At 36.3% G+C, this 288,358-nt stretch overlaps 25 protein-coding genes, 1 long non-coding RNA gene and 5 pseudogenes across 28 annotated transcripts in view; 18 read left to right on the top strand and 13 right to left on the bottom strand.

The window, feature by feature from the left end:
* The first annotated feature begins 9,173 nt into the window (after positions 1–9,173).
* On the top strand, positions 9,174–11,537 carry LOC110704842 (uncharacterized protein At4g15970-like). Its single transcript, XM_021882658.1, has 3 exons — positions 9,174–9,272; positions 10,453–10,824; positions 11,040–11,537. The coding sequence occupies exons 1-3, from the start codon at positions 9,174–9,176 to the stop codon at positions 11,535–11,537; spliced, it is 969 nt and encodes a 322-aa protein (XP_021738350.1).
* A 1,381-nt stretch (positions 11,538–12,918) lies between these two features.
* LOC110704843 lies at positions 12,919–15,453 on the top strand (annotated as a pseudogene).
* Positions 15,454–17,516: 2,063 nt separating this feature from the next.
* On the top strand, positions 17,517–22,118 carry LOC110704947 (uncharacterized protein At4g15970-like). The gene is made up of 3 exons (XM_021882758.1): positions 17,517–18,390; positions 19,406–19,777; positions 20,916–22,118. The coding sequence occupies exons 1-3, from the start codon at positions 18,205–18,207 to the stop codon at positions 21,414–21,416; spliced, it is 1,059 nt and encodes a 352-aa protein (XP_021738450.1). The 5' UTR covers positions 17,517–18,204; the 3' UTR covers positions 21,417–22,118.
* Positions 22,119–27,600: 5,482 nt separating this feature from the next.
* On the top strand, positions 27,601–29,294 carry LOC110704844 (uncharacterized protein At4g15970-like). Its single transcript, XM_021882659.1, has 3 exons — positions 27,601–27,804; positions 28,334–28,705; positions 28,794–29,294. Exons 1-3 carry the CDS (start codon positions 27,601–27,603, stop codon positions 29,292–29,294), a joined length of 1,077 nt encoding a protein of 358 aa, XP_021738351.1.
* Positions 29,295–29,882: 588 nt separating this feature from the next.
* LOC110704948 (probable receptor-like protein kinase At1g80640) lies at positions 29,883–34,518 on the bottom strand. Its single transcript, XM_021882759.1, has 6 exons — positions 34,427–34,518; positions 33,566–33,762; positions 31,282–31,411; positions 30,638–30,765; positions 30,372–30,468; positions 29,883–30,296 (listed from the first exon to the last, which is right to left on the bottom strand). Exons 2-6 carry the CDS (start codon positions 33,758–33,760, stop codon positions 29,995–29,997), a joined length of 852 nt encoding a protein of 283 aa, XP_021738451.1. The 5' UTR covers positions 33,761–33,762; positions 34,427–34,518; the 3' UTR covers positions 29,883–29,994.
* Positions 34,519–37,521: 3,003 nt separating this feature from the next.
* Positions 37,522–44,293, top strand: LOC110704949 (BRCA1-associated protein). Of its 2 annotated transcripts, none has more exons than XR_002508027.1 (12): positions 37,522–37,841; positions 39,447–39,562; positions 39,658–39,766; positions 39,863–39,977; positions 40,587–40,684; positions 41,213–41,319; positions 41,543–41,792; positions 41,893–41,946; positions 42,060–42,220; positions 42,345–42,409; positions 43,626–43,680; positions 43,792–43,969. XR_002508027.1 is itself a non-coding variant. In XM_021882760.1 (12 exons), the coding sequence occupies exons 1-12, from the start codon at positions 37,581–37,583 to the stop codon at positions 43,936–43,938; spliced, it is 1,521 nt and encodes a 506-aa protein (XP_021738452.1). In that variant the 5' UTR covers positions 37,523–37,580; the 3' UTR covers positions 43,939–44,293. The 2 variants fall into 2 exon arrangements, 1 of the variants encoding a protein (XP_021738452.1); XM_021882760.1 differs by having other exon boundaries at positions 37,523–37,841; positions 42,060–42,203; positions 43,792–44,293.
* A 209-nt stretch (positions 44,294–44,502) lies between these two features.
* Positions 44,503–48,314, top strand: LOC110704950 (annotated as a pseudogene).
* A 470-nt stretch (positions 48,315–48,784) lies between these two features.
* On the bottom strand, positions 48,785–54,034 carry LOC110704951 (APO protein 2, chloroplastic-like). The gene is made up of 5 exons (XM_021882761.1): positions 53,671–54,034; positions 52,398–52,459; positions 51,813–51,973; positions 50,262–50,611; positions 48,785–49,805 (listed from the first exon to the last, which is right to left on the bottom strand). The coding sequence occupies exons 2-5, from the start codon at positions 52,444–52,446 to the stop codon at positions 48,974–48,976; spliced, it is 1,392 nt and encodes a 463-aa protein (XP_021738453.1). The 5' UTR covers positions 52,447–52,459; positions 53,671–54,034; the 3' UTR covers positions 48,785–48,973.
* Positions 54,035–55,421: 1,387 nt separating this feature from the next.
* LOC110704952 (F-box/LRR-repeat protein 14-like) lies at positions 55,422–59,979 on the top strand. Its single transcript, XM_021882762.1, has 2 exons — positions 55,422–55,776; positions 57,773–59,979. Exon 2 carries the CDS (start codon positions 57,831–57,833, stop codon positions 59,232–59,234), a length of 1,404 nt encoding a protein of 467 aa, XP_021738454.1. The 5' UTR covers positions 55,422–55,776; positions 57,773–57,830; the 3' UTR covers positions 59,235–59,979.
* On the top strand, positions 59,959–63,355 carry LOC110704955 (acetylornithine aminotransferase, mitochondrial-like). The gene is made up of 3 exons (XM_021882763.1): positions 59,959–60,524; positions 61,168–61,602; positions 62,615–63,355. The coding sequence occupies exons 1-3, from the start codon at positions 60,093–60,095 to the stop codon at positions 63,137–63,139; spliced, it is 1,392 nt and encodes a 463-aa protein (XP_021738455.1). The 5' UTR covers positions 59,959–60,092; the 3' UTR covers positions 63,140–63,355.
* Positions 63,356–64,117: 762 nt separating this feature from the next.
* LOC110704956 (ribosomal RNA-processing protein 7 homolog A-like) lies at positions 64,118–69,548 on the top strand. Its single transcript, XM_021882764.1, has 8 exons — positions 64,118–64,256; positions 64,486–64,588; positions 65,595–65,693; positions 66,277–66,387; positions 66,561–66,707; positions 67,164–67,261; positions 68,086–68,296; positions 69,024–69,548. The coding sequence occupies exons 2-8, from the start codon at positions 64,513–64,515 to the stop codon at positions 69,107–69,109; spliced, it is 828 nt and encodes a 275-aa protein (XP_021738456.1). The 5' UTR covers positions 64,118–64,256; positions 64,486–64,512; the 3' UTR covers positions 69,110–69,548.
* Positions 69,549–89,521: 19,973 nt separating this feature from the next.
* Positions 89,522–98,344, top strand: LOC110704957. The gene is made up of 5 exons (XM_021882765.1): positions 89,522–91,210; positions 92,621–92,691; positions 93,394–93,505; positions 97,851–97,903; positions 98,080–98,344. Exons 1-5 carry the CDS (start codon positions 90,211–90,213, stop codon positions 98,215–98,217), a joined length of 1,374 nt encoding a protein of 457 aa, XP_021738457.1. The 5' UTR covers positions 89,522–90,210; the 3' UTR covers positions 98,218–98,344.
* LOC110704845 (putative disease resistance protein RGA3) lies at positions 98,250–99,684 on the bottom strand. Its single transcript, XM_021882660.1, has 2 exons — positions 98,399–99,684; positions 98,250–98,265 (listed from the first exon to the last, which is right to left on the bottom strand). The coding sequence occupies exons 1-2, from the start codon at positions 99,682–99,684 to the stop codon at positions 98,250–98,252; spliced, it is 1,302 nt and encodes a 433-aa protein (XP_021738352.1).
* A 7,859-nt stretch (positions 99,685–107,543) lies between these two features.
* On the bottom strand, positions 107,544–108,529 carry LOC110704958. The gene is made up of 2 exons (XM_021882767.1): positions 108,369–108,529; positions 107,544–108,083 (listed from the first exon to the last, which is right to left on the bottom strand). Exons 1-2 carry the CDS (start codon positions 108,505–108,507, stop codon positions 107,773–107,775), a joined length of 450 nt encoding a protein of 149 aa, XP_021738459.1. The 5' UTR covers positions 108,508–108,529; the 3' UTR covers positions 107,544–107,772.
* Positions 108,530–115,646: 7,117 nt separating this feature from the next.
* On the top strand, positions 115,647–117,212 carry LOC110704846. Its single transcript, XM_021882661.1, has one exon. It carries the CDS (start codon positions 115,647–115,649, stop codon positions 117,210–117,212), a length of 1,566 nt encoding a protein of 521 aa, XP_021738353.1.
* Positions 117,213–134,921: 17,709 nt separating this feature from the next.
* Positions 134,922–135,797, top strand: LOC110704898. The gene is made up of 2 exons (XM_021882710.1): positions 134,922–135,132; positions 135,312–135,797. The coding sequence occupies exons 1-2, from the start codon at positions 135,051–135,053 to the stop codon at positions 135,620–135,622; spliced, it is 393 nt and encodes a 130-aa protein (XP_021738402.1). The 5' UTR covers positions 134,922–135,050; the 3' UTR covers positions 135,623–135,797.
* Positions 135,798–137,243: 1,446 nt separating this feature from the next.
* On the bottom strand, positions 137,244–137,933 carry LOC110704848. The gene has a single exon (XM_021882662.1). It carries the CDS (start codon positions 137,931–137,933, stop codon positions 137,244–137,246), a length of 690 nt encoding a protein of 229 aa, XP_021738354.1.
* Positions 137,934–142,966: 5,033 nt separating this feature from the next.
* LOC110704899 lies at positions 142,967–144,027 on the bottom strand. The gene is made up of 2 exons (XM_021882711.1): positions 143,777–144,027; positions 142,967–143,647 (listed from the first exon to the last, which is right to left on the bottom strand). The coding sequence occupies exons 1-2, from the start codon at positions 143,853–143,855 to the stop codon at positions 143,316–143,318; spliced, it is 411 nt and encodes a 136-aa protein (XP_021738403.1). The 5' UTR covers positions 143,856–144,027; the 3' UTR covers positions 142,967–143,315.
* Positions 144,028–148,155: 4,128 nt separating this feature from the next.
* Positions 148,156–149,188, top strand: LOC110704900. The gene is made up of 2 exons (XR_002508017.1): positions 148,156–148,444; positions 148,676–149,188. It is a non-coding gene; the product is annotated as an uncharacterized LOC110704900 (long non-coding RNA).
* Positions 149,189–150,196: 1,008 nt separating this feature from the next.
* On the bottom strand, positions 150,197–156,686 carry LOC110704959 (putative fucosyltransferase-like protein). The gene is made up of 7 exons (XM_021882768.1): positions 155,867–156,686; positions 154,679–154,839; positions 154,156–154,397; positions 153,576–153,680; positions 152,476–152,632; positions 152,115–152,342; positions 150,197–150,681 (listed from the first exon to the last, which is right to left on the bottom strand). Exons 1-7 carry the CDS (start codon positions 156,233–156,235, stop codon positions 150,429–150,431), a joined length of 1,515 nt encoding a protein of 504 aa, XP_021738460.1. The 5' UTR covers positions 156,236–156,686; the 3' UTR covers positions 150,197–150,428.
* A 513-nt stretch (positions 156,687–157,199) lies between these two features.
* Positions 157,200–161,087, top strand: LOC110704849 (annotated as a pseudogene).
* Positions 161,088–161,438: 351 nt separating this feature from the next.
* Positions 161,439–171,090, bottom strand: LOC110704850. Its single transcript, XM_021882664.1, has 4 exons — positions 170,574–171,090; positions 168,944–169,271; positions 167,309–167,968; positions 161,439–161,444 (listed from the first exon to the last, which is right to left on the bottom strand). Exons 1-4 carry the CDS (start codon positions 170,606–170,608, stop codon positions 161,439–161,441), a joined length of 1,029 nt encoding a protein of 342 aa, XP_021738356.1. The 5' UTR covers positions 170,609–171,090.
* A 1,410-nt stretch (positions 171,091–172,500) lies between these two features.
* On the bottom strand, positions 172,501–174,860 carry LOC110704901 (annotated as a pseudogene).
* Positions 174,861–199,845: 24,985 nt separating this feature from the next.
* On the top strand, positions 199,846–201,386 carry LOC110704851. Its single transcript, XM_021882665.1, has 2 exons — positions 199,846–200,006; positions 200,270–201,386. The coding sequence occupies exons 1-2, from the start codon at positions 199,846–199,848 to the stop codon at positions 201,384–201,386; spliced, it is 1,278 nt and encodes a 425-aa protein (XP_021738357.1).
* Positions 201,387–210,706: 9,320 nt separating this feature from the next.
* LOC110704852 (uncharacterized mitochondrial protein AtMg00810-like) lies at positions 210,707–211,729 on the top strand. Its single transcript, XM_021882666.1, has one exon. It carries the CDS (start codon positions 210,707–210,709, stop codon positions 211,727–211,729), a length of 1,023 nt encoding a protein of 340 aa, XP_021738358.1.
* A 16,181-nt stretch (positions 211,730–227,910) lies between these two features.
* On the bottom strand, positions 227,911–230,324 carry LOC110704960. Its single transcript, XM_021882769.1, has 2 exons — positions 230,003–230,324; positions 227,911–229,641 (listed from the first exon to the last, which is right to left on the bottom strand). The coding sequence occupies exons 1-2, from the start codon at positions 230,254–230,256 to the stop codon at positions 228,933–228,935; spliced, it is 963 nt and encodes a 320-aa protein (XP_021738461.1). The 5' UTR covers positions 230,257–230,324; the 3' UTR covers positions 227,911–228,932.
* A 1,370-nt stretch (positions 230,325–231,694) lies between these two features.
* Positions 231,695–240,770, top strand: LOC110704962 (annotated as a pseudogene).
* A 49-nt stretch (positions 240,771–240,819) lies between these two features.
* Positions 240,820–256,177, bottom strand: LOC110704961 (autophagy-related protein 2-like). Its single transcript, XM_021882770.1, has 14 exons — positions 255,779–256,177; positions 252,440–253,473; positions 252,170–252,315; positions 251,294–251,469; positions 248,031–251,204; positions 247,834–247,946; positions 246,662–246,869; positions 245,379–245,492; positions 245,070–245,177; positions 244,822–244,954; positions 242,958–243,160; positions 241,831–242,027; positions 241,519–241,744; positions 240,820–241,238 (listed from the first exon to the last, which is right to left on the bottom strand). The coding sequence occupies exons 1-13, from the start codon at positions 255,980–255,982 to the stop codon at positions 241,672–241,674; spliced, it is 5,883 nt and encodes a 1,960-aa protein (XP_021738462.1). The 5' UTR covers positions 255,983–256,177; the 3' UTR covers positions 240,820–241,238; positions 241,519–241,671.
* Positions 256,178–257,402: 1,225 nt separating this feature from the next.
* LOC110704963 (prostaglandin reductase-3-like) lies at positions 257,403–277,887 on the top strand. The gene is made up of 18 exons (XM_021882771.1): positions 257,403–257,654; positions 258,710–258,883; positions 259,039–259,220; positions 260,278–260,383; positions 262,644–262,720; positions 264,446–264,533; positions 264,649–264,838; positions 265,189–265,315; positions 266,459–266,539; positions 267,843–267,944; positions 268,046–268,141; positions 268,275–268,349; positions 268,815–268,934; positions 273,574–273,702; positions 275,895–275,972; positions 276,166–276,252; positions 276,526–276,612; positions 277,069–277,887. Exons 1-18 carry the CDS (start codon positions 257,600–257,602, stop codon positions 277,117–277,119), a joined length of 1,905 nt encoding a protein of 634 aa, XP_021738463.1. The 5' UTR covers positions 257,403–257,599; the 3' UTR covers positions 277,120–277,887.
* Positions 277,888–277,954: 67 nt separating this feature from the next.
* On the bottom strand, positions 277,955–281,008 carry LOC110704964 (B3 domain-containing protein At3g19184-like). Of its 2 annotated transcripts, XM_021882773.1 has the most exons (7): positions 280,595–281,008; positions 280,404–280,499; positions 280,268–280,299; positions 279,905–280,073; positions 279,262–279,468; positions 278,784–278,878; positions 277,955–278,072 (listed from the first exon to the last, which is right to left on the bottom strand). In XM_021882773.1, the coding sequence occupies exons 1-6, from the start codon at positions 280,733–280,735 to the stop codon at positions 278,831–278,833; spliced, it is 693 nt and encodes a 230-aa protein (XP_021738465.1). In that variant the 5' UTR covers positions 280,736–281,008; the 3' UTR covers positions 277,955–278,072; positions 278,784–278,830. The 2 variants fall into 2 exon arrangements, with proteins under 2 accessions (XP_021738465.1, XP_021738464.1); XM_021882772.1 differs by lacking the exon at positions 277,955–278,072 and having other exon boundaries at positions 278,080–278,878.
* Positions 281,009–281,917: 909 nt separating this feature from the next.
* LOC110704966 (presequence protease 1, chloroplastic/mitochondrial-like) overlaps positions 281,918–288,358 on the bottom strand; it is a 10,470-nt gene continuing 4,029 nt past the window's right edge. Inside the window, exons 6-19 of the mRNA XM_021882774.1 lie at positions 287,893–287,976; positions 287,707–287,797; positions 287,079–287,599; positions 286,791–286,955; positions 286,461–286,679; positions 286,233–286,360; positions 285,875–286,064; positions 284,488–284,571; positions 284,291–284,388; positions 283,879–284,140; positions 283,595–283,757; positions 283,327–283,507; positions 282,652–282,723; positions 281,918–282,360 (exon numbers count right to left, since the gene is read on the bottom strand). Of these exons, the coding sequence (XP_021738466.1) occupies positions 282,219–282,360; positions 282,652–282,723; positions 283,327–283,507; positions 283,595–283,757; positions 283,879–284,140; positions 284,291–284,388; positions 284,488–284,571; positions 285,875–286,064; positions 286,233–286,360; positions 286,461–286,679; positions 286,791–286,955; positions 287,079–287,599; positions 287,707–287,797; positions 287,893–287,976 (2,400 nt within the window). The 3' untranslated portion in view covers positions 281,918–282,218. The remainder of the gene's footprint in view (positions 282,361–282,651; positions 282,724–283,326; positions 283,508–283,594; positions 283,758–283,878; positions 284,141–284,290; positions 284,389–284,487; positions 284,572–285,874; positions 286,065–286,232; positions 286,361–286,460; positions 286,680–286,790; positions 286,956–287,078; positions 287,600–287,706; positions 287,798–287,892; positions 287,977–288,358) is intronic.

Below are 288,358 nucleotides of genomic sequence, written 5' to 3' on the forward strand. Positions count from 1 at the left end.
CGGCCGAAGAGGTAGCACGGGTTATCGAAGCTTGCGAAGGAGGAGAAGGGTCCTCCAGAGCTGCTGAAGAAGAAGCTGCAGCTAGGGTAGCTGAAGGAGACGAGGCTTTGCTGAAGACCTCGGTGAGCTTTCAGACTTAACTTTGTCTTTCTTTCTTTTTTTTTTTTTTTTTGTACTCACATTCTTCCTCCCCCTGTCTTTTACAGTCTGAAGAGAGTAACAGACACAGAGAAGGGAAAGCCCTTGTTCGTCCCGAAGACCAGATACAAGAAGAGTCTTCAGACTCAGACATGGACGAGCAGCCCCTTCAGAAAAGGCGCCGAAGAATGGCCATCATCGGCCCTCATGACTTTCAGCGGAGGCCGATGACCATCGGCGTTGAAATAAGGGAACCCGAGGAAGGAAATGGATCGCCGAGGGTTCCCCGGCCACCACCCCAATCACCTCAAAAGACCCCTCCGCCACCTCCTGAGATGGAGGTGGATCAGAGAACTCCCGAATCTAAGGGAGGGGTCCAAGAAGAAATTCAGGAGAGTGCTGCTGAGCACAAAAATAAGGATGCCGTGATGCCCAGTGCTGAGGGTTTCACGGCAGACATTGCAAGAGAGGTTGAGGCTTTCGTCCTCACCCCTGAAGAAGAAGAAGTCATAATAATTGACTCTTCTGAGAAGGATGATGCTGAGCCATCCAAAGCTAAAGAAGCTCCATCGTCATCCTTTCCTTCCTTCCAGACTCTGCAATCTGGAGAAATGGGTTTCTCGGCCCCCCGAATTCCAATCCCAGATCACATCCGGGACCTCATATGGGGTCAGAACCGAGAAGGTGTTGCAGCCTACTTCGGCGATTTTGCTGGCATGTCCGAAGTAGATAGGGCAAGAATCTGGTCGCTGAAGGCCACTGCTGGGATGGGCGAATCCAGCAGATCAGTTCCTGACCCAGCCAGGTCTAACCAACTGCTGATGATGCAGGTGATTTTCCTTGCCTTTATTTCCTCTAAAATTCAGCTCTATTTTTATTATTATTTTTTTTTAACTTGTGCTCCTGTTTTCAGTTCGTGCACAATCAGACTCTCACTGTAGAGCTGATAGATACCCTACAAGATAGGGTAGACGCTGCCGAGCACGACAAGAAGGTAGCCGAAGAGGAATTAAAGCTTGCTAAGCTGAAGCAAGCAGCAGCTGAAGAGAAGCAGCAGAAGGGTGAGGAATACGAGAAAAAGGCTGCTGAAGCCTTCAAAACCTTCTGCGACGCTATGGAGAAGGAAGTTTTTCCCCCACTGATGGAAGGGGAAAAATTCCTCTAAGAGCACATGGGAGTGGACGTCTCCAAATTCAAGGCTGCCATTGAGAGCCGAATCCAGGAAGGAGCTGCTGCACAAGCTGAAGTGCAGCAACGACTAGAAGCTCTTGAAGCCAGCAGAATGGCTGCTGAAGAGCTGCTCCAAGCCAGGGATGTCCAACTCTCAGAGGCTGCTGCTGCTGCTGAAGTTCAGAGAGCTAAACTCCATGAGGCTGAGGATCAACTGATGGCCAAAAAAGTAGAAGTGGCCCAGGCTCAGACAAAGGCTTCCCAAGTTCAGCAGGAGCTGAATGAGCTGAAAGGTTCCTCCTCCAAGCTCGCCGATGAGCTGAAGAAATCCAAGGAAGACTTGGAGGAGACCCAGAAGAAGTTGGCTGATGCTGAGGCTCTACTCAAAGTCCGTGTCTATACCCAGGAGGAATATGAAATGGGTTTCAGAAACGGGTTCAGAGTATGCCGAAGAGTCTGCCTTCATGCTGAGCCGAAGCTGGACTGGTCCAAATGTGCTGAATGGGTCCAGAATCCCGAAGACCCTCATATGAAGTATGCAACTCCAGTCGAAGCTGAAATTCTTAAGGCTGGGGAAGCCGAAGAAGAAGCTGAGAGAATGGAGTTGGAGGCTGAACAGAGGGAAAGGGAGGCTCGGCAGAGTGCAAAGCCTGCTTCTTCTGCTGCTGGGGTTGAGGCCACCATGGGGCTCAACAATGCTGATCAGTCTGATCCTCGGGCTGAAGCATAGGAACTCGGGCAGTCGTCTTCAGAATCTTGCGGTTCATCATGCGCTTAACTTTAGACTTGCCGCTTTCTGAATTTTTTGCCTTGTTTTTTGCTTCAGCTTGCCTTGTCGTACAAAACAGTTTAATTTTTTGCTTCTGTACGTATTTCGGCAGCTGTTATTTTCCGCTTGTGGGCGGCTGCCGATACAGTTTATTTGAACTTGTAGCTCAATTTCTGAGCATAAATTATTAATTTGATGTTCTTTTCTTCAGCTGCTTTGTTTTTGAATGCTTTACTGTTTCTTCAATTCTGCTGAACATAAACTTGCACTGATAGTGCTTCTTGCCCCCCCAGAAATTGAAGTATGGCTTTAGCTGAATAAACAATTTCTTCACTTCTTAAAAATGGGTATCCGAAACACAGGGCCAACTGAAGGCAATGCTTCTGGGATACAAGTCTTACTGAAGCTTGATTTCAGCTGAAAGACTAGAGTTCTTTAAAAAATGGATATCCGAAACACCGGGCCAACTGAAGGCAATGTTTCGGATAATAGCTTTCTGTGATACAAGGCTCAGTTAAGGCAATATCCCAGAATTGTCTATGGACTCATGTCTTTGGAGAACAAGTCTTACTGAAGTTGGACTTCCGCTGAAAGACCAGTGTTCTTTAAAAAGACGCATATCCGAAACACAGGGCCAACTGAAGGCAATGTTTCGGATAATGGCTTTCTGGGACACAAGGCTCAGTTAAGGCAATATCCCAGAATTGTCCATGGACTCATGTCTTTGGAGAACATGTCTTACTGAAGTTGGACTTCCGTTGAAAGACCAGTGTTCTTTAAAAAGACGAGTTTTGTCAGCAATCTGAAACCCAGTTACCCGAAGGCGAAGGTTTCAGACGAGGCTGAATAAACAATTTTCAACTGTTGCCGTTATCCTTGATTTTCTGTCTATCTTTGAAAAATGGATACCCGAAACACAGGGCCAACTTAAGGCAATGTTTCGGATAATGGCTCTCTGGGATACAAGGCTCAGTTAAGGCAATATCCCAGAATTGTCCATGGACTCATGTCTTTGGAGAACAAGTCTTACTGAAGTTTGACTTCAGCTGAAAGACCAGCGTTCTTTAAAAAGACGAGTTTTGTCAGCAATCTGAAACCCAGTTACCCGAAGGCGAAGGTTTCAGACGAGGCTGAATATAAAACCCTTAAAGAGTAGATAGAACGAAGAAAATTTTGAAAGGATAAAAAGTTGTAAACATTTATATAAATGGCGGCTCCAAGGCCTTTCATTAATTCAAAATGTACTTACAAAGATTGTTCGGCCCCGAAGGGTTTACACATGATATTTTTTCAGTACATCAGCGTTCCAGTGATTTTTCAACTCAGTTCCATCCAACTGCCGAAGTCGGTATGTCCCTGGCTGAAGCTCATCACAGATTTCATAAGGTCCCTCCCATGCAGCTGAGAGTTTCCCATGGATTCGGCCTTTCTGAACTGCAGCAGCATTCCGAAGGACAAGGTCTCCAATTCTAAGAGGCCTTGCATGGACCCTTCGGTTATAAAATTTGCTGATTCTCTGCTTATAAGCGGCCATTCTGTCTCGGGTTGAGTCTCTTACTTCGTCAAGGAAATCGAGAGATTCCCTCATCAGTTGCTCATTCTCAGCCGAGAAGTGGTGCACTCGTAGGCTCTCAGAGCCAATTTCCACTGGAAGGACGGCTTCGGCACCATACACCAGTTCAAAAGGTGAATAGCCCGTTGCCTCTTTTTCAGTTGTCCGAAGGGACCAAAGGGTTCCAGGGAGCTCCTCCAGCCACTTGGACTTTTGATCTTCCACCCTCTTCTTGAGGGCATTTAGGATCTGTTTATTTGCAGCTTCGGCTTGTCCGTTACTTTGCGGTTGGAATACCGCTGAATATGCCAGTTTGATGCCGAACTGATCTGATATGCAACTAGCTGAGAGTCTGTTTTCAGGCAGACATGATCGGCTTCCAGGGAGATGCACAATTCTAGGCCGGCGATTGCTGCCTCATATTCGGCTTCATTGTTCGAGGCCTTAAAAGAAAATTTTAGTGCATACTCAAAGGATTTGCCTTCGGGAGAAGTTATCACTACTCCTGCCCCCGAACCGTTTTCGGTGGAAGATCCATCCGTAAACACGGTCCAGACTTTATTTTCGCTGTCTAGCGCTTCTTGGTATGAGCATTCGGCCAAGAAATCCGCTAGAGCTTGAGCCTTAATGGCAGCCCTCGGACGGTAGCTGATGCTGAATTCGGTGAGCTCAAAAGCCCACTTGGCTAGCCTACCAGATTTTTCAACCTTGCCGAGAACTTTTTCCAACGGCTGATCAGTTAAGACCACTATCTGATGGCAATCAAAATAGGGCCTCAGCTTCCGAGCAGCTACTACTACCGCGAAAGCGACTTTCTCGAGTAGAGGATAGCGAGTCTCGGCATCCGTTAGTGTATGACTAACAAAATAGATCGGTTGCTGACTTTTACTTTCTTCCTTCAGCAATACTGCGCTGATGGTGGCTGGGCTAACGACCACATACAGGTACAAAGTTTCTCCTTCAGCTGGGCTAGCCAGCGTTGGGAGTTGAGCCAGATGCTCCCGAAGCTGTTTAAAGGCGTCTTTTTGCCCTTCCTCCCAAACGAGCTCTTTTGTTTTCGGGAGTTTCAGGGCTTTGAAGAAAGGTAACCCCTTATCCGAAGCTCTGGAAATGAACCTCGAGAGGGCTGCCATTCTTCCGGTGAGCCGCTGAACATCCCGCTTTGTTTTCGGCTCAGGAAGGTCGAGCGCCGCTTTGACTTTGGAGGGATTGACATCAATCCCCCTTTTGCTGACTATGAACCCAAGGAATTTCCCTGACTTCACGCCGAAGACACACTTCTTCGGATTCAGCTTCATTTGATGCTTTCTTAAGGTGGCGAATGTTTCAGCCAGGTCCTTAACATGGTCCTCAGGTTTTTTGCTTTTGACGATCGAATCGTCGACATAGACTTCCATGTTTCGGCCCTTTTGATCGGCAAAAACTTGATCCACCAGCCTTTGATAGGTTGCCCCCGCATTTTTCAATCCGAAGGGCATCATTTTGTAATTGTACACCCCAGCGTTCGTGACGAATGTTGTCTTTGCTCGATCGTCGGGGTGCATGAAGATCTGATGATACCCCGAGAATGCGTCCATGTAACTAAGCAAGGCATGGCCACTTGTCGAATCGACTAGCTGATCGATCCTCGACAAGGGATAGAAATCCTTCGGACAAGCCTTATTTAGGTCCGTGAAGTCAACGCACATCCTCCAGGTACCATTGGGCTTCTGAACCATCACCACATTTGCCAGCCATTCTGGATATTGGCAAGGTTCGATGAATCCTGCCTCCAGCAATTTTTTGACCTCGGCTGCGATGTCTCGGTTCTTATTGGCGGAGTAATTCCGCTTCTTTTGCTTAACTGGTCGACACGTTGGGTCAACATTAAGCTTATGGGAGATGAGGTCTGAACTTATCCCGGGCATATCAGCTGCCGAGAAAGCAAACACATCTCTGTTGTCCCGAAGGAGTTGAATAAGTTCACAACGGGTGTTCGGATCAAGGTCCATCCCGATTGTTACACATTTCTCAACGTCTCCTTCGGCCAACTCAACTGTTTCAGTCTGTTGGTCCATGTCCATTGCTGATGGAATGGACTCTTCATAATCTGGCCTGCTGTCTATGTCAGCAGGTGTCCCAGTCTTTTTGTTCTTCGGCTGGCTCTCTGAGTCTTGTTGTTCAGTTGAAGAGCTAGCCTTTTCCCTTTTGGGCCCTTTACCTCTGGGTTCAGATCCTTGAGCCGAAGCACTTAGGCCTTTCGGCTTTTTGGTGCTTGGCTCTTTTTCTTTTTCTTTCTCCCCCCCATCCTTGTCGTCATCTGGGCGACTAGTGGATGGCTTGAGGTAGTTGCACCTTCGGGCGTCCTTTTGGTTGCCCTGTATCCTTTCGGGGAAGCCGGCGTCTGAGACGTAAATCATCAGCTGATGATAAGTTGAGACGACCCCTTGGATCTCATGAATTATGGGTCTCCCCAAAATCACGTTGTACACTGAAGGAGCGTCAATGACCAAAAATTCAATCATGACGTTCCTGGCTGCCTCATCGCAGCCGATGGTGATAGGAAGTGTCACCTTCCCATCTGGATAAGTTGAAGCCCCGTTGAACCCGGATACCGGGTAGGGTACCGGCGTAAGGTGCTTGGGCTTCAGCTTGATTTGATTGTAGGCCTTTCGGAACAGAATGTTTGCTCCGCTGCCACCGTCAACAAGGACCTTACTGACGTCGTGGTTGGCCACCGTGGCGATGATCACCAACGGATCCTCGTGAGGGAACGTTATCCCCCGGCAGTCGGCGGCTGTGAACGTCATGTTCGGCACCGGCGGCTGGGGAGATTGAATGTCAGCGTTGTTCACTTGGTGAGTCAAAGCTATAAGGTGTCGCTTGTGCTCCCTCCGAGAGTATATTCCTCCCGAGATAACATTGATCGGAGGGAATTTCCCCTCCGGCTTTTTACTGTTCTTCCGGGGGAATTCGAGGTCTTGCCGAGAGTCCTTTGCTGACTTCTCGGATTCTTTTTTCTCGCGGTGATCCGCGATGTATTTTTTCAAGTATCCCTTCTGGACCATGTCCTCTATCTGGTCCTTCAGTTGGATACACTCCTCAGTGTTGTGTCCCGAAGACTCGTGGAACTCGCACCACTGATTTTTATTTCTTCGCTGATACCACTCTGGGAGTGGTCTCGGCTTTCGGTAACTCTGCTCCTCCTTCGTCACGCTGTAAATTTTGGCACGTGGAAGAGAGATCGGAGTGTAGGATTCGTATCTGCCTGTGTATGAGGCAGATTTTTCCTTCTTTGGGTCGCTGGCCGAAGATTGCTCCGAGGCCTTTGACTTTCCCTTTGCCTTATGACCTTGGCCTTCAAACAAGGGTATTTGTTTTTGTTTCCCTCCCCCAAATTGAGGTTGGGTTTTCGCTTTGTTCCATTCTTCGGCTCGGATGAACTTATCCGAGGCATTCAGAGCTTCCTCCAAGGTCTGCGGAGTATGCATGACCATGAAGTCTAGGAACTTCCCAGGCTGAAGGCCATTCTGCATTGCAAAAACGGCTAGCCCCTGGTCCAGCTGAGAGACGCTGAATGACTCGTTACTGAAACGGGTCAGATAGTCTCGGAGGCTTTCGGTTTCCCCCTGTTGCAGACTCATGAGTTCCGCAGTAGTCTTCTCTCGGCGGTTTGCCGTGGAAAACTTGCTCCTAAATTTGGAGGACAGATCATCCCACCCTGTTATGGAGCCTTGCTTTACTCCCTTGGAGATCCACGCTTGCGCGACCCCCTTGAGAGTGGTTGGGAAATATTTGCACCAAGTCGCTTCGGATCTGGGGCAAAGATGCATATGAGTCTCATACGAGGCCACGTGATCCTTCGGATCCGAGGTCCCGTCATATGTGACGTGCGATGGTATTTTAACCGTGGGCACGTGCTCTTCCAGTATCCATTGCTCGAATGGCGAACTGGCGGGTAGCATAACGGCCTTGCCCTTGTTCCTGGCCGAAGGGACCGCGCTCCGCCCTCTTAGAGAGGTAGGAGTGGTTTTCGTCCCTAGCTGGGAAGTCTGGGCCTTGGCCGCAGGGAACGAGAGGCGACTGCGCACGCTCGGTTCCTTGCCGCCGAGTCGGTCGAGGACGTTTCGGCGAACAGTCTCAGGTTCTCGGTGAGTAGATTCTGGCCGAGAAGCTGAGCTGCTGCTCTTATGCGTTTCTGGTCGGGAGGATGAGGATCCTCTTAAAAATTGAGGGTTCTTTTTCCTCTCTTTTTCATTTTTCCAGGTATCCTCTTCCCACTCTTCCAAATCCCGGAAGGAAGGAAGCTTCCCACCATCATGGTCTAGCTTCCTCCGCTGATGCCGGGTATGCGGAGGAGTTCGATCACGAGGTGGAGGCATATTTTGTGCCCTCATCGCCTCCATGAGCACTGCCAGCGCTCTTGCCACCTCTTCCGAGCTGGGTCCCGTCAAAGGGGTCCTCGGCCGAGTATGGGAATGAGGGCGCACAGTCGATGGTTGGCTTTGGGGCACTGAATGTGTCCTATGATCGGACTCACCCCTGCTAGACCGAGAGTGACTCGGCCTATAATGAGAGTCATGAATTACGGGAGAAAGGGAATCCTCCTTGTATGATCCTCCCCCCGAGCTGGCACCCTTGGGAGAGTTCCGGTCCGGCGAAGGTGATGGTGTAGGGGTTTTAGGCTTTTCGCCCGCTCTTTGACGGAGGCCTTTGCTCTTGTGGTTCTTAGCCATTGCTACTAAGATAATTGCAAGATGATCTTGGTTAGAAATTTGGCTTAAAGATTTTGAAAGTCTTCCCCACAGACGGCGCCAAATTATTTCGGGTGAAAACAATGGGACCTTGCCGAAGGTCCGCTGAAACGGAGAAGACTAGATTCGGTCCAAGTAATGTTGGGCCGAAGGTTTCCTGCACAGTAAACACACGTAAACTAGCCTCGGGGGTGTTGCCGAGGAAGGCCCCTCCGATGCTAAAGTCAGTACAATGTGTAGAAAGAGAACACTATGCAAGAGAATTAGTTGCTTGAGGCTTTGCTTGAATATATGAGAATATATGAGAATGTATGGGAATCTATGAGAATATGTGAATGAATGTGTATCCCCCTAAAAATGTAATATTGATGGCTTTTATACCTCTTCATACATGGAGAAGTTGGGCCTTAGCCCAATTGGCTTGCTGAGAGGGCTGATCTTTGACTTTAGCACAATTGGAGAGTTGAACCTTGACCTTGGGCTTTTAATTGAATCATTTAATGCCTAGACCCAATTGGACTAAATTGGACCCAAACATTAAGTAACAAATATATATTACTGCAAAGGAAAATGATCAAAAAAGGGTTAGGATCATATAAATTTGTTTCCTTTGTTTCCTTTCTCATTATTTTAATTTTACTAGGGGATTACATTGGTATATATGTATATGTTCCCTTTACAATACATTTCTACTAGTATGAAGAGCAATAACTCAATTGCAACACAAATGAATAATACCAATTATTCAAAAAATTGTGTTAGAATATTAAAAGTAGTGATGTTATTCTTAATATGTACAATTTCATTTCTGATGTTGTACACTTATGCTCCGTACATCAATATTAGCCAATTTATATACATTGAGGGTTACGACGATGAACCATTCATACCACCATCTGAAAGTGAACTCGTAAGTGATTGATATTTGTGTCTAATTTCTTCTTTGTTTAATTTGTACGTGTTTGATATTAATTTTGCGCGATGATATATTATATTGTATGATGTATATGTATATTTTAATTTGTATTCAGTAGCCTAGTTAGATAAGTATCATAAATTGGTGCAAATGGTCGCTCCCCAAACTTTCTAGGTTAAATTTTATTCAAATTAAATAGGCATGTATCTTATACAGAGTATTATAACTAAAATTAATTTAATTTATTAAAAAAATATTTTATAATCTTGATCAACAAATGTAAAATATTGGAAATAAATCAAATAATAATAACAATCAAGGGAGTAGATTTGATGAAGGAAAGCATTATCTGTTTTTTATGGAGTTTAGAGAGCCACAAGAGCGGTGGTGAGAATCGGAGGAAAACTCTAACCACTTGAGCGCAGCTATCCCTCACTCTCAGGAAACCATTATCTGATTCTATTTAATGTATTTGTTAAAGTTATATTTCATTTGTAGAAGACGTATATGTCTTTCTATTATCAAAATATATTTTTTAAAAAAATTAACAATAATAATCCAAATTATTATTATTATTATTATTATTAAGCAAAATATATTTTTGGTCATTAATATAAGCTTGAGAATAAATTTAATAATTTAATCAATTATTTTTTTAAATTAACATTAGTCTAAATTCACTAAAAACTATTTTTATTCAATAGAACAGTTGCATAACATATACTAAAGATTACTAAAACAAAGAATAATAAGAAGAATTGGTGTAAGCTAGAGATCAAGAGGTAAATACTTAAGGTAATAAGACTTTTTTTCCTCTTAGAACTAAGTAAAAATATATATGAGTGTAAGTTATTAGTTGATAAACCAAAGAATAAGTGAATAATTCGTGTAAGAAAAAGGTAGATCGATATGAGATAGCAAAACAATCAAATAAAATGAATACACACATATGTTCGATGCATTATTTCTGTTTTCATAGTTTGTTTCTCATGGGGCATTATCGTGAGTAAATCAATAACTTTTTCATTATCGTGGGCTCCACAATTGAATAAAATTTGTTTCTCACCATGAGAAACTGGGGCATCCTCATTGTTACGATCATTGTTCAATTTCATCCATTAATTGTTCTTATGTATAATGTATTTCATTAATAATGGTTTGATCAAATTTTAAGGTCCATGATGAGTACTATGAGCTAAGAATTCTTCTAAAGGCAGTAACAATGAAGGATAACACAGTGATCTTGGCATATTTGAACGAGGCATGGGCAGCACCAGACTCAATATTTGAAATCTTTTTAGAGAGTTTCAGAATAGGCAACAATACAACTTACCTTCTCAACCATTTGCTGGTTGTAGCTATCGACAACAACGCCTATACTCGGTGCCAGACGCTAGTCTCCCATTGCTATCTCCTTAGATCAAATGAATCATCGACATTGGCTCATCAAGCTAACTTCATGACTCCTAATTATTTGGATTTGATATGGAGAAGAGTGGCCTTCTTGCAAACTATTTTGACCTTGGGTTATAACTTCATTATTACGGTAATAATCATAACTACTTTTTCCATTTACTTTAACAGTTTTACCCCAATAAAAGTCCTCACACTTTTAGTCAAATTGTTGCAACTAAAAGTGAAAAGAGGAAATTAAATGTTATGTTTACAAAAATGACACATTATTATTACTGCGTACGTGCTTTGACAAAATAAACCTATCTATAGTACTTAATATTGAATATATATTTTTTTGTTTTACAGGATAGTGATATTGTATGGTTTCGAGATCCACTTCCGCATATAATGACTGATAATAATTCAGACATCCAAGTTTCATGTGATTGGAACCGTGGAGATGAATATGACTTGAACAACCTTCCCAACGTTGGGTTCCTTTTTGCAAGGTCTAACAATCGCACGATCAAATTCTATGAGTTTTGGATATCCTTAAGGCACAAATATCCCAATTTACATGAACAAGATGCATTTAATCAAGTAAAACATCAACCTTCTTTCAGAGAACTTGGAGTTAACATAAGGTTTTTAGACACAAATTATTTTAGTGGGTTTTGTTCACCAAGTAATGATTTTAACAAGGTTTGTACCATGCATGCTAATTGTTGTGTTGGGTTAGATAGCAAAAAAGCTGACCTAAAAACTACATTAGAGAATTGGAAGGCTTATTATTCTACAGATATTAATCTCACGGCCATGTCACAACCTTTTCATTGTAGTGTTCCTAAAGAATGTCACATATAATGTATTTGTACGTAGATGAATGTTATATACATTCAGGTGTACGTTATAGTCGGAGTAATTATAATTAATAAGCTTGTTACATAGAAATATATTTTTTCTATATCTTGCATTGAATTGAATGATATCTTAGAGACCGTTTTAGGTGGAATTAGGCCAGGCTTATATATAGGTGTACAACATTGAAACAGACGAGATTCATGTTAAATTTTGAGAACCATCTTAAATTACATGTAAATGGTGCAATTAAAACTAACGAAAAAAGAGGAAGTATCTGTTGACACCGAAATTTTGTTGATTATTAGGTGTTAATTAAATATATGCAAATAAGGAGATAATATTAAAAATATATATATAAGTCCTATATAAAGAGGGTCGTTCCTAGGGTTTAATTAGGCTCAAATGGAACAAGTCACAAAGACCTCATCTCCTCCCTACTACCAAACATGGTACCCCAACCATTTGAATAGAGAAATCAAGAAATCTACGAGAGTTGTTCACCACAATTTACCTATGAAATAATTGTTCCCGTATATTTTTTGTACTCTTTATTTGTATACTGCAGATTTGAATTTTTATAGTTTGCAATATCCATTTTAATTTATGTAATATTGTTTCATAGTAATTCAAATACATTATGCAATATACACTTCTAATTGAATTAAAAATGGGTTGATGTTTTGAAGATATTCTTAACTAAGCATCTATTGTAAATTAAAGCTAGCTAGGCTGGCCACTTGACTAGTCTATTATGGCTCAGACTATCTAAGAATACTTATGAAACACATCTAGCTTTATATAGACTCGTTCTTTGGGACTTATTTTGTTACTTTGTTATATAAATATCAACGAATTGAAGTATATCAAACTATGTTAGTTCACTTCGTTATATATTATGAAATAGAACGAAAGAGTATATATTTATCAATTATCATTTTATCCGTCTTGTTAAAAGGCCAACTCAATTAAAGTCTTAAAAGTAATGATTAAAGACCTAATTTATATACTCTATTCACCCCTCCCCCCAATGTGACTCCCCTATATAGGGCTTTTTATTAACACCCAACGGCTATATATTCAACTTAATAAAAAATGTGGATGAGATTTGATCTCATGACCTCTCTGTCACGATTGCAAACAAGTTAGAGGCATATAAGCAACAAATATTGCTTAAAAGGTAATATAATCACCAAAAAAAAAAGGTATAGGATCAAAAAGTTTGTTTCCTTTTAGTATTTATTTTTTATTCTTTCTAAATATCTTTGTTTGGGGTAAGGAAGATTCTATTGTTATAAATGTATAATAACCCCTTCACCTCTTATAATTTTTTTTTTTTAAAAAAAAAAATTATTGAGAGTGGAAGAACAACCCAATTACAACGAAAATGAAGTATAATTATAAAAACAGTAATTCAAAAAAAGTACCAAATTATGTTAGAATAGCCGTAGTAGTGCTAATGTTACTGTCAATTTGTACAATTTTATGTCTAATGTTGTACAATTTTGATTCGTACCTCAGTTTTTCTGGATTTACATTTTATGAAGGATCCAGTGAATCTTCCTTACCAACCCCTGGAAATGAACTTGTAAGTGATTTTTGTGTTTATTAAGTTTGCGCTATGATATACCTTTTTTTAAAAAAAAAAAATTATTTTTTGCGCTTTGATATACTTCGTTTTATAATACTCCGTATGTTGTTTGTACTTCGTATACACATTAATTTTTTAAAATTCGTATATTGCTATATCATTTTCTTTTCTTCTTTTTTTTTTTTTTTTTTTTTTTTTTTTTTGAAAAAAGTATATTGCTGTATCTTAATCAAAAGTAAATAAATTAGAATTGGAATCATCATATATTCAGATCCCTGGGAGTGAGGGATAACTCAAGTTGTTAGAGCTCCCCGGTCCTTATGGCTCTCTAATAAACAAAAAAAAAATAAAAAAAATATTCATATCCCCATACTTCCTCCATTTTTTTATGTTATACTCCGTATTATTTATAAATTATAATTAAATAAATTATTTTTATATATAGTACTTATTACTTTATTAGCAATTGTTAACAAATACAGAGTATTATTAATAAATAAATAATATACCTTATTACTACGGATCAGGGTGATATCGTTATCATTATAACATATTTTATTACGTATTTTTTAACATTAATTCTTGCTGTATATTTCACTGATAAATATCTATTAATTAAGGTCCATGATGATGAGTACTACGAGCTAAAAAAATCTTCTAAAGGCGGTATCAATGAAGGTTAATACAGTAATCTTGGCACATTTGAACGAGGCATGGGCAGAACCAAATTCATTGTTTGATATCTTCCTGGAGAGTTTCAGAAATGGTAACAATACAGCTTACCTTCTCAACCATTTGCTGGTTATAGCTGTCGACGACAACGCCTATACTCGGTGCCAGACGCTAGTCTCCCATTGCTATCTTATTAGATCAAACGCACCATCATCGACATTGGCTCATCAAGCTAACTACTTGACTCCTAATTATTTGGATATGATATGGAGAAGGATAGCTTTCTCGAAAACTATTATGACCTTGGGTTATAACTTCCTTATTACATTAATAATATTATACTCCGTTAGTCCGTATTTTTTAAGAAATTTATAGAGAATATTCGTAGAATATATAAAATATCACGTGTTTTTCTTTTAGATAAATATGACACATTGTCACATTCATCATGTACGTACCATACCAAACTAGGAGTTATGATATAATTAATCATACTAGTAAATACTAAATCTTTTTTTTTTTTTTTTTTTTTTTCAGGATATTGATATTTTATGGTTTCGAGATCCATTTTCACATATAATCACGGATGATGATTCAGACATCCAATTATCAAGTGATGCATACAATGGTGACCCGTACGACATGAACAACTACCCCAATGTAGGGTTTCAATTTGCGAGATCTAACAATCGTACAATCAAATTCTACGACTACTGGTTATCTAAAAGATACTTATATCCAACAAAACATGAACAAAGTGTTTTCAACAGGATAAAATTTGATCCATTTATTGAATTAATCGGGTTGAAAATACGGTTTATGGATACGGATTACTTTGGCGGGTTTTGTACACCAAGTAGAGATTTTAACAAGGTTTGTACCATGCATTCTACTTGTTGTGTTGGGTTGAGTAACAAAATTGCTGCTCTAAAAACTTCACTTGAAGATTGGAGGAGATATTTATCTTCATATCAAAAGGCTAATTATACACAACAATCTTCTCATTGGAGATTCAAATGCCGACGTTGATTGGTGGGTCTAATCCGTTGTTCTACTTCTTGTGTACCATACGACACAATTGAATATGCTCTGTACTACTTTGATAATACTTCTTATATTTATTGCATTATTGTTCTATTACTAAAGATTATATATGAATATTATATTCACCACATAATGCAAATGTCAACCAAAAAACTTGTAGTATGCTCATAAGCAATCATCATTAAAATTGTGGGTTCATGGAATTTGGGATACACTCACTAAATCCAACAGTAATTAAACCAATCTTAAATACAACCAAATTGTAATTTATTTTGTATAAAGTAATTAAACCAATCTTAATTAAAAATTCTCAAGTTTTATTCTATTCATAGATGTTTCGTTTTTGCCCTAGCTAATCTCTCCTTCCTATGTCTACTAAGTTACTAATTAGAGATTGGAAGTGAAAGATACAAGCTAGTACTTCCTCTATCCCTTCTTTTTCCTTTTTTTTTTTCTTCAATTGACTTTTCACGGTCTTCAATAAATATTTTAAAATGTACTACCTCCGGTCCACTTTACTAACAACTTTAAGAGTGATTGCGAAGGCCGAGACAAAAGATCATAAGCATGATTATTGAAAGATAAGGGTATATGCTTAAGTTTTAATTCAACCTTAAAAAAAAAAAACAAATTCAATTAAATTTATTTAAAATTTACCCACCACTACCGGCACCACCTAGCTGCACAGAAAACACCCACCAGCCACTACCACCACCTACCACCGAACCCAGCCATGACCACCAACCCAACCACGACCACCAACCCAGCCACGACCATCAAACCAACGACCAAACCCAGACCACGAACACTAACCTACGACCACACCCAGCCACGACCACCAACCCAACACATCGACACAACCAACCCAGCAGACCCGAGGCCACCGATCTTAGACCACGCCAACACAAACAACACCGAAACCACCAACCCCAACCCACCGATTTGAAACCCACGAGGCCAACGATTGTAGACCACGCTGCAGCCGATCTTAAACCACGAGGAAGGAGAGGAGAGAGAAACCCACCAACGATCTGAAACCACCCTAAACCCACAGACCGAAAGATCCACAAACCCACGAACCCAAAGATCCACGAACCCACAAACCCAGCAACCGATTTGCTAGCTCGCCACCAGAAGGAAATGCAGCGAACACTCGCAAAGGAGTCTGCCGAATTATCGCCGGAAAATTCCTTCGACGTCAAACTCAGTCGTCGGAAATCGCCCCTAAAATCTGATAAAACTCACCGAAAATCGCCGTTGAAATCAAGACAGGTTGAAGGAGGAGAGAAAAAAAAATAGGGATGAGCAAGAAGATGTAGAAATTTGATGATGGTGATGAGGAGGAAGATGAAGGTGGCTGATTAGATGGAAAGGGGTTGATTTTGGTGAAAATAATTAACTTAATTTATGTTAGGGTTTAAGGTAATTAGATAAAATTAGTTTTTTAATTAGGGTGTTTTAAAATAAAAGTAAGGGTAAAATGGTAACTTTACCACTAAAAAGTTACTAAAAAAGGAAAGAAATGGGAAAGTTGCAAGTAATTTGGACCACCCCAAAAGGGAAATAGTTGCGAGTAAAGTGGACCGGAGGTATTATATAACTTTATTTCTAAACGCGTAAAAAATTATAAAAACCTGATATTAATACAATGTGTTGGAAATAGGTAATGCAAACGGATGCTCGTGCCTGATCGGGCGGCCCTCGCCCGATCGGGCGGAGGTGGCCAAGGAAAATAAGAGAACTTTAGCGCCCGATCGGGCGGCGGACTCGAGTTTTTGACGAGCCCGATCGGGCGGATTCGCCCGATGGCTCGCCCGGGATGGGTTTTCTAGATCGCCCGATCGGGCGCGACACCAGGTCTGGAGAAACTTAATCTCGCGCCCGATCAGGCGGTTGCTTGCCCGATCGGGCCCGCCTTTTTTCCTAGGTCGGTTTGCTTTGCGTGTTTCTTCTTCCGTGACTCATATAAATACGAGTCTTGCCTCTTCATAAGATTCATTCACTTTTTAGCCGAAAACACAAACCTACCATTTGAAATCTGAACAGTTCTTGAGCAATTCCACTCTTCGAGTTCGGGTGCACGGATTACGGAGAGAGTTGCGTTAAACTTGGGGGGCGTGCGTCACTAGGAAACTTGTACCGGTGGTGGCGTATTTCGCTTCTAAGGCAGTGGATTTTGTTCCACGGCGCGACTGTGAGTTTGGGATCTTCAATCCAGGAAAGTTCTAATCTTTTGTTTGTTATTGATTTCAACAGTTATTTTACCAACACAATGTACAATGAGATAAATCTAACATACAAGACCTCACATTATGAGTTTATGACTACATTATCTCTTGTTAATTAATGAGAATTTATGGTCAAAGTTTTGAAAGTTTGACTCATTTATTTGTGATGGGGCAAATAAACAGGGACAGAGGAAGTAAGAGTCTTCTCTAACCAATAATTTATTGAGATTAATGGGTGGCGGTGCTTAATTATAGCCTTAGTTTCTCCAGGTCATGTGATAACAACGTTGACTTTAAAGTGTTTATGTATATACGTACGGGAAAAGAAAGATTACAATTAGAGAGTGATTAGAGTGGACAAAAAAATAGATTATACAATTTACAAATTATTCAACTATTTTTCAAATAAATAAATAAATAAATTGTTCAACTATGTTTGAGAGCATAATCGAAATCTAAGATTGTTACACAAGTAGTACAACACAAAAGCGTATTACGTAGTATATGATATTATTTTGATCTGACTTTAAACACCACTCACTAAGATTTTAACAATGGCCACCCGTAACGGACGCTGTCCGTTATGAATGGGCCCTTTTGTGCCCGTTACGGATATGATGGCCTTTTTTCCATTAGTGTGATATAGCTCATATATGTACGAAATTGCTCCTTTTATATCTCAATAAATTCGGTCAACCAAATTAGTTGGTATGTGTTCACTGAATGCACATGTACATGATGATATATATAGCTTCTTTTTATTTGTAGAGCTTGATATAATATAGCAAAGCTTACAAAAGTAACTTAACATCTCACAACAAACCATTGTTAAATCTTTCTTATCTAAGACATATGGTCTACAAAATTTCCAAGTCATGAAATCGATCTTTTTATATTTTAATTATCGTAATTAAACTATTAAAGACTTAAACAAGATATGCGTACGTCTTAATAATAAGCATGTGCGTTAAGATAAATCATTTGTCACTTCATAACGTAAAGAAGCTAAGGTACTTAACTATCTTAAGTCATCCTAACATTATAAAAAAGGGGTCATCAGTTGACACTCTTAAGGATTGGATAATAAAGAAGCTAAGGGTTGGAGGGACTCGCATTCCATGCATATAAACTCGTAGCCATGACGAGTTCATCATCAACAATGATGTCCTGCAATTTTTCCATGCCGAGTAAATTCGCGGTGTTGATCTCAACACTTGCATTTTTCATCCTATACTGCTCTTCATGCCACAACTATGGGGAGTTTCTACCTAGCTTCGCCCGGTTATCTCCTTCCTACAATCGTTTCAATTTATCTTCGTCAGTTGTGAGTCTCGATCTCTTAACACTCGCTCCCTTTCTTTTAAATTTTGCATTTTAATTCAATTTTAGTGATATATAATAGTTTTATCACATGATTGTTAATTCAAATTATACTCTCGGTGTAGACCAAGTACGTACATAGTAATTATTTTCCACATATTGTACACTTTATACCTTAAAAGTACTCTATTAACTAAACTTATATATGACCTTGCAATCTTGCATATATGAATTGTGATCATGCATATGTTAAAAAAACTAAATTATTTTTTTTTAAAAAAAAAAAAACCGTACTTGGCATAGGTTTATATTCAAGTACTTTTCAAATTAAAAGATCATATTTATATACTACTTCGCAATTTCGTATTATACTTGTGTGATTGAAATATATTAATGATAACCCATGATTGTTCTTTTGTTAATTTTGTATTTTCGGGTTTACTTAATTTTAAAAAATAAAAAACCATATTATATTTTTGATTTTTTAGTTCAAAACATAAACTATAACATTGTTTATATGTCGAAATAAAAAAATTAATGAAATAATGTTACTCGTACAACTTCTATTAGCTTATTATTAAATACAATTAAGTAGATTATTATTGCGTACACACAAGCACTTTCATTTCAATGATGCAATATGAGATATGGCAATATTCTTAGGCCAATTGAATCAATTGAGTATATAATTTTAATTAAGCCATTAGAATAGGTTTTTCCAAATGTTAAGATTGTTGAAGGATATAATACAACTATAACCAACTTTAATTTTATTTATTATTTTTAGGTCAATTACATAATAACATTATATAAATCAATAAATAGATTTTGTTTTTAAAACTACACTTCACTTCTTTGTAACTATACTTGTAAGATCGAGTAACATTGTTGATTTGGCGTTATTACAATAAAACTTTGAAATACACACCTGTCATTGTCTTAAGAAAATTAAGACAACCAACCAACCAACAACTTACTAATTAACATTTTGTTTAATAATATGGATTTTAAATTTTAAGGTCCATGATGAGTACTATGACCTAAGAAATCTTCTAAAAGCGGCATCGACGAAGGAGAATACAGTGATCTTGACATACTTAAACGAGGCATGGGCAGCACCAAACTCGATATTCGATATCTTCTTAGAGAGCTTCAGAAATGGTAACAATACAGCTTACCTTCTCAATCATTTGCTGGTTATAGCAGTCGACGACAACGCCTATACTCGGTGCCAGACGCTAGTCTCTCATTGCTATCTTCTAAAGTCAAATGCATCTTCTACATTGGCACATCAAGCTAACTTCATGACTCCTAACTATTTGGATATGATATGGAGAAGACTAGCCTTCTTGCAAACTATTTTGACCTTGGGTTATAACTTCGTTATTACGGTAATTCTATCTATCTCCTTACGAAACTCTCCAACTAATTTTTGCTCGTACTTTTTAAGGAGTATGATTTTTATTAGTTGACACATCTGGTAAACATACTTGAAGAAGATGTATGCATGCCTAGCTTTTTAATTACTAACTAGTTTTTTGGCCCGTTCAATGCACGAGCTGTTACTTGGGCTAATTATTTTCATATGTAGGAAGATTGTTTCATTTCTAAACTTAAAAGAAAAAAAGAGAGAGGGTAGAACCGTGAAAGAAGATGAATGAATTTAGTTAAATATATACACGTGAAGATTGTGGGATATAAAATGACATATTATTTTAAATTATATTTAAAGTCTAGGAGATGAAAAGACAATTTTTATTATAATTTATATGTTTATGTAATGTGTTTTAATTATAATTTATATGTTTATGTAATGTGTATTAATTAAAACATTATTTTATTATGGTGGAAATGAAACACTTCATTTTCTTACTTGAATTTGCAAGTTGTATAATACATAAAGACTTAAACATAAATATTAAGAGAGATGACATGTGGCATATGGGGTGAATAGTGATTTGTGAATTGTGATGTCATGTGTCATATGAAAAATTTGTGATTTGTCTTTTTAAATACTAAAGTATAGAAGTATAGATATAGATAGATCAATAAGTTTTACTCCATTCTAGGTCTTGATTTAATTAAGAAAGTCAAATGTGTTATTGATATAGGACCACCTTAGATGAGACTTTGGAGTAAGTGATTTCATAATTAATAAATAAATAGAAATGAATATAAACAATCCATCTTTCTAATACTTCATATTTCTTGAATTGATTAAATTAAACAATCTACTTTGTACAAAGTTACTCATATAATGGTATAAATGGAGTATTAAAAAGATATATGGAGGGATTGACGTGTCTCTCTTAACAAGAAAGAATCGAAATAATTAAAATTTCTTGTACAAAATACATACTCGAACTTAAATAAATCTCTTCATACTTAACCTTCTACTTCATGTCTTCATTATTCTATGGAATACATTTATTATTAATTGTCGTATTTGCTTTTCATAATGTTTGACAGTTAAATTTTTCCATTTATATCTAACAAATCTTAATATTGACTTGAAATTTCAAATTGCAGGATACAGATGTTATATGGTTTAGAGATCCATTCCCACATTTTACTCCTGATTCTGACTTTCAAACATCATGTGATCGATTCAATGGCAGGCAATTTGATTTGAACAACTTTCCCAACGTTGGGTTCCTTTTCGCAAGGTCTAACACTCGCACGATCAAATTCTACGAATATTGGGTATCCTTAAGACACAAATATCCCAATTTACATGAACAAGATGCATTAAACAAAGTAAAACATGAACCTTCTTTAAGAGAACTTGGAGTGAAAATAAGGTTTTTAGACACAAATTATTTTGGCGGGTTTTGTTCACCAAGTAGAGATATTAACAAGGTTTGTACAATGCATGCCAATTGTTGTATTGGGTTAGATAAGAAAATTGCTGACCTAAATACGGCGTTAAAGAGTTGGAAGACATATTTTTCTACAAATAATCACACGGCCGTCACACGACCCTTTCGTTGGAGAGTTCCTAACAAATGTCGCACGTCCTTTGGTGTTTAGAGAAACAATCCCAAAATCTCCTGGGATCGGGAGAAAAACTCTAATAACTTGAGTTATCCCTCACTCTCGCACGTAATGGATTTGTAATTTTATTATAATATAATATTTTTGTATCAACGAGCCACAATGGCACACCATCACAAATAGGGGTGGATGATTTATTCTTGTGATTAATCGTACACGGATCATACTTTATGTCTGTTAACCACTAGTCAAGGCCTCATACATATATAATGGATTTGTATGTAGATGAATATAAATTACAATAGTAAAAACAAGTATGTAAGCTCAAGTGTATTAATTTTTATTTTATTTTATTTTTGACAGAGCTCAAGTATTATAAATCATACAATTTTTTATTTATTTATTTTTATTTTTATTTTTATTTTTACATGGATGATAAGGTAAACTATATAAAATATATAAATAGTGTAAAAATAAAATATGAGACGAAGTACTTGAGAAACAAAATTACCCTGCATACGTAGACGTTCAATGCATGTGATACATTTCTCCCACAATTTGGTCATAGAAATGTAATTTGTATTTCTGAAGAATTAGAGAGAAATAGAAAATAATCACAATAGAATTGCTTGCCTTTCATTGATTTACCTAGGGAAATATATAGAGCTACAATATCAATCCTAGTCCTAGTATCATAAGATATCTTAGGATCTTTGGAAAATAACTAAAATAGAAAAGATAATTATATGGAAAATATTCTAAATATTCTACCAAATCACACAAAGATATGATATGATCTCAATACCCCCCCCCCTCAAGTTGGAGCGCTCGGATCGTAAGTGCCCAACTTGGAAAGAAGATAATCAAACTGTGCTTTCCCAAGAGCTTTTGTAAAAATATCTGCAAGCTGTGAAGATGTCGGAACATAAGATGTAGAAATCCACCCCTCTGTAATCGCATCACGAACAAAGTGACAATCAATCTCAATGTGCTTTGTCCGTTCATGAAATACCGGATTCTTTGCAATGTGCAGAGCTGCCTCATTATCACAAAATAACTTAATTGCCTTTGGATGTTGTACTCCAAGACTCAACAACAAAGCCTTCACCCATTTTAGTTCTTTAGAACACGAAGACATGGACCTATATATACTCGGCCTCTGAAGAAGAAAAAAAAACAGTAGGTTGCTTCTTAGTTTTCCAAGAAATAGGAGATTTTCCAAGGAAAACAAGCCAACCAGTTAAAGAACGACGAGTCAGAGGGCAAGCAGCCCAATCAGAATCACACCAACTAACCCTGCAGATTTAAATCACAATCAGAGCTCAATAAAATACCTTGTCCGGGAGTCACTTTCAAGTATCTATCGAACCACCCTCATTGCAGCATCCCAATGTTCACTACGAGGTTGCTACATAAACTGAGACAAAATATGAACCAAATACGCCAAGTCAGGGCGTGTGACAGTAAGATAAATCAGACGGCCAACAAGCCGTTTATATGGCTCTGGATCAGAAAGAAAATCGCCCGTTGCCAATCCCAATTTGTGATTTTGCTCCATGGGAAAACCACTAGGCTTCGCGCCTAATAGACCTGTCTCAGAAATAATATCCAGAGTATATTTTCGTTGACATAAGAATAAACCTGCAGAGCTACGAGCCACTTCAATCCCCAAAAAACATTTCAAAGGACCTAGATCCTTCATTTTGAAACAATCACACAAATAAGCCTTAAAAACAGACAATGCAGCGGAATCGTTCCCGGAAATAATTAGGTCATCAACATATACTAAAACAGTAATCTGAGTATCACGAGTAGTATGAGTGAATAATGAATAATCAGAATAAGACTGGTTGAAACCATACTGTTTTAAGGCTGTAGTAAGCCTAGCAAACCAACATCTAGGTGCTTGCTTCAAACCATAAAGTGATTTCCTTAATATGCAAACCAATGTAGGATCCGAACTCTGAAAACCGGGTGGAAGTTTCATGTAGACTTCTTCATCCAAGTCACCATGAAGGAATGCATTGTGAACATCCATTTGGTGAATTTCCAAATTCTTGGCAGCTGCAATAGCAAGAACAGTATGAACCATAGTCATCTTAGCAACCGGGGCAAATGTCTCATCAAAATCTACACCTGCTTTCTGATGATTCCCATATATCACCAAACGAGATTTGAGGCGCTCAACCTCGCCATTAGAAAGAAACTTTGTCTTATAGACCCATTGACTTCCGAGTGCCTTTTTGCCCGGGGGAAGAGACTCCAAAGTCCAAGTACCATTGTCCTCTAAAGCTCGAATTTCTTCATTCACGGACTTACGCCATCCGTCAGACTGCATAGCTTCTTTGAAAGTTGTTGGATCTTTGGTTTGAACAACAGCTGAAATAAATTTTCGATAATTCACAGAAAATTTGTCACAATGTATATAATGTGCTAAGGGATACGGAGTACCTGAAGACTGATTGGATGGCGGAGACGGACTATTGGCAAAAACCGAGTGTGTGACATAATCACGGAGCAAAACTGATGGGAATTTTTCCCGAAATCCGCGCCCTAACTCGGACTGCTGAGCATCGGACATGGTGGTGCTGTGCGGACTGCTGGTGCTGGACGACGGAGGGCTGTCGCCAACATGTTGTGCACTGTCGCCAGCCTGCTGTGCACTGTCGCTGTGCGGGACTGGCAAGCACTGATCAGCGTCCGCAGCCTTTCCAGCGGGCTGATCAAAGCTGGAGTGCTGCGGACTGTTCTGGGTGTCTGCGGCAGTGGGCTGCTGGGCACGCATAGCCCCCCTTGTCGTGGACACCTCCCTATTTTCAGCAGCTATTTCATCATTTTTCAATCCCAAAATCAACATCCGCAAAATCAACATGTATATCCTTCGTTGTGCCATGAATTCCCAACTCAATATTGACATCATCCGGGCAACCAAACGGAAAAATGTCTTCCACAAATTTAACATCACGAGACACAAAAAATTCCTTAGATTCTAGATCATACAGGCGTCAACCCTGCTTCCCAAAAGGGTAACCCAAAAATACATACTTACGACTCCGACTAGCAAACTTATCCCCCTTTGTCTTTTGATTATGATGAGCAAAACATAAGCAACCAAAAGTACGGATAGCATCAAAACAAGGAGGTTTATGAAAAAAAAAATTGAATGGGGTTTTGTTTTGGAGAAGAGGAGTTGGAGTACGATTTATTAAGTGAGCTGCAGCCAAAACGCATTCTCCCCAAAAAGAAATAGGCAATTTAGCTTGAAATATCAAGGCTCTCCCAACATTCAAAATATGTTTATGTTTTTGCTCTACCCTCCCATTTTGTTGAGGAGTTCCCACACATGAGGTTTGAAAAATAATGCCAGTAGCAGTAAAAAAAAAAAAATCAATCAAACAATTAAATTTGGTTCCATTATCACTTTGAACAATTTTAATTGTTTGATTAAATTGCCTCTCAACCATAGCAACAAAAGCCATAAACATCTGAAAAACTTCTGTTTTATCAAGCAATAAATAAATCCACACTGCTCTCGAATAATCATCAACAATGGTAAAAAAATATCGAGCTCCACATGACGAAACATGTCTATATGGACCCCATAAATCACAATGTATTTTCTCAAAAATTCTAGAATATTTATTATCCCTCAAAGGAAATTTGTCTCGAGGTTGTTTAGCACGGAAACACACTTCACAACCCTTATCTAAACTATTTTTATTATTAATATGCGGAAGTAACTTAACTACTTTTTCCGAAGGATGCCCCAGACGCCTATGCCAAAGCTCCAAATCTGACGTTGCTTCAACCACAGACACACGTTGCACCACGTCCAGTTTGCCAAAGAAATAATATAGTCCGACTCGCCTAATTCCCGTTCCAATCAGCTGCTTCAGTCGGTCCTGTATAGCACACATATAACAGTTAAATTGGACAACAACATTTAATTGATCACAATTTTGTAACAGAAAGCAAATTGCAATTAAGGTGTGGCACAAAAAGAACTCCGGTGATGGTAATTTTATCGGACAATCGGACAAAACCTTCCAAAGTAGCTAACACACTCTCACCATTTGGTAAACCAACCGGACATTCAATATAACGAGCGTCAAACAACCACGATTGATTACCGGTAACGTGGTGAGTAGCTCCGGTATCAATTATCCAACAAGAATCATCAAACTTACCGTATAAACGATTTTCAGGAATATTCGTATTACCAATAAAACCTGAAAGGGATTTCCATTGTTCAGCCGTGAATACACCACTGCTACTGCCAGGATTCGAGGGAGGAGCCGCGGTAGACTCTGCTGCTGCTACATTGACACACACTCCCCCCCTTTTGCCCGGACCTGCTGCTGCCTCTTTCGGACCTGATGTTCAGCCCGGAGGAAACCCGACCACTTCAAAACACCGAGTAGGGTCGTGTCCCTTTTTCTTACAATGAGGACATGGGTCCTTAAACCAACAAGTAGAGAAGTCGTGACCCTATTTTTTACAGTGAGAACAAACAGAGCCACGCCCCCACCTGTAGTTGCTCGGAGCACAAAGCCGACTGCCTCGGTGGGATTAGTTTCGTGCTCCTTTTTTGAATTGTATACCCGTTCTTCTTGCACTACAAGTTGATACGCTCTGTCTAGACTTGGCAAAGGATCTTGTGACAAAATATTTGAACGAAGAGAAGAGTAGTAATCCGAATACAACCCCATCAAAAAATCATGGAGACGGGATTGGTCTCGTTCGCTGCTTGTGAAGCCTTCCCGCTGTACAAGAGGAGCTGCACGAGCAGGAGATTAGAGGCTCATGGTGATCAAGCTCCTGCCATATAGCGTGTAATTTGCCAAAGTATACTGAAACAGCCATAGTTTGGTATGTTCACACTTAGCAATCGAAGAGCGAAGTTGCTGAATTCGGGGACCGTTCGTCTGGGCAAAACGTTTTTGGAGGTGATCCCAAAAAGGCTTTGCTTCTCTGAATTTTGAAAGGGAGGATTTTACCTCTGGAGCAATTGTATTTGAGAGCCACGAAATCAGCATAGCATTGATGGCAGTCCAGTCTGATTTCGTACATGGTGATTCAGGCACTGTAATCGTACCATCAAGAAATTCGAATTTACAACGTACCTCAAGGGCAGTCTGAATATCGGCAGCCCACCCATCGTAGTTATCGCCTTTGAGTCGAGTCGGAGTAATATAATCGCCAGGCCTATCTTGAGGTCCTAAATAGTACGGAGAGTTTGGTTCAATCTTGGGTGGTGGCGGTGGTGGAACATCGTCACCAGCCATGGTGTTTTAGAAAAAAAAATCAAAAAAAACAAACCTTGCTCTTAACACTATAAGAAAATAACCTTTTCGTAGCAATTATTTTAACCTTTAGTATCGATTGTAATTGCAACAAAATGCTTTCCCAACGAATAGTCATTCGATACAATATCCCCCGTTGCCTTAGCCTTTAGTAGTGGTTTTCAATATCGCTGGGATTGGCCTCAATAATCGATACGAAAAACTACATCCAATCATGGTGATTATTGTAGCGATTACAATCGCTATAAATGTTTAACTCATTTTCTTCAAAAAAAAAAAAACTTGCGTATGATCTTTACAAGATTCAAACATGCAACCTCAAACTCTTATATTAAATGTTTCACCAATAAGTTATGACATATTTTATGTACTCTTTGTCAAACAATATTTATATATCTAGTGTTGAAAAGGCTTTTCGTATCGATTTTTAGGATTTAGTGGCGATTGTAAATGATTCGATTTCTCAAAATTATATAAATGTGTAAAAATAGTGTGGATATGTATTATTATGTTTTCCGTATCGATTTTATATGGGAAAACCATGGCGATTGTAAAAATGATACATCCTTAGTTATTTCACAAACATACTTGCATATTGTAGCGAATGTACAATCCCTACGAAATAATCGCTACGAAAAGTGATTTTTCTTGTAGTGTAATACCATGAAGAATTAAAGAGAAATAGAAAATAATCACAATAGAATTGCTTGCCTTTCATTGATTTACCTTGGGAAATATATAGAGCTACAAATATTCTACCAAATCACACAAAGATATGATATGATCTCAATAGTTTCCTTAAACAACATAGAAATCTATGTAATTCAACTTACAATCCGAAACATATATAATGTAACCCTTGTAATTTTTCTGTGGAAATATAAACAAATTTGATCCCCAAAACAATTGGAGGACGTATGGTGGAGATAAAAGGTTGGAGTTGTCCAATTTTGAATTTGATGAATTCTTCTTCTTCATCATCAACAACAACAAGGCCATGTAATTTTGTAATATTGCTTAAAATTGCGGTGTTGATCTCAACTCTTGCATTTGCATTCCTCGTCTTAAGCTTCACTTCTCCTTTCAATCGTTTCAATAGATTTTCGCCCCTTGATGAACAAGTGAGTCTACAATTTTCTTGTTACAATAGATCAATTTCCTTTCTTTTGCATTTTCGATAAATTTAAGGTTGCTGATAAGCATTAAATATAATTTTTCATGTTCGAGAATTTGTTACTAAACTATGCGTTGTTTTGAATGCTTGAAACTTTATCATGTCATATTATAACTTGTTACATGTAGAGCGTGTAACATTTTGGCATTGTCTATCTCCATCATTATTTTAATAAATTAACATGGCCCGGTAAAATTGAGTTTTTACCCATAACACATTGATACCCTTATAAGAATTCTTTTTTATAAAAACTAAAATTATTAGAGAAAATAAACAAAGAATTGAGGAAAGTTGTCTGAAAAGGGATTTAAATTCGGGTTTTCTCAACTCTCTCAAGTGTTTTTAGAATTACCAAATTAAAGGATCACCCCTTTCTTATAAAGGGAGTAGTTCTTTTCTTTCTTGCAAAACCTTTTGCTTTCTTATGCAATGTGATTTGATTTCTTACATTTTATCAAAAATTTTGAAACTTGAAGGTCCATGATGAGTATTATGAACTAAGAAAGCTTCTAAAGGCAGCTTCAACAAAGGAGAAAACAGTGATCTTGACATACTTAAACGAGGCATGGGCAGCACCAAACTCGATTTTCGATATCTTCCTAGAGAGTTTCAGAATTGGTAACAATACAGCCTACCTTCTCAACCATTTGTTGGTTATAGCAGTCGACGATGACGCATACACTCGATGCCAGACATTAGTCTCCCATTGTTATCTTCTGAAGACTAATGAATCATCTGCAATTGCTCATCAAGCCAACTTCATGACACCCCTGTATTTGGACATATTGTGGAGAAGACTTGCTTTCTTGCAAACTATTTTGACCTTGGAATATAACTTCATTATAACGGTAATCTTAAGAAATGACACATTTTTTTATTAGTATTACCAAACATAACTATAATATATAATCAACTGCATATTTTTTGCTTTTACAGGATACTGATGTTGTATGGTTTCGAGATCCATTCCCACATTTTATCACTGATGATTCAGACTTCCAAACTTCATGTGATCGATTCAATGGAGATCAGTATGACTTGAACAACTTCCCCAACATGGGCTTTCTTTTCGCGAGGTCTAACAATCGTACCATCAAATTCTACGACTTTTGGGTATCATCAAAACACTTGTATCCACATTTACATGAACAAGATGCTTTTAACAGAATAAAGCATGATCCAGTTGTTGCACTACTTGGGTTGAAAATAAGGTTCTTGAATACTGATTATTTTAGTGGATTTTGTTCGCCTAGCAGAGATTTCAACAAGGTTTGTACAATGCATGCTAATTGTTGTGTGGGATTAGACAGAAAAATTGCTGATCTAAAGACTGCATTAGAAGATTGGAAAACCTTTATTTCTGCAAATCAGTCTGAATTATCACAACCTTTTAATTGGAGTGTCCCAAACAAATGTTTGTATTCCTTTCTCGGTTAATTTTTCTTGATCTTCTGCATTTGATTAGGTTTGTACTTGTATCTAATCACTAGCTTACTTAATTTAGCAAGGGAAAGAATTTCTCTTGAATTTTGTATTTCTACTTTGTAAAGCTGAATGTTACAATGGTAAAGACATGACTGTCATCTGAAGCTTTGTAATTACTGAATTTCCGGTTATCTGAGTTTGTTACATTTGTAAATAGCTACAAGAGAAGATTCATCACAACAATCTAATTTGAAATAACTGACCTGAGGTTTGTGGAATCTACAACAAAGGTTCTCAAGCACTGTACTTTTCTAAGAGTATTCCACTGGTTTCGCAGCAGCTAACCTGAACTGTAAAATTAACAGGTAAACTTTTCAACACTTTGGTGGGCAGTCTGCTAGGTAAAGGATATCGCAACTTTAAGATAATATGGTGCTAAAGTTAACAGGCGCAATCAGGTTTTGAATTTTGAGTTTTTTTCCCTGTTTCGTAATACATTACGTGGTGTTACTACAGAGGTAAGGGAGCGTGAGAGGATCTGGTAATTCCTTATGAGAAGTGTGTATGAAAATGAAAGATTTCACAAAAAGAACCTCAGTATAACAAGAAAACTTTACTATTGCTACAAATGATTTATTCTGTACACAACACTGCTCATTCTTGGTGACAATATTGCAGCTACTGGAACATGATATGGACAACTAACTGACAATTAACATTGTTTAGTTAAGCTTAATAAAACCAAATCTCTGTGAAAACTTTTCAAATCAAGTGGAGAATCCTTCTTCAAACAGTTGAATATCATTTCTGTAATCTTTCTCGATTCCTTTTCTTGCCCATATGATGCATGCACAAGATTTCCCTTCTCTCTGAACATTGGGACATATAAATCAAGTATGTGGTGAGGAGAGAGGTCTAGACCTTCCTCCACTGCATAAGCTGTTCTTCCATCTTTGGTAATCAGCTGCAGGGCAAGAAGTCCAAATGCAAAGATGTCTTCCTTGACAATAGCGCCTGTTTTTCAATATATAAAACGTGATGAGCCATGATTTTGGAGAACACATCTGTGATCAATTTAAAAACGCATACCTTCTTGCGATGAAGGATAGTATCTGGGATTATCGTGGGTGGTTCTTTGCCCTTCCACTACACAATGCCTAAAATCAACGACTTTAGGGACAAAGTCCTGCAGATCAGTGGACAACAGTACAAAAGGTACATATTTGGTCAGTTGGCAATAAAATAGTAAATTTCAATTATCAGCAGGATATAGAGATGCAAATATGTGCAGAATAACAAAGCAACAATTCAGGGGCATATAAAATAATACAAAGCAATTTTACAAAAGATTATACCTTAGTAACAAGAATACTGTTAGTACTGATGTTGGAATGCACAAATGGCCCTTCTGAATGGCTATGAAGAAAAGCCAACCCGGAGACAGTTCCTTTAAGAACCTTCAATGCTTGTTCCCATGTCAAGCCTGTTTGACCAAAAAAAAATAAAAAAATTATGCTGATGGACTGATGGTAGTAATGCATGCGTTATATATCAATTAGGTTAGCTAGATCAGTAACTAAAACAAATATGGAAGCCAGGGTAATTCAATATTGAAGAAGCAGATGAAGATGCATTAGGTTTCTGTTTTTGCCATTATTTACTCAGTTCGAATCACAGAGACATGACTCAGAAGTCCAACAGACCATATTCATAATCGAAGTGATCCACATACAAACAATAGGTACTCTTCTTGCTTCTAAAGTCCAACCTGTCCCATATGTATAACATAATATTGGGGATCTGAATAGAAAACAGAGAACTAAGAAAAGGGATAGAGTAGGAGAAGGTTCACAATTTTTAGAGAAAAGGGAAGATACCATTTTCATTAAAAATGATCATAAATGAAAAGAAAATGTGTCGCTATGCTACACTCTCAAGCATTAACAGAATTGAATAAGTCACAATTATAAGATTTAGACAAAGCAAACAAGCAACTAACCCTTGACAAGTTCTGATAACGGCCTGGCTTGCACCATTTCATAGACAAGGTAAAAGTTCTCCTTTGTCTCAGAAAATCCAATCAAACCAATAATATTGCGGTGTTTAAGAGAACACAACTTCAACTCATTCTGCAGTTCACAATGCAAACAAATAAATTACAGGCATAAGTCCCAGAAAAAAGAAAAGTTGCCAACTTTAAATGTTGATTGAATTCAACATATTCCGTACGTAAGAACTAAATGCTCCCTCTATTCTTTATTAACACATGTATTAAGTGTTTTCTCTCATTACATTTGCATTTCAAAATGACATAATATTGCATTAGTTTTTTTAAGAGGCAAATAAACTTGCACTGATATTCTAACACGTCTAAAATCAACATTCATTACAGCATTGGCAATTAGCATACTCAAGGGCGGATCCAGAAATTTTTTATAGCCCGGGCCGAAGTTATAAAGCATTTTAAATAATAAAGCCATAAATGGATATGAGTTTAAGAAATCCACACTAAAAAAAAATCTGCAAACAAGGGGAATTGAACCCTTGACTTTCCAAATCTATGGAACAAGTAACTAACCAACTAAGCCAACTATAAAACTTGAATACTTATACAAGATTTTTTATTTATATAATATCAAAATCTGGGCATTGGGGGGGCCAAGGCCCGGGTAGGCCCCCCCTTGGACCCGTCTATGAGCATACTGAAAGTGACAAGTAATATGAAGTATAAAGAGACAATCAAAACAGCAACAACATTATAAAGGGATAATCTTAAAGCTCAAAGTAATAATCTGAAGAAAAATATTATTTTAAAATAATGCAAGTAAAATCACAGAAAAATCATTTTGATCCAAAGTCAATCAAAGAATGTGCCTATCACACTGGCTAATCTCTCCAAAAGTCGTTAGATAATAGGGGTAAGAAAAATCTTGGCTATCATTTGACGCTGTCTTATACCTGAACTCACAGGAATACAACATGGAGATCAGTAAAATATACAGGTGGTTTTGAATTTCAATGATTATAGACCAAGACAAGGCATAATTGAGCCATGAAATTGAGAAAGTTGATAATGTACTCCCATGCCCAGCAGATGGATTCGAGAAATAATGAGCTTAAGAGGGGTGAGGTTTGCTCTGAGATAGGCATCTTTGTAACCTTACCAAAGTTCTTGAGGTTTTAGCAAACGAAAAGCCCGTGTAAGTTGTAACCTCATTAATAAAAGTATTTTGCTGGATCTTCGGAAAGTATAGTATAATTCACATTCAACTTCAACCTGCTTCCATTCCCATTAGCCAAAGTATCTACTAAAAACTAGGAAACAAAACTTAGATACCAAAAATGATCTGACATAACAAATGAAAGAGCGTTCTGAAAATAGGCAACGATGAATCACTGGTTCATCTTCACTCTCCTTCAAGCTCAGCAGTTGATGATTTATCAACAACATATTGCATACCACCAGAAATTGACGAAAACCAGTATCTCCAACAACAGTACTCCCACTCAAATCTTTCCCCACACCTCTCCGTCCCTTTTAGCACAGAAGACCTAAATGCCTCTTGATAAGGGTACAGTGCTAGAAGCTGATAAGATAAGCCACCTAGTATAAGTACCTAGCGGTTGAAATTTCTACTTCGGAAAGGAAGAATTAGATCCACACAAAACCTGTATTCAAAAAAACAGAAGGATAGGACTAATAGGAGAGGAATAGCAAATGATAAAAATAATATGAAGTTGCTGGTTAAGAGGGCAGTGAAAGAGAATAGAAAAGAAAGAAAGATATGGCAGAGGCAAATTTGCCAATGACGGAAGGGAATGGCAAAAGGGGGAGAAAGGGGGGACAAAAAAAAGGAATGGGCAAAGGGGTGTCTGACAATTTTTTTTTTTATCAATCCTACCCTTCTATTACAGCCTGCCAAATCGGCAGTAATTGTGAGGAATTAGTAGATTTGAGCCCCAAAATAAAATTCGATCAGTTAAGCTTCAAGTCAAAGCAGCAGATATAAGGAGCAGATAGGATCTAAAATAACAATACCCTTTTCCCTTATTTTGTAACAAAACACCGACATGGAATAGACACAAGCACCAGATCAATTATTAAGCTCTTCTGTAACTACTATATATGATACTCTTTAATATATTAGCCTACGCAATTAGCCAGCTGAAACAAACCACTTTTGGATTAAATTTTACGAATTAATTATCGTATTCAACAATCAGCAAAACAAACAAAGAATTTAGAAAAAAGAACCACATCAGCTATAAAACATTCAACATACTTTAAACTGTATTTGAAGATTCTCTTCTTGATCTTCTATTCGAGGGTGCGACACTCTGATCGCCACATCCATCTCCCCAAGTCCATAGGAATTGTTTGCAGGAATGTGACCAAGGAAAGTCTTGCCAAATGCATCCACCCTACCTAGTGGTTGCTCACTCATAAACGCTTGAATATCTAGTGGTGTGATCTCCATACCTAACTCCATCCAAAAATGATAACAAACAGTTCAATAAATCTCACGAATTATGTACATAACTGAACAAGCAAACATTTGACTTCCCCTTAACCCCCATAACAGCAATCACGAAACACAATAATTTTCAAAAAAGCTGCATTCGATGCAAGCCAATTCACATCTGAATTTAACACCTAAAGTATACCATAAAACACTCCTAACCCTTCAAAATTATAGCCTTGGTTATGTATTTTCAGTAACCCCATTTGAACGCATCACACTATGAACTAATAGTGTAACGAATCACATAAACAAATTTGTCCACAATCAATATGCCAAGATTTACAGGTTAAATATATAATTGATCTTGCACATAAGCTTGGTTCATCCAAATTAGACCCATCTAAAAACATTTGATAAATGCCCACCACTTGAAATTGAAAGGGGCAAACTTTAAAGTAATTTAAACTATATTTTGGAGTTGATTCATTAAACTATCTAATGTATACAAAGCAATTAAGCAAGAGTTCCTCTTCTCATAATATGTATTCAATTTATCAATAGAACATTAACATAATAAACATACCATAAATTTTTAAATCAAACACAAGAAAATTTGAAAAGTAATGAAATTTAAGATTATAGATTGAAAATGGAAAAGATATTGAACTGACAAATGCTTACCTTTGTTGATTGGGAGATGGCCTGGAGAACTCGGGATGACTATGAGCCAATGAAGTGCTTAATCAATTAATACTTGTAATTAACTGTGCAGTAGTCGGTTGAATTTTAACCCTTTAACTCGAGTTTACTCGTGTCTTTCGGTTGTTTCATCTGACTTTTTACGGGTTTCAAGATACTATCTCGATCCCCCGTAACATTGATTGGGAGAGGAGCGGAATCTAACCACTAATAGTAGAACTGATCCTCAGATCCAAAAAAAAAAAAAAAACACTCAAATAATTTTTTTTTTAACATGGACCCATTTATTGTGTGAGGCTAAGGGTCTGTTCTGTTTTACCTTATTTTAACTTATTTCAGGTGTAATAAGTTCAGATAAGTTTAGATAAGGTTTAATAAGTTCTGATAAGGGTTACCCAAGTACAAATTAAAACTAAAATAAGTTTTAACAAGGTTTAATAAGTTCAGATAAGTTCATGTAAGTTCAAATAAGTTTAGATCAGTGAAAATCAGGTGAATAGAACACACCCTAAGAGAGCTTTATCATTCATATCTTCTATAAACTAATACTAAAACAAAACATGCTAAAATGTCTTATGTGTCAATTTCTCATTACAAAATTTCCCTCCAAATTTATATATGATGTCATCAAATTTTTATTTATTTATTTTTTATTTGCCTTTTCATTTTACTTGCTATAAACTAGGACCAAGTATATATGAAAAGGAAAAATCTAAAACTTGACTTTGAGTGTTTGACATCAGTATTGTAATGTTGTGCTTGCACTCTAAACGTATAACCTTATTAGATGATGCAATATTAAATATATTTTGAATAACCATCATTTTAATATATTTTTAATAATATAATAAATATTACTATGATGTAACATTAAATTATAACCGACCATATAAAAAAATGTACATATTTTCTTATACTACCTCCGGAACTTTGGGGTATTATTTGTGAAATATAAAATATTCCAAAGTTGCGAGTAATTTGGAACGGAGGTAGTATATATATTTATATAACATGTACTAAAGAAATATGAAAAAAAATACTTATCACTGCTGTGCAACGCGCTGGTACTAATCTAGTGGTGCAACTAAAAGAGGACAAAGGTAGTATGTCATAAATTTAAACATTTTCGTTTTTATTGTGTTAAAATTATATTAAAAAATAAACAAAATAATGTTCTCTTTGCATTATTTTTGGTTATAGATTAAAATTTATTTTTAGTTAACCAAACTTATTTTTGCTAAACTTAAATTATTTTTCTATATATTACTCATATTATATGAATAAAGAGAAAGAACCAAACCTAATAATAATGGTGAAAAACTCTAAGCTAATTTGACTATATTGCAAACATATCTCCTACCCGAATAAAATAATGATAATTTGTAGTCAAAGTTACTAAAGTTTGACCCACAAAAATACTATTGAACAATGAGGAAATTAAAGGAGTAAAACATTTTCATAGCGAGAAAATACAAGTTAAAACTGTATACGATCAAAACTTGTTTATATCAAGGGTTATTTTGTAAATTCAGCAGCCACACCCCTTTCTCTCTCCTCTATCACCATTCACCACAGCACGACCACTAGTACCACCCACCGCACCACCACACGACAATTAGCACTAGTGTGAGCACCACTCGGATGAGCAAATGCCTTTCCCTACGGGATTAGTATACATCCACTTTACATATTTTTCTACTAGAGTGTCTTTTGTTTGGTTGACTTGAGCCACAAAGGTAGTTGATCGCTGGCATGGCCATGAGATGGAAGGAGAGAAAAGGAATCTAATATATATATATATATAAAGGGGAGTTTTTTTCGAGTTTTTAGAGAGCCACGTAGGATCTAATTTTCTCAGCGCGCCATATAGGATTATAAATCTTAGTAGTAGCCTATATAAGAGATTATTAATTTCTTTTAGAATTAAATAATTTAAATGCCATGTAAGCAAAATTAGCGAATGAGATTTTTAAGTTTAAATTAATTAAATATTATATATTATCTTTTAATATTAGGAATTTTATCTAAATATATAACAAATTTTAGACTCATAAATACAAAAAAAAAAAAAAAACAGTCTTCAAAAAAAAAAAACATTATTTAAAAAAAATCAAACAAACCGTGCATCGCGCGGGATTCATCTAGTTAGTGTCAATAGGAGAGTATTTGCTTTACATCTTTACCAAAATAAAGTCATACTACTTGGTAGGGGTGTGCAAAAAAAAAAAAAAAAAAAAAAAACGTAACCGTTAACCGGTATAACCAATAAATTTAATAGGGTAATTAATCGAACTGTTAAAATTTAATGGTTATGGTTAACCGAACTGTTAAATGTAGCGGTTAACAGTTACGGTTACAGTTTTGAGTAAACGGTTAACCATCGATTAATCGTTTTGATTTAAAAAATATTTTTATTTACTTTCTTTGGAAAAATATATATATAATCATGCAAGTTTCTTCTAAGTGAATCTTTATAGGTTTGTATCCAACTAATTCGAACTTATTATTGTTTATAGTTAACTATGTATTAGGCTTGAAACTATTAAAAGAGAAAAAAAGTAATGATTTAAAATTTAATTAATGGTTCGCGGTTAACTGGTAACCGTACCATTAAGGAACGGTTAACCTTGATTTTTGGTAATCGCTCTAACAGTTAACAGTATCGTTAATGCTTAACGATACAGATAACCTAATGTGAACGACCCTACTACTCGTAATAGTGATTTGTTTTTAAAACTGCTTTTGTTGACCTTTTATGACTCTATGTAAACAAAACCCGACTAGCTCAATCAGAGAGGATCTTGTTCCCATTCGTAAATCACTAGAAGTAAATCGTGATGAGATGCTTAAAGAGTTGTGATTTGTGACCGCAGAGTACAAAGTTACATGTGTGGTTGGCTACGCCGTGTGGCCAGAATTATCCCTAACCGATCGAGTAATCCCTAATCGACCTAAGTAACCCCTAAATAATTAACTAGTAACCCTTGAATAAGCAACCCGACGGAAAGACCCTAGTGACAGAATGGTCCAACACCACCTACCAATCTACCATCGTACCTTATAAATATTCATCGTCTACACATTTTCAATTCGCAAATTTCTCTCTTTAAACTCAATACTTAAAATCATCCCAAAAATGGCGGAAGCAACCTCTGCAAGCGCCAGCACGTCTCCCACCACCGAACCACCGCAAAGCAGTTTAACCTCTCCTCTTCCTCCTCCTCCACCGGCGCCGGCGATTATAGTTTCCGGCGACTCTTCGTCGCAACTCTCCGGTAGCAGCATCTCTACTCAAACCTTGTCGTTTTCCTCCGGAAACCCTAGAATTGAAGAAACTCGAGGTGTCATGCATTTTTTCTCCAATGATGTTTCTTCTCCCTCACTTTCCCTTCTTCCGGTATACTTTCTCTCCATTTTTAATTTTGCTCTGAGTTTTTGCTGATTTTATGAATTTTAAGGGTTTAATTGGTCTAATTGAGTTGTTTGTTTGATAATTTAGCTTTGTGGAATCAAATATGTTGGTTCATATGATGTAATTACAATTTTTGATGGAATTAATTTTGGAGAGAGAAAAAATGGCTTAGTTTGAAGTGTGTATTAGATCATCAAAGCTGGAAATGTATCTTGATATCGATTTTCGAACAATTTATCAAGGAATTTTAATGTGAACAATTGGGTTAGGTTAATTTTTAAATTACCACCCAAAAATATAACCAATTTCGAACTAACCACCCATTTAATTTTTTATTTTAAATTACCACCCCTTAAATTAAATAAATGCTCAGATTACCACCCATTTCAAAAATCCGGTGGATTTTCCGTCTGTAGGCCCCGCCTAACAATTATTTTGACCCTTTTAACTGATTTTTTTCCCGATTTTCTCTTTAAAAACGCTCTCTAAACTTTTATTCATATTTCCTTCACCAAATTCTACCAAATTTCAAAGAGAAAATGTGAATTGAAGTTAGGGGAACCTTTTTAAAGAGAAAAATAGAGGGGAAAATCAGTTAAAAGGGTCAAAATAAGCGTTAGGTGGGGCCCACAGACGGAAAATCCATCGAATTTTAAAATGGGTGGTAATCTGAGCATTTATTTAATTTAAGGGGTGGTAATTTAAAATAAAAAATTAAACGGGTGGTTAGTTCAAATATGGATACATTTTTGGGTGGTAATTTAAAAATTTTCAATTGGGTTATGTAGTTTGTACTTGGTGTCTTGGTATGCATTAGTGTTATGGAACCAAGTTGTAAGATTACAATTAGGTTGTCTTGGTCTTGCCACCACCCCTCCCTGTTCTGCACTAGATTGGAGTCTTATTGGAGCTTTTAGAATAATACTACTTCGTACTATTGCGATCTTGCTAGATAGTATTATACCTTGTACTCCCTCCATCATGAATTCATCCTCTCTAAGTGAAACTTTGTAGACTTTGAGGTTGATTTTTGATAATTTGTATATTCCATTATTCTTGATTGGGGTTTTGTCTGAATGTATTGTGTTATTGTTGGGAGTCTTGAGACATCGAAACTATAAATGAATTGCTTGACTTTGAAGTCCTACAAGAAGTGTTGTTGTTGTTTCACTAGTATAACGCTAGGGTCACTTTCTGTCATAAAATTTTATTAGGGGCATCTTATCCTATCATGATTATGAATGTGGTATTGTTGGAGATGTTTAAAATTTGATTTTTTTTTTAAAGTCGGGGAGTAAGTTTTTTGAAACTGTAGAACAAATTAAAAGATTAAACAGCATAACAGTCTTGGAAAAGCAATAATTTTCTGTCCTTTTGGGTATAAGGAGAAAAAGGATGGGTGTTCCAGAGTCAAATTAATGAATTACAGCAATAAGTATATTCTTTAGTTTTCATGGAATCCTGTACATTCTTGCTGTGATGGACTGATGGTTACAAACCTTCATAATGATCTTCAAAATTTGTTACAAGTTCCATCACATTTTGATAATTATTTTAAGAAAGACCTAACCCACTCGTGATGATGCTTAGGTTGGCAGAAAACCTCTTGTATGTGTTCTTGGGGTTCCAAATCACATGACTTATGCAGATTTTTGCCGGTTTTCTGGTTCTTTTATCCAGCATATGCTTGAAATGCGGATTGTCAGGTGAGAAGTTTACATCTTAAGGGATTTCTTGTGTGATGTTTCATTTTCTATGCGTACTTATTGAATGTGTTCTGACTGTTATGTGTTCTGTCAAGGAATGATGAAATGGAGGACAGATATATTGTTCTGATTAGATTTGACAGTCAGGACTCAACAGATGGGTTCTACAAGCATTTCAATGGGCAAACATATTCATCTTTGGAGGTTGTTGACTTCAAAAACTTTTCTTTAAGTGTATGCAAAGTATTTTACATCTTTTTACCTTCTTTTTTGGTAAATTCTGACTGCTTATTTCTCTAGCCAGAAGCTTGTCATGTGCATTTTATCATTGATGTGCAATACACGGGCTCTATTGAACATGGACAAGCTTCTCTTGGGAACTCAACTGAGCAACCTACATGTCCAGTATGTTTAGGTATGTTTATCAGTTTTATGTATTTTTATGGCATATCTCTGTATTTCTTTTCACAAATTTTGTAGATTTGTTGCTACTATTGCATTGAATAATATTAAAATAACTAGTGTAAACATAAACCAAGTGGAACTTCTTTTTTTTTTTTTTTTTTAATTTTAAGATTATTTTCTCCTCCCTCTTTAGCATCTTAATTTTCTCATCAATCAATGTCTTGCTCCAAGCAAACTAGTGCAGAACTAATGGGAGTATTTAACCTTCTCCTGGATTAACCTAGATGCTTAGGAGCATTTATCAATTGAGGGTCGTACTAATGAGGCAATGTTGGCAGTTACCTTGTACATTCTTGGTGGATTTTGTTGAATAGACTAAAACTTGTGAATCACATTTTAGAAGTACATGACTTTTAGTTTTTTATTTTTAATCATCTTGTGTGAATATTTAATCACTAGAATTTGTTGACATATGACATGATTTGTTTACACAAAAGCATATAATTACACATACATGTCCGTACCACTAAAATTTATGTGGAAATGGCCATAAGCTTTGTCTTCTTTGCTTTTGCCCCTTGGCTTTTATGGTCTTTCTAAATGTTTGCTTACATGGCAGAGAGATTGGATCAAGAAACCAATGGAATTCTCACAACCATTTGCAATCATTCTTTCCACTGCTCCTGCATCTCTAAGTGGACAGATTCTTCTTGTCCTGTAAGCTTAATCTTTTTTGAATTTTACTACAATTTTGTTGTGTGCTATTGGTGTACTTATGTTGCTCATTCTTTAAGAACTGAAAATTGATGTCACGTGCTTAGAGTTCAGACTCCCCAAATAAAACTTTGTAACTTTTATGTGTGTTGATTACTCTATTTCTATTTGAGTATATTTTGTGCAATTGCGCCTATAGCTTAAGTGCTTATTTTATTGAAATACTTCTATAAATCAGAATTTTCTTATAACTAATGAGTAACATTTTGTTTTTTCTACCAAGCATATAATCCAGGGTTGTGAAATTTTGGTGATTCAGTTTTACCTTCCCCCAAACCCCAAGAGTGGTAGTTGTCTTGTTGGTTTCCTGCTTTGTGATTTTGCTAGCTTGAAATTGTTAGGAGATTTATTGATCATTGTTTTGCCTTTCCTGTTCTGGAATTAGAGGTACCAACCCTGGAATATCAACCTTTTGTGTGCTGCTAAGGTATTGCTGATTCTAATCATTACTCTGTTATGGTCATCATATAGGTTTGTCGATATTGCCAGCAGCAACCTGATAATTCAACATGTTTCGTTTGTCAAACCTCAGAGAATTTGTGGATATGCGTAATATGTGGTTTTGTGGGTTGTGGAAGGTAATAACTCTTTTTCTGTTATGAGAAAATTTTTGCATTGTATAACCCCGAGTTTCAACTTTCAAGTAGCTAATGCTAAGAAACTGTTATCATTATTCAAATGGCCAAAGGAACGTAAAGAAAAAAAATCAAAATAAAAACATCAAACAGTATATGTAATCCTGTCAAATAGACAAGATATTCTAATTGTTATAATTTTCTGACCAGGAAGCGTTTAATCCAGGTATAAAGAGGGCCATGCTATTATGCATTGGAAAGAAACACAGCACTGTTATTCCCTGGACTTGGAAACTAGGCGTGTTTGGGACTATGTTGGTGACAACTATGTGCACCGTTTAATACAGTCCAAAACTGATGGGAAGTTGGTTGAACTTAATGTTCCTTGTTCACATGCTACGCATGGCTGTGGAAGCTGTGAATGTAGTGGGGATCCTGGAATAAACGATGCTATTGTAAATAGTAAAGTTGAAGCTGTATGTTTTTTTTTGTTTTCTTAATTTAAAGCTATAGATCTTTGGTTTGTTGCTGCAAATTGCAGAGATTAAATTTCCCTGCACTTGGTTGTCTTACCAGATCGTAAATGAATACAATGAGCTTCTTTCCACACAGCTTGAGAATCAAAAATTGGTGAGGGCACCTAATGAATTTGTTTTACTATGTCTTGTGCATTGTTCTTTGTGAAATGATAAGTGTGCCATTTCTTGATCTGACTAGATCATTATTTTGGTTTGAATTTGCAGTATTTTGAATCTTTGTTGCAAGAGATTAAAGAAGAGACTGAAAAAGATATAGCTGAAGCTGTTGGCAAGGCTGTGAGCTTGAAATTGCAGAAATTGCAAGCAAAATTGGATAGATGTATCAAAGAAAAGAAATTTCTGGATGATGTATGTGTCCGACTCAGGTTCTGGCTAATAGCTGGATAGATTTCTTGTGCTAGCTTTTGTCATCTATGAATATATTTGTTTATATTTTCGGTGGTTTTACGAACATGAACTTAGACCCTTGTGTTCAATGATTGATTGCAGATTAATGAAAATCTATTGAAAAATCAAGAGATTTGGAAAATTAAGATACAGGAGATTGAGGAAAGGTAATTCCAATTTCTTACCTTGCTTCAATATATTATGATTGTGGGAAATCGTCAAACAATTGTTGATGTAGGGATCCTCCTTTTTATATTTTATACCACAGGATGCTACATTCTACCATAACATTTGCATTTACCAATCACCTCTGACACAAAATGGTTTTGTTCAAAGTTGATGATGTATCAAAATCAGGAGATGGATGTGTGATGAATTGTAAATGGTGACACATGACCCTGACCTTGTTATGGACCTTCTGTGAATTAAATTCCTTGTTTGTTCTGATGTACGTCGAGTACAACTGTACAAGTTTAGGAACTAATATTAACGTTCCATGGATGAATCAGTTTGTGTCTGACTGGGTTTTACTTGTGCATTTAACTGTGTTTTTGACACAAATAACAGTTTGTGCTTTCTTTTTTTTTGTTTTGAGTGTGCAATATCGATGTGGTCGTTGAGTGTAAGAAAAAAGTGGATAAAGAGAGGGGGTGTAAATATTGTAGGGTAACAGGGGTAAGGTAGTAAATGAGATTATTCATAAATAGAATTATGCAAAAGTGTAAAGGACTTTGGAATAGCAAAAATGGAAAGTGCAAAGAACTTTCAGGAACAGAGCTAGTAATGAATAACACCAAGAAAATTAGAGGGGGGGGGGGATATAGTGGGAGTAGTTGCCTTAAAGAAGCATAACCTCGATGCTTGTAACCTTTTCCATTCTTTGAAAAATTCTTAAGTAAGTGAATTTTTGATCTTGTGATTACTTGTTTACTCGCTAATTGGCTTAGCAGAGGTAATTGTTTCTATCTTGTTTGTTTGAATGCTTCAGCATAATGCTTCTGTAAACTAGTGTAATAACTGTTTTTTGAGTTCCCAATTGTTATATCTGTTGAAGAGATTAATTGGTGGTGGTGGGTGAGCTCAATTGAAGGTGCTTTTGAAGCTTGACTGAGTGATGTAATAAACCCCTGGGAGACGGGCTGGGAAACTTACTTTTTCCTGGGGAAAGTTGAAAATTCGTAGGCTTGAATATTTTTGGAAGAGTGCTTTCACCTACATGTTTATTTTCACTCTGCTTTATTATTGATGAAGTTTCTGCTACATTGTATTATGAATATATCCCATTTTGATGGTATCCTTACAGTACAGAGTTAGTTGTTTCTTTTGCAAGTCGAATGATGTTGCATAGGGCTACTGAAGTGTACAATTTATATGTTGCTGCAGGGAGGAGAAAGCTGTGAGACTGAAGGATGAAAAAATACGAGATCTTGAAGAACAGGTTTGTCATTTTGTTAAAATGGTCATCTTCCAGGATGTTCCTTCTGTTTTGGCCTAGCTACCTTTGGAGCATCTGATGATAACTCTCGTGCAATCTTCTGTGTCATTGCAGCTTAAAGACTTGATGTTGCACCTTGAAGCAGGGCAAGCAGTGGAGCAGCTATCCATTTCTGATGAAGTAGATGATGGTGCTGTTTTGAAGTTAGGAGGTGAATCCTCTACCAGAGCCATCAAATCTAAGAACCGGAAGAAGAGGTGAAGCAATTAGTTCAATCTATGGCAAAGATAGCTTTAATGGGGGATGATACTTTGTTTGCACAGTCACTTGGATTGAAATGGGTGAACCAGAGTTTGTTATACGTAAATATAAGTGCGTGTTCTGGTAGTTTCTTAGATAACAGAATACAGGAGTAGCAATATTGAACATTATGGCTTGTCAAAAAAAAAAAAAAAAAAAAAATGTTGAACATTATGGTCTTCACTGGCATGAAGTCTCTAAACTTTCTTGAAGCATTCTGCCCTAAGGTCAGGCTGGTGATGTCGCTGTTACATACATTTGCTAATTAGCTTTTGAGCTTATATTAAGGTACTGACTGTACAGCTATTTAGTGATATACTGTTATCTGGTAACCTTGCAAATTGTAGTAGATGTGAGGGTGTTGTGTGTTAAATACTATGAAGTATTCGATTAGTTACTGGAAAGAAAAAGATTTTCCTGACATTCTAACGAGGGTCTTATACAACATTTGCATCATATTCATACGTATAATTTTGTTAAGAGAAACTTATGCTAGACAAAGTAGACATAAACTGGTACAAATCTTAGTGAGATAGAGTGATTGTTTGGTTGAAGATGGATTAATTTGAATCCTGTCAAAATTGTGGTTTAAAAAGCCTGGTTTTTCATTTCAATTTTAATTCTCAATTTCTCATCCATCGTTCTCTAAACTTGAGTAAACTCCTTTCAACCATGTCAACCACTAGACCTCAATTGCCATAATATAAGACTCACGGCTAAAAATTTAAAATTTAAAAATTAAAATAAAAAAATAATAATAAATTGTGTTGAAGTTTGAAAATCAATTTCTAATCAAGGGAGTAGGGAGCAAGAATATATATTGTTTTTTCTGAAAAAATCAAAACTATTCAAGGCATTTCTTTTGAACTTTTATTTTGGGATTTCTTAGTAAATTTTCAACAATAAAAGTTATAGCTTCAACAAACAAATTCTCAACTACAAGTAAAAGCAAAATTGGTCTTAACACCTTGAATTATAGCTTAGGTGCATTTTGCACCTCGAACAAAAAATTATGCTTAGATTCCCTAGATATTACAACATAGGAGGAGGACACGGGTGTTAAGAAGAAAAGAGAGATTGAGGGGAATAAGGAGGGATCTATGTGGTAAAAAGAGAGGAAACGTGTATAATTAGGGAAATGTTACAGTACTTATTAATTTATTTACAATTGTTAATGTAGGGCAATACAACCATAAGTATCAAAATTTTATTATTTGTCTCATAAATGATCATGCATATAAGGTAAGTAAAAAAATCTAAAAATAATTTTAACAAAGAATAAAAACGGTAAAAATCTCCATAATTACCAAAGATAAGATCAAATCACCCGCCAAAAAAAAAAAATTAAAACTCCCAAAATTAAGTACTCTGTTTTATAAAAGCTCCGACTACTATGTCCTATATATACTGCTTAATTCTTGATCAAACCCACCAAAAATCAAACCTCCATTTTCAACACCAACACAAAATCATTAAAAACCTTCAAAAACTCTCCCAAAAACAACTAAACCATGATAATCCCAATATACAAAATAGCAAGACCTTCAGAATACTTGGCCATAACAGGCTGGAAAATCCAAGACATTAAACTAGCCAAGAAAGCTCTCATTCTTCCCGGCCAACGCTACGTTCGTGTCAATGTATCACCTGTCAACTACACTTTCAATGTCCAAGCCATGAGTGCAGAGAAGCTCCCTTTTGTGCTCCCTGCAGTCTTCACTATCGGCCCTCGAGTCGATGATGATCATCATGCTTGTCTTGTTCTGTATGCTAAGCTCATGGCACCCCATGACATGAACTCTGATCATGTTCATCAACTTGTTCAGGGTATTATCGAAGGCGAAACTCGGTTTCTTGCTGCTACTATGACTATGGAAGAGGTGTTTAAGGGTACTAAAGAGTTTAAGAAGGAAGTGTTTGAGAAAGTTCAGTTGGAGTTGAATCAGTTTGGACTTTTTATCTATAATGCTAATATTAAGCAGCTTGTTGATGTTCCTGGTCATGAGTATTTTTCTTACTTGGGTCAGAAGACTCAAATGGAGGCTGCTAATCAAGCTAAGGTAACATTTTCTTGATTCTTGGAATTTTGATTTATGGGTTTTTTTGGTTTTGTTTTTATTTTGTTGTAATTCTTGAAGATTTTGATCCGGGGTTTAATTTGATTAGACAAAAAATTTGTTGAATTGGGATTTTTGTGTTTTTAAATGACTTGAAAGTGCAATGTTTATTGAAATTTTTGCATGAGATACAATGTTTATTGAGTAATTGTTAATTGGGGAAATATTAGAAATTCAGAAGAAAAAAAAAAAAGAAAGAAAGTGGAATTGTAATAATCTTGAATTGCTAGTAAAATTGTAACGTAGTATATTTTCTAGTGTTAATGATACCATGTTGTTTAAGTCCAAGAAAATATGTTAATTAAGCAGACTTATGTTAGTATGTTATTGAATTTTGGAAAATATATATGATTGATCTGATTTTAGTATGTGTTTGTATGTTAAGGTGGATGTTGCAGAGGCGAAGATGAAAGGGGAGGTAGGAGCAAAGCAAAGGGAAGGGGAAACAGCGCAAAATGCAGCGAAAATTGATGCAGAAACTAAGATCATATCCCTTCAGAGGCAAGGAGAAGGCAAGAAGGCAGAAGTCAAGGTTAAGAGTGAGATTAAGATATTTGAGAACCAGAAGGAGGCTGATGTTGCTAAAGCAAATGCCGAGCTTGCTGCTTTGAAGGCTGGTTGGTCTAAGTCGGCTCAGTTGGCAGAAGTTGAGGCTGCGCAGGTTGTTTCCCTTCGAGGGGCCGAGTTGCAGGTTGAGGTGGAGAAGAAGAATGCTCTCACAAGGACTGAAAAACTTAGGGCTGACCTCCTCAGTAAAGCCACTGTTGAGTATGACATCAAGGTACTGATTCTAATGAATTTTTGCTAACCTTGTTATGAGCATATGATTAACATTTTGTTTTTCTTATCTAGTTCAGGTTTTTTTACTGAGGTTATTAGCTAGCCATTAACAATTTTATCCTTTTGTGCAAGTATTTATCTAGTTGATGTTTATGCTTATGTAATGATATTATTTCTTTGTTATATATTTGCTAGCTCTGTAGAATTATTGATGATAAAACTTGTATGTTATTGATGCTATGTTAGAATCTCTTTGCCTCTGAATTTCCATACCTGTTGAATTTGGTGAAAAGGTCATAATTTGCAGTTTAAGATAAGCCAAGTTTTTGTTGGTTAGTTTGTAATTTGGTTGTACATGATACCTTGAGCAATGTGAAGAGTATGCCCATCTTTTACAAAGGATTTGAGAAATTTTGTCAAATTCTTGAGTATGAACCATATGAGGTAAGGATATTGAATTGTTATAGCATTAATCCAAAAATGAATGAAGTAGTACAAATTTTAGCATAAAGTAATTATCTTCAGAGTTGAGGGCACCTTAAAGTTGAAATGCTAACCAAATCTGGTAATGGAAATATGAGCTGCATGCAATTCTGACCCTGTGACACATTCTGTTTGCACTGTGTTTTGCAAAATAAGCTTCTATCTGGATACTATATCTTGTTGCTTCCTTCTTCTCAACTTCCTATGCTGTGAAAAGGCGTGTGGCAATGTAATGATTTTAAGGCTTAATCCCATTCACTGATCTTAATAAATACCAGTACTTTAAATGACAGAAGATACTAATATCAGAAATAAATGTGAGTAATAATTTTCTGTTTAATCTCCTTGTGTTACTTCTTGCTTTGAATTAACATGCAAACTCTTGGTTTATCAGGTTCAAGAAGCTAATAGAAACCTATACAACAACCAAAGAGAAGCGGATGCGATTCTCTAGAGGATGCAAAAGCAAGCTGAGGCAGTAAAGGCATCAGCAGATGCTGCCTTCTACACTCGCCAGCAAGGAGCTGATGCAGAACTCTATGGCAAGAAGAAAGAGGCGGAGGGAATCTCGGCCCTTGCTCAAGCCCAAGGATATCACCTCATTACCCTTCTCAAGGCCCTTGATGGAAACTATGCAGCATTGAGGGACTACATGATGATCAATTCTGGAACATTCCAAGAGATGGCTAAGATAAATGCTGACGCTGTGCAGGGTTTGCAACCAAAGATCAGCATCTGGTCACAGGATCTGGTGGGGCCACCTTGGGGGGTGGAAATGGGTCTGGTGGATCCATGAGAGATGTGGCCGAGATCTACAGCATGCTGCCGCCACTAGTGAAGACGGTCAACGAACAGACTGGGATGCTGCCTCCTGCTTGGCTTGCCACTCTGACTGATGGCAATGGTTCTGTTGCTGGAACTGCCAAGTGAGGTGGCCTTTGAATACATGAACTTGACTCGTTAGCGGAGACTATCTAGTTTTTGTCACTAATTAGATGTTAGGTTATTGGAACATCATATTATGATGTACCCTGGTTTGTTTTGTTATATGCTGTTATACACATACATTCTAGGAAAATTTTTCTGGTTTTAATCCATACAATGATACGAACTACCATTTAGTTGCAAATTGTGTCCTGTTTATGATTGCAGTTTGCTCCTGGTTTTGTTATTCTTACAAAAACTCAACTAGATGTTTGTTTTGTGGCCTTGTTGTCTAGAAAATAATCTAAAAACAAAAGGAATACTGTTTGACTGTACGATTAATCATACAAGCTCTATAGCAGGAGCGTGTGCCCAAGGCTGGAGATATTATGCATGTTGAGAACATGAGAAGCCAGTTTATATACTATATAATTATCATAGGTTATGTTAAATGACATTTATTTTCCTGTAAAAACCAAGGTCTCATTGTAGAAAATATGAACTGATCTCACAGAAGAATGTTCGTAACTAATAAATACTTTGTAATTTATTAGCACAATCAAGACCTGACAGAATTGCTTAAGCTTACAGTGAGGCATCAATAGAACTGTAAGTTCTTAAATCTTAATGATACTGAATCATTCTTTTGCTAAAAGTACAACTCTAGACATGGTTCGTGGTGTCCATGAAACTCAAACCACCTTTTCAGCTTCCTCAACACTTAATGGAATTCCTATATCTAATCTCATAGTTGGCATATATTGCTCAGGAACTGCAGCCCCAGCTTGAACACACAATTCCACCACTGCAGGTGCCTGACCATAAAAGCTTCGAAGTTCCCGCTTCATTGGAGGACCATTGACATCCGGCACATGCCACACATATCTTGGGGGTATTAGGTCATCAAGTACTGCCCTTTGCCAACCATGCTGTCCATTCCGTTGCTGGTGCTTATAGGCTCCACAGTTTTGAGCCTTGTGCCCTGAAGAACCCACATGCACCTCGGGGCAATACCCACATACCCTAACTGGATACATTTTCATCAACTTATTGGCTCCTTTTCTCATCCTCTCCCATGCTAAAAGTGTTTCTTCAGCGAGTAAGACAGTTTCCTCAGCACTTGATGGGGGTACTATTTCTGCATCAGGAATTTCAGATAATATTGGAACTCTGGGAGTTTCTGGTTCAGGATCTGGCAAATGACTTTCATCTGCATCAATAAATTCATTTTTCCCAATTCGAATAACAGCCTTCCTTCGCCGCTTCACAGGGTATTCTGGAAGATTAACTCCAGCTTGGATGCAAAGTTCTACCACAGCAGGGATACGAGGAATCAAAAATCTTTCATCATGAGCAATACGCTTCCTGAGACGGTCATGCAGATGGTAAGAATCCACAGGGACTAAAATGTCTTCCACCACAACACCTCCCCAGTCATGACAACCATACCGACTTGATGCTCCTGGACCCCTACAAGACTTGAAAGGGTGCCCGACGGGTCCAACATGGATCTCATTGCAGCCTCTACACAGCCAATAAATTAAATAAAAATGAATACAAAAATCACTTGTAGTAATCAGAAAGAAGATTTTCTAATATTCCTTGGTTGTTATCTCATGTATGACCACAATTTCCTTTAGTTGCAACATGTGTTTTAATTAAATTCGTCGAGAATAAGAAGCCCCATACATAACAAGGACAATCTAGATATATGAGCATTACAATCATTATCCAGAATAAAATGTGCAGATGCATGCAACATTGATATATGATACTCTTCCAACTATCAGGTAGTTCGACTCTTTAGGACGACGACAAAATCAAGTGTTACAATACTTAACTACTCAAAATTACTTGTTCAGACATCGATAATAATCTTCATAAAAAAATGCTCACTACAGCCAAATTGCATAAATGGTATATGCAGGTACATGTAGAAACTAGCAAATTATAGAATAAGAATTTGACAAGAAATATTACTTGCATGCATGGACTTTCACAACTTTCAAGAGCTTCTTCAAATTATTTATCAATAAAATCCTCGCATTCAGGACATCATAAGCAACTGGTACTAGGCTCTTCACCAGCAGGCCATTCTTTGGTGGTGGCACAGGTTTCCTAGGCTGACCTCTGCTATTCTTTAATCTCTCTCTGGCTGCTCGCCTCAGCTCTACTATAGGAATTGGAAAAGGCTTCTTTTCCCTCTTTGAGTAATATTTAGGAAAATCAGCATTTTGGGGATGATCATTCTTAATGACCAAAGAAGAAGTATGGCTTGAACTTTGAGGCAGAATTCTATGCTTCAATAACAGTTTGGATAGATTGCCACACTAAAGGAAGAAAAATCAGAACAACAGAGTTAATCCAGAAACCCGAGCAAGCTAGTTACACGCATACACAGGGTACATAGAATATGTATTCAAGTAATTCAACCTATATCATGCTCAAAATTTTACAGAATGCAAAGGAAGATTACAAATTTACAACAACTCAAACTAATGACAATTACTTTTAAAAAATTTGTTCCAGGCTCTTCTAGGACCAAATATTGATGAGAACAGCAATCAGCTAAAATTTGAATTACAATAAATTGAGAGATGAGTATCAAAAGTGTTATAATATCATATTAGGCATCAGTTTTAGAGCACACAAAAAAGTTTAATTTGTTCTATAAAAACTATAACATACAAAGGAAGATGGTTGGGAAATGTGGATAGAGAGGTTTCTCCAGTTTTTTTAGTATCTTTTTGTTTTTTCCCTTAAATTCTTCTACTCTTGCATATGACTATTTTGCCTCCTACTATTCTAAATCTGAATTGCAATGAGGATGGACCAACTAGATTCAAGGAAAGAACGAAATAGAGAAAAGGGTGAAGGGTGACAGAAGATGTCAAAAGTATATTGGCCAGTGAATAAGATCATTTTTTCTAGGAAATTTCTGGAGATCCACTATTAACACTGTTGGTTTAAGCATTTGGTTTGTTGGTGCTAGCTTTATAAATAAATATCAAAGAAAAAAGGACAAATATTTTCAGAAGGGTGTGTTCCTACATATATTCTATCATACCATTCGTTCCATTTCCCTAAGAAAAATTCTAAACAATCAACTGTCTATAACATAGGGGCAGCCACTGATTACCAGTGCTTAAAGTCATAATGGAAACATGCAGGCAGCAAGATTCGCCAAAATACAGTGCCATCACATTTTTCTCCGCACCTCTTCCTTTTCCCAAAACACAGATTTTAAATTTTGCAGTCAGCAGAATGTGATGCAAATCTTTTTTTTTTTTTTTTTTTTGGCAGTAGATAATCATCTAGATCTCATTATTTCAAAAGAGTACAAAGCTGAAGAACTGAGGCCTCATCATGACCACTCACAGTTAGGTAAGATAACAAGCTATGACAATTTCAAAGAAGATAAAAAAGGGAACAGGGATTTGTAGAGTGGCAATGCAGAAGCAAATACAAGTTTCATTCATGTACCTAAAAACTTGAATCACAACACATACAACGACAAAAGGTGTAACATACCTTCAAATGATTAATAAAACCAAGATCAGAGTACCCATTGAGCTTCACAAACTCTGATTTTCTGCTGTAGGAAACACCGGGTAAAGTATTACGACTAAGCAAGACACAATCATTAAGGTAGCCTGAATTCATAGGGCATGCTTGTAGTTGAGATGAAGTCCCTGTAAGAATTATAAGATGGAATTATATGTGGAAAACATCTGATAATTTAGGAGCTTCACTTCCTGGCTTCCTGACAACTTTAACATGAAGGTACCAACTGGATTTTTCTTTTTTTTCTTTTTTTTTTTCTTTTTAATTATTTTTTTTTTAAAGGAGGTAGCAACTGGATTTGAATACACATCATGCACAAGTAGATAATTATTTACTCCAAGGAGGTTATGGCAAAGCGAAATCACCAAATATTTCTAGGATCACTTGCACAGCTCTGAGTTACAAAGGCCTCAAAAGACATAAATGCAGGTAGGGAGGTGACTAGTAAACTCTTCTCGGGAAACTTTTTAAGAGACTTAGCAAATGATGCAAAATTAGTTGTTCTGCATTCTGCTCAGCTAAGTTCTAGTACAGTAAAAGATAAAGGTGTACCTCCTAATGCTGGAGTCACTGAACTTGGCTGGAGAACCACCAATGGCATCACCAGGGATGGACTGAGTAAAGAACAAAAGGGTCATTTCCATCAGCATGAAAGTTTGAAATAATTTAACTTTGTTAACTCATTTCTGCTACCTTATGTCAAAGATTTATACAAAGAAAGCTCCAGGGAAACAACAAACAAACAGACAAAGATCAATACTCAAAGCAAAGTCTCTATTACCATAACTTCAATTGTAACTACACAATAACTGAAGGACTGAAGGTTGTATGAGACTTCATCATAATAATGAATCTGATCCATCAACATGTATGTAATTTTATCGCCTTTGCACTAAAGAGTTTCAACTGATAATCAGGTTAGAAACTTGAGCTGTACCCTTTCTTAATCAAACATAAAACCAAATAATAATACATAAATGGTCCTAGCTTCTTATATTTTGTTAATTTCCCAATTTCACATGAAATTCTTTATGATGCAATTCTCAAGAGTTAATAATTGAAATTTTACTATATTCACAAATACACATCCAGTTCATATTCTTAGGAATTTCTACTTCCTATAGAATGCGAAAGCTGTTTATAAAATATAAAGCCTGGCAACTGAAGAATTTCGAAAGAAGTCAATCAATCATTGTATCACACTCATTAATTATGGAATGGCATTTTCCTTACAACTTTATCTCCCAATATCCAACCAAACAACCATTCATTTTAAACCGAAATCAGGAACTTACTTCCCCTCAAGCCCTAACTACAGACAGGAAGATGATAACCATTGAATTATATTCCAAATTTGACACTTATATCTGCAACAATGAACCCCTTTCTCTATACATTACTTCTTTTTCAATTTTTTCTACGAAATTCCCCTTATTATTGGCATCCTCGTAAAACTACTCTTTTCGTCCGGATATAGTTGTCACATCACACATTCAAATTACACTATCAACGTGACTATTAAGTATTAACCCGGATAGAGGAAATAATAAGCGCTCGGTAGTGTGTTATAAACCGGAAGAAAGAACAATAGCAATCAACTAACAACCTCCAAAATAATCAAAAAATTATTCCACTGAATTCCTAATTGTTTTCATCAATTTATCAGTAAACATGAATTAGATGCCTTTCCAGAACAAAATCAAATACAAGTAAAAGTATTTTATAAATTACATACTTTTATCTACACAATAAAAACAAAACTTTATACAAAAAATTCCAACTTATTATTGCAGTTTCAATAAATAACTTAAGCTTAAAATCATACCTCCTTATTCGTCACTGAAGTTCCAATTTTTTTTCAAATGGGAAAGTTTGAACAATAAAAAGGGTTGTGGATTCAGTATTGGCAACAAATGAGTAGCTCCAAATTGACGTAGTTCAATTCAACTTGAATTTAGCTGGGTAATCTTTAATTAAACCAATGAATAATTACTGTTTCTGGGTATTTTTTGGAAATCGGGGTTGAATTGAAGAAACAGAGCAAAAGCACATAAGGAACAAGAAAAGAGACTGAGCAAACAAATGAGTTGAGAGAGATTGTGGCCTTTATTGAGGGAATAAGAAGATAATACTCCGTAAGATAGAAAAAGAGGATAGTAAGAAAAAAATGGTGTAATGGACTAGTGGTGTATTTTTTTCCTTCTTTATTTGGGATCAAAATCACAGCCTTAAAGATTAATCCGTATGCGTAATTTAAGAAATGCTTATAGGTAATGTACGTATTAATGTATCATAATTATGGGCACAAGTCATGTTATCACCACGCCACCACGTGCAGTGCTAGTATATCTCATGCTCAAGCGAGTCGTGCTTAGAACGAGCTAAGAAATAATCATGTCGTGTTAGACTCATGCTGCTCTTTTAAAATAAGAGCCCATAACCAATCTTATTCTTTGTAATAAGAATCCTTATGCTACACTGTGGGAAGTACAATGATTAGCTGTAATAATCCAGTTTACTTTTGTTGTAATAGGGTATCAAGTGAGGTTGTGTCTAAAGCCCATTCTCTAGCTCATAGGGCTAGAAAAGAAAAATGGGTCTGGATAGTCTCCCCTTTGCTTGTTTGCGTGTTGTAAAAAAAAAAAAATAAAAAAAAAAAATCTTATTCTACATTATTACTGTTATTATTACTTTATTAATTTTCAACCATCTAGCGTTTGAAGTTGTTCCTCTTGTTTTGCAGCTACTGAATTTTAACCTCTCTTGTAGTGTTTGATTCTCTGCTTGGTCCTTAACTCCTTATTAGCTAATCTATCGGCTTCGTTCTATCATCGTCCATCTCAAGCTCTTAGACATCGTGTCACATAATGCGCTTTCCTAGCTGCTTCATCCTATTTTGCAAGGTTAAGGTGGGATACAACTTTTTTTTTTTTTGACATAAAGGCTCGCAAGGTGGGTTGCAACTTGCAAGGGTAGATTAGCTTCGTTTACGAATGATAACTTGTGCAATCTCTTGTAGTCTTGTGGGAGAATATGTGTCGCATTTTATTTATTTGATTCTCCTACTCCCTCTGTTATTTTTATATGCATCAGTTTGACCGCCACATTTGCCGAGACGTTACTTTGATCATTAATATCTTTAATTGTGCACTACTAAAAATTGTAACAAAATTATATTATGAAACTAAACATTATGACAAATCTAATGACATACTTATAATAATATTTATCTATTTTTAAGAGGTGAAAAATTTTAAGTCAACCATGTATGTGAATAGTGCAATTAAAGATATTACTTATTACGAAGTATATAATAACATTTATTTATTTTTAAGAGGTGAAAAATAAGTCAACCATGGTATGTGATGCATATAAAAAAAACGGAGAGAGTATTACTTGGTTTGTTTGGCATTGTTGCGGTTTTCAGTTTTTTGATTTTTTGTATTTTAAAAGTGTATGATATATGTCATATAATGAATAAAAAAATTAGTCAAACTTATTAAAATCATGCTAATTTTGAAAACTGACAACAAAAAAATGAAAACACAGTTTTCTTGTTTCCTGTTTTTGGTTTTTTTGTTTTCAAAAAAACTGAAAACTGAAACAAAAAACAATGCCAAACAAGTATTTTTTTACCGGTAGTCTTTTGGTTGTACAAATGGTTTTCATTAAATGAACTTCTTGTAATAAAATTATTTAAAAAATAAAAAAATAAAATTACAATCCCAAATTCAGTATAAACTTTTCTAAAAAAAAACAGTATAAAAAAATAAAGTAAAAAAATAAAAATCCCACCGTAACGAATTAACGACTTCCTAAATCTCCAAACCATAAAAAAATCATCTTTCCTCTTTAGGGTTCTTCCTTCACATTTCGTAGTCCTCTGTCCTATCTTGGCAAATTTCACAGCACAAAACTCCCATTTAAAAAGGTAAAACCCTAATCACCTATGTTGTTATATGGATTAATTCTTGAAATATTGTTCAATTCAATTCAATTCACATGTCAGATTCAATAATTGGGGAAAATTTGGTTGTTCTGCAAATTAGTAATTGTGGCTTATTTGTTAAACATCATCTTAAATTTAAATGCTACATATTTGAATTAGAGAGGGTGTTCGTTGATTTTGGTATTTCTTTATCAAATTGTCTGTTGAATTATAACGAATTAGCACCATTACTAGAATTGTCTACTTTGTTCTTAGAACTCTTTTAACAGATTTTGTAATTTTTGTATGTTCTACTACATTATTGGTATAATTTAATGGTCTTATCAAGTAATAGGTTTTTAAGGAATTAAAGGGGCCAGCTTTAAGCTTATAATTTGTGATTCAGGTGGAGTTTAAGTTGCTAGTTGGCTTTGTAGCTGAGAAAAATCTAAGAGGGAAAAGAAATTAATGTGGTTTCGTTTTGTCTAGTATTTACATCAATGGTTGATTAGTGTACTAATGATGTTAAAAGGTGGTTATTAACTTATGGATTGCTTATTTGCATGTTCACTATATTATGAGGATATATAATCTTTTATGTTGATGGCTATGATTGAATGGATTCTTTGCTTAAAGGAATACAAATGGACTTATTTCATACGAGTAGTTAAAGTAACTCCGTATGGTGGCATTATGATGCATCCCTATTGTATGATCATCTTATGCATTACTTTGCTAGCTATTGATTTTTTGAGGGAGAAAATAATGGTTACCATCTTTGTTACAATGATTTAACTTTGTTGACCTTATCTATCACATACTATGTGCTACACTTATATTTTTAATTTAGCATTTTTAAGCAAGGTAGCAAAGGAAGATCTTGCGAGAGCCAATTCAAAAGGATCATACTTCCTTCGCTTTTTTTGACAAATTTTGGAGATAACAGAGAAAGAGAGGAAAATAGAGGACCCATGTGATAGGAGAGAGATGGAGAAAATTTTTATCAACTAAAAGGAAAAGTGATGCATCTAAATTAAACTTTCCCATATAGAAAGTGCTGCATCTATGAAAAACGAAGGAAGTATAGAATTTCCTAAAGGGGAAGATGCACCAGTGCACCGCTACTCTTGGCCCCTTTTAGACTGAAATTTTTTATGTTTTACTGGGATAATGAGATTACAACATGATTGCTTAGTTTGTGCCCTTTGTGGTTTTGGTGAATGAATATTAGGGCATCAGTGGCAGCCCTGATGCATTCATCAATATGGAATTGAAGATTTTTTTTTTTTCTTTTGGTATTTACACTGAAGTCTTAGTATTTGTTTCTTTAGCTTTCAATATGTGTATTTAGGTAACTTTTGTGGTGGTGTTTTGTGGTTTGGTATCCAATGAAATTAAAGACATGAATTTTTTTTTTAGTCTTGCTGACGTATGGCTCTCTTTTCAGAGAGAACTTATGTCTTTTCTTTTTGGTGAACAACTATATGAAGGGATCTTATCCCAAGATTGTGTCTAGTTAATGAATGGCACTGCACTTTTATGGAATTGTTTTCTATTAGTCATCTATGTGATTTCAATGAAGGAAAGAGATGCTTTAAAATTATATAAAATGGCTCTACTGCCTTGGAAATTGTCCAAGCTAATGTGTTCCTTTCAAATTTTCAGTTAAGAGTACCATCAGTTTTGATATGATGTATCACCTTCATAGATTGCTATATGCTTCTAAGTTAGAAAAGGTAGTTATGGTCCTTGTAAAAGCTGGGGAATTTGAAGATATGTACTAAAAGCCGGACCCTTTTAATATATAATAAAAAGTTTTAAGCGCGTGTGTTATGTTCCATCACTGTCTCAAAAAGGTTCTTGCATGAGATGAATAATTATCCAGATATGAATTTTAACATCCCATCCTTTCGCATAGGTTTAATTGTGACTCACTACTGTGCACCTATTCTATACTTCTTGTAATTGTGCTAAAGGCCATTTTTCTTTTCATGTCCAGCTTGTTGTGGGAGTGTGCTACATGCAGACTACACCCTACGCTAGGAAGTTCAGTTTTAATGGACACTTTGCCAGATGCATTGATATGGGACATTTTAAGTAGGATTTCCCGGACTGAAGATAGAAACTCTCTATCTTTAGCTTGCAAGCGCCTCCTTGAGCTTGAAAATGAGCAGAGACTATTTCTTCGTGTTGGTTGTGGTCTGAACCCAGCAAATAAAGCTTTAAACACTCTATGCAACAGGTTTCCTAACCTGATGAAAGTGGAAATTGTTTACTCTGGGTGGATGTCCAAATTGGGGAAACAGTTGGATGATCAAGGGCTTCTTGCTCTATCAAACAGTTGCCCTTCTCTTGCAGATCTGACATTAAGTCACTGCACCTTCATTACAGACGCTGGTATTGGTTACTTGGGATCATGTTCAGTACTCTCATCCTTGAAATTGATTTTTACTCCTAGAATAACTGGCTGTGGGATTCTCTCTGTTGTTGTTGGCTGTAAGAATCTCAGTGTGCTGCATCTTATTCGATGCTTAAATATAAGTAGTGCTGGGTGGCTTGAATATCTTGGTAAACTCGAAAAAATTCAATACCTTGTTATCAAGAATTGTCGGGCTATTGGAGAAGGTGACTTGGTAAAGCTTGGATATAGTTGGCGGAATCTAAAACTTTTGCAATTTGAAGTGGATGCCAATTATCGATACATGAAGTTATACGACCGCATAGCAGTAGACAGATGGCAAAAGCAATTGATCCCATGTGTTAATATAAAGGAACTGAGCTTGATAAACTGCATCATCATGCCTGGCAGAGGTCTTGCTTGTGTTTTGGACAAGTGCAGTAACTTGGAGAAAATTCACTTGGACATGTGTGTTGGACTTAGGGACGCTGACATCGTGGGCTTATCTCAAAGCTCAAAAGGTCTACGGTCAATTTCTCTCCGTGTTCCGTCAGATTTCTCAGTACCTCTTCTAATTAGCAATCGCTTAACATTAACAGACGAGAGCTTAAAGGCACTGGCAGAAAACTGTCCTAAGTTGGAGTCTGTCAGAATATCGTTTGCAGATGGTGAATTCCCTTCACTATCGTCATTTACTTTAGGTGGAATTCTGTATTTAATTAGAAGTTGCCCTGTTCGTGAACTTTCACTGGACCATGTTTATTCGTTCAACGATGATGGAATGGAGGATTTATGTTCAGCTTGCTGCCTTGAATCATTGGAACTCGTGAGATGTCAGGAGATAAGTGATGAAGGCCTACAACTTGTAGCTCAGTTTCCACGATTGTCTGTTTTGCGGCTTAGCAAGTGTTTGGGAGTCAGTGATGATGGATTCAAGCCACTGGTGGGATCAAACAAATTGGATTTACTGGTAGTGGAAGACTGCCCTCAGGTTTCTGAGAGAGGCATTCACAGGGTGGCAAGAAATGTGTCATTTAAGCAAGATTTGTCTTGGATGTACTGATCTTCTGTTGTTTGCTCACTCCACAGGATAACTTGATTTGGGATAGAGGAAAATTCATGTTGTCGCTGCATCAAAGAAAGTTATGCATCTGTTGTAGATTAGTAGCTTCACGCTGGTCAGAATTTACTGTAATATCGGTGTATTGTTGAATAACTAAAGCTCATACATGTACGGTTGTTTATTTGTTGATGCCATTAAGAGTTTCAAGGTGTATTTAAGTTGAGTGCCCAACAACGTGAGGATTTCGGTGTTGGGCATAACAATAAGTTCATTTGTACAAAGTATTTGTATTACAGATTCACAGTAGATGCTCATGTTAGTATTGTATGCAAGAATAATTGTAGTTGCTCGTAAGAAGTAAATTCGATTGATGCATAATGTTAACCATCTTAATAATCACATTTTCATTTCTTATACAAATCCTAGCTCATCGTTTGTTAATCACAATAATAATTGTAAAGACACAAATACATTACTCCATAGTTAACTAGCTAGAGTATACTCTACCCTCTACGAAATTTATTATATTGTCCGTAATACTTTGACATAGTACACTTTTCAATACACAATTTTAGCTACTCGTATCCATTCACATAAAGAAACGGAATTTCATAAAATATACATTGGGAATAATCTAATGATCTATCCCATTTTAAATTGTTGTTAATAGGAGATTATTCAAATACGGAAGGAGTATTAATTTTTCTAAAATCGACTTAAAAAAAAAAAAAAAAAAAAAAAAAAAAAAAAAAAAAAAAAAGGAGTACGACAAAGAGAACAAATCCAATAAAACCCATTTCCTTTCCAAAACCCTAAACTACAAGTCTACCACCCCATTTTTTCTTCTCTAAATCAACAATGACTTCTTCCCTACAATGCATCTTCGGCAACATCGCCGCCTCTTCCACCAATCTCCGCCGTCAATTCAACCTCCCACCCCTCGACTCCGGCCACCATAAACGCTTACACCTTCACTCATTCACACCTTCAAAATGCCTATACGTCGACGTTTTGGACCAGAAGAATGCTCCACAAATTGGCGCCAAAACAAAGGAGATAATGGAGGATGATGCAAAGGTGATTGTGGGTACTTATGCTAGAGCTCCGGTTGTTTTCTCCCATGGCAAAGGTTGTAAATTGTTCGATATTGAAGGGCAAGAGTATTTGGATCTTACTTCTGGGATTGCTGTTAATGCTCTTGGTCATTCTGACCCTGATTGGGTTCGGGCTGTTTCTGATCAAGCCCATTCTTTGGCCCATGTTAGCAACCTTTATTACTCTGTTCCTATGGTATGATTTTCTCTCTGATTTCTTCTTTATGTTGTTGTTATTATTAATTAAATTGTAATAGGAGAAATGGGTTTTGATTTTGGAGGTCATTGTTGTGTTATTTATGGGAAACTACATTATGTTGAGGTTTGTGTCTGTTTTAATGATGGTAAAGAGAAGTACTTGTATGGTATTGGACCGGAATCTCACACGGGTCAATTAGTTAGACACGTAAGTCTTCGGGTGGGGCCAGGGTTTATGTAAGAGGAGCTATTTTGTGTATCAATTTTGTGCATTGTAAAAATTGGATGTTATAGTTGTTGGGTATTGATATATGGGTAGAGTTTTGTCTCATGTTAGAAATAGATGGTTTTGGCTTAGTTTCTTCACTCATATTGATTAGTTGGAGGGAGAGTATGGAATGTCATTTGAGCTAGTAGTTGTTTAGTAGTTTAAAATCTTGGCTGATTGATGATTTGCTCATGAAATACAGTGTAAAATTATGTATGGTGTCAATTTGTGTCAAATTTTGTAATTGCTGGACTGCTATGTGATGGATGGATGTAGACGTAGAGGTGTCAGTGGCTTGATTGTTGTGTGCTATTCTTGTTCTTTCGCCTTTTTAACGGATTGTGATGAGAAGACTGTTGCAAATTGATTTCAGGTGGAGCTTGCAAAGCGTCTAGTTTCATCTTCGTTTGCTGATCGCGTATTCTTTACAAATTCTGGAACAGAAGCAAATGAAGCTGCCATTAAATTTGCTAGAAAGTTCCAGAGACATACACATCCTGATGCAAAAGACCCACCAACTGAGTTTATTGCGTTTAGTAATTGTTTCCATGGAAGAACAATTGGTACTCTCTCTTTGACTAGTAAAGAAAATTACAGATCTCCTTTTGAGCCACTCATGCCTGGAGTCACTTTTCTTGAATATGGTAATTCTGAGGCTGCAAGAAAACTTATATTGAGTGGGAAAGTAGCTGCTGTTTTTGTTGAACCCATTCAAGGTGAAGGGGGCATATACAGTGCCACCAAGGAGTTCTTACAGTCATTACGTGCTGCTTGTGATGAAGCTGGATCACTCTTGGTTTATGATGAGGTAAGAAATTACTGTGTTTTGGTTCATACTCATTATTACGGTTCAACCTCTATGACAGTTGAGCATGATGTGTTTCAGCATGGTATATATTTTCAATTTCTTACGACTGACCACTTGCTTTTTCCCGAGGACCTTTATTGATGTTTTCCCTTTAGTGTAAATTGAGTTAGATTAAATTATCCAAATTTTTCTTTGTGGCAAGCTGTTGAAATAGTGTGTGTTTGCCTGGCTAATCATGGCTTGTGAATGATTATCTCTAAGTTGGTCTAAGGGAAAAGGAAATGATGGTTCTAGTAAAAGGTTTGAGCAGGATATTACTATGGGTGTTTTATTATTTAGAAGAGGGCCCCTGTCCTTGTATGAGTTGCACTGTGACATCCGCAACCTCTTCTATAGCAAACTATGCCCTGCGCCAGCTTGGTATTGGGTTGAATGAAAAGGCGTGGCTGCATTCTAGAATTGAATGCTAGTCTAGACTTCTCCCAAACAAATACCCTGTAATACTTCCTGCATTTGATGAAAAGTTCATTCTGATCTTTCCCTGCTATATTACAACTTGGAGAGCTGATCCACATGCCTTGTGCCCTTGTCCCTACCCTAATCACCTGTATATTTATGTGAGTTAGTAATGTGAAGCATAGTGGTGCATCTTGAATAGGTTTAATCTGATATCCCAATATAGAGCATTAATAGAGATGGTCATGTAACTTATGTTCCTTTGCTTATGTATTTGTATTTATTTAAGGAATAAGGATGATTGTAAAAAGTACTTTTAACAAAACCTATATATGTTGTGGTTTGTGAAGGTTTGACTCGGGATAGCATGGACTCCACTTTTTCCATGCTGAATTAGAAAGAGTTGGAATAAGCCTGGGGAAGAGAGTGATGTTGAAGTAATCCTTCACGCCTCCACGATCACTCCATCCCTCTCGCCTACTAACTCTTAACCACAAAGTTGTTTTTTTACTACCGATGTGACTCACTGAACTCTTATGTATATGTCAATTACTAGGTGCAATGTGGTTTGGGCAGAACTGGTTACCTCTGGGCACATGAAGCTTATGGTGTATACCCTGATATTATGACACTTGCAAAGCCTCTTGCCGGAGGCTTGCCTATTGGAGCTGCGCTGGTTACAGAAAGAGTTTCATCGGCTATAAACCCTGGAGACCACGGAAGCACCTTTGCTGGTGGACCACTTGTGTGTCAAGCTGCACTTACTGTCCTAGATAAAATCTTGAGTCCTAGTTTTTTGGCTGGCGTATCAAAGAAAGGCCAGTACTTCAAAGAACTCTTGACAAAGAAATTGGGAGGAAACCGACATGTCAAAGAAGTCCGAGGGCAGGGTCTTATTCTTGGTATAGAATTAGATGTACCAGCTGGTCCTCTGGTTGATGCTTGTCGAAATTCAGGACTGTTAATTTTAACTGCTGGGAAAGGAAACATAGTGAGATTGGTTCCTCCACTTATCATATCAGAGCAGGAACTTGAAAAAAGCGCAGAGATTCTCCTTAAGTGTTTCCCTGCCTTGGATTGAAGCAGTCTATGTTGGATTAGTGTACGATAAATGTAAAATTTTCCTGTGACAACAATAGATCAGAAGCACATATTAGGCATAGTAGCTGATTAGCTGTAAATCAGGGATACGTTTTTTCTACTAAGCCTCTCTTTGAATTGTGCCATGGAATAATGTAGCAATTGTTTTTTGCAATGTATACTACTCGTTCAATGGGAACACTTATCTTACAAAGTACTCTGTTTGCTTGTTAAAATTTTAATACTAGTACTCCATAGTGATATCAATGTGAAAAAGAATGGATAAAATTACAAATACGGAGTATAAAATTATCTTTAAAGGGCTTCAAGTAACTAAAGACTGAGTAGGAGTATAAAAATTGTCAAGTTATTTTCAAATGGACCTTTTTACAATAAATATTAGAAAAATAACCTTTTAAAATTTTTTTAGTCAGGAGAAACCTATTTAAATTTTTATTTTTGTTCAAGATAGTCAAGTGGGACTTTCCGGCATTGACCACCCTTTTCCTCTCATGTGCGACTCACGTGACTCTTAAATCTCGAATCACACATACCCCATTTTCTTAATTCCTAATTGGAGGGAAAAGGGAATGGAATTAGGGGAAGGAGGGGTGTGATAAGAGATTTAAGAGTCATGTGAGTCATACAGGGAAAAGGGTGGTCAACTTCGAAAAATTGTTAGTCAACGTCGGAATGTCCCACTTGGCTGTCTTGAACAAAAAAATAATTTTAAACAGGTTTCTCTTGGCCAAAAAAAATTTAAAAGGTTTTTCTGAACAAAATGTTCACTTCAAAAGGTTCTTCCGAACAAATTTTCCTAAATATTAACATAAACCTGCCTAATACAAAAAACCATTCTACAAAATGGAAACCCTACAACAGTGAACAGTTCCGTTCTCAATTTCTTATACAGCCAAAATGTCGACCTTACCCCCACATAAAGCAAGGAAAAGACGATATTACCCCCTGATAGTCTGATACACACAAAGTGTATTCTCAGACCCATCATCACTTTAGACGGCTGCGCCGCTGCACCCTTTCTCTCTCCTCCATTGAAGCGTGTTCTGAGTTCTCCGTTAAAGCTGCTCTTTAGCTTTCTCTCCTCCATTGAAGCTTAGGTAATCATCGAATATCAGTTTCACATTCTAATGTTATTCGTTAGTTTATTCAATTTAGGGTTCTTCTGAGGTGAAATGGTTATTGAAGTTTAATCTGATGATTTTGTCATATTTGTTTTTTAAAGTGTTGAATTTATGACAGAACTATAAAATCGATATTCTCCCCTGTTTAATGGTGGCCTGGTTTTGATATTTGGTTAGGTAATTAGATATAAACCTGATTTTGCAGGGTTTTTTCTGGGTTTGTACCCAAGAAATGGGAAGCAACAAACTAGAAAAGAAGATGAATAAGATGAAGATCAAAAAGCGTTGTCGGGAGCTTCTTGAAAAGGGTTTGTAGCTCAAATTACTAGCCTTTTTACAACTATGAGCTCTTATTTTATGAACTGCAATATGGGGTATTGTAATTTGATCTTGTTAGTTATAAATGTGAAACTTTGATTCTATGTGTCAATGACGATCTTCGAGTTGTTATAGTTCTGTTCTGTGAGCATAATACATCGTTGGACTCGACATTTGTGCATATACATATGCAAAGTAGCTAGAATTTTGGTGTCAATTTGACTTGGTATCATGTTATTTCTCAAAAGAAACTAAGGGAAGAATGACTAATAATTGAAATTGTCTGTGCTCTGCTTATTTTCATGGGAAGAAGGGGAGGTGGGAAATGGTGCTTTTTTTCCTCGTTGTGAGTAGAAAGGGGGAAACATGTTGACGTTTAGAGTATGTAGAATTACAGGTAATTGGAAATATATGCTAATGTATCCTATCTATGGTTTTAGGTTTTTGTACTTCTAGAATATGGAGTATGAATGTATGATGTTGTAAAAGTCATTTATGATATGATGTTTTGTTACAAGGATTGGTTAAAAAAAAAGGCAATTCTGAGTACATAATCCTGAACTGAAATTGAGTAGTTTATTTCCTGGCATGAAAAGCTAGCTGAGTTAAGTTTAGTACTCATTATTTTTGGTAGTTGCAAGCTTTAGCGAGTCATTGGCAGCTCTAAAAAGGTCAAATCTTTGATGATTCTATTATACTTGATTCTTGATTGTATAACAGTAACTTCTGGATGCAAGGTGTGAGGGATGGAACATTGTATGTTTTGATTCCAAAACCTGCGAAAACTCTATGCATATAAAATATAAATGTAAACTTCATGTTATTGTCTTTTTTGTTCCCGATTCAAGCTATTCATTGATGCTAACATTCCAAATTTGGGGTTCATATATACATAGGATTACTGTTTCCCTGTATCAATTTCTAAATACTGCTCTCAAATTGATGGGCTATTTCTGCTGTTATAATAAATTGTTATCTTATGGAACCTCTTTTCAGGTGAAAGTGCAGGGAATGCATGTACTCTTGAACATGATGGCAAGTATCCTATTGTCAAGAAGAACAAGGATAATGTGGCTGGAGTAGATCAAAAAGCTTGTAAGTCCATATTACCTGCTCATTTATTTTCTACTGTGATATGATTAAAATCAGCAGTAGCGTATATTTCTTCCTTCTATATAAAGCTGTGGTACTTATTCCCCAAAGAAAATATTTTTAAGGAGCGTCACATACTATTTCTTTTTTCTCATTTTCAACGTGACTTTTTGTAGTCCTCAAGGCATGTTTTGAACCTCTTTTTTTTTTTCCTTACAGAGTAATTAGACTGTAATTTTATTTTGGGATGGTGGTTTGAAACTCAAGCATGCCAGCCATATTTTTCCACTTTTAAGTTTTTTAAATCAATACTCAATAGCAAGTTAGTCATATACTAATTAGTTTGATCTCTTAAAAATGAAATGGGACTGTTAAAACGGAATGGAGGGGGTAAATCTAATGTTGTTAAAAAGAATGGAATGATTGACTGGACTTTTAGAATGCTCTCCTGATAAAAGGAGTGTCTGAAGTAGATAAAAAGTACGAGGCATGTTATGATTGCTATCAATACAAAACTACATTAAATGGAAATCAGAGATATAATTGTGATTTGTTATTTTCTAAGCAAGCTTTCTCTATGCTGTAGATAAGTCAAAGAAAGCTCGCAAAAGCAAAATCAAGGATAATCATCCAAGTGAACCAAGCATAGTGGTGATTGAGAGACCAGATTCAGAGGTTTCCTGTAAAAATATAAAAGGTTTGCTGCTCTATGAATGGTTTCTCTCTTCTTTATCTGTTTTCTTAAAAATGCAGACCTGCTACTTCAGGTGAAAGGATAATTGATACTAGTTATTTGCATGTTTATTATCTCATTGGGCTGTTGAGAGATTTTGTTAATATGTTGACATAAATGCAATTTTTTTTGTTTAGGAAAGTCAAAAAAGGCTCATAAAAAGAAGATGGATGGTCAGTCAACAAATAAAAAAATCAAGTCAGTGAAGGAGGTGCAAGAAGTTGCAATGGATGATGTATATGAAATTTCTTCAGTAGATGAAGATGACTCCAAAGGGATGAAAAGTATGCAATAAATTTAGTGTTCCCAAATGAACGTGTGATCTTTTTTTTTTTGGTATTCATATAAATTTAGTTAGAAAACGGCACTAAATTTTGCTTTTAGGCCCCATTCTATTACCTTATTTTCGTTTATTTTAGGAAAAATAAGTTTATAGACAAGACAAGTTTAAGAAAAATTAGATAAGTTAAGCTCATATAAGATAATTTCAAACGAGTAAAATTCGGGTGAATAGAACATCCCTTCATCCTCTCAGCTTACAAATCTGAAGTTGTTGGGATTTTTATTTTCAATTCTTTCTGTGAGGTAACATTTTATGTTCTGGGGGTTTTTGCTCTGTGTCTTTTATGTCAGCATCTTCATTGTTTCTTAATTTACTCAGCAGAGTTCATGTTTAAGTTATTTGAACTTTAAATGCAACATTTAGCATGACCTTTTGGGTTAACATATGTCAATTATAGAGTGGATTAAGGAGTTTCACGTTAGGAGACCTGGATTGAAGGTGCTGCAAGAACAAATTGACAACTTTATAACTGCACATGAGGAGCAGGAGGAGCAGGTGATTTTTTTTCTTTCCCTCGTCATTACATTTATATTTACATATAAATGTGGTTCAGGCATTTATAGTTGTAACCTATTTGCCATCCTTTCCATGCTCATGTCTCTGCCTTTATAAGACATAATTGCTTCCCATTATAGATTCATACATTTGTTGCTGAAGCACGTACAAACAAGAAGTACAGGGTTACTGTTGCAATGTGCATGCTCTTGCAGACTTGCTTAACTGTAATCATTGGAAGTCCAGGACTAAGGGCAGATGTTTACAATTTTCTTAATTTTCTTGTTACTAGGGTGGCTAATGCACGCGATGCACGTGCCATAACTAGCAATATGCGGGAAGCTCTTTCGGTTTGGCCTCACATCACAACTTAAGTTGTTAATAGCATTAATGAGGGATAATATGTGAACAAATATTTTTAGGAGTATAAATGTCCACACACTATTATTCAGAGCTTAAAAAAAGAGCTAAAAACATGAATGGGGGCAATTGAGAAAATAAATATTTTAGAGGTTATAAACTTATAATTGTCCAAGCACTATTCATAAGACTTATCTCATACTTTTAAAAGGTAGGGATTGTTTTGGACACATTGTTGTCGGCATCATCCTTTGATGTGGAACAGCTGCCTTGTCATTTGTTTAGACATTCCCTGTACATCGTTATGTATTAAGTAAAAATTAACAAATTCAAGTCTACTTCCTAAATGATTTTGCCCTTGGTGATCATGTCTGAATTCTGTTTTCCAGTTTGGTGTGTGGCTACCCTCAAGTCCTTAACTACTTCCTTGATATGTTTATAACTGTCGTGGTTTTGTATCACAGGCAAAAAGAGAGAGAGAAGCCAAGCTTGCTGAGGAAGGATGGACTGTTGTTGTACACCGCAAGGGTGGGAAAAGAACAACTGATCCTGATAGTGGTGTTGCTGTTGGATCAGTAGCTGAGGCTGCTGTGCGTGATAAATTGGCCAAGAAAAAGAGTAAGGATGTTGGGCTAGATTTCTACCGATTCCAGAGGAAAGAAGCACACAGGAGTGGTATGATTACATTATATTTATGCTCTCAGATTTACTTTTTACTTGCAAAGTGGGATGTCATTGAAATCCTCTTTATTTTAGGCGTCCACTTTTGTGGATTATGTTGATGTCTCGTATGGTTAGTTGGTTACTATTTAATTCAATGCTGATTTTGGTTCTTCATGTATACTGAGCCTTGGCATTCTTGATAGACAAATGAGGTGTTGCATTATCATGTGTTGTGTTGTCAACAATGCATTTCAAACTTTCATTTTGTTATTAGAAATCTCACGACTTCTCCTTCCCTCATACTCACCTAGGGATATGGTACAACTTTCAAAGTTTATAGCTCCATCCTTAGTGTAACTTGTGAAACATAATAGAGTCGCTCATTTACATTTATGAAGTTAGATATTTTATTCTTTTGCTAACCCCATAATTGCCACAACCTTTTTCTACTGGTGCTGTTACATCCTTTCTCCAAGCACGGAGCAATTGCAACTATTGCATGCCCATTTCACCTAATTATGGGATAATAATTGAGTAATGCTTTGATTGACTTAATTATCACATGATGCTCAACTGGTTTGGACATATAGTTTATTAGTCTATAATTTGTGTTTCGCTACTGTTGACATGTTACAGTCTTAGCTCTAATATTTCCCGTAGATGATCACATAGACAATTTGTAGATGCAGATTAATTTCACCTCATTTATCTATGCTCAACATATCCTATCTGTTTGCAGATATTATGAAGCTACAAAGTAAATTCGAGGAGGACAAGAAACGGATACAACAGATACGAGCTGCAAGGAAGTTTAAACCTTACTAACTGTTTCCTTTCAGTCACAAAGCAACAGAAGTATTTAAAAGAAGGCTAGAGAATTAATTCAATGAGTTGGAAGCCACAAAGAACTGTCGATATCATCCACGGATAGGCTTTAGATTCCCTTAGTGCTATGTCTATGCAGAAACCTGATCTTTCCCTATTGTTATAGTGATGAGGGCTGAAAAACCTTAGGCTGTCCAAGCTGAAACCAGTGACCCTGTCTGCTTAACAATGAAACACAACAATTTTGTACGTGCTGTGAGTCTTTATTTTTAGATTTTTCTTTTTTTATTTTGTACATTGGCCGAGAGTAGCCAAGTATGATGTAAGTCTCTTGATTAAGTAGATGAGGTTTGATCAAACACATACTTCCAGCTTAATTAATTCTGTGTTGCTGTCTATTATCAAGGAATTTGATTTCTTTTTACAGTATCAGAAATAACATTCCTGTTCAAGAGTACAGAAGCTGAAAAATCTGCTGTTGCAAAACCACTGGAATCAAGAACCTATTATATGCTTCAAGCTGAAAAAATTTGAGCTCTATTTTTCATCTTTATCAGAACTTACATCGGCAAATAAGAACTTGAACATGTACACGATGCTCACAAAGTCCATGACCATATTAATTAGTCCAAGAATACTAGTCCATGAAATTCCAAATTTATTTATGGTTGAACTACAAAATGTCCACGAGTTTTTTTAAATGGAAAATTGGTACGGAATACTTTAACTACACCGCCTTTTATAGACTTAGGGTCTGTTCCGATTGACTGAACCGAGCTGAACTGAACTGAACTGAACTTATTAATTAGTGATTTTTAACTACGGATTAGTGATCTTTGATTATTTATTGATTATTTATTGATATTTATTACTATACATATGTGTATATACAAATGTACATATTAAAATATTTACGAAAAATATACTATATAATTATAATTATAAAATGTATGGAAAATATATTATAAAATATATGGAAAATATATTAAAAACTTGAAACCTCTAATTTTCTCAATGAGATTAACATTAGAAATATGTTTCAAAAAAATAGAACCATTTGAACAATGAATTGTATCAATATTATTATTGTTATTATTATTATTATTAATTATTGATAATTATTATTATTATTTATTGATTATTATTAGTATTATTATAGTATTATTATTATTATTATTGTTATTATTATTATTATTATTATTATTATTATTTATTGATTATTATTGTTAGTATTATTATTATTATTTCAATTATTATTGTTATTATTATTATTATTGTTAATATTATTATTATTATTATTATTATTATTATTATTATTATATACTATTTATTATTATTTTTGCTGTTGTTGTAGTTGTAATAAGATCTTAAAAGAATGAAATTTGGTTTTATATCATTAGCAATATCATTAGACATAAATTAAGAGCTGAGCTGAACTGAACTGAATTGAACTGAACTGAGCTGAGCTGAACTGAATTGAACTGAACTGAATTTCAACGGAACAGAACAGGCCCTTATACTGATGGGAGTTAATTATATATACTATGTAAGATCCTATTTTTTCTCATGTAGAAAATTTGGTCAATTTATACCAAGAAATAAGAGGATTAATAAATGAAACAGAGTGAGGGAAGTGGCCTATTCAATATGGAATTTCAGTTTCCTTTGTAATTTTGTATACATTCACTTTAAAATTCATGTACATTCATATTTTTTCTCATATGTTCATCCAAAATGTCATATACGTACCAAATTTTTTGCGTTCGTATTGTAATTATTTTTGTAAATCCAACATTTGAAGTTTTAAATTTTTTTTCCCTTCTAATAATCCATCCAAAAATTCTGCACTATAATTCTTTTAAACTCAGAAATAGAAACTAATATGCTTCAATTACTTTGGCTATTTCTTAAAAATATAAAGAATAAAACAAAAGAGTAATGTTGTATAACTATCAGTTGATCGACAAGATGAAAGTAAGACAAAGATAAGTTAGAAAACTCTAAGAATGAAGCACTGGGAATAGATTTTTTGTTCTTTTCCAAAGTCAAGTCAGATACTGTTTATTGTGCATGTTTCACTGCTATACTCATGTGCATACGACGGATTAAGCCGTTGTAGAGTTTGGAAAATATGGCTACTCCTTATACTTATACCTAACATAATTTTACCCTCTTCGTCTCAAATTATATATCGCCTTATGGCTAATTCCTTACTCGGTATTAAATTTTTCAATTCAATTATATTTTTATCATTGTCAATAAATATTTTCTTTTAAATTTATATTCCTAAGTAAAAATCACTCTTTTTTTTTTCCTCTTTACGAGTGAGTATTATTGCCAAAATGATTTGTGTCCATTAAAACGAAACATAGGTGTTACTTTTTTTGTTCGCCACATCCGTGTATCCCCAAGTAAACCTTAGGGCTTGTTTTGATTTACTGAACTGAACTGAATATTTTGTGAGAAAAAAAAATTAGTAACTGAATTAAACTAAACTAAACTAAACTAAACTAAACTGAATTGAAATAAAAATAAGCTGAATAGAACATACCCTTACTCTGAATCTCTAATCTAACAATCTTATTCACAATAAGTTCTTTAAACCATGGAAAAGTCGTAGTAAAGTAGTAATACCTTCATTTTTTTAACCAAAGCAATTCTAATTAGTACTGTCAAAACGGTTTGACAGTTCGGTTTCGGTTCGGTTTGAAATCGGGTCGGTTTGAAATCGGTTCAAAAGTCTTACGGGTCGGTTTCAGTTCGGTTTAAATAATTATCGGTTTGATTCGATTTCGGTTTATTCGAACCACGGTTTAAATTCGGTTCGGGTTGTATACGGTTCGGGTAGTAAACGGTTCGGTGCAGACGGGTTGCGGTTTGTTAACGGTTCGGTGTAAACGGTTTTTATCCCAGTTTAAATTTGGTTCGGGTTGTAAACGGTGCGGGTAGTAAACGGTTCGGTGCAGACGGGTTGCGGTTTGTTAACGGTTCGGAGTAAACGGTTTTATCCCGGTTCAAACAGTTTCGGGTTAGAAACGGTTCGGTTCTTTTTTGTTTCAGTTTTATTTTAGTTCGGTTCGTTAACGGGTTCGGTTCTTAATTAGTCAACAAGACTGTTAATCAAGACTCGTTTATCATTATATATTTGCATAAAGTTATATATGAAGATATTACAAAGTAGTTTGATTTGTATAATGAACGAAAACATTAATGAATAAGAAGGTAATATTGATTCTTCTTTCAATCGATTATACATATACATAACATCTAACCATCTCATATTCTCATAGTTAAATATTTATTAGTATAAAGGGATGAGAATCATAAGATTATTATATTTTTGTATATCCTTTACTGGTTTACCCCTAAGGCTTAAGTCATTAATTAATAATTACTAATTTCTTAATTAGACTAACAAGTTAATAAGAAAGAGTAACTTTTAACTTGAGTCTAATAGATCAAATACTGAAATGCTATTAGTATATTACCGAGTAGGATGGTCTAGTACACTGTTAATTAATCTGTTATGCAATTATGCTAAATTGATAATTGCTCATATAGTCATATTAGTCAATCACTCATGTAGTCATATCTAATTAAGTATTTGTATTTATGTACTAATCTACTAGTCAATTCTATCATTTATAAGTTTACACGATTACAAGTGTATTGCTTACAGACATAGCTAAACTGATATAAATATAATCATATAACAAATCCGTAGTACTTCTAACTCTCTAATATATGACGTCATTATATTATTATACGGTATTCGATTTTTTTATTAATCGCAACGCTAGACATTTACACGCTAACCGATTCACATTTTATACTTTAAATAACTTAATAAGTTAATGTGTGTGTTAAAAAAAATATAAAAGCTGATATTATGAAGGTATATATCGTTTTATCGGGATTCGAGAAATGTAATTAATTTATAAGCGGTTTGTAAACGGTTCGATTTATAAGTGGTTCGGTTCATAAACGGTTCGGTTTATAAACGGTTCGGTGCAAACGGGCTGCGGTTTGTAAACGGTTTTTATGTCAGTTCAAACGGTTTCGGGTTAGAAACGGTTCGGTTCATTTTCGGTTCGGTTTCCTTTCAGTTCGGTTTAGATTTGGTTCGGTTCTTAAACGGTTTAACGTTTACTCGGATCGGATCGGTTTCGGTTTTACTAACATACGGTTCGGGTCGGTTTTCGGTTTTATAAAATCGGTTTTTAATCGGTTCGGTTCTCATTCGGATCGGTTGAAACAGTTCAGTTTCACCAGTTCGGTTCGGTTTTTGACAGTGCTAATTCTAATTATAGCAATACAATAGTACATAATACCTAGGACTTTACCAATCAAGCCATAATTATTTCTAACCAGTTATAAGTACAAAAATAAACGATTTTGTAACACTTTTTTTCACTGTTTACACTTTCAAGTGATGTTAGTTGCATGTTTCTTATGGCAACACTTAAAACAACACAAACAAGAAAGCATGTAAACAGCACAGATTATCAGTTACACGTATTTGCACTTTCTTAACATCAATAATTTCATAAAGTTATAATCATACCTTACTTTTACTTCCGATTTTGCTTCAGTTTCTCTTTTTAATCCCAAAGATTTTACCTTTTTGCATGACACAGTAAAAAAAAAAAAACAAGAGGAAACCAATTTATATGTCAGTCCAAAGTATGTTCCCTTTGTTTTTCTCTTCTTTTTTTTTGGGAGGGTGTAACTTTTTTTTTGAGGTAAAAATTAAAATATTACTACTACATGCATATTTTGTTTTCCCAAATTTATAGATTTAATACAAGTATATCTAAATATTGTCATGTATTGTGTGTTTTAGTGGGTAATGGACCGACATTCTCTTTGGTTTGTTGGGATGTATTTCTTTAATTAGCTAATGAAGAGTTACACACTTGCTATTTCATGTTGGAGACTTCCTTAATTTAGAGGCATTGGTTGGGTTACACACTTGCTTTGTCTTGTTGAGTTGTTAGGAACTTCCTTAATATGCAAAGTACTCTCTTCATCCTTTTTATGTCTATAAAATTAAACGTTTTGTTTATATTCGAGTTATAAAACATTTTAAATACTTTTAAATAAATGTAATTTCAACTTATACAATTAATCACAGTATACTTTTTCGAACATAATTTGACTAAGAAAGAGGCAGTGTACTCAACCCGGCTCCACAAAAAAAAATTACAAATCTACATGATGCATTTCTTGATCTAATATTTGTGAACCAAATTGATCTTTATGTACCAAGGATTTGAAATTGAGCTGATACTCAATTCTACTAATAATGATTTCAATTACGAGTGATCATTGTGCAAATTTTGAGTTCGATACCAAAATAACAGTAATCATTACACACTTTATCGAGCTTCATAATCAATCATATAGAAAATTAATAAATCATCAATCAATTATCTACTTGATTACTTATATGAGATAATAGTTTTCTATGTTCTTCTCACGTATGGTGTCTCAAAATCATTTCTCATGTTACATATTACACCAATACCTTATATAGTTGTATCACTTGTACAAAGATGAAAATAATCTTATGATAGTGGAGTATAGTGAGAAACTACTAGAGAATATCCTAAGGTACATCGTGAGCGTTACGCCATGCAACTGGTGCAAGATAATAAAGATGTGAATCTATAAAATACTCAGAATTATTGTCAAATAAATTCTGCTACTGTACCATATTTATACATCAATCATTTCAAGCAGTCAAACTAGAGCTATACTATCTTTTCTTTTCTTATTATGACGATTATCTGACGTTAATTATTACGGTATCCTCAACCTAAGCTACTCTTCCACCCATTAATTATTTACAGAATTACTTATATCTTTGTTTTACATTATCAACGGTTCTCCTTTTTTACCTATTTTTTTTAACCCATCTCGAGATTGTAATGTCATTTGTACTTACATTCATCATTAATTTACCCTCGTCTATAAATTTAAGACTATAATATGGCTTATTTTAGACGTTTTACAAAGTTGTACTCAACTAATTAACCTTTTTATAAAAAAATTAAAAAATTAAAAAAATCAACCTTTAAAAAAAAAAAAAACTAACCTACCTACTTTAAAATTTTCCAACGATGCTAATTTGAAGTTCTCTTTAAGATTTTTTTTTTCTTAAAAAGAAAATTATATACTCGTAGTGCATATGTAATTATGTATTGTAGTCTCTTTGTTTTTTAATTTTAAGACATACCTATTTACGGTAGTCGTAGTTAAAGAGTTCAAAGTTTGATTATGAATCAACAATATGCAAGAATTTTTTTTTTTTTTTTTGTATAAATCAAAAGGTTAATAATAAATAAACACATTAAAAAAGTGTGAAAAATAAATGAAAATCAAGAACGCATTCATAATTTAGTTGCTCGTAATTGCGGTGCATTATGTTATGAGTTTATATCAGCTCATTATTTTAAAATATTACTCGTATGTATTTTTTTTTTTTGGGTGTTTAGATAGCCATAAGGGCGGGGATGAAAATCGATCCCATGATCTCCCAAAATTGGGAGGAAAGCTCTAACCACTTGAGTTATCCCTCTTACTCGTATGTGATACATGTGTTCACATATTAGTTTAATTTCTCTATAAGAAAACACATTTCATACATATAAATTTAAAATTTTAAAGGTAAAGGTAAAGATTGCTAAGGCCCAGTGTGTCCCATTTTTTAGGCTACTAGGGTGTTTTTCGCGCGTACTAATTGGAATTTGGAATTTTAGGGTGTGATTGTTGTCTTGAGGTGCGGCAATGTTAGGGTTTTTTTTTTTCCAAATACGTAATGAGTTTAAAAAGAAATTTTATAATCGGGTGCTAGTTACTAGGGGTGAAAGTTCGGTTTTCGATTTGGTTTTTTGCCCAAACCGAAACCGAACCACTTTAATTCGGTTTCTGTATTTGTTAAAACCACACCGCACCACTTTACTTTAGAATCCGAACCAAACCAAACCATATTCATTTCGGTTTCATAATAAGAAACCGAACCAAACCGAATTTTTTGGGTCTAATTTATTTGGGCCAATAATCTGCAATTTTTTTTGCCTCATTCATCAACAAAGCAGTACTGTAGTAGCATAATATCATTAACAAGTTCTAAAACTTCTAATTCAACAAGTTTCAACTTTTAACAAAATCAAATCAAAACCAATCCATACACATAATTACACAATTTTTAACAACAAAGTAACAAAATCAAACCAACCAATTCATACAAACAAGTTTTAACAACATAATTGAACAAGTTTTTAACAAGAACAACAACATAATTGCAAAAGAGCATTCATACCAAACCCCTACACAACGGCCCTTTCCTCAAATTTGGGTTTCAAAGTCTAATTAGACCATGAAAACACTAGATCTAGTGTTTTCATGGTCGAATTTGACATGAAAGCCCTTTAGTTGATGCCCTTGATGGAGTTCGAAAATCCTCGAAAGGTTAGTTGATGGTGATGCGAATGGAAGGTGGAGAAATGAGAAGAGAAAAGGAGAGAGAGTGAAGGGGAGAAGTGAGAACTAAGAACTGAGAACTTGAGAAGAGGAAAGGAGAGTGAGTGAGAAGACTGAGAAGATCAGAAGAGGAGAGAAGGGTGAAGCGTGGAGCCGCGGAGAAGAGAGAAGAGGAAATGAGAGAATTAGGGTTTTTTTTTTTCATTTATATACTTAAGGTAAATCTGTTGGGCTAGGGTTATTTTTTGGGTTTGGGCCTATATTTCGGTTTGGCTCGGTTTTTTCGGTTTTTCACTTTCTCAAACCGAAACCGAACCAAAAACCGATTTTTTTTTTTCAAAACCGAAACCAAACCACCTTAAAAAAAAACCAAACCATATTTGTTATTCGGTTTGGTTTTCGGTTCGGTTTGGTTTTAAACCGAATTTGTTTCACCCCTACTAGTTACATATTTGTCTAAAGTAGTATTGAGCATGGTTATTGTTTTAAAAAAATGATAATAATGTTTCTGGTAAGGGAAAAAAATGAAGTTTTTCTATTGATTTTCCCGATTATCATGCCCCTCTCCTAAGCTAATTTCCCGATTATCATGCCCCTCTCCTAAGATTTAAATGCAAAAAAAAAGGTAAGGTACTGCATAGAAAAAAGATATAAATAAATCAGTTTGGTTCATGAAGCAACAAATAACTTGACATTTCACAAATTTCATATACTAAGCTACACATCTCTTTCAACTCAAAATAGATGTTAGAGGTAATGTTTCATTTAGATCTAAATATGGTTGCTGCTAGTTAGCATCCTTGCAATTATGGATCACAATAATCTAGTCAATAAATATATATATATATATATATATATATATATATATATATATATATATATATATATATATATATATATAATCAAATTATAGTTCTGGAAAACAAAACAGATGTAAATCAGTAAATGCTGTAGATTTGCGCGAATAATAAAAAAAACTCCAACCACTCCCTTCCGTTCACCAGACCACTGTGAAACCTAAACCCCCACCCCTAACCTCGTCGGCCACCGCCATTGGGCCACCAAATCCAACCGATCGGCGAACCTCGACCCCCAAAATTACCAGCCGCACCACCACCACGCAACCTCGGCCCCCATTACCACCATTAGCGCGAATCCCGATCTCCCAAATGACCAGCCCAGCAAACGTGACCCTTATAACCACCGTCCCGCGCGAACCTCGACCCCCCATTACCACCAGCAGCGATAATCCCGACCCCCAAAATCACCAACCCACCAACCGCGACCCCTAAAACCACCTTCTCACGTGAACCTCAACCCCCAAAACCAACAACCGCGCGAATCTAACCCCGGCCCCAAAATCACAAGCCGCGCAACTGCAGCCCTTAAAACCACCATCCCCCGCGAACATCGACCCCAAAACCTACTATACCCTCGTCGTGACCACCCTTCTACCAGTGGTGAATTCACCGTCGTCGTCGTCTGATAAAACAACAACAGCATTACGCCTTTTTCCCCATTGAAATTACAAACCCTAACGAATAATTTGCTAAATTAGTTGATGAAGAATGTTGAAACAATCAGAAACCCTATTTTTCTGACAAGCAACATCATCAAGGTTGTGGAGGTATAGAATTAGTTTGAAATTAAGCGCGAATTAGTAGGTTGAAGCACAAATGTTGAACGGCAATGGAGGAGGGAGAAAATGGAGAGTTTCTCAAGAAAAATGAGACTGAAAAGTATAGAGGAGAGAGATCACCCATGTGCACATGTAAATTAATTGAGGGTAAAATAGGAAAGACACTGTAGATAAGGATTTTCCAGCACAAAATACAGGGGCAATTTCGTACGCACACTGTTCATAAGGAAATCCCTCATTTCAGCAGTAATTCTTATTTGTGTTCCCCGGCTTTTATAGGGTAGAGATATACCTAAAATAAAGACTTAAACTCGTCCCCCACACAAAAGAGGGCATAAGGACTACGGGAGTTGAGGTTCATGTTGGAGTCATTTGATCTTCAATAAATTAAATTATAGTATTTGCTTAACCGCACATGTGAGATTGACAATGGACATAGTACTAGTATTACATAGCTCTTGATGAACAAATATTAGCTCAATAATAACCATTTGCATAATTTAAAACTTGTTATCTTAAAACGAAACTACGAGTACATGAATAACACTTTACACTTCTCTATGTTCATCTCACCTACCTAAGTACATGCATAATGCATTGATGCATAAACTATAAATACTTCCTTTGTTTTTTTTTCTTCATTGTGTTAGCAAGCGTTTTAAGAAAACTATTACTATGTATTAGATACTCATATACTAAACAAATAATTCAACTAAAATAACTTAAATATGGATTATCCGATTATATATATGGAGTATATTTTTTGTTTTTTGAAAATAGTGGTAAGATGTATATTGACCAAATGAAAGAGAGACAAGAAATACTAAAAGTAGAACTGTAAACAGATTTTACGTTCTTTTCCAAAGTGCAGCAAAATACTGTTTATGGAGTATATTTGGACTCACTCACACTCACTACACTACTTGCCTTTGGCCACTACTACAGTACTACTACTACTAGCTGTTACACTTTTGTGACTATTGCATGACCTTACTTCGTCTACCTCGCATTTATTTATTTTTGCATAAATTTAGTTTCATTAATCTCAAACTACCATTATTATAAATAATTATTTTCATTATTATAAACTTTATTTATCCCATTAATTTCTACTGTATTACTTATAAATAATTAGTATTAATTGACCACTATATATTCGTCGGTTATTTGAGCAGTTAACACACGTCTATAAATTAATTGACCACTATAAATTACTTGTTCAAAAATAAATAAAAAATAAAAATAAAAATTGATCATTTATTAATTGACCACTCAGTGGCGGACTGAGCCTTGTGCCTGGTGGGTCAAATGACTCACCAGGGCCCAAAAAAAATTTTAAGTTTTTTTTTTTTTAAAAAAAAATAAAAAAAATTCTAACTTCTGAGTTCGCCTCTTCCTCTTCGCATCTTCCTCTTCGCCTCTTCCTCAGTTCCTCTTCGCTTCATCTTCCTCTTCGCATCTTCCTCAGTTCCTCTTCGCTTCATCTTCCTCTTTATTGAAATGGATTGGGCCCTTGCTTTTTTTGCTGAACACTGAAAGAAGAAAGCTGCAATTCACCATTTTTGCTGAACTGAAGCGATGGCACAGCTAGATAAATTCAGGTTAGTCATCTACTCATCTTTCGGCTTTTTTTTATTTATTTATTTAATTGTTGATATTACTTGTTAGTTATGATTTAGTAATACTAAATTTGAACCCTAATTTTTCAATAATCAACTCAATTTCAGAGAATTTTGCATTATCTGAATTAGGGATTTCATATACTAAAAAAATTCAATTGAGAAAAACGATGCACTTAATATCTAAAGGAATGTCAATTATCAAGTAACATTGTAACACCGTCGTGGCAAAATTGTGAATTTGTGAATTGTGATTATGAGACGACTTGGAAAAGTTTGACAGTGCTCTTGTGAATTGTGATTATGAGACGACTTGGAAACAGTTTGACAGTGCTCTTGTGAATTTGTAAAATTGTGAATTTGTGATTATGACAGTGGCAAAATGTTTCTCGTTTGAAACTTCAAAGTTTGACAGTTATTGTGAATTTGTGAATTGTGATTATGAGACGACTTGGAAAAGTTGCAATAACCCAAAGTCTCTGAAATGTTTGACAGTGCTCTTCGCTAGTTTGCTCACGCCTCCAGTGCTGGCTGTGCTGCTGGCTGCTGCTCGCCTGCTCTGTCCTCTGTGCTCACCGCTCTTCGCTTCGTCGCTTCTTCAAAATTCTAATCTCCTATTCTCATTTTGCTAGTAAGTTGATTTCTAATTTTTAGTTTAAAATTCTAATCTTCAGTTTAATTCAGTCTAATTAGTTAATTCTATTAAACTTTGGTTGATTTTGTTGTTGTTTGTTTGGTAAACTTTGAACCTTTTGTTAATGTTGTTGGGTTTTTGTCTTTTTGATGAAATTTGAACCTTTTTTATCATGCGATTATGTGAATTGTGGTCAGTGTTTATTTAGGGTGTTTATTAGCTTGTTAATTATTAGTTGAAGTTTTTTTTGGTGTCATTGATCTTCAATTGCAAGAACTTGAAAATCGATTTCCCGAAATAACTAAAGAACTACTTGTGTGTATGTCTTGTTTGAGTCCTGTGGATCGTTTTTCTAAGTTTGATAAGGAAAAATTGATTAAGGTTGCAAAATTCTATCCTAATGAATTTCCAAGTTCATAAATAGTCTTTGGTCATACACTTGAGAGTTACATTTGTTCTGTTAGAGGAGATGAAAGGTTTTGGAATTTGAAGGGTCTTAGTGAACTTTCAATCAAATTGGTTGAAACGGGATTGTCTGAAACTCATGATAGGGTCTATTTACTTTTGAAGTTGGTGTTGTTTCTGGCATGAAGCAAGTGAAAGACAAACTACGAAATAGCATGGGAGATCAAATGTTGAATGATTGTTTAATTACTTATTTGGAGAATGATTTGTTTTTGAATGTTAGCATGGAAGATATCATAAATCGATATCAAAACATGAAAACTCGTCGAGAAATATTGTAATAAGTTTGCATTACTATTTAATTGTCTTTTGTAGTATTATATGAACATTTGGTTGTATTTTGTACTGTTTGAATATTTAGATGTATTTTTTAGTACTATTATTTGGTTGTTTGGTAAAAATTTTTTTTTACATATTTGATTATCGATTGTGACTCACCAGTCGGAAATTCCTGGGTCCGCCACTGTGACCACTATATATAGAACTATAGAAGTAGAGTGGCTTTTCATCATTTCTCATCCTATTGTTCTCTTCTCTCCTCTCCTCTCAAACTCAAGTTAACATAAGCCACCATGAATGATCATAGTACCTTAGAATACGTTTCTTCCTTCTTATTTGAGCAAGAAACGTTTCGAAATCTACCTTTTTTCATTTACAAAGATCCTATTTTCAACACCCTCTATCAATATGATGCATTTTCATCACCATTATCACAAAACATTTCTTTCAATTTGCCTACTACAACAATTGACAGCAACCAAGAGAAGGAGACTCCTCCTCCTCCTCCTTCTCATTCGCCGCCTTTGTCTCCGGTCCTTGAAGGAATTGCCGTTGTTGTAGGCCAACATGTACTCTTTGGCACCACCCCCACCACCAAACCAACAACATGCAAAGAAGCCAAGGTTGAAGTTTCCAATCCTAACCCTAACGCACCGAAACGTTTCGAAAGTGAAAATGAAAGAAAAAACGTTTCGGAAAAACAGTCAAACCCTAAGGCGAAACGTTTCGAAACGAGCACAGGGGTGGAGAAGAAGTATAGGGGAGTAAGAAAGAGGCCATGGGGGAGATGGTCAGCCGAGATAAGAGACCGAGTCGGGCGATGCCGGCATTGGCTCGGCACGTTCGACACACCCGAAGAAGCGGCGCGTGCGTATGACGCAGCAGCTCGACGACTCCGAGGGTCCAAGGCCAAGACAAACTTCCAAGTACCGTCGGTGGTCCCCACCTCAACCTCAACGACATTGTCGCCGACATCATCGTCCTCGTCTTCCTCGTACGAGTTTATTAAGAATATTAATAATCCAACAACAACAACAATGTATAAGAAAAAATGTCAAGTGGTAACATCTATGTCTCAGCTTGTTACTAAAAATAGATTTATGGAGCTTATTGACTTGAACGTAGGAGTACATAAATAGAAACTACTCCATCCCTTTTCTTTTCTCTAATTAGTATTAAGGTCATAAGGTGCTAGGATTAGAAGTATTTAGGTAAGGAAATTATATTAGATTATTAGTGCATGGTTATTTAGATGGAGAATTTATATAATACAAGTACGAATGAAGTATATATGTATCTTTAACCTAATTATTTAATCATTTACTAATTAGCTTACTAATTTTGTTGGTAGAAGGGTCAAGAGAACGAAAAAAGACATTATATATGTGTTGAAAGTTGTGAAATTATAGAATCACGTTGGTTAAGATGGAAATATGGAATCATTTCTTGTGATTTTGAATGGAATCTTGGCCAACATTTGTTTGTAGTTAAATTTCCTTATGATTTTGGTGATATCATACATTGAGCAATGATAAATACTCTAATAGACTTTAAAACAAAAACAAAAAATAAAAATTATACCGAGTATTGTTAATTAATTTAGATTTAAGTACGGGTTAACTATGCTTTTTAAAAAAAAAAATTGAAAACTTTGTAAATTGAGCACTAGTATAATTAGTGAAATTGATAATTTTGAATTTTTGATACATGTTGTACACTTGGACGTGAAAATTATACTGTATTACAGCTACTTTCGAATGTATACACTACGAAAGTAGAAATAATCAGAACTATTGCTCATTTAGATTTTGTACATGAAAATGTTCAAGTTTAATTTTGAATGTGTGATGCATGTCTTAACTCTCAATGGAAGTGCTTACCACATGTGACATGAAAAATGAGATTTCACAAGCAAATTTTACACGAGATAAAAAAAAACATGTCAAGTAAACTTATTAAATGATGGTAAAATAGTTGCAAATTACTCCATTGTTGATTATCAATTTATCATGAAGTCCTTCGATTTTCGGGTTACTTATATCATCAATCAAGGGCGACCCTAAATAGCCTAACAACATACATGTAAGATGTTCTTCTCGACATCCTTTCACATTTTCACTATCCTTAGCGTAATATACTCCGTACTATCTATCATGTATTTTGTTCGTTGGATTCTTGATCACTATAATACGGAGTACTCGTTTATTCTAGCTACATCTACATAAGTGAAAATGAGGAATAGTCAACAGAGTAATATGTTAGATGGTGTAATAATTAAATGTTTGATGTCTGGAATTCTAAAGAAAAGTTTTTTAGTAAGCCTATATGCTTATGGCATTTCCAAACATGATAATCATGCATCTCATAAAAATTAAATACTACCTCCGTTACAGGTTATGTGCCACGATCAGACATTTTCCTTCTTTACTTTAGTCAAATCGTTGCACATAACTTATAACGGAGGTAGGCCCTGTTCTTTAGAGCTGCTCTGCTCTGCTCTGCTCTGTTCTGCTCTTCTGAAATCTGCTCTGCTCTGGGTTAATATCAATTAATAATATCAATAAACCAATAATTAATAATACTTAATAATTAAAGTACATAATAATTAAAGTACATTTTTTAAAATTATAACAATTAAAAATTCACAATACAGATTTTTATTATTTATTAATAATAATGTCTAACAATTTCTAAATACATATTGATCTTTATAATAACACATAATACATGTTTTTTTTGGGAACAATAATACTACATTATTATAATAATAGTGAAAAATAATGATATAAAAAGGAAGATATTTTACTAATTTGTTACCTTTTTTTTATTTAAAGAAAATAAAAAAGTAAATTATAACAATTAAAAATTCACAGTTTGGGTGATCCAAAATTTAATTTCCCTCGTCCACCTCCGGGTAAACTCTGATTCTTCAATTACGTATTAAATATATATTTTCATTTATTATGTGTAAAGTACTCTTAAATATATATATTTCAGGAAAATATTATTTGGCGGACTCGGCATATCCAAATACTCTTGGATATATGACGCCATACTTCGGGGGAGTAAGAATACATATGCCTGATTTTAGAATACTGCCACCTAGAGGATTAAAAGAACATTTTAATAGGCTTCATTCATCGCTAAGAATGAAAGGTGGAATGTTCATTTGGACAGTTAAAAAAAAATGTGGAGGATACTACATAACATGCCACAAGTGTCACAAAAGAGTCAAATGTCAATCATTATAGCCACTTGCACACTACATAATTCTATTCGGATGCATAAGCTTGGCATACCAATCATTCAACATGACGCAAGTATAGGAGTAGCAGATTCAACTATGTATGCACAATGGCGCAAAGTTAGTATGGCCAAAGTGCGACATCGTATAGCACGCCGAATTTGGAGGGCTAATCGCTCGGAAAGCGACAATGAAGGTGATGACAATGAATATCAAGATGGCAGTGAAGATGATGAAAATGAAGATCAAGATGAAAATGAAGATGATGAAAATGAAGATCATATGGAAGTAGATGGTTAATTCACCACAATGTTTTAATAATTTGAATATGTAATAATTTGAATATTTTAAACCATTATCGTCCTTTATCTATTCAGTATAAACATATGTTAACGTGGTACACATCTATTTATGTTTTCACTCACCTATCAATTATAATAGTGGTAGTAGTAAAAATAATAATAACAGTGGTAGTAGTAGTAGTAGTAGTAGAAGTAGTAGTAGTAGTAGTAGTAATAATAATAATAGTGGTAGTAGTAGTAGTAGTAGTAATAATAATAATAATAATAATAATAATAATAATAATAGTAATAATAATAATAATAATAATAATAATAATAATAATAATAATAATAATGGTAGTACAATGCGATAATGATATTATGATAGTAATAGTAGTTTTTTTTTGAGAAAAGATAGTAATAGTAGTTAAATTAAATAGTAACAACATTAATAATAATAATAATAATAGTAATAATAATAAAATTAAAAAATAATAATAATAAAATAAAATTAAAAAAATTAATAATAATAATAATAATAGTAATAATAATAAAATTAAAAAAATAATAATAATAAAATAAAATTAAAAAAATTAATAATAATAATAATAACAATAATAATAATAATAATAAAATTAATAATAATAGTTGTATTAATATTAATAAAAATAATGCTAAAATCTGCTCTGCTCTGCTGAAATCTGCTCTGCTCTGCTTGCCCCCGCTCTGCTTTGCCCTGCTCTACTCTGCCCAGAAGCTCAAAAGAACATGGCCGTAGTATGTAAATTCTCCTATACTTACTTCAGTAATTTTGGTTACATGAAAAATCAAAATATTATGGTACATAAAATAAGTATACAGTATGGTCCAAGAGGAAACTTCAGCTACCTGGAATAATAGATTCATAGATCCCTTGAGTTTCAAATATATCCCCTGATCTCTGCCAATATATCTTCCAAAATGTACTTTTTTTCTCATTTTTTTTTCTTCATATTTTCAATCTGTATTTACAGTACCTATTAAATCAAATTACTACAGTATTTTATTTCTATAATATTTCCAAAAAAAAAAAAGCAGGGATTTTGGTACAAAAAATCTGGCATGAAAACCTGGATATAAGTTGTGAAAGAGGGCCCCCACTGCAAAGTAACAGTTAAAGATACCTTCTTTACTTATTGATGGAAATAACTGCAAGTGCACAGAGATTAAATTGGGAGTTTGATAAATTTTGAAGTTTGAAGGGATGCTGATTTTCCAGGATTTTACTACTCCACTTCTCTATACGCTATCTTAATTTTAATTTTGTGACGCAAAATATATGCAACATCAGAAATTTCATCCTTTGTGTCATTATAATAATCAATGGTTAATGTAATTAAAATAAAAATTGAAAAGTGTTAGGTTAAATTATACTTTTATTTCTTACTATGTATAATTTATTGTATCGCTTTCGTAAGTTTATGTGTTAGTTAAACTCGCAACCTAGAAGGAAGGTAGCGGATTAATCCATAAATCTATAGTGAGTATAATAACCTTGTGGAATTTGTTCTTGGAAGAAATTGAAATGACGCAATTGGTATATAAACCAAAACCACATCTATGTCTAAAGGTTTTTTTTTTTTTTTTTTTTTTTTTTTTCACTTGTTGGTTACAAGGAAGAAATAGATCATATGAAGTACAATACGAGAGATACCTATAATTGTCTTTTCAAGTATTAAGGGAGGGATATATGCGTCTTTTCATATGACCCTACTTTTTCAATATATTACAAAAATGTCATCAGATTAAAAACAATTCGTTTATCTGGCAGATTAACTTGTATTTTCCCTTCCAATATATGTTCAAGGTTAATATGATAAGTCAAATTATATTCAGATGAAGTTTAGGGTTGGCCGAACTATTTAAAGTTTGTTTTGTAAAGTCAAATTGTAGTCGTGACCAAGTTAACTAGGGGATAATGCATCATTGATTAACAAAATATACTCGTAATTAACTCCATCATACCATGTAGTTAACTTGTTAAGTAACTAACAAAAACAAAATGGCATGTATAGGTTATTAATAGATATTGATATTGTTCTCCTTTTCTAAAGGTGCCTACATAAATTATATTTCATCTATATATTTACTAGCTGTAATATATACTCTTGACAATTAGATGAAAACGAGTAAAACAATAAGATTAGAATGAGTTTTCCCAGAGTGATTTTCGTAAATAATGCTAAAACAACTCGTCTTGTGTGCGGCCGGTCACACCGTGTGACCACTTAAAGTAACCCCTATAACATTGATCAGGTAATCCCTGTAATACCAATCAAGTAACCCCTATAACAATGACCGAGTAACTCTATAACAATTATGAAGTAACCTCTTTAACACTGATCAAGTAACCCTCATTACACTAGCAAAGTAACCCTTATAATGGTTGGCCACACCATGTGGTCAGCCACATATAAGACTTTGTGATGCTAAAATAAAAAATAATTCCGTGTATATGTCAGTTTTAAAACTATTTTCCGTGATACCGTACACATAGGATTAGTGTAGGGTTGTAAAATCCGAGGCTATAAACTGCTAATAACAATAGCGCGCGGATTTTAAAAAAGGACCGCTAATGTCATTAGCGGTTTATAGTTAAAATACTCAGTAACTTATTAGGCTTTATGTTTAGGTTCTTCAAATAGAACCGCTAATACCAACCATACCGTGATACCATTAGCGGTTCTAATTTGTGTAGAACCGCAATCATTATTAGCGGTTTATTAATAGCCAAAAAAACAAACCAAAAATCCGAGCCTACGTGGACGGTATGGTGGGAAATATTTTTTTAAAGCAACGTACACACGGAAATATTTTTTATTTTAGCATTATTTACGGAAATCGCTCAGTTTTCCCTCCTCTTTAACTCTTTACTTGGATAAAAGAAGTAATTATGTGCCCTTCATTCTTTTAGGTTGGATATAGCTACTACAACTTACGAAATTCGAGGTTTAACATAAGGGTATGTTCACTTCAGCTTAATTTCAGTTCAATTTAGATCCGATCAGTTCAGTTTAGTTTAGTTTAATTCCTAATTTCTTTTTCTCATAAAATATTCATTTCAGTTTCAATTAGTTCATTTCAATTTAGTAAATGTGAACATGCCTTAAATAATTCATGCTGCTATAATAGTATAATAGTAATGCACTATATAGTCATGTACAACATTGTTAATAATAAATCTATTCCTAAAATTATTTAAATTCGATTCTTTCATGGTATCAAATATTAATCTTTAATAATTTATAAATAAAATGATACTGTATAAAAATGATGTGTTAAAAATATGTTTTTTTTAAAAAAATAATATCAAGAAGGTCTCACTTGAAAATTCAAAATTTTGCATCAAATAACATCGAACCTTAACAAACAAATATATATAGTTAATTTAAGAGTCACTTTTAACAAGAAAGTGCTAAAACCCCAATCCACAATTATAAAACATGCATTGTCATAAAAATATGGGAAAATATAAGTTAATCTGCCAGATAAATGAATTTTTGTTAATCTGATGCCATTTTTGTAAATATATTGAAAAAGCAGGGTCATTTATTTAGTATTTTTGGTGAGTTGTCCAATCACTGTTTGCCTTTTACTTATACTGTTTGGTGAAGAAATTACACACATACCCCTCAACTAGTACATGAAAAGACGCATATACCCCTCCACTGATACGTGAAAAGACAATTATACCCCCAGATAAGCAAATTTTGTTTATCAGGGGAATTAACTGGGTATAGCTCTAAAAATATATAACCAATATATACATAATACATGCACCAATAATTTTCTAACAAAAAATTGTTATATGTATCTGGGTGCCCCTCAAGTAAGTTTTTTTTTTTTTTTTTTGCTCATTTAATCATCAGAATAAGTAAGAAAATTATCTAAATATATCGTGCATTCGAGTGTATATAGCAACCTTTGACTTTCTCAATAAACTTTTCTATTCACATATTGTATTGTACTCGTCATTAATATAAAATCTTGCACAATAGCAAGGGTACACTCTAGAGATGAAAATTTACAACTAATGCACCATCCTCAATGTTTTATTATTATTATTATTATTAGGATTTTTTCACATTTGCTACCACCTAAAACACCTCACTTCAGATTTGCTACCGTTTTAAAATTTTTTTTAACTTTGCTACCACCCTAAACAGAGTTTGTTAGAAATTACTACCCCATGCCTTACACCGTTACAATTTCCGCCAGTGGGGCCGAACCACCGTCCGGCCACCCCACTACCACCCCCTCCCCTCAACTGCCACCCCTCCCCCTCCCCTATGCCTGCGGCCGATGCCCAAAACAACGGCCGTCGCCGGCGACCCTACCTCCCTTTCCCCCACCCACGAAGCTAACCTCCATCCCTTTCCCCCACCACGAAGCCAACCCCCCACTCCCTTTCCCCCACCCATCGAAGCCAACCACCACTAAATTCAGTCCCCCTCCCCGTTACCTTCAGCAACCACCAATTCGCACCCACTCGCAACACCAGCTCCGCCACCAATTTCGCAGTCCCTCCTCAATTCGCAGCCACCATTTCGCAGAAGCCTGCAACACCACCATAGCCACCATATTCGCAAACCCCCAATTCACAAACCCTAAACCACCACATTTGCAAACCCTTAATTCACAAACCCTCAATTCACTTGGGTGGCTTCAGGTTTAGGGTTGGGGGTGGTTTCGGGTTTAGGGTTCGATTCCGGTGGGGTAACGGGGAGGGGGGCTGATTTCGGTGGGGGATGGCTTCGTGGGTGGTGGGGTTGGCTTCGTGGGTGAGGGATAGGGAGAGGGGTTGGCTTAGTGGGTGGGGAAAAGGGATGAGGTGAGGTCGCCGCCGGCTGAATCTTTTGGCGCCGGCCGCCGGAAGGGGGAGGGTGGCAGACTGGCAGTTGAGGGGATGGGGGTCGTTGGCAGTGGGGTGGCTGGGTTTTTTTTTTCTTTTTTTTTTAATTTTTTTTTAATAAACTTAAGAAACTTAACGGAAATCCTAACGGATTCCCGTTAACTGGTAGTGATATTTAACAAACTCTAATTTAGGCGGTAGCATAGTAAATTTTTTTTTTAAAACGGTAGCAAATCTAAAGCTAGGTGATTTAGGTGGTAGCAAATGTGAAAAAATCCTTATTATTATTATTATTTTTCTGTTTGGATCAATTTTGCTAACTCTTGCTTAGTCCAACCAAAACATTTGGGTCAAGCTTCAAGCAACCCAACAAACATTGTAGGCTAAGAAAAACCCAACACAAACACAAGCCCACCTAAATTAAAATGCACCCAACTTCAGCAAACCACCTTTGTTAGCTTCTTCAATGGCTTCCAATTTCTGAGGTTAACCCTTCATTCTTCCCCAAAATCTCAGGGTTTATTCCTGCTGCTGCTACTACTACTACTACTCAAGCATTCATCAATGGCGTCTTTAGCTCTTCACCTTAAATCCCACCACCATAAACCCTCTCAATTCCTCCTCAAATCCACTTCATCTAACCTCACTTTCTCTCTCCTCTTTTCTTCATCTTCTTCCTCCGACGACAACAACAGTGGCGGCGGTAATCCCCCCGACAAGCCGCACCCCTTTTCATCTTACTTTGATGGTATCAAATCCAAACTGAAACACCATGAACAACATCGAGAACAACAGCAGCAATCTTCGGGTTTGAAGTATTCGAATATTGGGGTAAATCCTCAAGGGTCTTTGAATCCCAAAAATGCTGCTTCATTTGATGAAATTAAGAAGAATTTGTCGGAGTTTCGCCGTCGATCGACGGTTCCGCCGCTGGGTTTCGAGCAGCAGCAGAAGCAGACGATGTTTCAGACCGGAAATGCCGGAAACCCTAATGATAATGCTGGGAAAAATAGTGTGAGTTTATCGTTTGATACAATTAGAGAGAGTTTGCGAAAAATGAAGGGGACAGGAGTAGATGGGAGTAATACGAGTGATAAGATGTCGTTGAATAACTATAAGCAAAGCCTTAAAATGCAGCCGATAATGCCCGGAAGTGGCGGTGGAAGCGGCGGAGTTGGTGGTGTTGGTAAGGTGATTGGTGGGTCGAGTGAGATATTGCCAATGGCGGTGTTTGGGAAGGAGATGAAGGAGAAGGAGATGAAGGCAGGGGAAGCTGGGGATGGCAAAGGCGACGATGAGTTTGGTTTCGAGTTGTTTGATATGTACACTCATGATGAGTTGGGGAAGAAGCTGAGGGAGCTGAGGCCTGAGGTGAAGGGGAAGAACAAGGATGGAGAGGAGGAGAGTTGGTTTTCGATTTCGGAATTGGGTGAGAGGTTGAAGAAGCTTAAGAAAGAAGAGGAGAATCAATCCAATCAGAGTGGAAAGTATTTTGCAGAGTTGAGGAAGAGTCTTTCGTCTCTTGACAATAGTAGCAAGGATAATAGGCTCAAGAATGCTCCCAGTGAGTCACTTTCTCTCATTCATAATGTTTTTATTCTTTGAAGACTAGTGTTTTTTGTAATGTGATTGCGATTTTGTGTTGAATGTTATGTCTATTATTTTACATGATAGTTAAGTTGGTGTGAATCCCAGGATTTCTATCATCAAGGGTATAGTAATCACAAACTAAGAAGGGGTTGATCTGTAATGTTCTTGTGGAAAAAAATTGCTAATGAACTTTGCTTGGTTTTGGGGTTGTTATTTTGTAGTGTTGTGTATTGAAGGATGAATTCATAGTTTTTGTTTGAGCTTGAAGAAATGACTTAATACCCTGCTGTTTTAGTTATCCGAGCAAATTTGCTGAGCTCAAGCGCGTTGATTGAATGCTTACGTTATAATGATGTTGTTTTATTCTCAATCCGCGGACTTGATCTAAGTATTTAAAGAAGTTTAACATTTCATTGTACTCTATCTCTTATGTTCATCTTGGGTGTGGGATAAGTTGGGGTAGGTGGGTGGAAAATATAATTTTAGTTTATTTTTGGTTTAAGCATCGAAGGCCTGGCATGATAATTCTAGGCTAAGATGTGTTATAAAATAGAAAAGTATGAAATGCTAGAGGAAGTGAAATCCTTTTGTGGACATGGAAGGCAGTCAACATATTTGATCTGTTTGATGTTTGGGGTTAAAGCTCTCTTCTTGAAATGGGGACTTTAGGTTCTATGTTCATGCTTTTAGCAGACATGGAGGGGATGATGCTAAGTTTGGGTTTAAGATAAGATTGTTTGCTTTTGAATGATCATATGAAAGGAAAAGTCTTGAGTGTGATGGATCAAGGATGTTGTCTTCTGTGCATTTACTCATCATTGGCCACACTCTATTGTAATGTCAATTGTCGAACCCTTAGTTTTGCTTTGTTATCCTAATGGGAACCTGCATATTAAAGTTATTGTTTTTGGACGTAGCAAATAAGAGTAGTGTTTATATGCCTTGTAAGTGTTTTTGAAGCTCTCTGTTTGGTAATATCATATAATCTCATCTTGTTTTATTTTCAGAGAGAATCCACTAATAATTTCTGAAAATTTACACCATTTAAAGTAATGATATCCAACAAATTATGCCATATAGAGTATTTATTTAACACTTGGACGATGTAGTGGATGCTGCAAGCCTGAATGAATGGGCTACCTTGAAGCTCTCTTAGCTGTGTACAAATCAACTTGTGTTTGATCTGTTTGTGAAGTGTTTTTAGTTACATTTATAATCTGCATGGTTGTAATTTGCATTATTTAATATTCTTCAGAGGAGGATTGTCTGAAACATGAAGTATTTTGTCCATTATAATTGGTTAAAGTAATGTTGTACTTAATTTTAAAGTAGCTCATTTTGCTATTCTGTTGTAATGTGCTGACGAATGCATTTTTTCCCGTAGTCCAGAGTCTGGGTTTGTTGTCTCCATCTAATTTCACAGAGTATCCTCCACAAGAGCATTTAGTTGAAAAGGTAGTGATTCCTTTATGAGACCCCTTTTACTTTCCTCTGTGTCTCCTCTCTGAAATTTCTGTTATCATTATGAAATATATTTGTATGCTTGTTTGTCAGTTTAACTTGCAAACATGCCTTATTAATTTATTATACAATTATGTATCATATTTTAATCAGTTTGATACAACGAATGATGCTAGTTGACATACTAGAGAGGGGATGCCATCACTTTTTCATCAGTCTCCACAATATAACACATGTGAACGCCTGTGGGGTGTAGCTTCATTTACAGATCCAATTTGATCAGTATGAGGGGTTGGCTTTTATCTCTCTAGGATGAAACTGTGCCTGCTTAATATTTTGGATTATAAAATTAGTGAGATTTATGGGGCAGACTGTTTGTTTATATGTAGTATATCACATTAAAGAGTATGTTATTTATTTGTTTTTCTGTTTAGCTTCCATGTTCGTTTCTGATGGCACACCTATGGCTGGGAACTCCTTTACTTGTACTCTGAAAATTAAGAGCATTCTATTAAAAACTTCATATTTATTCGAGTTCATTATGATGTTGACATCTGACCATGAACCAATAATTAGGGATAGAAATATTGCTAAAAACCTGTTTGAAATCATACTGCCTATTTTCTTTACTCTTGATAGACATCATACAATTTATCTTTTCAATATAATGATTTGAATTCATTGTTCTCTTTGCAGTATTTTCATCCAGATAACATGTCTGCAGAGGAGAAATTAAAGCTTGAGTTGAAAAAGGTGCGGGATGAGTTTAAAATGCATGAGTCAGATTGTGGATCAACACGTGTTCAAAGTAAGCAGGATAACTTGATTTATTTACTTATATATATATATATATATATATATATATATATATATATATATATATATTACGGAGTATTTCATTTATCATACCGTCTCGGACTTCCTTTCTTCCTTGTGTGGCTAATCATAATGCTTCCCTGATTTTAGACTTATTTGGATATCAACGGTCCTGTACGGTCTGTTATAGCTAATTCCCTTTTTCATGGACTAAAATTCAAGGGCACCAACTCTATCGTTAAGTCACAGACTTTTAAAACGAGTAATAGATTTTTGTGCTGATATTACATTGCAGCCAATATATGGTGGGAATTAGTTTTGTATGATGTCTATTAGGGAAAGAATGGACTATCTTTCCGAAAATCTTTTTTCCGCCCTATATTTTGGTGGTGTTTATTGGTTTTAATGTGATGGCTTATAAATAATCATATACATGAGTTGCTTACTCAATTGTGGGACTCCCTCCGTTTGTTAACAAATGTGAGTGTTAAATAATCATATAACACTGGGACCTAACATTTTATATTTTTCCCAGTTATGGACCTTGCACTTATATTTTCACCTTTAAGGACCTCAAACCCCTTTTCCGGTGAAAGTTAACTAACTTTAACCCAAGTGTAGTTAAATGTGGGCCCTTTGTCTGCACAAATAATGATGACATGCACAATATTTTTGGGAAACTCATAAGCTTATTGCTCCTCCACCTCTCCTCTGCAACCTTCCCCTCCGCCACCTCCACCCACCATTCTCAAATCTCAGCTCTTACTTCATATTAGTCATTTATGAGTACTATTTAAGAAATCAAAACAGAAAATAATTATAAATAGAAAATCGATTATATGACACTACATTAAACCCTCGAACAACACCCAAAAAAAAGGTACAAGAAATTGGAGCATAAATAGAGCTCCCGAGTTTGAGTTTGTGAAAAATCCTTCAATGATGGTGCAGAAGAGGCTGGATAGAGAGTCAATTTCGATTAAAATTTTATTGAGGTAATTTGATTATGAAATCTTTGAGTGAGTTAGTTTTTTTTTTTTTTTTTTTCTTTCTTTCTTTCCAATTTGATTCTTTATTATTTGGGCTTGATTTTGAATTATAATTGATACATTGTCATTCATGAAAGAAGATAGTAAGGTGGTGTTGGGCATGTTGGCTGATCACATCAGCTCATAAAGGTGTAGAAGACGGTGGAGTGGGCAAATTTTAGAAGAGAAATCTATTTATTTATTTTAAGTTAACAATTAATAATTAAAAGATTCCAAAAAGTGTGGATATATTAGTTGATATTTTCAATGGGTGGTGCTCTGGGTAGCAATGGGTGTTTGCTGGCTGAAATTATAAAAACAATATTGAAGCTGCAAACAAGAGGGAGAAAATTGTGGGTTTTGGGTTTCTTTCATGCACTCAGGTGGGTGGAGTTGGAGAGGTGATTATTGGTGGACAAGGGCATCCTCCAGTTATAGAAGAAACATGACAGTTATTATTATTATTATTATTATTATTATTATTATTATTATTATTATTATTATTATTTTTTTTTTTTTTTTTAATTCTTGCAAGGATTTGAGATTTTTTATTTTTTAATAAATCCTAACAAGGACTTGGCATTTGTTTATCAAAAGGCTAACTAAAGATGAGTTAAGTGGCCTGATTTCTACCCTCAGGTCTTTAATGGTGAAAAAAAGTGAGAGGTCCTTAAAAGTGAAAAATACCAAATGTGAGGTACATGTTCCTCTTTTTCATCCATGTGTGGCAGCACTAATAATTGTCTCTCCCCCCCCCCCCCCCCCTCCTCTTTTCTTTTTTTTTTTTGGGAACAATGGTCTTTGACATTCTTGAGAAATGTAGTACATGATCTTTCTTCTCAATGGATACCAGGCTGCCAATCATTTTAGCTATATAATGATTGATTGTGAAATATGATACTTGAAAGTGGGCTAGTTAATGTCTTGAAAGGTCCAAAAAGAAACCTGGTTAGTTCTTTCTCACCCCAATATAATTCTCTCCCACTTCTGCTTCAGTTCAGTGAGTTATTTACTTCTTTTTTGGCAATGTAGAGACAGTAGAGTTTCTCTCGATTCGAGGTTTACATATTCTTTTGGAAGGGTTATTAGTTATAGTTATAGTTTTTGGGTTTTGAGAATTGTCACAAGACAAATGGTTTATTGTTTGTATTCAGGTCGAAATTACTGTTTATAGTTTTTGACACTTCCAATGGACCTCGTTTCTCTCTTTAATCTTTATCTTCCATTCTGTTCTACTGCCTTCCTCTGCCTCACTATCTTTTTTTTTTAATTAATTTTTTTTTTACTTTTTTTTAATTTTTTTTTTTTTTTTGACTCTCTGTTCTTTCTTCATTGTCCCCCTTTGTACGTATGAGTGATACCTGTACCTCCCCATAGAACATACTTCTGTAGCTCTGTTATTGTAGTTGGAATACACTTTTATTGGTGGTTTCTAATGTGTACCTTTGACCATTATTAACTTTAGCTTCATATGTTAAAAAGTTACAATTTGAAAATATGCAAAATGACAAATCTTACAATATCCCACATGATAATAATTTATGGTTGTCAATAGTTCAACACCATCCAACCAAGATAATAGAATTGGTGAAAATAGGACATTGTATACAATAACTGGGTTCATGATAGTGTTATATTTTAATTTATTGTTAAAAGATGGCTTTAAAAAGTTTCCTTAATTTTAATATCTTTGAAAAAAGCAATGAAAAACCACCACCACCATCAGTTTATCATCTTGCATGAACCTGACCAAAATGGTTGGACTTGCAGCCATAGAAAAATAGCTTCTAAGAGGGATATATCATTATGATTTCAAATGGTTGAAATAATAATGTAATTTTTAGTGGCTAGTGTTGCCTAGGAAGGGAATTATTTCCTTAGTTTTGGTTATTTGAAGGGATATAGGCAGCCTTCACCACCAGTTATCTATGACCTTTCAGTTAAACCTACTGTAGTAGTTAAGTAGGAATACGGAGAAGGAACAAATTAGGAGTGTAGAGGAAATTGTACTCACTTTAGAAACTGGTGGAAAGACCACTAATCAAAAGCATTCTGACTGAAATCACAAAGGGAAAAGTGGTTAGGAATAATGAGAAGGAAACAAATTGGGGTGTAGAAAAATTGTACTCACATTAGAAACTGGTGGAAAGACAACAAATCAAAAACATCCTGTCTGAAATCACAAAGGGGGAAGTGGTTAAGCCGTTAAGGGAAGGAGAGAGGGAGAAAGGAAAGGAAAGCAAAGTTACGGACATTATATCAACCCAAGGGTGGAACATAATAGCTAGTCTAATTTATGTAGTTGTATCTTGAAGAGGAAGGTAGTTGGCTTGTTAGAGGAAGAGGAGATATAGCTTTCCTAAAAATAAAGTAGAGTTGGCATGTAGAAAGGCATCCAGAATATTGAAGAAGCTTTGGGAGTGAATGAGGCCACTCGAAAGCATGATAACTATCTTCTAATTTCTGTAATGTTCATAGTTGTCAGATTGAATTCTCTTTCTTCTTCCTTGAATTTTTGTCACAGTTATGATTATTAATAACAAAAGGATGTGAAAGAAAGAGATTCAAAGTGGCAAATACTATCTAAAACCCTACATTGAAAGGATGGCAACCTTGTCATGGAACATCTAGTTGGGTGTTCAAGTTGATGGCCCTTGGCGTCAGATCCTTCCTGATCTTGGCTCACTATTATACTTTGTTTTCCACTTGCTCTTTTACTAGCCATGATGATGCTGGTCTCACATCTCCTCACTTCTGAATGGAGCCTCTGGATGTACCTTTTCATGTGCACGAATTGATCCAATGGATTGCACAATGCTATCAGCTTTGTGTAATAAGTCATTTTCTATTTTTTGTAGGTGTTGCCTGATCTTGTCATAATTATTGAAATGGTTGGTTACTTGTGAGTCTTCAGTCTTGTTGCTATAGCTATTGGTGTAAAAGAATGATGGAATTTGGATTTCATAGGGTGTTGTATTGATCGGATCATATTCATCTTGGTTTGGCTATATCTTGTGTTTAGGTGCAGCTTCACTCTTAGAGTCAATGACAAAATGCTAGTTTTATTTTGTTCTGACATCTGGGATGTGAAATTTCTTGTCAATGAAAATTGTTAGCATGGACCGTAAGTCCGTAACTGTGGAAACCTTAGTTTTTATTTGAGCTTGGGAAACATATTATAATGTTCTGTTCAGCTCAAGTATATACCCCAGTATAAAATCAAGATCCTGAAACTTCTGTTGTTTTCATGATTGCCATTTTCATTTTTCCATAGCAATTGATCATCATTTTTCTCTTTGTACTTTGCAGTTGCACAACTTACAACAGAAATACTTCACTTGTCAGCTGTTTTGCACAAAAAGGTAAGTACTCTGTTATGGACCCTCAACATTTCTGATTTATTTGATTTATTTGGATTTTCTTAATCACCGCTGTAGTTTTTGACAGCTTGATATGAATAAGTAAACAAGTGACGTAATCTTTCACTTGATGTGGAATATATTTGACAGCCAACAATTATGTTGTTATTTTGTTCTAGGATAAGCATTCTCGTCGAGGATTGCAAGCAAAGGTGCAACAAAGGAAGAAGTTGTTGAAATATCTGAGGAGAACTGACTGGGAGTCCTATTGCTTTGTTCTTTCGAAACTTGGCCTCCGTGACAATCCTGATTACTAAGAATATCGATAAACTCTTGATATTCTCCTTGTTTAATAGATATGCTCCCTGTTCGCTCAAATCGTATGCGTATCCTTTTTTAAATACTATTGCAAGTGTACCTCTAATGTTGATTAGAGGCATCAAATCTCTAAGTTGACCAATCTGGGCTTTCTTTGAACTTTCTGAACCCAATACAAACCTTGTAAGGGTACACAGACCAGTCATACTATCCATTCCAGCAGGCATATGACTCAACCCATCACAGCCATGTATATCCAGATGCCTAAGATTGACTAGTTCCCTCATGTCCTTGGGCAACTCTTCTAGGTTAAAACAGAACCTTAAACTCAACACTTGCAAATTATAGAGTCTAGTGATTGACTCAGGAAGTGTCTTCAACCGCTCATTGTGAGAGAGATCAAGATACCTTAAATGTAAAAGGTTCTTTATTGTTCTTGGTAATGCTTTTATCCTAACCATGTTCAAGTCCAATACCCGCAAACGCCTGTATTTTGCTATGATTGTGGACACTTGAGATTCACAATCCAGTTTACGATAAGAAGGCCGAAGAAATGTACGCAATCCCCTAAACTTGTCAAGAACATCACTTGGATTAAGCAAGAGAGAGCTCGTAGCGAGATGACGAGTTTTTCCATCAGATCTTTTGCTAGTTTCCTCCATAAAGTACGACTCCTTTCCTGCGACTTCTTGTGCAAGATCATGAATCAAATCATGCATTTTACAAGAAGATATTTCACCATATTCATCATGTTTAATATCTTGGAGAAAGCATCTCTGCAATAAAATAGAAAAATACTCCTCACCGACATCTTCTCTACTTTGCATATGATTGTCAAGATAGCCTTGTGCAGACCATAGACGGATCAACAACTCTTTCTCAATCTGGTAATCCTTAGGGAAGAGTGCACAGTAGCTAAAACAACTCTTTAACTGTGGTTTAAGTTGATGATAACTAAACTTCAATATTGGCATTATACTCTCTTCAGTACTTCGGCCCATTATTTCAGACAGCTTAATTCTCTGAAATAATTTCCACTCACTTTTATCATGACCATACAACATGCTCCCTACGACCCTTATAGCCAAGGGAACATTTGCACATTTTTTCACAATGTCTTTACCAATGTCCGCAAGGTCATCATCAACCTCTCCACTCCCTTGGTTAAATGCTACTCTCCTAAACAAATGCCAAGAATCATCATCGGACAAACCTTCTAATGCGTGCATTGGATCGTCACCTATAGCTCCTGCCACCTTTTTTGAGCGTGTAGTCACCACAACTCGGCTTCCTTTTGCACCTACTTGCAAGAACTCCCTCAACTTAAGCCACTCTTCACGCCTTTCGTTCCACAAATCATCTAGAATAAGGAAATATTTTTTCCCTTCTATAAGTTGTCTCACCTTATTTTGCAATCCATCAACTCCAATATCACCATGATCTTGTTGAGTGGCCGACTTGAACATCTTACCAAGGATTTGTTCTATGATAAACCTTTTCTATTAATTAATCTGAAAATTTTAAGGAGCCGGATTATGATGAGATGTTATGTATGATATACGACTAGAACCACAGCTACCTTATCATTTATACAACTACTCGTAGACCAAGTCTAGTATTGGGAAATTTCTCCAAACTTTGGACGCTTTTTCCACAAGACCAATGAATAAATTTCTACCTACCAACAAGAGAAATGCAATAATTAAGATTTTAGGATAATAAGTTAAGAAAAATTAGTGGTCCGTATTATTATTGAAATGAAATTCAATTAAGATTTTAGGATAAAGATTTGAGATAAATAAGTGGTTCGTATTATTATTGAAATGAATATCCAAACGCGGGTCCCTCTTTGCACCGTACCGACCATATTCTATGTGCCCTCTACTCTTGCAATTCCTTTTATTGACTTGTCTTAGCTTCTAGCCCAAATTGGCGCTTTAATACAAGTACAAATAATAAATAAAGAGAGTGAGTGTGGTGAACTTTCAACTAATTTGGATTTGGGTATAGAATAGTGCTTTCTATCAATTAAATTGGCACTTTAACTAGTTTTGGATCCATGTCAAACACGGTAAGTCCAAAACAATAAACAAATTTCCAACTAATAATCCTGCTTCACATATCATTCCAACTATTTACAGAGAATCACAATCACAAATTACAATTGAACATCGTGTGTTAAAAAAAAACACATAAAAACACATATTTCAAGAATTACACAGGCCCATTCATACCTGGCGTGAATTAATTCCACTTTGAAAGAGGGGTGGATGAGATTCGAACCCGTGACCTCTATGTCACGTACTCACGTTGGCTCCAATATCATGTTAAAGGAACAAATTAACCAAACGCTTAAATTGATGGTTGAGACCCAAGAATATGTTTTATACTCTATCATTTTCTTTGTTCTGCACTTTTGCTTTAAAGTTTAAATGACTCCATATCTAAGTACTGGTCTACTGGACTTGGGCTGCTTAGCCCAATTAAATAAGGTGGCTGCAATTAAATAAGCAATTACTTTTGTATACACCCGGTTTTCAGTCATTTACTGTACATCGAGTTCACTTTTGTCAAATTTAGTGTCACTTTTGTCAATTTAAGTATCACTTTTATCAAATTTATCAATGAAGCATAAATAACTCTTATATATGTCACAGTAACCATTGTGCGTTTTAGTGTAACTTTTGCGCCTTTTATAGTAACTTTATAACGGATGTTCAATAATTTACTGAACATCCGTTTTATTTAAAAGTTTGTGTTAAATAAGTTATGCATCCAATTTAAAACATTCTTATTTAGAAAGTGAGCATCTACAAAGCAGTGGAGAAAAAGAAATATTATCGTTATCAAAGTCGTTTGATAACAAATATTAACTAAGATAAAACCAAATCAAATAAAACATGTTGAATATATTTCGAATTCCAATTCTGATCACCGCAAAAATCAATAGAAATTATATTATGTACATATTTAACACAATATTTCATCCATCTCAAATTAAATGCAATGTTAATTAGGCATATCATAAAATCTTAGGAATTTATGGGCTAGACTTAAGAGTATGGGATTTTTTTTTTAATAGACTTTTTTTTTTTTTTTTTTTTTTTTGATGCAAAGGGTGGGTCAAGCCCATTTTTTTTGAAAGCTAAAGTAACTAAGCAACAAATTGTGGCCAAGCCACTCCAAACACATCCTCCCTATATATATATTACCATGTTAAATATAGCTTTAGATTGATTTATACTTTTATACTACACATCAAAAGCCATTGTGACACTAAGGGGGTCTACGTATTCATTGTAACATTTTGACTTTTATACTACATATATAGTCTGTATCAAATCCCGTCACATGAGAGCCTATTGAGTTTGAAGTGGGGATGTAACATGGACCCACTTATTGTCTCGATCACTACTAAAATTCGGCTAAATTGCGACCGTTTTTTTACGACCGTCTGAAAAACGGTCGCAAAATATGAATATTGCGACTGTTTTTTATGCGGTCGCAATATTACGACTGCTTTGACAACGGTCGTAAATTTGCGACAGTTTTGCGACCGTTTTTAGCCTTTTAGACGGTCGCTAGGACATTTGAACAATTAAAAATAATTCTAAACTAAAATAAACCGTTTGCGACCGTCAAAGACGGTCGTAAAATTCATAATCTGCGACCGTCATAGAGACGGACGTAAATATCATAATCTGCGACCGTCATAGAGACGGTAGTAAATGTCATAATCTGCGACTGTCATAGAGACGGTCGTAAATATCATAATCTGCGACTGTCAAAGACGCTCGCAAAAAGCTTATTTTTTTATAAAAAAAATCGGGTATAAAATGACACCATCTCACCCAACCCTAATTTACTACTCCGTATCCCTCACGCCGCTCCTCTTTCTCTTTCCTCTCCTCTCTTCCATTTTTTTCCTCTCTCCTCTAAATCTTTGATTTCTTTCCTCTCTTCTTTCTCTTTCCTCTACTTCCTTTCTCTTTCCTCATCCTCCATCTCTTTCCTAAGAATTGAAGAATCAGATGTTGATAAATTTGCTTGGTGTTGATGCCGACGCTTGCTATCACGACTGCACACTCGAGCCACCGTAACAAGAACGAACCTAAAACAAGTCAAGGTTTTCTATGATATTTAAATTAGTTATTAGATTGTAGATCTAGTTTTATTGTTTCTAATTATTTCTGATTATGTATAATTGTTATATTGTAATTTTTGTTTATAAATTTTGAAAATTTTTCATTATTATTTCATTTCGAATTTATGGGTAATCTTTTGTATTTTGTATAATTGTTTAATTTCAAATTTATGGGTAATTTTCTATATTTTGATTGTTTTATTTCTGATTTTGTGGGTTTTTTTTTCAATTTTTGATAATTTTGTTGCCGGTGGTGGTGGGTACTGGGTAAGGGTCATGGTTTTGGGTCAGATCAAGTGTTTGGTGGGTAAAGGTGGTTTCGGGTGAGAGGCAGTTGGTGGTTGTGGGTTGAGGGTGTTTCGGGTGAGAGGCAATTGGTTGTGTGTTGAGGGTGTTTCGAGTTGAGGTGAAGTGGCGGTGGTAGCTGTTTGGGTGGGCGGTGATGGTGGGTCCGTGTTTTTTAGGGTGGTGGTACGGTGGTGATTTGGGTGGGAAGTGATGGACTGATGGTGGTGGGTAGTAGCGTTGGGTACAGTTGGTTTGGGTGGTGGGATAACTGGTTGCGGGGTACAGGATGTGAGTGGGTTTTTTTCTTTTCTTTTTTGTTTTTTTTAAACTTTTTAGCGACCGCCTTTAGCCGTCGTTAATTCTTAAAATTGCGACTGCTTATAAAAACGGTCATAAATTTTAATTTTTGCGACCGTTTTCCTTGTGGTCGTTGAAAATATTAAAAACGGTCGCAATATATCTACGACCGTCAAACGATCGTAATAATTTTTTTTTGCGACCAAGGAAATAACGACCACCCTTTTACGATCATTAAGTCGTTGACGGTTGCAAAAATGAATTGCGACCGTTTTTGCTATTTTTTGCGATTATTAGAGGCGGTCGCAAAAACCTTAATTTTTAGTAGTGGATGGCTTTTGATACCATGTTAAATGACCAAATTAACAAAAAGTTTGGTTAAAGCTAATAATCGATTTATATTCTCTATCACTTTCATAATACAAAATTTTAACAATTTTAACTTATTGCTAATTTAAGATACTTCTTCCTCCTTTTTTAATTGATACGTTTTTACTATTTTGTGATTTATATACATAATAATAATAATAAAAAAAATAGTCATCATGTGGCATGGAATCTTGTTAGAATTGCACAATATATATTTTTAAAATTATTTTTTATATTTTTATTTATCGGTAATTAATGATATTAATGATTGAATTTATAGATTCACAAAAATGACTAAGAAATGTATCAAGTAGAAAGAAACAAAGGAAGATGCATCACTTTTTAATTAGCTATGGAAGGTTTAATTTAGATGCATCAAACCACTTTCCCTTTTAGTTTATAAATTATCTCCTCTTTATTTTTTCTCTCTATCTATCTTTTTGTACTCTAAACATGCATAACCTCGAAGTCCACAATTATAAAAGTGATGCAACTAAAAAAATGGAGAAAGTATTTTTAAATGAAAAAGGACATTATAGACTAGTGTGAGATGAGTTACAACTTGCAATTATAAGAAATAAAGAAAGAGGAAGTACCGCGTAAAAACTACTTCCTCTATTCCACAAATATTGCAACAATGCAACATATCATTTAAGGAAGTTTCTCAAATATTGTACTGCAATATTTTCTAATGTATACATTGTCTCACTTTTTCTCTCTCCTTATCACATAAATCCCTATCTTTATATTTCTCTATCTCTCTCCAGTTCTTAAAATTCGTGTCCTATTCACATACCCTCTCCGTTTCTTATTTCTTGCAACAAAGGGGGTTGCACGCTTCCCAAGTCAAAAGTTTTTAAGCATAATTAATAAAAAGTAATGGCATGTAAATAATGTAAGGGTAATGCTATATGCAGTCCTTAGGGATGCATATAAGCATTTAATATCTTTCCTTTTTTAGTATTAAATTGGGAATTTATCAACAATTCACGAGTAAATCAGTGTAATAATTGTATATTTATTGTCAATTCTTTTCATTTTTATGTTCTTATATGCAGCTCTTAGGGCTGCATATATCTTTTTCCATAATGTAATTAAGGAGAGAGGGTGAATAATTAATTAAACAACTAAAAGTCCAACACCACCACTGATGAACGCGCACGCCACCCAAAACCACCGACAACAAAAAGCTACCACCTAGTTACACTAACAAAACCACCCAGAACCACCCGAAGCCACCTAGAACCACCCAAAATCACCCAACAAAACCACTTCTACCCGAAAACCACCCAGAACTAGAACCCACGCCACCCACAACCACCACCCAGACCCACCACACCAAACCCACAAAACCACCAAAACCCCTCTTCCACCCCTGCGAAACCACCAACACCACCGACACTACTAGATTTAGACCCACCGACACCACCAACACTGCTGAAAACAACCAGTTCTAAGACCCACGCCACCAACCCCATGATCCTCCTCCATCCCTGCGAAACCACAAACCACAAAAACCTCCGAAGAAACCACAAAAACCTACCGACGACCCACCAGAACCACCCACGACACCACCAAAAGCACCAACGAACCACCAAACTCACCAACACCATATCTGAAGCCCACTTAAAGGGTAGTTTGGAATTTGATTATGATAGATGAAGATGATGAAATGATAGACAAAGGAGGAGAGAGAAATATAATGGGTTTGATTATTTGGATTTGATTATTTTAGATAATCAATTTACTGTACATTAAGGTTATAATGGAATATAATTATATGTAGCATTATGTGTTAAAAATTTTAAGTAAGGATATATTGGTCATTTTGAAAAAAAAAATTCAAATAAGGAAAAAAATAAGTTTGTTGCAACAAATGTGAACCACCCCAAAATGACAAATGTTGCAAGAAATAAGAAATGGAGGGAGTATTTCAGTTTTAGAGAACGAAATTAGTTGATCTTATTGTTTCAAAAATGGGAAAACTCTTGGCGCATAGGCTCAATCTATTTAGTATGCAAATAAGGTGGAATTTTTGTAAATAATGGGAACCTAAGGGTGAAAAGTAGGAAATATTTTAAATTACCACCTAAAAAAGTAATCATTTTCGAACTAACCACCCGTTTAGTTTTCTATTTTAAATTACCACCCTTTAAATTAAATAAATGCTCAGATTACCACCCATTTCAAAAATTTGGTGGATTTTCCGTGTGTGGGCCCACCTAACGCTTATTTTGATCCTTCTGACTGATTTTTTCCGCAAATTTCCTCTTTTAAAACGCTTTTCTAACTTCAATTCACATTTTTCTCTTTGAAATTTGGTAAAATTTGGTGAAGGAAATGTGAATTAAAGTTTAGAGAGCATTTTCAAAGAGAAAAATTGGGGAAAAAATTCGTCAAAAGGGTCGAAGAAAGTGTTAGGTGGGGCCTACAGACGGAAAATCTACCAGATTTTTGAAATGAGTGGTAATATGAGCATTTATTTAATTTAAGAGGTGGTAATTTAAAATAAAAAATTAAACGCGTTGTTAGTTTGAAAATGGTTACATTTTTGGGTGGTAATGTAAAAATTAACATGAAAAATATGACGTCAAAAAGTACCACTACAAGTATAATAGTACACAAGAAGTACTATTTAGACAACTATTTATACGTTAATGGCACGTGCATAACAGTCTGCAAAAATATATCACTATACGTCTGTACCATTAAGAGAGAGAAAATGTATCACTGAACCCCAAATTATCCTCCTACTTACATGAAGATCACTCACACTAATGAGAAGAAAAGTGTACATGAGAAGAAATGAGGTTATATAAAGGGAGGGTTGAGAGACAATAAAATCATGTCTTACAAGGGTAATATAGGTATTTCATGTGTCAGTTTAAAGTTGTCTTATTGAATTATCAAACAATATCACTGGAGTTTCAGTGGTACAAAATACACTCTCAGTAGTACAAAATACACTCTCAGTAGTACAAAATATAGTCTCAGTGATACTTCAAAAAGCTCCACTGGAGTTTTAGTCGAACAAAATATAAACGCAGTGGTAGTGGTCCCCAAATTTTTTTTGTCCATTTTTGCACGTGATATGTGTCTGAAAAGTTTTAGTGAGGCCTAACCATCTTTTTCACTCTTCCTATCTCTCTCCTCCTTTTTCTCTCTTCCTTACACTTTTATATTATTTTAATAGTTGTGAGGCATTATCAATTGTCTCACAACCCTTGATTTATACTTCCTCAGAAGAAATAAAGGTGTAAAAAAAAAAAATTCAACCTACATTAATGAGAAGTTTTAATTCTCCTCATGGGGAGAAATAAATCTTCTCATAGAATGAAGAGAATTGTAGGTGAATAGTAGCGTGATGGGCCCCACTCCCAAACTAAAAAAGGCGATGTGTATTGCAGTGGGGTATAGGAAATAGTAGGAGAGATAGTGGTGAGGAGTTTTTTTTTTTTTTTTTTATAAGCATTGATGTGGTAAAAAAAAAACTATTGGTGGGAGGAGTGAGAAAGTGGGTAGAGAGAGAATGAGGAGAAATATTTTTCCTAATTAGTGTTACTGCTCTTAGATACATAAACCCTGTGGGTTTAGATGCACTCTAGAAAATCTGAATATGTGAACAATATCGTCTCATAGGACGACGCGAGGAACATTAACTACTCGGCACGAATTAAAAACATGTGATTGTCCTTTTTTTTTTCTACGAAACATGTGATTGTCCTTGGTTTAGTAGTTCAACGTATTCCATTGAGTTGCAAATCTTTGTGCGTACACGAGCTAGCGATTTGCAGTAGTTTTGCTTAATTTTGTTACACTAATACAAGGTTTTTGTGTAATTGAATGCATCAGTACTTAGTACTCACTTTTCAATTAAGTTAATCATTATTATAAAGTGTTTTTAGATGCATCCGAGATGGTATTGGTTAAGGCCTTGGAGTACATATAAATGATTAAATATAAAAACGAATTACAGTCCGTATGATTTGTTGTAATTTGGGCGAGTACTAATGACCTAATAATAGACTGATTCGTCATTTGAAGTAGAGGTCACCTCTTCAAACACTCCATCCTTTTTTGAAAGTTAGACTCCATTTTAGTTTTGCAATATCAAGTTTTTTTACGTAAAAATAATTGTTAAAACACACTATTGCTCATGTTCGTTATGACATTATGCATAGAATTAGAAATTAGAAAAAGTACAATTGATAACACTCTCATAATCCATACATGCAAGAAGAAAAATAATACATCATTTATTTATGATATTACATCCTTGATTACAAATCTTATTTTTGTCATGCTTTATTTAACTATGCTTATTAGCTTGTGTAAACTACTAAGCATGAACACATAGCAATGACATAGTATATAACATTACATCGAGAAACAATTTGAGCAGATTGAACACTGATTATTAGTTAATGCAGTTGAAGATAGTGATTATTGATCTTAATTAACCGACACAAACACCACCAAAAATACCTGGTGGAAGACATGCCAAAGGAAAAGAACAACATGAAGGTCCAAAATAAATGTTACAGCCCCTGCCTGCTCCCACGCACTGTAAGTCTTTCTTCATATACGACTCAAGAACATCAACAATTCGTTGCGAATTCATCATCTTGGTTTTCTGGTTTCCCAGGTTAGTCTGGTGTATACTCGGCTCTACTCTGCTCGTTGCCATTTTCTCCGGTATCATTTTATATTCCATTGCCAATGCCAGTTCTTCAGTAGAAGATTTTGTCGCCCTTCCAACAACCGGTGCTGCATAATTTATAAAATCAAAATAATGTAACAATTAGTAAGGACTATAGAGTAATACTGTATAGTTTACTATCTAAAGAGTTCATATAATAATAAAATTCATAACCAATTAATGTATATATATATTTTAAAAAAATTAAAATAAACCCTACTACGGAGTACCATTATTTGCAAAAAAAAAAAAAAAAAAAAAAAAAAAGAAGGTATTATTTGTGTCTTTGTAAAACATAAAAAATTCTGACGAACAATTTCAAATAAAACAAAGGAAATTATTAACGAACTAACTTGTTGCAGTACACAGCATGAATGCTAAAAAAGCAAAAGCAACGAGCTTGAACGAGACCCTATCCATATCTCTGAATTGAAGTGAACCCAAAACAAATATAAAACTCGTTTTATTCTTATTGTAGTTTGGTGTTATCATTTCTTCATACTACCCTTCTATTTATAGTAGCTTGAAACTTATAAAACGTTCACATGATGACATCTGTCCAAAAATGTTGATGACATCTATATATTTAAGTTTTAAATGGAATAATTCAAAAAAAGAAGTAGACTAATTAATCTTCTTTGACATTACTTTTTATTTTCAATTATTTTTGATTTTTTAAAAAACAAAAAATCAAAAACAGAAAATGAGAAGAAAAAAATGAAGGTATTTCCAATATTAAATTGAGGAGTACTCACTGTTTTCTTATTATTAATTGGAGAAGTACTCTAACTTTTACACTATTTAACGTACTATTTTACTTTGACCAACTTGAGTGATTTATATTTAATAAAGGAAAAAATAGTATCCATATAAAAAACATTATATTTAGATTTATCATCTCAATTTTTTTTATTTTTTTTTTCCTAATAGCGATCTATGTTTCTATAATGTAAAAGTTTTTTTTATTTTTTAACTTACTACTCATTGAAGATATTTGTAATTAAAAAAAAAGGCATTTGAAAATAAATGGGATGTGTTACAACTTTACAACTTTACGAGTAAAAAGAAATACGGAGTATGAAGTAAGGAAATATCTGACTGTCGTTTTAGTACGAGTAAATCTTATCGTTTCACATGTGAACCAATTCGCCTCGGGGGACGCGAGGAATGCATACGGATAAAAAACATGTTATTGTCATTGGTGTAGTACAGTCCTGCTATACATCTTCCATTCAGTTGCAAATTTGTATACACGAGCTTGCAATTCGCAGATTTGCTTAATCTTGTTGCACTAGGGCTAGTTTCTTTAATTTTTGTGTAATTGAGTGCATTAATACTCAGTTTTCAATTCATTACTAACTTTTCAATATTCATAGCTACGCTAATTATAATTGTACCTTGTTTTTGAATGCCGAGGTTGCAAATAGTAAATCAATCCCTTTTGCATGCCCTCGGTTTACAATAATTTTATTGTATATCGAACATTTTGCGAAAAATGACCCTTTTTCGTATAAAAGTGACCCTTTTTCTTCTACAAAAGTAACCATTTTTTTTTTCACAAAAGTGACCTTTTTGTTTCACAAAAGTGACCTTTTTTTTTTCACAAAAGTGACCCCTTTTATTCACAAAAGTGACCCTTTTTTATTCACAAAAGTGACTTTTTTTTTTATAAAAGTAATCCTTTTTTTTTCACAAAAGTGACCCTTTTTTTTTACAAAAGTGACATTTTTTTCAACAAAAGTAACCCTTTTTTTTCACAAAAGTGACCCTTTTTTTTTCACAAAAGTGACCTTTTTTTTCCCACAAAAGTGACCCTTTTTTTTAACAAAAGTGATTTTTTTCACAAAAGTAATTAAACTACATATGCAAAACAGAGTATCAAAATCAACTAAAATAAACACAAAATTAACAATAGTGACCCATATTTACTGAAGTAGGAGAGTGTTTCAGAAGACATGATAAACCGCCTATTATCGGCCGTTGAGAGCTTGAAGATGATGATTGCGAGCTCGTTGAAGGAGATCTACCATAAAGTAATTAAGACAATAAACTTGAAAATCGAAGGGATATAATAAATGAAAGGAAGAAAAAACTTGGATCACCCAAAAAGAATGGAAGAGAAACTCTGAGTAGATGAAGAGAAGAGAGAAAAAAAAGGAGAGAGAAGTTCTAGTATCTGAAAGTGGGAAATGAGAATGAAGGAGCGAGAAATATGTTTAACTTGGGTGGGTGAGTAAAACCTTCCTTTTCTTTCCGCCGCCATTCAGTAAAATACTGTACACCGGATTTTATTAAATATTTGTGATAGTAAATTGCTTAAGTCTTAGTGTTGCTAAACATGAAATTTGTTGAAGGATCATTTCAACCAAAAGCTTAAGCTAATGGTTGATCCCCAGGAATATGTTATGTACGCTATCAAAATCAAATCTCATATGTACCATATATCCGTTTTACACTATGTGCAACAATTGATTTTTTGGATTTAGATAAAACAATCACCAATCTTAGTTAATTGACGGACATAATTGGTTTTATTGGTATTGAATTCGCTAGGATTTTAATAATGGTAGGACATTGACGATCATATATATTATCTAAAAACCCGGCCCTAAAAACATTTAAAAAATAAATAAAATAAAGACAGATCTACGTACCACATAACAGTCGTGAAACAATGTTCGTAATATCATCAAATTTACTTAACAACTAGGTGAAACCCCGTGCAATGCACGGATATTGACTAATTATAATGAAAATATAATTAGATATTAAAAAACTAAATCGATTGATCAGTATTAAACCGTATGAAATACAGTTCGTATTAAAAATGAAATACAGTTCGTATTAAAACAATAAAAACATGATAGATAAAATATTTAAATATGTGACAGTTATAATGTGCAAGTTGATATTTTAGAAAGTTTACTTTAGATTTTATATAAAATCAAAGTCATAATCAAAATGCAATCCTTTTTTTTTAATGTAATAATATTTTTTTTAGAAAGTAATTTTAGCGGGAATTTTTTTAATAACACATTGACAAGTGTCCTCTTAGATTCGCTTTTAGTATTATGTAATTGATTGTATGTACAAATCTTTACTAATCCAAAGCATATCAAATGATACTCCAATTCAAGACTTTAAGCAATAACCCATTTTAAAAAAATTAGGATTTTTTTTTCCTTATGGGTTCGAAATCACTAAGCTAAATGAATTTTTCGTAATATATTCTAACAAATATTTCTTACATTTTGTAATACAATAAGTATCTTTCTATAATAAGCAAACATATACTACGTATAAGGTAATATATTGGAATAATGTGTTATACTCCTGCACTCCGTATCATTCTACACCATATCATATTTTTTCCTTGAAAGTTTTTTTTTTTCCCAACCAGGATTGACACATTCGCTTTTATTATATATTAGGGAAGCTAACACGCGTTATGCGCGCGTCATAGCTAACCTTCTTTCGATTGGCCTTAAATCACAAATAAAAGTATTGATATGTAAGCAGCTATGTTTAGAAGTATAAATGTCCATGACAACTAACATTAATGAGAGAAAAATAATTAAGTAAATAAACATTTTGGTGGGTATAGTTGTCAAACACTATTCATTTAAAAAAAAAAAAAGCTTGTACATATTAATGAGGGTATAATTGTCAAACGCACAATTTTGAAGGGTATAATTGGCATCACACTATTAATAAGAGCAATTTTATACTTTTTATAAGGTAGGAATTTGTTGATTATCTTTTATATAATTTAAGAGTCGGTTTTGCAACACTTTCTCATAGCACTCCAAACCCCCAACTCTCAATAGTCATGCATTCTCTCTTTTTTATTTTTGAAAATAACTTCCAAATAACTCTAATTACCCTAAATAATTAACTTTTACAAAGTTATTTCTTTTTCTAAAAAAAAAAAAAAAAAAACTTCGAGCTTTCACAGTTTCACTTATGTAACTTCCATTTATACAGAAATACTAATTTGTTTCCTACACATACAAATAGCTCATGCATTAGCATAAGTACATTCTAGTTTATAATAATAACACTACAATTCAATAACTATAAATATTAAATAAAAGTTTATAACCTGTACTGTTAATTGTCACAAAAATAAGTCAATTAAATTTTTATAAAAATTGTGCCGGTCAAAGTATACTATAAAATATTGTGTGGTCAAAATATGCCAATAAATAGAGGGAAATAGAGACATATGGGGTATATAAGTACATTTTATGAATTATAATTAACATAAAATTGCACTCTTATGTAAAACCCTATAATTAAATTTTTTTTTTTTCCTAATAGCAATCTATGTTTTTATAATATAAAATATTTATTATTTTTTACTTATTACTTATTAAAGATATTTATAATAAAAAAAAAAGGCATGCATTTAAAAAGTAAAATGAAATGTGTTGCAACTTGCAATTAAATAAAATACGGAGTAAGGAAATATCTTGATAGTTGTTTAGTTGATCTTATCGTTTCACATGTGAACCAATTCCACGGGGGGGACGCGAGGAATACATACGGATTAAAAACATGTTTTTGTCATTGGTGTAGTACAGTCCTTCTATATATCTTCCACATTGAGTTACAAATCTGCATATATACACGAGCTTGTAATTCGCAGATTTGCTTAATCATATTGTACGAGATTGTAAACAGTAAATTAATTAAGTATTAGGTGTATGGGAAAATATCTACATAACGGAAATCATAATGGGCCAATATGGTATGATAGACCGACATACTATTTGAATTCGATCCATCAAATGGCTTTTGTTAATATCGGCATTCCTATAAACTATACATATCGGCATGTAAGTAGCTGCCACGTGTCGTGCTCGCGTTTGACACGTGGCAGAAATTATGTTACTTATTGAACTGCCATCTGTCACTTAGTAAACATATAAATAATCCGGTTTTACTTCATAAACAAGGTAGCATTTATTACACTCTTTCTCTCACTACTTTCTTTCTCTCTCTAAATCATCTTTCTTCTATAAACACTTGCTGACTTAATCTTTGGAGTGGTTATCCCCGGATTCACCCCGGGGCTACCTCATCTCTTCTCTTTGTGTAGGTTCTTATTTGGCCGATAGGAGCAGAACAAGAATTCGGATTATCGGATTCCTGCAGAAACTGTTGGCGCTAGAAGGAGGGGGGCTACTTAAATAGCTTCTATCGCCTGAAAGAGCCTTATTCATTCCGATAAAAAATAAATAAATAAATAAAATGTCTGATCCAGAAATTCAGATTGAGGATGAAACTCATACTTTGGAGGGTAATGAATTCCATATGCCGTTAACCCCTGAAGGGCAGGCTGGGGCAGATATAGACCCTACGGAAGGGTTTACATCAGAAGAGTTGGCAACAGCTGCAAGGGTAATGACAGCTATGAGCAAGAAAAGAAAAGAAATAGGGGCAACCCAAGATGGAGGGGGCACTACTATAAAAAAGCCCAAAGAAACCTATAATAAAAGACCTGTTGGTTACTAGAACAGGTCTCTTTGATATAAGAGACCTAATAATAGTGATAACAGGTCTCTAAAATGCTAGAGGGCCCACCACTTTTTTACTTGAGATAGTGTAAGAGAATTAAGAGACCTGTTGTATATTTCAACAGGTCTCTTATGTGTGTAAAGGCCCACAGCCCACTACGACCCTTTCTTGTTTTTCTTTAATCAAAATTTTCCTTCTCATTATCATTCATACGCCCCATCTCTTTCTCAATCCCCCTTTTATGCGCCTCTCTCCTTCACCCTCATCACTTCTCCTTTCATCTCCATTTTCTTTTTTTTAATCCTTGAGCAATTGATTGCGCCATTAAATCCTCCGAGCCTCATCTACAACGTTATTGCATCCTCGTCCTACATCGGCGTTAGGTTGTCTCCTTTTAACTCGAGTTAGAGGATTTAAATGTCAATTTTGATCAAGAAAACTCTAGATCTAGAGTCTTATGGTCAAATTCGCCCAAAAAAATGCCACAATTTGCAAAGGTATGTTTCCATATTAGTTTTAATTTGAATATTTTGAAATGTTTTTGAGTTGGTGACAAGGTGTTTTAGTGGAGGTGGTTTTTGGTTAGATTGGGTACGTGGCCGGTTTTTTCGTGGGTTGATAGGTTTTACTTGGGTAGGGGTAGTTTTTGTTTTAATACAAGGGTTGTTGCGGGTTGGGGTTGTTAGGGTTTTACCTGGGTAATGGTAGTTTATACGGGATCGAGATGGTTTTCATGGGGTGGGGGTAGGGGTGGTTTATCACGGGGTTGGTGGTAGTTTCTACGAGGTTGGGATGGTATTGGGTTTTTGTACAGGGGTTAGGAGATTTTTACGGTGGTGTTAAGTGAGGTTTAGGCTTAATGTTGGTGTTGATGGGTCAATTGATTGCTTGAAAATTGTCTATAGATGCTTGAAAATTGTCTATAGATGCTTGAAAATTGATGATTTTTCTGGGTTATTTTGGATATTATGATTGATTTATGCCTAAGAGTTGATTTTTGTGAAGATATAATGTTGTTTAAAGTGATTTATCCCCTTGATTTTCTATTGATGATGAGACTTCCATAATGAAAAAATTTGATGTTGTTAGATTGTATGACAAAATTAATTAATCTAAATTCATTAAGCTATACAGGAAGAGGATGATTTGTTGCTAATACAGTTGTTAAAGTTGTGTTTATGTTGTTAAAATCTAGTTTTTAATTTGAATTATAAGCTTTGGTGCATTTTTTTAATTGATTCCCTTAGTGGTTTACAGGAGGATGAGCAATTCGAGAAACTCGCTAATTTGATAATGGAGGGCTAAAGAAATTACCAAGGATGGGAATGTTGTTAGTTTTGGTAACTTAGAAGTATTTCCATAAGTTCTTATATACTTGTAAATTATTCATAATGTCTTATATACTTGTAAAGTATTGTTCTTATATACATGTAGATCTTACTCATTGTAATTAAGTTACTATATATTAGTACATTCAATAATAATATAAGTTTATGTAAATTTATCAAATTAATTGTTTCTTTTTGTAATATACAATTTCTTTCTAATTTTAGAAGAGTAATTACAAAATAATAAATATATATCAGCGATTTTTTTTTTTAAAAATAAATATATTTAAGAGACCTGTTATCTTAGATAACAGGTATCTTTATTGATATCAAAGAGACCTGATGTCTTAAATAACAGGTCTCTTCCCCTTCTTAAATATATGGTGTAATTACATGCAAAGAGACCTGTTACCTTAGTTAACAGGTCTCTTATTTATTTCAAAGAGACATGTTCAATAGAACAAGTCTCTTTATCAAAGAGACCTGTGAGCTAGAGACCTCCTCTAAAGAGGTCTCTTATGCCATTTACAACGGGTCTCTTTTGCCTTTTTTGTAGTAGTGGGGATGCCTTTTACAGCTCATGGCAATCAATTTAACCAGAACGGAAGTTCGCAAAGACGCCGGAATGAGGGGTCGCCGATAAGATCCCAACAGACCCCTAGAGAATCAGAGGTTCGATCCTCAGGTCAGGATGAAAGTACGAGAACTTACTAACAAGGAGCGGTGCGAAGAGTAGTTCAGTTGAGGGCATCACCATTTGCACAAAGCATCCTTGATCAGCCAATGGAGAAAATCAAAATGCCAACATGTCGATATGATGGAAGGGGAGATCCAGGTAGATACATGACCTTGTATGAGGGTCACATGATTTTATACACCAATTCTGATGCCGTTTGGTGTAAGGTATTTCCCACTACTCTGGTTGGAGCAGCAGCCGATTGGTTCAATAATCTTGAAAATGGAGCAATTCACAGTTTCCAACAGTTAGCCGAAATGTTCGTAGGGCAGTATGTCAGTAATAGTGTTCGGCAGAGAACTTCTGGAGAGTTAATGGCTGTTACTCAGAAGGCAGATGAATCTTTACGGGATTATATAAGGAGGTTTAATAATGAAGCTAATACAATTCCAAGATTGCAGCAGGAGATAGCAGTCATGGCACTAATGAACGGTCTGAATGATTCGGAATTCAAGAGGTACTTAACCCGAAAAAATCAGCCAACATTAGCTGCAGCTTTTAACAAAGCTCATGATTATATTAAAAGTGAGGAATTGATGAAGACAAGCAGCCGAATAAGTTCTACTGATAGAATTCACCCTATGTCTGAAGGGGGATCTTCAGGAATTGTGAGGTCGAGGAACCCAACGGCAGCAAGAGGAGGAAGTCGCCAAGAGGTCAGAGGAGCCAAAGCACCAATGCGATATAATTCGTATACACCTCTAAATGCACCAAGGGCTGCAATATATTCTATAAATCAAAACCGAGAAGGATGGGTGAGACCCATGCCGATGAAAGTGAAAGGAAGGGATACCAAGAAGTATTACATGTTCCACCGAGATGTAGGGCATTACACTGAGGACTGTGTGCAGTTGAAGGATAATATCGAAGAATTAATAAGAAGGGGGCATCTTACTCAATACCGGTTACACTCTGGGGAAAGTCAGCAACAACAATATCGCCAACCAGAACGCCAGCAGATAGAATACCGGCCAGAAAGACAAGGTCAAGTGAACCGACAGGGTGAAGGCAGACAACCACCGTCGTCCACTGGAAAAAGAGTTGATGTAATAACCGGTGGACCAGTTCATGGAGGAACCATAAGTGGAGTACGGAAGCACCTGTCGGAATATCGGCACATTGTTAATACATTAGATGTTGCTGATCGCCCACAACCGTCCGAAATTCCGAATGTAACCTTTACTAAAGAAGATGCAAAAGGAATAGTGTTTCCTCATGATGATCCCCTTGTATTAATAAAAAAGATCAATGGAGCCGATGTGAAAAGGGTTCTAGTTGATGGAGGAAGTTCAGCAAATGTTCTGTTTATGCAAGCCTTCAATGAGTTGATGATAGGCCGACAATATTTAACGCCGGTATCATATCCGGTGATTGGGTTTAACGGTTCAACAGTAAGGCCAAAAGGGAGTATAGTTCTCCCTATTAGGCTTGGAGACGGTACAACAACAAGAGATGCGATGACTGAATTTTTAGTAGTGGATGTACCGTCGGCGTATAATGCAATTGTGGGAAGGCCGATAATTCATGACATACAGGCAGTAGTATCAACTTACCATCTAACTATTGCTTATGTGTCAAATAGAGGGGTTGTGGAAAAGGTACATGGCGGATAGGTGATGGAAAAGTCATGCTATGTCACGGCGTTAAAAAATCTGGGGCAGAAAGGAGAAGTACCAAACAACCCTAAGCGGGCAAGAGAGCCAACAGTGCGAGATTTGTCAATGGAGAATTTTGATTCTAGGCCAGAAACTGCGCCGAGGACGTCACCAGGAGGTGAGACAGTGCAAGTGGAACTCCGACCAGGGAACCCAAGTCAAACAGTTAAGGTGGGGGCCGATATGGATGTTGAAATGAGGTGTAATCTGATCAGCTTGTTAAGAGAAAATGCGGATGTGTTTGCCTTTTCGGTAAGTGATATGCCGGGCATACACCCAGAAGTGATGGAACATAAACTCAATGTTGACCGAAGGTTCAGACCGGTAAGGCAAAAGAAGCGCAACTTCTCAACAGAATAAATTGAAGCCATTCAAGCAGAAGTCAACAAGCTGTTAGCGGCAGGATTTGTAGAACCATGTACTTATCCAGAATGGTTGGAAAATGTTGTAATGGTTAGAAAGCCGACCGGGAAATGGCGGATGTGCGTGGATTTTACAGATCTCAATAAAGCTTGCCCAAAGGACTGTTATCCGTTGCCTCGGATAGACAGGTTGGTAGATTCAACTTCTGGCCATGAAATGCTAAGCTTCTTAGATGCATTCTCTGGGTATCATCAGGTTAGTCTTCATGAAGCTGATAGGCCTAAAACGGCTTTCATAACAGATGCCGGGGTATATTGTTACAAGGCAATGCCGTTTGGACTGAAGAATGCTGGTGCGACATATCAAAAGCTGGTTGATAAAATTTTCGCAAATCAGAAGGGCCGCAATGTTGAAGTATATGTAGATGATACAATAGTAAAAAGCAAGATGAAAAAAGATCATATGGAGGATTTGAAAGAGACCTTTGAAACTTTGCGGCAATATCAGATGAAGCTCAACCCAGAAAAATGTGTTTTCGGAGTCCGATCTGGGAAATTCTTAGGATTTATGATTAGCGAGCGGGGCATTGATGCAAATACTAATAAGATTAATGCTCTTCTTGAAATGAAATAACCTAAATCAATTCGAGACATTCAGAGATTAACAGGAAGAATGGCGGCCTTAACGTGCTTCATCAGCAAATCGGCGGATAAAGCGCTCCCGTTTTTTGTGGTTTTGCGACAAAACAAGTCATTTGAATGGGGAAAAGATCAAGCTGATGCTTTAGAGATGGTAAGAAACCATTTGAAGTCTCTCCCAACAGTTGCACGAACGGAGCCGGGAGAATACTTACAGTTATATATATCAGCGTCGCCAAAAACAGTGGCCTCAGTCCTGATAGTTGAGAGGGCCAAACAACAATTGCCGATATACTTTGTCAGTCATGTCCTTAATGCTGCTGAACGACGATATCCAGTGATAGAAAAAATGGCCTTTGTTGTCGTAATTGCTGCTAGGAAATTACGACCTTATTTTGATGCACATCCAATAGAAATCCTTACGAATCATCCATTGGAAAAATCATTGCAGAAAATGGATACATTAGGAAGGTTATTGAAATGGGCTGTTGAATTATCGGAATATGAGCTGTATTACAAACCCAGGGTGTCAATAAAAGCACAGGACCTATCAGATTTTGTTGTAGAAAACTCCTATAATGATGAGGAGGAAGAATTGGGGACATGGCAGGTATCGGTAGATGGCTCAGCAACCTTAATGGGATCTGGAGCCGATATTGTGATAAAAGCCCCGAATGGAGAGGTTTTTGAATATTCCTTGAAGTTCAAATTCAAAGCTACAAATAATGAAGCTGAATACGAGGCAGCAATTGCGGGTATTCAGCTTTCTATAGTGGCAGAAGCGAAAAGATTAGTTCTCAAAACTGACTCGCAGTTGGTTTCCAGTCAGTTTCGTGGGGAATATGAAGCAAGAGAACTGGCGATGATAAAATATCTGGAAAAAATAAATGAGCTTACAGCCCAACTGCAGTATTTTGAAGTGCAATTGGTGCCGAGAGCACAAAATTCCCAGGCTGATGCTCTAGCAAGGCTAGCCAGTTCAAGTTTTAATGACTTGGAGAGAACAGTTATGGTAGAGGTTCTGAAGCAGAGAAGCATAGACGAATCGACAAAGGAAGTTCATTGCATTCGGCAGGGGGAGCAATGGTATGACAAAATCCTAACATACTTGCTGACAGGAGCTTTGCCGATAGAGAAAGAAGAAGCTCGAAAAATAAAAAAAGATAGCGTATGGTTCATACTATACCAGGGCCAACTCTATAAAATAGGGTTCTCGTTCCCATTACAAAGGTGTATAACAGCAGAAGAATCTACAAGGCTGATAGAAGAGATTCATGAAGGAACTTGTGGAAATCACCTGGGGGCACGAGCTCTTTCAAGAGAAATAATGAGAAGAGGATATTATTGGCCAGTAATGAATGAAGATGCTTCTTCTTATGTTAAAAAGTGTGAAAAATGTCAAAAGTTTGCACCTATTCTGAACCGGCCACCAAATGATTTAACGCCGATATTGAATCCAGTACCATTTGCACAATGGGGGATGGATATAGTTGGTCCCTTTCCGTCAGCAACTGGAAATCAAAAAATCCTACAGGTGGGTGTAGATTACTTCACCAAATGGATCGAAGCAGAGCCGGTAACAACAATATCGGCAGCAGAAGTCAGAAAGTTCATTTGGAAAAATATCTTTACAAGATTTGGCCTTCCGAGAGCAATGGTTTTTGATCATGGATCACAGTTTGATTGCAAGCCTGTAAAAACTTTGCTAACAATTTACAAAGTCAAGTTTGCATATGCAGCAGTTTGCCATCCACAATCAAACGGCCAGGCAGAAGCAGCTAATAAGCAGATAGTAATGGCAATAAAGAAAAAGATCGAAGATGCTAAAGGATTGTGGGCAGATTTGATTCCAGAGATCTTATGGGCAAATAGAACAACAGTTAAAGAAGCAACAGGAGAATCCCCTTTCCACTTGGTTTTCGGAACAGAAGCAGTTATACCAGCCAAAGTCGGTCTGCCGACATTCAGAATACAACACTACTGTGAAGAGCAAAATGATCTACTATTGCGACAACAGTTAGATTTTTTGCCAGAAGTAAGGGAGAGAGCGGCAGTTAAATCGGCCGCACACAAAAACAGAATGTTAAGGGCCTATAATAAGAGAGTTAATCACTGGCCATTAGTTGTCGGAGATTTAGTATTAAGAAGAACATCAGCAACAGGAAAGGGGAATGAAGATGGAAAGTTAACGGCTACCTGGGAAGGTCCGTATCGAATAAGAGACATGGTAATGCAGGGATCATACTATCTGGAAACTAAAGACGGAAAGCAGCTGAAGAATGTCTGGAATATTGCAGTTCTTAAGAAATACTATGTATAATATAAAAGTCGAATTAAAGTATTTTGTATAATAGTGATGATAAATAAAATCAGATACAATGATCTACTCTACAATTTGGGTATAAAGGCATCCTCCAATTAACAGATCACCGTCAATTGGGATGGACAGCCAAAATCCACTTCCGTGATGACAACGCTTTTACAACCTGATCAGTTGTATTCGTTAAAACACGAGGTTGTTGGTTCAATATAATATCCCGGCCAAATCATTATATAGTATGCGCCGACATGAAGCGCAACTACAGCATGATCGCCGATAAGGGTACTTGCGAAACTATTATATAGTTGCACAAGTGACCAATGAGTTATAAAACAAACTACCTCCGTATATAAAAACATGTAAGTACATACATCATGAAAATGATGTCTGCACTAAGCGGGGAAGAATAAGGGGCTATACTACGCCCGATATTACAGTCTTAATAAGGGGCTATGTTGATATCCTTATGCTTACAAATATAACGGACGAGTTATATAAAGTAAATTGATTCCGAATTGAATAATTAAAAGCAATAAAAGTTAAAACTAAGACAGTTATAGTGTTTAAGAGAATCGCATAAAAACGTAAATACATAAAAGGTTTACAAACATAATATTATGAAGGAAGCAATTTTTTGGCAAAGCTAAAACAAGATCGACAGACATCACCACAAAAGGATATATGCCGATAAAACAGCATTGTCAAAAGTAAGTTTTCTAAAAATACATAACCAAAGTAGAAATTACAATGAGTAAGGCCCGATAACACAAGAGCCACAAGATGATGATGGTGATGGCTGCCCGCCCCTTTAAGTCGTTTTGTTTTCAGGTTCAGGAGAATCCAAAATCTTAGGATCGAAAACGCCGATATCGGCAGGAGGAGCAAGATTAAAGATATCTGCGTCTGAGAACTCTTGTTGCTCGAATCCAGAAGGTGTCTTGTGAGCATCATTATTAAATGTTGTTTCAATCTTAGCCCAGTCTTCTTGTTTTAAGCCGATAACATGAGCAGCACACCTCTGAGCAGCAGTCCATCCACCATCAAAACGATCTTGCAGTTTACTGCAAAACTCAGCCGATGACAAATAACGGCTAACCGCCCTTTGCCGTATACCAGATTTATCGGCTTCTATTTTTTGCAGCTGGCCTTCTAGGTTGCCGATTGTTGCCTTAGCCTTAGAAAGATCACTCTGTGCAATGGAAAGTTGATCCTTCACGGCGTTCTTATCTTCAAGCTGAGATTTAAGATCCTTTATCTCCTCTTCAAGATTTTTCATTTTTTCAACTTTCTCACGCAGAGAAGACAATTCGGCATCATCTTTTGCTTTTATCAGCTTAATTCCATTAAGAGACTTTCTAGCATTCTTCAAAGTTGTCTCTAGAGATTGTTGGTTAGACATGTTCTAATGATACTTATCTTGATAAAACCTATACATCTCAACCAACTCTGTTCCAGAAGAACCTGCCTATAAACAAGTGCAATATAGAAGATATAAGCCAGGTGTCTAAAAAAAAATTAATGAATACATAGTAAATTATAACTACATACCCTCATCAGATCATGCATGTGTTGGGCTGCAACTGGGCCGATCTGTCCAGACGGCCTATCAACTGGAGTTGGAACATTTCGTAGCAGCCGATATCCCAGATTTCCACCTCGAAGTGGATCATCAGTGAAAATGGATTCATTACGGAAGACGTCCATTTCAGGCCGCCATTGATCACGAGAACGACCTTCAGGAGCCCTTACTCTATTCAAAACCTCATCAGGAATCTTTCCTTCAACATGTTCAATCCACTGTTCACCCCGATAAGTAATACCGGGAACACTTATATCAGAATTAACAAGACCGACCTGTTGAGGTTCAGCAGAAATGGGAACAGTTTCCTAATAGAAAATAAGTTAGTAAAAAATAATAAAAGTAATAACAACAATATAATAAAAATTTTATTTTCGGCCGTTATAGCAAGTAAATTTTTAACCAAGTCTATTACCTGTTGAGGAGTAGGAGACACAGTCAAATCTTCAAACACCTTATCGAAATTTCCTATGTTTGTTGCCGAAACTGTTTTTTCGGGAGCAGAAGTTTTAGGTGGCGATGGAGCCTCTGGCTGTTCAGTGTCGGTCTTTGACCGCTTTGATGCCGGCTCATCTTCCTTTCTTGTAGAGACGGAAGGAACGCTACCACCACGTCTGTTAGCCAATGAGGTCAGACGCCGATTTCTTCTCACATTCTCATCAGCCATCTCTTCTGCTCTTCTTTTAGGATTACGTGTAGGGGCGCGAGCAGAAAGAAGTGAAGGTTTCTAATCCCGATCTTGGAGATGGAGGACAACGGGACAACACTCTCTTTCCGTCTGATGATAAGCTGAGGGCTGCCTTGTCCAACTTTTGTGGGCCTACATGTCAAAGATAATTAATAAGTATAAACCGTTAAAAACAATATCTGTATAAGTAATATAAACAAAATTATCATATTAATGTGTAAATACTGACAACGTAAAGGATAACAATAATTTATAAGGTTAGTACCATAATTATTAGTCCGACATAAACCGATAAAAGATAGTGGTGCGTTGTTCAAAATGTACTTTACATTTGGCAACCACACTTTCGGAACAACACGAGTTTTTCAACCGATATTGACCCTAACGGCGTCAAAGTAATCACAGGCCTTCTGTTCTTGAGGGCCAAGCTCTCTCTTGGCAATATGGCCGAAACGAGGATGAGGCCGAAAGAAAGTTCTCCTGATAGGAAAATCTTCCGGAACACTCATGAAAAAGAACTTATCCTGCCAACCTTTACAACTTAACAACTTAGGGTTTACGGTGAACTTTTGAGAGGTCGTATACAACAACCACCAACCCTCAAATTGTCCATCACGTTTCAAGGTTATTAACCTCTTAAACAAATTCAAAGTTAACGGAAAATTCTTATACAACAACACCCAAACTAGGGCAATAACGGTGCGAATAGTAGGAGGAGTAACTTGTACCAAGCATACATTCCATGCCTTAAAAATTTTAGCAATAAAAGGATGAAGAGGAAATCGGAGGCCGAATTCAAAGTGTTTGGCATAAATGGCGATATGACCATCAGGACAATCAAGAACAGTAGCAGAAGGTGGTGGGAGTATTAACTCATACCCATCCGGCAAACCGTAAAATCTTTTTGCCTTACCGCAATATTCCTTTTCTTCGGCTAATTTCAGCCAAACCTTGATAACGCTAGCTTCAGCAACCTTACTGTTAGAAGGTAAGATAAGAGGTTGTCGGAAATCAGCCTCATCAGTTTCAGACTCATACTCCTCATCTAAACTTTCTTCATGAGTAACTTGAGCCATAATATCAATCATTTCGGCTCTCTCAGGGCTATCAGTGTTATCGCCCTGATTTACTTCTTCATCGCTATCATCATCATCATTTAACACAGACTTGATAGCGGAATCCTGAACAGGAGATTTCGAACCTCTTTCAGACTCAGAGCTAGAGGAGCTTATAACTTGTGCTTGGCCAGGCCTTTTACTTGGCTCAGGCCTAGAGCTTGGTTCAGCCTCAGCGTTCTGAGATGGGTTGTCAGTCGGCCTAGATCTCGGCATACAGAGATTCTGATGTGAATATTTTCGACGTTAGTTCCGTATTGATCAAAATCAGGTTTGTCGGCAAAACTCCGCAAATGATACCGGATGCTTACAGGTTCAATTTCAAGAACCTCAACGTCCTCAGGAATGTTAGGGTTTGTAGGGCGTCGTGCCTTTTCACAATCCGCTAGTATTTTATGACGGTAAAAAGCCTCCTTTTGCTCTTTCTCTGATAACGGCTGAAAAGGGTCGTCAATATTATCAGACAAAGATGAAACTCCGCTTTGGTTATGGCCGAGATCTTTTCCCAAAGACTGCCTAATAAGACGCCGCCTAACAGTACTAAGGGGGGGTTGTTCTTCAGTATTATTATTGGACATTTAATAAACCAACTAAAAACTAAAAAATGGGTAAACAGCGAATGTATTCCAACGCATGCAAATTGAAAATGAAATCTTTAAAATACCTTAAACTACTTGATGGCGGCGACGACGCAAAGAAGAATATTAGACGCTTCAGTAATGCGAACAGTCCAGCAAGACCCAATTGCGGTTATCCCAAACAAAGATCGCAACCTTCTCTGATAAAATTCGCAACTTTTAGTGAAGGAGATGTGAAAATGTGAAAAGTAAAAAAAAAAAGGAAAGAGAAGTTAAAAAGGAAGTTGAAAAGGTGACGTTTGATATGACACCTAGTCCGAAATCTAACGTGTCCTCTATTTATATAATTTTCCCGCTTAAAATTTAAAACCATTACAATTAAATTAAACCTTGTTTGCTAACGACAAATAAGGTTACTTGGGGGGAAAAACGAAGTTTTTCGCCCCCAGCCTAAATATGATTAAAGTAAACCTTGTTTGCTAATGGCAAACAAGGTTACTTGGGGGGAAAAACGAAGTTTTTCGCTCCCAGCCTAAATATGATTATGGTTAAAGTAAACCTTGTTTGCTAACGGCAAATAAGGTTACTTGGGGGGGAAAACGAAGTTTTTCGCTCCCAGCCTAAATATGATTAAAGTAAACCTTGTTTGCCAACGGCAAACAAGGTTACTTGGGGGGAAAAACGAAGCTTTTCGCTCTCAGCCTAAATATGATTAAAGTAAACCTTGTTTGCTAACGGCAAATAAGGTTACTTGGGGGAAAAACGAAGTTTTTCGCTCCCGGCCTAAATATGATTAAAGTAAACCTTGTTTGCCAACGGCAAACAAGGTTACTTGGGGGGAAAAATGAAGTTTTTCGCTCCCAGCCTAAATATGATTAAAGTAAACCTTGTTTGCTAACGGCAAACAAGGTTACTTGGGGGGAAAACGAAGTTTTTCGCTCCCAGCCTAAATATGGTTAAAGTAAACCTTGTTTGCTAACTTGGGGAGAAAAACGAAATTTTTTCGCTCCCAGCCTAAGTATGATTCAAGTACGCATAGTATGCTAGTCACATTATAAACCAAATCAAATCAAAACAGAATAATAATAACAAGTGACCACGTTAGATCATCTGATCAAACCGTCCTCACTTGGGGGGCTAATTGTATGGGGAAATATCTACATAACGGAAATCATAATGGGCCGATATGGTATGACAGACCGACATACTATTTGAATTCGATCCATCAAATGGCTTTTGTTAATATCGGCATTCCTATAAACTATACATATCGGCATGTAAGTAGCTGCCACGTGTCGTGCTCGCGTTTGACACGTGGCAGAAATTATGTTACTTATTGAACTGCCATCTGTCACTTAGTAAACATATAAATAATCCGGTTTTACTTCATAAACAAGGTAGCATTTATTACACTCTTTCTCTCACTACTTTCTTTCTCTCTCTAAATCATCTTTCTTCTATAAACACTTGCTGACTTAATCTTTGGAGTGGTTATCCCCGGATTCACCCCGGGGCTAGCTCATCTCTTCTCTTTGTGTAGGTTCTTATTTGGCCGATAGGAGCAGAACAAGTTACTTAATCGAGCTTCGGATCTTGAATTCGGATTATCGGATTCCTGCAGAAACATTAGGGTTCCTAAACGAACATGAAATCAAATCCCGTATGTATATACTATACCTTCGTTTTACATTATAAGCAACAATTGATTTTTTGGATTTAGATAAAACAATCACCAATCCTAGTTATGCACTTAATTGGTTTTATTGGTATTGAATTGTAAATTTGCAGTCATCAGGGTCGTCTTCTAAGATGATTTTGTAGAATTCAGCTGCAAATAAAATATATCATCATCAAGTTTTTCAACTTCAAATTTCTACGTTAATTTTATTAATTATAGAAATATTAGCATTTCTAGAAAATTATACCTTCATGTTGAAATTGTGTAATGTAGAGCATGCCTTGTATCCGTCTTATCTTTTTAAGAGATGAAGTAGTCTATTATTAGTGTTCTTGTTGTTCTTGAACATTTGTGCCATCTATTGGCTGATTCTCTAATGTTTTTCCATATTAGAGCATTTGAAATATCAATTGGAAATACCCAATTAATTAAAATGTAAAAAAATAGCTCCCCAAAAAAGAGATATATATTGGGATGGAGGAAAGGGTGTTTTTTCTCTGCCGCTTTTTCTTACTTTTGACAGGTGTTGAGCAACTCCAATGATTATATCTAAGGGCTTATTTGCAATTTTAAAATGTTTTTAGATATTAGCTTGACCATTGGAACTAAAAAAATACAATCAGTCTGGCCAAGCAAATAAGCTAGCTTTGAGAAAAAAAGTTTCCAAACTTTAAGAGATTATTATTCTATATAATTAAATTTTAAAGATAATTGAGAATGTTAATTAAGCTCATTGAAATAGCTTATTATTGCCCATAAAAAAAAATATTCTAACCATTGGGGCACATAATAGCTATAAAAAAAATTAGCTTACAATTCTATGTGCAAGGACGAAGCCAGAAATTTAGGAACCGGGGGCCGATTTTTATATAGATTTTTTTTAAGAAAAAAAAACTATTAAGAGCTATTTGGAAAAAAAAAATGCAATTATTAGAAAATTTTAAAACCAATGTCATAACTTGACCATCTTATATGTATATAGGTTTTTTTAGAAAAAAAATACTAATTAAAAAATGATATTATAATTAGTTAGAAAAATAGGAAAGAAATGGCTTTGAGAAGAAGTAGAAGAGATCATATTATTTTATATGTATATACTACCTCCGTTTTTATTTAGTTGACACGTTTTGACTTTAACACTATTCACACACCTCTATTTGACCATGTTTTGTGCTTTATACGTTATGCAAAATATAGTCATGTGGGATCTTGTTAAATTTGGCACGTTCGATACTTTCAAAATATCAACTTTTCATAATTTTTGCTTATCGATAATTAAAGATATTAATGATTGAATAATAAGTGCATTGGCAAACGTGACTAAATTAAAAAACGTGTCAACTTAAAAGAAACTACGGAGAAAGTATATATTTTTTTTTAAAAAAAAACTTAAAATCAAAATATATACATTTAAAATGATACAAGATAAAAATGCCAAAAAAAAACTATAGATGAAGGATAGATCCCTGATCTCATGCCAACAAAACATTATCATATCCTCCTTAAACCAACCAAGCAGCCCAACTTTACTGTTATTTTGAGCTAACATTTACATTTATCGACAAAACTTATGGGTGCCAACAATTAAAAAAACTAGGCTACTATGATGGGCCGGGAAGGTCGGGCCTCCACTAGCCCCTCCCGTACCTCCGCCCCTGTCTATGTGGCATGACAAGCTTATTTGACGATTAAGGAATTATAAATGGAGTGTTGTGAGACATGGTGAAATATCTCACAAAAAAAGTTTAAAACGTAATGTGAGACAACTAATACTTTTCAAACATATTTCATGTGCAAAATGGACAAAAATTTATAGGGATCATTATCATCGAGTTTATATTTTGTTCTACTGAAATTCTAATTGAATTTTTTTTAATACAATTGAAACTACTACGTATATTTTATACCACTGAGAGTGTATTTTGTATCACTAAAGCTCAAGTGGTATTATTTGACAGCTCAATTAGACATCTCTATGATGACGCCTGAAACTCCTACATTGTCCTTGCGAGATATGGATTTATTGTCCCACAATCCTTCGTTTGAAAGCCCTCTTGACAATTATCCTTCAATATCATTGAAGATGCTCTAATTCACAATGTGTGGTTCCTACACCCAGGTGTACCATGCACACGGTACACCTGAATTTTGAATTTCAAATTAATTTTAAAATTTTAATTTCATTTTCAAAATCTTATTATCCAAAATACTATATTTAGTTCCCTTTATTTAAAAAAAATATATTCTTTTCATATTTTTTTACCAATTTTTTTAAGATATTAATTATAATCTTTATTTTAATGATTGTTTTGTGTATTTTTTATGAGGTTCTTTATATGACTATATAATGTTCTCTCTCTCTCTCTCTCTCTCTATATATATATATATATATATATATATATATATATATATATATATATATATATATATATATATATATATATATATATATATATAAGTTATTTCACCTAAAAATATTTAAAATATTGTTTATAAATTTCAAAATTTAAATTTATAAATTTCATTTTCAAAATTTTAGTTTTCAATTTTTTTTTATTTCATTCATAATTTTCACCTTTAATATATATAGTTACAATATTCATTTTAGGGTTGGTATATATAATTTTTTCGTGATGTCTTATATGTGATTTAATAATGTTCTCAATTAGAAAACATAATGTACTTTATAGTTGCTTGTAATGTACAATAATTTTTGTAAAACTATATCTTTTTCCTAATGTCCATAATTATATTATATAATGATTTTTATTAGATTTTTTTATAGTTTATTTTAAGGGAATTTTGACTTTTACCACCTTCAAATAACCACTTAATTGAATTTACCACCTCCAAAAAAAAAAGATTTACTTTACCACCTCATAAAAAAATTAAACATCTTTTTGACCACCAATCACCTCCAACTAATGGATTCCGTCCATAAATCCGTTAGTGGGGCCTACCTTGCACACGTGTCGCCATATTATTGGGTAAGCTTTAGAAAAAAAATTAAAAAAAAAACAAAAAAAAAAAATTAAAAAACCTCATCCATCAATTGGTGGATGCTGCCACCGTCGAGACCCCACCACCTGACCGCTACGACCAGCCCCCCCACCTAACCGCTACCAGCCCCCACCACCTAACCGTTACGACCAACGACCCCACCACCTAATAACTACCACCGCACTGCACAGCCACAACCACCGCACCGCACCGCACAACCACCACACCGATTTCGACCCCCTTTCCACCAATTTCCGACCTCAAAACACTAGTCACCACCTAATCACTACGACCAACGACCCCACCACCAACTTCCGACCCTTCCCTTGCCCCCACACGAAATTCCGACCACACGAAATTCCGACCAACGACCCCACTAATCCACAACCACCGCATCGCACCGCACAGCCACAGCCCCCACACCGGATTTCGACCCCCTTTTCACCAACTTCCGACCTCAAAACCCTAGCCACCAAATTCCGACCAACCATATAGCCCCCCTAATTCCGACAACTCTTAAAACCCTAGCCACCACCAAATTCCGCACTCCTAAAACCCTAACCACCACCTAATTCCGATCACCTCCCTAGGTTACACTAAATTCCGACCCCTCCCTTGCCCCCACACGAAATTCCGACCAACCATGGTGTGTTAATTTCGTTGTCGGCTGGGTTGATATGGAAATCGGGGAAGATGAAGAAGAACCGTAAAAAAGGTGGGCCCTACAAACGGATTCATGGACGGAATCCGTTAGTTGGTGGTAAAATCGAATTTTTGGAAATTTTGGTGGTGGTAAAGTAAATCTTTTTTTTTGGAGGTGGTAAATTCAATTAAGTGGTTATTTGAAGGTGGTAAAAGTCAAAATTTCCTTATTTTAAATGTCTATGTTCTTTGATTGCGTAATTGCAATGTACTTTTATCGTCACATAATGTTCATTGCTTATTGTGAAATGTTCTTTGAATTTTGTCTTTGAATCGTGGTGTGTGTGTGTGTGTGTGTATGTTCATTACATAATATTATCATGTTCTATAATAATATCACGGATGTTCTTTAGATCTTAAAAACAATCATCAATAGAGAAGATCTCAAAAGAATATCGTCATCAACCTTCACGATCCTAATTTTAAAATAAATGTACGCAGTTAGTGATAATTAATATTAAAAAAATATAGAATTAATAAATGATATATTATTTAAAGAATATTATAATAATTCAAAGAACATGCAGTTGAAATCAAAGAACATTGAAGCAAAGAACATAAAGGATAAAAATAAAGGACATTCATATAATTGTTCAATAACTATAATAACAAACATAAGTACAATTTATAAAGAACATCATCTTCAACATTTGACAAAATGTAAAGAACATCATCTACAACATTTGACAAAATAAAATAACATCATCTTCAACCTTTGTCATATGGATATCAAATTCATAAATATCAAAATTGAAAAAAAAAAATGATATTTTACAATAATTGTGCAAAATAATAACAAAATATGATTGTTAGATTTCGGGAAAACTCCTTGGGTTGGAGTATGTACCATTGAATAATATATATAGTGTTACAATACTAGTCCTAATCTTGTTAGGAAACCTAGTACGATAAGAATACAAACTATATCACAAATAAATACAAATATATCCTACTCTACGACAAATATTATAATAATCCTATAATATCTATCACACCCCTGCAGTCGTAGCGGGAGGAGGGCGTACGCTAAGACTGGACCTAAATTCCAAAAATAAATCTCGTGGTAGGCCTTTGGTGAAAATGTCTGCAAACTGATATCGAGTAGGAACATGCAGAACCCGAACTTGTCCCAAAGCAACCTTTTCTCGAACAAAATGAATATCCATCTCCACATCTTTGGTGCGTTGGTGTTGTACCGGGTTGCCAGAAAGGTAGATAGCACTGACTTATCACAATAAACAATAGTAGCCTGCCGTAGAGGACAATGCAACTCAAGTAAAAGATTACGAAGCCAACATGCCTCCGAGATAACATTTGCGACACCTTGATATTCCGCTTCTGCACTCGACTTAGACAAAGTATGCTGACGCTTAGATGACCAAGACACGAGGTTGTCCCCAAGGAAACAACAATAGACCGATGTGGAACGTCGGGTATCGGGACAACCTCCCCAGTCAGCGTCAGTGTAAGTAATAAGTCGATGAGAAACAGTCGGATATAAATGTAAGCCGTGATCAATGGTACCCTGAATATAACGCAGAATGCGTTTCAATGCCTTAAAGTGAGGTTCCCGAGGATCATGCATAAATATATACAAATATATCCTACTCTGCGACAAATATTATAATAATCCTATAATATCTATCAATGATCAACCTAATAAGCAAAATCCTGAAATTAAAATCATAACAAATAAAATCAAATTACCTTCTCCGATCCATCGATTACAATGTTCTCATAATTTGCTCTGTATTTTTCTCTCTATAAAATTCTTTATAAACTTTATTCTCTCTTAATTCGAAATTGAAATATGGTGAAATTTAATTTTGAAAGTTATGTAAAAATGGAGAATATCACGTTGAATCTCATGAATTGTGGAAGAGATGGATTTTTTTTTTTTTTTTTAAATAACAAACTGATAGCTTGCAAATGAAAGGTTAAAAACTCATCATTTAACACTAGGTGTACCATGAGCATGGTACACCCTAGTGTACTATGCAATTTTCACTAATTCACATGTATCATCCATTTAGCTAAAAAACTTCATGCTAATTTAATATAATGTGCTAATGCCAATTGCTCGTATCAAATTAAAAATAGTCTCTTAACTAAATATTACATCATTTAACTCCACAATTCCAAATGACAAGTATACCGTGAAAAGCAAATACGTAGTAAGAAAATTCATTTACTACTATACAAATCTTTCATTGCATTATAGCGCTAAAGAGCTGAGTATTCACTTAGAAAGCAAAGTTTACCAGATCTTGTATAAATTGTTAAATTTATTTATATAAACGTTGAAGGAGCCCCTTCAACTGGCTTCGATCTATTGTTGAGCAAATCTTAATACAAGTAGCTTGCAATCTTTTAATTTGCTGACTCATGCCTAAAATTTTTGACATAGCAATATTCGGTATAATCCTATCGTGCGTTCCTCGAGGGTATTAAATATTCTTCATGGCTAGTCTACTTCGATCTTTTAATCATAATGTTTGACATTTTGCACTATTCACACAATTATTCACGCGGTTTTAATTAACTTTCATAATCAATATATGTTAAGAAAAACATAACTAAATAGGACGTTGGATAAGTATTTAAAACATTACCTAAAGTGATATTAATTTGGAAAAGTATGACAAAATCACACGTCGATCAGTGTAATTAATGTTTATTTTAATTTAATCTTTTCATTTTTAGCTAGCTTATCCAACGCCTCCGGGACGTTCGTTAGCTTTTGTCAGTAAATAAGTGGAATTTTGTTAGACTCGTTGTGATAATATGAAATTTTTGTAACTTTTACTAAAAAGTGATAAAATATAATAATGATATAAAATAGTCAATAGCAGGCATGATACTCTAAATGCTGTGAAATAAAAAAATAAAAAACCCAAGGAAATATGACAAATATGTAAGAATAAAAATATTACAAGCAATATAATACTCTATATGCGCGTTCCACGAGAGAAATAATTAAACATAATTGCATATTATACCCTTGCTATTACAAACATATACTACATATAAGGTAATATAAGGATATTGGAATAATGTAAAACTCCAGTTTTCCATAGTTCATATCATTCTACATCATTTTTTTTTCCTTTGAAAGATTTTTTGCTCCAACCGGGATTGTTACATTTTCTTTTATTTATTATTTATTTTTTTTTAGAATTGTTGATTTATTTATAAAAATAACACTACAATTCAATAACTATAAAATAAAAATTAAAAAACCTTGATTATTAATTGTCACAAAAAAAAAATTCAATTAAATTTTTATAAAACATTATACCGTCAAAGTATGCTATAAAACATTATGCCAGACAAAACATGCCAACAAAATAGGGATATAGGGGGTACATAAGTACATTTCACGGGTTATAATTAACATAACATTTTAATTTTATATAAACCCTATAATCATTAAATATTGCTTCTTCTTTTTTAAAATAACTTTTGATATCAATATAATATAAAATTCAATGGAAAAGAAAATGAAGTATTGTTTCAATTAAAAATATTGATTTTTATTATTTTTAATTATTGTTAAATTAACATTATAATTTATAAATATGCTAAGTAAAAACCGTGCATTGCACGGGACTTAAACTAGTACTCTATATGCACGTTCCACGAGAGAAATAATTAAACATAATCGCATATTATACTCTTGCTATTATAAACTTAATTTTTTAATTTATTATTTTAATACATGAAACTACTCCCTCCGTCTCTAATTGATAGTCACTTATATGTCATTTTTGGGCACCCAAATGTTGTTAGTCACATTTGTTTTTTTTCAAATACCATTAGTATTATTTTTTTACCAAAATTCGCTAACATTTGCAAAATATCATTTGCAAAATATATTTGTGCAAATTTAACTTTCTAATATAAATTTTACTTTCTCATGTTCTTTAATTACTTTCTCTCTTTACTTTTTTGCATACCCAATGTAAATTTTCTTTTTCAATGTTCTTTCTTTAATTCTCCTTAATTCCCGTGATTTTTCTTCAAAAGTGACTATCAATAGGGAACGGAGGGAAATCACTCCCTCAGTTAAGATAAGGATGTACTCCGTATTATGATTGGTTTTATACCAGACGACATAATAATATTCTCTTCCATCTCAAAAAAAAGTTAGATCTAACGTTTGTACACAGTTAATAAAGAAAATAAGATGGTGTAATTCAATGATTAGATGTCACATATATCAAATATTTAAGGCATTAAATTAACTTTGAACTTAGGAATATTTATATTAGGAGTATGTATATATCTTTGTAAATACGGAGTAGTAGAAATAATTGTATTGAGAGTTTGAGACTATACAAATATATTTTTCAATAAATGGGGATAATTGCATGAAAAATATGTATGTACGAGAGAAATAATGTGAAAAAAAAATTGAAACTCCAAATGTAGCCCTCAGGAACATAAAGAGTACCTAATTATGAGATAATCAACAATTTTCATCCATTTCAAATTGAACTTTAAATTATAAACATACTCTCCAGTTTCATACTTAGGGCATGTTCTCATAAACTGAACGGAGCTGAACTGAACTGAAGTGAACTGAACTGAGCTGAAGTGAACTGAACTGAACTGAACTGAGCTGAGCTGAACTGAACTGAAGTGAACTGAAGTGAACTGAATTTCAACATATGAGAACAAACCCTTAAATTAATTGCACTAATTTGTTTATTTGGTAAAAAATAATACGGAGTACAAAATTTTAAAAAATAAAATTAATTGGGTGACTAATGATGATTAAATATTCCTCGCCAAACGCACCTAGAATATATATATTTAACAAACGCACATAGAATATTATATTGCTTGTTATATTTAAATTATCTTTACAGATTGTCAACATTGTTAGACGATGTTCTAAAAAACTCTTTATTTCCTTTTTTTTTTCTTTGAGAAACTTTTTTTTTTTATTATTTAATAAAATAATGTTATTTCCTTAATCCAAATTACAATTGTAAGATTGTACCGTATGCTAGTAGCTACTATAAATAGAAAGGGTTGTAGGAGGAAATAGTAAGAAGTGCAACAAAAGCATTATTAGTTCATTAACAAAAAGAAAAATATTAAGTTTCGAGCTTAATCTAGAAAAACAGAAAATGAAGAAGGTCTTAGCTAACTTGATGGTTGTTCCCGTTGTTTTAGCAGTAATGTTACTCTTGTTCAGTACTACTACTACAGGTATCTTACCTTGTTCTAGTCTTTTTAATTTAATTTTTTTTTTTTTTCGCATTCGTCGGTTATGAACTTGTAAATAAATCATATATTACGTGAATAAATTATACCGTATTTCAAAAATCCTTATTCTCATGAATTGTACACATATATAAATAAATACTCCGTAATTATTATGCATGCAGCTACAGTGGTTGAAAAGATGGAAACAACTTCTGAAGAAAGGCCGCCTGTGATGGTAGTCGAAGAAGTAATGATCATGGTTGAACAACCAAAAAGCGACGATAATTTTGGAAACAGAAAAACAAAGATGATGTTTATGGAACCAAATAATAATAATGGTGGATTAGATGCACAAATTATTAAGGAAGTAACAAGTAATACCGTTGAAGCTATAACAACATGCGGATCAAAAGGCGATTCGTGTGGTTGGCTTTGGAAGTGTTGTCCTGGCCTCACTTGTGATCCAGGATTGTATGTTAACATTTGTAAATAATTAAGTAGTAACCATCAATATCTCTTCTTTCTTGTTTTTAAATTATGCATTATGTCATTTAATTTGTTTACTTCCATAGCCTTTGAGCTATATATGCTTATGTGTTTGGTTAATCATGATCATTATGCTTGTATTATGATGGACCATAATAAAAATTATGTATGTGATTTTCAAATTTAAACTGTGTGTAATAAAAAACAAGTTTGTTATTTAATTTTGATCTTTGTTCTAAACAAGCATCTAACAAACATATCACTGAACTATTGGTGAAGAATTTTGAATTCATGATACCTATAAATAACATATCGATGTATGAATAATGTAAAATTTAAATTGTTACAAGTATAAGTAGAAAATAGACAAAAGAAATCCAAAATACACCAATTTAAAATTTATTATGGATCTTCATTTGTTTTATCCTCTTTATACACTAGCGTCTACCGAAGAAAAAACCAACAAGCTAAGTCACTGAACTACCAAATTGTGATCAATTCCTCAAAACTACTGCTCTAATATGAACTTCATGCACCTAAGATCTATTATTGATTTGTTAGCCGCGCATAAAAATAAAAGAAGCAGCACCAAAAAGACAATACTTTCTCAACATCTGAAAACTGCTTTAAAAGCAGAACTAGATAATCAACATAGCCAAGTAAGTGAAAATCTCAGCCGCAAGCCTGCAGTTCTAACCATAGAACAACATTTTGCAGCAAGCATAAAACTCTGCTCGGCTGTTGCTTGCACTAAAACTGAAAATATTAGAATAAAACTAACTTTTTCCAGCCTAATTTTTTTTTTCCTTTCATTTTTTTTTTGGAAATTTTTTCAAAAACCTCCTTTATTTTAAAAGCATGTTTTTGTCAAAAACCTCCTTATAATTTTTTTTTTTTTTTTTTTTTTTTTTTTTTTTTTTTTGTGAAATCATACATTAATCAAATTTTTTTTTACATAATCATACCTTTAGACGGAAGGCGTTGACCACCCACGTGTTCAACGGATTCAACGGAAAACCACCCAAACCCACCAGCCCACCACCACCTCCTGCCAGCGTCTAGGGTTCCTTGTTCCCCCCCGTCGGCGACGCTACCCCAACTCCAACCCCACTGTCACCCAGAACCCCAAACCCCGTCGACAACCCTCTCTCTCCTTCATCTTCCCACCGCAACCAGAACCCTCCTAACACGGTGGCTATCTCCGCGCAACCACATCACCGTCGCCACCTGCTCCACCGCACCACCTATCTTCGCGCAAGCACAACAGCATCAATCCCCAGCAGCCTCCATCTCCACCGCTGCAACACCGTACCAATTGCAACCCCAATTCGCACCAATTAAGCCCCAAAATCCCTAGCAGCCTCCATCTCCACCGCCTAGGGTATTGTCGCCGCGAAGGGAGTGGTTGGGCAGGTAGGTGGGGGTAGGCGAGTTGCGAGGGTCTGGTTGGCTCAAATTGGTGGCGATTGGAGGTGGTGCGTGCGGTATTCAGTTTTGCAGCTGTTGTTGGTGTCGATTGGTGGGGTTGTTGGTGTTTGCGTGGGTGTTGTGGGGGTGGGCGTGGTGGCTAGTCTTTTTTTTTTTTTTACACAAAACACCAAAGCCAGCTTTATTAAAGAGAAAGGAAATTAAGGAACATCACGAGCAACATCAAGCGCAATACAAGGAGGAACAACCTCGTACCACACCCTTACATCATTAAATTCTCTACTAAGATTAGCTAGCTTATGCGCAACAGTATTTCCATTTCTACCAGTATGCGAGAAAGAAAGAGAGGAGCAAAGAGAAGCCATATGCAGAATGTCACCAACAATAGACCCCAACAGCGATTTCTCACTATTTCCCTTTTTTAATTTCTGGAAAAGTTGAAGGAAATCAACCTCCAAGATCAAGGGCATCAGGCCAGCTTCAAGCGAAATAGACAGGCCAAGTCTCGCAGCCAAAGCCTCCGCAACAACAATGTCAAAAGACCCCATCTTCACGCTGCAAGTGGCGACTACCACATCCCCATTCCAGTCCCTCATAACAGCACCTAAACCAACTGAATTATCAGAGAAGCAAGCCGCATCAGTATTAATTTTATACGCCCCCAACATTGGAGGAGTCCAGACCTGGTTTAAGGGCACCACTTTATCCACCCTAGGAGCAGCCACCTCCAAAGCCTTTGCATAATCACCCACCAGACCCGAGGCTTTAGCAAACACATCCTGCACAGCCACGCAACGCTTCTCAAAGAGAAAGGCATTACGCTTCAGCCAGATACCCCATAAGATGCACCAGAACAGATCCCACCAATCTTTTTCAATGAATTTTGACATTAAAAAGCCAAACCAGGAATGAATGGAGCAATTAGCAGAACGGGAGATATCCAAACGCAAGGGAGATGCGTACCAAGTCAGACGGGCCTCCTGGCATAGAAAAAGGCAGTGTAAGAGAGTTTCTGGGGGCTTCACCACAGCACGGGCACATCACATCCATACCCATACCACGCTTCAGTAAAGAGGCTCTAACAGCAATGCTGTCATGAAGAACTTTCCAGCCAAACAATTTAATTTTTGGTGGGATTTTTGCATTCCATAGAACATTCCACAAGACAGGTTCAGAAGTGATAGAAGCAGAAGCTTTCTCACAGGATTTATCCTTCATTTCAGCATGATAAGCACTTCTAACCGAAAATTCACCATTTTTAGTGAACTGCCAAGCCCAAACATCCTCTCCACCAAAACGAGCGAGAGGAATTTTTGTGATTTCCATCACTTCCCATTCGACAAAGTAAGTGTTGAGTATATCCAAAGACCACTCCCCGTCACAAAATAAATCCTTCACCAACGCAGGTTTATATTCTAATCTGGGCAGCATTGGTAAAGGCTTGAAATCAGGAAAATTTGGAATCCAAGGATCATTCCAAACATCAGTGCCTAAACCATTACCCACAATTTTCCTCGATCCTTTTTTGACAAGATCCCTGGCAGACATGATCGATCTCCATGTAAAGCTTGAGTTGGAGCTGACTTTTGCAGATAAAAAATCACCTTTAGGGAAATATTTCTGTTTCATAATCTTCCCCATCAAAGAGGGAGAGTTGTTGAGAATGCGCCAGGCTTGTTTAGCTAACATTGCCTTGTTAAAGGCCTGTAAATTTCTCATTCCCAAACCACCCTCATTCTTTGTCAAATAAGTCTTTTCCCACGCAATCCAAGCCATCTTTCTCTCCTCCTTTTGTTGACCCCACAAGAAATTCCGACACATACGCTCAATCTCATTAAGAATGCTGACCGGAATTTTGAAACATTGCATAGCATAGGTGGGGATAGCTTGAGCAACCGCTTTTATAAGAACTTCTCTACCCGCTTGAGATAAGAACCCTTCTTTCCAACCTTTCAATTTTTTCCAAACCCGATCTTGAATAGTGGAGAAAACCCGCTTCTTCGAACTACCAAGATTGGTAATCCGAGATATTTTTCATGTCCCTCGACGACCTTAAAAGATAACTTCGATTGAAGGATATTTTGCTTTTCAGGCTCAATATTTCGGCTAAAAGAGACTTCGCATTTTTCCATATTCAATTTCTGACCTGAAGCAATTTCGTAGGTAGAAAGAATATCCAACACGTTATCCACCTCCTCCTCATTAGCTCTCACAAAAAGAAGACTATCATCCGTAAAAAAGAGATGCGAGATAGGCTCCACATACTTTCCGATTTTAATGCCATGAATCAAAGATTTTCTCTCAGCATCTCTCAAAAGAGTCGACAGACCTTCCGCACATAAGATGAACAGAAACGGGGAAAGAGGGTCCCCCTGCCGAAGGCCTCTAGAGGGCCGGAATTCCCGAGACGGTTGTCCATTAACCAGAATAGAAAATGAAGTAGTCTTCACACAAGCCATGATGGAATCAACAAAAGAGACCGGAAACCCCAATTTTAGCATCATTTGTTCAAGAAAAATCCATTCGACTCTATCATAGGCCTTGCTCATATCCAGTTTCAAACCCAGATAACCTTTCTTCCCAGTTTTCTTTTTTCTTAAAAAATGGAAGCATTCATACGCAACCAAAATATTATCAGTGATAAGCCTCCCGGGAACAAAACCACTCTGTGACTCATGAATAATATCTGGAAGGACCTTTTTAAGTCTGTTAGCAAGAACCTTGGCCACAATCTTGTAAACCACATTGCACAAACTAATTGGTTCTATAAATCAGACTTACATTGCCCTTATCCCGAAAAAGAAAGTTTGTGAGTCTCCTGTGGTGGCTGGTCTTTGGTGGTGGGTTAATTTTGGAAAAATTTTGGTGGTGGTTGGTCTTTGGTGGTGGCTGGTCTTTGGTGGTGGGATAATTTTGGTGGTGGTTTTCCGTTAAAAACGTTAGTGGTCAACGCCTGAAAACGGGGTCGTTTTCTGTCATAAGGTATGATTTTGTAAAAAAAAATTGATTAAGGTATGATTTCACAAAAAAAAAAAAAAAATTATAAGGAGGTTTTTGACAAAAAAATGCTTTTAAAAGGAGGTTTTTGACAAAATTTCCTTTTTTTTTTCAAATCTAAGTATTGATTGTAAAGTACTTTTTAGTTGTTAATACTTTTTTTTTTTTAAATCTTAAGGAAAACAAACATCAACCTTTTATATATGTGATTACTCCATCTAATTACAAAGTTTGCAAAATTTTATTATTGTAGACATGAATTTTATTTTGTGTATATTATTTTAAGTTTTGTAGTTTGGTTTATGTTAATAATATCGTCGTATGTAATACAAATATTTTACATATTTTGACGAATATGTCTTTGAAGTTTACATAATTATAAATTCTTTTATTATATCCGTGCGTCGCATGAGAGTTAATCTAATTTAAAATATAATTCAGTCCAAGTCACTAATTTAATATGGACATCCCGGTAGTCTCCCTAGTAGCTACTCCTTTGTTATTGTTACAAGGATCTTGCTAACGAACGCCCCCATGGCGTTGGATAAGCATTTAAAATATTATCTAAAATGGTATTAATTTGGGAAAACATGACAAAATCACGCGTCGATCGGTATAATTAATCTTTATTAAATTTAATCTTTCTATTTTTAGTTAGTTTATCCGAGGGTGTTTGTTAACTTTTGCCTTCTTATAATTATTTGAAAATACTTCAGAGATTCGACATTAAAATCTCAACGTGTTACTTAATGAAATTGCCTTGCAGGACCCTAATTGACTGCCCTCATTAATTATCCTCGAAAATTGAATCATGAGTAACAAAAATAAAATTAAAGAAAATTAAAATAAATACTACTCGTACAGTCGTACAGCCCTCGTACTAAATAATACAGTACGGAGTAAATAAATAAATCAGCTAAACAGCTACGTGTATAAGCTAACTGAGTTACATCCAAGGGCAATCGAATCGTGGTGTACATTATTTTATTCAACGATGTGTGGAGCATTAGTGCATTACTAATTTAATATTCTACTCCGTATTATACTTCTTCATTAGATCAAGTAACTGATTTTTACTAAACAAATTTTTACTAAATACGGAGTACTGAACGTTACTTTTACAATTAAAATGGAGCACTTGTAAAAAATATAGAGGAATTTTCTTTTTGGCAAAAGCTAATGAGCGCCCCCGGGACGTTAGATAAGAGAATGAAAGTGGAAATATTAAAGTAAAATTAACATTAATTACACCGAACGACGCGTGATTTTGTTATGCATTCCTAACTTAATGTCATTTCAACCAATATAATTACTCCTTATCTAACGCCCCGGGGCGCTCGTTAGCAAGATCCTTTCCCTCTCTCATAAAATATTCAGTTCAGTTCAGTTCAGCTCAAATCAGTTCAGTTCAGTTTAGCTCCAATCAGTTCAGTTCAGTTCATTTCAGTTCAGTTCAGCTGAGTTCAGTTAATGTGAATAGACCCTTAAATAAAAAGAAATAAAAACATATTGGAAAAATAAATTTACATGGGGTTTGTAAAAAAGTAGAGAGACAAAATATTAAAAATAAAAAATCAAAATAATAATAAAAAATCAAAATTTTATATGGAAAGCTAAATTTGCACAAATAATATTGTAAATTGGTGAGTATTTTAATGCAAATGGGTCGATCATTTTGGGACTAAAATTAATAGGCTAAAAGTGTCGAAGTTTTAGGGACGGAGGGAGTATTATTAATCCAAATTTATTTCAAATTAAAATTAAGTGGATAAGGATGAAGAAATAGATAATAATATCTGAGAGCTCGATCCTAAAACTCTATTAAAAAAAATTAAATGGAAGTAATAAAAAATTATGCAATTTTCAATGATCAATAAAATAAGGGCAGTCATGAGAGCTGATACACATACATGTGTAGCTTTTACCGGCAGTCATCAGTAGCATGCATGGGAGTTATGGCTAGAGATAAGGTTCGTTATGCAGAAATTCAACATAAATAAGAATTGATCTGAATGATGGGGAACGACAAATAACTAGCGCATCAGCCGGTAGTGCACACTGCATTAATATTGTGTACATGGTGACTTCCGATGACGAATATATATAATAATCCTCGTGTCCCTCATGAATCATGATATAGCTCTATACAGCTAGCTAAAGTCATCTTTAGAATGACTCATGAATTCATGAGAGTTGACCAAGTCACGTGCTAGTCACGTGGCTATTAATCTTCCATTTCCCCCCTTTATCCCCTAATTTCCTCTCTTCTCTTTCGATTAAACTCACTGTAGACCAAAATTGGGTTGAAATTTTCTGGGTTTAGTCTTGGTCAACGCTGATTTATTATGGTCAACTCTCAAATTCCGACCAAGGGTAGTGTAATACAACAAAAAAACCTTTTATAAGGTAATTTTTAACAACAATTTTTTTATAAGGTAGTTTATCGCAAAAAAATTGCTTTAAAAGATAGTTTTTGACAAAATGTCCTATATATAATATAATTTTACTGAATATTTAACGATACTATTTGATCACCCAATATAATACTACACTTAATTCAGCGTATACATTTACATATGTATATGTGTAATTACTTTACCCTTCGTTATATATGAGAACATACCTAACGGTATCCCTAACATACTCAAATGGCTCAAATAAGGTATATGAATGTATATGTGGCATTAGAGAAATATAGATACAAATAATAAGTATTCAATATCTTTATTTATAATAATGCTATAGCTAATTTATTTGATATAATATCAAGTGTAGATGGTCATTATTCCGTATATATATAGTTTTGTTTTATTTTATTATTATTTTCACTTTGAGTATCCTATAGCCCTAACAACTTTATTTATTTATTACGAATATTATTCTTTAATTTATACTCCGTATATATTTTATTTTTTAATGTGTGGCACAGTCTAATCATCATATATAATTTAAGTGGAATACATACTTTTTTTTGGTGCAAATGAGGAGCAGAGCTCCGGAAAATAAAACTAAAACAAAGAAATTAAGGGGTACAAACCGTGGCAAGCACCTACTACATCATTATGCATAATACTCCCTAAAGCTAAGGGGGGGGACTTGAATCAACTGAAATTTGTTGTTCTGGAATACTCCTTGGTTGGCAAGCCAATCCGCCGCTTGATTTGCTTATCTATAAAAGAGGAATACATACTTAAATAATATAAAAGTCAATTAATTAAGAAACAGATATATCTGCATAATTTATTTATTTTCCCTAATTAATTAGCTTGTGTTAATTATTCTTCAACGCAAAAACCGGTAGTAGAAGAGGGTGGAAGAAAACATGTATATCCAGAGCAACAAGAGGGTCCGCGACGTATGTTACAAATCTTCTCTAATCCTACACACTTTAAAACGTTCTCCGTAGTAGTTGATACTACAACATCTTGCTTATTCTGGGCCTCCGAATTAACTCGAATATTTGGTTGTCGTATAATCATCTTTCGATTCCAGTTTCTGGTTTCTATAATTGGTTGCATCATTACCATTTCTTCTACTACGATGCCATATCTCACCGGAGTTTCTTCAGAAGTCGTTGTCGCAGTTCTTCCAAGCACCGGATGATCAGCTGCGCGCATAAATTGAATAAATGAAAACGTCAATTTAATAAGCTTGTTCGATTGATTAGCCAACTAAATTATTGTAAAATTACTCAAACAAACACATACAAAACATCAAGCTAATTAAAGTAACGAACCTGTTGTAGTACGCATGAACATGAGCAAAATTGCTAAAACAGCAAAACCAAGGAGTTTGACTGATGAAACCCTCTCCATTTCCTTCAAACCGTGGTTTATTGATTGAGATCAACTGCTAATAATGCTATAATGGCTATATCATTTCCTCAAACAATATCACAATTCGTCTTATTTATAGTGGATTAATTAGGCACGAACAAAAAAATCGGATGTACAATAATTATTGTACATCAATCTATTGTAAAGTGAAAATTAGATAATACACCCGGGTGCACCATGAACAAAAAAAGGCGAAAAGAACATATAGTGTTTGATAAAGAATATACCTATGTTTGACAAAGAACATACCTTTAATATGTTCTTTGAGTGTGATCAGTCTGTTCTTTGAGTAAAATTATATGTTCTTTACATTATAACTTATGTTATTTAACATATGTTGATAAACATATATGTTTTTTTGGGTTTAACAATACAAAGTATGTTCTTTGAATTTGGCGTGTATGTTCTTTGAATTTGGCGTGTATGTTCTTTAAGGTCGTAATGACGTCCAAATTCTATTTTTATTATCATATGTCATATTTAAATTACTTTTATTATCGTATATTATTTGAGTTTGATTAGTGTGTTATTTAGGTATTAACTATATGTACTTTACAATATAAATTATGTTCTTTTAACATATGTTATTTTAAAATTTGATATTGAAATCTTAAGTTATTTTTAATTGAAAATAATATTAGAGTAAAAAAACTAAATTATTATGGGAAGTTGAATTTTTTTTGGAGAGATAGAAAACTATTTTTTGGGGGAAATGATATTTTTGGTAAGGATTTTTTAAGAGTTGATCAACATTGGCATGACTCGCTATCCGACCCGATCCGGCCCGAAATAGGGTGGGTTTGGGCAAACCTAAAAATGCATTTTTAGTTAAAACTCGAATCGGGTTCGAAAAAAGCCCAAAAACCTGCTACTTTTCTACGGGTTTGGGCACGAGAAATTATGATATGGCCCGACCCTACTCGATTTTTTATCACCTCTAAATTTTTTCCGTTAATAATGTGTAATTTTTCAGAAAATTTTTATTATATCTTTATGTTCTTTGGTAATGCATGTTTTTGTCAAATACAAACATGTTCTTTGTCAAATAAATACATGTATGTTCTTTATGAAACACAGGATGTTCTTTCCGCCTTTTTTTTATTTATCCGGGTGTATGATGAGCAATGTACACCCGTGTGTATAAACCACGGATTATTATAAAGATAGCCTAAAGTAATCAAAAGTTACCCCTGAAATGAATAAAAGTTAACTCCAATATGCATAAAAGTAATCTTATACAAATAAAAATTATATACGTTTTATTAATAAAGAATCACATTTTAAATGACTAAAATTAAAATCAATTATAGTGATTAAATGTAATTAAATTACCTTTATAAAACTATTCTTGTTGTCTATTTATATAAAAATTGTATTACGTTTAAAGTTACCCAAAAAAACGACAAAACATTACCTTAAAATTAGCTAAAAGTTACCTTTATACGGCTCGATATACACTATATTACTGTAAACTGGATGTACACAAAAAAATTTCTAATTATGCAATTTTTAATGATAAATAAGGGCAATCATCACTCATCAGTAGCATGCATGCATGAGAGTTATGGCTAGAGATAAGGTTCGTTATGCAGAAATTCAGCATAAATTAGAATTGATCTGAATGATGGGGAACGCCAAATAACTAGCGCATCAGCCGGTGCAAAATGCATTAATATTGTATACATTGTGACTTGCGACATGATGATGATTAATATATATAATTATCCTCGCGTCCCTCGTGATATAGCTCTATACAGCTAGCCTAAAGTATTTATCCTTAGAATGACTATCATTAGTCCACTATACTCAATAATACTACACTCAATTTTTATTGATTGATTTTAATTTTTTTTTTTGCTCAAACTTGATCAAAGTTTTTTTTAAAAAAATATATCATAATTAATTGAAAATTTTAAAAAATTATAATAATTAATATTCAAATTAGAAAAATCATTTTTGAACATGTTTGACCAACCAAAAAAATATATAAATTTAAAATCACTCAATTAAAATTGAGTGTATTAGTAGTCATTTTAATTTTTAAGAATGACTATTGTACTTACAACTATTGGTTGATGCATCAAACATATGCAGCTGGGCTGACTGGATTAATTTAATTTTTGTAGATATATTGAGAATTTCAAGTGCATCATTTTTTTTTTTTTTTTTTGATGAACGAAAAGGTGCATCAAATAAGCTAGCCTATTAGTTTACTACGTATTTATTTATTTATTTCTAAAAAAAGAAAAGAAAAAAAAAAAAAAAAAAAAAAAAAAAAAGATGACTAGAGTTTTCATGGGCTTGGGACTAAATGACTCTTAAAGTCTTATGGAGAGAATTTATTTTAGAGGGGGTTAATTGTGATGTTAAGGTGAGAAATAAAGAATTAATATAGTATATACTATATAGAGATCGAAAATGTGAGAGAAAGGCTGAAATAAAAGCATGGAGGAGGAGCTACATTTTCTTTTGAACATTTTGTCAGAAACTACCTTTTAAAGCAATTTTTTTGCGAGAAACTACCTTTTAAAAGAAATGTTGTTAAAAACTACCTTATAAAAGGTTTTTTGTTGTAATACACTACCCTTGGTCGGAATTTGGGAGTTGACCATATTTCCCCGGCGTTGACCAAGTCACGTGACTATTAATCTTCCTTTTCCCCCTTTTTTTCCCCTAATTTTCCCTCTTCTCTTTCGATTAAACTCATTGTAGACCCTTTATAAGGTAGTTTATTACAACAAAAAACCTTTTATAATTTAATCACCATATTGTCCATATATAATCAAAGCGGAATGCATACTTAGCTTAAATAATATAAAAGTCAATAATTTATTAAGAAACAGATAAAATACTTATTTTCCTTTTCCTAATCACGATCATTTATTTAGAGGATCATAGAAAAATAATAAGTTTTCAGTTTAAGCAAGAAGTGCAGAAAATGGTTAGGATCTCAGCTAGCTTAATGGTTGCTCCAGTTGTTTTAGCCAATTATTGGTTCATACACCCAGGTGTACCATGCGCATGGTACACCTAGATTAAAGCGGAATGAACATCGTATATAGTTATAAAGAACATCATGAATTTATAAAAGAACATATCACTGAAATATAAAGAACAACGTAATTTCTGATAAATGGTATTTAAAAAGGGTAAAAGATAATTACTAATTGAGTTTTACCAAAAAATTTAATGTCAAATCATTTCAAAATATTTAGATATCAAGAATTTCCCTATCCAAAATTATTTTCACCCAAATATAATTCAAAATTTCATTTTTAAATTTCAAAAATTCAAAATTCAAATTTCAAAATTTAAGAACATATATGTAAGTATAAAGAACATATATACCTTGGAGAACATTGTTTGTAATATAAAGAACATATAGTTAGGACTCAAAAAAACATATTGATTAGACTCCAAAACATATTTGATTCTATTTTAAAAAATGATAAAAGAACATTCATCAGAATATGAAGAACGTTATCTTCAACCTTTGAAAATATTACCAAAACAAAAAAAAAATGAATAAAAAAAATTGAAAAATACTTATCTTCAACAACGAATTCGTCAATTACACCTTTCAATTAAAAGATTCACGGGAATGATAAAATTAACTCCGTAATAGCATTAAATCACTTTGAAATCCAAAATTTATCGTGGCTTCTCTCTCTATAAAAACTTCATTTCTCTCTCTTAACAAACAAAATGAAATTCTATATACCAAAAGTAATATAGAATGTAAATAATAAATCAATTTCATAAATCAAGGAATATAAATAACAAATTAATACCTTAAATCAAGGAGATAATCGTTTTTTTTTTCACTCGTGTACTTTGTATTTGCACACGTTCTTTCCGCGATTATATAACTCTTGTATTCTAAGTGGGTGTACCATGCTTATGGTACACCCTGGTGTATGATGAAAATTTTAGTTCTTTGTTTTATTCTAAGTTCCTTAATTCCCGTGTAATTTAACACCATAGGAATGTAAAAAAGGGACGGAGGAACTACCTCTTTCTATTTTAAGGTTGTATTTTTTGACATTACCACCCTCTTGCATGACTATAATACTTGTATTATGATAGCTACTGATGTACTTGTATAGCTGTATAAAACAATAAATATATCCCTCGCAGAACGCACATAAATTATAATAATATTTAAATTATCCTTGCAGATTTGTTCAAATATGATTATGACTAGCCATGTATATTTAATATTCCTCAAGGAACACAAGGTAGGATTACAAGGTCAAATTGTAAGCCGGAGTATATTTAAATAGGGTACGGGTGTATGAAGCATTAATTACAAGGTCAAATTGTAAGGCGGAGTATCCTTTTCTTAATTTCATTTGAGGAGGATCATATGCTAGCTAGCTACTATATATAGATTAGGGTTGTGTGAGGAAATAGTAAGAAGTGCAACAAAAGCATTAGTTCATCAAAAAAAAAAATATTAAGTTTCGAGTTTAAGCAAGAAGTTCAAACAATGGTGAGGGTATCAGCTAACTTATTGATGGTTGCTCCCATTGTTTTAGCAATGTTGTTCCTGCTCAGTACTACAACAGGTACGTACCTTCTTTTCTCCGATTTTGAATGTACTAACTCCGTTAACTTTTAATTGCAACAAAATAATTTATTATGACTCACAAATAATACCTTTTTGTTGCAACCAAAAATTCAAGGAGGTATGTAGTATATTCTTCAAAATTGACTCAATCAACAAAACTCCATATATCATACTAGTACATCGTAATACCCTAAATAATTATTATACGTGTATGAATTACATTATGCAGCTACGGTGGTTGAAAAGATGGAAACAACTTCTGAAGAAAGGCCTTTGATGGTAGTCGAATAAGTAATGATCATGGTTGAACAACCAAAAATTGATGATAATTATGGAAACCGAAAAACAAAGATGATGTTTATGGAACCAAACAATGGTGGATTAGATGCACAAATTATTAAGGAAGTCACAAGTAATACCGTGGAGGCTATAAAAACATGCGGATTAAAAGGCGAGACGTGTGGTTGGCTTTGGAAGTGTTGTACCGGCCTCACTTGTGTTTCAAAAGTGCATTTTAACCTTTGTGAGTAAACACTAATTAAGGTGCCTCAGCTTGCACACTGTACTGGATTGACGATCTTATTTCTTGTTCTTGTTTTTAAAGGCCGGTCTTGTATGGACCCGGTCTACAATGCATTATGTCATTTGCTTACTTTCAAAGCCTTTAAGGTATACTATGTAATACTTATGCTTGTGTGTTTGGATGTTCATCATCATGAATAAATATTCCTATTCCTATATATGTATATATATTATGTTTGTATTATGATGGAGCATAATAAAATATGTATTCGACTTAGCTTTCAGATTTCAACTTTGTTAAAAAAATTGCTATTTATTTTATTTTGATCTTTGTTCTATAGCAATTCAAACATCTAACAAAAGGTTCGGGATTTATTTAAGGCATGTATATGGGTACCAAATTAAATTTAGTTTGGCTTTTTCTAATCTATATCAAACCTAAAACATTCAAAATAACCCATTCAGCTGAACAACATTAACTTGATATAGGAGTCTCATATATTGAGCATTGAATCTCAAAATTTTTAAATTCAAGTTTGAGGTCTCAAATTTTGGGGGACAATAGGCTCAGATTCTGGGGAATGAATCTCATAATTTATGCAATAATCTCATATTTGGGTAATGTGCATCGGATTTTTCATTACACTTATAAATGACATTGATTCATATATTACGTAGTAAGATAATATAGTCAAAGTTAATGTATAAATGTTAAATAGTGGCCTTCAAAAAAAAAAAAATTGTTAAATAGTTAAACTTCTAATTATTGCAAGTGTTTTAAAGTTTAACAAAGTAAAATAAACTCGTAGACAAAAGTAACTCAAAACACACCCATTTAAATTTTAAAATGGATTTTGTTATATCCTCTTTATACACTAGGATAAAAAAGAAACACTCAACAAGAGTCACTGAACTAACAACCTGAAGAAAACTTTGATTAATTGATAAAGCTAATGCTCTTATATAAATTTCATGCACCTAAGATCTATTATCAGCCGCACTTAAAAATAAAAGCAGCATCACCAAAAAGACAATAGTTTCTCAGCATCTGAAAACTTAATTAAAACTGCTTTAAAAGCTGAACTCCCCAAGTCAGTGAAAAACTCAGCTGCAAGCCTGCAATTCTAAGCACAGAACAGCATTTTCCAGCAAGCATAAAACTCTGCTTGACTGTTTAGTGCATGGAAAATGAGCTATCAAGGGCTCCTTCAAAACTTGATCTTGTAACTTTCGAGTTCAAATGCACACAGTACTCACTAGGCCACTGGCAATCAATATGACAGGCAGTGAGGTTTTTCATTTCTATTTATTAGTCATCTAACTACACGACTAGACGTGAATGCCCCACTGCCATGAATAAACAATAGTCTATGACTACGTGTATTAACAATAACTATCGTATAAAAGCAGCATCGTCTAATGCTAACACTCAAGGTTGGAAATTGGAGATACACATCTACTCAAACAAATATGACCTCAAACTTAGAGCACGGATTGTTTTCTATATGACTTCTAAAATCACTTTCCTTAAACTTAAAGGTATACAAAGCTTGTCTCTGTGTCATGCCAAGAGGATATATTCTATAAACTTTTAGCTTGTCTTCCCCTCGAATACTTTCTGGTCTTTCAAGTTTCCAAATAGGCACATGTCTCAAGTAACTAAACTTCTTCAGTACTGCAGACTCCAAGGCCTCCATTGTCAAATTGTTAGACCTGTACAGCAAAATTTTCAAATTAATCAATGTAAATCAAATACAAAGCACACAACTATAATAAGAAGAGCAAATCAAATAACAGCACAGAGGAAATACATAGATCATGTCCACTTATATGCTATTGAATGCAGGACTGAAGTTTGCATGTCTATCTCCGGTCTTAAACAAAACAAAAATGCATCTCCTAGGATTCTAGCAAACAAACAAACCACCTAGAAGGATCATGCTAAAAATTATATATTTCTAGATAAAACAATAATCTCTTAAGGCTTAAAATTTAACAGGTAACAATGTTGTTACCATATGTCTATTGTCAGTAAAGCCAGGATTTCAATCATCGATTTATAAATCCTGTCCCAAGTCCTGCGTGCACATGTAATTTTTCAACAGTAAAACACAGCCATCAACTAAAGAATCACCACTAATGTCACATTAACCATCAACTTAGCCTCTCTATGACAGGACTATAATGAGGATGGAGCAAAAGAAGCATTGAAAGAGTTCAAGTTGTATGAATTACATATTTGGTAAGACCTGTTTAGTTTTGTAGTCAATTCTGTTCATACTTCATACATAATTTTTCTTTTTAATAGTTCATTAAAATGAGGTCCTGGATACTAAATATAATAGGTTATTGAACAGATTTACATAAGAATGTTCAAGGAAGATCGCAAAGTGTGACAATAAGGGAAAAGTTTTTAAATACTGTAATAATGTTTTGTTAATAGCGATTACAGGGCTTCCACAAAAAGATAGTGTTTTATGAGCTAGTGTTAACCTACAAATTAACATTGTTACATTTTTGTTTGTAGAATTAGGTTAGCAGGAACACTCAACAATAGATAGAGGGGAATGGACGGGGTGGAGCATGGTTGACGAGCATGGGAGATGAAATTTTGGTTCATGTAGCCGGCCCTTGCTGTCCTATATTCTTCTGTAGTTTTTCCCAATATCTTTCCATTCGCTACAATAACTTCAGGCTGTATTGCAGAATTGTTGAATGAACATATGAGTTTATGATATTATTCTCCCACAAGCCATTAACTTAACTAATTGGTGCACAGGGAAGACCCTTAAAATGAGCAAATGACCTAGTTTATTGAAGCTATGACCAGGACAAAATTATTGAATGTTCAAGATCCTCAGACACGGAAAAAATATAATTAAAAAAAAAAAAAGAAAGACAAGAAGAGAAAATAATTACGCTAAATCAAGTTATCAACTACCAAGAAATCCACTCTATTAAGCCTGCTCAAATATCTCAAAAAATTGCCTGATCCCAAATGTTTAACCACAAACACCTCAAGCCATTGAATCTTCCAGTTAGTAGCATTGCTGTGACTGCAATGCTGCTAGGAATACTAGTTTCTTCTTATTATGCAATAGTGAGGCTATAATTTATTTACAAAACAATGTACTGTAAATCCTTACCTTAGGAAAATAGACTCCATCTCAAATCTGCCTCTTTCCCTTACATATATATGATAAATAGTTTCTGATCCTCGAGAACACTTGCAAGGACGTTTCTTTAATTCTGGTCTTCTCTCTTCATCCTCACGGATTCTAGTTGCCAGGTAAATGCAAAGGCGGCATGATGAGTGAACTGCAGCCATATCAACTAGGGCCTTGAAAGAGTCATTTGGGCCCTCATATTTCCACCTACCAACAGAAAGCCAATGTCTTACAAAATTCTCAAAATATTAAACTGATTTGTGCAGCAGTACAGCTGTACAGCTATGAGCCAGTGACTGTGGGACCAGTCAGACCATATAAGAGAAGCAAATGAGTGTACCTCAATGACTGGTTGTATGCCGCAGAATTTTCAGCAAGATACTTCATAGTCTTTGCAACTGGATCAATATCTTCCAGCTCCTTAATATGCAGCACTGATCCAGGGCAAGGAGCAAAGTCTTGAATATTTGGAGCACCAACAACAACAGGAATTGTCCCTACAGCAACAAGAGCAGTCCCTAATTATATTATAAAGGAAATGTGTGGTAAATAAATTATGATTTTTTTACACTTACTACATAGTTTTATATCCACTTTATATTTTCAAGGCTTTATGTAAAAAGAAATAAAGGTCAAACATACTCCTCAACAGCAGCCAGCCATCAATCGGTTTCTCACTTCACTGGTAGTCCTATAGCATATAGAACCCACATGACAAAGTATCAACTTGTCTTAAAAAGGGTGACCAGCTAATACATAGCTCTCTCTTAATACACCTATCCTATAACAAACAACTCCACAACACCTAACAAATTATGATTATAACTAACTTCTGTTTGCAATTTCTTCAACCTTGGCCTTTCTTCTGGAAAAATGAGGTGGTAATAGGTGGTCTGTGTGGATGCTTAGCAGAATTAGGCAAATTGCAAGGCAGCAAACATTAGATTTCCTTCACCCAACCACACTATTAGACTATGAATCTTTTGCAAAGACAAATCAAGGTTAAGATAGCTCCACTTTCAATACATCACAAATAATAATAAAAAAACATTGAAAAAAAATAAAATAAATAAAATAAATAAATAAAACCTTAGAAGTCTTTCAAAGGATGCCTTGTTTTCTAGAAGAAACTAGGATATTAGAGGATGAATGAGATTTCTGTTAAAAATCTATAAGTGAAGTTTAAGAGGAAATGAGCACCATTTCCCTGGTTCAGAAGGAAAGGATCTATAGCTGCAATTAATATCGGAATCCTCTCAGGTAGAATAATGATGATGTCTACATTATTCTTCATACAGGCCCCACTTGACAGATTAAAACTTGAGCTGACTTCCTTAAACTGGAAATGTCGGATATATAGAACCAATGGCCATGAAACAAGCATCAAAATGCATTTAAAATAAGCATAAAAAAGCATCACATGTAGGTCAGTGTTCATACCAGCAACAAGGGACTGGAAGAATTTCTCAGTGACATAGTCCTCTTCATTTGAGTTTTCAAAAGCCAAGCTAAATTTATAGAGCTTCAATGTTTCAACTTTGTCAACTGAAATGTTAATAAAAAGATGATTTTCACTAACAATTCACCAATCTGCTGGAAATAAAAATTAAGAAAGATGATGAAGAATTTGAAATCTATTGGAATGGGATCTCCATTACATGGATAAAAGGAAAGTATATATGAGAGTTTTAGATTTGTAGTCATCTAGCATGAAACATTTTCTAGTATCTAATAATCAATTTGAGATGCCAATGACAGCAACATAGGCACAGTAACCACCATCAACGAGTATTGGCAAATCAAAATTTTCTCTTTCCAATAAAATTTTAAGAAGATGGTAATTTAAAAGAGTGTCAATAGGCATACCTATTGCATGAGAATCGCCTCAAGGTGGTTAATTTTTTAATAGATAAAGTGTAGCCAAAAGGCCCAAAATAATAGAAGCATCATAAATAGAAAAAAGGATAAATCAAGCATGTAGAAGACCTAAAACAAGAGGAATTTGCTTGACTGGACAAACCTCTTCCATCTCGGTTACGGTGACAACCACCATAAGAATCTATCTTCATCCCACTCTTCTCAAGACCTTCAAGTGCTTGCAAACGAAAGTTGCGAGCACCACAATTAGAGATGAAAGCTGCAGCCAAAGCACTCTCAGTTTTTGGTTGCACAGGTGCCATGATGTCATACTCTGCCCAAGAGAAATATCCTACTGGAACATCAGATGACAGGCTAGTGGTCATAATGACGTCATAACCCTTCCTGAAACAGAGCAACCCAAACATAATAAAGGGATCAAGAAGCATCCAAATCAATACAGCATTGGTAGATTTAAGTCAATGAATAAGGATATGATATGCATTAGCATATATGCCTAAATCGCCTACAAATCTACAATGCTAATGTTGTAGTCATGCATGAAGGATCACACTCCACAGAGGTGGCAAAGGGAAGGGATGCTAAATCTACATGTACATCACCAAATTATGTTTTTACCCCTCCCCCCAACTTCCTCATATGAGAAAACACATGTTCTTACCTACCCTCGTGCATTGACAATATTGTTCTCTGCGTAATACTGAGCTGATTCCATTGAACGAAGCACACTAGCTGTTCCATGCCCTTGAGGCCAACCAAATGCAGCATCAGGTTTCCTGCCAGAATCTTGTCCAAACTTGCATCCCACTGAGCAAGTATTCCACTCCTATATAAATCACATAAATGAGGAACAGAAAGACAATATCGGACAAAAGCCTCTCATCATAGTTTCAAAATATGTAGGCAAATCACATCTATTAATACGTAGCAAAAGACATAGAGCAAACAAATCAAAACTCAGTAAGTCATGAGGAAACAAGACAATCCCTGGAGAAACTATTAGCCCATAAAACAGCATAACATAAAAAAAAAAGGGTTATAAGGAAAAAAACAACCTGGTATTCACTTTTAGATTAGGAAGCACAAGACACTTGGCTGCCCATAAAAGTGGAGTTTGGGGGTAGGAGGGGGGGGGGGCACTTGACCATCTCTGTGTTCTGACAGTCACAGAAGACTTAAACAAACCGGATCCAAGCAGTGTAGTTGCAATAAGAGAATTCAAAAAACCACTAATTTTGTATATTCGAATCTGGTTCTGACTACTTGATGTGAGAGCATCATCTCCAAATAGAAACCTTAGCCCTTAATTTTCTTTTCCAGCCACTTAAAAATACCCAAAAGGCCAAAACAGAGGCCACAGGAGAAAAAAAAAAACCTAAGCAAAGAGCTATACTTTACTCAACCATAACCTAGCCATGAAGATCATTCAAGGGTAGCTTAAAGGGCACAGGTAAGCTTCACACACTGAAACGCGTTAGCTCACCCGCTTCAACATATCTCATTGAGCTCAAGCATAGCATAGCATATGGGCTACCTAACACACCTAACCATCAACCTCTCAAAACCCCATTCATTATTGTAGACATGAAATTCCTGTTTCTTTGACCACATCTTACTGCAATTCAAGAAATTACTTCCAATTGTACATTTTTCCTTAACAAAAATCCACCAATTAAACATAACAGCTAAAAAACCAAAACATCAAGCAAATTAAAACTTCAAAACCCCTAATTTACTAACCTACAACTCAAATTTCATATTAACTTCAAACAAATCAGACAAATTACTACTCCAATTGAAAATTAAGACTAATTCAACATCAAATCATTGCGAAATTGATCAAATACACAAACCTGATCACCACCAGCAACCAAAACAGGATCTTTATCAAAATCCCTAGAATAAATCACAGTATCCTCTTTAAGCAACCAGCTCTCGCAAGAACCACCATCTTCCTCCGAATCGGCCGCCGCACCACCGCCATCGTCGGTGGCCAGGAACGAAACTTCCGGCGATGATTGGCGCAACAACGAGTCGGCCCACGAGTTAACCATAGCAGCATTTTTAGCCATATCAAGGCGACCTAAAAAAGTGATTTCTGCAATTACAACTAAACCTATGAAAAACGGCATTAAATTCGTCCATTTTTTTCTGGAGTGCACCGGAGTTTCGCCGTCGGAGGTAGTTTTCGGCGGCCTTCCGCCGGAAAATCCAGGATTCATCGGAATTTTGCGGAGTTAGAAGAAGGATTTAGTGGAGAAGAAGCATGGAAAGATGAAAGGTTAGAAAAAGCAAAGTTGTTGTTGGGTTGATTAGTTTGATTTGGTGAGTCAATGCCTAAAATACAATTCTACAAGTTTGAAGTTTCCTAATGGGATTGGTCTTTTTAGATCATAGGAACAGGAATTGGATGAATGGTAGTTGATGTTATGATTTCAACAAGAGTGGGGGACTAGGTGCAACATCATTCAACTTTGAACTTTCCACAAAGTGTTAATTTCGAAAAATTAAGGATTTTCTAGGTTTTAGGATTTAGTATTTGGTTGTTTTATTTGTTAAAAATCGGTTCAGGAATCGATTTTTAATACGGAACTAGTGAGTGATCCCGGGCGTTGCCTTGGGCTGTTATTGTTGTAGATGTACAATTGGTAATTTTTTTAAATAAACTTTAAAACTGCAATTGTCATTGTCAAACTAAAATTGAGTTATTCATGTAGTTTTTTTTTTTTTTTAAATTAAACCTTGTGGTTTTAGTTATATTAATTTTTTTTCATACAAACAATATAGTTGATATTGGTTAGATGGTTAAATAGTCATATGTCTTATTAGAGGTTGAGGATTCGAACCTCCTTATCCAGTTCTTAATTCACAATCTCATACTTTTATTTAATTCTAATTTTTATTTTCTCCGCATTACAATTTACAATTTTTTTTTTCGAGGAAACGCATTACAATTGACTTTTACCTTTACGATTTTTTTTTTTTAATTTGTAACAAATTCAAATGTTTAATGAGACTATCTTCCTAAAATAAAATGACAATCAATAATCAATGATTTCATACGTGTCACTCCTTTCACCAAAACCATTGCATGTCCACCATTGACTCCCTTATTTTAGGCCTATATTTCTCCCACTTTCTCCTCCTCCTCCTTTGAAGAAATTGTTTGTTACAAGAAAAGTAGTTATGTCAATCTCCATCTTCATCCTATGGATAGCAAGCATCCCATTATCATTAATCCATGCAGATGATATTCCTGCTCCTAGAGGTAATATTTAATAACCTTTTCTATACATCAAATCATGAGTTTGTTTATTTCATACGGAGTATTAATTAGTAAGATAGACGATAATATTTTTGTTACAACACCCACGTATATGGTACACCTAGATAATGCGTGTGTATCTTGCATGCAATTGGAAGGGTGTGTGAGATAACGCACCCCACTAATTGATTGATCTTAACATAGGTACATTTTGGCATATAGCATAATTCGTGACTTTAATATAACTTTTATTTCAGGATTCTTGGTAAGTTGTGGATCTACGGAGAGCATAAACATTAGTGGTTTAAAATACATACCGGACCTAAGTTTTACCTCCGTCGGAAATGCAACTGTGAAAAACAATACAAATCAACTATTTCCTATATTGTCAAATCTAAGGTTCTTCCCAGACAAATCAGCTCGCAAATTTTGTTACACCTTCCAAGTGATTCAAGGAGCCAAGTACCTTGTTAGGACCACTTACTTCTATGGAAATTTCGATGGAAAACAAGATCCACCCGTGTTCGATCAAATCATCGACGGAACTAGATGGAGCGTCGTTAATACCACAGATGAGTATAGCAAGGGTCTTGCTTCTTATTATGAGCTTGTAGTTGCTGCCCATGGCAAGGTCCTTTCGGTTTGCCTCGCTCGTAACGAGTACACTAAAGGTGCTTCTAGCCCCTATATATCTGCCATAGAAGTCATGTTCCTAGATGACATTCTTTATAAGTCTGTTGATTTCCACAAGTATGCACTTAGCACGGTTGCTCGTCATACCTTTGGTAAGGATAACAAAGATAATGGTGAAGCCAATTTTATCAGGTACTTAATCAATCTTATAAAAAACGGTCTCATTCAAATTCTTTATAATTGCGAGTTTTAAGATTCTAGCTAAAGATGCAATCCCGAACCAAAAAACTGAAATTTAACGGTGGTAACTAAAAAACTCTATAGTAGTCATTTGAAATATGACTACCATTTTAAATTTTTAGTACGTATTTGATTGATTATTTGGAGACTAGTTATCCAGATGACGAGTATAACCGAATGTGGCAACAATTCAAAGATACAAATCCAACAGTGAAATGTTAATCTAACATAACACCATCAGATTTTTGGAACATGCCACCAAGCCAGGCATTAAGCTCAGCAATAACAACAAGCCGAGGCAAAACCCTAGAAATCAAGTGGCCGCCAACGCCATTGTCCGATAGCAACTACCACATTTCTCTCTACTTCCAGGACAACCGAACTCCTAGCCCATACAGTTGGAGAGTATTTAACATTTTGATCAATGGCGACGCGTTTTATAACAAGATCAACGTAACAACTAGTGGGGTGAACGTCTATACACCTGAATGGCCTCTATCGGGTCAAACTCAGATCACGATGATCCCGGAGGATGGCGGTCCCGTTGGACCTCTCTTGAACGCTGCCGAGATGTTTCAGCTACTTCCCCTTGGTGGGAGGACTAGTGACAAGGATGGTAATATTATGGTACCAAATTTTCTTGCTTAGTTGCTATTCTTTTTACTAGTCTGATTTTAACAAGAATAACTAAAAAGTCGTGATAAGAATAAGATGAAGAGAACAGAACCTAAATCCAATGATTTTAACGTAACTGTAAAATTTGACAGTGATTGCAATGACGGATTTGGATCGAAGTTTGAACAATCCACCCGGTGATTGGAACGGGGATCCTTGCTTACCTCGAAAAAATTCATGGAGTGGAGTTACATGTTCCCAATCAAACGGCATTGCTCGAGTTGAAGCTATGTCAGTTCAATTCTTATAAGAAGAATTACAGTAATTTTCATCCCGGTACCTTCACATTTAGTGTTTCAGTTTAGCTGAAGTTAATCTAGTCCAATATAATTATAAACCTTAATTAGTTCAATACAAGTTAATTTACAATAATCAATCAAATATTTATACTACATAATTACTAAATATTATGGTAGTTATATTTCAAACGACTATTATAGAATTTTCAACTTTTGTCATAATAGTATTTACTTAACATTTTTTATACACAAAGAGATCGAATAATATAAATAACGAAATTACTTAAAATTGAGGATGCATGTGAAGATGAACATACACTAAATGTGAATGTATCGGGATAAAAATTAGATGTACTCAATACAACATATAGTTTTTACTCACTTATGTTGAAAAAATTTGTATCATTTTTCTTTTCTAACTTTGATCAGGAAAGTTCTATCTTGTACCATATTCTTTGCATAAGTTGTGTAATATGTATACAACTTATGTGAAGAGTTTATTACAAGAAAGAATTTTCCTTTTCTTTTTCTTGGTGTTATAGGAATTTGACAGGTTTGGGGCTCTCTGGATCTTTATCAACAAGCATAAAAGATCTAACTGCAGTTGCCCATCTGTAAGTTGTTAACCAAATTTGCCTAGCCCATTTACGTGCACGTACTCCGAATCGAGGCATGGTACACATTTCTTTGGTAGACACTAGATATTGTGTGTGCATTTTTTAGAGCAAAAAATGTACGTGCATTTTTTAGAGCAAAAAATGTACGTGCATTTTAGATAGACAACTCTACTATTTTGTGATTCTATTTTAAAAATATTAAGATATAGTTTTTCCAAACAACACATATAAGCAAGTCTCCCAAAAGATGCACTCTCTCTTCCTAGTGGTGTAAAGTTAGCTGTTGTGTAACACCACTGTCATATCACCACGTCATTATAGGAGCGGGTATGACTCACGTTTACACTACGTATATATGTACTGCACGCTCTTAAGGAGTACACTTTTATTTGATGAGGAATGCACTTAATTTAATTTGTTACCTCCCTTGGATATGTCTAACCTACATTACCTCTTTCAATTCTCATAATATGAACTATGAGGATGTTTTTACAGTGGTCGTTTGAAATATGACTACCTTATTATTTTAATGATAAACAATATGAACGATCTATTTTTTCACACTATAAATTGGACACAATTAGTATTCTAATTTTTACAATGCAAATATAATGTTTGGAAATTTTAATCCAACATAAAATAAATATTTTTCAAGAAACTATAAAATAAGTGTAAAAATTACATAAATAAAACTAAAAATTTGATAAATAAAAAAACTGTTGATAATAATATTTTATAGCAAAAATAGATTAATATATATAATTATTGGATAAAAATACGTTAATTATGAACTATATAATCATTAAAATATTATGGTAGTCATATTTCAAACGACCACTGTAGAATTTTTAGAACTATGAAGAGTAGTTGACTATGACATTACTAAATAACTTCTTTTTTTTTTTTTGGGTTATTATAGTTGGCTTGGGCATAACAAACTCTCAGGTACATTGCCGAATATGAGCTCCATGAAGATGCTAGAAACCTTGTAAGCTTGCTTAATCAAATGCGTGCATAATTGCATATTGAAATTACAAATTAAATCAATTAACCATTTTTTTTTTTTTTTTTGGATATATTCTATCAATAGTTTTGCATTAATGTATAAGATTAAACATGCAAAATAATTGATACAGGCATTTGGACAATAATCAATTTGAAGGATCAATTCCTGAATCATTAGCCAAACTTCCACGTGAGATGTATGTCATTATTAATCTTATAACAAAAATCACCTCTAAATTTTCTAAATAAATTTTGCAATTTCGGTAATATAATTTTGTATTTAAGCCACCTCTAATATAATTTGCTTATTAAATTTGATGGCAGATATCTTCAAAACAACAAATTTAAGGGTGGTATCCCTAACAGTCTAAAGAATCGACAAGGCCTTACAATTCGGTAAGTACAAATTTCAATATATAGTAACATTATTTCAAGAACATTACAGAATACAGATGAACCCCTTCTTATTTCGTGATTACAGAATTATCAAACAACCTTCAATGCTAACCAAAAATAAATAAGGATGTGTTTAGTATGGGATTAGTATAGGAAGCGAAATGGAAATAAATTTGGAGGGAAAAGGTAACAAATAGTGTTACCCTTACTAGTTGTTTGGTACAACAAAGAAAACAAAAACAATTATCACCATTTTGTTTGGCACTCATTTTAAATTTCGGAACATTGACTAATATGTCATTCATAATCATATTATCATCAAATGAATAATCCTCTAGGAAAACAAATTTATACATCAAAACTTCATAAACATAAAAAAGCTGTAAAGACCAATGAAATTTGAGTTTCAACTACTACCAATTCAGCTCTACTTAAGCTATGAGTTTTTTTGCTTTATTACCAAAACCTCCACTTCTCTACATTTTCTCAAAGAGCTTCCTCACATAACAGCATGCAACCAAATGCTACTTCTTCTTAAGGAGATCAATTGCATATTGTTTTTTTCATATTAAATGGAGCTTGATAGAAGATGTGAAGTGTTGATAAGTATATTAGGTGACTCGTACTTCGTAGCTTTGTCCGCCCGATCGGGCGGACATTGCCCGGTCTGACCGGGCGGAAGAAGAAGAGGTGCCTGGCAAATTCGTTGAAGAAGCTGCTCTCGCGCCCGACCGGGCGAGCCTTCGCCCGACCGGGCGAGCCTTCGCCCGATCGGGCAGACCTTGCCCGGTCTGACCGGGCGGTGGGGGTTGGATACGTTGAAGCATTCGTATGGAGTCTTCTTCTCGCGCCCGATCGGGCAGACCTTGCCCGGTCTGACCGGGCGGAGAAGGAAAAATACGGAACGCGGATTTTGCGGTTTTAGGTTATCTTATTTTATTATCTTTTTGCCCAAGTATCTTTTAATTAGGGATTAATATAAAACCTCCCTAATATCAGTATTAGGGTGAAGAGAGACAGAGTGAAAGCCGTTCTTGAGAAATACAAGAATCATCTTTGTAATCTTTGCAGTTTATAGTGAAATCATTCGATCTCGGTGCCCGTGGACGTAGCTATCACATCGATAGTGAACCACGTAAATTCTTGGTGTTGTTCTTATTGTTTGCATTGAATTTCTTTATTGTTTTCTTGTTTGTTTACGACCTTTGCTTCCGCTGTCGCACAACAATTGGTATCAGAGCTCAGGTTCAATCCTTGGAGAGTTTCTTGAAGATAACAATGGCAGGAGATTCAACAATAAGAATTGAGAAGTTTACCGGGAAAAATAGTTTCGGGCTATGGCAAATTAAGATGAAGGCTCTGTTAAAACAACAGCAGATATGGCGTCCGTTGGCTCCAAAGAGTACTACTTCGGAGTCAGGAGACGGACCGACTGACTCGCAGTTAGAAGTTATGGAAGAGAAGGCACACTCTACCATATTACTTAGTCTTGATGATCAAATCATCACGGAGGTTGCTGATCAGGAAACGGCGGCTGGATTGTGGCTGAAGCTGGAGTCATTGTATATGACTAAGTCGTTGACCAACAAATTATTACTGAAACAGCGGTTGTTTAGCCTCCGGATGCAGTCAGGTACTTCCTTACGGGAACATCTAGAAAAACTTAACTCTATTTTGCTTGATTTACGTAATTTAGATGTTAAAATTGATGATGAGGATGCTGCGTTGATTTTACTTGTATCTCTACCGTCTAGCTTTGAGAATTTTGTAGAGTCTTTTGTTGTTGGTAAGGATTCTATAACCTTAGAAGAAGTGAAGGCAGCACTTCATACTAGGGAACTCAGAATGAAAGCTACGAGTGATAATGGGGATAATGGTAGTGGGTTATTTGTTAAGTCCGGAAAGTCTAAAAAGAATAAGGGGTTTAACAAGGGGAACAATGCTGGGTCGGGTGCTGGAAACGGCAAGGATGGATCTAGTAAAACTACTACTAAAACATGTTATTACTGTAAAGAACCGGGTCACTTTAGGAATAATTGTCCGGTGAGGAAAAACAAGTCCCAGGCTGCTGTAGTTGAAGAGAAACCGAATGAGAGCTATAATTCAGAGGAAGATTTAGCATTAGTCAGTTCTGCTAGGTCTGATGATTTATCTGATAACTGGGTTCTAGATTCGGGGTGTTCGTTCCATATGTGTCCACGTCGAGATTGGTTTGATACATATGAACCTCGCAATGGGGGTATGGTTATAGTCGGTAACAATGCTCCATGTAAGGTCACAGGTATTGGTTCCATGAGGTTGAGGACTGTTGATGGGCGGAGGTTAACTTTGACTAATGTACGGCATGTTCCTGCTTTAGGAAAGAATCTGATTTCATTGGGTACCCTGGATGAATTGGGGTACAATGGTGTGTTTTCAGATGGGGAGTTGTGTATTTTCAGAGGTTCTGAGTTGGTACTTAAGGGTATCAAAAGGAACACCCTCTATGTTTTTGAGGGTGTTACACTGCCTAGTTCTGCGGTTTGCGCATCTGTATCTCACCAGGAGATGACTAAGATTTGGCACATGAGGCTTGGTCATATGGGGGAGAAGGGGATGCAGCTATTGTCCAAGAGGGGTCTTCTATCCGGGGTCAAGGTTGCCAACCTTGAATTTTGTGAGCATTGTGTGTTTGGTAAGAAACACAGGTCAAAGTTCAGCAAGGGTGCTCACATTACTGATGCAGTGCTCGATTACATCCATTCAGATTGCTGGGGTCCATCTAGAGTTGAAGGTATGGGAGGTTACCACTATTTTGTGTCATTTGTTGATGACAAGTCCCGATACACATGGCTTAGGTTGCTTAAGTCAAAGGATGAGGCCTTCAAAGTTTTCAAGCAATGGAAAGCTTTGGTGGAAAATCGACAAGGAAGGAAGATCAAGAAGCTACGAACGGACAATGGGCTAGAGTTTTGCAAAGACGAGTTTAATCAGTTCTGTGCAGATGAGGGTATAGGTCGGCATCATACTGTCAGGAAGACACCACAGCAGAACGGTGTAGCAGAACGGGTTAATCAGACACTGCTAGAGAGAGTCCGATGCATGCTCTCCAATGCAGGGCTTGGGAGGAGGTACTGGAGTGAAGCTGTGTTAACAGCTTGTTATGTCATTAATAGGGGTCCTCATTCTGGAATTGATTCCAAGATTCCGTTTGAGATCTGGAGTGGTAAGTTGCCTAATTTTTCGAATTTGAAGATTTTTGGTTGTGTTGCTTATTATCATGTTATTGAGGGTAAGCTGGATCCACGAGCCAAGAAGGGGTGTTTTGTTGGGTACGGGGATGGTGTGAAGGGGTTTAGAATTTTTTCACCTTCGGAGGGTCGGGTCATTCTTAGTAGGGATGTTACTTTCGATGAAAACACCATGTATTCAATTAAAAATGCAGAGATTTCAGATTTGAGAAGGGAAGGAGACAATTTATTACAGACAGATGGGGTACTTGAGGTACATCAGTCTACCATTGCTGATTTACCTCGGGTACAATATATTGATGATGATGCTGATGTTCCAGTGCCGGGTACTCCTGAACCTGAGATTACTCCTACTCATTCTAACTCTGGGGATGAGGTGGAGCAATCTAATCAGGGGTCATCTAGTCAACCTGACACCATTCTTGAGATGCCTAAACGAGTTATCAAGAAGCCTGTTAGATTGATTGAAGAGATGGAGGGAAGAAATTGCTGTGTTGATGCGATGACAGGTTATGCATTGAGTGTAGCTGATGATGTAGAGTCATTTGAACCTGCCACATATAAACAAGCAATTAGTTGTACTGAGTCTGCGCAATGGCTTGCCGCAATGGGTGAAGAGATGCAGTCCCTTTACAAGAACAGAGTGTGGGAACTGGTAAAGGTACCGGAAGGGAGGAAGCTTGTGGGTTGTAAATGGATTTACAAGAAGAAAAAAGGGTTGTCGGAAACTGAGCAAATACGTTTTAAGGCTAGGCTAGTTGCTAAGGGGTTCAGTCAGGTAGAAGGGGTTGACTTTGTTGAGATATTCTCACCTGTGGTTCGACATACTTCTATCCGTGTGTTATTGTCAATTGTAGCACATTTTGATCTTGAGCTGGAGCAGTTGGATGTTAAAACGGCCTTCCTTCATGGCGATTTGGAGGAGGAGATTCTGATGAAGCAGCCCGAAGGATTCGAAGCTCCTGGAAAGGAACACTATGCCTGCAGATTGCTAAAGTCATTGTATGGACTTAAGCAATCCCCCCGACAGTGGTACAAAAGGTTTGATTCTTTTATGGTTTCACAAGGTTTTGACAGGAATTCATATGATTGCTGTGTGTATCATAGTAAGCTGGATAATGGTTCCATGATTTATCTTTTGTTATATGTTGATGACATGTTGGTTGCCACAAAGAATAAATCTGATATTGCTAGATTAAAGGAGATGCTTAACTCGGAGTTTGACATGAAAGACTTGGGTGCAGCTAGGAAGATTTTGGGTATGGAGATCTACAGGGATCGGGCTAGAGGTAAGCTTTTCTTGACTCAGAAAAGCTACATTGAAAAGATTTTGTCTCGTTTTGGGATGGAAAAATCGAAGCCTATAAGTACGCCAACTACTGTTAGTTGTAAGTTGTCTTTGTCTATGTCACCTCAATCAGAGGAGGAGTTGTCTTATATGTCTAGAGTTCCATATGCAAACGCGGTTGGTTGTTTGATGTATGCTATGGTCTGTACTAGGCCGGATATTGCGCATGCTGTTAGTGTTGTAAGCAGGTTTATGGCTCGACCTGGGAGGGAACACTGGCAAGGGGTGAAAAGGATTTTTCGCTACCTGAGAGGGACAACTGATATTGGTCTTGTGTACGGGAATGGTAGGGAATGCTTGGTCACTGGGTACAGTGATTCTGATTATGCAGCTGATGTGGATACCAGGAGGTCTGTGACTGGTTATGTGTTCACTTTGGGTGGTTCTGTGGTTAGTTGGAAGTCTACATTGCAGTCATCAGTTACGTTGTCAACTACTGAAGCTGAGTATATGGCTCTAACTTCTGCAGCTAAGGAGTCTATTTGGCTCAAAGGCCTAGTAGGTGAACTGGGTATTGCACAGGATTTTGCTACAGTGTATTGTGATAGTCTAAGTGCGATTTGCTTAGCTAAAGATCAAGTACACCATGATCGGACGAAGCACATTGATGTCAGGTATCATTTCTTACGTACTGACAAGAGGATTAAGGTGAAGAAGATTGGGACTGCTGACAACCCGGCTGATTTCTTCACTAAGCCTGTTCCGTTTAGCAAGTTTAAACATTGCTTAGACTTGCTAAATATTGATTACTACGTGATGTAGTAGGCCCTGAGGGGCGAAGTTGGGGAGCTCCTGGTGTAGGTGTGTTGGCATTAAGGTGGAGCTTGCCCGGGGCTTGTGATGCAGGTGGAGCATTATGAGTTGTTATACTTGGAGACGAGTATGTGATGGGTCTTGGTTGAAGACTTATCGGGATGTATGGCTTATGCATGAGTCCTGCATCGGGTTTGGCTTGAGATGTTTTTTCACTATGTCTTGATGGGGTCGTTTGCTGACTACGAGTTCTCGTCAAGGTGGAGATTGTTGATAAGTATATTAGGTGACTCGTACTTCGTAGCTTTGTCCGCCCGATCGGGCGGACATTGCCCGGTCTGACCGGGCGGAAGAAGAAGAGGTGCCTGGCAAATTCGTTGAAGAAGCTGCTCTCGCGCCCGACCGGGCAAGCCTTCGCCCGACCGGGCGAGCCTTCGCCCGATCGGGCAGACCTTGCCCGGTCTGACCGGGCGGTGGGGGTTGGATACGTTGAAGCATTCGTATGGAGTCTTCTTCTCGCGCCCGATCGGGCAGACCTTGCCCGGTCTGACCGGGCGGAGAAGGAAAAATACGGAACGCGGATTTTGCGGTTTTAGGTTATCTTATTTTATTATCTTTTTGCCCAAGTATCTTTTAATTAGGGATTAATATAAAACCTCCCTAATATCAGTATTAGGGTGAAGAGAGACAGAGTGAAAGCCGTTCTTGAGAAATACAAGAATCATCTTTGTAATCTTTGCAGTTTATAGTGAAATCATTCGATCTCGGTGCCCGTGGACGTAGCTATCACATCGATAGTGAACCACGTAAATTCTTGGTGTTGTTCTTATTGTTTGCATTGAATTTCTTTATTGTTTTCTTGTTTGTTTACGACCTTTGCTTCCGCTGTCGCACAACATGAAGCTTATGTTGTTCCGCCATGAGAATAGTAGCCAACTCTAAAGCTTCGGATGGAGAAATATCATCCAACTTCATCACCTCGTCCAAAACCTTGTTCAGCTTTTCATCCATCCTTTGCTCCCTTTCTTCCGCTTTAGACCATGCACTAGCCATAGTCTTGAGATTAACATCGATATTTTCAAATATCTTCCCAAAATTGTTGAAAACATCATGGAGGGAGGCAACCAAATCATCATCATCATTCCTACACAAACTCTTCAAATTTACCATGTTCTTGCCTTTTTCCTTAGCCTCCTTCGCCTTTACAAAGTGTTCTCCGGATTGAGTAGTCGAATCACTTGCGGAAGAACGAATTGTAGAAGCCTTCACATTTGCCATTTTTGAAGGAGTTGAATGATCATCCTCTATCTTCATGGAATGTTTTCCAGATTGACTTGTAGGAGAATAAGTGTCCGAATGAGCAGAATTCACATCTTCTTCTTCATCACTCTCGACATTCAATGGTTGCTTATCAATCTCTTGATCAATATCTTCTATAGCATCAACGAACGACTCACTTGCATCTCCGGTAGCTTTGTCTTTTGCGTATATCTCCGCAAGAGTTTCATAGTGAATGAATGGAACTCCAAACAACCCCTTAGCTTTCTTATGAGTCTGCCATATAAGAGATAATACAACTAGATTAATATATTTTATGCATACACTAGTTTATAAACTAAACTCTTTGTTCAGAGTTAAGAGTTTAGATTCCGAATAATCTATCTCTCTGCTGTATGATTCAAACTAAATATTCAGATATTCAATAATAAAATAAAAGTAAACTATCCTTGCTCAGCACCTGCACAGTTGCTCACCTACCTGAACTGCGAGGTGTAGACAATTTAGGCATGCCATTTATACAATCTTACAATATTAATAGTATTTTTCTATGATAATGTTGAACTACTGCATCAAGATTCAACTGCCCAGCATATAAAGATATATCTAGAGAAACCAAATATTTTATTTTATTTTTTGACAAGCTAGAAGCCAAATATTTAGAAGAAACAGCATCATAAATATAAATTCAGCTTAAGATTGGTTTATTCCAGAAACAAAAATGACACCAAAAAAAGAAAAAAAAAAGTATAATACAGGTCAATTTTAAGTTGGCTAAACTCAGATTTGTACAGGTAATTGTTAGGTCTTTTTTTTGAAAAAAAAAAATAGGCTTTATAACAGGCTGCAAGGCTTATATAAAATCTGTTCAGCACCATATATTTTTGTTCAAGTTCTGTTTTGTACAAGAATAATAACCCTTAATCGTACTGTTTTGTACAAAAATCTGTTAGCCTATGCCTGCAATTAAAGTCACTCCTCTTTCTTCCTTGCACTAAACCAGGATTTTTGAAATAAAACACTGCATATTTCAACTGCTATCTGAACAGAGAAGCCAAGTTATCATCTGAGAAGTCTATTAGTATGTAAATTGTCCCTATGATAAATTAACAATCCAATAAACCAAAGATTACAACTATGCTATCAAACAGTCACAAATAGTGTAGTACAGTCCTACAGACCAAGCAGCACATCACCAGTAGACATTATTCTGAGAGCAGAAACAAAGAGGTGTGAAAGAGCAGTTCATACCTTCACCCATTCATCGAACATGGCCTTATCTACTTGCAACATGTTCTTTTCAGCATCCCATCCAAATCCTGATGTGGATAATGCACTATATTTCTCTGACCAATGCTTGATCCTTGACTTAATGTGGGGAACCGCTTTCAAGCCACAATTAGGAAGTACGCTATTGATCATCTCTTCTAATCTATTCATGTAACCATTCTTAAACCCATTCTTGCACTTCCACTTCGGATCACAACTCAACTCATGCAAATATCTTATTAGAACTGCATCTTCTTCATATGTCCAATCCCTTCTATTTTTACCTCTTCCTCGATTGCTAGCCTCCATCCTAAACAAATTGCAGATTAGAAGGTAGATTAGAAATGAACATAACACAAGGCAAATTAGAAATGAACATAACACAAGGCAAATTAGAAATGAACATAACATAAGGCAGATTAGAAATGAACAGAACAGAAGGCAGATTAGAAACGAACAGAACAGAAGGCAGATTAGAAACGAACAGAACAAAAAGCAGATTAGAAACGAACAGAACAAAAAGCAGATTAGAAGATTTAGTACTGTGCAAAGTAGAGGCAAATTTAAAGTGGCAGTGGCTTCAAAATGAACAAAAACAGGAAATATATACAGTCCAACCAATCCCATTCATTAGACGATTCATCACATAAACTTGCAAATACACCTATATATATACATAATGTAATCAAAGAATGAAAGAAAAAAAAAAGAAAAAAAAAAAAACATAAATTTTGGGTTATTGACCATGTCTACCTCTCGCCCTGCAATCCTTAAACATATCTTGGGCTAATTCGTTTCTAAAATTGGTCCAATGATCCAAAGTAGCAATACTTGTAATAAATTCCCTTTCATCATCGGAATCACTTTCGGAATCATCATCGGATTCATCCAATTCATCTTCGTTTATATCATCCTTAGGCATGAATTTTCTAATTAGATTATGCAATAAGCAACAAGCCATCACGATACGTCCATGAGTTCTAAGAATACTCCATCTTCTTAAGTAGGCCAAAACATCTCTCAATCACATTTCACGCCCTAGCATAAATCTCCTCGACACTTTCAAGTTGTCGATCCGTCCATTCCTTTAAATGGTATCTTCGGCCTCTATATGGAGCAAGAAAGCCCTCACAATTCGTATATTCCGCATCAACCAAATAATAGTTACCTTAAAAGTTATTAGAGAAAATGATTACTACCTACCAAAACTAACAAAACTTATATACTTAAAAAAAAATGAGCTTCACTTACCTGGAGGTACCCTAAAACCGTTTGGTCTAGAGAGAACATTGCGAAGTACACGCATATCATGGACCGAATGCATATTGGGACCCAATACATTCATAGCAATTGTTCCTTTTCTTGTTCCATACTTTGGTCGTTCTTGTGCAAGCACATTTACATTAATGTAAATCCCATCTAATGCCCCTAAACAATTCTACAAAAATCAATCAATCAAAGCCTTAATCTCAAAAGGGGGGTCGGCTAACATTAACCAAATATGATTATTCCGTGTAGTCATTGACATAGGAAAAAATATTACGAGTACTTATAAACAAGAAGGGAAAAAAAAAATCCTGGCAAAATTTAGGAGCTTAGAAAAAACCAATACCTTGAAAGATTTCCACCTTTCATCTTCACAATCATCCGATATTGGTATGGGATTGTAAAGGACTACTTCATGCAACTTGAGAAAAGCCCTTAGACTTGAAATTGTCAACTCACGGTTTCTCCACTTCTAAAGAAGTATTGTCCAACAGACCTATTCTTCTTATGGTGAGCCAACGTGTATTAAAAGGCTACTATCTCTTGAAGCGCCATGTTTTTTATTTCACTCAAACCCCCAATGTCTCTAAGCATCTCACAGATAATATTGAAAATTCTACTATTAACACGAAGCTCACTCTTGCATTTCACATCACTCTCCCTATAAAGCCCTCTTAATACTAACATTCGCAACAATTTTTTTTGTTTCTTTTCCTTTCTTTTGATTGAACACCCCTTATTGTAACAACACACATCATATGCCACATCCAATACATCATCAAAATAATGATAACCATAATACATCATCAAAATAATGATAACCATTGAAATAACTCGTTGTATTTGTTTTAGCTTTTTCTCATATGAAATAATGATAAGTCTTAGCGTTCATCATCTAATCCAGACCAGAAATAGGGACCACACGTCCATACGAAGCCAAGTCGAGGTGTGTTCTCCTTGATGAGACTTCTAAAAAGCCGACTGACATGGAGATAAAAACGTGGATATAGCAGAAGCAGTAACCTTTTCCGTCAATTTCTTCATAAGTTTTTGGGCAGCGATCTCACTAGGATTTCTAAAAATTTCATACTCTACAGTTTTATTAAATGGACCTCCGCCTCATCAAAGGCACGACCAACACCAACTATACTAGCACGCCGTAGAAGTTGAGTTTGCAAGCTAGCCGACTGCAAATAAGAAGCGAGAAAAGCATAATGCCTAATATCACTCACAGAATAAATACCAAGCCCTCTAAAAGCAAATGACAAGGTAACAAGACGCCACTACCAATCGCCAAATCTCGGCCCCAAAGTAATAACAATATGCTCCAAATTTTGGTAATATTGTTAAAGACGTGTAGGACTTTATTGTGATCCAATTTAGGAAAGAATACCATTGAACTTTCTAATTTATAAGTACTACTGTATTTTATACTTCAAAATTAAATAAAGTTGTTGTTATAAATTAATAAATTTGAACTTTCTAATTTAAGTATAAAAATATTAATTCATTTAAATTGAAATTGCAGCAACTGAGGGATTTGAGAGAGCTGCATTTTATGGGATGGAGCCCAATATAATAGTTTATCTAATGGGAAATTATGGATTGGAAATGGCAGTCCAACATTCTTTTTTTGTGGGCTGCTACTACCAACTAGGTCCAAATATGTCTGAAACGGCACTAGATCAATTGCGATCCAAAGTCCTAATTTTCCTCAGGGTGATCTAAAACGATTGAAACTGCGTGTTCAAAAACGCTAATCTATATCTATATCTATATCTATATCTATATCTATATTTATACTTAGTTTTAGTATTAAAAACAAAAACCATCATCCCTATAGTGCCACATATATATTTCATTTTTTTTTTCTCCAATGTCACATGTCACTTCATTTAATCTTTCTTTTTTTAATCTCTTTTCTCATATGAAAAAAAAACTCTAATTCAATACATGTATAAATTATTGAATGTTGTTTGGTTCACTTTCCTCCGGTTTAATTTCTACTACAATTGCATTCAATTTTTACCTCTTCTTCTCCTTTATAAACTATTCATTTGCCAATATAAATATGTTAAAAAATAATTATTTATATAGTATACCTAATTACCTATAAATAAACCGTGCATTGCACGGGCCAGAAGGCTAGTTCCTATAAAATACGATTAACACTACAATAACACATTAACACATAGTAGAAGTGCAGAACATATATATTAGTGGTTAAAATGGCTCTAAAGGAAACAAATAAGCTCAAATAATAAGATCACGAAACAGGGGTGAAATCATCGTATAAATTAGACACATCACTTATTACAATCGATACTGAGTGTAATTCTCTTGTCCCTAAACATGTATCACCACCTCCAAAAAATGATACACACGACATAGTCCATCTTGTAACCATTTATTATTGAAATTGAAAACTTAAATTGTACATGACCATTTATTGAAGAGATGATAAAGAGTACATAAATATAATAACCATATTACTTCGTGCATGTATTGGACGATAGATCCCCTCCCAAGTCAATTATCATCAGTATTGCACATTCGTCTATATTTTGAGTAGCAGCATTCAAGAAGTTTTCCTTGCCAGTAGTGAATCTCTTACAAAACCAAGTTTTGTACATGTTTAGTAGTGCAACGACGTTAACGTCACGCACAACAGCCCTAAACATTGCAGCAGTGTTAGTAGTGTTGCGAGGATCATCTGCATCGACGACGATCCAATCACGGTCACCAAGCCTCCAAAACTTGCCAAGGTGATTCGATTTTATGCAAAGTGTACCATCATGAGTTTTGAACAACTCGTGGGAGACCTTAGGATCTTCAAGATCGTCATACGAAAATGATAGATATTGAATCCCTTTTTGTTCGAATGCACCTAAATATTTACCATTGTCCCCCTTAAATGCAACATGCTTAGGAAAATTAAACAACGATTCCCAGTTTATGAAAGTGAAAACATCATAAGAGTCTTTATCAATTTTATTTGACCCTGCAAATAAGCATGAATCGAAAGGTGCATTGAGCCTCCACAAGCATGCAAAATGACCAAGTTGGAGATGTAAAAGTCGCATTTTTTGGGAATCATTGTTGATGAAATAGATTGGCTTGAACAATGTACAAGTCCAATTGGTTTGATCTTCATCTAATTTGTCGGCTAAGGCAGTAATCCATTAGTGATTGGGAGACCACCTAAAACAATGAATAAATACATACTTCTAAGTTCTAACATAGAGATTGAATAATTAATCATGCAACTTAATTTGATTGAGTTTAGGCTGCACTCATCATAAAAAATGTTCCATCCAAAAACATTACTTCATTATTGAGTCATTAATAACAAAGTATTTAGGTATCATATTAAAATATATCAAGAAAATATTTTGCTTTTGTTTGTACTAACTAGCATTTTGGCCCGTTCAATGCACGGGTTATAACTTAGATTATTTTTATACAAAAGTATGGTTTCAATAGTTGAAACTACAAAATTATTGTTACATAGCTATTGAGTCGAATGCCGTAAAAACTTATTAAGGAAAAAAAAAAGTGAGGGTGGAAGTATGGAAGAAGATGAAGGAATTTAGTTAGATATATCTAAGCTACATGAATATTGTGGAATATGAAATGACATATTAATTTAAGCTATATTTTAAGTTTAAGAGATAAAAAGACTATTTTATGGTTTTCAATAGTTGAAACTACGAAGTTATTATTACATGGCTTTGAGGCGAATGTTGTGAAAACTAATAAGGAAAAAAAAGTGAGGGTGGAATTGTGGAAGAAGATGAAGGAATTTAGTTAGGTATATATACATGAATATTGTGGAATATGAAATGACATATTAGTTTAAGCTAAATTTTAAGTTTAAGAGATAAAAAGACTTTTTATTATTTAATTCTACTTTATTTTATCATGGTGAAGTAAAACACTTCATTTTCTTACTTAAATGTGCAAGTTACGGAATGTATAAAGCCTTTAACATTATGTAATACATTTACTTTAATTTTTTTAATATTAAAATGGCAAGAGAAGTAATATGTGGCATATGAGTGAGTTGTGAGGATATATGGTATATGAATGATTGTGGCTCTTGTTTTTAAATACTAAGTATAAATAGATGTAGATGTAGATTATGAAGAATTATTTTTACATCATGGTAAATTGGTAATACTATCTAATTAAGTACAGTACAATGTGATAGCAACGAACATTATTAGAGTTAACATAATAATGACTCAAGTTTTTACTTTTTAGCAGAGACAATTTCTTTGAATGATAGTAAAGGGAATAGTCCATAGTCATTATATTTCTTCTATATCGAACCATACTGTGTAAAAGAAGAAAAGAGTACGTAGTACATACCTAACCAAATATTTATTATTGTACCGAGATTTGAGATGAACAAGACCATCAAAATCTGTAGATTGCTCGACCTCAAATTGGGCATATGGATCCGTAACTTGATCAGCAGCAAACTGAAGAAGGCCATGTGTTTGGACATCTTCATATCTATAACGCAAAAATTTATTGTTTTTAGCTGATTTTAGACACATTATCTTCATACCTAAAGCCAGTGGTGGTAGACTCATTTTTATCACTCTCTCTCTCTCCCTCTCCTTTTGTTGACTTTGATCTACAAATATTATATCTTGTGATAGGTAAACTGATATTGTCATGCCATTTATAGATCTTAATTTTCATATGTATTATTGGACAGTCCAATACTTGGACTTATTATTGTCTCCGAGTGAGAACGTGTTTCACATATTTGTTTGTTTATTGAGTGTGTGGTGTGTCGTACGAATGTATAACTGTTCATTTTTTATGACTGAGCGTATTTTTAAGCTAAGCTAGAAAAACGAGGATTGCTAGGACTCTAGTAATAAGAGTCATATATGACTCTAATAACCCACATCGGCCACATGATACCAAAAACAAATTATATCAATATTAACAAAAAAAAAATTGCATTTGTTGGTATTAATGAATAAGGTTGTTATAAGTGAATGGACAAATATGCCCTTAGTAGAGTCATGTATGACTAGTTCAAAACATTTTAAAAAGTACTCCGTCATTTTTGGCACGCTATCTTAGGAGTTTATTAGAGTAGGTAAACAATCTACTTTATCAAAATAATTAAAAAATCAAGATTAGAGAAGGATTAAATTAGTTAGTAGTAGTAGTACGTGTATAAATTATTTTGATTAATTTGACTGTTTACATTACTTAATCTTTTCCGTAAAGTTCGTTCATACTTAAAAGATATGTTTATATATATATATATAAACTACACGTCATGTTGCTTCTCCTAATCTCCTTTGTTTGTTACCGTTGCATTCCATTTTCCATCCATGCCATCATAATTGATTAAAATGTGGCACCCTTCTACTCTTCTAGCCTCCTTTATCGGTTATCATTCCATAAGCCATACCAGACTACAAAAATAAATGTATGACTTTTACATTGAACCCTGGGAACAAATAGAGAGCATATATAAATACATGTTTTTTTTTGAACCCTAGCCTCCTCTCTCTTCTATCTCCTAAACTTTAGCCTCTTTTGTCAATTTTGAAGGGGCTTCCATCAGATTTCACCGGTGGAAAGCCCCAATCTTTATTTACTTTTAAGTTTTTTGTTTCTTAGGTTACAATAATGTCTCCCTCGAAAGAAAGGGTTTATCTCCTTCGAAAGATAAGGTTTTTTCGATCTCCTTCGAAAGACAAGGATTTTCGGACTCCTTCGAAAGACAAGGTTTTATTTACGCTTAATTTGATCTCTGGTTGTGCGGGGCTACTATTGATTATGGCTCGAATTCGGGTTACGGAATCAACAAGAATTTACTTTCTCACAAAATTGTGAAGCGGCGACGGATCCACTCAAAAAGTTGTATGAGACAACGAACCGAGAATGTGCCGAATTGTTATATTTATGTATTTGGATTCTTAGCCCTTCCCCGATTAATTCTTGTTTGATTTTGTTAAATTGTTTTTCATTATCGTTAATTGTCAATTGTAGATGTCGTATGGTTATTATTAATGAAATTTAATGTCCTTTAGGACTTCTTTCAAAAAAAAAAAAAAATGTTTTTTGGTCTTTATATATAAATACATGTGATAGGCCTTTGCACCGTTCGGGCCCAATAACTCATTAATTTCTTAGATTGAGAACATAATAAATAGAGAACATACGTAGTATATAAAATTATAAATACATGTAATAGCCCATTGCATTGTCCACGCTCAACAATTTGTTTATTTCTTAAATAGAGAACATAAATATTAGAACCATTGAAGTATGATATATTTTCTTTGTTTTTTTTTAATTATTACACTTTTATTTTCATAGTCTTCTGAACAATTTTTTAAAAGGAGAGAGAGATAGAATGAAAAATAAAAGGGACCCATGTGGCTAGTATCATTTCACATACAGAACGACGCGACTTGTTAAGTTCCCAAATCAAACATCTCTAGTGGTGTAAACATGTCAACATTTTCAGTTTCAGCTCTCAGGGAGTCTTCAATAACACGAGTCGTATATCTCTTGCAAAACCAACTGTTGGACATGTTTATTAGTGCTACAACATTTTTTTTTTTTTTTACAGAGGTAAAAAACAACATATAAATTACCCATGAGATCTACGGCTAGCTGCCAGATCATGGGCTTTTGATACATTCAATCTCTGCACCTTGATACAGGAGACAAAATCTCTCGTCATAGATTGTTGTATGATGTCCTTGGCTACACTCTTGAGCTCCTCTGCTGCCTTATTGGGGCTTTGTATAGCTTCGATGGCAACTACTGAGTCAGATTTAATGATGACATTACCATACTCTTCCGGGGTCTCCTTCAGAGCTTTCCATATTGCTAGGAGCTCTGCTTGATTCGAGTTTATGGCGAAAATCCTGGAGGAATTCTGGAGTCGACTTGTTGAGGACTCTGAAACCCAAGCTATAACTGCTTCCCAATGAGTTTTATCTTTTCTTTTTCTCCTTTTCCATGCCACATCCACGCATATGGAAATAAAGGCCTTATTAGAAGGCCTTCCCATTCTCCAGTATACCATCACATGCTTTCCAATAGAGCTATTGGAAGGTGATGTACACAGCTTGTCCTGGAGCTCTGTTGCACGGTTCCATCTTTGGGCATGTGACTGTATAGAATCCATGATCAGAGATGGATTAATACTCATGCCCCTAAAAATGATGTCATTCCTGTGATTCCATAATGCCCATAGGGTTGCTACAAACAAAGTAAGTTGGTAATTCAGATTTGACTTATCTTGCATGAAGAGACTTACAAAGTTTGTCTAGAGACCAAGTTGTCTCATCAGGGTGCTCCTCTTCCGGAATGTGAATGGATAGAATCTCCCTTGCGATCTGTGCATCAAAGGACTTCCAAACCAGTCCTGTATTCCACCTCCTATCTATCTTACATCACATAGATTCGTTAGACCTCTTTTTTCTATTTCTATTCTACTTCTCTCATCACATAGGTTTGTTTGACCAGAATAATATAACTTACAAATTATTGACCTGAATCAAATCCGACCTGGATTGAGAATGACCCAAACTAATTATAACTTATTAAAACCCAAATTCATTAAACTCATCAATATCAACCCAACGAAATTCAACTTAACCTAGCCTATTACCCCAGACTCAAATTTGATCAACTCGACTTGATATTGACTGAATGACCGTATTCATTAAACATCATATACTACGTATATTCTTCATCTTATATATTTACATTACTTACATACATGCTCCTTTTTTAAAGAATATTTTACATACATACATTTTTAACACTTTATGTCAAATCCTTGTAAATAATTTAAAACGAATACGTGAAAAAAGAAAATGCATACCTAACAAAATATTTGTTATTGTAGCTGGATTTGAGATGGACAAGACCATCATAAGTCTTGGATTGCTCAATTTCAAAGTGGGCAAATGGATCCATTACCTCATCACCAGCAAACTCAAGAAGGACATATGTTTGACTATCTATGTCATTCTTATAGCGCAGGAATTTGTTATTATAGTCTGATTTCAGACAGATTACCTTACTAGCAACCGTTGTTGGTACCGATTGTACGGGATATACCGGTAGCATTTATAATATGCCGGTAAAAGAATGTCGTGCAGTTTAAAGCCCTCGTTAATCATTGAATACCTCATGCCCTTACCGGCATCAGTCACTACCACGTGGAGAGCTGCTTCTCGGAACGTGGCATGTCCCTCTGACACGTGGAGGGTTGCTTGGTGTCGCGTAGGCACTTGCTATATACAAGATCGGTGTGCCACCTATTTGTACAGGTGGCACCTGCTTGGTTGTGTTCCTATAAATACCCAAGCAAATCCTCATTTCAAAGGTAGAATCTCTCTCTCTCTTTCTAAAAACACTTTCTCTCTCTTCTTTCACTTTCTTCACACAAAGGTACTGACTTTAGTATCGGAGTGGTTATTCCCGGATAACCCCCGGGCTAGCTAATCTGTATTGGCTGTGTAGGTGAGCAATTGGACGGTAAACCATTACCAGCCCTCAGACATTAACGGAAGCAGAATCCAGCAGGAACAATTGGCGCTAGAAGGAGGGGGTAGTAATAACTTCTATCGTCCCACAGGACCTCTCACAGTCATGGAAGGAAGTAAGGAAACTACAGTACCAGTACCTGAGGTTGATAACCGGCAATATGATAACAGTGTCCTTAATGCTAACGCGAATAAAACCGTACTACCAGAAATCGTGGTCGAGGATGAAACTCATCTCCTTCACGGTAACACAACAAACATGCCTATAACGCCTGACCGTAATAGAGCATTAACCCCAGATCCCTTGGAAGGGTTTACCCCGGAGGAGCTAGAGATAACGGCCAAGGTCATGCGGGCTATGTCTAAGAAAAGAAAGGAAGCCGAGTTAACCTGGAGAGTCAGTTCAATCAGGCGGGACAGCAACAGCCGTCAAGAAGCCGGGGCCGAGAGACCATACCGGCCGAGCGCCAACTCACGCAAGGCGCCCAGGTGGGGGATTCAGGTTCTTATCGGCATGAGGTTTCCAGTGGCTTGGAAAGGCGGGCAGCCAGGGCGATCATCAGACCCAGAATATCTCCGTTCACGCAAGAGGTACTTGACCAACAAAATGGAGAAAATAAAGATGTCGTCCTGTACGTATGACGGTAAGGGGGACCCAAAGCGGTATGTAGCTTCTTTTGAGAGTCACATGTTGCTATATACCGACACCGACGCTGTGTGGTGTAAAGTTTTCCCTACGACTCTTACCGGCGCAGCTTCGGATTGGTTCTCCAATTTAGAGTCGGGATCAATTGACTGCTTTGAGACCCTAGTGGAGTTGTTCACAGGTCAGTACATAAGTAACAGTGCGAGAAAACGGACATCTGGCGAGCTCATGGCTATTCAGCAACGAAAGGAGGAGTCGCTCAGAGATTTTATTAGACGCTTCAATAACGAGGCTAACACTATACCAAAATTGCAGCAAGAAATTGCCGTTATGGCGTTGATGAATGGGCTGGGTGACAACGACTTCAAAAAATATATGTCGCGGAAGTCTTTCCCAAACTTGGGGGTAGCATTTGCCAAGGCTCATGAATACATAAAAAGTGAGGAACTGCTGAAAACGAGCCGTCAGATATCGTCAGCAGAGCCCTCCAGAAGGCAAAGTGATAATAGCCCAAATTCCCAGATGGGTGGGGTAAGCAGGGTACTGCCGCAAGGCCAGCAGAGATCTGGAATACCGACAAGGGGATTGGGCCGTTATAGTAGTTATACGCAGTTAAACACCCTGAGAGCGGCAATATATTCAATAAACCAGTATAGAGAAGATTAGAGTCGGGCGGCACCAATGATAACGAAGGGCCGGGACGCGAAGAAATATTGCATGTTTCATAGAGATATTGGTCATTACACCGAAGAATGTGTTCAGTTAAAAGAGAACATTGAAGATCTCATAAGGAAGGGGCGATTATCCCAGTATCGTACTCAAGCAGGTCCCAGCCGGCAGCAAAATTCACAGCCTAGGCAAGCTGAGTACCGAAAGCAAGGGGATTCATCAGTGCAGGATGATACTTACCGGCAGAATCATGCAGAAACATCCAGACAGGGAGGTAATCCGACAGGGCGCAAAATAACAATCGATGTTATTACGGGAGGACCAATATATGGGGGTTCCGTAAGCGGGGCGAAGAAGAGTTTGTCGGAATACCGGCACCTAGTGAACGCTTTGAGCCTAGAGGAGCGACCTCGGCCTTCTTCCATGCTTTCGATATCTTTTTCGGAGGAGGATGCTAAGGGAATAATTTACCCTCATGATGATCCGTTGGTGCTGATATTGACGGTAAACGGAGCAGATATCAAGCGGGCACTCGTTGACGGAAGAAGTTCCGCAAATATCCTGTTTGCTAGGGCTTTTGATGCCATGAGGATTGGCCGAAAATACTTGACGCCAGTGTCTTATCCCATGATAGGTTTCAACGGATCAGCGGTAAGACCTGAGGGTAGTATAGTTCTTCAGGTTCGAATGGGAGAGGGTCCGGCAGTAAGAGATGTCATGGCGGAGTTTTTGGTGATTGATGTGCCATCCGCTTACAACGCCATTGTCGGTAGGCCTCTAATTCATGACATGCAAGCTGTGGTCTCAACGTACCACTTAACAATGGTGTATGTATACAACGCGGGAACGACAGAGCGCGTACGGGGTGGTCAAACCATGGCAAGAGAGTGTTATGTTTCAGCACTGAAGCAGCCAGGCCGACAGCTAAATTGTGAGCAGACACCAGCCAAGCGAGAACGAATTCCCTCCACACATGACTTGGCTATGGAAAATTTTGATACTCGGCCGGTAACTGCGCCACGTCCTTCCCTAGGAGACGAAACTGTAGAGATCGAATTGCAGCCTGGAGTGCCCGGTAGGGTAGTGCGTGACGGGTCCGATATGGATGTCGACACGCGCTGCCATTTGGTAGAATTGTTGCGAGAAAGTGCTGACGTATTCGCTTTCTCGGCAGACGAGATGCCTGGGATACATCCCGACGTCATAGTACATAAGATAAATGTCGACAAGAGAGCAAGACCTGTTCGACAGAAGAAAAGGAACTTCTTAACAGAGAAAATGGAGGCTATTCAGTCAGAGGTGAATAAATTGCTAGCGGCAGGGTTTATTGAACCTTGCACATACCCCGAATGGTTAGCAAATGTGGTTATGGTAAAGAAGCCGTCAGGGAAATGGAGAATGTGCGTGGACTTTACGGACTTGAACAGAGCCTGCCCGAAAGATTGCTATCCTTTGCCGAGGATAGATAGATTGGTAGATTCAACTTCCGGTCACGCGCTATTGAGCTTCATGGACGCTTTCTCCGGGTATCATCAGGTCAGCTTATATGAGCCGGATCGAACCAAGGCGGCATTCATTACCGACTCGGGAGTTTTCTGTTACAGGGTTATGCCGTTTGGATTGAGAAATGCAGGGGCTACGTACCAGAAGCTAGTCGACAAGGTCTTTGCGAACCAAAAAGGAAGAAATGTAGAAGTATATGTGGATGATTCAATTGTGAAAAGCCGTTTGGCTACAGACCATGTCGCCAATTTGAGAGAAACTTTCGAAACTCTTCGACGTTACCGGATGAAGTTAAACCCAGAGAAGTGTGTGTTCGGCGTTCGGTCAGGAAAGTTTCTCGGGTTCATGGTGAGCGAAAGGGGGATAGACGCTAACCCCGATAAGATTGAGGCGATTCTTAGTTTACCAGAACCAAAGTGCATAAAAGATGTACAAAAGCTCACTAGTCGAATGGTCGCGTTAACGAGATTCATCAGCAAGTCAGCTGATAAAGCCTTACCGTTCTTCGTGATCTTGCGTCAGAACAAGATGTTTGAATGGGGGAATGACCAATCCAAGGCGTTTCAGGCTGTGAAAAATCACTTGAGGTCCTTACCCACCGTCGCAAGGCCGGAACAATGAGAAATATTACAGTTTTATATCTCCGCGTCAACAAAAACGGTAGCAGTGGTGCTCCTAGTAGAGCGGCTAAAAGCACAACTGCCAATTTACTTCGTGAGCCACGTTTTAAATGCTGCCGAGAGATGGTACCCGTTAGTAGAGAAGATCGCGTACGCGGTAGTTGTGGTCGCACGAAAGTTGCGCCCTTACTTTGATGCACATGCAATTGATATCTTAACGAATCAGCCGTTAGAGAAATCTTTGCAGAAGATGGAAACGTCTGGCCGCCTGCTTAAATGGGCTATTCAACTGTCTGAATATGTTATTACGTATAAACCAAGAGTATCAATCAAAGCCCAGGCCTTGTCTGACTTCATTGTAGAAACGTCTTATTATGAAGAGGAGGATGGTATCGACACATGGAAGGTATCAGTTGACAGCTCGTCTGCTTCAACCGGCTCAGGAGCTGGAGTATTATGATCTCTCCCCAGGGAGATGTGTTCGAGTATGCTGTTAAGTTCAAGTTCAAAGCCTCGAATAATGAGGCAGAATATGAAGCAGCGTTGGCAGGGATACAGCTGTGCATATCTGCGGAAGCGAAGCGTATTGAGATGACAACTGACTCGCAACTAGTAGAAAATCAGTTCAATGGTGTTTCGGGGTTTTCTGATGTCCTGCGGGAGAGTTACAATTCCGAGACTGGAACCGGACGCCTGTACCTGCAAAATAACGGAGACTCCTGAGAGCTCCGCCTCCAACGGTCAAGTTAGTACCTGATTAAGGAGTAATTAATACAGAAATTAAAGTAATAAGGTCTCTCCAGGTGAGAGTATTTAATGTAGGTAATCTGCTTTGCTAGCGAGATCAGCCGGTTATTAGTGTGTTCCGTAATGTTTCTCCTCTGTTCTGTTAATTATTCGGTCCCTTGATTAATGAGGATTAATCGAGTATTTATAGCCTTGGGAAGCGTGCAACTCTCTAGGTTTAAGGTAAACCTAGGGCCGAACGGGCTTCTAGACTGAAATGGGCCTTGATGGCCGGTTGTCCCATTTGGCATGGGTGGACACGTGGCGTGTCTTAAGTGGTCCGTGGAGGACGCGTGGCGGAACCTGGTTGGTCCACTTGTCAAACGGCGCTTGGTGGATAAAAATCCCCTAATCATTTGCCCCTCACAGGTGGCACGCGACTGGTCACGTGTCGCCTGTGACAGGTGTCGCACGGTGACAGGCGACGGCCCGTTACAGGTGTCACCTTGCAGACGGCCGGGAGACTCTCCCGCCCAAATTTGAATTCGGAGGCGACCCTTCGCCTTCTCATTTTGCCTATAAAAGGAAGTGCTGACTTCGGTCATTTTCACATTTGAGAATTTTTGCGAGAACATTCGGACCCCTGAACTTGCTCTGACATTTTCGGACTTTTTCTGCCTACCGCCTGTTCTGACAAGCCGACTGACCCGAACTTTCAGGACTTCATCAACTGTCATCCGTTCAGGTAACTCAGTTCTCTTACTCTTAATTTTCTTTTTATTTTTTGAAATGGCACCATGGAAGCACACGACACGCCCTAAGTTAGTGATCAGCCGGTCACCGGGGACGGCTGAATCTAGGACTAGGAGTGCCGCCTGCCCTTTTCTGGACCCATCTTTGCCCTTTATACAAAGTCCGACTGAATCTGTGTCTATGCAGAACGTGATGGCCAGAACAAAAAAGACTGCTAGAATATCAAACTCAGACGGCTCCTCCCAAAGGGTACTCCTTAGCGAAACATCTGACCAGGCGCCAGATGTGGAACGAGGCGACTGTCAAGCTGACAGTTCTGAGAGAGGGACCAAGGTGTTCCCTTCTCATCTAACCGTGGACATGTCTAATTTACCTTCTGCTCCTTCTAAGGGAGAGGAGGCGGGCCCCTCTAGGAGAGGGGAGGAGTCGTCCTCTTCGGACTCGTCAGGGGACGAGTCCGATTCCAGCTCTTCTGACCATAGTTCTTCTGACCATAGTTCTTCTGACTCAGAAGAAAAACATAACCGCCTACAAGAGGCGAGAAGTTCCCATGCAGTGGAGAAGGGGGATAATTGGGCAGAGCCGTCCGCCTCTTACAGAGAGGAAAACACCCCCTACTACTGCAGGGTGCCCCGGGGCCGGATCGCAACCATGCGAGACAACGTGGCGAGCTTTATTGCTAACCACAAAATGAGCCCGGAGTATTTACTGTTTGTGCCGGATCCAGAAGATACTGTCGTCTGGCCGGCTGGTACCAGCTATGGTGACGGCTGTTTTGGCTGCTATGTGGCGGCCATCAAAGCTGGTCTGCGCTTCCCATTACATCCGGCTGTTCAGCGGATTTTAGATGGGTATGATCTGGGGTTATGGCAGTTAGCCCCCAACTCTTGGGTAAACGTACTCGGCTATGTGGCCGGGTGCGAACTGAACGGGGTGGAGCCAAGTTTTGAGGCTTTCGCCCACATGAACTATCTCAGCCGGACCCCTAAGTCGGGAGGTACCGGCTGGTATCAACTAACAAGCCACAGGGGTTACCTCATGACGAGAGGTAAGGCAAACAAATGGAAGGATTGGCGGAACACCTTCCTTATTATCGAGAGTTCAGACACGGGGCTGAACAAACGTTTTAACAAGTGGAACAGGGATCCGCCTCTTCTTGCAGGCGGCCGCAGCATGCCGCCTGTTCCCCCAAAGGCTAAAAGAGAGATCCTAGACAAAGGACTCTTCAAAGTAGAGACTAGGGTGAACTCTACTTCAGGGGTACGAGAGCAAGTACCCCTACACTGCGTCCCGAGCTTCAAGTGGCTCTATGATGAGTACTTCTTGGCCGCCTGTGGCCTCGGCAGTCGGTGCTCTAGAGGTAGCCGGCCTGACGAATACTCTGTTTTCTCACGCCTTGTTTACTTGGGATTTTTACTAACTTTGCTGTTTATTTCTTTCAGCCGACGCCATGAGTAAAATAACAGCATCTAAGACTGCGGCGGCCATGCTGCGGGTTTCGCTAATGAAGCAGTCGTACGCCGACTCCCCCAGCAAGGAGGCACCCTTGGTAAGCTTTGAAAACTCTTCCCCTTTAAGTTGTATTATGCATATACTAACTCTTTTTGTTTTCAGTCTGGCACTCCAAGGGCTTCTTCCTCGCAACAGCCGGACCCCAAGGCCCGGAGAACGACTGTTGCAAGCTCTCCTGGGTCTTCCAGGAAAACAGTGGCGGCTGAGAAGCAGCCGGCCACTTCCTCAAAAACCCAGGCGGGGCCGCCTAGATGTATGGACACTTGCTTGTAAAAACTCACTCTTGCTTCCTTCTTGATTAGGTCTAACTTGTTTTTCCTTTTGCTTAATGCAGCCGGCCCCCAGGGACTTGACTTGGTTGAGGTAGCCAAGTCAATGGTTAAAGTAGTTCCTCCCTCTGACAGGGAGGCGGTAAAGGGTGCCGGCACCCTTGACCTCGATGGAATTTCGGGGATCCTAGCTGAGGTATACCCTTTTGAAGTTCCAGGACGCCTGTTAACCCTTTTGATTGGAAACTGACGCCTGTTTTTCTTTGTACTTAGGCCCTGCTCCGAGTCAACAGCCTTCGCAAGCCGATTGATCGGAAAAACAAAGAGGTAAAGGCCGCAAAGGCTATGGCCGCCTCCAGCTGTGATAAAGCAATGTTTCAAATTGCCCAAAATGAAGTACTGACCATTGATCTTCTTTATTATCAGGCGCAGGCGACCGCCGCTGTTCGGGCTCAGCTAGAGGCGGCCCAAAAGAAGGTTGACGAGCTGGAGGGGACCGTCACCAAATTTAAAGCCGAGCTGAAACCCCTTCGCCAGAAAATGCACTCTTACGAAGCCATGGAGAAATCTTTGGCTAACGTAAAAGAACGCCTGGTGAACCAGGAGAAGAGTCTTACCCAAGAGCTCTCGGACAAGGCCGAGCAAGAGAAACAAGAGCTCGTCCGGGAGATGGTGGAAGACTCCGCCCAAATCCAACGCATGACCTGGGAACGACTGTTCCCCAGTGCCGACTTTGCCTCATGGGAAAGAACGTACCGCCAGTGTTCGGAAATATATAATCAACAGATCCTGGCGGCTGCTGAAGAAGAGGCGTTGGACGTTGCGTTGGAGGAGGAAGAGCCGGTTGTGGCGCTTGTGCCACTTGGGGGTAAGGCATCAAAAAATGATGCAGCTAAGGCCGAGTCCAGCAAGAAGAGTGCTGACCAGGCGGCTGCTGCTGATACTGAACTGCCCCCTTCTTAAGCTTTAAGTATATTTTTTTTTTTTTTTTTTTTTTTTTTTTCCACGGCCTGCGTGCCGTTTGCTTTGTAATTACCCGGCCAGGGGGCCGGGGTTTTGAATATTCTGCTGGTCTTTTATGGCCGGCTCATTTTAATCAAAATTTTTGTTTTTGTTCAAATTTGTCTAAGTATTTGAAATTTGCTCACTAGACAGACTGTTGTGCATGGCCGAACGTTAAGACAGGTACAAATAGTAAGTATGCCGCCTATGCCCCTGGACGACTGGTTGTCTGTTTCCAGGATAGATGATCAGTCGGCCATTTAATCAATCGGTATTCGAACTCTTTATTTAATTTGACCAAGTAAATAGAATTACCACGTAGCCGAGGAATTTAAGTAGGAAAACAAGCGGCGGGTACCGGTTGTTTCCCTTTATTGCCAATGTTGGCCTCTAATTTGTTATTTGTTAACCTAGCAAGAGTATTGGTTGAGAGCCTTTGTTTATTAAAAACAAGTGGACGACTCGTACCTTTTAGGCTCAGTACTAAGTTTGAGTGACTATTAAGTTAACATAGGAGTTACTTAGTCTTCGTCACAATCTTGATTGAGTAGTAAAGGTATCAGGCGGCGTAGGCCGGCTAGACCCCTTGATTTACCAATGTTTGTTGGCTATTTACTCAATAGGTTATCCAGTAGGAATAGGGGTTCGAGTGCCCTTGTTTGTATAAAACAGGCGGACGACTCAAACTTTTTAGGTTCCATACCAAATTTGAAGGAGTGACTATGAGTTAACTTTGGAGTTACTCAGTCGCCGTCACTTTTGTTTGAGAAGTAGAGGTACCAGGCGGCGTAGGCCGGCTAGACCCCTTGATTCGCCAATGTTTGTTGGCTATTAACTCAATAGGTACCCCCTGCATTTATCCCAAGTAATACAGGCGGTCATCTGACTCAGATGTCAACTGCTACCACTGGTTTGGTTAGTGATAGAGTTATCCTTGTCTCAAAAACGGCTACGTGGTTGCCCTTTGGGACAGTCGTATAGGTGCCGTGTAATTAGTTTATAGAACAATGTTCCACCCAAAAGGGAGCTGCTCTCTGCGACGAATTTCATCCGAATGGATGCCGCCGGACGCCTGCTATAATGTTGGGACAGGTCGGATTAGTTTTTTAAAAGTTAGATCAGTTGACTAGGCGCCTGGTCTGATCATTCGGCCAGTGGCCTTGGTACGTTCTTGGTGAACGTATGTGCTAAGTAAAAGAAGGGTAGCCGCCTGTTAGTTACAGGATCGGCCAGGCCCTAAACTTTTTAGCTAAGTATTGTGAGTAAAATACTCGAGGGAGAGTAGCCGACTGTAATGGAACAGACGGCATGCCCCTGTAAAGATAAAGAGTGAAACTCAATGGAGAGTAGCCGACTGTAAAGGTACAGACGGCATGCCCCTCGTAATACAAAATTGAATAGTAAGTGCCAACTTATTAAGTAGCTCTTTACTTTACATCATTCAAAAGAAATATTTCTTAAGGTTATCTACATTCCAAGTTCGAGGCAACGGTTGTCCGTCTGGTGTTTCCAGACGGTAGGTACCGTCCCTGACTTCCGCATAGATTCGGTAGGGTCCTTCCCAGTTGGGAGTTAGTTTGCCAGACTCGTTAGCCCTACCAACTGCTTCCATTTTTCTAAGTACAAAGTCCCCTACTTTGAGTGGACGCCTGTGCACTTTTTTGTTGTATGATCTAGTCATTCTCAGGCGGTAGATTTCATGGCGCAAAACAGCATTGCCCCTCTTTTCAGGAAGTGAGTCTAATGCCAGGCGCATAGCTTCCCAGTTTGCCTCTTCGTCATATAGCATTACTCGAAGAGTCGGCTCGTAGTGTTCTATTGGAAGAACAGCTTCTGCACCATAAGTTAGGAGGAATGGAGTTTCTCCAGTCGCCCCTTTTTCAGTCGTCCTAATGGCCCAAAGAACATGTGGTAGTTCATCTGCCCATAGGCCGCCTGCTCGTTCAATTTTTTTCTTGAGACCGTCTGAGATGATTTTATTAAAGGCTTCTACCTGGCCGTTTGCTTGTGGACGGCCGACAGATGCAAAGTAATGTCCAATTCCTTGGTCTCCCAACCAGCTTTTGAGAACAGGCGTCTCAAATTGGGGACCATTATCAAAAACCATAGACATGGGAACCCCGAACCGAGTGATGACGTTTTTCCAAATGAATGAAATTACATCTTTCGTCTTGATTCCCTTTACAGCCTCCGCCTCTACCCATTTAGTGAAGTAGTCAACGGCAACAAGTATATACCTTCTGCCGCCTGTAGCAGGCGTATATGGACCCAGAATGTCCATGCCCCACTTAGCAAACGGTAGTGGGCTGTGAATGGTAGTGAGGTCAGTAGCCGGACGGTGAATTAATTTGCCAAACCTTTGGCACTTGTCACATTTTTTCACCATCTCCATTGCATCTGCTTCCAAAGTAGGCCAAAAGTAGCCCTGCCGCCTTGCCCTTTGAGCAAGCATCCTACCACCTATATGGGAAGCACAGAAACCAGAGTGAAGATCATCTAGTATCTCTCGTCCCTTTTCAGGAGTAACACACTTTAAGAAGGGTTGAAGGTGCCCCCTCTTGTGCAGTTCCCCCTGTATCATTTCAAAACAGGAGGCTCGTTTTTTCAGTGATGCCGCCTGTTGAGGATCATCCGGCAGTGTACCGTTTGTCAGATATGCCCTGATTGAATCCATCCAGGTTGAGCTTCTGTCTAGAATTCCAATAGGATTTTCCTCGATGCTTCTCTTCTCCATTACTTCCCAAAACACAGTTCGAGGAGTATCGGAGGAGGCGGATGATGCTAATTTCGAGAGTGCATCTGCCTGGTTGTTTTCTGATCTCGGTACTTGGATCAGATGGAAATCCTCAAGGGAGCCGACTGCTTGTCGGACCGCCTGTAAATATTTGATCATGGCCGGATGTGTTGCTTCGTATTCGCCATTGTACTGACTCACTATCAGTTGTGAATCAGAACAGGCGTCTATTTTCCTTCGCTGCATCATCTGTATCGGAACTGTCGGCCTGTTGATTCTTTTTGGCCGACTGCTTTTTTGAGGAAGTATTCCCCGTAGATTTCTTGACATAAGTGTCAAGATCACCTTGATCAGCCAAGCGGTCTAGGTACCGCATGAGACTAATGCAGTCGTTGGTGTGATGACCAATGTCATCATGATAAGCACAGATTTTGTCTTGGTTCCGGTTGCTCGCAGAACCCTTCATGGGGAGCGGTTTCTCAATTGAGAGCCGTCCCTTTATTTCTTTTAGGATAAACTGGTTATCCTTGTTAAACACATACTTTGGGGAGTATGGTTTGAATTCCTTTTTCTTCTTGGCCGGCTGTTTAGAGGAATCAGCCGCCCAGACCCCTTTTCTTTTTTCATCTTTGTTGGACGACTGTTTCTGTCGTCCTTCTCTATTGTCGAACCTCTTCCCGTCCGACTGTTTCATTGTACACAGATCAGTCGCCTGTATATAGGCTTCTGCTTCAATCAAGGCCTCTTGAAGAGTCGCCACCCTTTTTCGAACTAAATCAAATTTGAAGGTAGACCCGTCTTTGAGACCTCTAAAAAAGTCAGTATAAGCTACCTCATCCGGTAACCCTTGAATCTGTATTCTCATCAGGTTGAACCGCCTGATGTAGGAACGAAGCCCCTCCTTTTCACCCTGCTGAATTGTTCCCAAATCAAGGGTCGTTTTCTTCGCAGGGATGTTCATTGCAAAGTTGGAGGCAAATAAGTAAGCAAGCGTCCTGAAACTGTTTACACAACCAGTCGGCAGGTTGCCGAACCATTGCTGTGCAATTCCCTTGAGAGTTGCTGGGAAACACTTGCACCAAGTGGGATCATCCAACCCTTGAAGGTACATCAGGTTGGTGAATGCCATCAGATGGTCTTCCGGGTTAGTAGTGCCATCATAGGCGCCTACTAAAACATTTTTTACTTTGGCCGGCTGAGCGGCTTCAGTAATTTCCTTGGAGAAGGCCGACGGCTGTTCACCAAGTCTAAGCAGCCGTAGCTGCCAGTCCATAGGTTGGACGTTTTTTGCTGCAGGTCCACCAAATGGAGGTGGCTGCATAAAATATTGTTGTTGCGGCACAAATGGCAAATTTGGTACCGCCTGCGCACTATGAAAGCCAGACTGACGGGAGGTGCCGCCTGACTGACTCTCATGGTACGACTGAGTTGGCCTCATCGAGGCATTTCGCAAACTGTCCTGAAAATTTGAAGTAGAAGCCGACTCTGATAATCGGTCACTCTTCTTCTGCTCTAGCAGGTGCCGAGCATCTGTGAACGTTTGCTTTGACCCGTCCGCCTGAACCGGTTTCCTATTTCCCGTAGGATAACGGAGTTTTGTGAAATCAAGAGCAGACGGCTCCCGCTTCTTAGATTTAGGATGGGGAGTCGCCTCTCGCCCTTGAACTGGCTTCCTCTTCAGTGAAGTGGAAGGTTTTTTGGCCGCCTGCTCTTTGACTGAAGCAGGCGGTTTTTTGTTGATCAACTCTTTGATCTCTCCCTTGAATCCCCTCATGAAGGTCATGAGTTCGTTCCTTGTGATGGGAGCAGACCCATCAGTCGGCTGTTGCCGAGCAAGCGGTGCGCCTGCTGGCTCGCTTCCTGTTTGAAGATACTCCCGTTCCCTTATTTCAGTATGACGGGTACGGCGGGCCCTTAGGGTCCCGTCTGGAGCTGTATGAGTTTCAACTTCAAATTCACTTTCGGTATCATGGTCCGACTGAACTTGAGGGTCGTCTAGGGGACGCCTCTCTTCTGGGGTCGGTACAGACTTGGATGCCATCTCTGAAGTACTCTCCCCACAGACGGCGCCAAATGTTTCGGGGTTTTCTGATGTCCTGCGGGAGAGTTACAATTCCGAGACTGGAACCGGACGCCTGTACCTGCAAAATAACGGAGACTCCTGAGAGCTCCGCCTCCAACGGTCAAGTTAGTACCTGATTAAGGAGTAATTAATACAGAAATTAAAGTAATAAGGTCTCTCCAGGTGAGAGTATTTAATGTAGGTAATCTGCTTTGCTAGCGAGATCAGCCGGTTATTAGTGTGTTCCGTAATGTTTCTCCTCTGTTCTGTTAATTATTCGGTCCCTTGATTAATGAGGATTAATCGAGTATTTATAGCCTTGGGAAGCGTGCAACTCTCTAGGTTTAAGGTAAACCTAGGGCCGAACGGGCTTCTAGACTGAAATGGGCCTTGATGGCCGGTTGTCCCATTTGGCATGGGTGGACACGTGGCGTGTCTTAAGTGGTCCGTGGAGGACGCGTGGCGGAACCTGGTTGGTCCACTTGTCAAACGGCGCTTGGTGGATAAAAATCCCCTAATCAAATGGCACTTACGAAACTCGAGATCCGAGCATGACGACATATTTGGCAAAACTCAAGAGTGTTACGTCTGGACTGGAATATTCCGAAATCAAGTTGGTTCCTCGAGCAATGAACACACAGGCAGACGCATTGGCTTAACTCGCAAGTTCAAGCTTCAATGACTTAGAGAGGACGGTTATGGTAGAGGTTTTGAAAGAAAGAAGTATTGATGAACAACCTCCTAAGGATGTGCACTGTACAACTGCGGGACGGGAATGGTATGACGATATCTTGGCTTACAAGGTACATAATGTCCTTCATGCCGATAAGACGGAGGCAAGAAAGATCCAGAAAGACAGTGTCTGGTTTATCATGTTCCGAGGTTTGTTGTATAAACGGGGGTTTTCGTTACCGTTGCGAAGGTGTATAACGGCTTATGAGTCGGCAAGAATGATAGAAGAAATACACGAGGGTGATTGCGGTAATCATGCGGGGGGTCGGTCAGTGTCCTTCGAAGCAATGAAGCGGGGCTACTATTGACCGACAATGAATGCAGATACGATGGAATACGTTAAAAAATGTGATAAATTCCAGAAGTACGGGCCGGTGATTAATCAACCTCCAAATGATTTAACACCTATTCGTAACCCAATCCCATTTTCTCAGTGGGAGATGGACATTATAGGGTCGTTTACATCGGCAACAAGTGGCCGTAAGTTTTTGATTGTGGGGATAATTACTTCATCAAATGGATAGAAGCAGAACCGGTAGCAAAGATTATAGCGAATGAGGTAAAAAGTTCATCTGGAAAAGCATCTTTACGCGGTTCGGATCACCGACAGCAATGGTGTTTAATCACGGATCACAATTTGACTGTAGCCCGGTAAAGAACTTTCTAAGCATATACAAAGTAAAGTTTGCGTACGCGGCGGTATGTCACCCGCAGTCAAACAGCCAGGCTGAGGCCGCTAACAAACAGATACTAGGGGCAGTTAAGAAAAAAGTAGAAGACGCCAAAGGCTTATGGGCGGATCTGATACCTGAGATTTTGTTGGGCGAACCGTACGACAACAAGAAAAACTACGGGGGAATCTCCTTTCAACCTCGCTTTTGGCTCTGAGGCAGTGGTTCCGGCGGAAGTGGGATTACCTACTTTTCGGGTACAACACTTCTGCGAAAGTCAAAATGATTTGTTGCTTCGATAGAAATTGGATTTTCTACCGGAAGTAAGGCTGACGGCTGCCATAAAATCTGCGGCATACAAAAACCGAATGAGCCACACTTACAATCGGCGCGTCAATTATCGACCCATGGAAGATGGTGATTTAGTTCTGCGTAGAACGGCCGCAACCGGCAAAGGAAACGCAGAGGGTAAATTTACTGCAACCTGGGAGGGGCCTTACCAAATACATGAAACACTTCAGCAAGGGTCTTATCGGCTAATGACCCATGAAGGAGTACCCCTGAAGAATGTTTGGAACGCTAGTGTGTTAAAGAAGTATTTCATGTGAAATTTAAATGTGTTCTATTTTATGTAGTATAAATTTTGATGACATGTTGTCATACGTACGTTTTTGGCATTTACTAGCATTGTAACCTGTTCCAATACTTATGAAATGCAATCACTCTACCTACTTTCGATTCGATCTGATCACAGCCTAGCTAGCTGACTCAGTCGTTCAAGTGAGGGAAAATGATGAAATAAAATAATAATGGACCTCAAGGGGAATTGAAAGTGCGGTCTGATCCACTGCCTTTGCTCAGCCTGACAAAGGTTGGATACTTATCTCGGTATGTTTCACATCCGATATTCAACACAGGCATTACAGAGTTTTCCCAAAATTTGTTTACGAAAATTTTTTGCCGAAAAACTCGGGGAGTGTTATTGGTAAGGCGTATCTTGAAAATACCGATAACAAAGTATTATTGGTAAGGCGTATCTTGAAAATACCGATAACAAAGTATTATTGGTAGGGTGTCACTTGAAAATACCGATAACAAAGTTGAATGCAGGCATTCTTTGGCTTTCCAAAATTTTATTTACAAATAAAATACCGAAAGTGTAATTTTGAAATGCCGAAAAACGTAAATTCGTGTCAAAAAACCGGGAGGATAACTTAAACATAGTTCAAGGACTGCAATCATTAAGTGTTAGTCAAAATTTAAGTAACGACCATAGAATAAACAAAATACGCACGACAGTAAGAATTATGGTAAAGAAGTAAATAAACTAACTGCTCAGACGTAATTGTTTTAAATACAGACATACACAGATAATGTACTCAACGGTTAAAAGAAAATTGTTGCATAGTACAGACAAATATAATTGTTTGAGCACAGAAACAGATACAGACAAACATAAACATAAAAGCCCAACGATGACTGCCTTCCTTGTTAAATCTTGTCGGCCTCCTTTGTTGTTTTAGCCACGTTAACGGGCTCTTTCACAGTGTCTTGGTTGGAGGGACCGGCAGACCCATCTTTACCAGCATGAGTGGTAACAGGGCTACTGATAAGGCTGTCATCGAACTCTACTTCTGGCAGTTCGCGTGGGTCTAAGTTTGTTATCACAGCATGCGGTGGGAGCTCGTCAAAGTACTCACTCTCATAGCTGGTAGGAGAGTGGTTCATTTCTTCATTAAAAGCCTTCTCGACGGCCTGCCATTTCGTCGAATCCCACCCCTCAGCTTTGCACACACAGCGATGCGCAGAGACCCAACCGCAGTATACCGATCAACCAGCAAGTTGGCATAAAGGTCGGTCTGCAGGAACCGATTAACGGCTCGGGGCCTGATTCCCGGCTTATCACGCTCCATTTCCTCAACCTTGCTGGCCAGCTTTGCCTTAGCCTCCTTCTCGTCCTTCAAACTCTGCTCGAGGATGGCTACCTTCTTTTGTAGCAGCTCCTGGTCCGTAAGCTTCCTGTTTATCTCAGACACTTGCTTTTGCAAGGTCTTCATATCAGATTTAACCTTATCGCGCTCCTTGATGACGAGCTTACAAGCGTCGTCAGCCTTCTTCATCTTGGTTTCAGCGTTATCGGCGGCGCGCTGATAATGCTGGTACATGTGTACCACTTTGACAGCAGAGTTGACGGTCTAGTTGACGATAACAGAAATTGTCGTTAGTATAATAATAAAAATATAATAATAATAAATATGAACAAAAATATAGATAACACAGGTATATAACATAGAAATGATACGTATCTACAGGTAAGAATGTTGTCTTACCCGGAGCATATTGTTCATCAGCTGACCGCAGGGAGCGGCAACACGATTGGCAGGTCTGTCGGCTGGCGTTGCCAAGTCCTTGAGTACCCTCCACCCCATGCTTCCGCCAGTCGCATGGTCGTCACAAAGAACAGACTCTCCGCGATTAACGTTGATCCTAGGGTGCCATGGGTCACCGGCAGCACCAAAGGGCACAGCCAACTCGTCAGCGACTTCTGTCAGGATTTTGACATGAGGAATCTCGATAAAGTCACTGACGAGAGCCGGGACGAAAGCGTTCTTGCCTAGGCCGCCAGTGCGCCCCGAGATGATTGTTGTCTCCTTGCTTGGAGGCTTTTCAATGTTGGCCATATGGCCGGTTCTGACCTCGCTGCTGACCCCAAGACCTTTTGGATCTCTCAAGGTGACCGTCATCTTTTTCGCAGGATGGGGTCGGTCTCGCCCTCCAGGTCGACGACTCCTTCCGGCCAAGTCTCCTGTGCCTCCTAACGAAGAGGGACCGTATCGCCGTCGTGTTTTTTCTGCTTCTTCTGTGGCTCTCGGTCGGAGGGCTCAGAAGTCCTCTTAGACGCATTCCCGCCACCCCTTTTCACAGCTAGGGTGCGGGGTTTGGTAGTGCGTTCGGTAGGAGCCATATCTTGTTGTATTATTCTTTTTCTTTTCGACGCTCTGGTAGCGAAAGTGGGCAGGGTGTCGTATGAATTCTTTGGCCGATCCGGGCACTGTTGCTTCACTCTTCCGTCAGGATGCAACCCTAGTCGGCTGAAGTCAAGTTTGTCAATACCTAGCGGAAGAAAAACCGATAATAAACGTCAATCAACCGATATCGTAAAGGTAAAATTGGGCGTAAAAACAAGTGTAAGTAAAATACATGCAGGCAGGTACGAGAATAAGCAGGCAAAACACTTTTATAAATTAATTCCAAATCACGAGTACAGTAAAGATAAATATAAGCAAATGTATATAATTTATAAATGTTTCCATACCAAAAGCATCGGTATGGCAGAGACCGACATGAGAAAGAGGGGCGTTGCCCAGTATATAATTACAATGGGGCAACCACACCCCCAGAACAGCTTTATTCTTCTTACCAGCACTAACATATGTACAATTAAACCACTTAAAAGCTTTTTTCTCCATCGTTCCTAACGCTCTCGACCGTATGGTCTCGAACATGCTGTGTGGGTGATGAAATGTCCTACGGACGGTAAAATCGTCAGGCACACTCATAAAATAAAATTCATTCTTCCAGTTCTTGCAACTGGTCAATTTTGGCCACACTGTGCATTTACCGAGAGCGGTAAAAAGGGACCACCATCCGGGTGACTGGCTATCTCTCTTTATCCAGTGTAATCTCCTAAATAAGTTCAGGCTAAGGGGAAAGTCCATAAATATCATAACCTAGACAAGAGACACTATATTTCGGATGGTTGGAGGCGTTAACTGTGCAATTGAAACATTCCAAGCCCTGAATATTTTTTCGATATAATGATGGAGTGGAAACCGTAAACCAAATTCTAAATGTTTTGCGTACACAACAATGTGGCCGGCAGGGCAGTCCAAAGCCGTTTGACCTTCGCTTGGTAGTCTCAGTTCGTAGCCGTCAGGAAGACGGTAGAAGCGTTTGCCATGTTGGCAATAGTCTTTTTCGGTGGTTGTCTGCAACCATACCGGATCCACAACTGACTCAGTTATTTCATAGCTGTTGGGAATTTCTTGAGGTTCTAGATACTTCGGATCATCTTGATCTGAGTCGTATCCCTCGTCGAGACGTTCCTCTTCTGCGATCTGAGCAACAAGATTGAAATCTGCAGCAATTTCCTCGTCGGTCTCGTCGTCTTCTTCCTCATCATCTTCTCCCTCCCCAAGCTTTTCTGATCCCTCTGCATCGTCTTCATTACCGATGCTTTCACCCCCACTTTCTTACCGTTCTAGGCTATCCTCAACTGACCGGATATCTTCTTCTCGGATATCCGAAGCTTCATGCCCAGGGTCATCAATTTCTTCATCAACAGAGGGTCTACTGCTTTCACCAACCTCATGTTGGTAACTGGTATGTTTGTTCTCGACATCCTGTCAATATTAGTGCCGTATTGATTAAATAAATCCAAATTTGACCTTAAATGATAACGAACGCTAATAGGCTCAACATCGGCAATCTCTATGTCCTCTGGAATATCGGGGTTGGTAGGACGCAAAGCCTTCTCGGCGTCAGCCAGAAACTTATGACGGTAATAAGCTTCTCTTTCTTCTACAGAAGTTAAGGGTGTACAGAGTTTAGCCTCATTGGCTTTACCCGTATTTGCATGCATTCCAGAACCAGACATTCACAAATAATGAAATAAACGCAAAATCTACTTAACCACAAACCAGTGAGAAATCGAAAAGAAAGTTAGGGTTTTTTACCTCTTTTTGAACTCAACTCTTGAAAGCGTAACTCAGGAATTAAGTGTCCTCCGTTTACAAACACCGGTCACAACACAACTGAACAAACCTTTGACAAATCGACCCATGAATCGCAGAAATATATGCGTACTACGAGCGAAATGAAGTAGAAATTTTTCGAAATTTTTTCGCGAAGGAAATGAAGGGTCAAAAATACGAAATTCGCTATTTATACTGTCCAAATGAAGCGGTTGATGTGACATTTACTGCATGCAATCCAACGGTTGTAATAAAACGCCTTTTCAAAAACATCCTACTTCGATGACTGACACGTGCCCCATTACTTTATTACATTTTCCCGCCAAATCCTGGGGAATAAATTTTCAAATAAGTGTGAAATCGTTTTAACTCCTATTTTCGGTTTTAGTATTTAATTGAGCAAAGTCCTATCGGCAATTTGCTCACTTGGGGGGCAAATCGTAGATATTTTCGTCTTAAATTGAGCAAAGTCCTATCGGCAATTTGCTCACTTAGGGGGCAATCGTAGATTTTTTCGTCTTAAATTGAGAAAAGTCCTATCGGCAATTTGCTCACTTGGGGGGCAAATCGTAGATTTTTTCGTCTTAAATTGAGCAAAGTCCTATCGGCAATTTGCTCACTTGGGGGGCAATCGTAGATTTTTTCGTCTTAAATTGAGCAAAGTCCTATCGGCAATTTGCTCACTTGGAGGGCAAATCGTAGATTTTTTCATCTTAAATTGAGCAAAGTCCTATCGCCAATTTGCTCACTTGGGGGGCAAATCGTAGATTTTTTCGTTTTCTGATCGTTCCTGTATGATATATTGTGTACTAGCACCATGTTCCACAACAAGAGAGCACGTCAGTTTTACTAACGTCCTCACTTGGGGGGCTAGTTGTACGGGATATACCGGTAGCATCTATAATATGCCGGTAAAAGAGTGTCGTGCAGTTTAAAGCCCTCGTTAATCATTGAATACCTTATGCCCTTACCGGCATCAGTCGCTACCACGTGGAGAGCTGCTTCTCGGAACGTGGCATGTCCCTCTGACACATGGAGAGTTGCTTGGTGCCGCGTAGGCACCTGCTATATACAAGGTCGGTGTGCCACCTATTTGTATAGGTGGAACCTGCTTGGTTGTGTTCCTATAAATACCCAAGCAAATCCTCATTTCAAAGGTAGAATCTCTCTCTCTCTCTCTCTCTCTCTCTCTCTCTAAAAACACTTTCTCTCTCTTCTTTCACTTTCTTCACACAAAGGTACTGACTTTAGCATCGGAGTTGTTATTCCCGGATAACCCCCGGGCTAGCTAATCTGTATTGGCTGTGTAGGTGAGCAATTGGACGGTAAACCATTACCAGCCCTCAGACATTAACAGAAGCAGAATCCAGCAGGAACACCGCCGTTGTTGGTATAGACTCCATTTTTATGTTATCTCTCAATTTCTACAAGTTCTAGTATTAATTTTCTTTGCATATCTTGTTCAAAATTTCCATATTATTTATATCCACTTCTTATGCTGTTACATAGAGTATCTGGACTATTAGTCTGTAACAAAATTGCAATTTTTATCGAGTGGATAAGCTCACGTAGTCACGTGCTTCACATATTGTTTGAATTGCGAGTTACATGACCATGTTACTTGTTTTCATGATTACGACTCCCTTCTTTCATTTTTGTTCCATTGATATTTTTTGGGTCAAACTTTAATCTCCCTTCGTTTTTAAATACTACTTGCTCCACTTTTTTCTTTTCGGTCATTTTTAAGTACTTGTTCCGTTTTATTATTTGGAAATCTTTTATACTACCTCAGGTTCACTTTACTAGCAACTTTGAGGGGGTTTGCGGAGGCCGAGACAAAACTTTTAAGGGGTGAATTAGAAAAAGTAAGGGTATGTAATTAGGAGATAAAATTGGAGGGAATACTTGTGGTCCCATTTTGTTGACTTTTGTAAGGGCTTGTACTTTTGTGAAATAAGTGGGAGATTCCCACCCTTTTTGTTGGCAGCTTAAGCAATAAGTGGGAAAATTTTTTGGGCAGCTTGTTTCCCTCCCAAAATCCAAATTTCAAATGTTTAATCAAATTCCCCCAAATTTTAAATTTTTCCATTAAATTCAAACAAAAGGCTCTATATAAAACCAGGGCTTCCCTTCCAATTCTCTATTTTCAAAAGATAAGTTTTAAGAGAATTGGGGAGGGGGGAGAATTAATCAAGTAACATCACCACAGAAATTAGTTTTAGTAAGTCCAAAATACAGGCAGCCCTAACAAATTACAAGCATCTAAAATTTGATTAGTTAATCCTAATTCCTAAAGCTGTGTTAGTAGATGCAGCTTCAATAATTACAGGAATAGGCTCCGTTGAAGACCGTCCAAAAACCACCAGCCGCCACTTCATCACCAAAAAGCAATCCTGAAAATTTTTCAAAAGAGAAGGGACTCATGGCAGAGTTCATACACGAACTTATGGATGAGTTAATGCAACAAGACCAGCTCATGGAAGATGAATTCATCGAACAACAATTCAACCAAGAAGAGTATCAAGGGTCATCTGATTCAGACCATGAACAAGACCAACATCATGAAGGTAATGATGCTGATGGGTATGATGCAGATGATGATGCAAACTAAGAAGAGCTACAACACAATTTCAGACCAACAAGAGAGATGACAGTAGAACAGAAAAGAGCAATTGTTGAGGAGATTATGTTGCACATGGAGGAAGACTCGCTGCCAAGAGGCTTTTTAGCCAATTTGGCAAGAAAACATTCAGTGCACAAATCTACAACAACAAGATGGTTTCAGGTAATAAAACACTCTCTAGCTCAAGGTATTGTTGTTGATATTAATACAAAAAATTAGGCAGGACAAGACGCAAAGAAAAACAATACACAAATGAGTTTCTGACATCTGTACCATTGTACAAAAGAACAACTGAAAGGGGATATGCTGGTGCACTGAAAATACCCAAAACAGCATTGCATAGGCTAAGGCAGCAAGGCAGACTGAGAACACACACAAGCACAAATCACCCAACATTGACAGAGAAGCACAAAGTGTCAAGACTTAAATGGGTTTTAAGTCTATTAAATCATGTACCAACGGTAGGGGACCCAACATTTAGTGATATGCAGCAATGGATACATTTAGATGAGAAATTGTTCTACATTAATCCAAAAACAAGAACCTTTTACCTACTGCCAACAGAAGATGATCCATACAGGGCTCAACAATCAAGGAAGTTCACGATCAAAGCAATTTTTATGGGAATGATAGGTAAACCATTGTTTGATGCTGAAAACAACATGATACATGATGGAAAATATGATCTTTTTCCTTTTGTAAAGTATGAAAGAGCCAAAAAGAAAAGCAAGAACAGAGATGCAGGGACTCTAGAGACAAAGGCAATTCAAAGTGTCACAAAAGAGTGCATAAGGGAGATGCTACTAACGCATGTTATCCCAACAATCTATGAAAAATGGCCACAACAGTTGCCAAAGGACATCATCATCCAATGGGATAATGCTAGGCCTCATCAGGTACCAAAGGATGAAGAATTTGAAGCAGCTTGTCATGCACATGGGTTCAACATTCAATTTATATTCCAACCAACTCAGTCACCAGAAACAAATGTTTCAGATTTAGGGTTGTTTAGTGTCATTCAATCATTACAATATCAATCTTTTCCAAGGAATTTAGATGACTTAATCAAGGAAGTGGCTAGAGCATTTCAAGAATATGATCATATACTAAACAAGTACACATGGATCACACTTCAATCCTGCCTTATTAAGATTCTGGAAAAGCAAGGTGGTAATAACTTCTCTCCCCCACACATGAAGAAGAGAAGCTTGGACAGCCAAGGACTACTACCACAACTACTTGAAGTAGACAGGGATCTAATTGGTCAGGTTGTCCATTATTTGGACATAGTCACAATTACAGGAGATGATGAAGGGCACATGGAAGTAGATGCAGACTGATAACTTTGTCTTACTTTTGGAAGGCTAGTATTAGGGGACTCATAATTGACTTCCACATATAACCTTTTCCTATTCAAACAACTTTTTGTGTTAGATTATGTGTAGGTTATGTGTACTTTTGCAAGATACAACTTGTTTATTTTTTTGGCAGTCATGTAATCAGTCAAGGTCAAATATTTTGATTTAACAAACATTTACATGTTTTATTCTGTATTTGTTTCATTTTTAGAGCCTATTATTTCCATTAGAAGGGTTGTGTTTTCAGTCAAAGCTTTAGTGAGTGTTGGTACCTCAACATAAACCTTTTTGACAAGGTTTATGGAGCATCCAAACCACCCAAGTAGTTATCAGATGAGTCCCATCATCATATGGAAAACCAAAAGGGATATGCATGATAAAAAAAAAGGGACTCAACGCATTAAAGGCAGAAGACAAAGGTCACAAATGAACATTTCCATGGCAAGTAGGTGAAGGTTGACAAAAGAAGCAGGGGACTCAATCTCAACAACAAGAATCTACCAATCAATTGTGAATTCCACCAATGCAACAAACATATAGGCAAATGAACTACTCCAACAAATGCAAACACCACCATACCAAAACAAAAATCAACTTCTATCAAACATCCTACAATTCCTGAAAATACCAGTGTTATCACAGTTACCAAATCAAGTACTAGCAAACAACACCATCCCAAAACATAAATCAAATTCAATCAAACAACATACATGTCCAAAAATACCAGTATTTTAACAAACAGAAACCAACTTCTATCAGCCACCACCATCCCAAAACAGAGAGGCTAACAAAAATTACTACACACAGTTACTCCAACAGTCATGCATCAACTTATCATGTAACTAAAATCACAGTAATTTCCCAAAATTAACTACTCACACAATCAGCAACAACAACCCACCACACAACTTGTAAACAACTAATTGCACGGTACAAGCACAAAAGGAGAAGCTCATAAATAAATTAGGGTTTATAGAGTATACGCTGCGCATTCAATTACGAGGGGGGTTGAACTGAGGGTAGTAGATCTGCAGGAAAGCCTCAATGACTTCCTCCCTCGTCATGCCGTCTGGAGGACCAGATTTGATGTGTTTTGCGCCAGAGGAAGGCCCATCGTCGCGCTCTTGGGACTCCGGTGGCTTAACCACCTCAGAAACCTCCAGATCTACTAGAGTAGACTCCCCTGTAGCAGATCCGGTGGATGAAACCTCCACCTCAGTCACTGGAGACCTAGAACCGCCAGCAGAAACAACCGCAGCAACCACGGAACCCTCACCAGCAGGAACCACCTCAGACGGTGGTTCATCACGTGCCAAAGCCTCAGAGACCACCAGATTCAGCGGCTCCTCATCGCTGTCATAGTCAGCGGGTTTCGCACCACGGATCCGCCTCCTCGCAATCACAGAAGCACGACAAATGGGTTTCATCACACTCGTTCCACGGCTGGGTTTGTAGGTAACGCTACCAGATCGGCGACTGGAAGCACTTGTTTCAAGGGTTTCATGGCAAGTTAGATCTAGGTTTTTGTCACTAGGAGAAGCCATTGACAGAGGAATTGAGAGATAACAAACCAAGGAAGACAGAGAGAAAGGGGGGGATGGGATTCAGCGACTGATGAGAGAGAAAGTAACAAGTAGGGTTTATGTGGGAGGGATTTATTCTGGAGATTTCTCCAGAATAAATGAACTCCAACCAATTCATCAGATGAATTGAATGAGGAGCATTCAATTGAGGCAGTTAGGGAGTTGCTGAATTTGAAGGGTTGGGGTATAATTTTGGTGGGAATGATTAATTTAATTAATCAGTTTTGTTTTTTAATCTGATAAGGTTAGTAATGTAACAAAGTTGAATTATTATAAAAATAAGGGTACAATGGTAAAATTACATAAAAAAAACTTTACTAAAAAAGGAAAGAAATGGGAAAGTTGCAAGTAATTTGGACCACCCCAAAAAGGAAATAGTTGCGAGTAAAGTGGACCGGAGGTAGTAATATTTAATTCATTTCTCTTACCTAGATCCAACATAAATCATATTTTATTAATTTCATATTCTCTCTTTCAATTTTCTCAATTACTTTTGCTTTTTACAATTTTTTATTCTTTCACTTACTCCATTGCTGGGTGGGGGGAGGCCGTTGCTGCCGGTGTCGGGGAATTATGAGGTCGTTGGCCTTCAGCGGCCTAGCAGGGGAGGGGGTGAGTTGGCAAAGAAGGGTGAAGGTTGGGGTTTTTTTCCTTTTTTTTTTTGAACTTTATAATTATTAGATTTTTAAATAATTAATCATATAATAATTCCTAATTAGAAAAATGACAAATCACATTCTAACATGTGTCACAATTAACCTTAATAATCGGTTACAACATGTTTTGACTCATTTAAAGTAGATACCCTATAAAGGTTGGATTATTTTGAGTTAATTGAATGGTTGACTTATTTTGAGTGAACAGGGCAAATGTTGGCTTATTCTTGACAAATATTCCTATTACCTCCGGTCTAAATTACTCGCAACTTTGGGGTATTATTTGTGAGATATAAAATATTCCAAAGTTGCGAGTATTTTGAACCGAAAGTAGTATATACAATTGGCGTGTCAATTATATGGTCCACATGTTATAAACAAGCTCTGATATTTTTTTTTTCTTTTTCTTTTTGTTTGTGTTATTTTTTCTTTATTTTGGTTTTTTTAGGTCTATAATAACTCTTTCTTTTTTTTTGAAGGGACGTCGTTTCTTTATCGAATAATGACAAGGCTTTTCATTATCTTTATTAGGATGATTTTAAGCTTATGAAAGACCAAGTTCTTCTTATCTCTTTTGAGGGAGGATTTTTTTTGCTTAATGGATTGCTACATGTTGTGATGTGTCCAAATTATCAAATGAAACGCTTAGGCATGCCAAAATAGGCCAGAGCATGGGTTACGTGAGATAGGTACCCAATTTAAATTTCTATCAAAAATAAATAAATTATTAATGATATATGAATTCATATCCGAAAATTTTAGAAATCTGATATACAAAAACTATTAGATCGAGTAATTTGGATATCCAACATTCGTAGTTTATTTAAAGGTAATATGTATTACATTAATGAAAACTAGCAATGCTAAGGATTTTTTTTTTTACATAACTCAAAGACTATTATATAATTAAACTAACTTTAGTAAGATCAATTGACACACAACTGTTCACATTTTTAAATTTATAAAATAAAAATATACTATGTAAGATTAATTTTTGTAAGTATTTTATATGTATAAATAATTATTTTCAAATGATATGGAGTATTAGGATATGTTCATATTTACTGAACTGAACTGATTGGAGCTGAACTGAACTGAACTGAATTGAACTGAACTGATTAGAGCTGAACTGAACTGAACTAAGCTAAAATGAATATTTTATGAGAGAGGGAAATTAAGAGCTGAACTGAACTGATTGGAGCTGAACTGAACTGAATTGAAAATAAGTAAATATGAACAGGCCCTTAGTTTATTCATTTTGTTTATTTTTTTAGATCCCAAGTTTTTTTTTATCATGCGTTGAATTGTTTATATTTCCAACTCTTTATTTTTGTAATGTAAAGGGGTAATTTCATTGTCATTGATAGTTAATGAATTATATTACTTTATGCATATTTTACGATAAGATTGGAAATTTTGTTAATTACGTACAGCCATTTAAAGTTTGCAATTTTTTTTAAAAAAAAATTTGCAAATTGCAGCCCAAAAGTACTAATAGATGGTAAATTACAACCCAATTTAATATTTTCACCGATTTGCGTGTCGAAAAATGTTACATTAAGATTTTAGTGATATTTTAACCCTTAAGCCTCTAAATTGAGCTCGAAATTGTCAAAAAAAAAAAAAATAGCACAAGTGCAATTTGCAATTTTTTTTAATCGAAATATTGTGGTTCGGTTTCGATTTGGGCAATAAACAAGCCGAAAACCGAATTTTCAACCCTAAACATGAATGACTCAGTTGGACCCTTGGACCTGAGTAGTATAATCCGGAGTATTTAATTTCACTCAATGCATTACTATATATATATATATATATATATATATATATATATATATATATATATATATATATATATATATATATATAATATTTCACCCGGTTCACCCTTTGGGCTAATCCGAATTCAGGGATCAGTTTTGGGTAGTTAGGTTCTAGTCCCCTCCCCAATCATTACATATGATAGAATATCGGCCACCATGCCTCACAAGCTTGCACCTCGCTCCACTCCTTGTGTCGTCTTAGGCTACCCTTCCGACCATAGGGGATATAGGTGTTTGGATATCAACACAAATAAAATCATAATTTCTCGCCATGTCACTTTCGCTGAAAGTACCTTTCCTTTCAAAAATATCACCAATTTTAAATCGAATGATTATGATTTTTTAGCCCTTGATGATCCTTCACCATTATTGCAACATCATTATCTGCAAACCCAGATGCGTCAAAATGGGCAGCCCACACCTCAGGGGCATACAAATGGGCTGCGAACCTTGCTGCCACAAAGCAGCCCATCTGGCGCTGGAAATCCAGCGGGCCAGACAGAAGCCCAGCAGGGCAGCCCCCCTCACCCAGTGCCCAATGGGTCACCTACGGCCCACCAGCCCAGTCCCGAGCCTCACACTCCCCTGAGCCCACTGAATCAGCCCAGCAACCAAATACAACCCAATCCACCTCCTTTTACACGCACCACACCCACATACACACCACCTCTAAACCTGGGCACCGTGCCGGGCCGGGCCGCCGCGGGCCGTGCCTGGCGGGCCACGGGCTGGTTCGTGACGTGCCCGTCGTGCCGGCGGGCCCAGGATTTCGTGTCGTGCCGTGCCGGCCATTTTCACAGGCCAGCCCACGGCACGGCACGGCCCTCGTGCCTGGCGGGCTCGTGCCGTGCCGGCCACGTGCCGGCCTGCGGGCTGGTGCAGTTTTCAAATATATATATATATATATATATATATATATATTTTTTTTTTATTTTTTTTTTTATATGACAACATTATAAATTAATAAGTTTATAATGTATATAATTTATAAAATTATAATTATAAGTTTTATAAGGTTATAACTTATAAGTTTATAACTTATAAGTTATAAGTTATTAAGTTATGAATTTTATAATTATAAGTTGAATATTTATGTTTTATAATTTGTATATTCAATATTTATATTTATATATTTACTTTATACTATTACTTTAAAATTTAATGTTTATGATTTATTAGTAATTGGTATAATTTTATTTTTTTTTAATATGAATTTACAAATTGTAACAAAACGGGGAAAAAAGGCAAATTGGACTTTGAATGTGAATAATGCGTACTTTATATTATTATTACTTGAGTTGAGAAAATTGTACAATGATAACAATGATAAAAATCATACAATGATGGTATTAAACAAAAATTGGAAAATGATAAAATTGATATTTTTAAAATCGTACAATATACAATAATTGTCTATTCTTCTTCTCTTTCTTCTTGCTCGTCTTCGTCTTCGTCTTCGTCTTCGCCTTCGCCTTCAAGGTCATCGGCTAGTTGCATAGATTGGGAACTAGCCGAACCCGAACCGGAAGCGGAGGTTCCTTCTTCGTTGTCGTTGTGGTCGTAAGAACGGTCTTGTGAGCGATTTTCCGCATCCAACCAATCTTTGAAACACACGCACATTTCTAGTGTTTCGGGTTTTAGACTTGTTCTTCTATCGTCTAAAACCCTTCCGGATGCGCTGAAAGCTCGTTCGGAGGCGACGGAGGAAACTTGGATAGTAAGAATGTCTCGTGCCATTGCCGCCAAAGTTGGATGCTTCGAGCTTTGTTGTTTCCACCATGCAAGGAGGTCGAGGCTGTTTATCTCATCGTCGTCCATGCCTTTGGTGAAGTCGTAACTCAGGTACATCTGCAACTCTGAGACGTCGCTTTGCGTTCTCCTGATTGATGAATCACCTGAAAACCTTGAAATCAAGTTAGTAGCTTGTGAAAATAAATGTTTGGCCTTCTTACTTACGTTTTTGGATGGTTGGGAAGGCCCTGAGCGAGGAACGGTGCCATATTTGGCTTCATAGACTCTATATAAAGCAAAAAACTGATCCTTCAAATTAGTCTTATAGTTTTCTACATCATCGTCAAGAAACATGCATTGAAAGTAAATGTCAACTAACATAAATGTGTTTTCATACTTTTGCCTAGGATCTAATATGGAAGCAAAAATATAAATCAAAGGAATCTCACTATAATATTTACGCCACTTTTTTTCCATTGCTGGAAGATACTGATCATAATCGCTTTGATGGCGATGATCAGCGAAAAGTTGGGCGAGTAAGCATGCATTAGAAAGAAAGTTTTGAGCACAAGGATTGTAAACAGTAGAAAAACAATACGTCGTGTTATATAATAACTGTAAAAATTGCATATATCTTTCACAGTTATTCCAATCATCATCATACAAAGCATTTTGTGGAAATTTTTGGTTGTAAAATAATGTTAACGGACCCTTGTACTCAATTGCCTTTGTTAACATGTCATAGGTGGAATTCCACCTAGTTGGGAAATCGGTTTTAATTTTTATTACCCTTATCTTTTGTTGTTTTAGAAAACTCTTCCGTTCTTGGTATCTCATGTTAGAGCTATTAATAGACATAATAGCATCTCTGATTTTGCTGTAGTATGGGCCAATTTCCCGAACTCCATCCTGTACACATAAGTTAAGTACATGGCAAACACATCTAGTATGAAGAGCTTCACCGTCTAATAGTACATCGGTTAAGTTTTGTTTGATAAGATTAGTTGTGTATGTCATAGAGGTTGCATTATCAAAAGTCATAGACATCATTTTATCTCGAAGGTTGTATTCGTCTATTGCTTGCATTAAATGGTGAGCAATGTTAATGTCGGTGTGTGGGTATTCCAGCATTTTGAAATGTATTATTCTTTTTTGTAACATCCATTGATCATCTACCCAATGGCAAGTCACACATAAATAGTGATATTTATAACCACTATCCCAAGAATCGGATGTTAAAGATACTCTACAGTTAAGGTTACTCAATTCGGCTTGTAACCGGACTTTGTACTCTAGGAAATTTTTCATTGCGGCGGAACGAACGGTTTTCCTAGAGATTCTTTTATGTTGGGGTTGTAGTGCTTTGTTAATGTAGGTGTTGAATGCGTCACTTTCCGAGAAAAGAAAAGGTTGTTCGGCGTGTACTATCATTTTTCCTAGTTCATCCCTATCCCTCTCATAGTTGTATGTAAAGCCGTATGGATGGAATTGGGAAATTTTGGGCTGGGTTGGATCACTAGCTGGTTTTGCACAAGCTTTCATGTGTCTAGATAAGTGTCCAGTCCCGTTTTTGGTAACTGCCGTGAATACACTATTACATGTTTTACATTTTGCCCATTGTTCACCATCTTTACTTAGGACAAAATAACGTCATACCTCACTCCTTCGGTTTTTCAAAAGTAGCATCTCAGTTTCGGTTAACCATTCATGACGTGTGTGATGGTTAGTAGTGGGACTAGTGGGAGTGGCAGTAGAAGGGGTAGAACCGGAGGGAATTCGGGTACTTTCTTGGCTACCTTGGCTAGAACAATAGTTTTGTTGATCACCGATATAATTAGGTGGAAATTGGTATGGTGGTAGTGGAAATTGGTTTAGTGGTGGTGCTGGAAATCCCGACGTATTATATGGCTCATAGCCCGGGGGGAAGTAAATGGGGTCATTGGTTTGACTCGTAATTTGGGGGCTCGTTGTATTTGGTGGTTCCCTAGAACTACTACTACGGATAAGTCGGTCTTTCTCCCTAGACCTAGATGATGGGTTGTTCGATGCCATAATTAACAATTAATTTTTTAATAAAAAGTGGTTAACTATAATAATAATAATTAATAACAACAATTTTAACAATAAAAATATCAATAATAATAATTAATAACAACAACTATAACAATAACAATAACAACAAAAATAAATAATAACAACAATTGTAACAATAATAATAATTAATAACAACAATTATAACAACAACAATAACAATTAACAACAATAATAATTAAACAAGATTATTCTAATAATAACAATAAAACAATAATAAATTTAAGATTAGTTTAGATCTTACAACCGTGCTTCAACGCTCCACTAATTACGATTACGAACTTTTTAATTTTTTCCGATATTAGGAAAATAATTAGAGAATTTAAGAGAATAATTAGAGAATTTAAAAAAATAAGGATTATTAGAGATTTAGATAATATAAGAGATAAGAAGAAGAGATTGTGATTTTGTGATTTGGGAATGAAATGGAGGTGAGTATTTATAGAATTTTTGGGGAGCAAATTGGCAAAAAACTAGCCGTTTTTTAGCCGTTTTTTTGGCTTATTAAGGAGCTAGAATAAACGGTAACATTACCGTTGGCCTGCGGGCCGTGCCTGCGGGCCAGCACGACGGGCCATGCCCGTGCTCGTGCCGGGCCGTGCCTGGGAATTCTCAACCCTGTCCGTGGCACGGCCCGTGGCACGGGAGTTGAACTTCGTGCCGTGCCGTGCTTGAATTCGGGTCGTGCCGGGCTGCGCCGAACGGCGGGCCGTGCCGGGCGGCACGCGGGCCAACCCGGCCCGTGCCCAGGTTTAACCACCTCCACTTCGTGGCATACCCCAAATAATTCCAACCTCACCACTACCCTTATCTCCACAAATGCAAACTAGGTCCAAGCATGGGATTTCCAAACCCAATCCAAAGTATGGCTTATCTGCCATCGTCCGTTCCCCGCTTCCTAAAAATCACAAGCAAGCCCTTTCCGACCCAAATTGAAATGATGCGATGCGCGATGAATATAGTGCTTTAATTGAAACGGGGACATGGGAATTGGTTCCTAGGCCTACGGGGGTGAACATTGCTAATTGTATGTGGTTATATCGTCATAAATTGAAAGCTAATGGTGATCTTGAAAGACACAAAACTCGTTTAGTTTGTGATGGCAGGTCTCAGATTGAAGGTGTTGACTGTGATGAGACGTTTAGTCCGGTTGTTAAGCCGGCTACTATTCGAACAGTGTTGAGTTTGGCTATGGCTCGTAAGTGGTCTATTCATCAACTTGATGTTAAAAATGCCTTTTTACATGGTGATTTAAATGAGTGTGTTTATATGCATCAACCCCCTGGTTTTGTTGATAAGAGATTTCCAAGTTATGTTTGCAGACTTCGCAAGGCTCTATATGGCCTCAAACAAGCTCCGAGAGCTTGATACCAACGATTTGCTAATTATCTTTTGCAGATGGGGTTTGCATTGCTAAAATGGATAATTCCTTATTTATTTTCCGACATGGGAAAGACATGGCATATTTACTTCTATATGTTGATGATATTGTGTTGGTTACATCCTCAGATAAAATACGTGAGAGTATTATCACTCACTTACGGAAAGGGTTTCCGATGACTAACTTAGGTCCTTTGAATTATTTTCTGGGTATTGCTGTTACTCGTACTCCTTCTTACTTGTTTATGTCACAGCAAAAATATGCACAGGAAATTCTTGAGCATGCAAGTATGAGCAGTTGTAAACCTACACAAACTCCAGTGGATACTCAATCCAAACTCAGTGCAGACGCTGGACCTAAGTTTCATGATCCAACACTCTATCGTAGTCTTGCAGGTGCATTACAGTACCTCACTTTTACTCGTCCTGATATAGCTTATGCAGTTCAGCAGGTCTGTCTATTTATGCATGATCCCAGAGTGGCTCATTATGATGCATTAAAACGGATTCTGCGATATATTCAGGGTACCATTGATCATGGGTTACATTTATATCCTTCGGCTCCTAAAAACTTGATAACTTATACTGACGCAGATTGGGGCGGGTGTCCTGACACTCTACGCTCCACTTCCGGTTACTGTTGTTTTTTGGGTGACAATCTTATTTCTTGGTCGTCTAAGCGTCAGCCTACTCTTTCTAAGTCAAGTGCAGAGGCAGAATACAGAGGCGTTGCAAATGTTGTTTCTGAGGCTTGTTGGCTTTGTAATCTTTTACTAGAGCTACACTGTCCTCTCCGGCAGGCCACTCTTGTTTATTGTGATAATGTCAGTGCAATTTATTTATCTCATAATCCCGTACAGCACCAACGCACCAAACATGTTGAAATGGACATTCATTTCGTTCGAGAAAAGGTGGCGTTGGGGCATGTGCGGGTCTTACACGTTCCTTCCTGGTATCAGTTTGCAGATATTTTCACAAAAGGCCTACCTCGACAACTATTTGTGGATTTCAGATCCAGTCTTAGCGTACGTCCTCCTCCCGCTACGACTGCGGGGGTGTGATAGAATATAGGATTAATATTCTTGTTATTCTGTTATCGTAGGATATATTTTGTAGATATTTTGTATTTATCTCTTGAGATTTCCTAACAAGATTAGGACTCATACTTGTAACCCTATATATATTGATTAATGGAATACACTCCAATCTGAGGAGTTTACAGTATCTAACAACATATATAACTATATAAGAGAGTACATTTAAATTAAAAAAAAAATAAAAAAAAGCACACAACAGACCTGCACCAAACCTAACATACAAACCAAACATGAAACATAAGAACACAATAAATTGCACATAAACATAACTGTCGTTGAAGTGATGATATATTACATCATACACAAGATGACCTCGTTCCTAAATCAATTATATCTAGTATTGCGAGTTCGTCAACATTTTAAGTAGCAACATTCATGAAGCTTTCCTTTTCAATAAGAGTAAATCTCTTACAAAACCAAGTTTTGGACATGTTGAGTAGTGCAATGACGTTAACGTCACGCACAACAGCCCTAAACATCGCACCAGTGTTGCTACTACCGCGAGGATCACTTGCATCAACTACAATCCAATCATCGTCACCAATCCTCCAAAACTTTCCAACATGACTCGATTTTATGCGAAGTGTACCATCAGGAGCTTCGAACAACTCTTGGGCTACATCAACCACAACCCATCCAGGAGGAATAAATTAAAGTCAACCAAATTACAAGAAATTAGTGGAAAGTCAATATACAATTTGGACCCCCACTTCTCTAGTTATAGAAAATCTTATCCTAGTGAAAATATGAGCAGCAACACATGCCCAAGTGTCTTGAGTCTTCGAAAACTTTTGGATCCGCTTTAGCAACGCAACCGCCTCCTTCTCTAAATCCCGAAGAGAAGAGATAGAAAAAGGAAGGAAACCATACCTAAAGTAATAGCTTGACAACTAGCTTCATACTTGACCCGCTTACGATGAGCCGCATCAATCACAACCCTCCCAGGTGCGAAGTCAGACAACTCAATCTGAGTCAAAGGAGAAAACCCAGTAAAGTCAACACACATATCGCGACCTTGTTCTCAAGAGTAAAGCAACACATCTGCAGGTCTTAGGGCCCCATCTTTCCCTCTGACAACCCAATGTCAACCTCTTTTCTTGCTGAAATCCCAGACATATAGCATACATTAAGAAGAGTATCCCGAACAACATTATGGCGATGTTTAATACCCACCATACCAACACATGACACCGCATAATCCTTAAAAATATCCCCAACAATAACCTTAGAGCAAGTAGAGTACAGTGTCAAAATAGAGAATAAAAGAACACCCAATTGATAACACAACACACTACGATATGTCAGTGTTCATCGTCTAATCCAGACCAGAAATAGGGACCACACAAAGCCAAGTTGAGGTGTGTTCTCGTTGATGAGATTTCTAAAAAGCTGACTGACGAGGAGATAAAAATGTGGATATTGCAGAAGCAGCAACCTTTGTGAAATATATATCCGTCAATTTCTTCATAAATTTTAAGGCAGCGACCTGACTAGGATTACTAAAAATTTCACACTCTACAATTTTATTAAATAGACCCGCCGCCTCATAAAAGACACGACCAGGACCAACAATACCAGTACGCTGTAGAAGTTGAGTCTGCAAGCCAGCCGATTGCAAACAAGAAGTTAAGCAAGAAAAGCATAATGCCTAATATCACTCACAGAATAAACACCAAGCCCTCCAAAAGCAAATGTCGCCACTGCCAATCGCTAAATCTCGGTCCCAAAGCAATGACAATATGCTCCAAATTTTGGTAATATTGTTAGAGACGTGTAGGACTTTATTGTAATCCAATTTAAGAAAGAATACCATTAAACTTTCTAATTTATAAGTAATACTATATTTTATACTTCAAAATTAAATAAAGTTGTTGTTATATATTAATAAATTTGAACTTTCTAATTTATAAGTAATACTATATTTTATACTTCAAAATTAAATAAAGTTGTTGTTATAAATTAATAAATTTGAACTTTCTAATTTAAGTATAAAAATATTAATTCATTTATTTAAATTGCAGCAAATGAGGCATTAGAGAGAGCTGCATTTTATGGGCTGGAGCCCAATATAATAGTTTATCTAATATGGGTTGCGTTGAAATTGGAAATGGCAACTGTACAAATTCTTACATAGACCCTGGTCCACCTATCCTATGTGGACCAGGTATTAAACGCACTCTTCTCTTAATTAAACACAACTTCACCTTGTTCTTCAAATCCCGCCATTTTAACTTTTTTTTCCCTTTTTTTTATAAGATCCCTGTTCCCTATTTAATCTGATTTTTTTTACTTCTTTTTCGATCATAATTTAGATCCACAACATTGTCAATGAAATCATCAACATTATCTCTTCTTTTTCTTTTTTTTTTTTCTTTTTAATTTCACTCTTCTGAACTTCCTCTCTCTTCTTCTGAACATTTTCTTGCTTCTTCTTAACCTTAGCTTCTTCTTTTGAGACTCTTTCTTAGCCTTCTTTTGAGCTTCCTTTTTAGCTTGATCCTCAGGCTCCTTTTGAGTTTCCTTTTTAGCTTGATTCTCAGCCTCCTTTTGAGCTTGATTCTCAGCTTCTTGGATTGGTGTTGGGTGGTGGATTTGGGTTGAAGTTCATATTGGTTGCTGCAATAAAACAAATGCTTCTTGGATTAAAAAATAACAATATCAAAATTTGAACAGGAATCACAAATTATATGAACTAAAACCATGAAACATTTGAACCATAATAACAAATTATATGAACTAAAATCACAAAATATTTGAACATTAATCACAAATTATATGAACTAGAACCACAATATATTTGAACAGTAATCACGAATTATATGAACTAAAAACACAAAATATTTGAACTTATAAAATAAATGCTTCTTAGTTTAAAAAATAACAATATCAATTTTTGAACAGTAATTACGAAATATATGAACTAAAACCACAAAATATTTGCAGGTAATCACATATTATATGAACTAAAACCACAAATCATTTGAACAGCAATCACGAATTATATGAACTAAAAACACAAAATATTTGAACCTATTTACCTTGTTTCTCCATTTTCTGAATGTTACTTTATCTCTTTTAAAATCTTTGGATCAACAATTTGACTTGTTATATCCAATTTCTTCTTCCTTTTGTTTCGGATTTGAGAAATTGTCATGTTCAAATAACTTAGGGTTTCAATTCATCATTTAATTTCAAAATTCAAAAATTATATAGGGTTTTAATTTACTTAAAATTTATCTTCATCACTATTAGAAGAATTTGGGTCCCTAAAAATGTGAAAATTGTTCAGAAAATTATATTCAATTTTAAAAAACTACGAATGAAATTTTAACAAATTATAACAACTACGAACGAGTAATTGCAAATTCAAAGAAATTTAAAGAAAGTATAGATTCGGAAATTTTATTTACCTTCTGCACTGGTTTCTTGTTTTTCATCCATGGTTATGCTCGAATTTGCAAAGGAGAGAGAAACGAGAATTTTTCAGCCTTTGAAAGAGTGAATGTTCATATTTAATGTTATGTCAGTTTTGTTGGAGTGGAAAGAAAGAAACGAGAGTTTGGGCCGCGTTATTTGTTGTTTTGTTTTTGCTGGTGGATTGTATTTAGGCTGGTGGTCTACCTCTTTTAGATGGACCAGGGTCTACCATAGACCTATTGGTTCTAACTTTCCTCACAGTGATCTAAAACGATCGAGAATATGTGTCCTAAAACGCTAATTCCTACAAAATACAATTAACACTACAATAACACATAGTAGAAGTGCAGAACATATATATTAGTGGTTAAAGTGGTTCTAAAGGAAATAAATAAGCTCAAATAATAAGATCAAGAAACAGGGGTAAAATCATTATATAAATTAGAAACATCACGTACAATCGATTCTGAGTGCAATTATCTTGTCCCTAAACATGTATCACCACCTCCAAAAATGATACACGGGACCTAGTGCATCTTGTAACCATTTATTGTTGAAATTGAAAACTTAAATTGTACATAACCATTTATTGAAGAGATGATACAGAGTACATATATGTTTTTTTTTTTTTTTTTTTTTTTGGCAGAGGTTACAATTTAAAACACAAAGAAACAACTAAGCCCGCTACTATTACCCTATGACCATATCACGGGCTACAGATTCCATTAGAACGCTATTACATATATATATATATATATTCAAGAAGGGATGAGAGAGTACATATATGTAATAACCATATTTGTTGTAGCCAAGCCTAACAACTTGGTTATGGACATTTCTTTGGTTCAAGACGTAGCATCATGTATTGGTGCTATGCATTCTATCCTTGGGCAGCAAGATATTCAACCCCTTGAATTTCTTGTTGTTCTTATTAACTAGTTTATTTTAGTTCTTTTTATGCTTTGAATAAATTGTAAACTTTAGTCATTTTAAGTTTGCAAATTAGTTATATTTTTTCTTAGTTCTTTTTATCTGATTTTAGTTCGAAAACTATTGTCACATTCACACAAAAGTACAAGTACAAAGATACATCAATATGGCAGCCATTTAAGCTTGGAATCCGAAATTCTTTTACAAGGAATTTCAAAGCTTTGACTTGGGAGTTACAATCAGTTTTCAAAGAGGAATTACAAGCCATTACAAGCCTTAACTTCAGCCTTCAAGTGGCCGTTGATATCAGTCAACATTGGAGCATCTTAAGCCTTAATTTCAGCCTTCAATTGGCTGTTTAATTCAGTCAGCTTTTGGAGCAACTAAAGGGCGTCCAAGTACACCCTTGTCCACATACATTCAAGCTAATTTCAAGGCTTAAACCAAGGAGGAGTTACACTTCTTTGCTGTTTGAATTTGGGCGTGAAAATTGGAGGAAATACATCTCCAACTTGCTGCTTGGATGGGCGTGAATTAAGGGGGAGTTACACTCTCTTAATTCTGATTTTATTTCAGCCTTAATTTGGAGGTTATAAGCCACCATTTTCTCTTTGATGTATCTAGTTAAATAAGGCTTCTTTTATTAATCTATCTAGACAACAAAAGCTGATTTGTACTTAGCTTTAGCTTAGGCGTGTAACAAGTGAGCTGAACAGCCACTTAAGTTAGCTTGTACTTAAGGATGCTTGTTTACTATAAATAGCAAGCAAATGTGAATGAAAAAATCAGATTATTCAAACAAAAAAAACTTGTCTTACATTCGTTTCTTGGATTAGAAACAAAAAACCTGAAATTCTTGGATTTGGAATTTCGTTTCCTTTGCTTAGTTAGCTAGTTTAGGTTACTAGTTGGCTTGTGATCTTAGGAATCCAAAACGTTTCTTAGTGGTGTGACTTTATCTAAGAAGCCTTTGGTTCTTTAGCCTTATCTATCCCTTGGTTTATCCCTTGTGTATTTCGAGTGTTACTCCAAATATACAACATTTGGCGCTAGAAGGAGGGGGATCTACCAAACACATACCCAAACACAAACCATGTCCGACATCCCACCCCCTAATTGGCAAGAATATGTCAATAAGGTTGCACAAGAGAAAGAAGATATGGAGCAACGAATGCAATATTTGCAAGGTCAGTTAAAAGATCTTTCTACTAAGTTGCGCCATCAAAAAGAGGGTTCACCCAATCATAGTGATGAAGAAGTGAGTGAATCTAATTTCAATCACAATGATAGACCTTTTCATGAAAGAGAAAGGTCACGGCCTAATAATGACATTAAGGCTGACATCCCGGAGTATGATGGCAAACTCGATGCTGATGAGTTTGTAGAATGGCTTAGAACGGTGGAGAGAGTGTTTGATTACAAGCAAACACCGGAAGAAAAAAAGGTGAAGATTGTAGCCTTGAAGTTAAGAAAATATGCCTCAACTTGGTGGGCTAGTGTGTGTGCCAAAAGGGAAAGGCAAGACAAAGAGAAAGTGAGATCGTGGACCAAGATGAAAAATATGCTGAAACAAAAGTTTCTTCCCACATACTATGTGCAAGAAAACTTTTCCAAGTTCCACAACCTCAAACAAGGTACAAAATCAGTAGAAGAATATGCTAGGGAATTTGAAGGATTTGTCATGAAATGTGGAGTAGAGGAAGATGAACCTCAAACATTGGTGCGCTTTTTGGGAGGACTTGACCCAAAAATAGCCAATGTGGCCGAACTACACCCTTACACCACCCTTGAAGAGCTCATTATCTTAGCACATAAGATTGAGCAGCAACAAAAAGCAAGAGGCAAAAGTGAATCATCACGTTTTGCATCTCAAACCTCATTTCCCCAAAAAAAGCAAACATCAAATTTCCCACCTTTCAAACCCACATCCAATCAGCCTACTTCTAAACCACCTTCACAAAACACCCAAAATTCCAACCCAAAACCAGCCCCAAGAAGATGTTTTCGGTGTCAAGGCCTTGGACATTTGGCTAGTGATTGTCCAAATAAAAGGATTGTCACTTTGATTGAGCATGAAGAGGAGGACGAATTAGAAATTGAAGTGGACAGCAACCTTGAGGAGCATGATGATTATGCGTGTCTTGGACCCGATGAAGGAGAATGCTTGGTGGTTCGACGTACACTAAGCAATATGATTGGCAAAGCAGGGAGTTTGCAACGTGAGGCAATCTTTCACACTCATTGCACCATTGGTAGTAAGGTATGTACCTTGATTATTGATGGAGGTAGTTGTACCAATGTAGCTTCACAAGTAATGATAGACAAACTGAAAATAAATCCGTCCCTCACCCTAAACCTTATGTGATTCAATGGCTAAATCATGGTAAAGGGATTCAAGTAACACAACAAGCCTTGTTATCATTTAGCATTGGTAAAACTTATGAGGAAGAATTATGGTGTGATGTTATACCTATGGATGCATGTCATATTTTACTTGGTAGACCTTGGCTATTTGATAGGCGTGTGATGCATGATGGGTATAAAAACACATATTCCTTCACTAAGGATGGACAGAAAATACTCCTTACCCCTCTAAACCTAAAAAACGGCCACCCCATATCCACACCCCCCACTTCCCTTACCACTCTCATAAAGTCAGAATTGCATGAGTATAAAGCTCACAAACAATTCATTTTAAGCCAACTTGATACCCCTTCCCAACCGACACAAAAAGAACCACACCCACTCCTCACCCCTCTTCTCAAAACCTTTTCCCATGTTTTCCCCGAAGACATTCCCCATGGCCTACCCCTAAAACGTGACATACAACACAAAATTGATCTTGTTCCCGGATCAATGCTCCCAAACAAACCAGCCTATAGAACCACTCCAAAAGAAACCGAAGAGATTAGGAGGCAAGTGGAAGAATTACTGTCCAAGGGTCTTATTCGTAAGTCTCTTAGTCCATGTGCTTGTCCTACTTTGATTGTGCCTAAGAAGAATGGAGAATGGAGAATGTGTGTTGATAGTAGGTCAATCAATAAAATCACTATCAAGTACCGGTTTCCTATTCCAAGGTTGAATGATTTACTTGATGATTTGCATGGTTCTAAAGTGTTCTCTAAAATTGATTTGAGAAGTGGCTATCATCAAATTCGAATTTTCGAAGGAGATGAATGGAAAACCGCTTTCAAGACAAAGGAGGGCCTCTATGAGTGGCTTGTGATGCCATTTGGTTTGTCTAATGCACCATCTACATTTATGCGCCTTATGAATCAGGTTATGCAACCTTTCATGGGTAAATTTGTTGTAGTTTATTTTGATGATATTTTGGTGTATAGTAGGGAGGAAGAAGAGCATTATATGCACTTGCAACAGGTTTTTGAAGCCCTTGAACGTGAGAAATTGTATGGTAACTTAGAGAAGTGTCATTTCTTCACTTCCCAAGTTATTTTTCTTGGCTTTAAAGTCTCATCACAAGGCATTGAAGTTGATGAAAAGAAAGTTGCTGCAATTCGTGAGTGGCCCACGCCACAAACCATGCAACAAGTTCGAAGCTTTCATGGACTTGCTTCTTTCTATAGAAGATTTGTGCGGAATTTTAGTACCCTCATGGCACCTATCACGGAGCTAACTAAAAATCAGAAGTTAGTTTGGAATGATAAGGCTCAAAAGGCCTTTGATGAGATAAAACATCAACTTACTAGTGCACCTATTCTTTCTTTGCCTAACTTTGATGAAGTTTTTGAAGTTGAATGTGATGCTAGTGGAGTTGGTATTGGTGTTGTCTTGTCACAAGTTGGGCGTCCTCTTGCCTACTTTAGTGAAAAACTCAATGAAGCACAACGGAAGTATAGCACCTATGATAAGGAGTTCTTTGCTCTTGTTCGTGCTTTGGACCATTGGAGACATTACCTCATTTCCAAGGAGTTCATCCTTCATTCAGATCATGAAGCCCTCAAATATCTTCAAAGCCAACAAAAACTCCAACCTCGCCATGCCAAATGGGTGGAGTATTTGCAAGCTTTTCATTTTGTGATCAAGCATAGGAGAGGCGCCATGAACAAAGGAGCTGATGCGCTTTCAAGGAGATACACACTCTTGAATTCTTTCAAAGCAAGGGCGATTAGCGTTGAATATGTGAAACCAAGTTACAAAAATGATCATGACTTTGGTGATTTATTTTTAAAATGTTCTAATCATGCTTACAAAGATTATTACATTTTAGATGGCTATTTGTTCAAAGGAAACAGGTTGTGCATTCCAAGATCAAGCCTAAGAGAATCTCTTATCAAAGAGTTTCATGAAGGAGGAATGGCGGGACACTTTGGCATAGAGAAAACTACTCTTCTTGTCCAAGAATACTTTCATTGGCCTAGGTTGGTCCGTGATGTGGAGTTCATTGTGAAGAGATGTGTGATATGTCAAAAGGCCAAGAGTCATAGTCTACCACAAGGCTATCTTTTGCCCTTACCTATTCCACAAGCACCATGGGAGGATATTAGTCTTGATTTCGTTGTGGGACTTCCTATCACCCAACGAAAGAAAGATTCTATAATGGTTGTTGTGGATCGATTTTCTAAAATGACTCATTTTATTGCTTGTCATTCAACTTATGATGCTACTCATGTTGCTAACTTGTTTTTCAACGAGATTGTTCGTTTGCATGGTGTACCTAAATCCATGGTGAGTGATCGTGATCCAAAATTTCTAAGTCATTTTTGGCTTACATTATGGAGGAAGATGGGCACGAAATTGAACTTTAGCACTTCAAGTCATCCTCAAACAGATGGTCAAACCGAAGTGACTAATAGAACTTTGGGATCCTTGCTGCGGTCTTTGGCTACTAAACGTCCCAAGCAATGGGAAGAGATGATTCCTCATGCGGAGTTTGCTTACAATCGTGTGCCTAGCAAGACAACAGGTTTGAGTCCTTTTGAAGTGGTGTATGGATTCAATCCGTGCACTCCTATTGATCTCACTCCCATTCCCTCACCAAACAAGTTCAGCAATGATGCCGAGGTGCGCGCAAAAGAAATCAAGTCTATGCATGAGCAAGTTCGTTCCAAAATTGAACAAACTAATGCAAAGACAAAGGCATACTATGACAAGAAAAGAAAGGAGGTCCGTTTTCAGCCCGGTGACTTAGTTTGGATTCATCTTCGAAAGGAAAGATTTCCTTCTAAAAGGCGGTCCAAGGTTAGTCCTCGTAGTGATGGTCCATTTGCTATTGTTGAAAAAGTGAATGATAATGCTTACAAAGTTGAGTTGCCCGGAGATTATGGTGTTTCTAGCACCTTTAATGTGGCTGATTTATCACCTTACTATGATGAGTTTGAGGAGTTGCCGAGTTTGAGGGCAAACTCTTTTCAAGAAGGGGGGAATGTTGTAGCCAAGCCTAACAACTTGGTTATGGACATTTCTTTGGTTCAAGACGTAGCATCATGTATTGGTGCTATGCATTCTATCCTTGGGCAGCAAGATATTCAACCCCTTGAATTTCTTGTTGTTCTTATTAACTAGTTTATTTTAGTTCTTTTTATGCTTTGAATAAATTGTAAACTTTAGTCATTTTAAGTTTGCAAATTAGTTATATTTTTTCTTAGTTCTTTTTATCTGATTTTAGTTCGAAAACTATTGTCACATTCACACAAAAGTACAAGTACAAAGATACATCAATATGGCAGCCATTTAAGCTTGGAATCCGAAATTCTTTTACAAGGAATTTCAAAGCTTTGACTTGGGAGTTACAATCAGTTTTCAAAGAGGAATTACAAGCCATTACAAGCCTTAACTTCAGCCTTCAAGTGGCCGTTGATATCAGTCAACATTGGAGCATCTTAAGCCTTAATTTCAGCCTTCAATTGGCTGTTTAATTCAGTCAGCTTTTGGAGCAACTAAAGGGCGTCCAAGTACACCCTTGTCCACATACATTCAAGCTAATTTCAAGGCTTAAACCAAGGAGGAGTTACACTTCTTTGCTGTTTGAATTTGGGCGTGAAAATTGGAGGAAATACATCTCCAACTTGCTGCTTGGATGGGCGTGAATTAAGGGGGAGTTACACTCTCTTAATTCTGATTTTATTTCAGCCTTAATTTGGAGGTTATAAGCCACCATTTTCTCTTTGATGTATCTAGTTAAATAAGGCTTCTTTTATTAATCTATCTAGACAACAAAAGCTGATTTGTACTTAGCTTTAGCTTAGGCGTGTAACAAGTGAGCTGAACAGCCACTTAAGTTAGCTTGTACTTAAGGATGCTTGTTTACTATAAATAGCAAGCAAATGTGAATGAAAAAATCAGATTATTCAAACAAAAAAACTTGTCTTACATTCGTTTCTTGGATTAGAAACAAAAAACCTGAAATTCTTGGATTTGGAATTTCGTTTCCTTTGCTTAGTTAGCTAGTTTAGGTTACTAGTTGGCTTGTGATCTTAGGAATCCAAAACGTTTCTTAGTGGTGTGACTTTATCTAAGAAGCCTTTGGTTCTTTAGCCTTATCTATCCCTTGGTTTATCCCTTGTGTATTTCGAGTGTTACTCCAAATATACAACAATATTACTTCGTGCATGTATTGGACGATAGATCCCCTCCCAAGTCAATCATCATCAATATTGCAAATTCGTCTATATTTTTAGTAGCAGCATTCAAGAGGTTTTCCTTCTTGTCAGTAGAGAATCTCTTGCAAAAATAAGTGTTGGACATGTTTAGTAGTGCCACAACATTAACGTCACGCACAACAAGCCTAAACTTTGCCTCAGCTTCAATACTACGACTAAGATCATATACATCAGGTACGATCCAATCAGCGTTATCAATCCTCCAAAACTTTCCGAAGTAACTCGATTTTATGCTAAGTGTACCATCAGGAGCTTCAAACACCTCGTGGGCGACCCTAGGATCATTAATATTATCAAATGAAAATTGAAGAAACGGAAGATTTTTTAGCTCGACTGCACCTAAATATTTGCCATTATTTCCCTTGAATGCGACACGCTAGGGTATTTTAAACAAGTTTACGAGAGTGAAAACATCACACAATTCTTTATTAATATCTCTTGACGCTGCATATAAGCATAAATTAAAAGGGGCATTGGAGGTCCTCCACAAGCATGCATAGTGACCCATTTGAATATGCATAAGTCGCATTTTTTGTGTACCATCATCATCACTTAGATATGTTGGCTTGAACAATGTACAACTCCAATTGCTTTGATTTTCATCTATGTTGTGGGCTTATGCACTAATCCAAGCGCGAATGGGAGACCACCTATAAATAATCATACAGTCCAATATTAACGGAATTTATCAATGATTAATTTATCATTTAATTTAGGGAAAATTATCAAAAATAATACAAATTTTAATCTGCCCGCCAAAAACAAATAAAAAATAATACGAAGTATAAACTTTTGGAGACATTCACTTCAAACAAGTTAGGGCCTGTTCTGTTTCGTTGAAATTCAGTTCAGTTCAGTTCAGTTCAACTCAGCTCTTAATTTATGTCTAATGATATTGCTAATGATATAAAGCCAAATTTCATTCTTTTAAGCTCTTATTACAACGACAACAACAAAATAATAATAATAATAATAATAACAATAATAATAATAATAATAATAATAACAATAATAATTGAAATAATAATACTAATAATAATAATCAATAAATAATAATAATAATCATCAATAAATAATAATAATAATAATAATAATAATACTTATAATAATACTAATAATAATAATCAATAAATAATAACAATAATAATATTGATACAATTCATTGTTCAAATGGTTCTATTTTTTATTTGTAAGATTTGTTATTAATTAAAGGAAAAGAGAGTGGGTTAGGGTGTTGGGCCGTAGCAAATTTTAGCTTTTCTTGTTGGTTCTTTTTATATATATATATATATATATATATATATATATATATATATATATATATATTATTTTTTAAAAAATTTGTTTAAATGAGTTAGATACATGTAAGTGTTTTGTGTTCTTTTGTCCTAATACTATTTTATTTTTAAATTAAATAGTATATGTGTTTAAAATGTTTAGAGGTTTCAAGTTTTTAATATATTTTCCATACATTTTATAATATATTTTCCATACATTTTATAATTATATAGTATATTTTTCGTAAATATTTTAATATGTACATTTGTATATACACATATGTATAGTAATAAATAATCAATAAATAATCAAAGATCACTAATCCGTAGTTAAAACCACTAATTAATAAGTTCAGTTCGGTTCAGTTCAATTCAGTTCAGCTGAGTTCAGTCAATTGGAACAGGCCCTTATTACGGTATTACCTATTGACTATTGTTAACTTGATTATTGGGTTAATGGGACACGTGTCAATATTTATTTATTTTTTTCACTTTATATTTTAATTTTATAGGTAATAATGTTAATTATTGTTATTATTATTACGAAAGAAAACCCCTCCCCCACCAACCACCCCTTCCTCTTCCTGACAAGGCTCCCAGCATCTGTTCCCTGGCGCACGACCCACCGGTGACCACATGCTAGCGCCAAAGCCTCCTTCTCGCGCCGGGAAAGAGGAGGGGTGACGTATGCGTGAGGGAGGGGGGTCGCATCGGCATTGATAAGTGGGATCTGGGCGCGGTCGGCGCCGAGTAGGGGTGTTCAAAAAAACCCGACCCGATTTCTCAATGACCCGGCAAATACCCGATGGGAAATTTGGAGAAAAAAACTGTTTTTTCGGGATGGGTACCCGACCCGGGAAAATTGCATGTTATCCGGGTCGGGACATGGGTCGCATATTTTAATACCCGGGTACCCGTTTCCCGAAAAAAAAAATATTTAAAAAAAAAAACCCTCAAACTCCTCAAAGGCCCAGCCCATACCCTTATACCAGTTTGGAGATTAGGGTTAAAAAAAATTCGCTCTTCCTCACACTCTCTCTCTCTCTCTCTCTCTTCCTGCCTTGTTCTTCATTCAAGAGTTCAAGGATCTGACTTCTTCCTTCCTCTTAATATCTAATTTCTAATCTCCATATGAGCAAACTTCTTTTCCTCTCATAATCTATCAAAAAAAAAAAAAAAAAATCCTAAATCAACAACAAAATCAAATCAAAATTATATACCCTACGGCCGAGTGGGAGACCGCACGATGAAGAAGATGGTGGCCGGCGATTGTGGTGCTACGGTGGAGAAAAAAGCTTGAGGGTGGCCGACAATTCAGGTTCTTGAAGATGGGTCCGAGAGCTTTCATATAATTTACCCATAATCTGGAATTATAATTCTTGATTTTGGCCATTAAAGTTTAGAACTTGAATAGACAACTGTAGAATTAGGATATGGAAATTTATGCAATTGTATGTGAGGATATGATTGATGGTTAAGCAATCAAAAAGAGCTTTGCTCATAGATCTATTTCGTGATAATTGGTGGTATAGTACTTGATTGTAAATTTTGGATTTTAGCATACTTGATAATTGTGGGTTAAAGTAATGTAAATTGTTAATTAATCTTGTTATTCTGTTGTAAATTATTTTGTTTTGATTAATTAATTTTTTATTTTTTTTTTGACAAAAATGTTAAGTGAATAAACTCGGGTACCCTTGACCCGACCCGAGAAAATCGGGTACTCGAAACGCGGGTACCCGGTTTTCTCGGGTCGGGACATGGGTCGAGTTTTGAACTACCCGAAAATCCGGGTACCCGTGTTTTCGGGTACCTGGGTACCCGGATTTGAACACCCCTAGCGCCGGGGTTGGGAGGTAGCTGGCGCAAAGCGGTGGCTGGTGGGGGAGATGGTGTTTTTCTTTTAAAAATATTTTATTTTTGAAATTTTAAAAATATTTTAGTTGTCAGTTAATAATCATTAAAATTGTTATTAAGAATTAATTACATCGTTAAATGAAAATATCAAAAAGAAAAAAGAAATTTGACCGGTCATTCATTTTGTAAGTTAAATTACTTGTTTAAAGTGAAAACCTCCCAAAGTTTATATTATTTAAAAATAATAAAAAATTTGACTTATTTTGGAAAAATTTAATGTTTGATTAAAATAGTTCTAAACCAAGTAAAATCATACCACCATAGACTCAAATTAACTTGAGAATAAAAGACCTAAAACTGAACATGACATGATCAGGAGATGATAGATGTGACCAGAATATAACTCACAAATTATTAATCTGAGCCAGATTTGACTTGGACCCCAGAATGACCCGGCCAAACCAAATTTAAGTTATTGAAACCCGGATTCATTCAACTCATCAATACTGAACCGACCAAATTCAACTTAACCTATTACTAACCTAACTCAAATTTGATCAACTCGACTGGATATTGAATGATTGACCGTATTCAACTTAAACACCACATATATCATTTATCTTATATAGTTACATTACTTACGTACATGATCCTTTTTTAGAGAATATCGAACTATGTCGTTCTCCAAACAAAACTATATCAAGTTGTACATGACTTGAAAATGACACGAATTAGAACTGATAATAAACTACCCGATCACCTAAACTTGACATGGTCTTCACTTAATCAACTCGATCCGACAATAACCAAACCAAAATCAAATTGAGTGTGATGATGACACGACCTGGAAAAAGGTTAATTCAGACTAACTTTTAAATTTGACCTCTTTTAGGAGTAAGCCAGGGAGAATGATAAGACTCACAGAGCCTTGGGTGAGATTTTATCCTATAACTAATAACCTGGCCTTCAAGTGGTGAGGTTAAACCCTTATCAATAGTCTTCGTAAGATTATTATTATATCCAAAGAAAACGGAGGAAGTGATATATATATATATATATATATGACAAAGCATAAGTACATACATACTACATATGTTTCGAATTATTCGTAAGATTAGATACTCCGTATTATACTCTACATACTAACACTATTTGTCAAATCCTTATAAATAATTTAAAACGGATGCCTTGAAAAAAAAAAATGCATACCTAACAAAATATTTGTTATTGTAGAGGGATTTGACATGGACTAGACCATCATAAGTCTTGGATTGCTCAATTTCAAAGTAGGCACGTTGATCCGTTACCTCCTCACCAGCAAACTCAAGAAGGCCATATGTTTGACTATCTATGTCATTCCTATAGCGCAGGAATTTATTATTGTAGGCTGATTTCAGACAGATTACCTTACTTGCAACCGTTGTTGGTATAGCCGTTGTTGGTACAGACTCCATTTTTATATTATCTTTTAATATCTCTCTTCTTTATACTACTTTCTGAGCTTCTACAAGTACTAGTATTAATTTTCTTTGCATAGTTTGTTCCAAATTGCCATACTATTTATACCCACTTCTTATGCATGCTGTTACGTTGAGTATCTGGACTATTAGTCCGTACCAAAATTGCAATCCGAGTAAATAAGCTCACGTGTTTCACATGTTGTTTGAATTGCGACTCACATGCCCATGTTACCTTTTATTTTCATGATTACGACTCCCTTGTTCTTTTATTTTTGTTGCATTGACATTTTTTGTGTCAAATTTTGATTATAAATTACGCTAGACTATAAAAGATAATCATGTGATATCAAAGTGACTTTGGATAAAGTGAAACTACATATAACTTTGTTGAGCTATGTAGTTTCATCAAAACTACGTATAACCCTTGTAGCTCAACAATGGCTAGCTAACAACTCAGCTCTAACTATTTAGAAATTGCAAGCAATGACCTCGATCGATCTTATCAATTAACCATTAAGGATGCTTATAAAAATTTTAAACTTTGACCCAAAAATAAGCAATGGATCGGAAATAAAAAGGGATCAAGGGAGTACACTTTAAGATGTAGTGTAAAATCATGACAATAATGTACATATACAATTGACGTGTCAATTATGGTCCACATATTATAAACAAGTTTTTTTTTTTAGGTCTATAATAACTCTTTCTTTTCTTAAAGGGACGTCATTTTTTTATCGAGTAATGTAAAGACTTTTCATTATCTTTATTAGGACGATTTTAATCTTATGAAAGACCGAATTCTTCTTATCTCTTTTGATGGAGGATTTGTTTTTTGCTTGATGGATTGCTACATGTTATGGTGTATGAGTGTGTCTAAATAACACACTTGCTGCATGATGTGATGTGTCCAAATTTTCAAAAGAAATGCTTTTCATGCCAAAATAGGCCCGAGCATGGGTTAGGTGAGATAGATACCGAATTTAAAATTCGATCAAAAAACAAAAAAATATTTAAGGTTTTTCTAAGTTATGCCCCTAAACTTCTTCGTTTTCTAAGCTGTGTCCATGCTTTTTCAAACGTCTAAGTTGTGCCCTCAACCTCACTAATTTTTATTAACAATAACTTTTGACGTTAACAATAACCTTTTTTATTATTTTATTTTCTGATTTTTTAATTTTTTTAAAGTGTTAAACCAATTAGAATGGAATACGTGTCAAATAAATAATGTCATGACATCATTGTCGATAAAATAACTTAGCTTCCATTAACAGATATGACTGTCAAAGGGTATTGTTGATAAAATATTTTGAAGTGGAGGGCACGACTTATAACTTTGAAAAAGCATGAGTACAACTTAGATTTTCAATAACCTAAGGGGCATAGTTTAGAAAAAACCCAAATATTTAATATATGAATTCATATCCGAAAAGAAATTTTACAACTTAAGAAGGTTAAAAGAAATATATTATTTAAAAAAAAAAAGTGCACAACAGACCACACACCAAACTTGGTTCCCAACCCAAATGGGAAAGTAGGAAACGGAAAGATATTCGATGAATCACAACGAGGCGATACGCCTAAACAATTCCACAGACAAGTCTTGCTTTTATACACAGGATAACCCTGTTCCCAAATCAATCATCTTTAGTATTGCAAATTCGTCAACATTTTGAGTAGCAGCATTCAGGAAGCTTTCCTTGTCATTGAGAGTATATCTCTTACAAAACCAAGTTTTGGACATGTTTAGAAGTGCAACGACGTTAACGTCACGCACAACAGCCCTAAACATTGCACCAGTGTTGCTACTACCGCGGGGATCATTTGCATCAGTTACAATCCAATCACCGTCACCAATTCTCCAAAACTTTCCAACATGACTCGATTTTATGCAAAGTGTACCATCAGGAGCTTCGAACAACTCGTGGGCGACCTTAGGATTGTCAAGATTGTCATAAGAAAATTGTAGACATGGAATCCCTTTGTGTTCAAATGCACCTAAATATTTACCATTTTCCCCCTTAAATGCAACATGTTTGGGTAAATTAAACAGTGATTCCCAGTTTACAAAAGTGAAAACATCACATGAGTCATTATCAATTTCTTTTGACCCTGCAAATAAGCATGAATCAAAAGAGGCATTAGGCCTCAACAAACATGCGTAATGACCAAGTTGGACATGTAAAAGTCGCATTTTTTGTGTATCATCATTATTATCACCGAAATATATTGGCTTGAACAATGTACAACTCCAATTGCTTTGATTTTCATCTACTTTGTTAGCTGATGCAGTAATCCAGTAGTGATTAGGCGACCACCTTCAAAGGATAAACAAAGAAATAATCCGGTATTAACGGAATTATTAGTAAATAATTGATCATTATTAATACTAATGTTTGAGTAAAATTATCAGTATCTGATTATTTTTATACTATCCATGTTTCTTATTATTTACAACGATAGCTTTGACATAAAATGTGAGTAGAAAGTATCTAATCGTTATAAATAATGAGAAATAAAGGTAGAAAGAGACTTATGAGGTGAAAGAATTCATGCCCTCAAAAGCCTTGGGTGGGATATTATCCCAATTTCATAACATGACCTTTAAGTCATGAGGTTAAACCCTTATTACTAACCGTCTAGCCCACTGAGTTAATTAAAAAAAGAATGCATACGTACCTGACAAAATATTTGTTATTGTAGCGGGATTTGAGATGGACAAGACCATCATAAGTGTTGGATTTCTCGACCTCAAATTGGGCATATGGGTCCATAACTTGGTTAGCAGCAAACTGAAGAAGACCATGTGTTTGAACATCTTCATACTTGTAACGCAAAAATTTGTTGTTGTAATCTGATTTCAGACAAACTATCTTCATACCTTCAGCCATTAGTGGTACGCCCATTATTTCTATCTCTTTCTCGTCTTCCATTCTTTAGCGTGAATAGCTTGTGGTCACTGAGATAATATTCTTTGCTTAGCTACTTCTAAATTGCCTTACTATTGATACCCTTCTTTGAAATTTATAGTGATGAGCCCAAATGTTTCACATATCGTTTGTTTTGCATTGTTCCAAGTGTGTGTTACACGAAATCACGAATACGTAACCTTTTGTGGTCCCTCAAGCTAATAAGCTTAATTACTACACTTTTAAAAGTAGTAATATATGATCCACTTTATATAGAAGGAGTGATTAAAGATGGATGTGGTTAATTCTGGGATACACCTTATTGTGATCCGACTAAATGACTAATTCGTTATATGTTGTGACATGTTAAAATAACTCACTTGCGATATGTTAACTTGTGATCTAATTAACGTGTCAAAAGTTTTAAAAGAACTATTTAGACATGCTAAAGTCCACGTGATCCCATGTCATGTCGTGTTGTGCTTACACGTTTCAACTCTTGCTCTCTCCAATACATGCAAACTTAATTGCCTATGTTATCTGGCCACGCCTAGCACCACCCTCAGCCACCCACCTGTAAAATTCCCTTCCCTCCTTTATTTTCTTTCTTTAATTTGTCTCTCCGATCCTTGCTTCTTTGTCACTCTCGAACCCCCTCTCTCGTTTTCCTTTGTGAAATTGTCAATGTAGCCCATCCCATAACGACTAGCATTCCTTTGCTATAGCTCAACTTGGAAAAAGTGACCCATAAAGTTGATTCGAACTTATTTCGCATATGTAATGTATTGTATCAAATAAATAAGTTTGTATTACGTATAAAATATATATATATATATATATATATATATTTTTTTTTTTTGAAAAACTACCTATTAAAATCTAAAATTTGCGAAAAAACTACCTAATAAAAAAACATGTATTGTTGTAATTAACAACCTATTAAAGTGTAAAATGTTGCAAGTGACTATCTCCCATCAAATTCTCAACCTTGACTTTTTTTTCATAGTTGACCAAGACTCTTAATGACTCATTTTCTCCCCTTTTTTCCCTAAAATTTTCCCACCACAACTGCACCACAATCAATCGCCATTACCTATCACCAATTCATGCCTCTCCTCCACCGCATACACCAAGTAGCACCAACAACACAAACCGCAACCCCACCATTTCTCTTCTCTTGCCCACAACACGACAACTGCTGCCATCACTCAACACCATCAATTAACTCCACATATTTATACTTTCTAAATTATTGTTCAAGTTTGCACATGTTTTGTATTCCTTCCGTCCCTAAATTACATTCCTATTTTTAACATTTATTGTTCACATAATAGAGAGAAATAGAATTGTAATTTAGAGACGGCCCCTTTTTTAACAAAAATGAGAGGAAGAAATAAGACCTTAAACTACACATTAACGGTCGTTTTTAAAAAGGAATATAGAATTTTCAACTTTTGCCGCCAGTTTTAAGAGGTAGGCTAGGAGAGTACCGACTCAACATTCTCCGCGCTCACTAGTTCCTTCCTCAACACAACATCACACCACTTCAATGGAAGACGAAGAAGACCTAGTTTATCTAGCTTCCGATCTCTCCGATTCAAGCGAAGATTTCCAGGTTGAAGACGACGACGATGATGACGAACTCAACGAAGTATTCGAAGTTGCCGATGAAGAAGATGATAAACCTGTTAATTATGTCGCCATTAAAGATAACGATTTGAAATCTCAAAATGTCGCTGCCCTAATTAGGTATTTCTTTCTTTTCACCCTCAAAACCCTAATTTCAACCTCAATTTCATCTGATTTTGTATTATTTTCTATTTTTCTAGGTTTTATTGCGATTTTTAATTGAATTTTGGACTAACCTAACAACTAATTTTGTTTTTGGATGATTTTAGTTAGTTGAGTATTTAGGTTGAATGTGATAAGTTTCGAAATTATTTAAAGTTCATAATTGTGATTAATTTGGGTGAATTATAGAGGGAATCTTGTGGCGGAACGACAATCATCGCTTCCGCGAGTTCTTTCAGCAAGGAAGCCTTTTAAGCCACCATTTGCTAATGGTTGGAGTAAATCAAATGAGGACTTACTCCGGCGGCTTTCGGCTCGTAAACGATTTGTCCCATGGGGCGCTAACAGCTCTGATGTGGTTCCATTAGTTAAATTTCAACCAATAGTAGTTGAAGAGGATGATGAACAGGAGGAAGTTGTGAATTTGCCTCCGGGGATCGAGCCGTTGGTTTTGTGGCAACCTGAAGAATCTATGGATGGAGGGAGTGTTTTGTCCCCTATTAGTGTTGATTCCTTGCTCGTTCGATTCCTTCGACCCCATCAAAGGTATAACTCTTCATCTGATGTAATGAAGTTACTTGGTTGGTGTTCTTAGCACCTTGGCATTGATGGAATGGTAATTGATTCAAATGTTGTTAAGACTGTTTGTTGAATTTAGGACTAGCTCAAATAGCACATTTTAATTCTGTCCTCTAATTGTTTAATATTACTTTCTAATAAAAAAAATTCTCAGTCATGATTGTCGCGGTTTTCAAGCATTTAAACCTACTTTCTCTTCGATGCTTGGTAAAATTGTTTGTAATTTCTGATTTCTGAAAGTTGTTATAACTTATAAGCAGAGAAGGTGTACAGTTCATGTTCAGATGTGTCTCTGGGTTACAAGCTTCTGCCAATATCTTCGGATGCATTTTGGCTGATGATATGGGGTAATACTCTTTTCTATTGTCCTCGTTTGTGGGAAATTATTAAGGATGGTATGATAATTGTAAGAATCTTTTGTGCCGTTTGGGAAAAACTTTGCAATCGATCACATTGCTTTATACTCTTCTCTGTCAAGGATTTGATGGGAAACCTATGGTTAAAAAGGCTATTATAGTTACTCCGACAAGTCTTGTAAACAATTGGGAGGCAGAAATCAAAAAGTGGGTGCAGGATAGAGTTCATCTTATTGCTCTTTGTGAAAGCAGCAGAGAGGACTGTTTATCTGCAATTGAGAATTTCACAAATTCTCGCAGTAAAACACAGGTGAAGTTTACCAGGATTATTTGGTTGGTTTTATTCTACCTATGCACCAATTTTACTTGATGTTATCACAGGTGCTGATTGTTTCATACGAGACATTTAGAATGCATGCTCCAAAATTTAGCCATAGTGGATCATGTGACCTCCTTATATGTGATGAGGCTCATAGGCTTAAAAATGGTCAGACAATCACAAACAAGGTATGTGTAAGGTTGACTACTGCAGGCAATATTTAATTATTTATAACCTTATCTGTCATCTTGTATTCTTGTGTCTTTTGGAATTTTATTTCATATCAAGCGTGTCTTACTTGTGTGGCAGGCATTGGCTTCACTTGTATGCAAACGCCGCATCTTGCTTTCGGGTACACCAATGCAGGTTCACAATCTTTTGATTTCGGAATGTCACATGCCTTCAATCCCCCCCCCCTCCCCTCTATTTATTACAGCCTTGCATTTTTACTTGCAGAATGACCTTGAAGAGCTTTATGCCATGGTCAATTTCACTAATCCAGGAATCTTAGGTGATGATGCACATTTTCGGAGGTATTATCAGGTATGCCTTTTCTTTATTTATTTAGTTTACTTTTAATTAGTTTATTTTTTTTTCTTCTTACCATTAATTTTTGATTTAGGTAATGCACACCAGTAATATTCACTCAGTGATATTAAAAAAATAAAAATAAAAAAAAAACCTTTGATGACTGGATATTTAGTGCACATATATAAATGCTGCTTGAACTACATGCAAGTTATGGTTACTGACTTACCTTAGCTACTTGTAATCATCTCATATAACTTAAGTTTTCAATGTCTTAATAAATTGTTTGTGTGGCATAGAAATTTGCACATGAGAACAATCTTTTGGTTTCAACCATAACTTCAATGTTATTTTGCATGTTATCTGAGGTGATAGTGTGTTTGACTTTGATCTCCTTTACTGATTGTAATGATTTGTGATTTACAATTCAAGGCACCTATTCTGAATGGAAGAGAACCCACAGCCAGTGATGAGGAGAAAAAGGTTGGTCATTCAAGATCAGAGGAATTGAGTGCCATAGTAAATCAGGTAAAATTTCCTATTAAAATGGTTTCCCTCAAATTACAAACTACATATTATTACAATATTACTTCACTTTTGGCGAAAAACAGAGAAAAATAGTAAAAGGGTGGCCAATCTTAGAGTGATGTGGCACCAGTTTTTTGCTTTTGAAGAATGTGAATTGGCTAGTAGACTGCTACTATACTTTGTACTTAATACATTCACTTATCTATAAAAAGCTGTATTATTTATCAATTAAAGAATTTGCACCAATCACTCACTATTTTTCTAAAGTGCTGACTGATTCTTTTCTTGCCTTTCTCCCAGTTTATATTGAGAAGAACTAATGCCTTGTTATCGAATCACTTACCACCAAAGGTATAACTGTTACAGCTCCAGTATGTGTTACAATTTGTTTTATATGATGCAATAAGTCGATTCACTTGATTGGGCTACTATTGGACCGTCAAGTTCTTCTTTTGTCTATTTGAGATAGGTATACTTTGAGAACTTCTTCATTAAATTCCGAGGAACACCTAAAACAATGGTGCTATATATCTTAGAGTTTAGACGGATCATGGGCGTCAATTTCCACCAGAAATATTCTTGTGTTTTTTATTACCAGGCTTATGTTACTCTATATATATGTTTTTTGATTGTGGAATGTAAAATGCATTTCTTATGTAATTAAGTAATTTATTTGTGCTTCTTTGTGAGTTTGCTGTTGAAGTATGATAATTTTGATTTTGGATATTGCAGATCGTTGAAGTCGTTTGTCAAACTCACCCCATTGCAGTCGGAGCTGTACAATCATTTTATACAATCAAAGAATGTGTGTCTTCTCTTGTTCCTAGTCAAATATGGTGTCTCATCTTCTCTTGTCCATTGTGCAAAAAATACTGATTGTTTCTTTTACATCATCAGGTAAAAAGGGCTATTACTGAAGGAACAAAACAATCTAAAATTTTAGCATATATTACAGCTCTCAAGAAGCTCTGCAATCACCCGAAGGTATTAAGTTAAGCTGTTAAAAAAAAGTTTCTTTATGCCACTGATAGAAATTTAGCAGCAGCTATACAAGCTGTAAGGTGTGGTACTTTTGCAGCCCTCATGTAAGTAACTTGCATAAGCACCAATCCACATTTTGCAATCCTATTTTATACATGCACATGCATTTATAAGGCTATGTCTTATATTAGACCTGAAAAATATACCCTTGTTTCCATACATTGATTTTCTAGAAGTTGCTGAAAGCCTGATAGGTTACCCCATTAATAGATTCTCTTACTTTAGTAAAGGGCTGGAAAATGTCTTAAGCACTGTAATTTTTTCAAGAGCATTAGTGTCAGCATTTGGAATATATAAAGCTTACTGTAATGTCACTTGCTTCTTTAGGTTTGCTGTAGTGTTGGAAAATGGGGTGGAAGGTTGAATGCGTGGTTACATGTTCAGACTGCATCAAATAAAATGATCATGGTTTATTTACAGACTATTGCAGTCTCAAAGGATGATGTGAAATGTTGATTGACTAAGAAATACAATTAATACTCTAGATTAGATGTTTGTATTAAAAAAAAAATAAAGAAAAAAAAAAAAACTAATTTAACACTTTTCCATTTCTATCAACAAAAAAGTTAGGGCCCCACTCTATCTCATTTTCAGGAAAAAATACCCACTATATTCTATCACATCTACTTTGTCTATAGCTATCTCCTTTCACATCTACTTTTCTAATAGAATAACAATTAATAACGAAACAACAATCCTAAAGGCCAAAACACATGATAAGGTCAAAACTAATATGGGACGGAGAGGGTACAAGCTATACTTATTTTCTTACTGGAAATGTAATTTAAGAGATTGATCATATCATTTCTATAAATTAAACCAATCTCCTTGTCTCATTTTTTTACTGGATTGGAGTAATTGGAAAGTGACTACAATCTAAGGCCTAGTAATTCTTATAATAGAATTGTGGCATCTATAATCTGCTATTATTGACATCTTCTCGTAATATTCTTTCGATAATTTGGAGGCTGTTGACAATTAACGTACGTTCAGTAGACTTTAACAGAAGTTCATCTCTTAACTCAAGAAGAGGATGTATTATTTTGTCTTTCTGTTTCTCTTTTCCTTCCGTTTTATTCTTTCTCGTCCTAAACCCCAATCTGTCTGCAGCTCATATATGACACAATAAAAGCTGGAAATTCAGGAATAGCAGGCTTTGAGGACTGCTTGAGCTTTTTTCCTCCAGAAGTTTTCTCTGGAAGGTAAACTCCTTGACACACCCCAAGGGAAACTCTGATATTTTTAAACCTCATTATTGAAGATCTCCATATTATGCATCCAGATCTGGAGTATGGAGTGGGGGTGATGGCCTTTGGATTGAGCTATCTGGAAAAATGCATGTATTAGCACGTTTGCTAGCTCAGTTGCGTCAAAAGACAGATGACAGGATAGTCCTGGTCTCAAACTACACCCAGGTTATCACTTTTTTCTTTGTTCTCTATCAATTGGAGTACCTTATATTCTAAAATGCTAGGCAGACTAATGATTAGACTAGTCTTCCTTGAGACCATGCTCGTTTAGTGAAGAATTTCAACTTAGTAGGATTATCCTTTAGAAACCTCCTATAAAGGTGGACTTACTGCTAATTATATCTTTCTATCCTCTTTCCTGGAAGCCTCTTTCCCCTTGCAAATGTACTCTACTGCTGTCTTTTGCTTCGTATCTGTATTTATATTTAGCTGATTATCTAATGCGATTTCTGACCCTTGATCTCTTTGCTCAATTATGTCGTGGGAGAAGATACCCTTATTTGAGGCTTGATGGGTCAACGTCGATCAGCAAACGACAAAAGCTGGTCAACTGTTTTAATGATTTTTCAAAGGTCATTATTTTGTCCATAAAAATCTATATAAAAACTTTTTTGTGAAGAACTCTCATTTGTTCAAGTGCATTGCAGGATGAATTTGCTTTTCTCTTAAGTAGTAAGGCTGGTGGTTGTGGGCTGAACTTGATCGGAGGAAATCGATTGGTCTTGTTTGATCCTGACTGGAACCCTGCCAATGATAAACAAGTAATTTATGTCGTATTGGCAGATGTATTTCTGTTTTCTCTTTCAGATCTATTGAGTCCAGACTGGAGCATTGTGTCAGCGTTATGTTTATGTTTGCTTGTAGGCTGCTGCAAGAGTTTGGAGGGATGGACAAAAGAAGAGAGTGTATGTTTACAGATTTCTGAGCTCTGGAACCATTGAAGAGAAGGTTTTGTTGGACACATCTCTCATTTTACACTATGCCTTTTAAGAAATTCAGGGACTTGATTAGTTTCTACTTTCAAGTACTTAATATGCATGAATGTGCCTTTAGATGACTGCTGATTTATGGCATTATTCCCAATGGCATTTTTGTTTATTCCTCACTGTTTTGTCATAGAAGGACTGTTCATTCCTCACAACTGTATATATTCATACCTATAACTTGAATTATTGAGATGACTTTTTGAATCTTAAATCATGTGCAAAGGTGTACCAGCGTCAGATGTCAAAAGAAGGGCTTCAGAAAGTTATTCAGAAGGAACAAGGTGGTTGTGATAAGGTAATTTAGTAGAATATTCTCATTTGATTGCATTTTGCATTTGTTACAATGGCGAGCTCACTGTTTTCCTCCCCTATAATTCAGGGGAACACCTTTTCAATGGAAGATCTACGCGATCTGTTTACCTACAATGTGAATGCAAGGTATATAATGTTCTACGTTTATGTTATTTACAACATTTGCCAAAAATGGATGTTTCATATTATTGCAACAAATGTTTTCTTTCCTTTTAAAGTAGTCATTCTCTAGCTCTCTCCTCATCAGATGCATCTCTTTCTCTCTCCATTTGACACTTGCAAACAGATTTTACCTTGTAGCCTGTGCAACCTTCTAAAGTAGCAAATGGAGGTAGGGTTTTTTTTTTTAAGACAATTTACAAATGCTGTGAGCATGTGAAGCAATTGGGTGATTAAAAAATTAGATGTTTCTCGTCTGAATTTCACTTAACAATACCTGAAGTTCCTTCTAAAATCCATTTCAGAAGTAGTTTATTAGATTGTGCTAAATCACATATGTTCAATTTTGAATTTTAAGCCTGTTTAGTTTTATTTAACCCTGATGCCTTAAGTCCATAATGACTTGCTGCACAATAATATGGCATCAGTTTAAGTGTTGTGTGCTTTTTACAGGTCTGAGATTCATGAAAAGATGGATTGTGTTCGATGTAGAATTAGTGATACAACTGATACCATACAAAATGGCATGCTTAAGAACAGAGTGGAGGTCGATTGTATTGAATCAAACAGTGAAGGTTACCAATCTGGCCAAAATGCTGATGATATTGGTGGGTTTGCAGAAATTTCTGGATTGCATATGCTAAAAAGTTCTCAGAAACAGGTAGCTTTTCTAAAATTTCTAAAGAATTTGCCTTTCTTTAGTCTTGATTGCTTAAATATTTTGTTGGGGCTTGTTTCTAGGTGGGGTCTCCTTCTGAAGAGGATCTGCTTAACTGGGCTCATCATTCATCTCCCACTTCAGTTCCCGATGTTCTATTTCAAGCTGCAGCTGGTGATGAGGTTAGTCAAATTTTAAAAGTATTTCCAAATATCTTATGAAGTTTCGTCACCCTGTAACATCGTTTACAAGTTAAAAAAATGTATTAAAATGGATTTAACTGCTAATATAATATTTCTCTTGCGACGTTTTTGAATCTATTCTTAACTATGCTTTTCCCGTCTTTGCTTAACTGATTTTGCAAAGAATAGTTGTATTGAAGGCCAAAAACTTTAAGACTATCCTTAACAAGTTCTGTAATAATGTTAAAAATCCAAGTGTTGCCAGACATGCATGTTCAAGGAATATCAGTTAGAGTAATGCAACAACATGACTGTAAGTTTTACAATATGGTATGGTAATGCAGGTCACTTTTGCATTTACAAACCAAATAGACGGGAAGCTTGTCCCTGAAGAATCCATGCGCCCCCCTAAAGTACAAGGTATAGAGGAGAGTAGGACATCAGTCAATTTGAAATGGTCCAATTCAGAGGGTACTCTGAAGCACAAATTTTCGAAGTTATCAGAACAACAATCATCTTTGTCACATGGTAGAAATCCTGTGAAGAAGTTGCCACTGGTGTCAACCAAGCCTATACAAGTTGCACCTCTGAAATCAATCAAAAGTTCTTTAAAAGATGTGACAAATCTGTCATGGAGGTCTAACTGTCTAAGTCGCCTCTCAGCAGGCAGCTACCTCTGAAAAGACCATGTCATGTTAGAGAAGTCGTTGATGTTGTGGACCTGCTGTAATTCTGCCCGGGCTGCATGGCTCTTTGAGAGAGTGGGTTTTGGTGACGGTTACATTTCTGGTGGTATTAAACAGTTAAGGGCATAAAGGTTTATCTTACGGTCTACTTGTAACCAGTGAGAATTTCATTTTCCAATTTGGCAGTTTCAGGACTGTTTTTATGCTAGGACGAGTTCTACAAAAGCTGTACTTGGTCATGAAGTCCTGCATTCCTTTTGGAGATTCTGTCCTCAAGACTAATCTGCATTTGCTCCAAGGCTCAAAGCTAGGATTTAAGGTGTAATGACATGATGCACTTAGCTGAGTTGACATAAGACGACAAATTTTACCAGGAACTATGGCTGAGCAGCTGACACAGGTGTAGCAAAGAACTGTACAGCCCAGCCATATGAGTCGGGGCTGTTCGGTGTGTACCACAGTTGCTATTTGGCGTATTTGTCTTGAGTGTACAGTATATGCACTGTATCCTGAATATAGTCAACGGGAGTTCAAAGGATGATATCTTGGATCTGCTGTGCATTGATACTGGTAGTAGCAACATCCAATTGTGGTCGTTTTCCCCTTTTATGGTAAAATATTTCACTTATAGAGCTATACTTCTTCACTTCCTTCAACAGCAGTAAACTAACTTGTAACCCTATGTAATACAAGGATTGTTCACAATCTTAACATTATACGTAGTTCATTATACTTCATTTTAACATGTACTCTTCATATTGAAACTGGAACAACTACAAGTGCCGTCTGTTTGTGCAACAAAAGAACAATTGACGTATGCTTACCTACGCATGACAAAGTATACACTATTTTCAATTTTTTTATGTATATTCAAGATGGGAAGTATGTGTAATTCACTCGCAGCCTGAAAAAGAAATAAGACCATAAACCCATGCTGCCATGCATATACGATAAAGGTTAAAATTGTTTAAAAGAAAAAGAAAATCCATTCTTTCCTATTTAACCTCTCCTGCCTATATACTTTGTATTCTTTATCCAAAAACTGTAACAAAAATTACAATCACGTTTTGCACATTTAGTGTATTTTAGAAAAATACAAAACACCACCGACAGTGAGACATCGTCAGCTTTTATATTTTCGTTTTGAATTTTGTTTGTTTTGTAATTCTTGTCAAAAAAAAAAAAAAAATTACACAACACAAACCAAAGCACTTTAAAGGTTTTGTGTATGTTGGGATCACAATAGCACTTTAAACCTTTAACCCTGCACAAAATCAATACAGTCAATTACTAGCTTAAAGTTAAAACAAAATTTAATTACACAACACAAACCAAAGGTAGCCCAATCGACCTATCAGAATCCCAAAGTCCTGTTAAAAATATACTTATATCTGTATATATGTATAACAAACTATGTACATCAAATTGAAACCACATTCAAACATAAAGAATGCAGCTTCTAAAGAATAAGGAATGGAAGAGCACATCTCTAAGAACTATACAAGGCTATGTGCTTCTAAGAATTTAATCACCAACAAATGACTATTTACAATTTGCACAGGAACTACTCTTTAGTCTTCAGCAATTCCGATCCACTGGTGAAGACCGTTTGTCACAAGCCAAGTCTACACCTGAAGTAAAAGCATTGCAATTTGAGAATTTTGGTTCATGGGTGTTGAAACACAGATTTCATGATGTGCAAAGTTAGAGCCTAGAGGTTTCTATACACTAGCCAACATGAATTACACAAGACATATATGAAGTGGAAATCTTAATCACATATTAGAATCATGCTTAACACCAAATTTAAGAAAGCAGCTAAAATTTTAAACATAATCCTGAGACAGCGTGGATACAAATGGCATAAAATTAAGAAATAATGAACTGAATTTAAATATTTAAAAAACTCACTTTAAATCGAAAGTGCATCAGAATCCAACAAAGCCATTGTTGACTCTGCACAACTGATGCTGCAAATTTTTGAGAAGACATCAAAGCTCATCGAGAATGACTGGCAGTAACCCAAAGAGTTCATCACTAACTTTGTAGATTGTGTTAGCTAGTTCAACTTTGTTCCCAGGAGCGAGACGGGCCTAAGTACTTGTTCAGAGATTCCTCCTTATGTTCAAGATCAAGGCTGCAAATACATCAAGCATGGATGAGTATTTAAGATTTGTCAACGATGGCCAATGAAAAATGAAGAATAATAGATTTCAAGTAGACCTATTTCTGACACCAAGAAGAGCACAGTGCAGAGCTTGTGCAGCAGCAGATGCAGGAGCTATGGCTGCAACTGGAGCTCCCCTGACTGCACTCACAATAGCAGAACTAGCACCACCACCGCGCTGATACGCTTTCATGGGAGTATGAATCAGTGCAGAGGCAGTCTTTCCCAGACCATCACTAAGACTCTCATAAGCCTGTTGCAATCACAAGCATCAACCAATTACTAAAAGCATTGGATCACTAAACAGTCAATTGTTTCCTTATTTATAGAGCTAACAGCTGAAAGAAGAGTGACAATGCTACTTATACAAGTAATTCCACTATAAACCCGTAATTTTCATATATCACTTGCAATTACCTTTTTAATCAGGGATCTAGCAGGTATAATCTTATTGAGATTGAAGGACAAGGATTAAAGCCAAAAAGAGCATCATTGGAACTTTATAGCTGTATTCAAAGACTCAAAGTTGAACATAGCTCATTATTTTGAGCTACGAAGCACACGAAAAACTAACACAGATCCTAAAATCTCAGTCAGAGCAGGCCAATTTTTGCATATAACCTTAAATGATACACAAGATAATTAATCTTGTTACTTCAACTATAAACCGTCCAAAGCTAGTCGAAGTAGAATACATGTTAAGAGCTAAAGTCAAAGTGTTGCAAGTAAAATAAAAAACAGAGGAAGTAAAATATAACTAACAGCAAGATACCCCTGCAATGATGCCCTACACTAATATTTAGAAGAAATTATGGATTCGCTAGGACAAGAAGTAATATCAACATCAACACAACACTAAAGCTAGTCCTCCCATGGCAAGGAGGGGTTAAGGGATGTACACAGCCTTGCCCCTGCAATGATGATGAGGCTGCATCAAATAAACCTTTTGGCTAGAAATGCAATGCCCATTCAAAATGAGATATCTAACAGCTTTGTTCAAAGTGGAAAGCAAAAGGTATGGAAGAAAAAAAAAAAAAAAAAAAAATCTAAAACAAGATTTCCAGGATAAGCAGCTTCCTTGCTTGTAAAAAGTCAAAAAACAGAAATACTGTAATTGTTGACTCAACATTATAAAACAATTAAATCAAACAACTGTTTTGAAGCAAGGTATGCAAATGCTGACCCGTCGAAGTCCATGTTGAGCATCTTCTGGCTGATCAGAGCCACGCTTTTTCTTGACTTTTCTTCTGACAGGATGGGGCAATGACGGCTGAATGCGTGTAACAATGCATTCTGCATGTAGCAGAATCTCATGAGCCCCTGCTGCCAAATGCACACCAAGACCAAGAGCTTCAACTGAGATACTCCTAAGAAATGCCACAGTCCCTGAAAAAAATCCAAGCAAGATAGTTCATCAGTTCATATTTAGCAAAGGGTAAGCAGCATTAGGGACCGTTTAATTCAGCAAAGGAAGGAATCAAGTGTGAGATTCTGCTTGGACTTAAAAGGAAGAATATGACAGTGACAGTGTGTGTGTGTGTGTGTGTGTGTGTGTGTGTGTGTGTGTGTGCGTGCGTGCGTGCGTGCGAGTGTGTGTGTGTGTGTCCTCATTTTCCTTAATAGATTTAAGGCAATAAGCTTTGAGTTGAGTCTTCAACCCCTTTCTCTCTTTAACCAAAACCACCATGGCCACAGTGTCCTCTTTCATGAACCATAAAAACCACCTTCCCCTCTTGGTTATCATGACCAATGGACCATCACCAAGGTTGCTATTAAATTATCAAATGGGGTTTACAATCCTAGTCTTTCAACTGTGGACACAATGCAAGCAACAATATAAGGCAAAGCAAAATAAACAAACCAATGGAGTATATAATTTTCAAATGGGGTTTACAATCCTAGTCTTTCACTAGATTTTTGTTTTTTTATTATTAACTTCATAATTTTGAAGGGGTATATAATTGAAAACTAATCACTGGTGGCCTCAACTACAGACATAACTAGTAATTCAAAGGTGATGGTTGTTACCGTGATGGAATACAAGGGAAGACAGGATGAAAAAGACATATAGAAGTGGTTGTGAATATGGAAAGTGGTCACAGGAGGTTGAGACTATTGAGAGGCAACCAGGATAAAGGAGAGAAAGGGAGGGGAAGGAGGCAAGGAAAAGGTGGAGGGGGAATGGATTTTGGATGGCAGGCAGCAGTATTGCAGTAACGGTAATGATAGCGATAAAAGAGCAAGTATGCTTTTGAATAATAGACGGGGTAGATATTTCAAAGGAAACCAACCCTCCAACAGGTAAGAAGGAACCCTTACCTGGGAAGTTTATGGGGGTGGCTCACTGGTATTAAATTATTCACATTTGTTAAAAATCACTCTGTATGAATTTGATTTATTCTAAAAACCCAAATTGACCTGTTACTCCAGTAAAACAAGGCCTTACAATTTTACTTTTTCCATACCACTTTTGTAATATTTTAAACTCATCACATAGATCTCATCCTAGAGATTCTGTATTTTTCATACAGAAAATTTCCAGTAAAATATATATAAAAAAAAATAAAAAAATAAAAATAAAAAAAGGGGTTCTTCTTCCAATCTCATCAGTTCCAAGACAATGAATAAAATCCCTCAGAGAGCAAAATACTAAAGGAAAACAGGATTAATAATTAACAATTAACATTCAAGGAATCTACTAGGGAGCTAAATATCAGCTTGGGGAAACATAACAAAGCAAGGAAGAAATGCACATTGCTCTACAACACCATAGCTGGAATTATATCAAAAAGAGATACAGCTGACATCTAGTTTAGTAGGCACACTTTGATGTTCTTCCACAGAACCAAAAATCTTATCCAAATTTCTGTAAACAAATTTTGATTTTCATTAAAAATGTAAGGAATTTCTTGGCAGTAGAGTTAGAGAATTATGAAGAATAACAACATAAAAACCAATAGGAAAGTAGCCAACAGATCTCAGATTTATATAATCCATAGCATATAATCAAACTGATAGCAAGTGGATAAGACAAGTTAAAAAGCTACCTCTTTGTAAACCCTTCACTAATCTATGATCCCTCCTATAATTCTTCACTGGAAGAGAAACCAACTTCGCAGCACCAGAGCCCACAGCAACAAAAGATCGAATGGCAGGAAGTCCTCGCAAAAGTTTATGAATCTACATTTTCAGAACAATGACTTCATTAATTTACACTGGAGACACAGTGATACAAATCAATAAGTTTAGAATTACAGCTACAATTCACTTGTAAATTAAACCAAATTAGTAAAACCTGATTTTGCGAAATATCTTCCAGCCATTCACCAAGAGTAGTTTCACATACATTGCCCCATCCATAAATACCAGCAGCTTGAACATGCTTGAGATGAAGCTCAACCCCCTGCATAGATAATGAGGAAGGACAGGTTATTTCACAATCATTACATAGCTATTGAGCAACATAGAGTGGGTCAGATTAAAAACTGAATGAATTAGAATTTCAAAAAATCAATATAGTACTAGGGGAAACACAATTTTCATACTAACATGTTCACTGATTTTCAAGATTTGGTGCAATAAAATTAACATGGGAATATATTACCTTCCAAGGAACAAGATTTACAAGCTCCACATACTTCCCTCCACTTAACGCCGCAAGGTCAACACGATTAGGACAGTAGTCAACTCGAAGAATAATAGGCCGGATGTCAAATTTCTGCAGGAACATTATTGGCATTAATCTCCCCAGTCTATACATCCACATTAGAATAAAGACAACATATGGCTTACCATGGTGAACAATTGAGTACTTGTTATTTCAAAACCCTCTTGTAACTGAAATTACACTTTATTTTAAGTTAATCATATGGCTTACCACGGTGAACAATTTGCACACTTATAAAAATTAACTTTTGAGTATTCCAGCATGTAAAACAATGTAGCACAATTCAACTATTCCCCAAGTCCTTAAATTGTGTTAGGAGTATCGTTAAAGGGTAATAGGGAAAATTTCAAATTTAACTTACTAAATTTAAGAGACCCCTATTAGTTTTTGAGCAGATATGTGACCAATTATTTTGGACAAGAGTTATTATTTCTCACCTGTGACTCCTACACTATGCACTTCGGAGAATCTAGATTTGTTCTTAATAAGCAAGATATAGCTTGTGTAAGCCACAACAAAATCCAACACATGTTCCACATCACACTTTTGACCAGATACATGTGATTAAAATCTTAAAAGGCACATGACAACTCCTTCTACATACTTCTTTCATTTTCGTAGTAAAATTATCAGCAACTAATTCTTTCTTTTGAACATCAGATTCAGACTTATATATGACAAGTCAGTCCTAAGTCCTAACACTTGTATTCCTTCAGCAGTTCAGTATCTTGCATTCATTTATTTTATTTTATTTTTTTATTTGGAGGGGAGGACAGTAAATGAGCAAGTTTAAAACAAATAATCTCCCAAAGATAAGACTTGACAGGCAGATTAATACCTAGGTTTGAGGTGGGGAATCTGTATAGCAATCTGGGTTCTTCCCAGGCCTAAGAAAAGACGCAAGGTAGAGGATTGTTCGAAACAAAGCCAAGCCTTCACAGAGGGGGTAATTTACTACATGTTCAGATTCAACATTCAATTCCAACACAAAACAACCTAGGCTTCAAAAGCTATAAAAAAAATTCACTACAAGCTTTCTAGCCACTCCCAACTTTAAGACTAGCTGACCTAGGATAAAATTGTGAGACATTTGGTTTCCTATTCTTCTTCACAAACTCCCTACAGATTTCTCAACAGGAGACAAGTGACTATATAGTCCAGGTGGGCAATTAGATATTTGAATATAAAAAAAAAAATACACACATGTGCTAAATACTTGCCTGAAAGTAGGGAAGCAATGCTTCATCCACAAGGCTAAGAGCTTTCAACTTACTATCTTCTGCTGTACTAACATCTGATGAGCCTGAACATTGTGCATCACCATTTGAGGAATCGTCTGATGAATACTTGCCCCCAAAGAAGGAAATAAGAAAATCAAGCTGGCTCTGATGAAGATGCAATAATATTGGAAGGACAGCTATGCGTAACCTGCAAATCCAACTATTTGTTAAAGAGTCATTGCAATCATTAAAAAAAAAGGGGGGGGGGGGGGTAAGAACTGTCTGCAGTGAGATCCAATTTACATAAGCAATCCGGACAATGACCTGACAGACAGATCAAAACAGGTTACAGACCTAAAAGTGGACAACTAGCATGAATACAAATTGACCTCCCATAATATACACATTAATGGGATCTAATGATATGCAGGTCAATAACTAAAAACAAAAAAGAAAAGTTACAAAATAGAAGTAACAAATCTTTACAGCATAAAAATATTGACTTTTCAGACCACAGTCATGCTCATGACTTTGACTAAAATTTGGCCGAAGCGGAAAAATACTTAGCTACCTAGTACAGCAACTGCACTGAAAGCATTCAAAAAATACCTAGTAACTTTAGCTTCTGCCTAATCATGACATTATTTCCTCCATTTTAGATTATCTGACCTAGTGGCCTCTCAGCTAGCACCTCATTATTTGTCACCTAAAGTATCAATGCACCATGATATGTTTATTTAAAATACCAAAGAAACATCATTTCTGAATGTTAAATAAATTTGTAATACATATGCATGACCTAAAAGACTTGTTTTGGGAGAGGATGACTGTTAACTAGACCTGCAAAGCATAAAATATTCTATGACCATCCTTTCATCATGCCAATCTCAACACAACCAATAACACACAACCAAGACCGGCAGCAAAGTATCCACAGTCAGAAAATGCAATTTTGCTAACAGAACCCCTTTCCCTTATGGATTTTCAAGGACATTGTCCCACCATTTATTTCCAACTTTCTTAACAAAAAAATATATAAAGTCACTTGCTTGGTTGCTCCATTCAGAAAACAAAGGAAGGTATCATTAGACGGAAAGTGTCTCTACTAATAGCAACAGAGAAGTCCCGTTGACCAAAAAAAAAAAAAAAAAAAAAAAAAAAAAATTGCATACCGATACTCCTCAAGAGGAGTCGTGGGATCTGGCCTGACAGCTTCCAAGTCGAGTTTGAATGCCTTTGAGAAAGATTGCCTAGGCCGGTCCTTAGAATGATAATATCCAAGCACCTTGTAGATGAGGAAAAAAATGTAACTAAGAATGCTCTACAGAAAAGCAAAACAGAAACCTGAAAAGGTGCCCAAAGGCCATACCAGTTTCCAAGGAGCATTTCTGCTTTTGTCATATATGTGAAGATCTTGGATAGAAAGACATAGTTTTGATGCACACAAGTCCCCATCTGGAAAGACGTCATAATGGACATTCATGTTTGATAGTGAAAGCTCTAAACATATAGCTTCATCCCTTCCACAGATATCAGCAGAATGCCAAACAGTTTCCTCCAAGTCATGCCAGTCAGAACCAGCATACATCCGCCATTTAATGTCCACATTATCCAATAGTAAACGTCCTTTGAATCTTTGGCAAACGTTACCTTCCTCATGATTTCGCTTGCCTTCCAGAAGCTGTTTTGAGTGAGATTGACCAGTTTGATCAGGTACATAATTTTCCAAAATACTCAAGGATGTACTACCATACCATCCACATTTTCCTCTTTGGACATCCACATTTGCCCTACTCTCTGTATTAGATTGGGAATCAACTTCAGGAAAATGACTGTTAATGGTTAGTTCTGATAAAGATCTTAAATCTGATAGGCAATAGCCTTCCATAATCTCCGTCTTCTGTAGAATTGACGAGTGACCATCTTCCATAGAAACTCCATGACATGGATAGGTGAAGCTATGCCCCTCAAGAAATAGATCACTATCATTTCCCTCAACTGTATTAAGTTCTGACAAATCAGATGGGCTCATGGATTTTCCACTGAAAAGAAAGGCATCTTCAGATATTTCACCCATTAAGCCAACCAACCCAGAATCAAACTTTGAATCTGGACCAAGTTGCTGTACCTTCAGTTTCCTTGGAGAAGAATTGCTGCTGGTTTCTGATACTCCTTCACAAACATCCTCTCCTTGAACCTGTTTTAGAGAATTCCACCTGTTTTGCAAGTGGACAAGAGACTCCTCCATGTCTGGGGCATAGAGCTGCTGGAGTTGGGAAGCCAGGCGTATTAAACCAAGTGTTGTATCATGACAAGTACTGATGACCACATGAGATTCGGAACAATTTAGTTCCCATTTAACGTCATTTTCACAGTTGATCCTTAAAATAGCGTCAACCAGAGCCTCCCGAGCAACCTTGACATAGCCAAGTTTATGCAAGTATTTAACACCGTACTCACCCACAAGCCTTTCCTGCTTTGTTGCAACATGAACTAGAAGACCCACATCTTGAAACCGGATACTGTAGTCGTTTACTAGATTACCAGCTACCATTGTACTGGAAAGTGTAAAAGATGATGCAGCCAGCAGACAAGCAATATATGGCTCACATGAGTCATCATCAAGGTTAACAGATATACGAGATTTAGAATTGAGACATTCTCCACTCACTTCCAACTCGCATAAGTATGGCTCATAGCTCAATGCAACATCGATGAATTTTAAAACGAAGAAAAGCCTCTGAGAATCACCCTTCTGCTGATCAGATTTAACATTTTCGCCTGTTACAGGAGATGGCAAGCTAAAGAACGAAAGTATCTTATCAAGCCAATCTAAGCGGCCTCCTGGTGCAACAATGGTCCCACATTTCAAACGAATTGACATATGATTATGGAGACTCTCTGGGTCAGACATGTGAACAATATCAAAGCCAGCATGGCTGTAGGACAAAACATTTGAACCTTCTCCATCACCACGTCCATTTGAACTATCGCTACAAGATATCAGAAGAACATCCTGATCAGCCAATGAAGTAATAGAACCCCACAACTTCCCTTCACGATGAGATACCCAAAGAAAACTAGCACCACTGATAGCTCCAACATCAGAAACAGAAAGCAATTGCAGATTCTGGATTTCCAGTCTTAACCTGTGCCATGAACCTGGAAGTTCTCTCTGTAGTGAGCTTTTAAGGCAGTCTCCTTGGTCAAGTTCAATATGAATTTTTGCCAGACCACATTCCAGGAGTACAGATGACTGGTTTAAACTTGTTCCTCTATTTTCATAAGCTGTGTCACTACCTGCACTGGTTAACGCATCCATGGCCTGACTCAAAAGGTCAAAAAAACATAAATACTGAGACCTGCGAAGAGTAACCACCATGACAGGTACACCAATATGCAGAAAGAATTTGGAGCTCAATATCAGCTCTTTTTGTTTTTGGGAAGATAGATCCCCTTTTTTGTCCCTAGTTGATACAGAAGTAAACTCATAATCACTTGTCGCAGATGACATTTTACCAGCTGACCCATCAGATGTTGCTAAAACCTTTGCAATCTTTGTAATCCAAGGACCAGTGACTGCATCTTTGTGCCAAAGCATACTGATCAAACTAACCCAATGAGTTCCATTCCCAAGGGCTAGAATTAGATGAGAGCAAAGTTTCTGACTCTCCAACTCAGTGGCCTTACCAGCATCATCATCCACAGCACTAACGATATGGTAAACATCAAGATTAACAACATTTAACTGCACTGAGTGAGAAGGTGATGGAGTATATATCTTCCAAGGTGTATCCTCTCGAAAAAAAGTAGACCCTTCAGCCTTCAATTTCTTGGAATTTGATGGAGAAGAGAAATCAAGAGCAATAAATTGGTCACAGCTTACATAGCTTTTCAAACCTCCACCATTCATAAGAGGGAAGCATAAAATTATCTTAGCATGAGGAAGAAATATGCCCCCTGCCAAGCTTCCTTTAAAGGATGTAGATGTGACATCAGAATGAATAGAAGATTTATGCTTCTCTTCAAAGGCTCCAGATGCAAAAACAGCCTCGGGTTCTTCCTTTGTTGCAGAATTAACAAGTGCCCTTGAAAATTCCAGGACCATGTTTACCACATCAAAGTTCAACCACAATATGAAAGGTGGAAGCTTTAACGAAAACGAAATTTTCGTAGTTGACTGACCATCAAAGGATCTCGAACTCACCGCTAAAAGACACTGACTAGCACCAGAAGTTTCAAACAAGGTAGCCTTCACTGTATTGTTGCCACAAGCACAGTTTTGTGTACTCGATAAGCTAGATGGAGCATTCCCAAGCTTAGTTGCATCAGAAAATACCATACTCAATGGTTCAGAAAACAAACAATTTGAAGGCAGAACACCGAGAACCTTATCTTGCAAAGCTTGGATCATTAGAGTCTGATCACTCAAACCCTTCTCTTCACCGTACAAAGTGAAATCTGCAGATTCCTTTTGACTGAAGTGTTCATCTAAGACAAAGCGCTTGACAGTTGTTTCCAATTTCCACTCCTGAAGATACACCTGTTTGATTTACCAAATGTTCAAAGTTTAGTGAATATAACTTGGAAGCACAAAAAAGATAGACTATGACTTCAAGCACACAAATTTACCTGGACATCTATGAGAATATCTTGCAAATTTAAACACAGATGGTGAGCATCAAAATCAATACCACCTTGCTCATCAGCTAGCCTTCGCTGAGTCGACTGGTCTTCATCAGAAAAGGCTAATATTGTTGAAAGCCCAACAAGATTAATCTTGAGATTTGTTTGCACATGCTGCTGCTCTGCACAAAGAATAGAGAAAAAAAAATATATTACTGCACTATAGAATGCTAATTTCCAAGCATAACACTAGTGAAAAGAACCTCTTCTAAATCACAGTAAGGGTTCAAGATACAAGCAGAGAACGTAATCAGAATCTCAGAGAGACCATAGGAAGTGATATTAGAAGCTTTTAGTGACCATAAGATCAACAACAATATTTCTCAGAGCAATGGATGAAAATTATACTATTAGTGTACAACATATTAGCACAAAAGCCCTTCAAGTAAAATTTCATTCAAAATCAATAGTTAAGAAAAAAAGATATTCTAGTTCTTTCATATGCAAGATCCTACAACTCATCTAACAATTATTTTGAAAATCAAATGCTAGATATTACACTTACAAAAAGATCACGACTTCATCACTAATTAACAACTCCTTTCTACAAGGCACAACTGCTAGTAACACAAAAATTTTCTATAGTTCCTCCAGGGTTTCTCTTTCAAACATTGGAAGAACAATCTGTTATGCTTTATTTTTTTTGCTCCATTGAAATTCTTTGGAGAGCTTCCAGATTAGTCCTTTAGTTACTCATTCAGTGCCAATGTTCTTAGTTAAAAATCATTAATAAAACACAAAAGTGATAACGATACGAGATCTTAAAGATGCAAAGTACAGCAAAGCAAACAACTAACAAGAAGACTGAGATAACAAGCTTACCAGCACCAACGTTCAAAGATCCAGAAGCAAGATTTGATGCAGCAGTTATTGCGCTAAAAACAGAGCATGTCCAGTTCCACATTCCACTACTGCCCATGAATTGGGAACTCCTCAACTCATCCAAACATTCGAAAAACTGATCTACACTGCAGACAGCAAAAGGACAACTTGATTGAGAATTAAGTAAATAAAGACTGTACTTTTAAAAATAAATCCTCTATATATATATATATATATTAAAAAGGTTATCAGCATAAAAAGAAAGAGAACCTGGCTCCTAGATTTGCCTCTTCAATTCCTGGATTGTCATAGTTTCCATTATAAAAGGGCACCCAATCTGATATGAAACATGACTCCTTAAGAAGAACATCTGTAACCATTTCTTCCCTTGAAGACAAATTTAATTTAAGAGAACTATCAAATTCTGGAGTAAGGTACTTGTCAGACAGCACTGAAGAAGGAAAAGCTGATGGACTGCACTGAGATGTTGAGTCAGAGACAACAGTGTCGACAGACATGTGATTGACATCATCAACCTTGTTATTCTCGTATTTCTCAAGCAAATCCCAGGTAGCTTGTATCCACTTTAGGGTGCTGGGTTGCAATTTCGCAATTACGGTGTCCACATTTACTTCTGCATCAACTTTGCAGGTATCCAAAGAACCATTCTTCCAAGGAATAGACAGCTTCATAGAACCACAAAAACCACCTCTTTCCCCAGTCAACAGAGGTTTCGAAGCAAGATGTGTTTGATTGTATCCACTATAAATCTGAAGAAGCTCAACTGTAGCTCCTTGAAATTTAAGAAAATTTGTCAGATGGCTTATACCCAGAAAGTCTTCAGAATTTGAACCATCAATTAAACTCTTGTCTTCAGAAATACAAGTTCCACATTCAATTTCTGCAAGTCGAAATACCAAAGCATCATGAGACCCTTCTTCTTTATCCCTTCCTACTTCAGCATCAAATGCAACAATCACACTTTTTATTCTGATACAGAAGCTCGTCAACAACCACTTCACCATCTTAGCGACTGTCTTAACGCCTTCATGAACATTGACAGAAGCAGCTGCAGACTTGTAGACCATATCATGTTCAACTGTTCCCATGTCATTATTCACATGATAATTTTCATTTGAATCATGAGTTCCAACTACCTCTTGTGAATTGCCACCGTCAAATGGAAAAAGCACAAGCTCAAGCTCATCCACTTCAACTTCACAACCTTCACCATTCCAAGGCATTTTTATTAATAATGAACGGATTGATCCTTCTTTCACCCTAAATACTGATATTTTCCCCAACTGAAATGAAACAAGAAACTTTAGTTATCACAAAACACATTACCCACAAAAACAAAAAGATGATGGCTATAAAAGATGAGTAAAATGTGCAATCAAGACATATTAAGTACTTCCTCTGTTTTTATTTACTTGCAACACGGCACTTCGGCATGCACTTTAAGGGAGATATTACACCAGGTAAACGGGCAAATTAATTGACAATTTTACCACCGATAAGAAGAAAGTGATAAGTTACTACGTTTTAAATTTCATAGTTTAATTCGTCCGTTTACCTCGTCTAATCACTTCCTCAAATAACGTGCCAAAAAGGTGTTTTGCAAGTAATTAAAAAGAGCAATCATGGAGAACGATCTATTATAAGCCAATCTATGAGAAAAGCTACCTAAGAAATTTAAACAGCTTCCTTAAAAGTACTTATGTTTTTAAATACTAATCTATTAAATTCATCAATAAGGTGGCCAACAAATCCAAACCACAGTCCCCTTCCCCTAATCCTAGCATTTCTCCTCTCCCCATTGCTGCCGTCATTGTTATACTATCATCACCACCAATTGTCTCTCCTCCCACTTCCACTCTTTATCTCTTATGTTGCCCCGTTACTACCACTTTTATTTCCAGGTTGGAGAGGATTAGGTGGGCAACAATGGCCAGCTTCGGTGGTGATGAGTGGCTTTTTACTGTTTTTAAGTTGTCCCACTGATCCAGACCTCATTCCCCTTTTACCTATTTCAAGCATATCACCTTTCATCACTGTTGACATTGCTCTAAACTAACACCACCCTCACACAGTGTCTTCCTCCATTTCCTCTATCTCTTCAATTGCCCGATCACTATGGTTAGTGTTGCCACATTTGCGATGACAGGTCATATTAGTGGATGTTGGCAACAGTGGCCAGCTTTGGAGGTCAGAATTTTGCTTAGGTCAATCGTTAATGACTTATTAACAATACTACGTTAGATCAATTTTTTGATCATGAACTAATCTTATTAATTCCCTAATTTAACTTAATGACAAAAAAAAGTACCCTTTCTTCGTTTTTCCCCCCTCTTTTTCTATTCTTGTAAGTAAACTAAAAGCCCCTTTAGTTTACCTAAGACTCGGTTCAAATATTTCACAAATTTTTGTACTAGATCATTGGAAACAAATATACTCTTTCTTAATGAGGAGGGAGGGGCAGGAGAGGGAGACAGAGTGCAAAGGGAGTGGTGGTGGCACTAATGGTGAATAGAGGCATAAGAGGTATAGAAAGCAAAAATAGGTTTAAGGTGGTGGTGATGCCATCTGGGTGATGTTGGTGACGGAGGAAAAAAGGACTTGGATACGGTGCATGCATTGTGGGGAATCTGATGCTCGTGGAAGATTGGAGGAGTTGGGATCAATGCTAGAGATGTCTAGATAGTGGTGCTGGAATATACTGCGTTACTTAAACAATTATCTTAGTCATGGAAATTAATGATATTTCCATTATTTATAGTTTTGCTAAAATAAGTCATAAGGTATTATTCCCTCCAATCCTAACTATTCTTTCCACTTTGTGCACTTTGTCAACGCATTACTTTGACTATAAACATCTATAGTTGCATATTGGTAACAAAAAGTAAAAACTTATGACAATTGAACATTAATAAACTACTCATTGAGATGAATCAAATAAGACCCAACATGACCATCTTATGTTTTATATATTGAGAGTAGTTTAGAAGGGTTTCTAAGTTGATGAATATTGCCAAAATTCCAAATGGAAAGAAAAACAAGGATCAGAGACCTCTATGTGGAATTACTAATCATATTGTCCCAAACCCCCGAGATTTAGGATTCACCATGATGCCACTTAATAGTCGAATTATAGAAATTTGACAATAGTAACACCAAGTTTGGGCCATAATCACAAGTTGCACTATCTCCCTTAGGAATCCCAAATATATAATCCTTTCACATGAATTGATGCCTAATATTACAACCTATAACCGCCACTCCATCAATATCCTATCCTCCTCCCCTGCCAACACCGCCACGTTGACACCACCACTCTTGTTAATCAAATAACTACTCTCAAGTTAATGTACTTGTACATAATACACAGTCAATTTCAATTTTTTGAGCATAATTACATATTCCAAACATCACAGCAATACGCCTCTCCAATAATAACAATACACATGCTTAATCAATTCTCCAGAAAACAAACTGAATTCTGCAAATAATTCAGTTCTAACATCTAAGAACACAATAAAAATCAACATAAACATTGAAAAAAAATCATTAAAAATCACAAAAACTGTAATTTTTTTTTAAAAAAAATACCTTTTGATTGAGATAATCGACATTAAGGGCGAGATCAGTGAGCTGAAGCAAACCAGCAGAAAGCTGAACATCAAGTTGATCAAGATCGATATCGCCATGAATAAATTTACCAAGCTTTTTCTTCAACAAAAACTTACACAACCTTTTAATGGCGTAACGAGACAGAATTGCCTCCGCCGACTTAGCGAAATTCCATGAAAACATCTTCCCCCAAATTTGTGTAATTAGGGTTTTGGAAATTGGGGGTTTTAGTGTTGAAATTCAGAGATTATGGAAGGTATGTTGTTCTCCATTAAAGACGCAGCCTCCACGAGACGACTGCTATGATGATGATGATGAGAGAAGGTATGACAAGTAAAGGAAACTAAATAATCCGATTTCTTGATAGAATTGGAATAAAGTTGTAATTGTACTGCTTTTAGGATTTATTTACTCCGTTTTTTGTTTGTTTCTTTAATGGAACCGGACCAACCGGTTGGGGCTTGTCGCTACTCCTTCCGTTTCGGAATAATTGACGAGCTGACACAGTTTACCAACTTTCTTATTTGGGTCGTTTTTAGAATAATTCACACATAACGTTAAATCATATCACTATGAGTTGATATAATGGAGTTTTACAAAAGTGTTGTGGAATTAAAATTGTGGTACGGTGTGAAATTTAACTAAGGTGCAATTTGCAAAATTATAAAACAAATTGCAATATGATATTCCGCGGTTCAAACTGCAAACAGCTAATCATATATATAATTCAAAACCATTTGGTACATCCTATCTACAATAATATTAGTGTACATCAAATAGTATTAGAATAATTTTTAATCAATTTGGGATAACTTTTGTTATGTTGGTTAACATTTACTTATTCTAGGTAATTTTTAATAATGTTAAGTCAATTTTACCAAGGGTGTATAATATTTATTGTATAATAAATATTTATTAAAAGTTTGCGTTTATGTCACTAACAAAAGTTTGATAAACAGCATATGTAGATTAATTTCAAGACTAAACGTATAACCATTTAATGTCACTAACAAAACTTGCCACATAATTTACATTTCAAGTTTACAACTTTGATTTTCTCCCGTGATACAAAGAAAATATTAATATGATATTCCCCGTGGCCATCCTTATAATCTAGTGTTTGTTTTCAAATTTTTTTTTTAATAGAACTAATTAAAGTTAATATTTTCTTCATTTTTTTTAGATGCATTACTTTTGTAATTGCGGAATTCTCAGCAATTTATAGAATTGAAAGAGATAGAGAGAAAAAATAAAGATGATACAGAAATAATTTGTTAACTAAATGAAAAGTAATGCATCTAAATTAAAATTTTCATTTATTAAAAAAAATAATATATTCCGCATCTAATAAAAACAGAGAAAATACAAAAAAATTGTGTAATATTATCGACAAATAAGAGGTCATCGAAACACACTACTGACTACTCTCTTCCGCCCTATTGGCAGAGAAAGTAGTGTTTTAGCAGAAAGCAAAGGATGGAATAATGTGCATAACCAAGTCAATGATGTACACTTCAATAATTGGATCCATCATCATTTAATAACCCACCTTGGCCACAATGAAAGATATTCTTATCCTTATTAATCTTGATTAAACAATAAACGATACGTAGCAAATTGTATACCCGTTATTACTACCCCGTGCTCATTAATTTGGTTACACGTTTAACCCGTGTTGATCACAGGACACCATACACTGATACACTCAACACGTGGTTATTATCAACAAGCAAAATAGTACACGGCGAAGTCCAGCAAACTGCGGAGGAGAGAGAAAGCGATCAATTTCGCCGGTAAACAATGGAGCTCAAACCTGGACTCTCAGCGCTAATCACCGGCGGAGCTTCCGGAATCGGTAATCATCTTTAAAATTTCTCGTTGTTGATTTCTATAATTACAATTTAACTCTGAATTCTGCAATTTTGTTTATAGTTTTTAGCCATTTTTCCTCTTAATTGAAATAATCACCAAATTTTGTAGATTGTGATTTCTACCTTATTATTCGTGTTTCATCAAGTAATTTTAGATATATCGATGCTATCCGGTGAGTGGAGTGTTCTCATTTGATTTGAAGAATTTGAGGATCTTTAGTTATTTTTTTGGTTGGTTTGAGAATTGTTGTGTTTCCTCATATTGTAATAGTAATTGCTTTGTAATTTATCGTCGTTTAATTTTGGGGATTCAGCTGTTGGGTTTTGGGTTAAATTCGACGAAAAAAGACTAGAAGGATGGGGTGAGGTGGATCATGGAGTATACAGTTGCAATATTGAAAAATTGGAAACATGATTTGAACTAAGGACTTGTTCACTTCACCTTAAAAAAAAAAATAGTAAAAATAAGTTCAATTCAGTAAAATTAATTTAATTTCAGTTCAAAAATAATTTCACTTTAGTAAAAATAAGGTGAAGTGAACGGGGCCTAATTAGGGACAAGGTAGTCATCTTTTTTATTTTAACGATTCGATCAATGATGAAGTTTGGAATATATGTAATGTGCACAATGTTTTTGCTTTAGAAAGTGCTAATAAGATGAGTTTTTATAGTGTTAAAATTAGGACCTGAGTAATCATAAAAAAAGCCTCACATAATCACATCATTTGTTCCTTGGTTTGATATTATCTTGTTGTAAAAGTGTAATGCATTAAGCCTTGTGTAACTTTTGTGGTAAAACTTTGGCAAGTTTGGGTTCTTAAATTATTACCTTCAATTATAAGCAAAAGTGTAGAAGGGTTTTCAATTTTCATGTGAAGTATTTTTTGGAAATGAATCTAGTAAGAACGTGTTTGTGTAGTAAAACTATGTGGTCTGCGAAAGTAATAGTTAACAAGTTTTAACTGTAAATTTCAAATGTGGCCTATTATTTTGAGTCTCAACAAATTTGGTTTCAATACTTTGGGATGTTGCCATTTAGGTAAGGCTCTGTGCTTAGCTCTTGCGGATAGAGGTGTATTCATCACAGTGGTTGACTACTCTGAGGAAGAGGGTAAAAAAGTGACAGCTCTTATTGAAAAGCAGCTTGCCAAGTTTCATAAAAATCTGAAATTTCCATCGGCAACATTCATAAGATGTGATGTCACGAACACTGGTAACTTTCAGTATTCTCTCTGCCCATTATAAAGCTTCTTTCTACTATCTTGAGCCGCCCCCCTATTGTGGTGGTGTGAGATGCAAATAATTTGCTGATGCATTGTCATTAATGTTCCTCATATAAATTCCCATAAAATATTTATCTCTGGTCAGGAGAGCTGTCTTCTGCTTTTGCAAAGCATTTAGCAACTTATGGTGGGTTAGACATCTGCATCAATAATGCTGGAATCGTCACTCCAGTACCATTGCACAAGGACCAAACTGATGGCTCTGGTACATGGAAACATGCTATTAACGTGAACCTAACTGCTGTTATTCAATGTACTCTTTTAGCGGTATGCTTTTATCTTTAATGCATCCTTTGCTGATTTTATAGTTTAAATTGATGACTTTCAATGACTTCTTGCTGATAATGTTTATTATTATCTATTTTGCTTATATTTCCCTACAAAGTTATGGGGTTCTTGTCGGGTGTTATCTTTATGAACCATGATTTAGATTGATATTGTTTGTTATCTTTCAATGTAAAGGAGTATGAGTTTTATTGATGAAAAGATTAAAAAAAATAAAAAAAATCTACTGCTATAGCCTTTATTACAGTAGTTTTGTGTCACTCTACAGAAGCTGACCTAACAAAACCTTTCTCCTTTTTGGGACTTTAGACTTTGGATATTTATATAATTTAGATTAAAATGTAAAGAGAATGAAGAAAATTTTGCTTGTGTTTATGGAGGAATATGAAACAACAATACAAGTGAAGCCTCCCTGTTCAATCTGTAGAATCCAAAGGCAGAAGATTGCATCTCACTCGCCATATTGGGACAATGTGTATAACGGCTCAACTAGGGATTTGATAATTGGGTAAATTATATTGGAATATAACTTTTAGGGGAGGTCATTATCTTCTAGTTGGAAAGATAATTGGAGCTCATAACCTTTAACTGATTAAATAAATCTTGAGATCTGTTCACATGCAGAATTTAGGTTCTTGTTGCTTGGTGAATTTCGAATGTACTATTGATATATCTAGGATGCACAATTTCTGCCCATCCTTTTTAATTCTGTGTTTGTTGAATTGTTGGTGGAAATCTAACTTATCCACACGTTGTTGGAACGTTGTTGGATGTACGATGTCTGAAAGTTGCTATTGGAACTTGCCAAAGATGTCAGGTGCTGTGTAAATGAAATGCCTGTGTTTGCTGCTGACCTGTGATCTAGTTTCTAATAATCTAATTAGATGGGTGCCTGACTCCTGGGGCTTGCATGAAAAATCTAGACTCTTTTTTTTTTTTACAAAAAAAAATCTATGTAAACTATTGTCATTCTTTGCAGAAACCCTCATTCTTTACTTACTATATGTTGAGTTCTTGTATGCATTTAAATTCTGTTCAGATCAAAGCTATGCAAGCTTCCAAGAGAACTGGTGTGGTCATCAATATGGGATCTTCTGCTGGGCTTTATCCATTAGTAGGAGATCCAGTATACTCTGCCGCCAAAGGTTTGATTTTCAACTTTTCATGTTTAAGACTGCTTCTGTCTGCCACTGCATAAACTATTGAATATCCCTCCCAAGATTTGACTTTTATTTATAAATAAGGCAGGTTGTTGGTTATTTCTTTTTGTTTCCCCTGCTTTTCAAAGATGCAACTTAGGAATTTCCACGTGTGAAAGGGCATTTCATGGATTTGGCTATTAATTGCGTTCAGGAGTTAAATTTTTATTTTGTTATTTGGAATAAGGGGGCTCTTTGGAAGAAAAAATAACTGTGCAGTCATGCTTTGCAAATTTTTTAAATTATTTTGGCTGCTGCTTTTTCGTTCTGGACAGCAATACTTGCCTCCTTTGGCAAACGACTTTCATTGTGATGAATTAAATTTAAAACAAAAGATATACCCTCTCTTATCCAAAATGTAAGTCAATTTTGTTTTTTATATTTTGGGAAATTCTACATGGTGGCCTCAAGGTTTCCATTTTTCTACGTGGAAGACGAAGTTTTTTCCAACTCTCTTAAGCGGCCCCAAGGTTTTGAAGAATTATGCATAGTGCCCATTTTTTGATTTTTGGCTAACCTTTACAATTAAAATGGTTAGCCTTTGTTTTTTTTTTTATTAAAAAGTAATTAAATTATATTTTGAAATAATAAAAAAAAAGGAAATTTTAAAAAAAAATCCCAAACCCACGACCACCCTCCCACCACCACGTCCACCATCCACAACCCCAACGTCCACCCACCTAGCCACTAGCCAAAACCCACTGCCACCTCGACCACCCTCCCTTCCCCAACCACCGTAACCTAACCCTAAACAGGCCAAACCCGTAACCCAAAATCCCAACCTCCACCCTTCGAAAACCCCAAAAATTGGCCGGAAAAGTCCGGTCGCCCCTCCCCCACACCTCGAATAGGTCAACGCTAGGGTTTCGTGTGTGTGAGGAGGGGCGGCCGGACTTTTTCGGCTTCTTTTAGGGGTTTTCGATTGGTGGGGGTTGGGGTTAGGGTTACGGGATTGGTTAGGGAAGGGGAAGGGAGGGAGGTCGGGGTGGCGCAGACGCCGAGGGAGGGGGTTCAGGGCGCGTCGGCACCGTCGGGGAAGGGGTTAGGCGCGCCGGCGTCGGGGGCAGTGGGTACGGCTACCGTTGGGGTAGGGGGTTTAGCGCGTCGCCGGCTACCGTGGGTGGCTGGTGGTTTTTTTTTTTTTTTTTACTTATGGCTAACCAAAAGCTAAAAAAGTTAGCCAAAAAATCAAAAAATGGGCACTATGCATAATTCTTCAAAACCTTGGGGCCACTTAAGAGAGTTGGAAAAAACTTCGTCTTCCGCGTAGAAAAACTAAAACCTTGAGGCCACCATGTAGAATTTCCCTTATATTTTATACACATTAAAAATATGGTTAAATTTTATTGTAAGATGCATCTATGTTGTACAATAGTCTTAAAATTACATTAATATAATGGTGATCCATAATGTTAACTTGGCTATTGTATATAGGATATAGAGGGTTCAAAGTTGTTGTGTAGCCTGTATTGCATAATTATTATTTTTTTAATAAAATGAAATGATAAAGGGTTGTGGTGGCCTTAGTCAATGAAATGATGCATTAACACTTTAAAGGCATAATGGACGCCTAGACGGTTCCATCCACCCAAATGGCCTCCCAAAATGATGTGGGGTCCATGGAAAGGACCTCGACTTGTTTCTTGACTGAAAAAGTAAAAAAAATTATCCAAAACTAAAGGTTATAATCCACGTTTTTTGACCGCTTCGGAAATTTTGGGTCCTGGTCATAATGTTGTTTGGAACCATATAGTCAATCACATAAAGGCGCATGGTGACCTTGAGTTTATTATGAGAGGCATGTAACTAAGCGGCTAAATTGACGGTTTAAAGGCAAAGTGGATGATTTCAACCACCCAAATGCCCTCCCAAGGTGTTGTGGGAAGAACCCCGACCTCTTGTCTGGAAAAGTAAAAGATGGTCCAAAATCGAAGGCTATAATACAAACACACAAGTCGTAAAGTAAATTTAATGTAAGGGCACAAAAGAATATTTTGATATAACTTTGCTTTGAAGCTGAATTCAAACATAAAAGAGAAGCAATAATTCATCCTTCAGCTCTTTTTTTTTTTTTTTTTTTTTGTGGCAGTAAATGGCCATGGGCGACTAAAATATTGGTAACTATTTGTTTACATTGTAGTGTTTCAAGGTTTGTGTCAAACCTAAAGGACTAAGTCTTCGAATTTTCATTTCTAAATGTTAATAGGTGGTGTAGCTCTATTTACCAGAGCCCTTCGTCCTTACAGGCATCAAGGGATTCGTGTGAATGTACTCTGCCCAGAAGTAAGATGCTTGTATTTGATGCTAATGCTTTACAATGCTTTATATTTATATTATATTCTTTCTTCGAAAACTATTGTGGCCTACAATTTTAGGTCTTAATACCAACAAATTTGGGTTTTAAAACATGCATCAAGGCCTTGTATATTTATATTTTCTAATTTGTGAGGAGGGGAGGGGGGGGGGGGCGGGGGGAGGAGTTGATGCTTTTTAAAAATGGAGTTGAGCTTCTCTAATATAAAAGCTCAACGATCCTCTTTAAATGAGAGGACTTAAAATCTCAAAGATCCTCCTTGAATGAGAAGAGGCTTTAAGTTGAACCTTAGTCGGAGAGGGATATTAATTAAGATGTAGGTGACCTTTGAGTAAAGTTTTACAGATATTCAATAATCTTGGTGAGAAAATTAGGTCTGGAAATTTTATGTAACTCTATTTGTGTTCTGAAATTCGAATTTAGGAACTTGAAATCTGATTTAATGGTGGATAGGTTTAAAGATTTATTAGGGAACTCTCCAATGAAGGAGAGGTATAACTGTTAACTTTGAATTCACTCCTGAATTGGGGGTCTCAGCTTAAAACTAAACCTACAAGGTTATTCAGCACCATCCAATTTACAAGTTAGGTCGTTGCTTTATGTATAGACTAAAAACAGGTTATGCTGGAATGAGTGTCCAATTCGACTATTTTGTGCCTTTGTGGTAATTTTCCATGATTTGGGTCTAAATTGATAGGTCGAAGTGTCTTACGGCTCCTTCCCTTCTGGAGAGTGTCAAGGATAAGGTCAAATGAAGGGTTATAATTTTATTAGCATAGCATTTGGGATTGGTAAAGATTAATTTGTGGATTTTGGTGGGTGAAGGAGAAGAAGTTGATTTGGCAAAATGCAGTGATGGCAATTTTGTGGTGTGATTGGCTAGAAAGAAATTTGTTAACTTGTAAGGATGTTACCATCCCATGACATTTTCTTTGGGATAAATTAAGTTCTCTAGCTTCTTTAAGTGTTTTTCTAAATTGTTGTCTACGGGTATAAAAGGAATCGGGCTAATATGTATCTTTAAGAGTTTCTATTTTTGAGGATAACTTGTCCTCCTTTATTATTCTACTACGTATTATGTTAATAAAATGGTAATTTTCTTATCAATAACTAATTTTCTTAGTCGGTGTAAATAATAACCAAATCCTCTATTTAAATAACATGCTTGGTCCGTATGTAAAATCCACTGTCCAATAGTTGTGGGAAACCCACATCAGTTACTGCTAAAGCAATAAAGGATTAGTAATTAGTCCAGGTACCTATCTTCAACTCAAGTGTCGCAAGATACATTTGCAGACTTGCCAATAGAATTTAAACCAAATTCCAAGGCATCTAAATGACCTTATGGTCACAACAGCAACCACCATTCTAAGGTATACTCTACCTGACAATCTGACATTGTAGTTTAAGCTGCTCAAACATCTTATCCTTGATTCTGCAGATATTTTGCATCTATTTGTCAATAAATGTCATCTTAATAGAATTTAAGGGAATCAATAGAAACATTGAATGGGGGAAGAGAAAAAAGTAAAGCTAGGACGCCTAGGAATGGGGATAAATCACAAGTAGTCCAAGTTTGTTTTGTTGTGTTTTGTGAGTGGTCACACAATACAACTTATAGCTTCTACATGGTTGGGCTGTGCACATCTTGTTGCATTCAGTCAAAGCTTCTTACATTTGCCTTTTATCTGCAGTTTGTTGAAACTGAAATAGGATCCCACGTAGAAGCTAAATTTCTAACCTTGCTGGGTGGCTTCATACCTATAGACTTGGTAATTAAAGGTAGTTATTATTTAACATATTTCCCTTTTTTGTCTTTGGATATTAAATTTCTCTTTTGGTCATTGTGCGTTATGTACGTATGCATGTTGACTTGTTTTCATTGTATACCTTTTAGGTGCTATAGAGCTCATCACAGATGAGACTAAAGGTGGATCTTGTTTATGGATAACAAATCGTAGAGGGCTTGAATATTGGCCAACTCCTGAGGAAGAAGCAAAATACCGAGTCTCTTTTTCAAAATTAAAGAGCCAGTCAATGCTTAATTATCCGTTGGAGCTCAAATTACCTCAGAGCTTTGAGAAAATGTGAGAATTGCCTAATCACTCTAATGTTAGTTCTAAATTTGTCTCATAGGTCATCAGTATCTCTTTTTCCTTTTATGTTCTCTCCTGTTTAATTTAATTCTTGTAACTGCTATTTTTTGTGACATTAATCAACTTGTGCTGCAGTGTTTTAGTGTAGTAATGTTTGGCAGGGGCCATTTGGTCATATCTGAGATGTTTTAACTTTTCTAACTTCCAACACCCATTGGTGCTCTTAAAACCTCATCTGATACTTTAATAAATCCTAGCTACTGTTTTCTTCGCTATTTCACTTTTTCTCACTGGCTTGGCAAATATTGCTCTAAAATCTTCTGAATGTTTCCTGTTTTCAGAGTTGTTCACTCCTTAAATCACAATTTCCGTGCTGCTACGAGGATACAACGTACCCCTTTGGGCCTGCCTATCAAACAACACCATGTTCTGGTGAAAATATTGTATGCTGGTGTTAATGCTAGTGATGTAAGTTTCATTTTTATAAGATCATATGTGGAAGCATATGAAACCCACCTTTGCTTTTTTTTTTGCATTTTTTTTTTTTTTTTTTTTTTGGTCTACAACTCATTGAGTTGGGAATAATGCCAATCATCATGGCAACTAATGGCAAGAGACTGTCTCCCACTCCTCCCAAGAACCCTTGGTATTAAAAAATTCATAGATCTAGGATTTTTTCGGAATTCAAGTTATGGACTCATCTTCATTTCCTGTTTTACTTTCCTTTTCAGTACTTGCCTATTTATATATTTTCTATTTTACTCAGTGTAGCATCTTTGAGCTGGACATTTCCTTGATTCAGGGAGCAACAATGGGTGCACATAGTAAAATTAGAGTAATTATAAATGTTTGCGATCAGATAGTTACTGCTATTTGTTAAGGGGGTAGGAACTAAATTGTCCTCAAAAGTTTGTAATGTTGGCTTGATCAACTTTGTGAAAAGTGTTTGAAGAGTACTTGATGAATGGTTGTTGTTCTTCAGGAAAACAAGACTGCTGGTAAAATACTTCCTTTGGGGTTGTTGGGTGAGGGATACTTCTGAATGGTGAATTGTAAGGTTTTGGCACCTGGAAGACTAATGTGTTTAATGAGCTTTAGATGCCTTTCTATGACTAAGCTTTTGTTTTGGCCCTTTCTATGATTTGTTGTTGGTATAAAGTAACTTTCTTAGCATCATTATGGGTTAGGTTCTAGTAGCTGAAGCTTTCAAAAGTCATTTTAATTTTTGATTTGGTTTCCTGCTTAAGGCAACTTGTCCTCAAATCTTTACTTTTTTTCCCCACGAGCTGAATATCAAAGAAAGAAGGTTGGCTTATACTTGTTTCAGCTGACATGTATATAAAATCTTCTCTCTCTCTCTCTCTCTCTCTCTCTCACACACACACACACACACACACACACACACATGATGGTATTATAGATTTTATTAGCTTTTTTATGTCTTTTTTTTTGTTGTTTTACGGAGGTTGTCAGCCTTAATTAAATTGAATTTAGTACAGTGAAAAGTGTACTATTGTATCATCAATGGGATTTTATGAACAATATGCTGCGTTGAATAGTTGGATTCTTTCCTACATTGCTGTGTTTCTAATACTAGCATGATATGAATAGGTGAATTTCAGTTCAGGCCGCTATTTTAGTGGCAACAGTCAGGATCTTGCTGGGAACCTCCCCTTCGATGCTGGTTTTGAGGTGTGTAATAACGCTTGAATTTAGTTGAAACACCTTTTCATTTGCTTAAAAAATATATAATCAATCTGACATAATGTTGTCTACTTGGACACCTTGTAGTGCTTGTATTTCCGCCCCTTGCTTGCCTGCTCTCCCCCCCCCCCCTCCTTTTCCCTTCCCCCCTCTGCTGGTACACCAAACAAATAATACAAGATGACACCTAGCTCTTATTGGTAAATAAGCGGGCTCTTATTGCTGAAGAAAATATGTCCATGGTCAGCCTATCAGGTCTTTAGTATGCTCTAAATGGGATGAATTATGACTAATCATGTAATATTTCTTCTCTTTGTGCCTAAATCTTCTCCTCCTATATATGTTCTCACATTTAACACCATCTATATACTTTTCTTATTGTCTAAACCCTTGCCTCACATTTCTGACCTACAGGAGACACCTACCTTGTTTCTTATGGACTAATTGTTATACAAGGTGACTCTCAAATTTGGATTTTAATAATGTTTAGAATTAAACATAATGGTCATAATCTGTGTTTGACTTTAGATTTGATTATGGTTCAACTCTATTGATGGTTAAAATTTTAATATTTTTTTAGTAGTGTTGAACTTTTGAAAGAGGATTTTTAACTTTCCCTCCTATTTTCTTATTGGATTCACTCATAATACGCCCAGCTATGAAGAAAAGATGACCTTATAAATGAGAAGTGAATGAGTTACTCCATTTGTTATTAGCTAGGGACTTAGGTCAATTGTAGTTCTTCGAATTGATCTCCTAGTAATCAGCGAAATGATCACTTATGCAACTTGAAAAAGACAAGGAAATGCAATTATTTCTTGCTCTAAAAATAGCAGTCCTAAACTTTAAATAGTTTTTCATGAACTTTTTTCTGTGAATTTACTCTCACTGTTAAGCCACAATAATTTAGTTAGTTGTTCTGACTTGTTTTACACAGTGAATTCATTAGTAATCATGGAGAGAAGGGGTAGAAAAGAAAGGGAAGGGGAATGGATTAGCTTCCATATTTCCTAATACTTTCAATAGTAGAAAATGGTTTATTGAAAGGAGAAGGAAGATGGATCCCTTCAATCTTATTCCTTTCCCCTTACCTATTTAATTTCCATGTAACATAACTGATCTCACTTTCCCTCCATTCCCCCCCTCCCCTCCCCTCCCTCCCTCATCTAAACACATTATAAGAGAGTGAAAGCAGCTCTATGAGATTAGCTCTTGTTTATGCTGTTGCGCTACATATTCATCAGGTTATTTGTGAGACTAAGTAATAATAAATTCAATTGATATTATGCAGGCTGTCGGTATAATTGCTGCAGTTGGTGACTCCGTGGGTGCCTTGAAAATAGGCACTGCTGCTGCAGTGATGACTTTTGGAAGTTATGCTGAATTCATGATTGTATGCTGCTGTATTAGTGTTTTTTTCCCCCTGAAAATTTCCTTAATACTACTTTTCAGTAGCTTGCTTATTTTATTGCTGTGGTCTCTTCTATGATGTAGGTTCCATCCAAATTTATACTTCCTGTGGCTAGTCCTGATCCAGAAGTTGTGGCTATGCTTACTTCTGGACTTACTGCTTCAATTGCTCTGGAGAAGGTTAACATTTTCAATTTTTATCTTTTTTCTAAACTGTTATCTATCATCTATAAATGGAATATAGTCCTTTGATATAGAATTTGCATTTTGTTGTGCAATGTCACTCTTTGTAATTCTTTTAGTGAAATTATAGGCAGCACAAATGGGTTCAGGAAAAACAGTTCTGGTTACTGCTGCTGCAGGGGGAACAGGACAGTTTGCGGTACAGGTAATTTTTTTATTTTTATTTTATTTTTTTTCAGGTCTTCAGAGTTGTAATTTTGCAGACTCTTTCTAGTGCCAATTTTGATTGATCCAGTAATTTCCTGGATATCTAAGTAGATCAGTATGAAGTTCATGATGAAAAATCCCCTTTTCTTTTTTGCCTGGAATCCTGGATGGACAATTTTCTTGCCTTTCATTTGCTTTCCAATCTATGCAAATTATATGTTTTCAAATATTTGATCAGCTATTTGATGCTGTTTGAGAATAACGAGATTGCAAAATTATGAAGATGTTTTGCAGTATAATTAATCTAGACAGGAGGAGTAAAGTTAGCATTTATTTCAAGTTTATTATTTTATTGATGTTTGCATTGTTCTTTGGTGATCAAAGCTTCAAAATATTGAATATTAATTATTTTAAAATTTCATTTGGAGATTGATATTTTATCACCGTCAACTATGTAATGCAGCTGGCGAAATTGGCTGGAAACAAAGTTATTGCGACTTGCGGAGGTTCTGATAAGGCCATGCTTTTGAAAAAACTTGGAGTTGATCGAGTAATAAATTATAAAGAGGAAAACATAAAAACAGTAAGTTCTAGTTTTTTTTTTCTTTGAATGTATGCATATGGATTCAAGCATATAATTTACTTATAGATATCATTTCCTCAATTTCTTTCTATGTTTCTTTTCATGAGTTTAATTATTAACTGTTTGCATATGGATTCAATGCAAGCATGTACTAATGGGTTGTGGATGACATCTTTCTGACAGTTCCGCAATGGATTTTTAACTTGACATTGCACATGCTTTGTTAATATGTGCTTGAAAATCATATAAGTGACTTCTGGTATGACACTGCATCAGACCTGATATGCCACTGTTAAAACGTTAAGTGTATCCATACTATTGAATTCCGATGTAAAGAGAGTTTATTTTGCATGTATGCTGCGTAGGGGTGGGACTTTTCAAACCGAACCGTGAAACCGTCCGTTACCGAACCGAACCATCACGGACCGAACCGTTTATAACCCGCTAATTTTAAACCGAAAACCGAACTGAACCGTATAATGTCAACCGAAACCGAACCGAACCAATTAATGTTAACCCGTTACGAACCATAAACCAATAACAAACCAAACCGTTTATAAACCGAAACCGTTTGAACCGATTAATGTTAACCCGCTAACTGTTTAAACCGAACCGTTTATAAACCGAAACCGTTTAAACCGTAGGAAAAAACCGTTTAAATCGAACCATTTACAACCCGCTAACCGTTTAAACCGAACTGTTATAACCCATTAAACCGTTTTAACCGAACTATTTTCAAACCGCAACCCGTTTAAACCGATCTGATTACAAACTATTTAAACCGAACCGTTTACAACCCGTTCCATTTAAATTGAACTATTTACAGCCTTTAACAATTTGTTAGAATTCCACGAAATATATTTGATGTTTAATGTAATTTAACAGTACAATTTTTTTTACATATAATTATTGATTTAAATTTGTAAATTTTTTTGCTATTATAAAATTAAAATTATATTCTTGTATAACTAAATTAGGAGTTATAAATTAAATAAAAAAATGAAAAAATTTGGCCACCCACCCAATCCAACCACCCTCCACCCACCCAATCCAACCACCCTCCACCCACCCACCACCGTAACCCACCCTAACACCACCCCCGCCGTCACCCCAGACCCACCCTAACACTACCCCCCACCCACCACCGTTACCGTAACCCACCCCCACCCCACCAACGTCAACCCAGACCCACCCTAACACCACCCGCACCCACCATAATTACCGTAACCCACCCCACCCCACCCCACCACCCACCGTAAATAAAAAAACCCAGACCCAAACCTTACCCCACCCCATCCACCACCGTCACCGTAAATAATAAAAACCCAGACCCTTACCCCACCCCACCTACCACCATCACCGTAACGTACCCCACCCCACCCCCTTAACAAACCCCACCCCACCCCACCCACCACCGTCACTGTAAAAAAAAAAAAAAAAAAAAAAAAAACCAGACCCAACCCCAACCACACCCACCACCGTCACCGTAACACACCCCACCCCACCCCATACAAAAAAATCGAAAAAAAACCCAAACCCACCGTAACCCCACCCCACCCACCCCCACGAAACCCAACATCCTTGAAACCCCCCAACTCACTCTAATTGCTCACCCACCATAAAACTCCCTCCCTCCCTCGAAAAATCCTCCCTCCCCACCCACCCGAACCCAGTCTAACCGCCGCCGCACCCACCCTAACTCGGCCCCCTCCGTTGCCCACAACTTGAAAAAAAATTAAAAAGAAAAACTAAAATAAAAAAAGGAAGAACGAAAACATCTTATATATTAATCCTGAATTTGGCCTCGAATTTGGTTTTAAAAGGCCAAATTTGATCATGAAACAACTAGATCTAGAGTTTCGTGGTCGAATTTGACCATAAAAACCGTCGTGCGTGGTGCCGGTGGACGGAGACGGAGAAACGAGATGGAAGAAAGGAGAACATAGACGGAAGAAGGGAGAAGAAGGAAGAAGGAAGAGGAGATGAGAGAGAAAACGAGAGAGCAGTGAGCATATTATTGATAATATTACAGAAGAGGATTAAGAAAACGAGAGAGAAATCAAAAAGAGTACTAAAGAGACGATGGTAAGAGTGATCTGATTGGTGGAAAAGAAAACACACGGATCGTGAATTGGAATGTGTGCGATGATAGGCCGTTAGATGACATGCAAATCAATGGTTGATATTTAATATAAGACGGTGACACGGATCATGGGATAATGGATTTGGATAGTATGGTTTTTTTATTCATAGCTACGTACTAATAAAAACACTACTGTACTCTTAACTTTATGTAACTTATAAATTGTAAGAAACACAAATGTTTGGAAATTGGAATTGATTCAATATGACATATTTAATGTATATTAGTTATATGTATATCAGTATATGTAATAAATAATAATGTATGGTACGATTGGTATCATACTATCATTGGTATGTATAGATAATCGATAAATGTATCTGATTATTAAAACTTAAAACAGTTGATGATCGATCTAATTGAATACTTCTACTTCCCCACCCGTTTTCTTTAACTTGCAAGTTGCAACATATATATGTTGCAGCCTTGTAGGCACATAATCTTAAAAGGTGATTAGAGAGGGTAAGACAACAGAGTAATTCAGCAATGAAACTTTAACACCAAAATTATGGAATAGTTACAAACAATTGTCAATTATTACTTTATTAGACTAATGGGAAATTGAATAATCGTGATTTTAATTAAACCAAATATAGTTCCGTAACATTAAATTATTAGTTTATTACAATATCAATTATCGATTTATCGTATTCAAAGTACCCATTCATCAAATCATGGTTATGACGCGATCTTTAAAACAATTAAAACAAGAAGCTGATAGCCTGATAATATTTGATAATGAAACAATAATACATTAATACCTTATAAATTTGTAATAGACTAATATTTAATAAACAACAACAAGACTATAACCAAATTTGAAACATAACACATTAACATGATATAGAATGAATGAGAATTTCTGTATTTCTATATAATCTGATATCTGAATCGATTTATCGTATTCAAAGTAGCAACTCATCAAAACATGGTCATGACACGATATCTAAAACAATCCAACAAGAAGCTGATAACCTAATAATATATATTTAATAATGAAACAATAATACATTAATACATTATAAATTTGTAATAAATTAATATGATAATATCGAATAAACAACAACAAGAGTATAACCAAACTTGAAACATAACATATTAACATGATATAGAATAATTGAATAAATGAAGATTTGTGTAATTGTATATAATCCGATGTCTGAAAATAAAGTGACGAAGTCCCAACTTTATATAAAACGAAAATAGCTAACCGGTCAAAAATCTCTTAAAACCCAATTTCTACTCGATCCATTATTTTTTTCACCAACCTATGCCGACCCGCTAATGAAATGGAAATACTAGTCCCAACTTGATATAAAACAAAACGCGCTAACTGGTCAAAACCACTTTTTAGAACTCGATTTCAACCCGATCCAATTTAACTGATTACCAAACTAACCCGAACGATTTTAGCACCAAACCGAGTATAATCCGAACCGATATGAATCGAACTAGCATTAACCCGGGTAAACCCGCCCCTGAACCGACCCATTTCAAAATAATCCGTTCATGACCCGAACCGATATGAACCCGGACCGACGTTGACCCGGTAAAACCGCCCCTGAACCGATCCGTTTCAAACTGGTCAGATCATGACCCGAACTGTTTATAAACCGAACGGGCATTGACCCGGGTAAACTCGCCCCTGAACCGACCTGTTTCAAACCGACCCGATTATTAACCGAACCGTTTAAAAACTGAACCGGCATTGACCCGAGTAAATCCGCCCCTGAAGCGACCCGTTTCTAACCGATCTGACTATGACCCGAACTGTTTATAAACCGAACCGTTTATGACCCGAACCGAATTTAAATCGTACAAAAATAAACCGAAATCGAACCGACCTGTGACTAATCAAAACCGAACTGAACCGACCCAGCGTCTAAATGAAACCGTTTCAAACCGAAACCGTTTCAAACTGAGGTCAAACCGAACTGCCAGACCGAAGTCCCACCCCTAATGCTGCGTGAAACTTATCTGTGCAACAGGCCATGCACGACACCCCCATGTAATTAGCTTATATTATATGAAACTTATCTGTACTGCTTCTTTCCATTTTGTTTCTTCCTTTCCATATTTTTCCTTCTCTTGTAATTATTTATCTGTGTTTTTCAATTTCCCAAGCTGATGAATTCCAACTTTCTGTGCATTCATAAATGTAAAATCACTCTTAAATTAGTAATGAACTTAATTTAAACCAGCAAAGGTTTTATGCATTCACGTAGAAGTATATGTTAATTTAAATACGTGGCCTAATATGTTAGTAAAATCTACAGCATATTCCTTCGGTGCTGGATATAATTTTTTGTCATAAAGTGTGGCTGCAAAATATATCAATGACTTGTTAGTGTGCATAAGATCCTCCCTCCAACACACCCTAATTTATGTATTTTTCTTGTAACTCATCAGTCAAGATATGGCGCTTTAAATAGGACTGCTTAGTTTATCCTGTGGTGCTTTGTGTTTATCATGAAGGGAAAATGTTCCTTATCGCAGGTTTTGAAAAAGGAATTTCCCAAAGGAATTGATATTATTTATGAGTCTGTTGGTGGTGAAATGTTTGATATGTGCTTAAATGCCCTAGCAATTTACGGTCGGCTTGTGGTAATTGGAATGATATCTCAGGTATGCTTTCACTTGAAAGGCTTGCTTCAAATTCTATACAGTATTTTGTTTCCCATTTGCCACTTTGCTATTGGATGCTTCATGCTTGCAATGTATTTGACAATTTAAAACCCTTATAGTAATAGTTTGTTGACATTTTAAGTGACAATTAAGTTAAACAGACATTACAGAATGGAGGGAGTGATAATTGTAAATGTTGAACCTCTTTAATTTTGTGCAGCTCTTTCTTATTTTTCTTCACGTGACTTCTTTTAGAATTATATACTGCCATAATTTTTGAGAATATAGGTCTCAATTAACAGTGGTTTTAGCAAAAAAAAATAAATAAATAAATAAATAAATAAATATATATATATATATATATTAAAAATCTCACAGAATATTATCTTGGATGAATCTCTCTTTGGAAAAATTATGCATAAGCGACACAATGCAGCTACTTAGTGATCACTTTGTTTAAGATAATGGTCTAAAATCCTCTGTTTTCTGATCACTTTGTTTAGGATAATGATCTAAAATCCTCCATTTTCTGGGGTTCAAGGAGACAGTTAACATTACTCTATCCTCCCAATCAAAAAAGACATGTCAACATGATGAAAATCTCCAAATAAGTGACCCGGTCTACAATAACTTATTGTAAACCCAACCTTCTTGTATACCATACGAATGTGATTATATCATACGAGATGTGATTATATTACTACAAAAGTGATTACATCATTTTGAAATTGTTATGTAAACGTATAACTAAAAAATGAATTTATCATTATAAAAAGTATCAAATAGTAAATTACATCCTTCAAAACATATTTTTAAATTTTATCATCCTAAAGATAATTATATAATCTCATTAAATATTTTCATATGAGATCATATAATTCAAAAATATGACTCACAAAAAGATAATTATATCATCTAAAAAAGTGATTATATCATCCAGAATGTGATTATATTATTTGAAAGTATCAAATTTTGGGTCTACAATAATTTATTGTAGACCGGGTCCATACAAGACCAACTAATCACTAATATCCTAGGCTGATTTAGAGTGATTTCTATAAGTCTTAACCATTAGGGGCCGTTTGGTTGGGGTTAATCATCAAAGGGAAAGAGAATCAAATGTACTGATTCCCTTTGTTGTTGTTTGTTAGGCATGTTTTCCCATTCCCTTTACCCTCCCCATTCCCCTAAATCCTTCTAAGTTGATTCCCCACCCCCCTAGGTATTCCCATTCCCATTCCCTAGCCACCACATCACCACCATAAAACCACCCTGATCTACCCACACCACCGGTAAACCAAACCGGCGCACTTCCCCCACCACTCGGCGCGCTTCGCCGCCTCTCCCCCGCCGCTCGTCGCCCCTCCTTTCCCCCGGAAAAACTTCACCAGCCTCGAAATCCCCTTCTCTCTCCCCGTAAAACCCCTTCTTTCTCCTCGTAAAACCGTCGCCTGACCCTCCCCTACCCTCGAACACCTAGCCGCTAGGGTTTACACGGTGGAGGGAGGGTCATACGATGGTTATATGGGGAGGGAGAAGGGGTTTCTAGGGTTTTTGGGTGAAGTTTTTCGAGGGAGGCAAGGTGTTTGCGGGGGGAGAGGAGGGCAGCGAATCGCGCCGGCTGATGGGGGAACCGCGGCGAACGGTGGTGTAGCTGGGTGGTGGCCGGAAAACGTGGGAAGTGAAGGAGATAGGTTGTGTGTGGTGGTGATGTGGTGGTTTAATTGGTGGTTTGATTCTCTTTGTTTTTTTAAAACAAACAATATACTAAATTTGAGGTATTTCCATTCCATTCTCTTTCTTTCCCTTTGTTCATTCCATTCCGTTTACCTCGTGCGAACCAAACGGCCCCTTAGAAAATTCACCTGAATCTTCAGTGCCAGGGATAGTTAGTAATTTGATAATGTGAAATAGGAAGTAAAAGAACACTTAAGTTCATCACCTAGCCCAAGCTAACGGCCCTGACCCAAGAAGAGCAAATAGATTCTTTCAAGGCAAATGAAATAATTTGCATAGATGGAAGAAAATAAGTGTGAAGCAGCCTAGACCTATAATATAGCAAATTAGCGATTCTTTATTACTGAGACTTAGATCCAGAATCCATGTTTTGCATGTGCTTGCTGAACTTAATTGCTGTCAAATTTGATGTGATAGATACACAAGCTGATGTTAAACTGTCATGCTTTGTTTAGTATCAAGGAGAGCATGGATGGAAGCCTTCAAATTATCCTGGACTGTGCGAGAAGCTTTTAGCAAAAAGTCAAACTGTGGTACGTTTGCTTTTGTTTTTTATTGTTTTTTTTTTTTTGGTTGTTTTTAAATCTTGGAAAGTTATCTTTGTTTGTTCTTTTCTTTTCACCAGTATGCATATGTGGTTATTCTGCTTTTATGATTGAATCAAACTTTTGACATGATTACTTGTTATATCAAGTAATTGTAATTTTTTCTTCACCTTTTTTTTAGGCCGGTTTCTTCCTTGTGCAATATAGTCGACTGTGGCAACAACATCTGGACAAATTATTTAACCTTTACTCCTCAGGAAAACTTGAGGTATATCTGTCACAAAGCTTGCAAGGGTTTTTTTTTCTCTCTCTCTTTGCAATTTATGTGTCCAGAAACAATCTTCTCCGCTATATTTTAGATTTACTTTTCTTAACAGTACATTTTACGTTTTATCTCCTTATCCAGTCAATTTTTGAATAGTGGTCACTGGTCATCTATAATTTCATACGCTGTCTTTATCTAGATTTCTCACAGTAGTGTAGATATTGAATCTTATTTCAAGATGCATAAGATGCCTTATGGATTGTTATATTGATGCAGGTTAACATGGATCCAAGAAGGTTTGTGGGACTTCAATCCGTTGCGGATGCTGTTGAATATCTCCATTCTGGTAAAAGCATTGGCAAGGTGTGCACCTTCTCATTCTCTCTTGTTTTATTTAGTTTAGGGACCCTCACCATTGTACCTTTGTGTTTGGCGTTATCAACCAATACCTTCACGTTTTTCTTTCTAATTGAGGTAATTTAAGCCAAACAAGTAGTTCACATATGAATGTCCTCTTGGTCATCTCAGACAAATTTGGTCATCCTTTGTGGCTGAAGAGTTGTATTGTATGTCAATAATTCTTAGGTGCCAGCAGGGCAGGTGTAGGTATTTTTCTGTATACTTCATATACAAGTATATCATTAATATTATATCTGGAAACCTCATATATATACAAATATATCATTAATCATTATTATGAAACCTCATAATTGAAAGTAAAACCTTGGCATACGGTAGTCATGTACTGTTTCTGTGTTTAGTATTGTTTGCTCCCTTAAAGCCCTGTAGCTGAATTTGTGTCTGGTTTTGAAATTTTAGGTGGTGGTTTGTATTGATCCAACCCTCAATAAAGCTATTTCAAAAATGTGAGAATTGGTAGCCTCATTCACAATGTGTGGCGCATTACACATTTTTATTGTATGTTGCTCTTGAATATTGGTGTATAGTTTTTCGTATTTGAAAACATTAGTGTGCTCTCATGGAGTTTAACGAGGAAGACAGGAGATGGTGTATGAGTATGACACACAGATTTACTTGGGAAGACTGTTCTGTTACTGCCTGCCTACCCTTACCTAGTTGTGGCCTTATCTGTGTATGAGACCTGACTGTTTGACATAAAATACAAGTCAAAATGCTTCTAGGCCACAAGGGCAAGGGTATTGGATTGACACGGCTTCAATTGTGTCTCTTCTAAAAAGGACCGGTATAGGTGATCTCTCTCTACACTATACTTTAACTGACATCAGAAAGATGTGACGGGCTTTCAACAATCCTCAATTATAAAGAATGTTCAAGATGAAGTGATCCACATCAAATTGCAATTCATTGTTGTACAAGTATAATTGCTTTCTCTAATTCCATGTAATGTCCTTATTTTTGTTGTCAAAAATAGTAATATATTGCCTACATAATTTCTCTCTTTACTATAATAGCTTAACTTTGTAATATGGTTTCTAGAATAATCTGATTTCATATTATAGGAGGTTGACATTTTTTTAAGCTATCATCATAGTGGTAAATCAAATGCTAAAACTATAAGCTTGAAATAGCTAGGGTTTATGCCTAGCACGAACCTGCATGTACTCACAAACTATAAGCTTGTATATGTTTAAAAGGTACCATATTCACATTATATAATTACTTGGGTTCTTCTACAGTCAAAATATTTTTCTTCATTGAGTCAACTGCATACACGAGCCATAGCGTACCCGAAGTCAAAATGGAAGATAGATAGTCTTCAAACACAAACAAGTAATGAGCCTATGGCCATTGTTTTCAGCGAAATGAACCTGGAAAGCCTCAGCATCATCAGCAACCTTTACCTGCCAAAATGACAAAACTTTAAAGACAACAAAATGGCCTAGAAGCAATTTGTATTGAGGAAATAGGCATATCCTCAATACAAATTTATTAGCAGGCTAATCCCCTAATGTTGGCATTTAGCTCCTTTCTTTCAAGTTACAGTGTAATCAAGTATTGTAATATTGTACTGTATATCTTAATGTAGTACTACCTACGTTTTATATCATTTGCAACGATTTGACATAAAATAGAGAGGAAAAATGTCTAATCATTGCAAATAATATGAAACGGTGGTAGTATGATTTTACATTCTTAGGTTGTAGCCACATAAGGAGGGTCTCCTAATGAATTATTATCATTTTAACCATAACAATCAATCTGGTCGACTGGTCCTAATGCTCACATTCTTAGGTTGTAACTTGTAACCACATAAGGAGGCTAATCGAGTTGTTAGCTGATATAGTAAAATGTGAGCATTAGGACCAGATTAATTGTTCAACTTATTCTCTGCTCAGGGTCAGACCATTTAGATTAAAACATGGTAACATATGAAGCAATTATTACTCGCAATTAGCATAAACTGTGGTTCTCAGAAAACACAGGAAAACCATCAAAATAGAAGCCAGAACGGCGTCAAGTAATCCACCAGACAGGATCTGGAATAAACTTCATTCTGGGGATTTTTTTCTTTTAATGAAGCAATTGTTCTCAATCATCAGAGTAAGAATTACCCGCTCTTTTTTTTTTTTTTGGAAGCCTTTCTTTCCCCTCACTATTCCTACTCTTCGTCTTCTTCTTCAGTGGAATTCACCCGAATGATGTAGACCTAAGAAAATAAGTGAAGTTACTAGTGTTACGATAAATATTTTAACAATCAAAGCAAAACTGGTTCATTATTATGTAGTTCTGTAGGTAGAAAGACCAAACATGGGCTTAAAAACCTCAAGAAATAGACAATCAAACCGAGCTTATCCATAGAGCAAATAGATGAAACTTCTCAAAGCTTATGAAAATACTGATCATCATCTATATCTTAACTTCTATACTAATTTGATTTGGTAAATGTACTTAAATGGTATACGAAGTAGTATACTACATCTGTATGAAAATGTTTACTTGGTTACAACATGATTCAGGTGTTATGTTAGGCAGTGAAATTCAGACTGTAGTGCAGTAGTAGTAAGAAGAGCAGAAAGAAACTGAGGTTACCTTAAAGGTAGTTGGTTCAATGAGCTGGAAAACAAGGGCATCTCCATCAACCAATTCATGATCAATAGAAAATCCTCTCCATCCACCACTAAGTCCATTCTTTCTAGCAAGGTACTTGGCCTTCCATTCATCACCATCTTCATCAACTAAAGTGACCATCTCGTCCTCGTCTGGAAGGTGGACCTTGCAAAATGGGATAGGAAAACTCTGTATGGCAACAGAGATTTACTTAAGTATGTGAGATTTCTCAAGATTTCTTCTTGAACTGAAGTTGTTCAAGGGCATAGGAAAGTTGCCTATTTTAGTAGCTATTTTTCTGAATCAAAAAAGTGCTTGTTTTTCACATTTTTCTTAAGCTAAACGTGACATTCAAAATTTAGCTAAAAAAATTAGACCTTAGTGTACAAGTGACAATCTTACAACTAAAAATTCGAGCAAAAAGTAGATAACTTTATTACTTTATCATCAAAAAACATATCCAATGCAACCGTTGTACATTCTATGTGGCATAACATTAACATTTCAACCCGTGTAAATTTAGACTTTTCTTCCTAAATTCCAATTCCTCAAAAACCCTAGTAATTTTTTTAGAGGTGGTGAACCAATAATTTAACAATACAGAAAAAAGGGTTTTAAAACTGACCAACCAAAACCCTCCAGTAACATGAGATTGAAGCATTGGTTTGATAAAGGCAGGAAATGCCGAGCCTAATTGTTGTTCAAGTTCTTCAGCTCTCTCAATAGCATAAACCCTATCCTTATCCGAGGCATAAACTCGATTCAGAATATCCCTTCTTTTGTACTTGTATATCCTAGCAGCAATTTAACATCCATCAAATCCATCAAAAAATAGAAAAAACTAGTTTAGTTCATTAAAGTGCTAGATGATACACGACAATTAATATATTAATATCAAATCTCGTCTATATCATTTGCTCTTTGTGGCTTTCTCTATGCCAAAATAAAAACCCGAAAAGTGGAGAAAGTAGAGATGAACTAAACTCACCTTCTACCTTCCGACATAGGCTCCATTGCATACTGTAAAGACCAAAACAATTAAAATAAAAGAATGAAAATGGGTTTTTAGAAATAAATCAAAGGGTATTATAAATTGTACATTGTAAACATATTGAAAATTAAACCTCTTTGTAATTTGGAGGAGGTTTATCAGCCGTTCGAGACGAACGACGAACAGACGAGACACCGAAATCGGTTGATCTTGCCTTCACTTTCTTAGCCTGAATCATAGAGTAATTACATGAGAATTGAAAAATGAAATACTAAAAAAAAGGTATGAACTTTATTAATTACTAAATGATTTAATTAATATTACAGGGGAAGAATGATGGGTTTTTCTGGGAGAAGGTTTGAGAGCTTGAGCAAGTTTATGGAGATTAAGTTGCTCCATTCTCTTCTTGTTTTCCTCCAATCTCTGCTTCCTTTTGTCCTCATAGCTTGCTGTTGTTGTCACCATTTTCAATCCGAACCCGAAACCGAAACCGAAAGAGAAAGGGAAAGGCCTTTCTGATTGATAAGTTCTTCCTTCAGAAATTGATGGAACTTTTGGAGTGACTTTCTAATTCTCAAATTGTGACAATTTCTGTATTTAATTGGAGTAAACTTTCTATTTTAAGGCATTTTGTGTCTTTTTGAGCGCCTCTTTCTTACATTTTTTGAATTTGAATCTTCCTTTTTTCTGTATTATTTTATTATGGTGTTTGGATAAAAAGTAGGCTTATTAGCCATTTGGCTTGTGGGTTATATGGTCCATTTAGGCTTATTAGCAATTTTGGCTCACATTTAGTCACAAGTTTCCTAAGTCGGTCTTCAAGAAATTATCACCCCTTTTGCCCAAGTTTCCATGGCGGTAAACCGGTAGTCGTCGTTTTTTCATAGGATAAAAACATGAATCTGATACGAAGGGGAAAAAAGAATTATTACAAACGCTTAGGGTTTAAAGGCATAACGTCGCTGAATTCGGTTCTTTTGTTCAATATGAAAAGACCCAAACCATGCAATTAATTCTCTTATGGAACATAAATACGCTCGTAGTAGAGTACAAATGAGTTCGATTAAGAGTGTGTGAATGTGTGATAGGAAAACTGTTAGGCTATGGAAGAAAAATTAATCATCCTTTACATGAAATTTTCTCAAAGTGGCTTTATTATTTAGTTATTTGTTGGTTTGTTCTTTTAACAAAAAAACTTTTACTTTGAATAAGTAACATTTTATATTTTTATGAGTTATAACATCTTTAACTCCATCATGCATTCATCAATAATAAAAATCGAAATTTAAAAAAAATATATATATAAATCAAAAACACCAAGTTTACAATGATTGTTTGATTGAAGCGCCGGTTGGACAAAATGAGAGAGACATACTTGGTGTAATCCAACTTCCAACCCAAGTTCAAACCAGTTAACTATCCAGATTTGGCACCTCTAAATAGCATTGGCATTGCGCGGTTGCACATATAAATGCAATCGTACACAGATCAAAAGCCCCTCACTGATATAGCTTACATTCCACTTAGCAGTCCAATTCCAGGACATATTCTCAATCATCTAAACACAAATGTGTAAATTGGCACATTTCAAATGTCAAATAAATAGAGCTGCATCAATAATCAAGTTATCAAAAGGAACCCAAAAACTTTCATGACAAAAATGTTCTTTATTAATAGTTTTTCCCTCTGCACGTGTAACAACGAAGCGAGGTGAACTGTGTAGCTGTACAATAATTGAGACTCACATCAACATCTGGAATACTCTAAACACTGTGTTCATATAGACTAATCAAGAAAATTGCTATTCTATGATCAACTATCATGGGATTTGTACTTTGTAGCTATAAAAATAATTTAATCCCAAACGAAAAATCAAGGCATAAGAACTAGTTGCGATCTTGTCAACTGCTTCCAGTCTATTTTGAACTCCATGAACACCAGCAATACCTTAAAGCACTTTCTTCACTTGTAAGAAGTCAGGCTTTAGCTTCTTTGCAGCTTCAACATCTTCCGGAGATGCCACTGCAACCACAACTCCTTTATCTTTGACTACATCAACTGCATCTGCAAATTCCTTGAAGTCCTTTACACTGCACAACATAAATAACTTTCATAAGATTCCACCATCACTGTAGAGATTAGGACCTACCCCATCAACTGCAACGAAAAGAGTTCAGGGAAAGTCTAGCACAACTAAATAGTATTTGCGTCAATGTGATTATTTCTACAGCAAAGTGATTGAAAAAGCTTTTCTGCTGGTTTTGATACTCAAGGGTAGCGCCATATGCATCTTGAACCCCATTCTGCAATCCGCAGTAGATGAAAGCAGTCTTCTACTAATTAAAATTTGTATAGAATGTTAGTAGCATATCCAATATTACCTCGTTGAAAGTATCTCCTCACGTCTTTTTTCTCGTTCTTCTTCTGTGACTCCCAACAAGTGCCGTAACATACTGGAAAAGTAATTGGAAACTAATCAGTATTGATTACTGAATCCCTTTTAATAAGCATCTCACAAAAAACAAGCCATACCTAAAATTATTTTTCTCAAAGTCTACCAGAATTACAACTTACCAAACAAAAAACTAATATTTGACTTCATACTCTTCAAGTGACAAATTAAGCAGTGACAACAAGTAAAACTATCCCCAAACTGCCCCATAATCGGCATAGATGCCACAATAAATTTTAAGGAGCCATAAAAACCAGAAGAAGAAAGAAAAAAGTAAATAAATGAAGAAGATATGGAGCCAGTAGTTTAGAGTATATTTGTATTCCTCAAGAATACATCTGTGTGTTCCAACTGGATAACTTCTGTTTCCTTTTATCCCCCTCTTTTCATGTTCAAAACAAGAATATTAGTTTTTTGGAGCAAGGAGCTTCTAAGAGGCATTTAACTTCGAACTGACTTATCTAGACTTCAAGCGCAGCCATGGTACTGGCAACTGGCCTCCTCATTTTACAGTTAAATATACGTCAAAAAAAAAAAGAGCATGCAAACTCATCTCGATAAACAAGGAACCATCTACCTCTCCATAACAAGAATTGCACATTACCTGCTATAACCTTTGGCATCAGGTAGTTGATATGAGTCAACATCACCAATGGTCCCAATAATTGCCTTGGCGAGAGCTTCATTATCTAATTCCAACCCACGGAGGAAATCACCCGTTCCATCATAAACTTCAAGTGTTTTTAACAAATTTGGATCTCGATAGGACAAATATGTGAAAACCCCTGGAAACATGACAGATGTAAGAAGTGAAAACAGCAAGAACTTACAACTTATAGATATTACTCAAGCTCACAGGATATACTAGTCACCTGAATGAGTATCAAAGTCACAAAAGCCTCCATAAGCACCGCCACTCACTCGTACACGGTCCCACAGCCATGTATTACTGATATATTTCGAAATGACATAGGCACTTCCATTGAGCTTATAACCATCTCCATATACATTCGCAGCTTTTCCAACATAATTGACCTAGGGAGGATCAAAAGGAATCATTCATCACTTGCAATAAAACATAAAACCAAAAATATATGTACTAGCACATAAATGATGGGTTAAAAATAAAATAAAAAATAAAAACAATGGAAATTACTTGAGTGGGTATCACAATGGCTTCATTATGAGAAGAGAGTTGAGTATTCCACTTATTTGGTTCACAGGAGAAGTCTGGAAGTGAGTCGAGAAATTTGCCAATATACTTTTCTGAGTTTGTAATATTTTTCCCATCAGCAGTCAAATTGACCAAGCAATGCTTCTTTGTAAGTAAAGTTTTGCGAATCTCTTCCAGAGAGAGAGAAATTCCTTCCCAATCCTTATTAACTTTCTCTTCCAGGCCTCTCAGGAACTCAAGGTAACTAGAGGCACACCACAAAAAGATTACTTTCATATCAAAACATAAATTTGTTGTAAGCTGCAATCCAATTTACAGTATTAATTTTGCAGAGGAGGATAAAATGTACAGTTGAATAATTACAATACTGATGTGAAAGAAGGCATGGTCTCACCTGACACCACCCATTTGCTCAGAAATCCAACCAGCGGCATTCAACTTTGCATCTATCCTTGCAGCTGCGATCCCATGACCACTGCCACTCAGTCGATTCTGAAGACAAGTTTTTCGGCTATGGTATAAGTACAAAAGCTATTGCTTCATGACCAGTTTATCAACAAAGTCTTAAAAATGAATTGCAGTAATAGATACCTCCATTCTTGCTTTACTCTGAGAAACAAATTGCTTGAAGCGCTGTTGATCATTGAACTGAACCTCCTGAAGGACAAGATTCATCTAGAATATACAAGAAACCAAATTAGTAAAAGTTTGGAACAAAGGCAACAGTTGGCTTGCATTGGCAAAGGAGAAGTTAATGTTGTGGTGTATTTTTTTCATGGAGATTCAGTGGCGTTTGTGGTTAGAAGGGAATGCACATGTTTTTCTCAATAACTGAATAACCACCTGAGTATACTATACATTAGCGCTGACCTTACATTTTTACTAATATATAAAAATTAAATATTGTTTGTAATCCTTCATTCTTTAGAATATTGCAACATGGGGGGGGGGGGGGGGGGATTACATTTCCTAAAGCAAAATTTAATTAAAACTCTATCGTTAATTACATGACAATTACCATAATAAATTGATGACATTGTGATAGTATATATCAAGATGAGTCTAACAAGACCCACTTGACTATGCTTTTCCTTAAGTATGAGACACAATATGTAGATACAATTACAGAGTAGTATGTGAATAGTCAAAAGTGCAAACATTGTCAATCAATCAAAGCCTTAATCTCATAAGTGGGGTCGGCTTAGTCAAACGACAACAACAAAGCCTTAGTCCCAAAATAATTTGGGACTGGTTAACATGAATCATCATAAGGAACCGTACGATATAAAGAAAGGGACATAATAAGAAAATCAGTTAAAAGAGTTTGAAAAGATGAGAAAAGTGAGAAAAATGAAGGGAATGTTGATAGAGAACCAAGAATAGAATTCAAGAAAGTTTTAAAAGAGTGGTTAAAAAGTTTGGTAAAGGAAATCAGTATTCAGTACAGTTCATGAAACACTAAAGGGATCAAACCAAAAAAAAAAAAAGTAAGATAAATTTAAAATATATATATGTAATCATAACACATAATTGACGTGAATTTTCTCCCTCCACACCACCCTATCCAACACCATATTTTCCTCTATCCCCAAAGCACTCATGTCACTCTCAGTCACCCTCTTCCAAGTTTTCTTCTTCCCCTACCTCTCGCAATCCCAATACTTTGCAATTCTTCAAGCCTCCTTACCGGAGCGTCACTTGGTCTCCTTACATGGCCAATTTTTTAAAATATATATTTTTTCAAATGCCAATTTTTTGATAAGTTTTACTGATTTAAAAGTACATATTTGATCAGTCAAACTTATGCATTGGCAAGCATGACAGTCACACTGTTGCAAACATTCAAAAAGAGGGAGTGTTTAACAGTCAGTGAATATTAAAGAAACTGGGATACTTTGTAATTTATGGAGCTAATTTAAGGATTTGCCCCTCCAGTTCTGGGTTCTGGGTGACTAGGGTTCATAAAAGTGTAGCGTACCAGATTAAAAAGGTCTTCAGCGCGTTCAGCCATTGCTTTCCCTCTGACAATCAGCTTAGCACATGGGTCCTTACTATCCCTTACAGATGATGAAAAAGGGTAAACAGATATTCCTCCAGTTCTCCTTCCAATTAACTGATTAAGTTGCACAAAATCCATGTCTTTGGTACCCATCTCCAACAACGATTGACTGCATAGAGTTTGGAAAGAATTAAAGCTCGGAACCAAAGAAAAAAAAATCATGTGCAAATGGAATGCATCATTAATTAAAATTTAAGTTGAACAAAGAATTCAAAAAGAAGAGACAGCAAACAAGTTCACCATGATTAACAAGTTTTCACTATGTAAGCAATCTTACCAAAATAAAGGTATATATTGGAGAAGCTCATGTTTCAGGGTACTCATATCAAATACAACTTCACTGTAAATGACATCGTTTGTGAATAAGTCATGCTGCAGAACCGTCACACCATTGATATTCCCAATCTGCAAGAGAAAACACTTAGAAAAGATTTTCAAATAAAACAATTGACAGAAAATTACCCCCCCCCCCAGACACACTATAAATGAAAAAAGGGAGTCCAACCTCAGTGGGGATATGAATGGGTTTTTTCGGGATGTCATGCAAAGATAGACATGGAACACTCCGCAAAGCTTCAGGTGGATCTGGAGTTTCCTGCTTTAAGCGCAACTCTTGAGTAGCACGAACCAATTCTGCTAGATCTTCCTCTGTCATACTTGCCTTGAGCTTCTCCAAAGATTCTTGTTCAACAGCCTCATCATGAGCAGCCTTCTCTGGATCAGGCTGGCAGCAACAGTGTTAGAATCATATGAAAGCTGATAGAGCAACCTGTTTATGATTTATTGATTTGTGTTATAAATTCAGAATAAAGGAGATGTAAATTGCAATACTCACCTGCATTTCAACTGTTACACGGTGAGGGTTTTTCAGAATATACTTTTCAATTAAGGGAGAGAATACAGCTTTAGAGCCTTCTGCTGCTACTCTTTCCTTAAGCTTCATCAGTGGTTTCTCCCACCTCAATGGCTCAAAGGGATCCATATCATAAATCCATTTTCCCTACACCAACCAAAAAAATGGAAGTTATAATAGTGAGTCATAAATATTAACAAACAATTTATTTTCAGACGGTTAGGGGCAGTCATAATTTAAAAAATTTCAGAATAGAGACATATGTCTTACAATAGACCGAAGCATTAAGGATAGTCCACGTGGGAAGGAGCCAGTGTTATTTTCCCTTAGAGAGAACTCAATAGTATTCATGGACGCCTCTATAGCATCTGAATTGAAACCTTCTTCCACCAGATTTTTAAGAGTTGTTACCACTAGTTCTTCTACTTTTTGAATGTCCTCCTCTTGAACACCCTTCAATCCAATACTAAACTGAGGCTGCAAAAGATCATCATCAATGCCACCTCCAATGATAGCTTCTCCAAGGCCACTCTCCAGCAAGATTTTCCTTAAAGGAGAGGCTGGTGTTCCCAACAAAAGGTGATCCAAAAACGCAATTGCAAGCTCGGTCTCCAAATCTAGAGGCTTTTCAGACAGCAACCAATTAAGACAAACCATGTGCTTTTTCTTCAAATCCTCACCATCACCAGCAGGATATTTCTCTGTAATCCTGACAGGTTCTGAGAATAGTTTTTGCGGTTGAATTTGTGAGTCATTGGGAGCTGAGCTCTCATCAAACTTATCTAGATATTCTGCAATGAACATTCACCAGACGAATGTCAGATAAACAAATTAAGTGGAACTGATGGACAAAGGGCTCCATCAGAAATAAAGCTCAACACTGACTGCAATGACATACCACTCAAGAGGCGAAGACGCTCATTTGGATCATCATCTCCATAAAACCATATCCTTGCATTGCTAGGGTGGTAAAATCTTTGGTGAAATTCCTGTTCATATGTATCACATTAGCAAAATGCATCAAATTAAGCTCATGACAGGGCTGCTCTGAAAAGAACCAGCAAAACATTTGAATGTCACATACCTTAAATTTCTCAAACGTGAGCTTGGGAATAACATTTGGGTCCCCACCACTATCTACACCATAGGTGTTGTCTGGAAAGAGTGCCTAAAAGTCATTGACACCAAATAAGCATTCTTTGACAAAGATGTCTTTTTAAAGCAATAATAATATACTTTAGGCATTGCTATACAACAACCAGTCCTTAAAATCCGCATCAACAAAAGAAAATTTTCCCAAAATATTACTTAAACAATACCGAAGAGAAAGCATGGTATAGAAGTTAGGGGCAAACCAAAAATGAACCTGGGCAAAATATGGGAACAGAGGAAGTACAATGTTTTATAATTAGCTTTTCAAAGTATCAATATAATCCTTTGTCCCTATATGTATTTCACACTAGCTTTGTAAAGATATCACAAATTATATTTCACAATTCTCTTTTGGGTTCATAAACATCTAGTCTGTTCCTCAAATACCCTTACAACCA

This window comes from Chenopodium quinoa, unplaced genomic scaffold (genome assembly GCF_001683475.1).
Source record: "Chenopodium quinoa cultivar QQ74 unplaced genomic scaffold, ASM168347v1, whole genome shotgun sequence".
NCBI lineage: Eukaryota > Viridiplantae > Streptophyta > Magnoliopsida > Caryophyllales > Amaranthaceae > Chenopodium > Chenopodium quinoa.

Excerpts from the sequence above, each read along its gene's own strand:
- LOC110704851 (XM_021882665.1), top strand. The coding sequence starts at position 199,846 with ATGGCAGAGTTCATACACGAACTTATGGATGAGTTAATGCAACAAGAC. Across the intron at positions 200,007-200,269 it reads GAAGGTAATGATGCTGATGG|GACAAGACGCAAAGAAAAAC; the intron begins GTATGATGCAGA and ends AAAATTAGGCAG.
- LOC110704842 (XM_021882658.1), top strand. The coding sequence starts at position 9,174 with ATGTTGTACACTTATGCTCCGTACATCAATATTAGCCAATTTATATAC. Across the intron at positions 9,273-10,452 it reads CACCATCTGAAAGTGAACTC|GTCCATGATGAGTACTATGA; the intron begins GTAAGTGATTGA and ends TCAAATTTTAAG. Across the intron at positions 10,825-11,039 it reads GTTATAACTTCATTATTACG|GATAGTGATATTGTATGGTT; the intron begins GTAATAATCATA and ends TTTGTTTTACAG.
- LOC110704852 (XM_021882666.1), top strand. The coding sequence starts at position 210,707 with ATGGATAATTCCTTATTTATTTTCCGACATGGGAAAGACATGGCATAT.
- LOC110704898 (XM_021882710.1), top strand. The coding sequence starts at position 135,051 with ATGAAGAAGGTCTTAGCTAACTTGATGGTTGTTCCCGTTGTTTTAGCA. Across the intron at positions 135,133-135,311 it reads GTTCAGTACTACTACTACAG|CTACAGTGGTTGAAAAGATG; the intron begins GTATCTTACCTT and ends TTATGCATGCAG.
- LOC110704963 (XM_021882771.1), top strand. The coding sequence starts at position 257,600 with ATGGAGCTCAAACCTGGACTCTCAGCGCTAATCACCGGCGGAGCTTCC. Across the intron at positions 262,721-264,445 it reads TGAATGTACTCTGCCCAGAA|TTTGTTGAAACTGAAATAGG; the intron begins GTAAGATGCTTG and ends TTTTATCTGCAG. Across the intron at positions 268,935-273,573 it reads AAGAGGAAAACATAAAAACA|GTTTTGAAAAAGGAATTTCC; the intron begins GTAAGTTCTAGT and ends TCCTTATCGCAG.
- LOC110704955 (XM_021882763.1), top strand. The coding sequence starts at position 60,093 with ATGACTTCTTCCCTACAATGCATCTTCGGCAACATCGCCGCCTCTTCC. Across the intron at positions 60,525-61,167 it reads TTTATTACTCTGTTCCTATG|GTGGAGCTTGCAAAGCGTCT; the intron begins GTATGATTTTCT and ends AATTGATTTCAG. Across the intron at positions 61,603-62,614 it reads CACTCTTGGTTTATGATGAG|GTGCAATGTGGTTTGGGCAG; the intron begins GTAAGAAATTAC and ends GTCAATTACTAG.
- LOC110704949 (XM_021882760.1), top strand. The coding sequence starts at position 37,581 with ATGGCGGAAGCAACCTCTGCAAGCGCCAGCACGTCTCCCACCACCGAA. Across the intron at positions 41,793-41,892 it reads TAAATAGTAAAGTTGAAGCT|ATCGTAAATGAATACAATGA; the intron begins GTATGTTTTTTT and ends TTGTCTTACCAG. Across the intron at positions 41,947-42,059 it reads AGCTTGAGAATCAAAAATTG|TATTTTGAATCTTTGTTGCA; the intron begins GTGAGGGCACCT and ends TTGAATTTGCAG.
- LOC110704848 (XM_021882662.1), bottom strand. The coding sequence starts at position 137,933 with ATGTCAAAATTCATTGAAAAAGATTGGTGGGATCTGTTCTGGTGCATC.
- LOC110704846 (XM_021882661.1), top strand. The coding sequence starts at position 115,647 with ATGGAGAAAATCAAAATGCCAACATGTCGATATGATGGAAGGGGAGAT.
- LOC110704958 (XM_021882767.1), bottom strand. The coding sequence starts at position 108,507 with ATGATAACACCAAACTACAATAAGAATAAAACGAGTTTTATATTTGTT. Across the intron at positions 108,084-108,368 it reads CATGCTGTGTACTGCAACAA|CACCGGTTGTTGGAAGGGCG; the intron begins GTTAGTTCGTTA and ends TAAATTATGCAG.
- LOC110704952 (XM_021882762.1), top strand. The coding sequence starts at position 57,831 with ATGGACACTTTGCCAGATGCATTGATATGGGACATTTTAAGTAGGATT.
- LOC110704961 (XM_021882770.1), bottom strand. The coding sequence starts at position 255,982 with ATGTTTTCATGGAATTTCGCTAAGTCGGCGGAGGCAATTCTGTCTCGT. Across the intron at positions 251,205-251,293 it reads ATATTCTCATAGATGTCCAG|GTGTATCTTCAGGAGTGGAA; the intron begins GTAAATTTGTGT and ends TAAATCAAACAG. Across the intron at positions 247,947-248,030 it reads GAAATGCTCCTTGGAAACTG|GTGCTTGGATATTATCATTC; the intron begins GTATGGCCTTTG and ends CTCATCTACAAG.
- LOC110704959 (XM_021882768.1), bottom strand. The coding sequence starts at position 156,235 with ATGAATCCTGGATTTTCCGGCGGAAGGCCGCCGAAAACTACCTCCGAC. Across the intron at positions 153,681-154,155 it reads CCGTAACCGAGATGGAAGAG|TTGACAAAGTTGAAACATTG; the intron begins GTTTGTCCAGTC and ends TTAACATTTCAG. Across the intron at positions 152,343-152,475 it reads GCATACAACCAGTCATTGAG|GTGGAAATATGAGGGCCCAA; the intron begins GTACACTCATTT and ends TTCTGTTGGTAG.
- LOC110704899 (XM_021882711.1), bottom strand. The coding sequence starts at position 143,855 with ATGGAGAGGGTTTCATCAGTCAAACTCCTTGGTTTTGCTGTTTTAGCA. Across the intron at positions 143,648-143,776 it reads GTTCATGCGTACTACAACAG|CTGATCATCCGGTGCTTGGA; the intron begins GTTCGTTACTTT and ends TTATGCGCGCAG.
- LOC110704951 (XM_021882761.1), bottom strand. The coding sequence starts at position 52,446 with ATGCCATTGGTGGTTCTCCAGCCAAGTTCAGTGACTCCAGCATTAGGA. Across the intron at positions 51,974-52,397 it reads AGTGACTCCAGCATTAGGAG|GGACTTCATCTCAACTACAA; the intron begins GTACACCTTTAT and ends TAATTCTTACAG. Across the intron at positions 49,806-50,261 it reads GTGAAAGTCCATGCATGCAA|AGGCTGCAATGAGATCCATG; the intron begins GTAATATTTCTT and ends TTGGCTGTGTAG.
- LOC110704845 (XM_021882660.1), bottom strand. The coding sequence starts at position 99,684 with ATGTTCAAGTCGGCCACTCAACAAGATCATGGTGATATTGGAGTTGAT.
- LOC110704956 (XM_021882764.1), top strand. The coding sequence starts at position 64,513 with ATGGGAAGCAACAAACTAGAAAAGAAGATGAATAAGATGAAGATCAAA. Across the intron at positions 65,694-66,276 it reads TGGAGTAGATCAAAAAGCTT|ATAAGTCAAAGAAAGCTCGC; the intron begins GTAAGTCCATAT and ends TCTATGCTGTAG. Across the intron at positions 66,388-66,560 it reads TTCCTGTAAAAATATAAAAG|GAAAGTCAAAAAAGGCTCAT; the intron begins GTTTGCTGCTCT and ends TTTTTTGTTTAG.
- LOC110704844 (XM_021882659.1), top strand. The coding sequence starts at position 27,601 with ATGGTGGAGATAAAAGGTTGGAGTTGTCCAATTTTGAATTTGATGAAT. Across the intron at positions 27,805-28,333 it reads TTTCGCCCCTTGATGAACAA|GTCCATGATGAGTATTATGA; the intron begins GTGAGTCTACAA and ends TGAAACTTGAAG. Across the intron at positions 28,706-28,793 it reads AATATAACTTCATTATAACG|GATACTGATGTTGTATGGTT; the intron begins GTAATCTTAAGA and ends TTGCTTTTACAG.
- LOC110704960 (XM_021882769.1), bottom strand. The coding sequence starts at position 230,256 with ATGGAAGACGAGAAAGAGATAGAAATAATGGGCGTACCACTAATGGCT. Across the intron at positions 229,642-230,002 it reads AATAACAAATATTTTGTCAG|GTGGTCGCCTAATCACTACT; the intron begins GTACGTATGCAT and ends TATCCTTTGAAG.
- LOC110704850 (XM_021882664.1), bottom strand. The coding sequence starts at position 170,608 with ATGATTGTGAAGATGAAAGGTGGAAATCTTTCAAG. Across the intron at positions 169,272-170,573 it reads AAAGGTGGAAATCTTTCAAG|GATGGAGGCTAGCAATCGAG; the intron begins GTATTGGTTTTT and ends CAATTTGTTTAG. Across the intron at positions 167,969-168,943 it reads TGTTCGATGAATGGGTGAAG|ACTCATAAGAAAGCTAAGGG; the intron begins GTATGAACTGCT and ends CTTATATGGCAG.
- LOC110704957 (XM_021882765.1), top strand. The coding sequence starts at position 90,211 with ATGGCGTCTTTAGCTCTTCACCTTAAATCCCACCACCATAAACCCTCT. Across the intron at positions 93,506-97,850 it reads TGGATCAACACGTGTTCAAA|TTGCACAACTTACAACAGAA; the intron begins GTAAGCAGGATA and ends TGTACTTTGCAG. Across the intron at positions 97,904-98,079 it reads CAGCTGTTTTGCACAAAAAG|GATAAGCATTCTCGTCGAGG; the intron begins GTAAGTACTCTG and ends ATTTTGTTCTAG.
- LOC110704964 (XM_021882773.1), bottom strand. The coding sequence starts at position 280,735 with ATGGTGACAACAACAGCAAGCTATGAGGACAAAAGGAAGCAGAGATTG. Across the intron at positions 280,300-280,403 it reads CTCCTCCAAATTACAAAGAG|TATGCAATGGAGCCTATGTC; the intron begins GTTTAATTTTCA and ends TGGTCTTTACAG. Across the intron at positions 278,879-279,261 it reads TTGAACCAACTACCTTTAAG|GTCTACATCATTCGGGTGAA; the intron begins GTAACCTCAGTT and ends TTATTTTCTTAG.
- LOC110704947 (XM_021882758.1), top strand. The coding sequence starts at position 18,205 with ATGACGAGTTCATCATCAACAATGATGTCCTGCAATTTTTCCATGCCG. Across the intron at positions 18,391-19,405 it reads TCAATTTATCTTCGTCAGTT|GTCCATGATGAGTACTATGA; the intron begins GTGAGTCTCGAT and ends TTAAATTTTAAG. Across the intron at positions 19,778-20,915 it reads GTTATAACTTCGTTATTACG|GATACAGATGTTATATGGTT; the intron begins GTAATTCTATCT and ends TTCAAATTGCAG.
- LOC110704948 (XM_021882759.1), bottom strand. The coding sequence starts at position 33,760 with ATGGAGATCACACCACTAGATATTCAAGCGTTTATGAGTGAGCAACCA. Across the intron at positions 31,412-33,565 it reads ATCTTCAAATACAGTTTAAA|AATGAGTTGAAGTTGTGTTC; the intron begins GTATGTTGAATG and ends TGTGAACTGCAG. Across the intron at positions 30,766-31,281 it reads GTTATCAGAACTTGTCAAGG|GCTTGACATGGGAACAAGCA; the intron begins GTTAGTTGCTTG and ends TTGGTCAAACAG.